A 288,358-nucleotide genomic window follows, 5' to 3' on the forward strand; every position below is an offset into this window, starting at 1 on the left:
CCCCCCACCCCCCTGGCCCCGCAGCCGGGCAGCTCGCAGCCCGCGCGCCCCGTCGCGGCCCGGCCCGGGGCATGCGCCCTGCGCGCCGCCGCCGCCCCCGCCCTCCCGGGCACAGTTATGCCAAGTATGTGAGGAGCCCGCGAGGGCCCGCGCGGTCATGGGGCGCCGCCACCGCCGCCGCCTCCGCCAACGCCGCCTTCTCCCGAGCGGGGCTCCGGCCTCTCCCCGCGGCGGGGGAGGTCCCGGGCCCTGAGGCCGAGGGCATGGCGGACCCCCTGCGGAGGACGCTGTCCCGGCTCCGGGGCAGGCGAGGGCCCCGCGCCGCCGGCGGGCTCGGGCTCCGGGCGGCCGCCGCAGCCACCGTGGCGGCCTCCTCCGCCGCGCAGGGAGACGCGGGGGGCGCCCACGGAGCCCCGCGGAGCCCGGAGCCGCCCCCGCCGGCGCCGCAGGCGCGGGGCCCCAGGGCGCGGGGCGCGGGGCGGCGCCCGGAGGAGCCGGCGGGGGCGCTCGGGGGGCCGAGGCCGCGCGGCGGGAAGGAGGAGGAGGCCGCCCCCCGGGGCCGCGCGCTCGCTCGCGCCCCGGTGCTCGCCGCGCCGGACTCGGAGGGCAGCGCGGAGGAGGAGGACGAGGAGGAGGACGAGGACGCCGCCGACTACTACGAGAACCTGCCCGGCGGCGGCGCCCGGCCCGCGCCGGAGCCCCAGGGGGCGGAGCGGGGGCCCCCGCCTCCCCCGGCGGCGGCGGGCTCCTCCCCGGGGGCGGGGGGCGGCCACCTGGAGACCGGCAGGCTGCAGACCCAGTTGCGAGAGGCCTATCACCTGCTGATCCAGGCTATGCACGACCTGCCCCCCGACCCGGGCGCGCGGCGGGGCCGGGCGGGTCGCTGCTGCCCTGCGGGAGCCCGGGCTCCGGGCCAGCCGCCCTCCGCCTCCGGGGCTGCGGACCGCCGGGCCGGCCCCTGGGACCGGGAGCGGGGGGCCTGGGGCCGCCCTGGGCAGCAGGTGTCCCCGCCCTGGCCGCCTCCGAGGGAGCCTTGGAGAGGAGGCCGGACCCCTCGGATGCGCCTGTCCTGCAGCAGGAGCCTCGAGAGCCTCCTCCGGGACGGTGCCAAGCCCGCTCCCTTCCAGCGGTGGCCGAGCGACAGCTGCGTCGGGGGCGGCGCGCGCGGGGACCCCGGGGACCGGGACGAGCCCCCGCCACGTGGAGGCGGGATGGACGGCTGGAGCGGGGGCCGCGCGCCGGCCGCCCGCGCGGCGTCTCAAGGCTTCCCGAGTCCCCGCTCCAAGGACCCCGGCCGCTCCCCGGGGCGCGCTTTCAGGGATCCTGCGGGCTCCCCGCCTGGGATAGGCAGCAAAGGGGACGACCCCGAGGGGCTCCCCTTCCTCAAGCCGCCCGCGGTGACCGTCAAGAAGCTGCAGAAGTGGATGTACAAGGGACGCCTGCTGTCGCTGGGCATGAAGGGGCGCGCCGAGGGGACACCCCCCAAAGTCCCGGGAGCGCAGGACGCCTCTCCAGGTCCGGGAGCTCGGAACATGCGGGGAAGCCAAGTCCTCTCGGTGTCCCCAGGCGAAAGAATCACGCTGACAGGTAAGGCGGTTTGCAATCAAAATGCCAGCACTCTGAACTTCACTGTTTGCTACCTAGGCTTCTGTCTTTAGGGCAAGGAATAAGATATGTTTTTTTTTGTTGTTTTTTTTTGCAGACAGGTACGTGCCCTTGCCAAAGTAAGGGTCATGCAAGTGGCAGCTTAATGCGATTCTTATTTAGTATAATGCATTCACTCATTTTGCTTTTTTTTTTTTTTTTTTTTTAGACAGCGGCATGAGGAACTTTGGGGTTTTCGTGTTTTGTTTGTTTTTTTCTTCTTCTCTATGAACCAGTGTGCCTACTTCCTAAGCACAACAATGAGTAAAAGGTTAAGTTCACCACACGCTTTTAGTAGGTTTGGGGTTGGGCGGTGCTGCCTTGATTTTTATTCTTTGTAGCTCTAGGCAAATCCGTAGACTTGTGGAGTTTGTGCATTTGAATTTGTTCCAAGGTAGACTTTACAGGCTTCATAAACTGTCATTTTGCTCATTATACCTTTTCTCTCCCTCTCTCCCAGGCCCGTGTGCACACATACACACAACCCAAAACCAAAACCCAACCAACCAACCAACCAGCCAAAATCTATGATAGTAAAATTTCTTTTTAGTCAGGTAGGATTTAGAGTACCTCTTTCCACCTTTTCCTCCCCTCCCTCCCCCCTCCCCCCACAAAACCGAGCAAAGTAAGTAATTTTTTTATGATGTAAAACCAAGGGCAGTAGTATTTTAATCAAAAGGAAAATGTTCCTTACATACTTTTTAAGAAACTGTAGACATTTAAAGTCATTTGTAAACTTAAATATACGTGTCCTTATAATAGGATATTGATGCCTATTTTTTATGTGTGTGGTTTTTAATTTTCACTGAAGGTTTAGGTTATGAGTTCTAGAAATCTCTTAATTATGTTGTAAAAAGCAAAAATTCTTTTCTGAAAGAAGTATGATACCTTCAGATTGAGCCGAAAACAAGATGGTCTTCTGAATTACACTCTTAAATATAAAGATTTTAGTAAACATGACTTTAGTAAACTCCTTAAAAAGTCAGGAGGCTTTAAAATATTGAATGCTGAAGTGTAAAAAAGTACTCACAGTATATGGCAGTTTCTCTGGTAAGAATTACAAATCTTACAGGACTGGGTTTGTACACATTAACTTTGTTTAACCAATAAACACAAAACAGTGGGGAGAAGCAAAGTTCACAAACCTTCTAATCGCACAATGAGAACAAATCAAATGATTCATTTAAAGCCTATAGAAACATGAAAAGTTTCTTTGAATCTATGAATCTCTATCCCACACCTGTCCAAAATTTCCCTCAAATTTATTCCATTTCACTTTAACAGGATAGTAGAATGCAGTGTGTGTGTGTGTGTGTAGGTGTGTGTGAAGAGAGGTGTACTTTATGCTAAGTTCAAATTAAAATACACATCTCAGGAGCAAAGTATTTGTTATTTTATTGCAGCTTATTGCCATTATAACTTTACCTCCTCTGATATGGTTCAGTTAACTCTTTGCAGGAGAGTTAAATTTGAGCCACAACTACAGTCTATATAAAACTTCACATATATTTTTTACCCTTGTGGCAAAGGTTAAACATTTGCCATCTGGTGGCTTTTAATGGTGTCAGCTGTAGTGTAAACATTCAAGGATTTTAGAAGCAATAATAAATGTAACCTTTACAAATAAATTGATTTTTTTTTTCATTGAGAAAATAATTAAAAGAAACAAACTTTAAAATGAGCCTTACTTGGTTTGGCTCAGTCCCCAGTAGGGATTGTGCAGGAGGCAGCCAATCAATGATTCTCTCTTATCATTGATGTTTCTATCTCTCCCTCTCCCTACCTCTCTGAAATCAATAGAAATATATTAAAAAAAAAAAAAAAAAAGAAAATGAAACGTTAGAATTACTATGTGATGGTATTGAGATATTTTACAAGATAAGCCAAAAGCTTAATTTCTGGTTTAAACAATTTCCCCTGGTTACTTCCTTTTAAATCATCAATTCATCTTTTATAAAAGATAAAAATAACTTATGCAATGTTTACACATCTATTGTAGATTTGGAGAGTTTATTATTTTTAATAACTATGTTTTTAAAGGTTAGTCGAAATTGTTAAAATCATCCTGGGTACTTTATGTGGTTTGCATATAATCTTTATTACACACACACACACACACACCACCCATGAAGGTATGACAACTGTCATTTAACAACAGCCAAAGAAACAGAGGGGTTGAGTAGTCTGCCCAAGGTCACTCACACTAGTGTATTGTTTGCATATATTAGTATATGGATTCAAACTATTATGGGGATTCAAACTCAGGTCTTTATGACTCCAAAGCCCCAATCAAAGAGACTCTAAAGTTCTTTAGAGGTTTGAGTCAATTCTATTAAATTGCTGGATGGAGGAGATGGATGGAATTTCAACAAGGTTGAGAAGGGTAACTTTCTCAAATTTGCAAAGAAGATAGGTGAATTCTAGAATAGGTCTTAAGATATTTTTTCATCAATTGCTGTATCAATTTAAAATCTTTACCTTTAAATGCTTACTTAGTTCAAATTGATGTTACTTGGATTCTACTTTTAAATCATGTTTTCTAAAAAAATTAATTGGGCAGTCCAGGTGAATCAGTACATTCTTGGTTGAATAAAGATATTAAATTGCTTAAAAAGCTTATATCTATTTTTTTCTATATAGTATTACTTATGAGTATATTTTCTTTCAAAATACAGTTCTATTTAGAATTTATAACACAGAATAACTATATAATGGAATAGAGATACCTATGTAGGTATTTAAGAAATTTTTGAGACCATATGTCAAATGGGAGTCAGAATGACATTCTATTTTGATATCTGGCTCCTACTAAGAACCACTAAAACTTTTGGTAGTATAATAATGCCAGTGATTTGATGCAGTTAGGGTTGTAATGTTCACAGATTGGCCAATTTGTTCCTAATTGAGATGATTATTTACGAAATCTAAAGTCATTACACATAGTAAATAATGTCAAGTTTCTGCAGGCCTTGATATTACAAAGGAATTTTAACCTATTTGCCAACTGTACTTCATTATAAATCTTTATAAATAAGTTTTAATTAGAATATGGTATTCAGAAATAAATTCAAAAGCTTCAGGTTGAGCTATTTCATCCTTTTACCACTTTAGAAAATAATTAGCCTTACTTTGACTCCATTTTTCTGGCTTCATGACTTGTGAAAGAAAAAATTTAGAACATGTAACTTGTTAATATTTTGTCTGTCATCTTTTTTTTTTTAAAATATATTTTATTGATTTTTTTACAGAGAGGAACGGAGAGAGATAGAGAGCTAGAAACGTCAATGAGAGAGAAACATCGACCAGCTGCCTCTTGCACACCCCCTACCAGGGATGTGCCCGCAACCAACGTATATGCCCTTGACCGGAATCAAACCTGGGACCTTTCAGTCCGCAGACCGATGCTTTACCAGTGAGCCAAACCGGCTTCGGCTGTCGGTCATCTTTAGACAGTTCTTTTAAAATATTAATTAGCAGGTAGCCCTGGCCAGGTGGCTCAGTTGGTTGGAGCGTCATTCCATGCCCCCAAAATATTAATTAGCAGATATGATCTTGTGCAGTATATCTTAGAGAAGTTGACACTTAAAATTTTTTTTTAATTGATTTCAGAGAGGAAGAGAGAGGGAGAAACATCAATGATGAGAGAGAATCATTGACTGGCTGCTTCCTGCTCACCTCCTACTGGGGATTGAGTCCACAGCCCCGGCATGTGCCCTTGACTGGACTTGAACCCTGGACCCTTTAGTCTGCAGGCCCATGCTCTATCCACTAAGCCAAACTGGCCACAGCAGAAGTTGACACTATTAATGCAGATATCCATCTGTTCTCTTTTCTCACCTAATTTCTTACCTTTATGAGATAAATTATCTTTATGCATTTTTTCAACAAATTCTTTTATACATCTGCCCTTTGAAATTAGTAGCCATAGGCATATACTTTTGACTGTCTTCTAGTTTTAAATCCCTTTCCGAAAAATTCTGGCTCTAGAAGCACGTTCAGTTTTTTGTTTTTCAGTGTGTGTGTTTATTTGGGGAAGAGTGACATTAGAACATTGATGTTGCTGGTGGCAGAAAAACTGAGAATAACAAATTCAGTAGAAGGTCCTGTTTTGATTTGGAAGTCCTACATTTCTAAGTGGTGGTGTTGTTTTGAGAATCACTAAGGATATTTTTCTAGACCTTTACCATTCAGTGTGTGTGTGTGTGTGTGTGTGTGTGTGTGTGTGTGTGTGTGTTTCAGTTATAGAGCAGTACTTTTCAAGTTTAATGTGCATATGAATCCCCTGAAAATCTTGTTAAAATGCAGATTTTAAATGTGTGGGCAATGGACCTGAGAGTCTGCATTTTGATGAATTCCCAGTAAGGATGCTGCTGTTTGGTACTCTTTTTGTTGTTGTTGTTAATCCTCACCCGAGGATATTTTTCACATTGATTCTAGAGAGAGTGGAAGGGAGGTTGAGAGAGATAGGGAAGAGAGAGAGCATTGATGTACGAGAGCCACCTCAATTGGTTGCCTCCCACAGCTGTCCGGACAATGGAAAACAGGTTGGGGGGGAGGGGGGGAGAGCTGCAACCTAGGTATTGTGCCCTTCATGAGGAATCGAACCCGAGAACCTTCAGTGTGTGGGCTGATGCTCTAACCATTGAGCTGCTGGCCAGGGCTGGTACTCATTTTAAGTAGTAAGTTTCTACAATTCTCAGTCTCCCCAATCACCTATCTAAATACATTTGTTAATCTTTTGAAAAACCATACTTTATTCTGATATTGATACTAACCCTTACTAGAGAAAAGCTCTTGAGCTCTTTCTGCATTAGTTTTATAAGTATGAATTTATACTTACTACTTATATATGACAAGCTCATGCAGTTCCCTCCATATTGGTCTGATCTTTCACCAATAAAAATGAGGCGTTGGAATCTGCAAACCATGCAGTATGGTGGTAAACCGTGGAGGTTCTGGGTTCCTAACCACATCCTCCACTTACCAGGCTTGTGACCTTGGACAGGTTACTCAACTCCGCAAAGCCTCAGTTGCTATGAGACTGAAAAAAGATAATCTGTTTGGTACAATGCCTGGTGCTTAGATGCTATCAAGAGAAAGGCAAACAGACTTTGTGAGAGTAATGCGCTGCCCCATGTCATTGGGATTCTGGATGGAGAGGGAAATAATCAGAGGCAGAGGAGTGCTGCCTTGCATAGCATTGGGAATTGAGCTAAGGTATATATATACCCCTTTTGGGGCACTTATTTGTTCTACTCATCTTTTCTTTTCGGCTTCTTTTTTCTTGCTCCTCCTCATTACTATTGTGGATCTGGAAACAATCTCAACATTTTCTTCTCTACTTTCCTGTCCCAAAAACTAACACACAGCTTTTTTCTCGTAAGGGTTTTCATTGCTAGTCACAAGGGAGGGGGGCGGGGGGGAAGGAGATAGAAAAAGCACTTTTTCCCTTTTCATTGTACTCTTCCCCATTTAGATTTATCTGGAAAAGATAAGGCTTTTATTCTAGTCATTTTTTTTCTGGGCTGTCAGACTTGACTCCATAAGCAGGGCTGCTTGTATTTATTTAATTTAAATACAAGGTTCATGAGAATACTTTTACTTAGGTTTTTAAAAAGAGAAGTATGCAAAAGCACAGAGTTTGTTTCTATAGTAGAAATTTTAAAATGATGAAGAGAAATCTGTATATATTATACATTTTCAATGAGGGTTGAAATACATAATTTCTCAGAAAGTTTGTTGATGATTTTGAGCTGGGGCACTAGTTAAATATTTAATAATGGTGAGTCATCTAGATTTATTATGAAATAAAAGTTGAGAGCAAAATTGGCTTGAGTAGTTCACCACTATGTAAATACTTTTCTCAGTAAAAAATTTTAATGACCACTTCTGGATTTTCTTGTACATATTTAAAGTAAAATGACTTTAATTTGAATCTGATAATCATAACATAATGTGTACTTAGAAGGGAATAAAGACTTTTTGCCTTGTAACTTTGCATACTTATTTTTATATTTTTACTTGTGTTTTACATTTTTTAACTTTTACATTATATATATATATATACAGATATAAAATCTGAAGTTAAAGATAAGTTTTAAATTTATGTCAATAAGGTTTAACATTACTTTTAGTGTAAAAACGGAATGAAGGCAAGATTGCAAATACCTTTCCATTTCTGTGTAATGTACATTCATACACATTCATACACATCTGTTTAACTGTGATGCAAATGAAATGATTTGAATTATTTACAAGTAATTGCTCAAGTAAAATTTATTATTAAAATTTAATGTGTTGCTTATATGCAGGTTTTTTTTTTTTGTGTGTGTGTGTGTGTTTTGTTGTTGTTTTGTTAATTCTCACTAAGGATATTTTTCCATTGACTTTTAGAGAGAGTACAAGGGAGGAGGAAGACACACACACACACACACACACACACACACAGAGAGAGAGAGAGAGAGAGAGAGAGAGAGAGAGAAACATTGATGTAAAAGAGATACATTGACTGGTTGCCTTCTGGGCTGGGGATCCAACCTGCAACCCTGGTACATGGCCTTGACTGGGTTTGAGACCCTTTGGCACTTGGGCTAATGCTCTAACCACTGAACACACCAGCCACAGCCATATTCAGTTTTAATAACCGAAAAAATTTTACTATCAGAAATTATTGTGATGCTCCTATCTATATTTAAACTTTATTCTCACATATTTTGAAATATTCAGTAATAGCAATGAAACTATTTGGTTTCAAGATTTTTTTAAAATTGAGGAAGGGAGAGTGATAGAGAGTTAGAAACATCGATAAGAGAAAAACACTGATCAGCTACCTCCTGCACACTCCCCCACTGGGGATATGCCCACAACCAAGATACATGCCTTTGACTGAAATCAAACCCAGGACCCTTCAGTCCGCAGGCCGCCACTTTATCCACTAAACCAAACCAGTCAGGATTGGTTTTAAGTTTTTGCAGTTTGTAGTTTCATGAAAAATGATGTATCTCATGGTATAATTATTTCTTTTAATATTATACATTCATTAAATGCTTATATTAATAAAAATATTAAATTTGCTTTATTTTTCTCATAGTTCTTGGAATGTGGAATGTTGATAATGTACTTGTACTATAGTAGATTCAAAATAATACATTAAACTATATAAAATTTTGCATGTTTTTAGAGACATCTGAGAGAAAGGTAAAATAAGATGTGGATTATAGCAATTGTGAGTTGTATAATTTTACACTTTGTTCTTTAAATTTATAATTGTGTCAAAACTACATATAGTATCCTGTAAAGGTCTGAAATGTTATTAAATAATATTAGACTTGGTCTTAAACATAAAATAGATCTAGATTTTAGTGCATTCGGCTGAAGGATGTAGTTGCTAAAAACCCAGAAACTCCAGTGATGAATTGAATTTCAGTTCTGAATTTTAAGTGTGTAGGAAACAAACCAAAGAACAACCTTAAATCTTCAAGTTTTTGTTAATGAAATTAAACTAGATCAATTCTAGATATATATTGAACATCTGTTACGTGTTTGCATGTTAAATCCTGGAAGTTGGAGGTGGGTACCCCTTCCTAGTAGCCCAGGCGTACTACTGCAGACTTTGAAGCCAATAGAGTTTGAGTGCTGCAGGCTGACACTGTCCACTTAGCCAATGACAGGTTATTTGACCTTTCTGAATAGTATTATATAGTTTTCTGATGTTACCAGCTGCCACCACCCTATTAGGTTAGCCGGGTTAATATTATCACCAGGCCCAGAGAGGGTTGCCTACTTCCCTGCTTCTAGTGGGGGTCAGGAAGATTGGTAAGAGTAGGGATTTTGCATTTTAGTGCTACCACCTTGACCATATTCCACATATTTTTTGAAGCTCCTGAAAATAATCGTACCTGTCTCATAGGATTCTTGTGAAGGTACAGTGAGGTTAAGGGCTTTCTTATTGCTTTATCTCTCATACCTAGCACAAAATAAGCACTCAATAAGTGTGTTGAGTAAATTAATGTCTGGCATAGTAGGCATTCATGGGAGTGTTCTTCTCTTATGATTCTTAGTTTGTTCATATCTCTGGAAGTAATTGAACTTGAAACCCAATTTGTTAAAGGTTTAAGCATATTTTATTTGTTTATTAATTATTAATCTGCTTGGTTGGGTAATGTTTATAATTAAAAAAATAAATTTACATTTTTAAAGGATTTTTTTTTCCAGTAGAAATGCGATTACTAAAAGCCTTGATTATGCACAAAATAACCTTTTGGTTATTAAGCTTCACATAGTTTTGTGTGTTTTTATCAGTCTCTGTTATTAGACTATTATATTTTACTTACTGAAATACTAAGGTGAATCAACCATATACACACTCAAATTAGCCTAGGATCATAATTTTCTAATTTACAAAGATGGCATGACCTTAAATTTTAAAAAATATGGTTTTGTTTGAATTATGTGGAATGAATTTGTGTTATGATAGATTTGTGTTTTTTTAATTTATTTATTATTTTAAAAATTTCTTTATTGATTATGGTGTCACATAATTGTCCTCATCCCCCCATTCCCATCCCAAACCCCTCCCCATGTATGCCCACTCTGTTGCCCATGGCCACTGGTTAGGCTTATATGAGTGCACACAAGTCCTTTGGTTGATCTCTCTCTTTTGCCCTTCCTTTACCCTCCCTCTGAGGTCCGACAGTCTGATCGCTGCTTCTCTGTCTCCAGGACTGTTTTTGTTCATCAATTTATGTTGTTTATTATTTCCACTAGATGCATTAGATCATGTGATACAAGGAATTCCCTTATAAGGACCGAAACTGAGACAAGCCATAATGGTTATGCTGAGAGGCAAATGAATCAGTCTGTAATGAGTTCCTTTCTGGGCCAACAGTTCTTTTGAGTCCCAATTTCAATGTCAAACAGTTCCTTATGTGTACATTCAGCCATGGTATTTGAGATCTGGTTGGTTGACAAATGGTGTTGATGCAGGTCAGACTGTCTCTGGTTTGGTCTTGGGCATCCTTCAGCGATTTATATTAACATGAATATATATCTTAGTATTTGATGTCCTCCATTGGACAGTGAATTTCTTTTCTTTTCTTTTCTTTTTAAATATATTTTTATTGATTTCAGAGAGAAAGAGAGAGGGAGAGAGAAATAGAAACATCAATAATGAGAAAGAATCATTGATTGCTGCCTCCTGCACACCCCTCACTGGGATCAAGTCTGCAACCTCTGCACGTGCTCTTAACTGGAATAGAACCGGGACCCTTCAGTTCGCAGGCCGACGCTCTTGTCCACTGAGCTAAACCAGTTAGGTGACAGTGAATTTCTTAAGGACAGGGACATTTTTGTTTATTTCCATGCTTAAGTTTCTGCTTGGCCAATAATAATACCGTGTTTCCCCGAAAATAAGACCTAGTGCATAGAAAGATAAGACATCCCCTGAAAATGAGACCTAGTGCATCTTTGGGAGCAAAAATTAATATACGACACTGTCTTATTTTCGGGGAATCAGGGTAGCTGCCTTGTGCTTGTTGTATGATAGCATTTTTGGTTCTAATTTGGTGCCTTCTTAAGGGATTTTTATTTTTGCCGTATATATTTAGAACTTAAACACTGCATGAGATGCTACTGCGTTATATGGTTAGGAAACAAATGTTGAAATCTTAATAATCAGTAAGGCATTTAATAATGAGTAAGGCTCACTTATGTTGAAAGATATACTCAAAGTTAATCTTCATAAAGATAAGAATATTACTTGTGTTTTCTAAAGAACCTCTAGTCCATGTAGGGAGTTGAAAATCACTCAGATATTAAAGGCATATTGTGTACAATGCATTCTATATTAGCTTTTTATGAAGTATGTTTTGCTTAGGGTAAGGCTTTGTTAGCCCTATCAATTTAATAAAGGCAGTCTCAGAGTTTGCCTATTCTTTTTCTTAGAATTCTTATGACACTTATACTTGCAGTTTGAGTTATAAATAATATAAATAATTTTTAGGTGGGAAATCAAAACTTTTTCTTGTTCAATTTTAGTCTTCAAATAAGATTAATATTTACTTTTCATTTTCTTTTTTAAAAAAATATATATTTATTATTGATTTCAGAGAGGAAGGGAGAGAGATAGAAACAACAATGATGAGAGAGAATCATTGATAGGCTGCCTTCTGCACGCCCCACACTGGGTATGTGCCCTGACCGGGAATCAAACCCTGACCTCCTGGTCCATAGGTTGATGCTCAACCACTGAGCCATGTCAGCCAGGCTACTTTTCTTTCTTTTTATCTTTTTTAAAAAAATATGTTTTTTATTGATTTCAGAGAGGAACGAAGAAGGAGAGAGAGAGAGAAACATCAATGATCCGAGAATCATTGATCAGCTGCCTCTTTCACGCTTCATAGTGGGGATTAAGCCCGCAGCCTGGGCATGTGTCCTTTACTAGGATCAAAGCTGGGACCTTTCAATCTGCAGGCTGACACTGTCCACTTAGCCAAACCAGCTAGGGCTCTTTTTATCTTTTTAAAAATAGTATTTGAATTACTGATCTCAAGGGACATGTCTTTCTTGGTATATCAGGCATTATATTCTATTGTCTTTTTTTCTTTAAAACAGATTTATTTGAAAATGTTTATGGTTCTACAATGAAGAGAAGAGAACTTGATGATTTGAAGGGTAACATTGGATTCAGAGATCATAAGCCACTTAACAGTATCACGGTGTCGAAGAAACGCAATTGGCTATATCAGAGTACTCTGCGATCTTTTACTTTGGGGGAAGAAGAAAGTAAGAAATACCAACATGTAAGCCATTTGCCCATCTCGCCTGCCTCTCCACGTAAACATAAGCTATCACAACCTTTCCTCAAACCATCTGAGGAGTATTGTCGGTATGTGGTGTGTAATGATACAGATGCTTTGTTATCAAGAAACTGTTCTTTGGACTTTAATGAGGAAAACGATGCAGATGATGAAGGGGAAATATGGTACAACCCCATTCCTGAGGATGATGACCTTGGTATGTCACATGCTTTGAGTTTGGGTGAGGCAAACTCTGCTATTCTGAAGTTTCCTGCTGTCAGTTTGCGAGTATTAGCCAGTGGCAACCTACGAAAAGCAGAGCCGCATCCTGACGACTTGCTGTGCTCTTCCGAACACACAGGCAGTGTTCAGACCACACAGTCAAATGCAATGAAGCTTGTAGATTCTATCCATTCCACAGAATTTGTGCAGCAGTACACGCAAAGGCTTGGACACAAGACACAAGACGGTATAATGGTGGACCACAATCCCATGTTGAAATCTCCGTCTGCAGGTAAAGGTGATTATATATCTTGCCTTTTCTTTCTTCCCATTTTTCAATTCTTTAGTGGTAGTTAAAACTAAATATAGATGTCTATTGTAGCGATGTACTTTTCCTTACAGAGTGAATGTCTTTTTCATGAAACTAAAACTCAGAATCATTTGTATGCATTTTATATACATGGCAATTGTTTTTATACACTTGGGGTTGTTAGTGTATTGATCTTTTGAGATAGTAATTATTTTTCTCTTAATTGAAAGAATGGCATGATGGGAAGTAGAAGAGAAAGGTATATTTTTTGTTTAAATTTTATTTAGCTTCATTCATTCATTCACACCTAATCTGGCTACAGCTGAAAAGTTGCATTTTCAGTGTATCAGTAGTCAGTCATTAGGTTGCATTTTTAGGCCTGTGTTTCCTCAACAAAGGAAAGGGAGAAGAGAAAAAGAAATGAGAGAGAGAGAGAAGTAAAGACTTTGTAGATAGGTTCTATGATAGTGATGGAATCCAGAAAGGAAAAATTGAAATTTGATACATATTGGATTGAATCTTATGAAATTGCTGATATTCAACCCTTTTTGATTTGAAAAAAAACCCTGGTATTTCATATACTTTAATCTAATAATTTTTTTCTTCCTTGATTACCTTTGCTTTTCTGATGTGCTTTTTTTCATATTTAATTCTGCTTGAAGCTCTCTTCAAAGTATTAGGAAGTCTCTTTACAGGGTAGCCTTGGAGCCTCAACCAGTGCTGATAGGAATTGGAGTAGGACTGCCCCAGCTCCCTCCTTCCTTGGGTGGGATAATTCTACGTTACCCAGAATTTTCTCTTGAGGTTAAGATGTAGTCGCCCATATGGTAGCAAGGCGTGATAATTCATCTTGAATTTTCTCACTTCCTTGCTGATGTTTCTGTACTTTATAAGTAAACTACTTGCATTTGAGTCCTTTTCTTAGGAATATGCGGAGGTGGAATAAATGTTATATTAAGAGAAAAATTAACTTACAAAACAGTGTACACTATCTGATGTCATTCTGGAAATGTTAGTGGTTTTTCTCCCAGGGTGTTGGGGTTGAAGGTAAATAAAAATCTGTGTGTGTGTGTGTGTGTGTGTGTGTGTGTAAGCGTGCGTGTGCGTGCGAGAGAGCGCGTGCATTTCTATTTTAGACTGATTTTCCAGGGTAAGTTTGTGTTTCTTTTGTAATCTGGATAAAGAGAAGAGCAAATGCTATATAAACTAATAATTTGGCATGCAGGTTGCGATCAGGGTGGTGTGAAAGGGAAACTTATAGGTGCGTGGCAAGTAGTGGTGGGTGTGAAATGGGGCAGAAAGGATAAGAGCCAAGTTAGAAAGCCAGTGTCTATAAAGTGTTACACATTTTAAATTGCTGTTTTTAAACACTTTTTCCCATTTGTGGCAATTTGTGAACCTGGAAAGAACAGACATTTTTAAAAATACGGTGGCACTGTCATTTATGTCTTTTTTCTAACTGTCTTCCTTCCCTTTAACATATCCTATCTATACTAATAAAAGCCTAGGTGTTCCTCATGCCTTCATGCACAATGTCATCACAAGATGGCTGACACAAGGTGGCCATGCGCATAGCAGAGACGGGGGCCCGCTCTGTGCTGTGAGGCCTGGGGGTTTTGCGGCTCCATGCGGCGCGGAGGAGGCTGGTCCCAGTGTCCCTGCCTCCTTGCGTGGAGGAAGCAGGTTGTGGTAGAGGAGGTGGGTTGTGGCAGGGGAGGGCAGTTGTGGGTGATTGGGTCCGCAGGGGAGGGCAGTTGGGGGCAATCGGGCCAGCAGGGGAGCAGTTAGGGGACAATCAGGCAGGTAGGAGCGGTTAGGGGCAATTAGGCAGGCAGGCCTGCAGGCAGGTGAGCGGTTAGGAGCCAGCAGTCCTGGATTGTGAGAGGGATTCCAGATTGGAGAGGGTGCAGGCCAGGCTGAGGGACACCCCAACTCCCGTGCATGAATTTCATGCATTGGGCCTCTCGTATCTATACTAATAAAAGGGTAATATGCTAATTAGACTGGGAGACCTTCCAGGAGACCTTCCGATGTCCTCTGGACAAAGCCACGGTGGTGGGGCTGAGGTAGAGATGGTTAGGGGCCATCAGGCCAGGAGGGGAGGGCAGGTGGGGGTAATCAGGCTGGCAGAGGGGGCAGTTGGGGGCAGGTAGGCCAGCATGCAGAGTGGTTAGGGGCGATCAGGCATGCAGGCAGGTGAGGGGTTAGGCGATCAGGCAGGCAGGCAGGTGAGCCAGCGGTCCTGGATTGTGAGGGGGATATTCAACTGCTGGTTTAGGCCCTACCCTTTGGGCCCCCCACAGGGGTAGGGCCTAAACCAGCAGTCAGACATCTCCTGAGGGGTCCCAGGTTGGAGAGGGTGCAGGCTGGGCTAAGGGATACCCTTCACCCTCCTCCCCTGTGCATGAATTTTGTGCACTGGGCCACTAATATATTCAAATAAAAGCCTAATATGCTAAGTGTCTGGTTGTCTGTTCTGCCAATCAAAGCGTAATATGTGAATGATATGCTAAGGCTGTTAAACCACCCATTACACTATGATGTGCACTGACCACCAGGGGGCAGACAATCCAACTGGTAGGTTAGCTTGCTGCTGGGGTCTAGCTGATCAAGACTAAGCCAGAATGGCTGAATGTTCCCTGGAGCCTGTGGTCCCTCCCCGGCTGGCCAACCTCTCAAGTCCCTTCCCGGCCCCAGTTGCGCACTGGTGGGGTCCCTTGGCCTGGCCTGTGCCCTCTTACAGTCCATGTCCCCTTGGGGGATGTCGGAGAGCCAGTTTTGGCCTGATCCCGCTTAATGCAGGAGCTTCCCCCTGGTAGTCAGTGCACTCCCACGGGGGAGTGCTCCTCAGCCAGAAGCTAGGCTCATGGCTGGCAAGAGCACCAGTCATGGCAGGAGCCTCTCCCACCTCTGCAGCAGTGCTAAGGTGTCCAACTGATGGCTGAGGCCCACTCCTTGGGCTTAAGTCGTCATTCAGATATCCTCTGAGGACTCCCAGAGTGTGATAGGCTAAGGGACCCTCCTCGCCCCCCTCGAGTACAGGAATTTTCTGCACCGGGCCTCTAATCTTATCACATATAATAAAAGGCTAACATGCAAATTGACTGAACAGCTGAACGACTAGTCGCTATGATGCACACTGACCACCAGAGGACGGAGCTGCCCCCTGACAGTCAGTGCACTCACACAGGGGGCGCGCCTCTCAGCCAGAAGCTGGCTCATGGCTGGCAAGTGCAGCAGCAGTGGCAGGAGGCTCTCCTCCAAGTGCATGAATTTTGTGCACTGGGGGGCCTAGTCCTATATAAATAAAAGCCTAATATGCAAATTGACCAAACTGGGGAACCAGCAGTGGAACAACCGATCGCTATGATGCGCACTGACCACCAGGGGGCAGATGCTCAACTCAGGAGCTGCTCACAGGCTCCAGGACAGCCAAGGCAGGTGCCAGTGGAGGTCCCCTGATTGCCCTGCCTGTCGCCCTGCAGAGGGAAGCAGCCAGCAGGGAGGGACAGGACCAGCAAGTAGTTGATGCCAGGTCAGCCAAGGCGGGTGCTAGCAGGGGCCTGCTGGTTGCCCACAGATTGGCCCTGATGGCCAGCCAGGCCTAGGGACCCTACCCATGCACGAATTTCGTGCACCAGGCCTCTAGTTGTAATAGGCACAATCTTAAGTTGACCAAAGGAAATATTTAGATAGTTTATTTACATGCCATGCTTTTTGATTTAAGAATGATCAGAAAAGTTACCTAAAGTGACGTATTTTCTTTAGCAATATTGCCAAAAAGCTGTTGAGGAAATGGCAGTGAATTCAAACTGAATGGCAGTTTGAATTTCAAGGAATTTTGATCAAGGAATAGGAAAGCTGAAGTATTGTTTTTTTTGCTTATTAACTTCTAGATGTACATGTGTCTTTTACATAGTTGCGATCAGTGGACTGTTTTTAGTGTTTGTTACTTTCACTTTATATCTTCATCTGGTATTGTACATGTTTAACATTTTGTTAGCAGTCTTTCCCAGTCATTATAGTATTTAAATGGGCTGATTTACCCTAATCTGTGTGACTGGTTTCCTAATGGGTGTTAATAGATTATTTCTATTACAGTTGAAGTGACTTTCATCCCTATCTTTTTTGCTTCATTAGGATTGATTACTAGCTTTATTACTGCTTCTATATGGCTGGTAACGTCTGTAGATAATTCCTATATAGTATTTCCTAAAAAGTTTACCAATTTACAGGCAACAGTTGGTTGATTTATTTATTCGGTAAACAGTTTCTGCTGTGTGCCAGTTACTGTTCTAGGTGATGAAGGAGTGAGCCAGTTTCACTTGATTCTGGATGGTTCATAAATTTATATTTAAACATTTTTATTTATATTTTCCCCGCAATACTAGTCTGTGATTTATTAGTAAAATTGCGGTTTAGTTTAAATTATTGTTGGATTTGGTAATATTTCTCCTCTTGAATTTTGTAAAAACAAAGCATTTTTGTTTTAATAAATTCTCTGTTGTCTATAGTGAAATTGCTAACATATACAGTCTTTTATTTTAATAATTAGCTAAGGACTTTAGTAGAAATTTAATGCATATTAAATATTTGTACTGTAAAAAAAGTCAGAATGTTAGATTAACTTTTTCATAAATAGATTGTAGACTAAAGCAGAATTCCAATTACTATAGAATATTTTAGACCAGTAAATCAGTAGAATTGCACTACAATTTACAGTACAGGGCATGCTTTGTCTAGTTTATCAAACACTCCATTTACTATTGGCTGCTTACTAGAAAAGCCCAGCAGGCATACTTAAAATAGTCCTTTCTCTATAAAGAAACCCCGTATTTGTTATTAGAACACAAAGAGGGGTGAGGGGACACTATTATATTAATACTTTAAAGAAAGGTCATTCAATCTATTGATTTTTAAAATGAATAAATGCTTTTCTCCCTGATTTCTAATATTACATGGAATAGTCTCTATACTAAGGTTTTTAGGTTTTTTTTTTTTTATAAGGAATGGTAAGATCAAGTGCAAAAAGTTAATTTAAATTTTAAATAACTGGGATAATACCTCATTGTTTCTTTAGTGGAATAAAGTTTATGTAATATTATATCTTAAAATATATTTTCATTTTGCTTTATTAATTTGAAAACTTACTAGAACCAGGTTCAAATTTAAAAATAAAGTTGATTAGTCTGTACAATTTTTAAAATGGGGAATGAAAATTTAAGGTTCAGTAGAATACTGTAACTATTTAAGAGCTGAGAAAAAACTTTAAAAATCAATTTAATATATACAGGGTAGGGCCTAAGTAGGTTTATACCAGTAGTTGTTCGTTTGGAAAATAATACAGACCTATACAATAAAAGGCTAATATGCAAATCGACTGAATGGCAGGACAACTGGTTGCTATGATATGCACTACAGTGGCCAACCGCTGGATCTGGCCCTGATCAACCCCTCCCCCCAACCGGCCCCGCCCCTAATTGGGCCCCTGCACCTCAGGCTCAGGCAGTGAGCATCTGCCTCCTTCAAGCCGCTTGTTCTCTGCGGGGCCAAGTTAGCTCCAGTGGGTGAGCTGCACCCACATCTACAGCGCCCTGGACCAGATGACCCACAAGACCAACCTGGCCAAGTCCGTGTCGTGTCCCCCCCCACCCCCCGGCGAGTGCTCCACCCTCATTGTGAACGACCTGGCGGCCCAGGGCCTGGACATCCCGCTGCTGCACAACGCCATCAACTTCAGCTTCCCGGCCAAGGGCAGGCTCTTCCTGCACCACGTGGGTCATGTGGCCTGGGCTGGCCTAAGTGGCACAGCCCACTCCTTGGTGGCCCCAGATGAGGTCTCCTACCTGCTGGACCTGCACCTGTTCCTGAGCCATGCCCTCACCCTTGCCCCCCCCCCCCCCAGCGAGGAACCCTCAGGTATGGTCGGCATGGACTACATACTGGGCCGGGTGCTACAGAGAGTGTTGGGCGATGAGGACTGTGGCCTGTGGAACACGCTGGAGGTGTCGCTCGCTGCAGCTGTGGGGCCCGGGCCGCATGACCGAAGATGCCCAGCAGTGATATGTGTGCTTATGGCCGTTGCACTTGCCAGAGTCCATTAAGCAGGCCAAGGAGCTGGACCCTGCGGGGCTGGACCTACACCCCCTCTTCAGCTCAAACTTTGAGGAGGAGGAGCTGCAGCGGCTGAGGCTGGTGGACAGCATCAAGCAGTACCGCTCATGGGCGTCCATCTTTGAGATCAATGCCTCCAGCCAGGACCTGAGCAGCCAGGTGATGCGGGCCAAGTGGAAGAAGGACTGTAAGGCCATCGCCAGCTTCCAGCAGGGCTGACAGGAGTGGCAGGAGGGCCCGGCTGGTCCATCCCCGAGCTGCCCAGTGTGGCAGGCGGAGCAGCCTGGGAAAGAGGAGGAGGAGGAGGGGCAAGTGGCGGGAGAGAGCATGGAGGACGTCTTATAGAAGTTGTGGGCCAAAAGGGAGCCAAGAGGCGGGAGGAGGAGGCCCGGCCGCTGGACCAGGATTTCTGTGTCCCCTATCGGCTCGAAGATTTTGACAGTGAATGGGGCCTAAGCGTTGGTGGGGATAGGTGTGCCTTTGAGCAGCGGGTGGCTGGCGTGTCCTGGACCTGATGGGGAGTGAGGCCCAGAACCTGACCAGGGGCCGGCAGCAGCTCAAGTGAGACTGGAAGAAGAAGCTGTTTGTGGGACACTCAGGACAAGAGGATAAGAAGATGATCAAGACGGAAAGTGGTCGCTACATCAGCAGCTGCTATAAGTGGGACCTCTACCAGATGTGAAAGCAGAAACAGAAAATTGCCATATGCTCAACACCTGAGTCCCAGTGGGCTGCCAGCAGTCGGCCCTGTCAGCAGCGCTATTTCGGCCTGATTTGGTCAAAGCATATGCAGGAGAAAACCAATTGATGTGTCTTTCTCACATCTGTGTTTCTCTCTCTGTCTCTCTCCTTCCCTTCTCTAAAATACAAAGAAAAATGTCCTCAGGTGAGGATTAACAAAAAAACGAACAGTGCATATATACATACATATACAAAAATATGTGAATATTGGAGGGTTGGGAGGTGGGCCCCACAAGTGCACAAAATTTAGCTATCCTACCTTATAAAAGAATAATATGCAAATTAACCATCACCCCGCTCAAGCCACACTCACAAACCATGCCCACCAGTCAACCAGAGCGAGTATGTAAATTAACCTCAACCAAGATGGCTGCAGCCACAGAGAGCAGTTGAGAGAGGCTTGGGTTTCTCTGGCAATGGGAGAAGCAAAGCTTTCTGCACACCCTGGCTGGCCTAGGCCTCCACTCAAGGATACAAAGTTTCAATTATAGAAGGTACATAAATTCCAATAGAAATGGCTGCCAGCCATGGAGTGAGCAGGAAGCTTGGCTCCGCTCCAGGCTACAAAGTTTCAATTGTAAAAGGTAAATAAATTCCAGATACCAAGGTCTCTGCTTGGGTTGCCGGGGTGTGGCTGACCTGCAAACCACCACAGACCCCTCGCTCAGGCTGCCCAATGCCCCAAGGGAACCCCCACCCTGATCCAAGACACCCTTCAGGGCAAACCAGCTGGCCCCCACCTGTGCATCAGGCCTCTATCCTATCTAATAAAAGAGTAATATGCAGATTGACCTTCACTCCAACATACAAGTTGGCTGCCCCCATGTGGTCAAAGATCCTGCCCCCAATGGGACACAAGATGGCCACTACAAGATGGCCATCAGGGGAGGGCAGTTTGGAGGGACCAGGCCTGCAAAGGAGGGCAGTTGGGGGCAATGAAGCCTGCAGGGGAGGGGCAGTTAGGGGTGACCTGACCAGCAGAGGAGGGAAGTTGGGGGCAAACAGGCTGGCAGGGGAGCAGTTAGGAGCCAGCAGTCCTGGATTGTGAGAGGGATGTCCAACTGCCCGTTTAGATCCGATCCTGGTGTGGGATCAGGCCTAAATGGGTAGTCGGACATCCCTCAAGGGGTCCCAGATTGGAGAAGGTGCAGGCTGGGCAGAGGGACACCCTCCCCCCCCCCACCCTGTGCACGAATTTCATGCACTGGGCCTCTAGTATATATATAAAAGCCTAAGTTAGGGGTGTCGAACTCAATCAGAGAATTGGCCAAAATCTAAAATCCAGCCTAAATCGCGGGCCGAATGGTTTACTGAACAGTCATAAACTGTCATTGTGATGGAAACGCAGAGGAGTGCAGTGATGACAGCGCGGTGCAGGCCACATTGCAAGGCCTGGCGAGACGGATTTGGCCCGCGGGCCTTGTGTTTGACACATGTGGCCTAAGTGATCAAACTACTGGTTGACTGGTCACTATGATGCGCACTGACCACCAGGGGACAGATGCTCTACGCAGGAGCTTCCCCCCGGGGGGTCATTGTGTTCCCACAGCAGGAATGCCACTCAGCTGACCTACGCCGGCAGTTGGTCATCCCCCAAGGGGTCCCAGACTGCGAGAGGGTACAGGCTGGGCTGAGGCGCCCCCCCCTCCTTCCTGTGCATAAATAATAATACAAAAAATAAACTGTGTTTTGAGCCATTCACAACTGTAAACCAACCTTTTCCCCATGTATGGATAGAAAAATGTTTAAAATGATGGGGGAGGCTGTATATATGCATAGAGAAACGTTTACAAGGATGGGAGGCTGAAAGAGTAGTATAGAAGAACATAGGCTCTGAAGGCCTTTGGCTAGTTTTGAATTCTGGTTCTGCCACTTACTACCTGTGTTGTCTTAGACAAATCAGACAGCTCTGTGCATGAGGTTCCTTATGTGGAGACTGAAGTATTAGTGGTACTTCAACTTATAGGGTCATAATGAGAATTGAAGAGGGTCTGTGCATACTAAGTATTAAATTAATTTTTCATATTTTGTCTAACTCATTGTTGGCTGGTGTTATTTTCAATAATAATGTTAATAATGTCATATTAAACTATTTTTAATGTTATTTTGAGTACAATATTTACAATGGTTAAACACTACTTAATGGTAATGAAGTTTGGGTTGTTATTTACGGATACTTTTTTTGTATCTTTTAAAAACCTTTTAATTATAAACCTGGATAATTTTGACATTCAGAAAAAAGTAAAGCTATTTCTGTGTGGGGAAAAAAAAAACTTAAAACATTTCAATGCTTCACTGTTAATGAAAACTGAAAAAAAATAAGAAAACTTGTTTATATCTCTGTGTTGTCTATTTAATATGTTGAAGCTGCATGGAAAGTCCCTGATTCAGCTTTTAAAGTTCTGAGGAATTATTGTATAGAAATAATGTAAGAAAGAAAATGTTTTTACAGTTTTGAAAATTATTCAGTTATATTTGATATTTAGTATTCTGTTATTCTTGATTGACTGGAGTGCATATATCCTTTTAAGTCAGTGTTTTGGGTTTCTTAGGACATATTCCTGGAAACATAATCGCTGGGCCAAAATTTATTTTTTAGAGGGTTATAAATATAGAGGAAACATTCTATATAATATTTGCTAATATGTCCTACTAGAATTTTAGAACAAGGAGGGCCTCTTAGTTGTCAAAATTATCAACTTGTTTAATTTTTAACTTCTTTTAAAACTAGCTATGTGATTAAATTTACTTTTTTAAGAGGAGGTTATTTTTATTATAAATTGATTTCCTAAAACAAAAACAGAGGAATTACTCTCTGGATCCCCAATATAATTTGTATATTTATTACTATATATATATATATATATATATATATATATATATATATATATATATATATATAAATTTTTAAATTGAATTTATAGGGTGATATTGGTTAGTACAATTATATAGGTTATGTGTACAATTTTATAACACATCATCTATATATTGTATTGTGTGTTTACCAACCAAAGTTAAGTCTCCTTCCATCACCATTTATCACTGCTGTATCTTCTGCTTTCTCTCTGATAATCACCATACTGTTGTCTGTGTCTGTGAGGTTTTTGTGGTGGTTTTATTGCTTAATTCCTTCTCCTTTTTCACCTATGCCTTCCAAACTCGTCCCCTCTTGTAGCTGCGAGTCTCTTTTCTACTAGGATATCTCTGTCTTTCTCTGACTGGCTTGTTCCACTTAGCACAATACTCTTGAGGTCCATCGATGTTGTTACAAAAAAGTAAGATTTCCTTTTTTTACGGCCAAGTAATATTCCAACGTGTAAATGTACCACAGCTTTTTTATTCACTCATCTACTGATGGGCACTTGGGCTGCTTTCAAATCTTGGCTGTTCTATATAATAAAAGGCTAATATGCAAATTGACTAAACAGTGGAATGACGGGTCACTATGATGCTCACTGACCAAGGGGGCAGATACTCAACACAGGAACTGCCCCCTGGTGGTCAGTGTGCTCCCAAAGGAGGAGTGCCACTCAGCCCAGGAGCCTGGCGTAGCTGGCGAGCACAGTGGTGGTGGCAGGAGCTCCTGCGGGGTTCTGGACTGTGAGAGGGCGCAGGCCAGGCTGAGGGAATGTCGTGCGCCAGGCCGCTAGTTGTAAATAACACTGCAGTGAATATAGGGGCACATATATTTTTTCAAATCAGTGTTTTGGGTTTCTTAGGCTATATTCCCAGAAGTGGAATCACTGGGCCAAAATTTATTTTTTAGAGGATTATAAATATAGAGGAAACATTCTAAAGAAATATTAAAATAGAGGATATGGTATAATATATGTTCTTAATGTATTAAAATACAAAAGCTTTCCTAGTTTCCTCTTTGTAGCTATAAAATAAAATACTGAAATACATTACAGTAGAAAGATCTAAAAGAAACCTATATTACCTTTCCTCCAAAATTTCAGAGTAGAAAAGTAGATGAAGAGGAGGGAGGTGCTTCTTTCCTCTGTAAGCCATTTTGGAGGTTGTTGCTATTCTAGTTGAACATGGTAATGAAGATTCACCTAACTTGTAACTACCGTAAATCTCCCTATTGAGAGGAGACAAGAGAAGAATTTCTGTGCATGTGAGAGCTTGTTAAGTTGGTGGTTTGTAAAATAGGAATCAAAACATATCACTTTATAATACCCTCCCTTTTTTAATTTTTTTTTTTTTAAACAGGTCCTGGGATCCTAGCTGCTACAAATAAGACTGAATTGGGCATTTTAGAATCATCTTCTCCAAGCCCTAGCCTTGTGAAAAAAGGCAGTTCGATTAATTGGTCTTTCCCGGATAAAATAAAATCTCCACGCACTGTGAGGAAACTTTCCATGAAAATGAAAAGGTTGCCAGAACTTAGCCGAAAACTGAGTGCTAGAGGAAACTTGAATTATATAAACAGTCCAGATAATCCCCCTTCCTTGTCTAAATGTGACTATCAGGAAATTCATCATTCTGTTATTCTGCCTTCTGGGAACACAACCACAGCTGCGAAGAGGAATGTTATAAGTCGGTACCATCTTGATACCAGTGTGTCTTCCCAGCACAGCTACCAGAAGAAACCTTCTATGAGTTCTAAGTATTCCTGCAGAGGTGGTTATCTCAGTGACGGAGATTCACCTGAGCTCATAACTAAATCTAGCAAACACGGATCTGAGAACAGATTTGGGAAGGGAAAGGAAGTCATTCCCAATAGCTGTAGCAAGAATGAAATCGACATTGATGCTTTCAGACATTACAGCTTTTCTGATCAACCTAAGTGTTCCCAATACATATCTGGGCTCATGAGTGTGCATTTTTATGGTGCTGAGGATTTAAAACCACCTCGGATAGATTCAAAAGATGTCTTTTGCGCAATTCAGGTAGACTCAGTAAACAAAGCAAGAACTGCTTTGCTTACGTGTCGGACGACATTTTTGGACATGGATCACACTTTCAACATAGAAATTGAAAATGCTCAGCATTTGAAGCTGGTAGTATTTAGTTGGGAACCCACGCCGAGAAAAAATCGGGTGTGCTGTCATGGAACTGTCGTTCTCCCCACCTTATTCAGAGTGACCAAGACACATCAATTGGCTGTCAAACTTGAACCTAGAGGCCTTATTTATGTAAAAGTGACTCTTTTGGAACAGTGGGAGAATTCTCTTCATGGACTAGATATAAACCGAGAGCCGGTAATGTTTGGTGTTGATATTCGGAAAGTTGTAGAGAAAGAAAATACAGGATTGATGGTGCCACTCCTGATACAGAAATGTATTACGGAAATTGTAAAGAGAGGCTGCCAGGTATTACTTCACTGTTTCTCTACTACTCTCTATCTATCCACTTATCTATTTACCTTAATGAACTCATCGGTTAATTAATTAACTTTTTTAATAGTAATTTTTTTGGGGAGGAACTAAAGATAAAAATAACCTAATTTAGACATTTCTCTTTTCTATTCTTTATTATATTTCTGGTTATGGTATAATTCATACCTTAACCTGTGTTGTCAATAATTGAGAGCATGTTAGATAGTTCTGCAATTTATGTTGTCATGCAAAGCTGATGGGCCTTATACCAAAGATCAAGATTGTGTTGCAGTATCATTTGTAGGATACGCCAGAGCTGATAACATAGGCAAATAATTTAAGTAATGTTTCTTCATGGTTTGATTCCTGAGGTAGAGAGTCCAACAGTAAATCTAATCTCCTTGGTAATCACTCCTAAAATTAACTCCCAGTTCTTATTCCCTACTCTCCCTGAGTCCCATTCTTTGGAAAGCATAAGTTTATTTGTTTCTTAACTTTGGGAAAACATGGAGAATGAAGAGATGTACAACTATTAAAAACACATCCCTTTCTCTATTCCTTTTAAATAAAAAGGTTAAAGCAACCCATTAAAACAAACAAAAAGCCTGGTATTATTTGTAACAAGATATGTTAATCAGTTAATAGAACTTATTTTTCTTTATTTTCATTAATACATATGGACTGTGACAACGAGAAACAGCATATCACTGAGGATATGGTTCTGATTTATAAGTAATTATTTATACTTATTTTTGTAACACAAATTAAGCCTAAAGATCATTATGCTCTGAGGTATTTCTACTTTGGTGCTATCAAAATTTATAACATTGATTAAAAATGTCAAGGGTAAGTATAACAAAATGTGAAATAGGTTTCTTTATATATAAAAAGAGAAAAAAAGGAATTTAAAATAATCTACCGTGAATCTATAGAAAATATGGAAACAGCATAAGTTAGTGGCATTTTGTAATAAAATGCATGGCACTTGGATTCTTTTTCCCTTCATTAATAGCTGTGTGATGTTGGGCAAGTCATTTAATCTCAGAGGGTCTTATGTGCTTATATCTACAAAAACAGATGCAGGAGCTTTCTGAAGCTGGAAGCTAGGACATCTGAACTTTTGAAGCCTCTTCCTGGAGATGTGATACATTTTCTAGATGGAAGGGAAGCCTTCAAGTTTCTAATCCAACTTTTGGTCCAGTGACTTTTTCTTAAGGCTCTCCTCTGTTTCCCGCCATTTCTTTTTCTTCTTCTTTCCAAGCAATGTATAGAAAGGTCAGAGAGACTAGTCAGATTTTAAAGGTAATTATTAAACAAACCTTTACAACTGAGTGTTAAAATAAGTAACTCCAATAGCACTGTACTTTCATGGTCCATTCTTGGAAATATTTTATAAAGAGCAGGTATTTAAGATTGTTGAAGCTTATTATTTTAAATGCCAAGAAAGCATTTTTTAGCAATGCCTTTAATTTCTATACTTAAATTTTAGAAAGATTTATTTTAAAAAAGGATTTTCTGTGAGCTAAAAAGTAAATTTTAGTTATACATTTGGAACTGTACTTTTTAAACCTCTGTGTGTGTGTGTGTGTGTGTGTGTGTGTGTGTCTTTTGCTTCTCCTCACTCCCCACTCTCCAGAAAGAGGCTGTTCTGTCTGCATTTTACAGTCTAGCATACTGTTTAAATTTTGTTTACCATTTTAGACAGTAATTTTTCTTACTGTGTTTTTTTTTTTTTTTTTTTTTTTTTTACTATGAAAATCAGGTTTTAATAGTCATGCAGAAATAGTCTATGGCATTTTCCAAATGCTTTGAAGGCTACTGTCACCCATCTCTTTCAATGGGAAAAATTATTATAGAAATAACACTCTTGGTGTATCTAGTACAGATTTTATCTCTGATAGAGGCATCAAGCATGTACTTCAAGTTTTTAATTCAAGAAATCAGCCTCTGAAGTTAGGGATATATTATAAAATATCCTTCCATTGAAATACCTCTATTAGATTTTTTCCCTTTATTCACCTTGAAAAAATATGTTTATAATTTCAGCTTTTGGGATAACATGTTCCATTACTTTATTACTTACTGTTGAAGTATTATTACAGGTACTTTCTTTAATTTGTTCTAGGTTCATCTCTTTCTCAAGTTCAAGGGGATACATCCTTATGGGATTTGTGCCACTTACTGTGCCCTCACAAGAAGGGCTCTATCAAGTTAGTTTCTCCTAATGCGATGGCATTTCCTTTAGTTCTGTTTTATATTTTAATTTCATTTCCTGGACCATCTGCAGTTATACCATGTCTCTCTTGCAGCGATATGACCAGCATAGCACATACTCTTCTCAATGTGAATGCACTATGAATGTGGATAGAGTAGGAAATTTGAATTTTCTTCAAAGTACATTACTTGGTTTCCCACAGTAGGTTGATCCTTTTGAATATAACCACACCTTGCATTACCTTCTCTTAGAAATAGTTGTAGGTTCTTTATTATCTTTCAGTTAATACTTACTAGCTTGTCATCTCAAATATTGTGGATAACATTTCTCTGTATCCATTATTGGTACTTTCCTATATTGAGACCCACCTTCTATAACGTATTCTGTCAGTTATCTAATTACTCACAAGAGGTTAGTGTCATAAATAAACCTAGAAATTTCATCTGTGCACTCTTTCCTCTAGATTATTTATAACATTTTAAATTTTTATTATTTTAAAAAATATTTATCAAATTGATTATATTTAACAAGTCATTAAATATATTGACTATAACATTTTAAAGTGATTTCTAGTTCAAATTCTTAGGGGTCTCCATTGTTTGTTTTTACTTTATTTCTGTCTTGAAATAATTTCTTTATCCATTATTTCTTCAAGGTGATTGAACTTACTAAATAGTCTTTGATATGGAAGTGTTGGTGCCAGCCACTTACTTGTCTTTCATTTTCTTGAAGGTTTTTTTCTTTTAAAAAAAAACTTTGAGTGCTTAATCAGGCATGCTTTTTTTTTTTTTTTTTTTTACAGATACCATGTTCATTTTTTCTCAGTGCACTCCCTCAGCCGTAATATTTTAGAACCTGTCTGAGCTAACTGTTTAAAAAACAGACCCTTTTAATGTAAGTTAAGGAGAGGATGGGAAGTTTTTGTGCATCTTATTTACATTTTGAACTGGAGGTTTTATTTTACCTTTAATATATTATTTTAATTGCATTTCCTCCAACACTCTATAACCAATTAATTTAAACAAATCCTAGGTTTACTTTTATTTCTTCCTGAGAACCTTTTTTTTTTTTTTCCTGAGAAGATAATTTTATACAAATAGAATATTGGAACCTTGTTTCAACTATATCCTTTTTTGTTTGTTTGTTTTTGTTTTTTAAAGAGAAACATTTTTATCAGTACATAGTTTTTGTTTGTTTGTTTGTTTTTTAACACTTACTGTGCCATGAATTCATAGGGAATGGGTTCCAGCAGCTCAGGCTCCTTTCCATTGGTTCTCACAAAGCGTGCTTTTCTGGGTTTAGGCTAACGCTTCAGTTGAACCCAGGTACCTTTCTCTTTGGCTTCCTTCTTTTTCTGATCATTTTCCTTTACACGTTTCAGGAAGCGATCTCAGCTCTTAGGGTGCTTACTATGCTCAATACATGCATTAATTCTCTTGGCAAGAATCTTACCCTTGACTTGCTTGTTTCCAACCAATGTCCACTGCATGCTGGGTGACACTGTAGACTCTTCCAGTTTTGCCCTGGTGACATTTGTGGGCCACTTCTTTTTGAACAGCACCTATTTCCTTGATGTCTGCATTATCACTTTCTTATAGATTTCCAAGTATGTGGCCAAAGGAACAGCTCCATGTTTTCTAAAAGGCCTGGAGAACATATAGCAGGTGCCTCTCCTCTTTCCCTTTGTGTTAGTCATTTTGGCGAATTACTGGAAGATGACTGTTCTAGCCTTAAGGCTCAACTATATACTTTTAAGTGGGTAAATCAACTGAGTTCTAAAGGGATTAAATCACTTGCCCAAATTCATCAAGGAAGGAGGGATAGAGTGAGGCTTTATGAATCCAAAACCCTGTTTAACCACTGTGCTGTATGTAGTATTTCAGTCTAGAGCCAAAAAGATGTCAAGGGCATGATCTTGGCATGGAGAGATTGGTTGAGCATATAAAACTAAATGGGGATGGGTTGTATCTTTGCTTAAGATATTCAGCATTGCAGAAATCTTAGTATATTGTTTGAATTTAAATGAAAGAGTAGATTGTTCTTATCAAATTAATTAATATGGTCTATGGTGAAATTCAAAAGCTGTGCTTGAGGTATTTTTAATTACATGCCATCAGAAAATATTTGATGACTGAGCTCATGGGATTTATACATACTGTACAATTACATTTTCTTTTTATCAAACTTACCACAATATGGCCATAATTTTATTTCTAGGTAGTAGGCCTGTACCGATTATGTGGTTCGGCAGCAGTCAAGAAAGAACTTCGGGAGGCTTTTGAGAGAGATAGCAAAGCTGTTGTTCTGTGTGAAAACCAGTACCCAGATATAAATGTAATAACAGGTAATAGATTTTATTTTATGTACACATTTTGGAAAGACTACATCTGCAGGAAAGAGAATTGAAATACTAATTTTTAGCCCAAGTTTATTATAAAAGGATGTTGGATTTTGTTCAGTGACCTTTCTGAGACTATTGAAATGACCATGTTTTTGTCCTTTATTTTATTGCTATGGTATATTACATTAATTGGTTTTCAGACATTAAACCAACCTTGTATTCCTGAGATAATCCCAGTTGGTCATGATGTATCTTTTTTTTTTTTTTTTTTAATATCTTGCTGGATTTAATGTGTTAGTATTTTGTTGAGTTTTGTGTCTATATTCCTAAATTTTGGTCTGTAGTTTTTTGTGTGCTGTCTTTGTCTGGTTTTGGCATTAGGGTAATAGTAGCCTTGTAGAGTGAGTTGTAAAGTGTACTCTCTTCTATTTTTGGGAAGAGTTTATGAAGAATTGGTATTAATTCTTCTTTTAATATTTGGTAGTGTTCATCAGTAAAACTATCTTGGTTTGCTTTATTTTGTGGGAAGTTTTAAAATTATTCAATCTCGTTTTAAGTCTATTCAGTTTCCTATTTCTTAAATAACTTTCTAGTTTATATTTCTCTATGTGTTTTACTTTTATCTGAGTTATCTAATTTATTGGTATACAGCTGTTTATAGTATTAACTTAAAATTCTTTTTGTTTCTGTGAGGTTGGTAATGATGTTCCCTCTTTCATTCCTGATTTTAGTTGAGTCTTCTCTCTTTTATTTTTCTTGGTGACCATAGTTGAAGGTTTGTCTTTTTTGTCTATCTTTTTAAAGAACCAAACTTTGGTTTTGTTGATTTTTGTTATTGGTTTCTGTTATCTATTTCATTAATTTCTATTCTGATCTTTATATTTTTCTTTCTTGTGCTTACTTTGAGTATAATATGCTCCTCTTTTTCTTGTTTCTTAAGAAAGAAACTGAGGCTAGTGATTTGGTTAATTGAGAGTTGATCATGCACCAGAGAGCATTTAATGTGCTGGGAACGCAGGGGCCAAATGATAGAAGATTCCTGATCTCATGGAGGCTATATTCTTGTGTTGGGAATTGGGGAAGCAGAGGGAGGATAGAAGTAAACACAATAGACAAAAGAAGCTAAAATTAAAAGAAAATAGCTAATAATTATGTTTTCTTATTCTATTTCTCTCCCTCTTTTCCTCCACTCCTTTTCTTCCTCCTTCCCTCTCCCCAATTCTCTACAGTATCTATTTAATGTCTTTTCATGCTCCTCGAATCTCGAGTCACCCAGGTCTCTCTTAGTGATTACCTTGCCCCTAACTTCCCAGAGAAAATAGAAGCCATCGGATAGGAACTTCCTCTACTTCTTCTGACTCAGCCTGCCATCTGCCTTCCCTGGCATACATCCCTTTTCACTTTCCCACTATCTTTTCTGTATCAGTATGGAAATGATCTTCCTCACACTTTGGACTAATTTTAATTCTCTTGTGTGTTTCCAGGAGTCTCCTCTTCCTTTCTTTTTGGGTGCTTTGCTCCATTGATTATATTTCTCTCTCCTAAACCTTAAAAACTATTTTAATATATTCTTCTCATTAGCATTTAAATGTTGAAGTCTCTCCCATCTTTAAAATAATCCCTACCTTAACCTTACTTCACCCTGTTCTTTCTGTTCCTCTGTGGACATCACTTTCTCTCAAAGCCAGATTTTTGGAGCAGGCTGACCATTTTCCCCCCTCTTTCTTCATTTCCTTAATGTCCATGTACTTCCTAACTAACTGCAGCTTGACTTCTGTGTCCTGAAATTATGCTTACCAAGGTTGCTGATTTACTTCTTGGGTGTACATTTTTTGGTCCTTGTCTTAGATTATCTCATTGTTTCTCATCCCTTTTTATAAAACCCTGCTGCCTTAGAACCACAGCAGGAATTTGTGAAAAATACAGGGACATGAGTCCTGACCCTTGTGATTCTTATTTTGTAGGACTGACAGAGGGCTCTGGAGCCCATTGTTTTAAAGTTTCTCAGATTATTTCATTGTGCAGCCCAGTTTGAGAAACACTGTTCTCCATAGTATTTAAAAGTTCTTGTCTAACCTAACTCTTGTTGGGTATCAGTGGATTCTGTAGGCTTTCTTGAAACGTTCTCTCCTTGACTTCCCCGACAGCATATTTGCTCCATTCACCCCCTCACCACCTCTTCTTACCACTCATACTTCTTTAGACATTATTCCTTAGTCACCTTTGGGAGATCCTCTTTCTGACAACCCATTAAGAGCCTTCTTCGGGGTCTTTTTATTTTACTCAGTATGCCTCCTTAGAGAGTCTCAGTCATTCTCAAGCTTCCACTTATTACCTTTAGTTGACCATTCTCAGATCCATGTCTCCAGCCATCTCTTTCCTGAGCCTCAGATTGAAAAAATATAATACCTTTTTTTGTTGTTGATTTTAGAGAGGAAGGGAGAGAGGGAGAGACAGATAGAAACATCAATGATGAGAGAGAATCATTGATCAGCTGCCTCCTGCATGTCCCACCCTGGGGTTTGAGCTTGCAACCCGGGCATGTGCCCTGACCAGAATAGAACAGTGACCTCCTGGTACATATATCGACACTTAACAACTGAGCCACTCCGACTGGGCTCGGATTTTTATACCCAGCAGCTTTCAGTGTTTCATAGATACCTTAAGCTTAATATGTTCAAAATAAAGCTCTTTTCTACCCTTAAAACATGGTTTTCCTCCTTTTCCTCCTGTTTCAAGTAATGGCACTACTATTCACTAGATGCCAAAACCCCAAACCTAGGAAACGGCCTTACACCTTTTTTTTCCCATTTTTGGAAATTTATCCTACATATACGAAGTATTGATGTGCAAGGTTATTCATTAAAGCATGTTTTAGAATAAAGGTAAGAAACAACCCAAGTATCCATCTGTGCCAGTTGATAATGGGACATCCGTGATCCATTGAAATAATGTTTTCTCACTCCTCATGTCACCCGTATCACTCATATCACCCATTTCATTGTGCAGCCAAGTTTGAGAAACACTGTTCTCAGTGTTCATTACAGGTGTGACTGTAAAATGTTTGAGGAAGCTCTCTGTGTACTGAAAAAATTTCAAGCATTTGATGGTAAATAAAAAAGCAAATAACTGAGTAGGCCACATATGCTATATTTTATGTAATAAAGGGGAGTGTAGTAATACATCTTAAACTTTCATAAACATATATGGTTAATATGGTGTTTATATTTTTGTAAACATTGGAAGGATGCATAAGAAACTAATGAACCATATTACTATCAATATGTTAAAGATTATCAGATGGGAGGCTTTCTCTATGACTACGTTGAAGTTCCTCCTCAGCTTTCAAACTAAATTCTAAGCTCAGAGCATGTTCTGAGTCAATATTGTCTATTACCTTTGGGTTTTTGGTGTAGGCAATGGAACCTATTTTTTCTTTGTGATCACATTCCTTTCTTTAGCTGGTATCCTACATTGCTTTCTGGTGTGTAACAACCATTCAGTACCCTTTCCTGTTTCCTCTTCTACAGGTGATAGATACCTCTTAGGTCATAACCACTTATATTGCCTTTGAAATTGAGTTTGTTCCTATTATTGTGACAAGTCTGATGCTTCCTCTATTTTTGGTTTTTGGCTTCATTTGTTCGGTTTTAGGAATGGCTTTCTTCTTCCACAGTGCAGCCTTAGGGTTAATCCAACCATCCAGGACTTATGTTTAAGTCATATGTCTTGTATAGTTCAGTTATTTGCAAGGGCTTTGGGTCATTGGTACTCTTTCACTATCAATTAAAAGTCTAGAAATTCAAAATTCATATAATTGGAATAATTTAGGATTAATATTAATGTCTTGCTTTCTTAACTTTCACATGCACTTAGAGTAGCTTTTTATGAGAGGGCAGAACCAATAGGATATATGTATCAAATGACTTATTTTATGAGGAACAAACCTAATATGTATGATAATTGGAAATTATATGTGCATTTTTATCATGCTTTCAAAACAAAATATCAGTTAATGAAGCAATTAGTAAGAATACAAAATGCTACTGTTTTGTTATAATACTCTTAAAAATTATTGCTTTTATTATTTTCAGAATATTAAAAGTTGGCTGTATAATACTTGAATTAAAAAAAAAATCAGCACAGTTTTTTATTTCACTTTGAAGACTAACTGCCACTTGTCTCTGGTTTGTTTTCTGAAGGTGTTCTTAAGGATTACTTAAGAGAACTTCCTTCTCCGCTGATAACAAAACAGCTTTATGAGGCTGTATTAGACGCAATGGCTAAAAATCCCCTGAAAATGTCATCAAACAGTTGTGAGAATGATCCAAGTGACTCTAAGTACACAGTGGACCTGTTGGATTGCCTGCCTGACGTTGAGAAGGTGAGCATAACCAGTGTTCATCTTTCCTGAAAGCCACGTAATGAATTATATACTTAGCTCCAGAGCTGCAAATAATCTTTTCGCTATTTTGACATTTGTGGCTTAATCTCTCTTAATCTCTTTCCATCTACCCTCCCTGCCTTTCCTCTGAGATTTGAAGATCTGTTTCCATGTTACTATAGCTCTGGATCTAATTTGTTCATCCATTTATTTTGTTCTTTAGATTTCAAAAATGAGTAAGATCATGGCTTCTTAAACACCATAAATCTAGAAATTGCTTCTTAAACAGAATACATTTAGAATTTTTTTTTTATCTTTTTGTGTATGATTTTATCTTTAGGCATAAATGTTCTCCTGAGTTTTTAAAGAGTATTGTTATCTTATTATTAATATAAGTTTATTGTAGAACTAAAGGCCCGACACCCAAAATTTCATGCAAGAGTAGGCCTTCCTCAGACTGTCAAATTACAGTGGGGAGGGGAGGAAGATCTGGGGGAGATAATAGATCAACCGAAGGACTTGTGTACATGCATATAAGTACAACCAATGGACATAAAACTCTGGGGAGGGAGGGTATGTATGGGAGGGAGGGAGGAAGGGGGGCAAAAAAAAAATCAATAAAATATATTAAAAAAAAAAAAAAAAAAAAAAGTAGGCCTTTTTTCCCCCTGCTGCCAGCACCTGGGACCTGGGCGGCTTCTGGTCACTGGCAGGCACCTGGGACCCAGGCTTTGCAACAGCCTGGCTTCGTCCAGAAGGATGTCTGGGATAATATCAGGTCTAATTAGCATATTACTCTTTTATTATTATAAACTAGAGGCCTGGTGCACAAAACTTGGGCACGGGGATGTGTGTCCCTCAGCCCAGCCTGCACTCTCTTCAATCTGGGACCCAGTAGGATCGGGGCTAAATGGGCAGTTGGACATCCCTCTCACAATCCAGGACTCCTGGCTCCCAACTGCTGGCTGGCCTGCCTTCCTGATTGCCACTAACCACTTCTGCCTACCAGCCTGATCACCCCTAACCACTCCCCAGCCAGCCTGATTGATGTCTAACTGCTCCCCTGCCAGCCTGTTTGCCCCTAACTGCCCTCCACTGCAGGCCTGGGTTCCCCCCAACTGCCCTTCCCTGCAGGCCTGGTTGCTCCCAACTTCCCTTCTCTGCCAGCCTGGTCACCCTTAACTGCCCTTCCCTGCAGGCTTGATCGCCCCCAACTGCTCTCCCTTGCAGGCCTGGTCCCTCCCAATTGCCCTCCCCTGCTGGCCATCTTGTGATGGCCATCTTGTGTCCACATGGGGGCAGCTATCTTGTGTGTTGGAGTGATGGTCAATTTGTATATTACTTTTTTATTAGATAGGATACTTGGGAATATATAGAAAAGAAGAATGGAAAGTTATAATTATCAAAACCCAAAGGCAACTATTTTTTTAAAAAATATATATTTTATTGACTTTTTACAGAGAGGAAAAGAGAGAGGGTAGAGAGTTAGAAACATCGATGAGAGAGAATCATCGGCCAGCTGCCTCTTGCACTGGGGATGTGCCTGTAACCAAGGTACATGCCCTTGACCGGAATCGAACCCAGAACCCTTTAGTCCATAGGCTGATGCTCTATCCACTGAGCCAAACCAGTTTTGGCCCAAAGGCAACTATTAACATTTTTACTTATTTCCTTTTAGTATTTTAAAAATATGATAACTATTTTGGTGCTTAGCCTTAAGACTTAAGCAGTCTTCACCACCATTTCCTTTCTCCTTGCCTCTTCCCATTAGTGCCCTTGCCACAATTTAAGTTTTGGGACCAGTATCTTCAGGTATGCCTGCAGGATAGGTGGGAGGATGGCTGGGTATGCAGAACAGTCTTAACCTACCTTGAGTGGTTGTTTCTTATAACAAAAGAAAAAAAAAATAAGGGGAAAACATGTGTTTGGGCTTATCCAGATAAATATAGGGCTTGCCCTATACACACACACACACACACACACACACACACACACACACACGTATATATATAAAATATATTTTTATTGATTTTTTACAGAGAGGAAGGGAGAGAGATAGAGAGCTAGAAACGTCAATGAGAGAGAAACACCGACCAGCTGCCTCTTGCACGCCCCCTACCGGGGATGTGCCCACAACTAACGTACATGCCCCTGACCTGAATCGAACCTGGGACCTTTCAGTCCGAAGACCAACGCTCTACCACTGAACCAAACCGGTTTCGGCTTGCCTATATTTCTTATGTGAGGGCAGAATGGTCAAGAGTTAGTGAGTAGAAAGTTAAGCCCAATAGCTTCATTCACTGGGTTCTGAACAACCTGTGCCCTGTCCCATTAGATTAGCAATTACTACTACTTTCTGTGGGGGATGGGAGCAGTTAGAAAGAGGTGAGCAGATGCAGAAGGGTGAGGTTAAAGCTAGAAATATTCCCACACAAATATAAGGTATAATTATGTGTCAGTTTACATGTAAGTGAAGAAATGTGTCAGAAAAAATATTTATTATTTTAAAAAATATATATATTATTCATTTTTTTATAGAGAGGAAGAGAGAGGGACAGAGAGTCAGAAACATCGATGAGAGAGAAACATCAATCAGCTGCCTTCCACACCCCCCCCCACTGGGGATGTGCCCGCAACCAAGGCACATATTCTGATGGGAATCAGACCTGGGACCCTTCAGTCTGCAGGCCGAAGCTCTATCCACTGAGCCAAACCGGTTTGGCAGTGTCAGAAAATTTAAATCACTTGCCCGAGGCTAGATAGTTTTTATGAGTGTAAGTCTGTCACAAGAATTTAGGAATTTCTGGCCATTAGACTATTAACATTCTTTCTAAAAAGGTTGTGCAATATTCCATTGAGTGGATTTGACATAATATATCATAATCTCTTGTGTAATATTTAGGTTTTGAACCTATTTGTATATATTTGTTCACATATTTCTTTTCAGTTACAATTACTTATTTGTATGAGGCTCTGAGTAGAATTACTATTTTAAAGGATGTGAACATTTCAAGGTTCTTAATACATGTTTTTATATTACTTTTTAAAAGGTACAAAAGTTATTTTTAAAAAATATATTTTATTGATTTTTCTTACAGAGAGGAAGGGAGAGGGATAGAGAGCTAGAAATGTCAATGAGAGAGAAACATCGACCAGCTGCCTCCTGCACACCCCCTACCAGGGATGTGCCCGCAATCAATGTACATGCCCTTGACCGGAATCGAACCTGGTACCTTTCAGTCCCCAGACCGACACTCTACTGCTGAGCCATACCCGTTTCGGCCAAAACAGTTATTTTAAAAATATATATATTTTTATTAATTTCAGAGAGGAAGAAAGATAGAGAAACATCAGTGATGAGAGAGAATCATTGACCATCTGCCTCCTGCATGCCCCACACTGGGGACTGAGCCCGTAACCTTGGCATGTGCCCTGACCGGAATCGAACCCCAACTTTCTGGCTCATAGGTTGATGTTCAACCACCAAGCCACGCTGGCCAGAAAAAAACCCAGTTTCTTTTTTGCTCATCTTATTTAATAGACAAAATAGGTTTTTAATTTTAAGTTGAATTTTTTGGATTTCCATTAAGATTGAACCTAATATTTTTAACTAGTTGTGCTTTTTTTTCTTTTAATCCTCATACAAGGATATTTTCCCATTGATTTTTAGAGAGAGTGGAAGAGAGAGGGAAAGACAGAGAAATATTGATGTGGGAGAAACACATTGATTGGTTGCCTCCTGATTAGGACCCAGGCTGGGGAGGAGCCTGCAACCGAGACATGTGTCCTTGACTGGAATGGAACCTAAGACCCTTCAGTCCCCAGGCTGATGCTCTATCTACTGAGCCAAACCAGCTAGGGCAAGCCAGTTGTGCTTGTGTGTGTGTGTGTGTGTGTGTGTGTGTGGGTGTGGGTGTGTGTGTGAGACAGACTTTGAGTTCAAAATATCAGTTTATGTCTTCTCTGGCTCTCATACTCTCTTAATCCTTTCCCTTCACAGCCAGACACTGAAGGAATGTTTCAACTGTCATCGCTTCTTCACCACTCATCTATTACTCAACACATTGCAGTCTGGCTTCCTCTCCCTTCTCTCTGGACTTGTTCTTCTACAGTTACTAATGACCTTCTAATCACCAAACCCAAGTGTTACTTAGAGCTCCAGAAATAACATGTAACTTTGTTTTTTTCTGTTTTTTTTTTTTTTTTTAAATTACAGTGTTAGTTGGAATTTATTTCTTCAGTACAATTATGAAGAAGACATCACACACTCATTTTACTTGTTAAAAGATTGATTAAATACCACTACTTCAAAAAAATAAAACAAAACAAAACACATAGTTTCTTTTCATTATTGCCTAAACCTAAATAACCATTCCATTTCTTGAGCAAATTGCCTTTATGAAATTATTTTCTTCAAAGATTAAAAACCTTTTTTTCAATAAATTTGCTTTAATTTCTAACTCTACTACTCTTCCCTTTTCCATGGTTTGTCACTTAAAATATTGATTAGTTAAGAAACATGTTGATCATTTTCCTAATCTAGATCACAGTAGAACCTGGCCACACTCTGAAATGTTCCTAGATAGTACCCCACTTTCGACTGCAAGATTTATCTGTGCTTAAAAATGAACACGCTGCCGAAACCGGTTTGGCTCAGTGGATAGAGCGTCGGTCTGCGGAATGAAAGGTCCCAGGTTTGATTCTGGTCAAGGGCATGTACCTTGGTTGCAGGCACATCCCCGGGAGGAGGTGTGCAGGAGACAGCTGGTCAATGTTACTCTCTCATCGATATTTCTGGCTTTCTATCCCTCTCCTTTCTTCTATGTAGAAAATCAATAAAATATATATATATTTTTTAAAATGAACACGCCTACTCTACTCCAGTTTCCATCATATCCTTTTTGGTATTGTCATTTTAGAGGAGGGAAGAGAGGAAAATGCTGCGTATATATTTACCCAGGGATTCCAGCTGAAATTTGGAATTCATTCATGAACATTTTATAAAGAGTATATATTTTAACCACTTAATGGATCCAATTATGTTATTGGTATCTAAGGGTTTTGTATAACATTTCTATAATAAAATGTTTCAAGTTTCAAATATCTAACTTATAAGCAATTCTTTGAAATAACTTTATTTTTTATTTTTTGGGGGGAGGTTCTATTTTTAAAATTAAATTTATTGGGGTGACATTGGTTAATAAAATCACATAGATTTCAAGTGTACAATCCCATAACACATTACTAATATATGTATATTGCATTGTGTGTTTACCACCCTCAGTCCAATATTCTTCTGTCACTGTATATTTGACCCATTTTACCCATTACTACATTCTCCTACCTTCTCTTCCCTCTGGTATCCACCATTTTGTTGTCTGTGTCTATGAGTATTTGTCTTGCTTGTTCATGAAATAATCTTTTAAGAGTAATAGGATGCCTGCCTATGTTTTCTGCTATACATTGTGCTCTTGAAATGTAATTTCATTTCATTTAGGCAACACTAAAGATGTTGCTGGATCACTTGAAATTGGTGGCTTCTTATCATGAAGTGAATAAGATGACCTGCCAGAACTTGGCTGTGTGCTTTGGACCAGTATTACTAAGTCAGAGGCAAGAGACTTCCAACCACAACAACAGAGTCTTTACCGATTCAGAGGAACTTGCAAGTGCTTTGGACTTTAAAAAACACATTGAAGTTCTTCATTACTTACTTCAGCTCTGGCCAGGTAAATGATTCTACGGAAATATTTTTCTCTTTTAATGGTAGGCTATTTTAATTCGTTGACAATTAAATATACTCATATGTGACAGAAGAACACCTTTTTTAGATTTTGCTTTTGGAAATATTTATGAATTGATACCTGCCCTTTAGATTTCTCAGTTTAATATTTCTGCTCTTGCTGATAATATGATAGACATATAAATCAATGTACACATTTTGGATTTGGTTCTATCTGGATTTGAATCTGGCTGTGTCACTTATTAGCTGTCTGACCTTGAGCAGGTTCCTTAATATCTTAGAGTCTCAGCATCACTATTTGTCATAGGGATTTAGGAGGATTAAGTTAAAAATTATGTATGTAAGTGCTCTGGTCATTCTGCCTTAACAGTCTCTGAGTTCTTGGCAGATAATAGGTACTTGAATTGATAGTTATCTCTGATCTTTTTAGCTTTCTTATCCATCCCTTGAAGCAGTCAATAACAAAATGCTGGCAATTATTGTCCTCATGTATCTCTTGTGTAGTTTTAATGCTAAAAGGAATTTGTATTTACTAATTAGATGTTCCATAAAGGATTCCATATTTAAGTTCCAAAATTTTCTTATCCTGAAATAACCCTTGCTTCGCTTCCCAACACTGCACAGTACTTAGATGCCTAGTGGAAGGCATGGAGGTGAAAGTGTTCGGCCCTGGAGTCAGGCATGGGTCCAGATTTGGATTGTGGCACTCACCCACAGTGTGGGCTGAGGCAAATACCTCAGTTTCCTGAGACCTGTTTCCTTCTCTGTAAATAGTGTTTACCTCAGGGTTGTGCAGATTAAGCATCTAAGGCAATGAACGGAGTGTTTAGCATAACGTTAGCCCTTGGTAAATGTGCACTGTTAATCTCTTATAGACAAACTAAAGGCCCGGTGCACGAATTTGTGCACTGATGAGGGGCGTGGCCTATGGGATTGGCCCACTGCAGGAGCAGCCACTCATCCTGCTCAGCTGAGCAGCACTTCCACTGTGGGAGCACACTGGCCACCAGGGGGCAGCTCCTATGTTGAGCATCAGCTCCCTGGTGGTCAGTGTGCGTCATAGTGAAGGGTCATTCTGGTCATTCTGCCTTAACAGCCTCTAAGCTTTTATATACATAGATGAGAAGAAGAGATTAAAGTACAAAGGAATGCTGATTCAGTCTTTTAAATTAAATCTAATTTTTAAAAGTGAATTAAAATTTAAGCCAATAAAAAGTTTCAGCTTTAAATTTGGAGAGTTAAAATTTTTACTTTCTTTAAACACAGACTTAAAAATAACTTTTAGTTGACATTTTAACTGAATTAGTATGTATTATTATTTTAAAATCTGAGTCAAGATTTTCTGTACAATTGGTCTGAATACTGTATTTGGTACCCAAAATAAGGAATCATTCAGGTTAAAGTTTTAAATGCGGGTTTCTTAGCTTTTCCTAAAACTGCTTTAATTCTAATAAATATCAGAAATTTGGAGAAGAACTATCTATTTTTAAAAATATATAAATATTTTCATTGATTTCAGAGAGGAAGGAAGAGGGATAGAGAGGTAGAAACATCAATGATTAGAAAGTATCATTGATCAGCTGCCTCCACACTTGGGATCAAGCCTACAACTTGGGCATATGCCCTGACTGGGAATTGAACAGTAACCTTCAGGTTCATAGGTCAATGCTTAACTACTGAGCCAAGCCGGTCAAGCTGTCTTATCATTCTAATCGCACATGTAAACTTACGTGCTTGGAGATACATTAAATTACTGTCAGTACCTGAGTCCTTTATCATTAATTCTGTACCAGAGGTTAATATCATTTTATTATTTTTTGACAGCGAACTTAGTTCTGGGTGTAGAAGTAAAAATTAAATTACATCCTCTGTTACAGAAAAAGCAGGTATAGATTTCAGATTCACCATATTTCAATGATATCCTTAAACAACTGACTCCTAGTGTATCAATACCTTATTGCAGAGATCTGTATTGTTGGATTTAGGAATAACTTCTCCCTTTTCTATAATCTTTTCTTTTTCTTTAGTTATACCATCTCAGACAAAGGTCAGAATAGGGTAGAAAGATGAGAGGAAACAGCAGTTAGTTTTGCCCTCTAAATCATTATTTTTGGATTCAAGAAAAGGCAGAAGTCAAGTAGATGTAAGACAGTTACTGAGCCTGAGAAAATTGATGGTAACAAAGAGACTGGGTCATAGTATGTGAACTTGGTGAATGCCCGTCATACATGCAATAGGTTTGGGCTCTCTGCTATGCATATCTCATTTGTCTTTTTGGAATTTCCCCTACTCCAGAGGTAAGAAGAGTTGGTTCCACCCTTTCTTTTTGCTTTTTTTACTTTTTGTTTTGTGGGTTTTTTTGTTTGTTTGTTTGTTTTTTTCCATTTTGGGGAAGATTATAATTTCCATTGAGCTTTCCATTTGATAAATCTTCTCTTCAAAGTGGTCAGAACCATGGCCGATTGGCATTGGAAGGTAAATCATCTTGCCGGCGGTTTTGGTTTTCAGCTTTTCTTCTGCCAAAGCTCTATTCTTTGGAAGCAGCTTTATGGCCAGATTGGTAACATGTTGGGGAACAAAATGGAAACACACTTCCCTTTTTGACCAAAACAATCTTCTTTTCACCCTTTCTTTAATATCGTAGATTAAAAAAAATGTTGCTTTTTAAAAATACATTTGCTGTTGTAAGAAGAATATTGAAAATTATTGATAGGCCACTCTTTCACTATATAGGTGGGGAAATAGCTTTAGACAGAGTGTAACTCCAGACCAACTATCTGCTATATCGCATATTCTGTGATGAGTAGATTTGGGAGAGATTTTTTTTGAAAAGCCAATGATTTTTTCCTAATCCTTTTTGTTAAATTTTTCTCACTAGACAAAGCTTCATTACTTATATTCCCAAGTCTTATCATAGTGCTTGGCACTAACTAGACAATGCATTTTGTTAAATTAGTCAATTGCACTGTAGATAAAAGGCTAATAAAGTGGTGATTAAAGATATAAACTTTTAGTAGAAAACAAGATAAGAAAAGTCTTTTAGTACTTATCATTACATTGTGAAACTTTTCATTCTATTGCCCCAAATTTTATTCTGTTGCCCAGCCAGTATGGCTCAGTGGTTGAGCATCAACCTATGAACCAGAAGGTCATGGTTCGATTCCCTGTCAGGGCACATGCCTGGGTTGCGGGCTCCATCCCAAGTGTGGGGCCTGCAGAACACAGCCCATCAGTGATTCTCTCTAATCATTGATGTTTCTATATCTTCCTCCTTCTCCCTTCCTCTCTAAAATCAATTTAAAAAATTAAAAGATAAAAATAAATAAATAAAATTTATTTTGTTGAAGTGGGTAGTCAGCAGTGCTGGGAAAACTAGAACTTTTTTGGGGTGGTTAAAATTAGCATTTTTGCCAAGTCAGTGTGACTCAGTGGTTGAGCATCAACCTTTGAACCAGGAGGTCACAGTTCAATTCCCGATCAGGGCACTTGGCCTAGTTTCCCACTTGATCCCCAGTAGGAGGTGTGAGGGAGGCAGCCGATCAGTGATTCTGTCTCATCAATGATGTTTCTATCTCTCTGTCCCTCTCCCTTCCTCTCTCTGAAATAAAAAAAAATAATATAATAAGAATAAATAAATAAAATTAGCCATTTTCTCGGCATAATTAATAGGAAACCATTCCACCATCAATAGTTTAAGAAGCTAGGGAGGTTAATTTTTCAGAGAAATTGTATTTTTAGTCTAAAAGATATGACTATAATTATAATCAGTTTCTTAAATATTTCCCTAAAAATATACAAAAATAATGTTTGAATAAGGACTTGATTAGTAAAATACATATAGCGTTTCCAGGGAAATGCCAGAAAAGTAACACAAGCTCAGATACAGAGTCAGAAATGTTTTACTTTGTTTTGGATTACAAACCAGGTGACCTCAAGGTAAGCAGAATATTGTAATAGGTTGATAAAACAATAGGCATGGCACGTAAGCAGTCAGTCAGAAATAGCACAGAAAATGAAGAGAGATGAGCAAGGAAACAGTGGAGATAAGAAGCTAGAGAAGAAAAAGCAATATGAATAATTAAACAGTGGAAAAATTCAGATGTCCATTCTGCCATTACATCACTTAATGGCATGGGACATTCTTTATTAATACTGTTATCAGAGATCAATTTTAATACCAGCCCTTTAGTTTCTAGAAAATTTTAGGTAAAGAGTTTTTACCTACTCATGATGATGTATAATAAAAATGCAGATAAACAGACATGTTAAAGAACATATCTATACACAGTTACCAAGTATTTTAATAAAATCTAAGTAAAAATATCTGAAAAATGCTATAATACTGTAATTCTGGAAAACTAGGACCATATGCATGTTTGTATTATTTTTCAATCATTTTATTTTATACAATAGGAATGCAGCAACTTGACAGTTTGCAGAGTAAAAAATTGCTGCGTTATTGATAATAATATGTTCCCTTTACCTTAGAGATGGGAAATATAGATGTAACCGAGAATAAACAAGCAGAAAGAGAGGTATTATGGACAGGTTTTAATAGCTATGCTTCAACATTTAAATTAAGTTTAATTTATATAAAGAAGAGCTTCAGACAAATGTTCTGTTCAATATACACAAAAGAGTAAGTGGCTTATTATGGAATAATGTGTGTCTCTGTGGTAATCTGTACAGCTAGCAGAATGCATACCCTTAGGAGACTTTAATCTTACTATGAGGAATGTTATTTGAGATTGTTAGATACATAACTAAAATGGAAAAATAAAATATCTGTACTATTTTCAGGCAATAAATGAAGACTCTTAGTAGCTAATGCCGTATAATCAAACCCAGGTAACATGTAGTCAAGTCTAGTATTCGTGCATTTTATCAAAGTGAAATTGGGGCTGCTTGGTAAAGTAACTTATGACACTGCTGCTAATAGAATTGCAAAGAAGCACATAGGTCAGAACTTTTAGAGTGAGCACTTTAGATGCCTTGCCTTTAGACGTTGGCAGACGAAGGAACTTTCTGTTTTGTTTTGTTTGTACATCAACATGCCTTGCCTGCTTTTTGCTGTAGCTTTTAATTTAGAAGAAGCTACCAGCTTAGCTACTGTTTGAATTACGGCTAGATAATAATTAACAGAAGTTAATCAACATTGGAAATTGATTTGTTTGGGGATGTTATGATGTGGCATGAATTAGCACCACTGTACATTCTACTAGTGCTGTCCCTATTCTTGATTAAGTCTGGTGATAGAAAAAATAATTATAGAATGCTTTCTTTGATAGTGTGCATGTTTTTGTTTTAATGCATGTTTGTAGTTAATAAGTGGCTTATCTTTAGCTCTGTTTTTTAAAGGCCAGCTGGATTACTATCACCAAAGCAGATTTATTGTTCGTTTCTAGTGCAGCGTTTAATTGTCAAAGAATCGTCAGAACAGAAGTCTTCTCTGAATTATTTGAGGAAGAAGAAGGAACGACCTCAGATGTTAAATTTGAGTGGTGCTGATTCATCAAAAGTACTTCGGCCACGGCAAACCAAATTAGACAGTCCACTTAGCAATCGTTATGCAGGAGACTGGAGCAGCTGTGGAGAAAACTACTTTTTAAATACAAAAGAAAATTTAAATGATGTGGATTATGATGATGTCCCTTCAGAAGATGGAGAAAATTGCAGCAAAATGTATGGACCTGATATAATGATTAAACAGCCAATTCCCTTGTCCAAAGAGTGCACATTTCAGACATATTTGACAATGCAGACAATTGAGTCTACAGTGGATCGAAAAGTCAATCTCAAAGATCTACAAGAAAGTATTGATACATTGATTGGAAATCTGGAGCGTGAGCTCAACAAAAACAAGCTTAGTATGAGTGTTTGAGAATTTTTGTTTTTTCATAATGTTTAAAGTTTCAAATCTTTCTCACAAGGGATGTTTTTATTTATTTTTTATTCTTGAAGCCTTCAGTTAATTTCTAATAAGTTAATGTGATTCAATTAAAAACACTCATATTCACTAATATAATTTTTACTTATCTTATTAGAAAATTTTACTTGGGGTAAAGATAACTTGGACTTGGATATATTTTAATAAATCTTGCCAATTCTTTGGAGATAACTTTAAATGCACTTATAGCATTCACATAAGTTATTAGCCCCTCACAATTTTTGTATTTTATAGGAACTGCTCTTCTGTAGCTGAAACAGATGTTCCTTTTAGAGGAATATTGCAGCTGCTCAGTTGGATTTGCAGTATGAGTACACTGCAACACCACTTGATCACATTTCATTTGCAATGCAAATGCTACTATATAAGAACCTTTTTGTAAATGAAAGAAAAGTATACAAATATTAATGTATTCTGTATTAACAGTAATTATTTAAGCTTATGGAAATTAAATATTTTTATAATCCTGAAAATATGTATATATTTATAAGTGCATATATGTGTAGGTATTAATAAGGGGAAGGATTGGTTGCAGAATCACATGTATCTTTAAAATATATGTCATGAGGCCAAAATCATTAGCTTAAGAATGTTATTTTCAGGGAAAGAACAGTTAAGTCAAAGGAGAAATTGCATAGAAACATATGAACCAAAATACTAGATGCATCTGAGTAGAAATAGTAGACTCTATTTGGTTCACAGGAAGTCACACTATCCCCAGCGAGAAGTCATCTTTTAAAGTGAAATCCTCTAACTGAAAGGATTAAGTGCCCAGACTTCTGTACTGGTGACTAAGTTTATAAAAATGTTCACCTATTCTATGCATATTTAAGTTCTGCTTTTTAAAAAAAGTAATTACGCATAAAACATATTTATTTGTAATAGTACATTCATAACGGCTTTATAATCACTCATATTTGTTTCTAAAAAATCTTGCCAACATACTACGTTACTGATTTTAAAAAATTAACTTATTTTGGCTAAGTATATCTACAGGGTAGTCATTATAGCAATCACAGCAGTGTTTGAAAATGTACATTTAAAAACCTTTTGTTTTATTAAATTGGAATGTATTTTTTAAAACTTTTATACCTATGGTATGTATAATTTAAAAATTATAAATAAAATTTGAATTACCAATTTAAACATGTAGCAGCCATTAGGAAACCTGACTTCTTGATGTTTTTCTAAATATTAAAGTATTTAACTATTTCTTTGCAATACACATTGGTAAATAGAGCACCTTTTTGAATACTTGTTTTTTTTAAATACCCAGGTAAAAAAATTCACTTAAAAAATTATTTTTAAGTGAAATTTTCAGTTTTTACACTTTTGTATAACAATCTAGAAGAATACCAAAAGAATATGTGACAGGAATATGTTCTGAGTAAATAGTAAAAAGAAATGTACCTTAAATAATTTGTAGGAAGGCTGTCTCAGTCTACTTCCTCTTGTTTGCTATATCATGTACAGCGTATGCAATAAGTTGTTCCAAAAATGTAAAACTTTTATTAAAATATTATTACCTTGGTGTCATACTATTACTATAATAATTTTAAGGATTATACTTATTTTAATTCTATTATTTTAAAACAAATATGTTAAAGTATTGGATCATCATATGTTATTCATAAATATACATAATAACTTCTTATTTTTGTGTCCAAAGTTGAATTGTCCAGAATCCAATATACTTTAAAGGCCACATTTATGTTATATTACTTGGGATAATAGTTTTAAAGCCCTAGCTGGTTTGGCTCAGTGGATAAAGTGTAGGCCTGCGGACTGAAGTGTTCCAGCCAAGGGCACATGCCCAGTAGGGGGCATGCAGGAGGCAGCCAATCAATGATTCTTTCATATCATTAATGTTTCTATCTCTCTACTCCTCTCCCTTCCTCTCTGAAATCAATAAAGAAGTATATATATATATATATATATATATATATATATATATATATATATATATATTAAAAATAGTTTTAAAGTTAATCTTTGCCATTTTAAATAGAAAATACTAAACATTTTTTTTTGTCTAAATTACCAAGTTGTAACTATAAACCTCTTTAATTGATTCTTGCTGTATTTAGTAGTGCTCAATAAGTTTATGCCTTTAATTAAAACTAGAGGCCTGGTGCATGAAATTTGTGCACGGGGGGGTGGTGGGGGAGGTGTCCATCAGCCCGGCTTACACCTTTTCCAATCTGGGACCCCTGGGGGGATGTCTGACTGCCGGGTTAGGCCCTGTCTCACAATCTGGGACTGCTGGTTCCTAACTGCTGCTGCCTGTCAGCCTGATTGCCCTCTAACCACTCTCCTGCCAGCCTGTTTGACACCTAACTGCTCCCCTGCTGGCCCAGTTGCTCCCAACTGCCCTCCCCTGCTGGCCTGATTGCCTCCAACTGCCCTCCCCTGCTGACGAGTTCACCCCCAACTGGCTTCCCCTACCAGCCATCTTGTGGTGACACGAGGGCATCGCGTGAGGGCGTGAGGACCACTTAGGCTTTTATAAGTACAGGGGGCCTTTTAGTTCAAATCATTGTTGAGTTCTTACACCTGAGTTTTTATAATCTGAGATCTTCCTACAGTGTTATATTTTAGGCTGCCAGTCCTAATGCTTTTTAGAATTAAAAGCAATTGAATTTTAGTGCATGTACCTGGATAAAATTTTTAAATAATTTAGGTAGGTAGAAAATAAAAAATAAATGTGATTTTTCCTGCCATCTACACCAATCCCACTTCTCAGAGGTAATAACCACTTAAAAAAAAAAATCCTTGCCTGAGGATATTTATTGATTTTAGAAAGGGAAAAAGAAAGACGTGTGAGAAAAACATCCATCAGTTGCCTCCTGTATGCACCCTTAACCTGACACCAAACTACAACCTAAGTATGTGCCCTGACCTGGAATTGAACCCATTGCCTTTTGGAATATGGGACAGCACTCCAACTAAGTCACCAGCCATAACAATAATCACTTTAAAAATATATTTAAAAATATATCCTATCTAATAAAAATTGACCATTACTCCAACACATAAGATGGCTGCCCCCATGTGAACACAAGATGGCTGACAGGGGAAGGCAGTTGTGGGCAATCGGGGAAGGGCAGTTGGGAGGGACCAAGTCTGCAAGGGAGGGCAGTGGGGGCAATCAGGCCTGCAGGGGAGGGCAATTGCGAGGTGGGGGGGGGGGGGTAGGCCTGTAGAGGAGTGCAGTTAGGGATGACTAGATCGGCAGGGAAGGGCAGTTAGGAGAAACCAGGCCTGCAAGGGAGGCCAGTTGGGAAGCAGGCCTGCAGGGGAGGGCAGTTAGGGTGACCAGCTGGCAAGGGAGTGGTTAAGAGGTGATCAGGCTGGCAGACAGAAGCCGTTAGGGGCAATCAGGCAGGTAGGCAAGCAGTTGGGAGCCAGCAGTCCTGAATTGTGGAAGGGATGTCTAACTGCCCGTTTAGGCCCCATCCAGAATTGGGCCTAAACGGGCAGTCAGACATCTCTTGAGGGGTCCCAGATTGAACAGGTGCAGGCTGGGCTGAGGGACTCAACCCCTCCCCATCCCAAGCACAAATTCTGTGCACTGGGCCTCTAATACACACACACACACACACACACACACACACACACACACACACACACAGCCAGGGTCTGTAACATCAAAACAAGCAAACACCGGGAAGCCAGTCCTGCAGTCATGCTGGGTTGCTGCAGTGCCCCAGCATTGATTGATGTGCAGCAGACTCTGCAGTGACCCAGCACTGACTGCCAAAGGGGCTGTGGATCCAGCCCAGAGAGAGGCCCGGAGAGAGAAGCAGGGTCTGATCTACAGCCTCCATGGTAGCTGTTGATCAGCCCTTGCCTCTCTTTCTCTCTGGGCCTTGCCAGGAGTTGCAGGGGCTGCTGATCAGCCCTGCCACTCTGATCAGGCCTGGAGATAGGCCTGGAGATGCTGACTGGCATAGGTACTGACCAATCAGAACCAAATCTGGGTGAGTTGTGAGGAGCCAATGGCTGCCTAGGAGGTGAAGCTTTTGACACTGGCATAAAAGCTGACCAATCAGAACCAAATCTGGGTGAGTTGTGAGGAGCCAATGGCTGCCTAGGAGGTAAAGCTTTTGACACTGGCATACAAGCTGACCAATCAGAACCTAATCTGGGTGAACTGCGAAGGCAGACTATAAGGTGGGGGCTGAGGAGTGGTTTTAAGGGCAACAGCTGTTTGGTGTAAAGTGTAAGAAAATGATTCAATTTTTTTAATGACTAGTTTGGCAGTATAGTGCATATGGCTGGCTATCAGTCCAGATATAGGGATTATATATTTTTATTATCTGCCAAGAGCATCTCCTTCTGCTGAAAAAGGCTTCCCCCCATCTAAGCAATTCTATCCTATGTAATCTAGGCTATCTAATAAAGAGGAAATATGCTAATTGACCCTCACACAATCACAAAGATGGCAGTGCCCACAGCCAATAAGGAGGGAATATGTTAATTGACTTCCCTGCCCTCAAAGATGGCAGCACCCATAGTCACAAGATGGCGGTGCCCAGTCCCCTCAGCTCCCCAGCTGCCCAGGGCCAGCCTGAGGCACAGATAAGCCTAGGATGGCAGCTGCCCAGCCTCCCAGGGCTGTCCCAAGGCACTGACAAGCCTCAGATGGCAGCTGTCTAGCTGCCCAGGGCCGCTCCAGGCTCAGGTAACCAGGGCTGGGTGAGGCTTGGGCTGCCAGCAGTGGCAGCAGCAGAGGTGTGTTGGGGCATCACCTTCTCCTAATCGCCAGGTTGTCACCCTCCTCTAAGGGCTCCTAGACTGTGAAAGGGAGCAGGCCAGACTGAGGTACACCCCTTCAGTGCAAATTTTTATGCACTGGGCCTCTAGTCTATACTAATAAAAGGGCAATATGATAATTAGGGCAATACTAATAAAAGGGCAATATGACATCCCACTTCCTTCTGGACAAAGTCATGGTGGTGGGGGCTGAGGCAGAGGCAGTTAAGGGCCATCAGGCCAGCAGGGGAGGGTAATTGGGAGTGAGATCAGGTTGGCAGGGGAGAGCAGTTGCGGGGAGACTTGGCTGGCAGTGGGTTACAGGCAATCAGGCCAGCAGGAGAGGGCAGTTGAGGGTGAGATTAGACTGGCAGGAGAGAGCAGTTGGAGGCAACTGGACTACAGTGGAGGGCAGTTGGGAGCAAGATCTGGTTGGCAGAGGAGGGCAGATGGAGATAAGATCAGGCCAGCAGGGGAGGGCAGTGGTGGTGAGATCAGGTTGGCAGGGGAGGCAGTTAGGGACTATCAGGCAGACAGAGGCAGTTAGGGGTGATCAGGCAGGCATACAGATGAGTCATTAGGAGCCAGCGGTCCTACATTGTGAGAGGGATGTCTAGCTGCCAGTTTAGGCCCGATCCCACAGGCATTCAGACATCCCCCAATGGGTCCCCAATTGGAGAGGATGCAGGCTGGGCTGAGGGAACCGCCCCCTCCCCTCCCCCCAATGCACGAATTTCATGCATTGGTCCTCTAGTTATAATATAAAAGGAGAGGGTAAAAGGACCCATATGTTGGTATATTTCTTCATTCCACTCAAAGTAGCAAAATACTAATTTTTTAGTAGATTATGTGCCTTTTCTGTTTTCATGCCACTAGTGTGTGTGTGTGTGTGTGTGTGTGTGTGTGTATGTGTGTATGTGTGTATGCATTTCATAGAGAAAGGGAGAAGAAGAAACATTAATGGTGAGAGAGAATCATTGATTGCCTCCTGCAACCTTCTTCTTCCCTCTCCCCCACAACTGGGGATCAAGCCTGTAACCCGGGCATGTGCCCTGACCAGGAGTCAAACTGACTTCCTGGTTCATAGGATGAGACTCAACCATTGAACCATGCTGGCCCAGCAACAAATACTTTAAAAAAATTAAATTTATTGAGGTAACATTGGTTAATAAGATTATATAAATTTCAGGTGTACAGTTAAACAAATTTTTTTTTCAGATAACACATCTGTCACTTACAGGTTATTGCTGCTGTTCCTTGATGTGTCATTTAATCTTTTGATTATCCATTATGAATTACAAGCAATTTATCTCCATTTCTCCTCCCCATTTTATGTTTTTAGTTCTTCTGTTTAATAACTTCAGTAATGTTTCTTTCTTTTTTAAAAAAAATATATTTTATTGATTTTTTTTTTCCAGAGAGGAAGGAAGAAGGATAGAGAGTTAGAAACATTGATGAGAGAGAAGCATTGATCAGCTGCCTCCTGCACACCTTTTACTGGGGATGTGCCTGCAACCAAGGTACATGCCCTTGACCGGAATCGAACCTGGGACCTTTCAGTCCACAGGCCGACGCTCTATCCACTGAGCCAAACTGGTTTCAGCGTAATGTTTATTTCTTATTTCATCAGTTTTAAACATATTTCTTGTCTCCTACCATTTTGGAAATGACCAATCCTGTACTTTCTTCTTTTTAAAAATATATTTGTATTGATTTCAGAGGGGAAAGGAGAGGGAGAGAGAGATAGAAACTTCAGTGATGAGAGAGAATCATTGATCGGCTACCTCCTGCATGCCTCCGACTGGGGATTGAACCTGCAACGGGGGCATGTGCCTATGACTGGAATCGAACCCAGGATCCTTCAGTCCACAAGCCGACACTCTATCCACTGAGTCAAACCAGTTAGGGCATTCAACTCTATACTTTCTTTCCAACTTATTACTGCTTTTTACCTCTTAACTTCTCTAAGTTATACTATTTGTTTATATAATTAATATGACTATATATATATTATTTTGGAGGACTATAATTGACTTCAGTTTTTCCTTTATAAATTCTAAATTCTGCAAAGGAATAACTAGCTGCCATATGCTAGATTATGCAAAAGTATTCACAGGTAAATCAGGTGATTTTGTTTCCTACATATGCAATCTTATATCCTAAAGTATATGCTGAGATATAAGCAGAATATTCTATGCTGAGGTCAAATGGATTATTTTACTTTATAGCCATATTTTCTCTAAATTATACTATCGATATATATCATTTGCTTTATAATTGGGACATGGCTTTTGCAGGTTTTTTTTTATTTTTCCTGAAGTAATTGTTATTTCTTCCTTCCTTCCTTCCTTCCTTTCTTTCTTTTTTTTTTTTTGACAAGAAAAATGCTTTCTTCACTATAACACTTCTTTTATCATTCTATTGAACTATCAGATTTGTTCAGAGTGTTTTTATCTCTCATCCTGAGATTCCTGAAGTATATTCTTGCTTTTTAAATTTTACTTTGAGAGAAGAAAAATTGTTCACTACAATCCTGAGATCATTTTAAGCTTTTTAATCAATTTGTATGAATATAAACAAAGTGGCCTTTTACTATCATCCTGGGATATATTTTCTTTGCCCGCCTATGTACTACTTTTTCATTTTGTTTTTCTTTTGTATCCCACTCTTTGATTTTGTTTGCTGAAGTATATTGAGTAGTATTATTTGGGAGACAGGCTCTACACTGAATGCTTTTATTTTTCTCAATGTCAAGTGTTTGTTTTACACAAGTGAGAAAAAAAATGCCTAAATATTGCCTTGAGTAGGGTTAAATCTAATCCTCATTGTTTGATAAGGCCACTGGCGTGCTTTTAAGTTATTTGAGTTCATCTTTATTTTTTTGCTTTGCCCAGGTGTTTATGTAGTGCATGCTCTACATACTTTGACTGGAAATTCTACTCTTCAAACTGAGCTCTTCCAAGGAGAGTTTAAAATTCCAACTTTAGAAAAGTACAATGGTTATTAAATCAAGAAAAGTGCAAGTTCTTCACCTCTGAGATGTTTTTGTGAAAGTTATGAGACAGCAGAGCCGGCTGCCCACATTCTCTCACAGCTGCGGTTACTGAACAGTGACCCCTTGTTCTTGATCTTTGTGCAGGAAGAGGGGGGCAGGTTGCCAGCCTGTTTGCATCTGCTCTTGCCTAACTGCTCCCCTGCCCCCCAGGCATTGCAAAACCCACCTGTTAACCTAAGAGCACGTTTGAATCATCGGGTAGGTGAAAACAGCTTGTCTAAACTGGTAGATAAGAAATGTCAGAGCACAAAGTGCCTTCTGTCCGAGGTTACACATTTGTGTTTGATCTGTACCCGACATTAAAACTCACCTGTAAAGCCAACCAAACTATACATAAAGGAAGATGCATTAGTGTCTTTTTCTATCAACATTTTTTTTATGAACACTTCAAAGTATAAGGATAAATTGAAAATTACACAATGAATACCCATATGTCTAGATTATGTAATTGTAAAGATTTTGCTATATTTGTTTGATTATCCACCATGAACTATCTAAATTTTGGTTCATTTTAAAGCAAGTTGAAGACTTCAGTACAGTTCACAGTGTGTCATTTTGGAAGCAAAAAAACAAAAACACTGAGTTGGAGTTGAACTTTGTGTGATTATAATTAATCTCTAAAAGAGTCACATAATATGTATTCACCACAAATCCTAGATGTGACCATGGTTAGAAAGATCCAACATGGCTATTAATAACCTCTAAAAGATAATACATATTTTGGGTATCTTGTGATCCTTTCCACATGACTTTTAGCTATCCCAGACTTCCATCATTCACAGACAACCTTCACAATTACTACCATATTGTTCTATGTGCAAGATTTTTTTTATTTTCTTTAAAATAACTTTTTTTTCAATTAGGTTTACATTTAGAGTCAAACTTTTTTATTGCCACTGTAAATGAAAAAGAGGTATCATTTGTTATAAATAAGTTAACCATGTTTTTTATATGCTAAAATAAACGTATAAGTGGCATGCATACCAAACCTTAGAGAATCCTGACTGTCCCCATCCTTCCCATTTTTCTTTTCTTTCTTTCTTCCTTCCTTCCTTCCTTCCTTCCTTCCTTCCTTCCTTCCTTCCTTCCTTCTTTCCTTCCTCCTTTCTTTCTTTCTTTCTTCCTTTCTTTCTTTCTTTCTTCTTTCTTTCTTTCTTTCTTTCTTTCTTTCTTTCTTTCTTTCTTTCTTTCTTTCTTTCTTTTCTCTCTCTCTCTCTCTCTCTCTCTCTCTCTCTCTCTCTCTCTCTTTCTTTCTTTTTTTAAAAATATATTTTATTGATTTTTTATAGAGAGGAAGGGAGAGGGATAGAAAGTTAGAAACTTCCATTAGCTGCCTCCTACATACCTACTGGAGATGTGCCCGCAACCAAGGTTCATCCCCTTTACCGGAATTGAACCTGGGATCCTTCAGTCCACAGGCCGACTCTCTACCCACTGAGCAAACCGGTTTCGGCTCCTTCAGACAGCAGGGCTAGCAAGGGTCTGAAGCCTGAGATTGTGTCCCAAGTGGGGCCCATTCTTCCTGAGACCTCTGTTGTCCACCCAGCTGCTCTGCAGGCCCCACGCTGGCACGTACAGAACCTCCGCAGAATCTCGAGTTTCTACTCCATGGACTTCTCAGGGCTACGGCCCTGACCACATTTTCTGTTTCATTTGCTTTCCTCTTATTCTGTTATCCCTCTCCATCAGCGTATCTTTTCCAAACTACCTTCATGTTAACAGAGGTGTGGTAGAACCAAGATACTGGAGCCAGACATTCAAAGGTCAAAAGGACAGGTTTCCTACTGATAAAGGTAAACTGGAGAATGTAGCTTGGGTCTCTGGCCAAGGAGGCTTCTCCCGCTGGTCACTGGCAGAGTTGGTTGAAAACAAGCCTCTCCTGGCAGGGGCAGAGAGCCTGTCAGGTGTGCTGGTGTGGTGGGTGGGTGAGAGAACACAGAAAGCACCCAGCTAAGCTTGCTGAGGTCCTGCTCAGCCACCACGTGGGAGAGTCAGTCTCGGGGACTCGGGAAGAGTGAAGGGGGGCGGCAGAAGCTGGAGGTGGCCCTTTCATGTTCCTCCCTCTTGAGTGGTGAAGTTCCCTCCCTTTTATGGAAACTTGAGAAGTGCAGGATGTTATCCCCTAAGAATTACCTCGGATTGCTTCCTCCTCTAGTGGCCAAATGTCACAAGATGAACTTTGGAGCAGGAAATGGGAGTGCTGAGCTGGGAACAGCATATTGGCAGCCAAAAACAACATGCAAAGGTTTTGTAGGGAATGGCTGGCTAGGCAATTGCTGCCAGTGGGCACTCTGGTTAATCTGCAAGTGGGCATATCTACCTTCACTCGGTAAAGCCCATGGTTCCGAGTCAGCTCTGGGCCTCAGTCTCCCCACCAGTCCTACCAGAATCTGCCTCCTTCCCTGCCTCCAGGGAAAAGTTACTTTCCACCTGGGTCTACAGTCTCACCTGTGAGTATGCAGGCCCATCATCTGACTGAAGTCCTAGGATGTTAATGATGAAAGGGTTTATTTGCACTTTAACATAAAAGTGTAGTAAAGCCACCTTTAAAGAACATGCATGAGAGAATATCAGAAGAACTTCTTTAGTTTCAACTCCTTCTGCTAACGGTGGGGTTCCTTGCTGCTGCTGCATGACATGTTCACTGCAGAAAGACAGTCAGCTTTTGTATTAGCCGTCCCAGCTTCCCGAGTCGGCATACGTCCTCGGCCGCCACAGGACACCACTTACTAGTGAACTGTTGTTAGTGCATTGACAAGGGGCCTGCATAACAAAGAAGCTGGGCTTCTAGCAAATCACCTGATGGAAATTTTATGGAAGTCAGAATTGCACCTGTAAATTAACATAAATATACATAGGAAGGGCCTAGACTAGCCAAGACAACTTTGGGGGAAAAATAACAGTATTGGAAGACTAATACTATCTGACTTTATGATGACAGTTTTCAAGACAGCGTGGCATTGACATTAGGATAGGCAAATAAATCCATGGAACACAATGGAGACTTCAGAAATAGACCCACATATACATGTCAAACTGACTTTTTGACAAAGGCAATCCAATGGAGAAAGGATAGTCTTTTCAACCACTGATGCTGGAATAATTAGATATTCATATGCAAAAAAAAAATCTTTGATTCATATCTCATACTATATGTACAAGTCAACTGAAATGGTCATAAACCTAAAAGTAGATTCTAAAAGTGTCAAAACTTCTAGAAGAAAAGCTTGAGTTATATCAAAGATTTCCCCAATAAGTTACCAAAACTATGATTCATAAAAAATAAAAAAATTACAAATTGATAAACTAAACTTTATCAAAAACTCTGCCCTTTCAAAAGCCACTGTTTTCCTGACCGGTTTGGCTCAGTGCATAGAGTGTCAGCCTGCAAACTCAAGGGTCATGGGTTCGATTCCGGTCAAGGGCATGCTCCTTGGTTGCAGGCACATCCCCGATAGTGAGTGTGCAGGAGCCAGCTGATCGATGTTTCTCTCCCATCGATGTTTCTGACTCTATCCCTCTTCCTTCCTCCCTGTAAAAAATCAATAAAATTAAAAAAAAAAAAGCTACTGTTAAGAAAACGAGAAGGTAGACCATAGATGGGAAGTAACTGTTTTTGTGCATTTGATAAAAGACTTATATTCAGAATATGTAAAAAACTTAAGTCTCAGTAATAATAAAAAATATAACCCTGCAAAAATAATCTGATCAAAATATGTGAACAAACATTTCATGAAAGAAGATACATAGATGGAAAATAAACACATGAAAATAATTTCAACATTGTTAGTCATTAGGGAAATGTGAATGAAAACTATGGGCTACTACTGCACACTAATTAGCATGGCTACATTTTAGCACTGGTGGGAGAGGAGAGGAGCAGGACTCTCGTTCACTGCTGGAGGGAATATGACATGGCACCACCACCTTAAACACAATTGGCAATACCTTAAAAAGCTATATACACACACCATTTGATCCAGGCATTCTACTCTTAGGTATTGATCCAAGAGAAATAAGAGCATATGTCCATAAAAAGACTATAGAAAGTGATCAGAGCAGACTAATTTGTAATAACTCCAAACTGGAAACAACCAAACCCAACATCCATCAAACCCATGTTCGTATGGAAAAATAACATCATAATTAGTAAATAATAGCACAAAAAATAAAATCCTTGTTCCACAACTGGAAACCTACTTTTGCCTCACCTTGTATATCCATACAATGGAATACTATTCAGCAATAAATAGTAATGAACTATAGATACACATAATATGGATGAATTTCAAAAGTGAACGACAAAAAAATATGTAAATATGATTCTATTTGTGTAAAATAGGAAATGCAGAGAGACTAATCTATAGTAGCAGAAAGCAGACAACGATTGCCTGAAAATTGGGAGAGAGATGCTAGAGGGAGCTAGTAGAAAGGGGCATTCAGACACTTTGTGGGGTGATGGATATGTTTATTTCTTGATTTGGGTGATAATTTTCTGTGTTTTTACATATGTCAAAACTTAACCAGTTGCCTGGCCAGTGTGGTTCAGCATTGAGCAATCACCCATGAACCAAGAGGTCACCAGTTCGGTTCCAGTACAGAGCACATGCTTGGGCTGTGGGTTCAATCCTCAGTATGAGCAGGGGGCGTGCAGGAGGCAATCAATCAATGCTTCTCTCTCATCAATGTTTCTATCTCTCTATCCCTCTAACTTTCTCTCTCTCTAAAAAATGTATTTAAAAAAACAACAAAAAATTTAACCAATTGTATATGTTAAATATATACAATGTATTTTTATGTAAGTTATAACTTAGTAGCACTATTACCGTATTTTTCGGACCATAAGACGCTCTGGACCATAAGACGCACCAGTTTTTAGAGAAGGGAAATGAAGAAAAAAAGATTCTGAAACAAATAGTGTCCTAAAATATTTTATGTGCATTAAAACCCAACATCACAGTCATAAACACATGTAATCAACCCTGTAGAGTAAACAGCAGCATTTAGAACCATTTTAGAGCCGGGCAAGCACACAGAGACCACACAGAGCCGGGCAAGTAAAAAAACTTTTTTTTTAAAGTATATGTGTAGGCTATATTTGGACCATAAGACGCAGGGACTTTTCTCCCCCACTTCTGGGGGGAAAAAAAGTGCGTCTTATGGTACAAAAAATACGGTAAATGTTTGTATGTGTCTTTGGCCAGTGTAGCTCAATAGTAGATTCCCGGCTCCTGGTCAGGGCACATATGAGGCAACCAATTGATGTGTCTCTCTTACATTGGTGTTTCTCTCTGTGTGTCCCCCATCCTTCCCTTCCACTTTCTCTAAAAAAAATAAATAAAATAAAAATTAAAAAATCAATAGAAAAATGTCCTCGGATTAACAACAAAGTGTATATGTGTATATATGTGTATTATACATATGAGACTCATGGAGGAGCATAATATTGTAGGTAAAAGCATAAACTCATAACCACAGTACCCACTACCTCATAGAATTGTGGAGGGGATTAAATGAGTTAATGTATTTAAAGCATTTAGAATAGTACCTGACACTGATGCAAGGGCACATGAAAGGTTGGCTTTTGTTGTTAGTAGTATGGCATCTAAGATTTCAGCAATAAACACAACCGCTGTCAAGTCATAAAGGCCTATTATGAAATACTAGTGGCCCAGTGCACAAAATTCATGCACGGGGGCAGAGGGGTGTCCCTCAGCCTGGCCTGTACCCTCTCCAATCTGGGACACCTTGGGGGATGTTCGACTGCCAGTTTAGGCCCGATCCCTCTCAAAATCCGCTGGCTTTTGCCGAAACTGGTTTGGCTCAGTGGTAGGGCGTCAGTCTGTGGACTGAAAGGTCCAGGGTTCGATTCCGGTCAAGGGCATGTACATTGGTTGTGGACACATCCCCGGTGGGGGGTGTGCAAGAGGCAGCTGGTCGATGTTTCTCTCTCATCGACGTTTCTAGCTCTCTATCTCTCTCCCTTCCTCTCTGTAAAAAATCAATAAAATATATATTTTTAAAAATCTGCTGGCTCCTAATGGCTCACCTTCCTGCTTGCCTGTCTGCCTGATCTCCCCTAACCACTTTGCCTGCTGACCTGCTGGCCCCCAACTGCCCTGCCCTCCTGATCACCCCTAACAGTCTCTGCCTTGGCCTACGATGGCTTTGTCTGAAAGGATGCCCGGGAGGTCTCCGGGTCTAGCTAGCATATTACCCTTTTATTAGTATAGATTCAATAAAACAGATCTATTCAAAGTAAAAGTCCCTATGCTTCAAAATCATCTGGAGGGAAGGGTTAGTAGAGTCAAAAAGACTAGCCCTGCACTAATCTTCTTCGAAGCTGGAATAGTTCGAGGTCCCTCTTTGCTTGGCACACTTTCCCTCTTCTCCCATTCCATCCTTCAGAAGTAAACATAATGGACATTTTGATGGCTCTACTTCTAGACCTTTCTGTACATATACAGTGAAGTATGAATATCTACATATTTGTACAAATACATATGCAAATTTGATATATGGGGTCATATTATATAAATTATTGCACAATTTGATTCTTCCCTAAATAATTGGCAGAAATCTTTCCTTGTCAGAATGAATAAATTTGTATCACACCTCCACTCCACTGAAGAGCAGCTCTTTCTAGTGACATATTTTATTGTTTTCCTGTCGATGGGCAAGTGGATTCCTTCTACACATTCCGGTTTTGTTCTGCCTAATATTTACTCTCCTTAGCACCAGACGTTTACACTTTGTCTTAGTCGGCAACTCCATCAGCACCCTTAACACAAGACGCTTATTTGTCTTGTTGTCAAAACAACTGTTGATTGCAGAACCAGAAAATAATGAAGTTCTAGTTTTGGTTGTTAGAATTCTGGGAAATTGAAATTTTATTCTTTTAAACTTGTTATATTTAGAACCATTCAGTCTAGAAGTTTCATTAAAAGTGAATACTTACCAATTTCAATTGTTAACTTAGTTTGTTTATTAAGGTTGAAATAAAGCAGACACTGGTCGTATTTTAGTTTTGACTTACTGTTTTCTTTTTAGGTTTTTTTTGTTTTTGTTTTTCTGGGGTGGGGGGATTCTTTTTTAAAATATGACCCTTCACAAAAGCTGAAAAATGTATTTTTAGTTGACAGGGAAGAATGTGAAGTCTTCTATTTTACATCTTTTTGTCTTCTTTTTAAGAAAAAAAAAAAAAAAAAAAAAAAAGGTAACCCAGAGCAAACTGATATTCTGTGTTTTAAGTTTGGAGCACTGGCATTATTGCAAGAAAGCACAACTCTATTATTTATCATACTCACTGCATCTATTTAAAAAATATATATTTTATTGATTTTTTACAGAGAGATAGGAAAGGGGATAGAGTTAGAAACATCGATCATCTGCCTCCTGCACACCTCCTACTGGGGATGTGCCAGCAACCAAGGTACATGCCCTTGACCAGAATTGAACCCAGGACCCTTCAGTCTGCAGGCCGACGGCTACTGCATCTATTTTTAATGTCCTATTTGTGAGCAAGAAAGCATGCGGAAACAATCACACTTATTTTTTTCTTAAACCATTGTTTCCCCCAATAAACTTCCGTGATTGGTTTCTTTGGTGTTTGGGATTCTATTGTGATTGTATATGCAGCTGTTTTACATGAGCCTGTAACCCTCGAACAGCTCAGCAGCCACAGAAGGAATGAATTCATCACACAGGGTTTCATTTGCCCTTCGCTGACATATTTAATTTCCGTTGTGGGTCCTTGCTCCATTACACGGCATGTGACTTGGCAATGGCAACCTAGCAACCTGGTGGGACTCCGCCTGCCCTGGGCAACACTGTAGGGTTGAGGGCCCACTGAGATGTTAAATTTTTACAGTGGCCACCATCTCCTGGAGTCAACTGACTTTACACAGGAGATGTGCTTATGAGGACCTGAAAATAGGCTGAATTCGACAACATTTCTTGGTGGGTAAAAAGCAATTTGTGAAGTTGAATGGTAATTAAGCTTAATCTAAATAAATCAAGCATGATTAGAACGATTACATTTCTGAGTAGCCATGAGCCTTTTAAGTTAGGCAGGAAAGAAAGCTATTGTTCATATTTTAAATACGAAGTCCAAAATGTCTGGTCTCATACTAAAATGATCAAAGGCTAATATTAAACTAGGCATACAGAGTTCCGGAAGTCCTATTTGAGAGATACTGCCATTATTACTCAGAATAATAATAATGTTGTCACAAAAGGAGCCACATGCTAACCTGACAAGCTCAGGGGAGGCTTGCGTGGAGTCTTGTAAACTCAGAGACCTAAAATAAACACAAAAGATGGTCTAAAAATTAAATATTTAACTACAAACAGGTTATAGTGGGCAGTCATGTCCTAGGCTGATATTTTTCCTGACTAAGACCAACTTAGATCTTTACTGAGCCATTTGCCTTTTAGACTCTAAAATAATATATCTGTGAGATGTCTGGGTAACTTGTAACTTCCTTTTTACCCCAGACCCCTCAGGGCACAACAAATGGCCTAGAGACATTCCCTCATTGATATTGTTATCAAGTTAATTGTCAACTGTTAATTGCGTTAAAGTATCCTGTATCCATCTCTGTAAAAGAAGCACATGTCCATCATTTCACTTTTTACCCTATCCCAGAGGTTTCCCCCGCTTTGCTCTGTCCCACCTCCTTAATCTATCACCAGTGAATTTCATGTAACCCACCTATGTCCCTTTCCTTTGACTGCAACATATAAATGTAGATGTAACCCTCCATTCTCTGGAGCATTATCTCAATTCATTGAGGTTCTGCAGGTTCTGCTTCCGGGCATATGTGGACAGTTTGGCTCAAACTCACAAAAATGCTTTACAGGTTTCAATGTGGTTTTTTTTTCTTTCTTTTTTTTTTTTTTCCATTAACAATGTTAAAATCCAAAGATTATTGCATTGGACAGACAGGAAACATTATGATTTCCTCTCTCTTTGTGTGTGTGTGTGTGTGTGTGTGTGTGTGTACCTGAGACCAAGCAAGAAAAGGAGGAATTACATTTATTAAGAACCAACTATATGCCAGGTAATACACACGTTGTCCTTGTGGCAGGTCTAATTACTATCCCCATTTTACAAAGATATAACTAAGCAGCATGCCTGGGGCGATGAGGTTGGGATTCGGACTCAGGTCTTCTAGGATCCCAAGCTCCCTTTCTTTTCAGTCCATTGCATGTGAGAGGGCAGGGCGGGGCGAGGGTGGGCTCCCGGCTCCGCCCCGCAGGGCGGAGTTGTCCCTAGCCCTCACTCAACCAATCAGGGTTAGCCGAGGCAGTGACATCACCACCAACCAGAGTAAAACCCCTGGACTGGGAGAAGTTCGCTCTCTTCCGCCATGCTGCTGGCGTGAGTGGGGGAGCCCATGCTAGCATGGAAGAGGTTCTTTTGTTTATTGCATCGGACTCGGCTCCCTGATGGTCCTTGGGGATCATGAAGTCTGGGCGTAACACATGCCAGACCAAAAGATGTAAAGGCAGAAAGAGAACACCCACCGGATTGACCCCACGGTGCACTCAAAAAGGTTGGAGTTAAGGGGAGTGGAAGGAGACACACCAGTTAATTCCATTTTTACTCATTCTCAATATTCCTGCATCTTCAGTCATAGGCAGTTAGCTTCCTAGCTTGAGACCTAACTGTGTTCTCTTCTGGAATTCAGCAGGTCTGGCCTATCTGCCCAGTGGAGAGTCTGGGCAAGGGAAGAAGACATCATCTTGAGGCGTTGAATCGCCTCCGAGAAACTTAATGGGGGGAAGGGGGAGGCCGCACAGGGTTTGCCTGATTCCAGTGCCTCAGCGTCCAAGGGAGGTGAACCTGCTGAGTGGTCCCTGCCCTCCATCCTCCCCTCACTCCTTCCACTGGACCCGCAGACAGGGCTGAAGCTTCCCCGGGCTGCTTCTCTCTCCCACCTGGAAGCCTACCTCGGCGCCTGCTTCCTGCAGGACCTGGATAGCACAGAGGCTTTGCCCAGCACCTCCCTCCTGTCACAGGCCACCAGGCACAGTGAGAGAGGAGAGCTTGAGTGCTGGGGGCTGCTGGCTTGCTTAAAACATATATTGGGCTCCACCTTCAACCCAGGGGCCACGGGACACGCCTGGAGGCCCTTTGCAGAAGGAGGAGATACCCAGTACGCAGGTGGGGCGGGGTCTCCTAAAGCTGGGGCTGTGGCTGTGTCATGTGACCCCACTGGTGGCCACAGGCTGGCGAGCTGGCGAGCCCTGGACAAACGGAGGTTGTAAACACACGAGGCAAATATCACAGGGAATCCATCCTAATTGCTATCATCAGTAAGACAAACCCCATGTATTCGCTTCCATAGCCAGATGATAATCATGTTGTGTTCACAAATTAGGTAAAATGACAGTAAACACATTTGCTGCCTGCCATATGCCAGACGCCGTACTAAACTCTTTTCATTTGATAACCCTCAGGCAGACCTTTATTCACTCTCCATTTCCCCCTTCTTCTATGCTAATAAAACCTTGCTTTTGTTCACGACAACAATGTGCCAGCGCCAGGTGATGGCTTGTGTCACGCAGCCACGACACTCCTGCTCTCTGTAGTCCCGGCTTCTTTAGACCGAGGGGTGTCCACACAGCCCAGTTCTGTGCAGCAGACCTCAGCAGGAGTCGGCCGAGGGGGGGGCGGAGGTAGTGGGGGGATCGGGATGCTGGGTTATGGGACATGCTTCTCCTGGAAGACTCCAGGGCAAAAATCGCCCACCCTCTAGGTCTTAGCTTAAACATCACCTTCCCATAAGCCCTATCCTGTTTAAAACTGTATACCCTGGCACATAGTAGGCACTCAACATATCCTTTTCTCCTCTTTGAGTGAGCACATAAAAACAAAGTAGGGAAAGTCGCTGGGGGAAAATGCAGAACAGCAAGCACAGATGTCCTGGGACAAGCACATGCCTGCCGTGTGGGTGAATAGGAGGAGGCCAGCGTGACCAAGGGGCGGGGAGGAGAGATGGAACCGGGGTGTCGGCGGAGAGCCTGATCACACCAGGGCTTCCAGGTCATAGGAAAGCCTTTGGCTCCTGCTCTGAGTGTGCTGGGGTGCCAAGGTGGGGGAGCACAGTCTCTGACTTGCATCTGGAGTCACCATCTGGCTGCTGCTGAGAGACGCTGGCGTGGGTGACGTAGATGCAGGGAGAAGAGTTAGAGGGTGATGGTGAGGACCCAGTGGTGGTGGCGGCTGGGTCCATCGTGGGAGCAGTGAGAAGTGACTAGGTTCTGTATATATTTTAAAGGTAGAGTCAGGAAAATTTGCTCACAGATTGGGTGTCGATTGAGGGAGAGAGGGAGAAATGAGGCATGGCTTCAAGGTTTTTGCCCGAGAAACTAGAAGTAAGGTGATTGCGAGGACTTCAGGAAAACTGGAGTTTGGAGGTAAATGCAGGCACTCAGTTTTGAACATGTTTGAATTTGAGATGCCTATTGTACATTCTAGTAGCGACATTAGGTAGTCAGATGGACATGCAGCAATTGATTTCATGGCAGAGGTCCAGGTCAGGGATATAAAGCTATGAGACTGGATGGGTTCACCCAAGACAAGAGTGTGGGTTAAGCCGAAACCGGTTTGGCTCAGTGGATAGAGCGTCGGTCTGAGGACTGAAAGGTCCCAGGTTCAATTCTGGTCAAGGGCATGTACCTTGGTTGCAGGCACACCCCCAGTAAGGGGTGTGCAAGAGACAGCTGGTAGATGTTTCTCTCTCATTGACGTTTCTAACTCTCTCTCCCTCTCCCTTTCTCTCTTTAAAAAAAAAAAATCAATAAAATATATTTTTTTTAAAAAAGAGTGTGGGTTAAAAAGAAGGAGAAGAAAAGAGATGCTTAAGTGCAAGGATGAGTCCTGGGCATTTCCCATTGGGATGATGCCAACGGGTGCTGGGCATGGCCTTCTTTGTGTGCAGGTGCTCCGTTACCCAGATACCAATGTTGCAAGGTCAACATTCCCAACCAGACTTGATAGAAGTGGGATCTGCTGCAGCATGAAAATAATCTGCCCGAAGGCACACGGGCGGTTCAGTGCTGCTATCCATCTGACTACTCTAGTGAATAAAACTTTGCGTTCCTTTCCTCCAGCTCTTTAACTTACAATCTTGGCATCATCCTTCCCGATCCAAATCAGCCTTTCATTTCTGTTTTCTCCTTAAGCTTCCATACAGACCATCGTAATCTTTTACCTTGAACTTTCCCTGCTGCATCAGAATAGGATTTCCTGCTCTCACAAGGCTCTCCCTATTCTAATCCGTTCCTTATCTTCATGACTATAACGCAGATTGTGCCACCTTCCTGCTTAGACCTTCTATGAATCCCTCATTACCTGCAAGCTGTAACCCAGCTTCTTGAGCTTGGTTTATAGGAGCCTTTACAATCTGGCGCCAACGGACTTTTCCAGTCTCATCTCCAGCTAGTCTCCCCTCAGCCCCACAGTCCATATCAGTCACTTTTCTGAAATGGAATCTTGAGATCCACCAAACTCTTGCACAACTGAGTTTCACATGCCGTTCTCTTTTCATGCCCACACTGCTTGACCCCCCCCCCCCCATACGATATTGACTAGAACACATGATGGTGGGTACTGTGTCTTGTTCCACATATTGGAGTCAAGCTTTCAACTTTTCATCATGAGGTAGAAGTTTGTTGTAGGACTTTTAAAATTTTACTTATTTATTATTTATTTTTAAAATATATTTTTACTGATTTCAGAGTGGAAGGGAGAGGGAGAGAGAGCCAGAAACCTCAATGATGAGAGAGACTCATTGAGTGGCTTCCTCCTGCATGACCCATACTGGGGATCGAGCCCGAACCCCAGGTATGTGCCCTGACCGGGAATGGAACAGTGACTTCCTGGTTCATAGGTCGATGTTCAACCTCTGAGCCATGCCAGCCAGGCATGTTGTAGGACATTTTTTTTTTTTTTTTTTTTTTTACATTCCCTGCACCAGGTTAAGGACGTTCCCTTCTTTCTGTAGTTGCTAAAGAATCTATTGTTGTTTTGTGTGGGTTTTTTTTTTTTTTTGTTTTTTTGTTTTTTATCAGGAATGGATATCATATTTTATCAAACGTGTTCCTGCATCTCTTTGGTATCATACTTTCTCTCCTTTAATCAACCATCAATTTAATTTCTACTGTTAAATTAACTTTATATTTCCTGCATAAAGTCAGCACCATCTTCACATGACATCCTTTCTTTCTGCTTATGTCTCTGGATTTGACTCGCTAATATTTTGTTCAGCACATGGCCCTCCCATCTGTGCAGGGGCCCATGGGAAGCTCTTTTTGGGGAGGTGACCAAAAGCAACCTGGTAATTAGGAGCAAAGTTTAATTTCCACTTCTATCTGGGGTTGGGGCCCTGAATGGCTATTGAGGATCGGGGGTGAGGGGATCGCTGAAGCTGTGTATTTCTCTAGGAAAATCAAAGTTCCCTTATCCATAACTTTCATATTTGTTACAAAGTTTCGGTACATACTGAAACTAAAAATGATCAAGACAGATCTTACTAATTGTTATAATGGAAAAGTTTTACTAGCAATGAAATAAAAGCCTGCTATTAATAAGTGATCCTGCTGAATGCTTAGTTTGACAGTCCACTTACATAAGAGTCATGAGTAGGAAGCAAAGGCAGTCTCCCTCCCGAAAGCCCCAGACACCCCCCCGCCCCTCCCACCACCACCACCCAGGAAGGCTCCTATAAGAGGTCCACGAAGGACAGATTGTCCGAGACCTTAGTGAGGCCCAGGCTGAGGAGGACGGACATCTCCAGTTCCAAATAGCTCTCGTAGTCCATCTTCAACTCGGCCTCCACCTGCTCTTTCGCCCTCTGGTGCAGTTTCTAGGGAGGAGAAAAGCAAGTTATCCCTCTAAGACACTGACAGCTAGAAATACCACAAATGAGAAGGGGCTGCCTTTGAAGAGCCAGCCTGGCTGCTCTGGAGGGGTTTGTGGGAGGACAGGGGCTGGGGAGAGGGGAGGGCACCTCTTGCCCCTTCAGCCTCTCTCTGCAGATGTTGCCTCATCCCGGTTAGAAGGTCCTTAGGCACTTTTGAGACCAGCGTCTTTCCAAGGGTCCACTCAGCACCGTCCCTCTGCCTCCAGGAGAAGTCCATTGCCCCTGGCTCTCTCTCCACCCTCCTCAGAGCTGTTTCACTCAATCTCTTGCCCATAGACCATCCAGCCTCAGGAGTCTAGGCCCTAGTCTATGGGTTCCCCAAACTCTCCCTGCATAGGCTGCTCTGGGTGCCTGGCAATTCCTGGCCTTTGGGTTTCTCTGGCTCAGCAAGCCTCCTGCCAGGCATCAGAGGCACCGGCTCTCCTGGCCAGCAGCCCATCTCTTACCGAGTCCAGTGTTGCAGAGGTGGGAGGCGGGAGGGGGTGTGTGTGTAGCTCTCTGAGACATCTCTCCAGAGAACATGCCCTCTTTCAGGCTTCTTCCCTTACATAGTCTGGAGTGTGGGTGACTGGCACGAGGTGGCAGGATTCCCTCCTAAGCCCCATGCAGATGGCATGGCTTCTGGATCACATGGAAACTGCTCCTTGCCCCAGCTTTGGGTTTCCTGCTGAAATTCTAGTTGGGATATTTCCCACTTCATGTGCTGCTTGAGCTACAACTACTCTCCCCCCCCCTCCCCCCCGAAGACATGAACTGTATCGACTCGATGTTTACAAGCAGGTGGGTGTATGATTTCCTCCGGACCCAGGGGTTGCAGTGCACAGCCTGATCCCTGGCACCCGGGGGCGCTCCTAAAGACCAGCCTCTCGGGACAGAAGTGTGATGTTCTTCCTTTCTCTGAAATCATGCTAGCACTTTCTGTGTGCCAGTTACAGGCTAAGTGCTGTAAACATTTTAACTCATTTAATCCTCACTGCAATCCTCTGAGGTTGTTACTGTTTGTTTCCATTTTCCCTTTTATCAGCTGTTGCTTATGAAAAGACTAGAGGCCCAGTGCACAAAATTTGTGCTTGGAGGCAGAGGGTTGTTTCTAAGACTGGCCTGCATCCTCTCCAATCTGGGACCCTTTGAAGGATGTCCTGCTGCCAGCTTACAGGGATCGAGCCTAAACTGGCAGTTGGACATCCCTTTCACAGTCTGGGACTGCTGGCTCCAGCCGCTCACCTGGCTGCCTGATTGCTGCCCTAACCACTCTATCTGCCAGCCTGCTCACCCCCAACTGCCCTATACCACCAGCCTGCTCGCCTCCAAATGCCACTCCACAAGCCTGATCAACCCCAACTGCGTTCTCTCCTCCCCCGCTGGTCTGCTTGCCCCCACCTCCCTTCCCCACTGGCCTGCTTACCCCCAACTATGCCCCTGCTGGCCTGCTCACTCCAAACTGCACCCCCTGCTGTCCTGATCACCTACAACTGACCCCCACTGATGGACTGCTCACCCCCAACTGGCTCCTCTGCTGGTCTTATTACCACCAATGGCCCTGCCCCCTACCAGCCTGATCACCCATAACTGCCATCCTATCCTGGCCTGATCAGCCCCTGGTGACCCAAGCTCCCCTCCCTCCTCCCTCCCTCCCTCCCTCCTCCCTCCCTCCTCCTCCCTCCTCTCCTCTCTCTCCTCTCTCTCTCTCTCTCTCCTCTCTCTCTCTCTCTCGTCTCCTCTCTCTCTCTCTCCTTCTTCCTTCCTTCCTTCCTTCCTCCTTCCTTCCTCCTTCCTTCCTTCCTTCCTTCCTTCTTTCTCTCTTCTTTCTTTCTTTCTTCTTTCTTTCTTTCTTTCTTTCTCTCTCTCTCTCTCTCTCTCTCTCTCTCTCTCTCTCTCTCTCTCTCTCTCTCTCTCTCTCTCTCTTTCTTTCTTTCTTTCTTTCTTTCTTTCTTTCTTTCTTTCTTTCTTTCCCCCCAGCACCTCATTGAGTGGTAGCCAGGGCTGGCTGGGAGCAAGTATCTGGTATTTATCTTCTATAATTGAAACTTTATAGCCTTGAGCAGAGGTCAGGGCTGGCCAGGGCAGGCAGGAAGCTTGGCTTCCTCCATCGCCTGGGGCAACCCAAGCCTCCTGCTCGCTCCAGCTCTGTGGCTGCTGTCACCTTGGTTGGGTTAATTTGTGTACTCGTTCCTGATTGCCTGGTGAGAATGGCTTGTGGGTATAGCAGAGTGATGGTCAATTTGCATGTTTCTCTTTTATTAGTGTAGATATTTCTGATGAACATTAGTTGTTTATCCTTGGTGACCTTTGCACCTTCTAAATGTAACAGAAAAGTCCTTTAAAAATCATTCAATTAGCCACAGTCCAATCCAGTCCAGTCCAGAGAGCATCTGAGAAGTGGTAGCTTTACTTAAAAAAGGGCACAATATCAAATGGAAATAAAGTCACAACAAGGAGTTGGAAAAGTGTTGGAAACTCAAATGTGTGGTACTAAGATTATTATGACATTCAGGTGATTTAAAGATATTTCACAGGCATATTATTTTTGTATCATCCACAATTCTACTAATGTGGATAATTAGGGGCTCTTGGTATGGTATTTAAACACTCATAATAATTGGAGATAATTTCGGGCATAGGGAAAGGGTGGCAGCTTACCTCCCACAACAAAATTTCAACCAATTTTTGTGAATGCCCTCACACACACACACACACACACACACACACACACACAACATCAAGAGCATTTTTGTTTTGGCTGGGGAAAACAATGAGAAGTTAGTTAATTGGTATTCTTTTATACCTTGTCATCACTAACCAATTTTTTAAATGAGGCCCTCTGCTTATATTACACTAATTAATATCTATCAATAAGTGGTCATGTTAACTTTGTGATTTTCAGCTGATGTGCTACATTACTTTTAAAAACATTCAATAGTTGACTATTTAGTAAGGGGCACTGACCTCATTTCTCTTAGATCAGTGATTCTTAACCTTTTTATTGCTGCGACCCTTTAATACAGTTCCTCATGCTGTGGTGACCCCCAACCATAAAATTATTTTCCTTTCTACTTCATAACTGTAATTTTGCTACTGTTATGAACTGTAATGTAAATATCTGTGTTTTCCGATGGTCTTAGGTAACCCTGCTAGCGGTTCTCAACTGTGGAGGCGACAATAGAAAGGTTGAGAAACACTGCCTTACATTATGAAATTTAAAAAATGACATCAGCCTGGCTGGTGTGAATCATTGTATGTGTAGATGGTATTTAGATACCATTGTACCTAAAAGACTTTGATGTTACAGAGCATTTCAGAAACTTCCATTAGGTAGAATCTTACGAGTTGTTCAACAATAGTTGCTTACTCATGGTAAGCTAGGAAATTGGAGAAATGCCCTCTTGACTCTCATGAGAATGAGAGAAGAATGTGAAAGGCATAATTTTCCTTTTCAAATTGTGGAATAAGCCAAACACACGTATTCCCACTGGGGTTAGAGAGAATCAACTTTTGTTTCTGAAATTTAACTTACAACTTTTTTCTTCTCCCTCTCCAGCTCCATTTCCTTCCTTTCTTGTTCACGAATTTTCTTGCGTTGTGCCACATATTCCAGGTGCTTGACTTCTCTTTCAAAGTAATAGTTTATACTTGATGCCTGTTAGAAACAGTCATTCAAGAGGGAAGCCCACATGGACAGCCGCCCCCTGTTTTTTTTTACAAGGGCCTGGAAGAGTTCCTGCTACTATAACTCACCAGGTACACTAAGTACTCTGAATGCAAAATAATCTGGCCATTCAATATATATATAGTAGAGGCCTGGTGCATAAATTTGTGCATGGGTGGGGTTCAGCCAGCCTGGCCAGGGGGAGGGGACATGAGTGGTTGGCTGACCTGCCTGCGGGTCAAACTCCTGGTGGAGAGGACAATTTGCATATTAGCCTTTTATTATATAGGATATACACTGAGTGAGATCATAATAATCTGGCCACTCAGTGTATATTCCCTACTTTGGGACACTGCCCACAGGCCCAACACCAGAGAAGTTAGCTCAACTTGGGAGCTACTGTGCTAAGTTTTAGGACCCTGCGAATTATAGTATTCCAGGAAGGGAGTGAGGTTGGAAGGAGAGAGCTGCACAAATTGTTTATAATTTTGTAGAAGGAAAATTCAAGGATTGCTTTTTTTTCCCCTTCTTCCTTCCTTCTCACTTCTAACACAAGGGAATGTTCCTATCATCCACAGAACTTGGAAAACCCAGATGAGGGTATCAATGCAGATCCTACAGGGCCTGGGAGCAGAGCTCCTGGCCCCTTGGAGGTTGGCATGCAGGTATAAGAATGGAAACAGGAAAATAGGCCAGGTGACCAGGGGAGGAAAAGCCTTTGCCTGACATTAACGAGGTTGATGTTGCTGGGACTTTGCAACAGATTGCAGTCTATATATCTAACGTTCTGTGTAGGTATGCTTATATGTTTCTACTTATTGATCTTTTCATAACCTCCTTATTAACTTCGCCTGCAGCCTCGGGTGGTAGGGATGGGGGTGGGAGAGTGGAAAGAATATTGCTGCTTCAGACTCGCTACTTGCAGGACACTAGCTTGTGGGAGGGGACTTGGGAGGAGGGGACAGGGTGGTAGGCAATGGGAAGATGCTTGCAAACGTCCCATGCACCCTCCGGCACCGGCATCTGAAATAAGGGTCCTGTGCTTCGGTTACAACCTGGAAATAAACAGCTTCTGATCATGTGATTCTTCTGATTAAGTGATTCTTCTCTGAGTCTGGGTTTCATTGACTTGGCCTCCCTCTCCTTCTATTTTTGTTTATTTTTTCTAGCTTCAAACTATTTCACTTGGGAAGCAGAAATGCATCCCCTTGTTTCTGACTGCTCTCTTAGAGAGAAAGTGCTTTCCTTTCTGAACACACTTGTAAGACACGCCGCAGTGATATTCAGTCCCAGAAATCCTCAGCGCCCAACGTCACTGACCTCGTTGGTGGAAGGGTGACTCAGTGTCCAAGGAATCTCTAATATATGCAGCGTCCCATAGAAATCGGCGACGGCTATGAACTGCTGCTTAGCTGCAAGTTGGAAAACCAGCAGGGGGTTGGCGGGAGAAACGGGTCGCCCACAGAAGGCTGTCTCAGCGTTTAAACAGGAACCGCGGCTCGCTCTGTGGTGTCCCAAAGGGACCTGTGGGAGTCACAGTGACCTTGGCATCCTCATCAGACATTCGCGCCTGGGGGCCCTCCCCGGATCTCCTTTTCTCGGCCTCTGTGTAAAGAGTGTGGCTCCGCGCTGAGGTGGACTCCCTCTGTGGCGGAGCCACTGGGCACACGCGAGAAGAAAGGAGGGAAAACACATAGAAAGATTTCCAGGGAGCCCTGGACGGTTTGGCTCAGTGGATAGAGAGTCGGCCTGCGGACCGAAGGGTCCCAGGTTCGATTCCGGTCAAGGGCACATGCCTGGTTTGCAGGCTCGATCCCCTGTAGGGGGCGTGCAGGAGGCAGCCGATCAATAATTCTCTCTCATCATTGATGTTTCTATCTCTCTATCCCTCTCCCTTCCTCTATGAAATCAATAAAGAAATATATTAATAACAATAAAAAAAAACAAAACCAATTTCCAGGGGAAAATCATGAAGGCAGTATCCGCAAAGACACAGTAAGGGCTGAAGGAAACCAGCATACAGATGAATTTAAAAGGTACAGTCAGAACCAGGAGCCAGAATGCACACCAGATGGTTTCCTTGGAGCATTTAAAATGGGCCTGAAACACAAATGTGTCTGAGCATTTTAAATTTCTAACTCATCATGTGTTGTTGATTTTTCTTCTCATTTCCAGAAAACGGTTCACATTGCCAGCTCCTATACTCCCTGTAGGTATATTATGTTTTGGAGCAAAGATAGGAAAACATACTTTGGTGACATATTCCTCAGCAGCAGCTGGACTGTGACACTCGAGAGATGCTGAAGGATGAATTTCTCAAGGTAATGTTTCTGAGAGAGAAAGGAATGGAAAGACATTCTGTGCCTTCAACAACTTTGGAAACAAAGAAAAACTCCTTTTAAATATATTTGATTTATATAGAAAGTAGCACTTGGCTACAACAGAGAAACCAGGACAAAGAGAATAAACTATTAGAAGGTGAGAAGGGTGCTTTGTGTGGCGTGGTTCAAAATTGCCCTCGGCGCAGCGTACTACATGTGTCTCAAAAATAACTGTTGATGGGGAAATTAGTGAGAGGAGCTCAGGTGGTATCCAGGAGAGTGCAAGAGAGAAGGGGCATGATGGAGAGGAAAGGGAGCAGGAGGGAGAAGGAAGGGAAGGGAGGGAAGAAAAGAAAAACCCGAGGAAGGACCCCGGAGGCCTCCCAGATGACGCCAACATTCTCCTGAGTTACACAAAAAGGCAAGATGGCTTAGCGTGCTGGCAGGGAAAGAACATACCAGAAAAGGCCCAGGGTCTGATGCAGGTGATCATCGTTATACAGATGTTTTGTGACTGGGTTGGTTCGTGGGTTTTCTCCAGAAGGTCCCAGATATCGATGTATCCATCTTCTCGGCCGATATAGATGACGCCGGGCCTCGTCAGGGACCAGTGCCCGGAGGTGTACCTTTTTGGAGCACAGCTTGACTGAAGGAGGGGCCCGATCTCGAAGCAAATTTTTAAAAAGACACATTAAAAGCTTGCGTTATCATCAAAGGGATGTTCACAATGATTTTAAGTGCAACTCAGATAGCTATGATCATGTAACAGCCAAATTATGCCTATTAGGAAGTTTTATTTCTTTTACTTATAGGATTGTTATATGATGCCAGTTCTTTTCTTCCCTGCACGTTTTTATAACACCCTTTTCTTTTTACTTTATTTGCTTTTTAAAAAAGAGCAAACTTTCCTATCAAGCTGTTGTTGGTTTTAATAATCCAATAGCTATGGAAGTCCATTGCTATTTCTCCGGAGATTGGTGTACACCAGGTAAGAAAAGATCATGAAATTGGCTTATACCTCCTTCCCATGGGAACAACTCTGGTAGCTGAAATAAATAAATGAATAATTAAATAAATAGTTAATTCTAGCTGTGAGCTGCATGCAATGACCTGTAAGTACTATTGGGAAGAGATTTTAGACCAGCAAAGCATCCTATGATCGTCTTGTCTTTTCTCCACCATGGGGCAATTTACCTTCTCTGGGAGATTTTCATAGAGATAGAAGATCAGAATGTGCTTTCTTCCCACTGGCATGCTCCACCTAGCAACCGGTAGAGCATTTATCTATTTACACCTGCAGAGGAACTGCCTCATGCCTCCAACACATGCATAGGAGCCTTTCCTGTGGGGGTGGAAGGATGTCTCAGATGCTTGGACTCCTTAGAGATGCCACTCCAGACCTGTCCTTGGCTCAGGTCCTTCCGTTTCTGTGGATAACCAGGTACCTACCCCTACATAATCTGTGTATAATCTTGGCTGAATTGTTTTTTTCAATTATAAAACTAACATTGTTCATTGAAGAAGAAGAAGAAGAAGAAAAGAAGAAGAAGAAGAAGAAGAAGAAGAGGAAGAAGAAGAGGAAGAAGGAGGAGGAGGAGGAGAAAGAGGAGGAGGAGGAGGAGGAGGACATATAGAGTACATTGGTATAAAGTAAAGTTGTTCTGTGGATGGGTACTTAAGTAGTTTCCAGTCTTTTCAATGAAAACCTTGTACAGCCAAAACCGGTTTGGCTCAGTGGATAGAGCATCAGTCTGCGGACTGAGGGGTCTCAGGTTCGATTCCGGTCACGGGCATGTACATTGGTTGTGGGCATATCCCCAATAGGGGGTGTGCAGGAGGCAGCTGGTCGATGTATCTCTCTCATCGATGTTTCTAACTCTCTATCACTCTCCTTTCCTCTATGTGAAAAATCAATAAAATATATTAAAAAAAGAAAAAAGAAAAGAAAAAAGAAAAACTTGTACATATATTCAAGGAAATTTTTTTTGAGATTTGTGTTACAGTCCTAGAAGTGAACTTGTTGGGTTAAGGAAAAAATATTTATAAAGTTTTATATATATATGTAAATATATTACACATATTATTTATTCAAAGAATATATTCATTACAGCTGTGAAATATATATATTACAGATTTTAATAATCTTAAATTGATCACCAAATGGACATATCATAATGATTTTTCCACACTCTTATTTCACTGGTCTTTCTCAACCTTTCTAGTTTTTTGACAGCTTAGCTTCTATCAGTCTGGGTTCAGGCCCTCTCCTAATCTTCTCCTAATCCTAACCACTAAATATTCTTATCATTGTGTTACTTTGACCCTACACACCTCTGCTCTTCCTGGTGACAGACTCTTTAGCTTTTTTACTTTCACTTTCTGAAATTCCTGACATATTTCTGGTGCAGAAGAAAAGATTACAGAATTGGAGACAAAAAAACAAAACAAAACAAAACAAAAACACACCAAAAACCAAAACCAAAACAAAACAAAAAACATGCAATAACAACAACAACAACAAAAGAACAATAAAGCCAAGAGCTGGTTCTTTGAAAAGATAAATAAGATTGATGAACCTCTATCCAGGCTCACCAAGAAGCAAAGAGAAAGGACCCAAATAAACAAAATCAGAAGTAAAAGAGACAAAATAATAACAGACCCCACAGAAATATAAAGGATTATATATATATATAATATATATATATATATATATATATATATATATATATATATATAAAATACTATGAACACCTGTATTCCAACAAACTGGTCAACCTAGAATAAGTGGAAATATTCCTAAAAAGATACGACCTTCCAAAACACAATCAGGAAGAAAAAAATCTGAATAGGCCAATGACTTTGGAGGAAATTGAAGCAATCATCAAAAACTTCCAGCAAACAAAAGGCTTCACAGGGGAATTTTACTGAACATTCCAAGAAAAACTAAAACCTTTTCTCCTCAGACTATTCCAAACAATTCAAGAGGAAGGAACACTTCCAACTCTTTTTATGAAGCTACCATTATCCTAATCCCAAAACCAGATAAAGATGCTACAAAGAAAGAGAATTACAGGCCAATATTCCTGATGAACATAGAGATGCTAAAATCTTCAACAAAATCCTAGCAAAATCAGATCCAGCATTACATTAGAAAGATCATACACCATGACCAAATGGAACTTATTCTGGGGATGCAAGGATGGTATAATATCCACAAATCAATAAACGTGATATTTCATACAAATGGCCAGATAAAAATCACATAATCATATCAATTGACGCAGAAAAGGAATTTGACAAAATCCAACATTTTTTCTTGATAAAAACTCTCAGCAAAGTGGGAATAAAAGGATCATAACTCAACATAATAAAAGCCATATATGACAAATCTACAGCCAACATTATACTCAATGGACAAAAACTAAAACCATTTCCCCTAAGAACAGGAACAAGACAAGGATGCCCACTCTCACCAATCCTATTCCATATGGTACTGGAAGTGCTAGCGATAGTTATCAAATAAGAAGAAATAAAAGGCAGTCAAATTGGAAAAGAAGTAAAACTGTCATTATTCGCAGATGACATGATATTGTACATAGAAAACCAGAAAGACTCCATCAAAAAAACCTATTAGATTTAATAAATGAATTAAGTAATGCAGCAGGATATAAAATTTACACCCAGAAATCTATGGTCTTTTTATACATTAATAATTAACTTACAAAAACAAAAAACAAAAAAACCAAAACAATCCCATTTACCATTGCACCAAAAAAAAAAAATTAAGATACATAGAAATAGACTTAAATAAGGCAGACAACCAAGACGGTGGGAAAGATAAACACTTGTACTTACTGCCTCTCACAACCACATCATAACTCCAACTAAAAGACAAAACAAATATCACCCAGAACCAATGGGAAGCTGGTTCAATGGAACAACTGGAAGGAAAGAAAAAGGTACATTGAGTCTGGTAAGAGGTGCGGAGGTATAGAAGTGAGAAGGTATGGAGGTGCTCACAGCAATCATTGTTCCTGCATGGTGCCCGGGACATGGAGACCCAGGGATCTCTCAAGGGCAGGGATGACTGGCAGCCATTGCTGTTTGCTTTGCCCTGGTGATTCCCCGGCCCATTCAATTTACAACCCCACCCAAGCTGTATGCAGCGGCTTTTGCATATAGATGGCCTGTCCTTTCACCTAAAACCTGTCAAACTGCAGCTGGGTCAGAGAGTCCCAGAGCTTCCAAAAGAAAGCCTAAGGCTCTGCAGCAGTAGCCTGCATTGCTTTACAGCTGGGCCTCATATGGGCTCTTCCAAACCCCATACAAAGAGAAGGAACCTGCATATCTCTCTGTAGCTCCTGCTGGGCGGCCTCAGGCAGTGGCTGGCTTTGCACCTCCTTGGAGATCCAAGAGCTAGTGTACCCAGCAGTCAGTGACAGACTATACCAGATTACAACTCTTCACATCCATAAGTGACACATTCAAGGGGCAGACTCAGTGAGCACCAAAGCCCCACTGAAGCAAGTCCTGACCCATAAGGGTATCTCCAGCACAGCAGTTCTTCCATTGTAGACACAGCTGGTCCTCACAGCCAACTGGCCTGTTGGTATCCTCCCAGTGATACCAACAATAATCAAAACTTAACTACAATAAGTCTGTGCACACAGCCCACAAAGGGGCGCACCAAGAGCATCCACCTCAGGTGACTGGGGAGGCTGAGACACTGGGCCCTATAGGACACCTACCACACAAGGCCACTTTATCAGCAGAGGGAAGCAGCCAAAATGAGGAGACAAAGAAACATGTCACAAATGAAAGAAATGGAGGAAAGCAAACTATTGGATATAGAGTTCAAAACCATGGTTATAAGGTTACTCAAAAATCTTCTAGAAACTGCTGGGACTGGTTTGGCTCAATGGATAGAGCGTCGGACTGCGGACTGAAAGGTCCTGGGTTTGATTCCGGTCAAGGGCCTGAACCTTGGCTGCGGGCACATCCCCAGTAGGGGGTGTGCAAGAGGCAGCTGATCGATGATTCTCTCTCATCGATGTTTTTAACTCTCTATCCTTCTCTCTTCCTCTCTGTGAAAAATCAATAAAATATATTAAAAAAAATCTTCCAGAAACCTTCGAGAAATTTAGTGAGACCAAGCATACAACTGACTGAAATAAAAAATTATATACAGAGATCCAAAAGCAGACTAGAGGATCACAAAAATCAAGTCAAAGATTTGGAATACAAAGAAGCAAAATATACCCAACTGGAAAAGAAAAAAAGGAAAATGTATAAAAAAAATATGAAGATAGTGCAAGGAACCTCTGGAACAGCTTCAAGTGTACCAACATCCAAATTATGGGGGTGCCAGAAGAAGAGAGAGCACAAGATATTGGAAATCTATTTGAAGAAATAGTGACAGAAAACTTCCCACACTTAGTGAAAGAAATAGACTTACAAGTCCAGGAAGCGCACAGAACCCCAAACAAGAGGAATCCAAAGAGGGCTACACTAAGACACATCATAATTGAAATGCCCAGGGCAAAAGACAAAGAGAAAATCTTACAAGCAGCAAGAGAAAAACAGTTAATTACCTACAAGGGAGTACCAATATGAGTGTCAGCTAATTTCTCAACAGAAACTATGCAGGCCAGAAGGGAGTGGCAAGAAATATTCAAAGTGATGAATAGCAAGAATCTACAACCAAGACTACTCTACCCAGCAAAGCTATCATTTAGAATTGAAGGTCAGATAAGCAGCTTCACAGATCAGAAAAAGCTAAAGGAGTTCATCACCACCAAACCAGTATTATATGAAATACTAAAAGATGTTCTTCAAAAAGAGAAAAAGAAGAAAAAGGTAAAGATAAAAATTATGAACAACAAAGTGATGACAAATACATATCTGTCAATAAGTGAATCTAAAAATCAAGTGAATAAACAGAATAAACCGGTGAATATAATAGAATCAGGGGCATAGAAAGGGAGTAGACTGACAATTCTTGGGGAAGAAGGGAGTGTGGGGCTAGCAGGAAGAGATTGGACAACAATTTTACACCTGTTGATGAGGACAGGGTAAAGGAATGGGGTGGGGTGAGAACCAGGTGGTGGGGAACTATGGGGGCAAAAGAGGAACAACTGTAATAATCTGAACAATAAAGATTTATTAAATAAATAAAAAAAAAAACTTAAGTAAGGTGGTAAAAGACCTGTACTTAGAAAACTATAGGACATTGAAAAACAAGTGGAAGAATATAGCGTGTTCATGGATTGGTAGAATTAACATAAAATGGAAAAATATAGCGTGTCCATGGATTGGTAGAATTAACATAATTAAATGTCCTTACTCACCCAAAGGAATCTATAGATTTAATGCAATCCCCATTAAAAGGACATATTTCACAGACCTAGAACAAACTCTCCAAAAATTCATAAGAATAAAAAACAAAAACAAACTAACAAGACCAAATAGCTGCAGCAATCCTGAGAAAGAAGAACAAAATTAGAGGGATTACAATACCAGGTATCAAGCTGTATAACAAAGCCATTGTTCTCAAAACTGAGCTGGTACTGGCACAAGAACCTACGTACAGACCAATGGAACAGAACAGAGAACCCAGAAATCGACTCATGCCATTATGCTCAATTAATATTTGACAAAGGAGGGAAAGGCATACACTTTTCAATAAACGGTGTTGAGAAAATTGGACAGATACATGCAAAAAAAAAAAAAGAAACTGGACCACCAATTTACACCATACACAAAAATAATCTCAAAATGGATATAAGAACTTAAACGTAAGGTGGAAAACCATAAAATTCTTAGACCAGTGGTGGGCAAATTGCAGCTCCCGAGCCACATGGGTCTCACAAGCTGAGGTTTGCCACTCTGTAGAGCACATGTGTCAAACACAAGGCCCGCGGGCCAAATCCGTCCTGCCAGGCCTTGCAATGTGGCCCGCACTGCGCTGTCATCACTGCACTCCGCTGCGTTTCCATCACAATGACAGTTTGACTGTTCAGTAAACCATTCGGCCCGCAATTTAGGCTGGATTTTAGATTTTGGCCCCTTCTCTGATTGAGTTCGACACCCCTACTGTAGAGTAATGAGTTTGCCTACCACTGTCTTAGACAAATCCATAGGCAGGAAAATATCAGACATATGTCATAGCAATATCTTTACTGATACAGCTCCTAGGGCTGAGGAGAAAATAAACAAATGGGACTACATAAAAATAAAAAGCTTCTGCACAGCAAAATAAACCATCAACAAAACAACAAGAAAACCCACTGCATGGGAGAATGTATTTTCCAATGTTATCTCTGATAAGGGCCTAATCTCCAAAATTTATAGGAAACTCAGACATCTTAACAAAAGGAATATAAATAATCCAATCAAAATTGGGCAATGGACTTAAATAGACACTTTTTGAAAGTGGACTTACAGAAGACCAAAATACATGTGAAAACATGCTCAAAGTCACTAATCATCCAAAAGATGCAAATCAAAATGACAATGAGGTACCATCTCACACCTGTCAGAATGGCTATCATCAACAAATCAACAAACGACAACTGCTGGGGAGGATGTGGAGAAAAGGAACCCTTGTGCACTGCTGTAGGAATGTAGACTGGTATAGTCACTGTGAAAAACAGTATGTAGTTTCCTCAAAAAACTAAAAAAATAGAACTTCTATTTGACCAAGTAATCCCACTTCTAGGAATATATCCCAAGAAATCAGAAACACCAATCAGAAAGGACATATGCACCCCCATGTTCACAGCAGCACAATTTATAACAGCTAAGATTTGAAAACAGCTACGTGTCCATCAGCAGATGAGTGGATACGGTGGTACTACAATGGAATATTATGATGCTGTGAAAAAGAAAGAACTCTTACCATTCCCAACAACATGGATGGACATGGAAAGCATTATGCTAAGTAAAATAAGCCAGTTGGAGAAAGATAAATATCCCAAGATCTCACTCATTTGTGGAATATGATGAACAACATAAACTAATGAACAAAAAGAGATCCAGAGACAGAGAAGCATTGAACAGACAGTCAAACTTCAGAGGGAAGGAAGGGAGCGGGTGGGCCTTAAGAGATTAACCAAAGAACTTGTACACATGCATATGAGATATTCAATGGACACAGACACTAGGGGGCGGTGAGGGCATGTGCTGGGGGTGGGAGATGGCTGGGGAGAGGTCAATGGGGGGAAAAGAAGAAGTATGTAATACTACATATGATATTTTAAACAATAAAGATTTTTTTTAAATTATATCTTTAAAAATATTAATTTTTATTGATTTGTTAGAGAGAGAGGGAGAGGGAGAGAAGCATTGATTGGCTGCATACACCCTACCAGGGATCAAGCCTGCAACCTGGGCATGTGCTCTGATGGGGAATTGAACTGACAACCCCTGGTGCACAGGATGTCACCCAACCAACTGAGCTCCACTGACCAGGGTTCATTCTCATATTTTAAGGGAAGGAAAAATGCAAATCAATTCAACTTGATATACACACACACACACACACACACACATATATACACACACAGATATCTATATATACACATGTATACATATATATACATATATACATGTACAGTATACACATATAATATATATATATACACACACACACACACACACACATATAAAAGAAAAAGAAAAGACTATTAGCTTTCAGAGAACAAGTGACTTATAAATGTTTCCTTCCCTCAGGAAAGAAAAGCAAGTTGTTGGGCTTTCAAAGGGCTTATAGCAGTTCTGCCGACAAGATGGAGCCAGGCCATCTGTTTCATTCCTCTAAAATGTGTCCCAAAGGCACTGTTATGTCAGAACAGTCTGTTGTCCCTATTGTTTTCCTCAACAACAAAGGATCACACACCCTTTTCTCCATGTTGCAAACAACTTACCATGACACCTTCCTTCCAGATGGCCACGTTCCACCCCCCGACGGTGAGGATAATGTCGTCGTAAAAGGGTGACCTCTGAACTGTGTGGATGGCACCGTCGTGGACGGTGTTGAGGCTAACAGGCTTCTTTGCTGTTGGGGTAGAAAAGGCCATTCCATCTTTAATAACACTGTACACATTTCTGCAATAAAGAATGAAGTGACTTCCACTGGGCAAACAGGTCTTGATTCATGAGATCCAAGAGTAAATAACCAGAGGTCAGGTGGGTTGAATGAATCAAGAAATATAATAGCTCCTGCTCTTTTTATGAAATGTCCATGGAATTTCTCATCAAGGCCACTTTTCAGGGGAATGCTTCATGTTCTTACTCATTTATTCATTCATTAATTCATTTAATTTGTCAATCAATATTTGTGCATTGCCTATATCTACCAGGTACTATATTTTATTTTTATTTTTTTTAAATATACATTTTTATTTATTTCAGAGAGGAAGGGAGAGGGAGAGAGAGATAGAAATATCAATGATGAGAATGAATCATTGATTGGCTGCCTCCTCCCCAACCCCTACTGGGGATGGATCCCTCAACTCAGCCATGTGCCCTGACCCAGAACTGACTGTGACCTCTTGGTTCATAGGTCATTGCTCAACCACTGAGCAACACCAGCTGGGCTCTTTTTAAATTTGTGGAGGGCAGTAAGATGGAGTCTGGTGATCCCAGTGTGAGACCTGTCGAACAATCGGGGACCAGGAGTTTGCAGACCATGCAGAGCCCTGCAGGAAAGGTGTTTAGGCTATACTTTAAGTGTAACATGTTTTAGTGAGTGCTTCAGACTATCTTACTGAAATTTCCGGAAGATTGTCTGTTGTGGGGAGAGCAGGTTGGCAGGAGGTAACAGCAAAGAGGGACATGAGAGGCGGCTAGGTGGTAGTTCCAGTGAGAGCGGATGCTGACTCAGAGGAAGGTCCGATGGAGAAGAGTAGATAATCAAGGCATATGTGCAAGCTAGAACTGACAGGGCTTGGAGACGACTTGGATAGGAGGGATGAGAGACAAGACATGCTGAGAATAACAGCCAGGTTTCTAGTAAAGCACTGGCTAAGGTAGAGTTTCTATTTATGGAAACTGGGTGGAGGAGGGGTTTGGAGTTAAAGATCAAGACTTCCCTGTGGTCTCTGCCCCAGGCCCTGGGGCCTTCTGCCTCTCGGGTCTATTCTCTGTGCCACTGCTGGGGTTCCCTCACCCCCAGGACCGTCTCAGAGCTGGATGTATTCCGCGCCTTGCTGCCCACACCCACAAGCCCCGAGGAGGGCCATGGCAAGTCTCACCAATAAAATAATCCAGCCCCTGTTCTCCCGCCAGAGTGATTTTCTCATTATATGGGGGCTCTAGGATAAAGCCCAGAGCTCTTGGGAGAGGACACGAGTCTCTTGGCCTAACTGTCCCTCCTGGCACCTCTTCGGCTGCGGTTGCCCTTTCCATGGCCATGGTTTGGCCAGGAGCTGTCCCTGTTTCCTCACTGTCCCCTGGCCTCTCTCCGTCTTCTCCTTTTGGAAAATGGCAGTGCGCTCTCCAGGACCCTGCTCACCTGCCCCTGTCTTCAGTGGGGCCTTTTCTGAAGAGCCCAAGAGAACCTGTCATCATGTGTTTGTGTGTTTAACCTTTCCAGTAGATCATGGGACTTTTCTAGGGGAGGATAGCATCTTGTTCATCTTTATGTCACCAGTGCCTGGCACTTTCATTGGATGAACAAATGAGTGCGAAAGAAAGAACAAACATCAGGGAGGTTAAAACATAAAGCTCTTGGTTTTTAAATGTACTGTCATTGATTATTCTATAAAAATGGAACAAAGTGCATAAAAAAATTTAAACCAGCTCTGGCCGATGTGGCTCAGTGGGTTGGGCACCATCCCATGCACCAAAAGGTTGCCGGTTGATTCTGGGTCAGGGCACATGCCTGGGGTTCGGGCTCTAGCCCCAGTAGGGGGTGTGCAAGAGACAGCTGATCGGTGTTTTTCTTTTACATGGATGTTTTTCTCTCTTCCTCTCCCACTTCCCCTCTCTCTCTCTTAGAAAAAAAGTAAATAAAAAATATTTAAAAAAACAATGAAACCTGTTTGTTATGGGCCTCCTCAAAAGCAGTTTAGGAAGCTGGAGGTGAGGCCTCCGGGAAATCTCTGAGACCAGGAGGAACCAGTGTCCACCGAGTGTTACGACGTCACAGCACCAGGCTTGTGTCCCAGGGGTGCGGTGGAGATGCTGCCTGGCCTGCAGTATGCGCACAGTGAACATTAACACATTATTGAATAAGTGGAAACACGAATAAGCATAAAAGCAGTTGGTTATAAAGCTCGTGGTTTTTAAATGTACTGTCATTGATTATTCTATAAAATATATCATTTTTAATTCAACTTCAAATCACAGAATCGGGGGGGGGGAAAATGCCTGCACTTCCCCTCCCTTGGGTCACAAATCCTCTCTCAATGCCCCACTCCTATCAATAACACACATTTGGGTTTCCAGTCAGGGCACACTACATTACAAAAGCAGGAATGCTTTTGTTTCCAGATAGAAATAGGTTACCTGGAGGCAATGCTGACAAAGCAGGCCTTCGCAAGTCTGCGGCAGCTACCGGTCTGGGAACCCAACTCTATCCATAGAAGTGGAAGGAGTGAAGATGGAGTCCCAGCTGCTGTTCCCTCGGCTGTGGCTCTGACCTCCAACCCTCTCAGGATAAGCTGACTGGGGCCAGGGCCCATGCATGTGGCCATTAGTCCAAACACTCATGGGATGACCAGCTTCCCTTGGGCAAACCTCCCCCAGCTGCTCCGCCTCCCTGCTGGGCGGTGTTCCAGCAGTCCCGGGAGCTGCCTCTTCCTGTGCTGACGGCTGTTCCATGAGTATAAATGTGGTTCAAATATATTTTTATGCCTTGAATAGCCCAAAGCTTTAAAGTAAAGTAGTTGTCATTGTAGGCAACCCTAAGGCTCTGAGCTTTGATGGGGAGCTTTGCTTGTTGAGGATCCTGAATCTTGACTGATTCCTGCTCACACCTGGTGTGACCCTCATACCTCTCTCTGCTCAGCTGCCCCAAATCCCCAACCCCAAAGGAGTACTTCTCCCATATGTTCCCGAGGTCTTCAACAGTATCATACATTTAGCTTATAATTTCACAGTGACTCAATTTTTCACATAGATGAACTACCAGGTTGTTGAATTATTGAAACAGTGTGGTTATTTTTAAAATTGTGCTCTCAAGTTTTGGTGTGAAAACAAATCACCTGGCTAATTTTATTAAAATTCACATTCAAATTCAGTAGGCCTGGGCCAGGATCCAGGGTTCCATGTTTCCAACAAGCTCTCAGGTGAGGCCCTGCCTGGTCTGAGGCCCTCACTCTGAGTAACCCCTGTAGAGTCAGAACCTCAGGGGCCCTCCCTTCCTTTAGTAAAGCCGGGTTACGCAGTACTTTGTTAATAATGGAACACTCATCCAAACTTACTCATCAATCGGCCAGTTTCAGGGTCTCTTTCCATTTTCCAATCTGAGTATAACACTTCACCTTCCTAAAAATATCACAGAATCCTGGTGAGTCACAATGGCCACTTAAGGGACAAACCCCTCTCTTATTCATGTGCTAAGACTGACTGATGACAAACACAAAACAACAGGTGAATTGAATCAAGTGGTAATTTGGTACAATGGTGGGAAAAGGCTCAAAATGATTACTTGATTTTATCTCAAACAACAACAAAACACACACACACACACACACACACACACACACACACACACACTGAGTTGATGAGTTTTTATCTACACACAGTGCTGTGGAGAACACAGGCCACTATGGAGATAATCTATGTACACAAGTTTCAAAGCCTCGATGGACTGAAAGCTCTGGGAGGAGAGGGGTCTCGTCCAACTTGGTGATGTATCCTCAGCATGCTGCACAGCAGTGCTGTACAAACATTTGTGGGATAGGAGAGAAAGAGGGAATACAAATCATAATATGGTACTTATTGCCATTTCAAGTTGAGAACAGGAGACAAAGTTCCATCCAAATGACATAATAAGTAATATATATTCCAGTTCCACTTATGACCATTTTTCAGGAGAGAGAGAGGCATAAAGAAGAGGCAGAAACAGCCACACAAATGGGAAAGACAGACCCATTGAATGGCAGATGAGGGAGCAGTTTAGAGGGAAAAAATTCAGTCCCTCTAAATTTAGTCTTATAGGTGCAATAACTGAGACTCAGAGAAATTTAATGAATTACTCAAATGCAGTTTGCTAATTTCTATCTCTCCCCCACCCCCACTTATCCCCCCACATGGGGATAATAAGAGAAAAACACAGAGAAGGTTGTATAAAGAAATGTTGAGAGGATTCGGAGAAGAAGATGGAATGGGATGTGTAGGTGAGGGAGGGGAGATGGGAAAACAAATGATTTATGCAAAGTAAAGGATAAGCTGACTGGGGCCAGGGCCCACGCATTTACTCATCTGTCCTTTATTCATCCATGTTAATGCATTTAGCAGAAGCCTGTGCTTGGTGCTGGAAATGCAGAGTCAGAGGACAGGAATTCCCTCCATTCATGGACACAGTCTAAATGCACAGACAGACTGTACATGTCTGGCCCATGGCCTGTGGCACATCCCCTTATAGTTACCATTCAATGAGCACCCAGTGTTTGCCAGAAATGCTAGGAGCTTTATGTATGTGATGCCAGCCCTCACCAAAGTCCCATAAGAGAGTTACGGATATCTCCTGGGTCTCATAGCTGGTACATGGAGCACTGAAATTAAACCAAGTCAAAACAGGATAGTTTGAACTCAGTCAATACATGTGTGGAGTGCCCATTACATCAGCAGCCAGAGTTGGAAACCTTTACGTCTTTCTCCATCCAGTTACCGAGTTCTGGTAATTCCATTCCTTCAACCTCCAAGTTGATATTCTTGGCACATTGGTCAAGCCCTCTTTGTCTCTGGATTGGTTCCCTCTGAGGTCCCCCCTAGTCTGATCTTCTGCCTCCAGGGCACCACTCCTTCCTGCTTCAGCCCTGCACCAGCCAGCCCAGGTCCTAGAGCAGAAGGATTGGCCCCAAGGGTTGGAGGAGGCCATTACCCCGGAATGTTGGTGGCCTCACAAGGGCAGGGGATTCTGTCTGTTTTATTCACTGCTCTCTCCCCTGGGCCAAGAACAGTGCTGGGCATATAGTAAATGCTCAATAATATCTGTTGAATGATGAGTGAAGTTAATTCCAAACCAAGGGCTAGGTAGGCAGGAGTCTAGTTTATAAGAAGAATGAAAGAAAAAAGCAGAGTAGCTGGAGTGCAGGAGATTGGCGCAGATGGGGATGGGAAGATAGGAAGGAGGCAAATTGTACAGAATCTTAGAGGCTACAGGGTGAGGTGTTCAGATTTTATTCATGTTTCACTGAGTCATCACTGAAGAGCTTCAGCAAATGGTGTTATGCTTTAATCTCTCTTTTTTAAAAATTTCAGTTACTAATTTGAAAGAGAGAGAGAGAGGAAAGAGAGAGAGAGAGAGAGAGAGAGAGAGAGAGAGAGAGAGAGAGAGAGAGATTTATGTCCTGACTGGGGATCAAACCCACAACTTTGGTATATTAGACGATGCTTTAACCCAGTGATCGGCTAAACTCATTAGTCAACAGAGCCAAATATCAACAGTACAACAATTGAAATTTCTTTTTTTTTTAAATAAATATATTTTATTGATTTTTTACAGAAAGGAAGGGAGAGAGATAAAGAGCTAGAAACGTTGATGAGAGGGAAACATCGACCAGCTGCCTCTTGCACACCCCCTACTGGGGATGTGCCCGCAACCAACGTATATGCCCCTGATAGGAATCAAACCTGGGACCTTTCAGTCTGCAGACCGATGCTCTACCACCGAGCCAAACCGGTTTTGGCAACAATTGAAATTTCTTTTGAGAGCCATTTTTTTGTAAACATAAACTTCTTCTAACGCCACTTCTTCAAAATAGACTCTCCCAGGCTGTGGTATTCTGTGGAAGAGCTACACTGAAGGGGCCAAAGAGCCGCATGTGGCTTGCAAGCCACAGCTTGCCAACCACGGCTCTAACCCAATGAGCTAACAGGCCAGGGCTGCTTTGATTTCTGTTTTAAGATCTTGCATCACTTATCTTTCTAAAGCTGTCATCGCCCGGCTTTAAAATTTTGTTGTTCCCAGGGACAAAAATTATATGATTCCACTTACACAAGGTAGCTAGAATAGTCAAATTCATAAAGCCCGAAAGTAGAATGGTAGTTGCCATGGGAGTGGGTATGACGAAATGGTGAGTTATGGTTTTAATGGGTACAGTGTTTCAGTTTGAGATGATTAGAAATTTGTTGAGATGAATGGTGTTGATGGTTGGTCAATGGTATAAATGTACCTACTACCACTGAGTTGTACATTTAAAGATGGTTAAGATGGTAAATTTTGTTGTATATATATTTTTTCAGAATTAAAAGAGATTTTCCTAAAAACTTTGGTGTGAAGCCCAAGTTACAAAAGATATACCTATTCAGTAGAGCTCCATTGCTTACCAAATTAAATTCAAATGACCTATCATGGCAGAAAGGCCCTTTGGTTGGATCCCAACCTAGCATTCTAGGCACAGCTTTCCTTCTTGCACAAAACCATTCCATGATCCCCAGACAGGCCCCAGACTCTCATAACTCCAAAATACTGTTCAGGCTGTTACTTCTGCTCCTTGCACTCTCAGCCTGAGCTTTCAAGTGCCTTCTCAACCTCCAGTGTCCAGCCAGCTCACAGGCCACCTCTCCCAATCTTTCCTTCCCGGCCCTTTGGCCTCTGGACTCGGGTAGGCGAGCTGTCAGTGTGTATGCTCCTTAACTGGGCACCGAGCGCCCTGAGGACAGGGACTGTGCTATGGATTCATTTCTGATCCAGGCCCAGTACAGTGCCTGGCAGGCAGTCCATTCTCCTGAGCTGGGAGAACTGACTAATCCCTCATTATAACTAAAGTGTGAATGCAAACTGCATTTGGTAAGACTGAGCGATGGCATCTTCCCACAGTGGTATGGCCTGGGGGAAAAATCCTTTATTTTAGCATAGAGTCCTGCTTCTGTGTGATCATGAGATCAAGTTCTGAGCTTCATTTCTTCATCTGTAAAATGGGAATAATATCACCCTTATAAGATTATTAAGATTAAATGAGATATAATTTGGAAAATAGCTGGGATAGACCTTGCTATATAGAAAATGTCAAAAAAAAAAAAAAATGTGAGCCTGCTTTACTTATTATAGTAGATACCAAAAACATGGCAGCTATTATCATTATTATATCTAGGTCTTATTGATCATTTGAATTGAGGCTTTTTCCCTATGTTTCCTAATAGATGATGCTGGCCTAACAAAACAATATATTTTCTTATTAAATCTCTAACATGTAGCATGGTTTCTTCTATATGGTATATAGGTGTTAGATAAAATTTGCAGGTGAATCAATACATTACTGGTCATGTTTAATTTTATAGATTCCCCCCCCCCCATGTTTATTCAGGAACACTTTAAATATGAATCTCTGAGGTTAACAATTTTAAATGCAAATAAGCATTTTAAAATAGAAAAGGTATAAATATTGTGAGCTTTCATAAAGCCAACATGTACAACAGGGGTAATCATCGTATATTTCAATGTAATTAAAAGCATTAATTTTAAAAACAGATAATCCCAACTCACCTCTGTTCCCACAAAGAACTTGGTGCAGAAGTCCTCTATCGGCCTGAGGAGGTTGGCCAGCCCACTTTCCAGGTTCTGGTACGGGTTCATTTCTTCATTCTTTACGACGATGTTCTGAACTAACACTTTGTCTTTCAGAGGAATATGGAGAGAAGAAGCACATATTTATAGTGAACGATCTCTAAAAAATATAGTTATTTATATTTTCTGTCCATTGCCATACACGTCTGCCTCGTGCTTGTGTAAGACCCTCTGTATGTAAAACTGATGGACGCTGCGTTGCTCTTTGAAGTATTACCTGGGCGGTAGGTAATGGGGAAATCCATCTGCCTACCTTGCAGGGGCTCTGAAAGGTTTCATGGCACGTGTGAAAACCATTTCGCCTAGCCGGTTTGGCTCAGTGGATAGAGTGTCGGCCTGCAGACTGAAGGGTTCTGGGTTTGATTCTGGTAAAGGCCACATGCCCAGGTTGCGGGCTCGATCCCCAGTTGGGGGCATGCAGGAGGCAGCCAATCAGTGATTCTCTCTCATCATTGATGTTTCTATCTCTCCCTTCTTCTCTGAAATAAAAATAAAAATAATAAATATATACAAATATATATAAACCACTTCTATGTATTTCCACCATTGCAAAATTATTTATAGTAAAAATTGGACACAACATATCCCCTGGGTGATATCACCCTTGATGTGCTCAATAAGATTTTCTAATAAGAAACTCATGTCATTTTTATTCAGTTGGCATCAAATGGAAAATTTGAAAGCAATTCAAGATTAGTTTTTTAAATGTGAAAATTCTTTAACTTCTAAAAAATAAATCCATCTGGAATATATTACTTGTTTGTCATAAGCACAGCATATATGACATTATTTGTTTTCTAATTATCCTGGATTTATTATTCATGAAGTAGAGGCCCGGTGAATGAAATTCGTGCACTGGGTGGCGGGCGGGGGTGTCCCTCAGCCCAGTCTGCACCCTCTCACAATCCAGGACTGTGGGAGTTGGCTGAAGGCAACAACCCCTGTTATGACCTATTAAAATGGCAGGTAAAGCGTGAGTGGGCTATGGCCACTAGATGGCAACAGAGTTCCAGGCACTGCTGCTGAGATAGGGAGGCTTTGAGAAGCCTTGTGATTCACAGCTGGGTATTATCAATAGATGTATAATAGGATTTGTTTGTTTTTTAGATGTCCTGTCATTTAACTGAAGACTAAAAATTTATAAATGGATGCCCAGCTGGTGTGGCTCAGTGGCTGAGTGTGGAACCATGAACCAGGAGGTCATGGTTCCATTCCTGGTCAAGGCAAATGCTTTGGTTATAGGCTCAATCCCCAACAGGGGGCATTCAGATAAACGATTTTCTCTCATAATTAATGTTTCTACCTCACGCTCCCTCTTCCTTCCTTTCTGAAATCAGTAAAAAAAGTTTTTTAATTTTATAAAAGAAAATTCTTTTGATAAAGGCAAATGTTTTGAAAATATTATAGTTAACTGGTGACTCTTGTACATTTTCCTTATGCATTGTCCTCAAGGTGGGATATTCAAGCATACTTTATATATATATATATTGATTTCAGAGAGGAAGGAAGAGGAAGAAAGAGATAGAAACATCCACGATAAGAGAGAATCATGGATCAGCTGCCTCCTACAAGTCCCCCACTGGGGATCAAGCCCACAACCCAGGAATGTGCCCTTGACTGGAAAAGAACCTGGGACCTTTCAGTTCGCAGGCCAATGCTCTATCCATTGAGCCAAACTGGCTAGGGTCATACTTTTAAGAGTTTTGATAGCTTACATGTGCAACCTTCAGTTATTTCAACAAAGGTGTATGGGTTGAGATAGATTTAAAAATAAATTATTATTTCTTTACTCAGTTTTATCATGATGCTGTAGAAATATTAAATTTTTTATTATATTCAGATTAAGAATAGTAATTTCGTTTTTTAGTACTTCATAAATGATTTTGCTAGAGTTATGTTTCATTCTATAGAATTATTCTTTGAGCATATTCATATTCATTAAATTTTTAAAATGTATTAAGCTCTCAAAAATACATGAATGTACTCAATAAATGTTTGTGAAACTGAATTGAAGTAAATTGTTTCAAGTCTTTTTGTGTGTAAAGACAGTTTTAATGTGTTGGCTATAGCTATTATAGCCATTATAAAGTTCCATACTGGAGGGTTTGACTTTTGGTACTCCTTTAACAAATTAGATTATTCTAGCAAGTAACCTTAGACATAGAAGAGACAAACACTCAAACTATCAAATGATTTTTTTATAATGTTGTTTTATTGTTGAGAGTATTACAGATGTTCCCAAATTTTCCCCCTTTGTTCTTCCTCACCCATCTCCCCTCCCACCCCACACCTTCACCTGACTATTATCTGTGTCCATAGGCTATGATTAATTTGTACTTCTAAATCCCTTTTCCTTTTTCACCCATTCCCCCACACCCTCTCCTTTCTGGCAACTGTCAAAATGTTCTCTGTATCTATGAGTCAGTTTCTGTTCTGCTTATTCATTTATTTTGATTTTTAGATTCAATTGTTGATATATATGTATTTATTGCCATTTTATTGTTCATATTTTTCCCTCTTTTTCTTTCTCATCACCATTCTCCTCCCCTTCCTCCTCCTCTTCTTCTTCCTTCTCCTTTTTCAAAGACCCTTTAACATTTCATGTAGAACTAATTTACAGCTGATTTCTCAACAGAAACTGCAAAGTTTCTGTTGAGAAATCAGCTGACAGTTGTATGGGTGCTCACTTGAAGATAACTAACAGCTTTTCTCTTGATGCTTTAAGATTCTCTTTGTCTTTAACCATGGCATTTTAATTATGATGTGTCTTGGTGTGGGCCTCTTTGGGTTCTTCTTGTTAGGGTATTCCTGTGCTTCCTGGACTTGTGTGGCTATTTCTTTCACCAGGTAAAGGAAGTTTTCTATCATTTTTTCAAATAGGTTTTTCAATTTCTTGTTCCTTCTCTTCTCCTTCCAGCATCCTCATGATGCAAATGTTGGTCTACTTGAAGTTGTCCAGAGGCTCCTTGCACTATCTTCATATTTTTGTATTCCCTTTTCTTTCTGCTGTTCTGATTGGGTGTCTTTTGCTTCCTTATATTCCAAATTCTTTATTTGATTTTTGGCATCCTCTACTCTATTGTTTGTTCCATGTAAATCATTCTTTATTTCAGTTACTGTATTATTCATTTCTGACTGGTCCTTGTTTATGTTGTTGAGATTCTCACTAAGTTCCTTGAAGAACTCAGTAAGTTCCTTGATCATCTTTATGACCTTTTTTTTTTTTTTAATCACTATAATATATTTGGTAGTTTTCTTGCTTCTATTTCATTTACTTCTTTTTCTGGGGATTTCTCCTGATTTTTTCATTTGTGACATGTGTCTTTGTCTCCCCATTTTGGCTGCTTCTCTGTGTTTGTTTCTATGTATTAGGTAGATCTGCTATGTCTCCCAGACTCAGTAGAGTGATCTTGTATGGTAAGTATCCTACAGGGCCCAGTGGCTCAGCTTCCTCAATCACCCAAGCTGATGCTCCAGGTGTGCCTCTGTGTGGGTTGTGTGCACTATCATATTGTGGTTGAGCCTTGATTGATGTTGGCATCACTGGGAGGGATTGACTCCCAGATCAATCAATTGTGAGGATCAACTGTGACTATAGTGGAAGAGCTGCTATGCAGGAGACAGCCCTATGCAGCAGGACTTGCTTCAGTGGGGCTTTGGTGCTCACTGAGTCCACCCCTTGAGTGTGTCACTCATGGCGTTGGTAGGGTTGTAATCTGGTGTGCTCAAAGCTGACCACCCAATGCATTGGCTCTGGAGCCTCCCAGGAGTGCAAAATCAGCAGGCCAACTGCTGCTTGTTTGAGAGATTTTAGGAATGTCTGAAGCATGAGGCAAGAGAGACCAGTTGAATGGAAAAGCCAATGGAAATGGCTTGGTTTAACCTGTAAGTAGGGAGAGGCAGACTTTCAAGAAATCGCCAGGGCAGGGAGAAAAGTGTGAGCCAGGCTGATGAAGATTCAGATATGGCAACTGTCTGTTGGCTCTGTGGTGGGGAGGGCTCATCAAAGGAACAATGGCCTTTGCCAGCACTTCTGTCTGGGAGAAAGCTGCCCGTCCACCTCTTGCCCTGATTCCAGACAACTTAGTTCTTCCCTGATTGTCTCGGGTTCCTTTCAAGCTGCTGCCCCAGCCCTGGAGTTCAGGGGGAGTGAGTCCACGTTGTGGGCCCTATGAGAGGAGCTGCCTGTGGCTCCAGCAGCCTCCTATCACTCAGCTGCAATCCCTGCTAGTTTTTACAGCCAGAAGTTGTGGAGTGTGGGAAGCACGGGACCTGGTTGCAAAGTTTGTAAGGAAGAAATTCTGAAAGAATTTTCTGTGGGAGTTGGCTGAAGGCAACCACCCCTGTTTATCAGAATCCCCTAGGGGAGTTGGCTGAAGATGACCACCCCTAATTGTTCCTTGATCTTTCCAAACAATTCTGTGTACCTGCAGGCCTTTGGGTGTTCGCTGAAATTTAATGCTTAATCTTTATGCCTAAAGGACACTGCAGACATGCTTATTGTATCTAAAAGTTAAACTTTATCCCAAACTACTATTGCAATAAAAGCCTGAAGAGGCAGATGAATGAGGCTGTTTGGTTTCTCTAGCCAGGCAGTCCCTTAGCTCTCTTTTTCACAGAAACGCATGTCAGAATAATCATTCATCTGTCACTCAGGGTCTGCTGATCAGTCTCAGCAGTGGGGGCTTTTCTTACCAGCACTGGAACCCTAGGCTGGTGTGGGGCTGGGAGCCCTTACTCCTCAGGGAAACTTCCAGAGCCAAGATATCCCTCCGATTTTAAACCGCCACATGTGTATGGGACCAGCTGGTTCCGCGCTTCTGCCCCACAGCTCCGCCTTTCCTACCAGTCTCTATGTGCTTCTTCTTCAATTTCACTATTTGTAGGACTTCCTTTCAGCTAGATTTTAGGTGGTTCTGAATGATGGCTGTTCTGTTTTTTAGTTGAAATTTTGACGTGGGGTGTGGTGATTGCTGCATTTCCCTACATTGCCATCTTGACAAGAGCTTCAATGCTTTTTAAATAAAGGCACTTACCTTGTGTTTTGTTAATGAAATAGTCTTTACCCAAGCTTAGCTTGACTGGACAGTGGTCTAAACTTGTTTCACCTTTAGACAGTCTTAGCTTTTGGAAAGAAAATACAAGAAAAATTATTTCTATCTATCCTTAAATTATTCTTGCTTTGCCCTTCTGCCCCAAGATTGCTGTTTTCTATCTCCCTGTCTTTCTCCCTTCTCCCTCAGATTTCTAGTTGGCTCTTCCCATGGAAAGCGCCTAAAACACAGTTTCTAAAACCATGCTACTCAAGGGAATGTATCTTGGGGGCTCATTTCCAAATCCCAGAGTCTTATGTGTTGTGTAATTTCTGAAAATGTTTTTTTTTTTTGTTGTTGTTTGTTTCCTAACACACACTCCCTAAATCTTTCAGTTAAACAAAAGCTTCAGAAAGATGTGCAGGGACCTTTCTCCTGCCCGGAGACTTGTCACTGCTGAGTCCCTGGGGGTGGGGGAGGAGAGGGCATGCCCCTGAGTTACAGAAGTAGCCTGGGTCTGCACCATCATAGAAAATGGCCACACTTTACATTATTCCCATGGCTCCCTGCCAACTTTTCCTCATCAGAATGTCTGTCCACATGCTGTACCATAATTCTCAGGTAAGATTTTGTTTGCTTGTTTCTTTTTAAATGATTTAAAGCTTAGTGAATCCTTGCCCAGAACATTTCCAATAATCTCTTTCTAATTTCTAATCCCAGTTTCTTCAGGAAAATTCTCATTCCTTCATGCTCTGTCTTCAAATACAAAATAATGTAATTCTAGTAGTACTTACAAATCAATAAAAAAAAAGTTTTAAGTTTGGAATTAGACTTAGACATTCCAAAGAAAGAAAGCCATCAACATAAACAGTCCAGTCATACTTTCCAGACACAACCCACCATAGCCATATCTTCCTTAAATTAAAATTGCTTTTATTTTTTTTAAGCTAAAGATTTATGTGATCTGAAGAGAAGGCAGAGTATTACTTTTCTCTTATATAAATTTTTAAAAATTTATTTTTAGAGAGAGATTTGTTGTTCCACATATTGATGCACTCATTGGTTGATTCCTGTATGTGCCCTGACCAGAGATCAAACTCGAAACCTTGGCATATTGGGATGATGCTCTAACCAAATGAACTATTCTGACAGAGCATTAAATTAAAATAGCTTTTCTTTTACTTTTTAATATATATATTTAAATTGATTTTAGAGAAGAAGAGAAAGAGAGAGAGAAAGAGAGAGAGAGAGAGAGAAAGAGAGAGAGAGAGAGAGAGAGAGAGAGAGAGAGAGAGAGAGAGAGAGAGAAACATTAATGATGAGAGAGAATCATTGATGGCTGCCTCCTGCATTCCTCCTCCTGGGGATTAAGCCTGCAACTCAGGCGGGTACTCTGACCAGGAATCAAACGGTATGCTTCTGATTCATAGGTTGATGCTCAACCATTGAGCTACCCAGTTGGACAAACATTGCTTTTCTTGAAGCTCTGCATTCAAGATAAGCACCAATAATTTTTTGTTGAATTACTTTTCAGTTTTTATATGTTTTTATTTATTTCAGAGAGGAATGTAGAGGGGAAGGGAGATAGAAACATTAATGATGAGAGAATCATTGATAGGCTGGCTCTTGCACACCCCCTATTGGGGATTGAGCCCACAACCTGGGCATATGCCCTTGCTCAGAATTGAACCCAGGACCTTTCAGTCTACAGGCTGACGCTCTATCCACTGAACCAAACCATCTAGGGCTACTTTTCACTTTTATTTGGTTATAGATATTACAATACCTTTTCCTACTATTGATGGGCAAAAGATCCGGAATTTTAACTGTGATATAGGTAAAATTAACTGTTTGGGCTAACATGGGAGCATAGCCACCTTTAAGCAACTGATATGCAATTAAATAATTATGAACATTAGTTGTAAGTTGTGGTTTGTTTACACATGAACAAATATTAATTTCAATTTTACAATAATTGTGATTCTGGCTTGATGTAGTCAGGCATTATCATAACTCAGTCAAGGAATTTACTGGATGAGTGAACACATGAATTAATAAAGTCCTGTGTTATTTGAGCTGCTCTACTTTTAGCCCTCCTGTATTTTAGAGTGTACGAATGCATGTCTATGTACAAAAATTACATAGTATATGAAATAAATCCTGTTACTTACCTTAGAGAGAGGTTTCCAGGCGAGATCTAGATGCAAAAATGTAGATGGTATGTCATTAGGAATTTCAATACTTTCTTCTTTCTTCTTCTCTGTTGGTTGAATGGTTGTTGTACCTTTCTGTTGTCTGATATCCCAAAAACATATTGTGCTTTAAAAAAAGTTTATATATTTTTTGGTAAGTACAAATAAGAGGTGTTATAAGCTCAGGACTACTATTCTTACTATTACACATTATCAACGTGATTTTGATTATATTTTAATATCTCTGAAAGTAAGATCTTTATTAAATTATTTTTTATTTCTTATTTTAGAGAAATAAGAAAGAGAGTTACTTAACAACCTTGCTGGTCTTGAAGCTGATATTATAAAATATGAGAATTGAGCTAGGAGATTAACATGACCTTATTTTTCAACATAACTTTTTTGAAATATAACTCATATACCCCCAAATTCACCCATTTAAAATGCACACTTCAATAATTTTAAATATATTTGCTGAGTTGTGCAACCATAACCTCGTTAGATTTAGAATATTTTATTTATTTAATTATTTATCAAATATATTTTATTGATTTTTTACACAGAGGGAGGGAGAGGGATAGAGAGCTAGAAACATCAATGAGAGAGAAACATCGATCAGCCACCTCCTGCACACCCCCACAGGGGATGTGCCCGCAACCAAGGTACATGCCCTTGACCAGAATCGAACCTGGGATCCTTGAGTCCACAGGCCAACGCTTTATCCACTGAGCCAAACCGGTTGTGGCAGAATTTGAATGCTAGATAATAGTATTACTCTTTATATTTCCTATTTTATTATGAATTTTAAGTTCTATAAATTGGGAGATGCAATTTTTAAAATAAACATTCTTCAACAGTTACCAAATTCATAAAAACATTTTATAAATTTGCAATACAAACTTAAAACTCTCACTTTGTAAAAACTTTTCAAATTACACATTGTACTCTTCATGAGATAAAATTGAATGTAAGCAATGCAAACTGCAAATTTACAGATATAAGAATGTGATGAAGAAGAATTCTTTGGATAATGTTATATAACAGCATTAAGCATGAAACATCATTAATTCTATTTTACATCTTGTATCTATAAAAACAGTGCAGTGAAGGCCTGGGGCAGGGCTGAGGGTAGAGGAATGGGGACTAATGGAGAGAAAAAGGGGGAATTTACTTTCAACAATAAAGATAATAAAATAATTTTTTAAGCATCAACAATCTATAAAATTCTTTCCTTTAGTTATATAAGGTTTAATGACTACAGTAAAGATTATTTAAGAAACAGAAAAAGACAATGATTTTAGAAACATCTAAGAAAAAAGAATATATTGTGTGGACACATAGAAGGTGACATTTCAGATGAGACATACCAATCTGCCGAACAGGTGACCAGTTGACAGCATATCCCACTTCGATTCTCAAAGACAGCACCCATTCTGTTAATCTATGTTTAAAACAATATGCAGGAAGTGAGTTCTATGTACTTAGAACAGCAAAGACTTTTTTCTCATAGCTTTTTACTTTTTTTTTTTTTTAATTTTTCTTCTTCGTTTTAATTTTTATTAAAAGACCATAACACTCTCACAGAAATTTGGCAAACAGAAGGTTTTAAAAATCAAATGCATTTCTGTCACATACTTCCCAGTCTTTTTTTCACAGAAACATTTTTATGCTGTTTTCATTAAATTTCTAGCCTGGGATTATAACTCGAATGCTTACCTGTGTACTCACGAATCATGCTAATAGTTTTATTCTTATAAATGCAGATGCAAACTGCAAGCTTACATATCATAAGTTCATTACCCACTATTAGTGGACATGGAGGCTCTTTCTGTTTTTCACTATTATTTGTGGTGACAAGCACAGGAGCTTTCACGAGGTTGTTAAGCAGGTAAAAGCAATCGAGTGTTAAAGCAGACACCATCTGCCTGTGGCCAATGTCGTGGCACCTACACTTTTTGAGGCACCATGGCCCGGCTCTGCTAGCACACAGAGGGTCACCAGGAGGGTTAATGCTCCCCGGGGCCCCGGAAGATCCCAAATTCCAACCAGTGAAGCTCTCAAATGAGGTGAAAGATGTCGGTGCCACTCTCAAATCAACAGGGAAACATGACCTTCCCCATTTCTCTGCTGTCCTGAGCAAAACAGCAGAGATGGGCGTTTTATTAACAGTGAGGGAGGGGGTGGGGCGGGGAGGGCCGCAGGTGCTGCCCTGGGAAGGCCTGTTGGCATCACAGGAGGGTCAGGTTCCGTGACAGCTGCCACCGTCCGCTCGCATCTGATACACAATCCAGAACCCACGCTGCCTCTCCTGCTAATGAGCTTCCCTGGTGCAGAAGTCTGAGACTCCAGAGGAGTGCTGGCTCTGGGGGTTTTATGTTTTCATTTCTTTAAAAAAATATTACGGAGGTTTGGAAATTAGGTTTTAAAATCAAATATAATTTCACCTTGTATTTTTTCCCCCCATCTTTTTTTTTATGGATACACTTCGCTGTGATTTGTCAGGGTGTGCATGCAATTTTGTATCTTGAGACACAAATTGCACTATTTCTTTGTATGAACTCCCAAAATATAAATTACTGGTCAAAAGTTTGAAAACCTGGATGCTTTAAGAACCACATTGATTAATTATATTATGAAAGTTTTATGTTGCAACCAACAATGCTGGAGTTTGTGGGTTGCACCACCTCCTTGTTTCCAACACCAGGTATTATTTAAAACTAGAGGCCCGGTGCACAAAATTCATGCACGGGGGCATGTGTCCCTCAGCCCAGCCAGCATGCTCTTCAATCTGGGACCCCTCGAGGGATGTCTGACTGTCCAGAGGGATTGGTCCTAAATGGGCAGTCGGAAATTCCTCTCACAATCCAGGACTGCTGGCTCCCAACTGCTTGCTTGCCTGCCTTTCTGAATGCCCCTAACCACTTCTGCCTGCCAGCCTGATCACCCTCTAACCACTGCCCTGCCAGCCTGATTGGTGCCTAACTGCTCCCCTGCCAGCCTGTTTGCCCCTAACTGCCCTCCCCTGCAGATCTGGTCACCTTCAACTGCTCTCTGCTGCAGGCCTGTGTCACCCCTAACTTCCCTCCCTTGAAGGCTTGATCACTCCCAACTGCCCTCCCTTGCAGGCCTGGTTCCTCCCAACTGCCCTTCCCTGCTGGTCATCTTGTGGTGGCCATCTTGTGTCCACCTGGAGGCAGCCATCTTTGACTACATGGGTGCAGCCATCTTGTGTGTTGGAGTGATGGTCAATTTGCATATTACTCTTTTATTAAATAGAATAGAGGCCTGGTGCTTGGGTGGGGCCAGCTGGTTTGCCCTGAAGGGTGTCCCAGGTCAGGGTGGAGATTCCCTTGGGGTGCGGGATGGCTGGGGTGATGGGCCTGTGGTGGTTTGCAGGCCAGCCACCCCCTACAGTGAGAAGTGGAGGCCTTGGTATCAGGGATTTATTTATCTTCTGTAATTGAAACTTTATAGCCTTGAGTGGAGTCCACAGCCAGTCAGGGTGTGTGGGAAGCTTGGCTTCCTCCATGGCCAGGGAATCCCAAACCTCCTGCTTGCTTCATGGCTGCAGCCATCTTGGTTGGATTAATTTGCATACTCACTCCTGATTGGCTTGTGGGTGTGGCTGTGGGTGTAGCGAAGGTACAGTCAATTTGTATATTACTCTTTTATTAGATAGGATTTTCATTAAAAAATTAAAGAGGTCCAAAATTGTACATTATTGTTGCTCTATTATTAATTTCTTTTATATTAGAAAGTCTAAAAGACTTTCATCTTTATACACTAATTGCTTTTCAGTCAGTATATGTTTTTTGCTTATTTTCAGGAAATTTTGTATTTACTATATTTGGGACTCATTTTTCTTCATTTTGCTATTTGCTTTTATTTTTATTTTTTAATATTTTGATTTTTTTTTTTTTCAGAGAGGAAGTGAAAAGTAGAGGGATAGAGAGCTAGAAACATTAATGAGAGAGAAACATAGATTCAGCAGCCTCCTGAACACTCCCCACTGGGAATGTGCCCACAACCAAGGTACATGCTCTTGACTGGAATCAAATCCAGGACTCTTCAGTCCACAGGCTGACACACTATCCACTGAGCCAAACTGGCTAGGGCTGTTCTTTATTTTTTAATTGAGAAATTTACATGTGTGCTTTAGACTTCTTTCAATGTAAATTAGTTTAGGAAACAATCTCCATTCCAGAAATATATTTTATTTGATTGGTTGTAATTTCCCTGTGATGCTGTTATTTAAATGTATAGTCACCTGTATTAATTTGGTGACTTAATTAATAATGATAATTACTAGCATGAGTTGAAATGGAGTTCCTTCTCTTGGGTTGTAACTTCTATTACCATATACTAAACTTTTTTTTTAATATATATATTTTATTGATTTTTTACAGAGAGGAAGAGAGAGGGATAGAGAGTTAGAAACATAGATGAGAGAGAATCATTGATCAGCTGCCTCTTGCACACCCCCTACTGGGGATGTGCCCACAACCAAGGTACATGCCCTTGACCAGAATCGAACCCGGGACCTTTGAGTCTGCAGGCTGACACTCTATCCACTGAGCCAAACTGGTTTTGGCTAAACTTTTATATATAATAGAAACTATATCTGGACTATTTGGTCCATTTTAACTTTTCAAAGTATTGTTGCTTTGCATAATCCATTTGAATAGCTTAAAGGGCTAATCACCTTTCAGAGCTCTAATTTTTCACATATCCTATATAATAAAAGCCTAATATGCTAAATGTCTGGTTGTCTGGTAACCAGTCAATTGTTCAACCAATCAAAGCATAATATGCTAATAATATGCTTAGGCTGCTCATCTGCTCACTATGACATGCACTGACCACCAGGGGCAGAGACTTCAATCTGTAGGTTAGCTTGCTACTGGGTCCAACTGATCAGGATTGAGGGAGATGGGCCAAACATCCCCTTGAGCCCTCTCTCGGCTCCTCCCTGGCCCTGATTGTGCACCGGCCAGGCCTGTGCCCTCTCACAATCTGGGACCCCTCAGGGGACGTCAGAGAGCTGGTTTCGGCCTGATCCTGCAGGCCACTCCCCTCGGGAGGGTGCCAGACAACTGGCTCAAGGCTGGCGAGCCTCTCACAATCAGGATTGATTAGGGGTGAGCATGCAGCAGGCGCAGTGGGCCAGGATGAGCATGAATGGCAGGCATTGGACTATGGGTTTTGGCCTGATCCCCGCAGGCTATCCTGAGGGACGCCACCCATGCACAAATTTGTGCACTGGGCCTCTAGTTCTTAAATATCTCACTTGTTAATCCTTCAAAGTACACAGTAGACCTTGAGTGTCCTTGAGTGAGACATTTGGGGATCTTATTTGTTTACAAATCCACAAAAATGACTTTGTGAGTCAAGTACGGAACCTCAGAGCCAAATTGCAATGCCAATGCTGGGCTCTCTCGCTGCACAGCTGGTTCTTGCCTCCCAGCCTCAGGGCTCACTCAGTTCAAGGCTGCCTTGGCACAATTCCTAGATGTCTCAGCTCTTCAGAGTTACCTGTTCCAAATTTTAAATTCTCAGTCTAAGATTATAAAATATTTACACTTTACTTTTATATATCAAATCCTCATCTCCGCTATTATATTATGTCAACAATGCATGATATAACATCTACATTTTTCAGTTCTTTTAAGCCATGGAGGTTGAAACATTGGCCTTACCATCAGGTATGGGTCTGGTAACAGTGATGCAACTGTTTGGTGCTCACTTCCTGGTTATTTCAGTGTAAATGTAAATTGATTGTTGACTTCAAACATTCTCTTAGGACAAAATCTTCCAAACATTTTCAATCCAGCAGAAGGAAACCAGGAAGTCACTGAGACTCACCTCAAAGGTGTCCGACAGCCAGTGTATATCTGTAATTACTTTCTTATGTCCATTTTCTATCGAGGAGACTGCACAGTGTCTGATATACATTGCTTCTTTATTATCGTCTGGTTCAAGGAGAAACATGGGCTGGAAAATTGTTAAAAGAAAGTTATGTGCTAGGTTCAGAGCAAGTATAAATGAACTCATACTTGACTCATCAGACCAATTAAAATTAATAACTTGGAGAAATAGCGGTTCAAAGAAAAACAGACACTAGTGTTTCTATATATCATATAATTAGGAATAACATTATATACTTTTCCCTTCTTATTAGTCTAAGATTTTATCTCTAAACTTAACAAAAATGGTTGACCCACTCCCTAAAGAATCAACGAGGTCCTATTTCTGAAAAAGTACTTCTTGGTGTACACACAAGGCCACACTCCTTTGTTGGTGAGACGCCTGTTGATATCCAGGTTGGAGAACTAGGGTGGAGATGTATAAACCTTGGGTAAGAACTGAGCTGGGAGCTCAGGAAGCGTTCCCTTAACCTCTTGGCAGGATCCACAGCTTCAAAAAACCATAGTATATTATTACCCCCTTCATGTTATGTATGAGAAAGTGGGTATTGGCACAGGTTGGGAAAGGTCCAAGTATACAGGACTCTGACCCAGAGCTTGGAGATGCGGTCTTCTGTCTGGCACGCCTTCAACTACATCCCTTTAGGAAACTTACCTACCATTTTATTTTATTTAATGACTAGAGGCCCAGTGCATGAAATTCATGCACAGGGCCGTGGGGAGGGGGCGTCCCTCAGCCGAGTCTGCACCCTCTCCAATCTCAGACATCCCTCTCACAATCCAGGACTGCTGGCTCCCAACTGCTCGCCTGCCTGCCTTCCTGATTGCCCATAACCACTTCTGCCTGCTAGCCTGATCACCCCCTAACCACTCCCATGTCAGCCTGATTGATGTCTAACTGCTCCCCTGCCAGCCCGTGTGACTCCAACTTCCCTCCTCTGCCAGCCTGGTCACCCCTAACTGCCCTCCCCTGCAGGGTTGATCACCTCCAACTACCCTCCCTTGCAGGCCTGGTGCCTTCCAACTGCCCTCCCCTGCTGGCCATCTTGTGGTGGCCATCTTGTGTCCACACGGGGGCAGGATCTTTGACCACATGGGGGTAGCCATCTTGTGTGTTGGAGTGATGGTCAATCTGCATACTATTCTTTTATTAGATAGGACAATAACAAAAACAAAAAAAGAGAACTTAACAGCCTAGGATAGATGGTGCCACTGGTTTTGTGGTGTTTGAATCAAGGGCCTACATGAAAGCGATTCAGAACCATGTTCAAAGCAGATGTGAAGGTTTGGGAAATAGAATCCCTCCCCCACCCCCGCCCCCACCCCGAGTCTTTGTTTAACTTGGCAACTCTGTTATGTACTTTTTAATAAACTTCCAAATGGGGGGAAAATTGTAAAAAACTGACCTTGAGTGTGGCTTTTTTACTTCTACTGCTGCCTGTCTTAATGTGCTGTATGCGATCGGCATGGGCGGTAATATCCCACAGGACAATCTGAAGCAGGAATAGGTTGTTATTACACATTTTCAGGATTAAAGAACTTTTTACAACCTATTCACATTGGTTAGCTCTTGGATAAATCAATCACCTTGGGGATAACCAAATTTAGCCTACATCTTAGGTAAGGCAGCAACTTTTAAAGCTCAAATAAAAAAGAATGTCTTCTTCTCTATGAAAGTATTTTCAACATTTTGTTTTTTGTGCTTGTATTAAAAAATGCCAGTAATTTCTAAAATCCAAGGTAAACATCATGCCATTCCCTCCACTTTGGAAAGAGTTCACCCTGTTTTCGGGAATGTGCTATGATTGTGGGACAGTTGTTTTAGATTCAGCTGTCTTGTTTTCCAGAATTAAATGTATACCCTCAATTGTCCAAAAAGTATAAGAAATGATGAATTTTATTCTATTGGATAGTATGATCCACTCCAAATTTGCATATACACCCATGATTTTTTTTTTGAAAAAAATCAGAATGAAATAGATAAGCAATACTAAATTATATTAATTTTTAATGATAAAAAGTCAATTCAGTACATTAAAATGTTAACAAAATGTCAGGATTACAGAATTATGGGTGCTTTTATTTTCATCATTTGCTTTTCTTAAAAAAACAACAACAAAAAACTAAAACTAAAACAAAGTTGTATAACCTTCCTAATGAGTAAAAAAAAGGTGTTTCAGGATTTGTAGGGCTTGAAGGATGGTCTCCGGGGCATCATTAGGACCACCAGTTATTGTTGAACAAAAGCCAGGGAGAAGTGTTGTTTTTCTGGATGCTTTTGGTTTTGATAAATGGGCACCGATGCTGCAGACATTTAAATTTTAATGACAAGGAAGTTTTCCTAGCCACACCAAAATAAGATCACATACTCTTGTAATGCTCAAATTCACTGGCTCACAATGAATTCAAACTTTGACTAAAACGTAGCTTTAAGATTTTTGTTTTCCTTTATTGGAGAAACTGGCAATTGGAGGGTAGGATCTAAATTCTATATAAATTAGATAACGAAGGGAAAAAAACCCCAAACATGATATCAAATTATACACACACAAATTCAATAATATATGTATGTTTTCCAGTGAATTTCTGTTTAAAGTCTGTATCACTTTCCAACTCCTACATCTAGGGAAATTTCAAGAGGCCTCTTGATCAGCGGGTATTAATGCTTGTGGGTTTTGTTCTTCGGCGAAATCTGGTATAATGCATAATTCTATCTCAGCGATAGGAATAGATTTGACCCTTTTTGTTTCAATTATCATGACTAGGTTACCCTGAGGACACCTGCAGCACTGACACCACATTTATTTATTTATTTATTTATTTATTTATTTATTTACTTACTTACTTACTTACTTACAGAAGGCAGGCTTTTTTCTTTCTTTCATTTTTTTTTTTTTTTTTTTACATTCCCATCACCCAACCCACTAACACATTTTTATTCCCTAGTTGCTGGCATGGTGATTGGCCAACAAACACATGCCTTCCTTCTGCTCAATTGACTCCTTAAGTTAAAAAAAAAAAATCAGCCGGACCTGGTTTAGCTCAGTGGACAGAGCATTGGCCTGCGGACTAAAGGTCCCAGGTTTGATTCCGGTCTAGGGCATGTACCTTGGTTGCGGGCACATCCCCAAGAGGCAGCTGATCGATGATTCTCACTCATCGATGTATCTAACTCTCTATCCTTCTCCCTTCCTCTCTGTAAAAAATCAATAAAACATTTAAAAAAATCAACAAATCAAAATTTATTACAGGATGTTGTCTAAACTAATAAATAGCTAAAGAAAAAAGTCCATATGTACCTGCCCGTTGATGCAGCCTCCAGCAATGATATTAGGGTTACTCGGACAGAACTTGAAGCAGAAAATGTCGTCTGGGCTCTCCAGCATTAACTAAAAGTGAACCCCACAAATTCAAGAGAGTGAGAAAACATACTAAGGGAATGGCTAGAAAATAATATTAAGGCAGCCAAAAGTCCCATTTTATAGTTACCCATGAGGAACACGCACAGAGAGTCCATTCCCAGAATTCTACCTCTGAATTAGAAGCTGCTTTTGTTGAATTTTATTGTGGACATTAGCCATATGTATGAGAGCAGGTATGTTTGCAAGGGGACCAGGCCTACTCTCCCCCATGCTCCATGGGTCATTGTTGGGGCATCTTATAAGTTTTCTTAAGCAAAAGGACTGTGAAATCAATGTTTTTTGAAAAATGTGGAATGTAAGTTCTGGGAAGGCAGGATATTTGTCTGTTTGGTTCCCTGCTGCATACCCAGCCTGGCACATACTAGTAGTGAGCACGCAAAAACAAAATATGTTGCATAAGACAAGATGAAGGTATTGCCAGTGATGATATCTCAAATTTTAAAATAATACAGGACCCACGAAGTAAACGAATTCAAGTGCTTGTAGGGGAGGGAGGAAGCTCTGCAAGGAACACACTGGTGTGAAGGAACAGGCATGTCAACCATAGTAGCACTGGCACCACGGGGTTACCACCAAGCAAAACACTTGCATGGTTACTGTTCTTCTATCGTCATAACTACCACACATATAGGCCCCAGGGCCATTGATTTGCCATCATCGAGTTAAAGATTTCCAACTGGAATGGGGTTAATTATCTTGGTTAATTTGGTATTCTGTGGATTCTAGAGAAACCTCTACTTTTTTGAAAATAAAGTATTATAATACTCTCCTATAGTCTTTACTAGAACAAAGATAAAATAAATCATTTGCATTATTTCTTTAAGAAATTATTTGCTTGTCTTTTTAAAACTATTTTTTAAAATAGAGGAAAGGATAGTCTTTCTTCTTACTATTTTCCTGGATGTTCAGGCACACTTCTGTGTCATGGTGGAAAACAGTTTCACACTACTAGAAAACGACAAAAAACCCCACCAAGAGAACGGCACCATTTTTGTGGTAAGTAGGCTGATGAGAAATACCTAGAGAGTTGTCATTTTGATCTCTGAGTCTATAATAATCAAAGTATCTAGACTTTATTTCAGAATAACTGCCTTATTCAGATGAATTAAGGAAGAAGGAAGAAGGGAAGGCTAATATTTATTAGGGAAAGTCTTAATTATACAATACTTTATAGAAATAAGTTATTATTATACTTCAGTCCATTGAAAAAAAACTTCATTCAACCCTATAAAGTGCCTTCCCCCTAAGCAGAACTCTTCTTGAGCAGGTATTAGAACCCTATGGGGCAAGCTCAGCCTTCAGCCTTGTTCTATTTGGATTGCTGTGTGTTTTGGTTTGGTTTGAGCGGGTGCTTTTGGTTTGGTTTTAGAATAGCTATTTAACAATTTGGAGATTTCACACAAAATTCCCAATTGCTGGATTCTCTTGACGAGTGAGATCACCTGGCAATTAGAGAACTGAAGAGTAGCTGTCCCATACAGAAGAGCTGTACACGAGGATCACTGCTCTCCCTCACACCCCTACACACTCCATCTTTACTCTTTACCACCACCTACTGGTGATCCTTGGAATTGAGGAAATTTGTGTGAAACTAAAATCTATTTGCATTTGAACAATTAGTATTTAAATAAAGCTCATAAAAGAGTTTGCTCTTTAAACCCTAGCCAGTTAGGCTCAGGGGATAGAGCATCAGCCTGTGGAAAGGGTCCCAGGTTTGATTCCAGTCCCTGGTCATAAAGGGGGCAGATAATTAATGTATCTATCTCACATTGATATTTCTCTTGGTCTCTCCCTCTCCCATTCTCTCTAAAAATCAATGGGAAAATATCCTTGGGCAAGGATTAACAAAATTAAACAAACAAACAAACAAACAAATAAATAAATAAAAGTGTTTGAATGCTCTTCTTACAATCTTTTATTATTTTTTTTAAACTCTTGCCCTAGGATATGTTTTTATTGACGTTAGAGAGAGATGAAGAAAGAGAGAGAGAAACATCAATTGGTTGTGTGAATGAAAAGAGCCACATGCTAACCTGACAAGCTCAAGGAAGGCCTGCGTGGCAGTCTTGTAAACTCAGAGACCTAAAATAACCACAAAAGATGGTTTGAAAATTAAATATCTAACTGCAAACAGGTTATAGTGGGTAGTCATGTCCTAGACCGATATTTCACCTGACAAGGATCAACTTAGATCTTTACTGAGCCCATTTGTCTTCCTGCTTCTAGGATAACATATCTGTGAGATGTCTGGGTAACTTGTAACTTCCTTTTTACCCCAGACCCCTCAGGGCACAACAAATGGCCTAGAGACATTCCCTCATTGATATTGTTATCAAGTTAATTGTCAACTGTTAATTGTGTTAAAGTATCCTGTGTCCATCTCTGTAAAAGAAGCACATGTCCATCATTTCACTTTTTGCCCTATCCCAGAGGTTCTCCCGCTTTGCTCTGTCCCACCTCCCTAATCTATCACCAATGAATTTCATGTAACTCACCTATGTCCCTTTCCTTTGATTGCAATGTATAAATATAGATGTAACCCTGCATTCTCCGGAGCATTATCTCAATCCACTGAGGTTCTGCTTCCTGGCATATGTGGACAGTTTGGCTCAAATAAACTCACAACAATTCTTTACAGGTTTCAATGGTTTTGTTTTTTTCCCATTAACAGTTGCATCCCAACACCCCCAACTGGGGATTGAATTCACCACCTGGGTATGTGTCCTGACGGGAATCAAACCCACGACCCTGTGGAGCATGGGATGATGCTCCAACCTGGCCACATTGGCCAGGGCTCTTATAACCTTTTATTTTATTTATTTTTTAATAACACGTTGATTTGTTCAAACAAACCTTCTCAATAAGCTAAATGTAAACTTTCATTTTCCTCAAATTGAACGATCATAAATTCCAAATTGAAGAAAAGCCTGACTTTATAAGGATTCACAGCATTGGTGATTATGAAGCACTTGGCAACGGAAACTGCTGAGAGACACGTGACGGTAATGTTTGAAATGTTTAGACTATGCGACGTCTCTCCTTCATTACCTGGGGATGTATGGGATCGGAGAAGCTCCAGAAAAGAATCAGTGATGGCTGCAGCAATAATTTACCAGAAAAGTAAACCCTTTCTTCAAAGGTGAGCCGCACAGCCACGGACACAGCGATGAGTCCTGCGGGAGACACAGCCACAGCGAGGGTCTCAGCCGCTGGACCTGGGGCAGAGTTGGTAGGCTCTGCTTCTCTGCATAGTCACCGTTCACTTTCCTTTGGAGGCAACGTGAGTGGAAATGTTCTGCAGGAGCCCAAGCGTGTTCTTCGAGTCCCGCTGTTGAACATGGTTACCGGCAACCACCTGTCACTTCCTCAGCACTTGAAACGTGCCCAGTCCGAACTGAGATGACCGGTAGTATAAAATAAACACTGGACTTTGAAGATTTAGTAAGAAAAAAATAAATGCTTCTGTGTGTGTGAGGAAAGGACCCATGTGGGGGAGGGGGGAAGAGGAGGAAGGACGGGGGGAGAAGGATGGGGGGAGGCCCCCTTCCCCCCTTCCCCCCCCCCCCCCCCGCAAGGGCTTCTCTCGCTGCAGCCCCACCTTCACACCTTCCTACCTCCCTTGGCTGCTGAGGGCCCTCCAGGGGGTGCGGCTGCCATCCTGTCCCATCATTAGAGAGGCGGAGTGTGTGGGGCATGAAGTTAACTTGGGGCCATCCAACCCGCCAGAGTCTGGTCCAGATTCAGCATCCACCCCTTCCGCCCCCCACCCGGTGACCTGAGCCAGCCACTGCCCGGAGCTGAGCGTGGTCCTCTCCGTGTGAAGTGGAGGTCACAGGGGGGATCCCAGAGCAGCCGGGTGGACACGGGGCTGAGGGAAGGTGGGGAAAGAGAGCGCTTAGCAGGTGCCGGGCAGTTGGCAAAACGGCAAAAACGAGAGGTCTCTGGTTGAAGTGGAGCTGATTTCCAATGTTACACATAAAAGCAGCAGACTACTTCGCAGTCACCACAAAGGGAGCCCCAGGCGTCCCCATCTCACCGTAGATAGTCGGGTGCCAGGAGACGCAGGTGACCATCTTCTCCATCAGGGTATGAAGGTCGGTGAAGGACTGGTACTCCTTCAGGTGGGTGTCGGTCTTGTCCCCAAAGGTGCCTTCTTCCTCCGCTAGGCTTTTCCAGTCGTCAATGAACGTGTTTGTGATTTCGTTTTGTTGCAGGGCTATTTCAACACTATTTTGTAAAAAAGAAAATAAAAGCAACGAAGACGCTGGATTTTACCAATATTCAATGATATGCTTTCAGTAGCTCTTCCTGCTTCATTTAGACTGAAAGAAAAAGATACTCTCAACTGTATTTGGTGATGAAAGGATGATCCCCATGTGAAATAAATGAGGTGAGGACTTGGAAAGAAAATTCACGGCCGTGTGCTACTCAGGTCTTAGAACTTGCTGTTCAGTTTCCAGGATGTGGTCGGCCTTGGTTCCCAGGCCAATGGGCTAGGCAGCTGTGAGGACACCAGGGCTGTCTTTTTAGAAGGAAGAAGGAAGGGCCCGGCCAGTTCTGCCTCCAGCAGGACTCCTCCAACAGGCCCCCTTCACTCTGCAGCTCCCTGCTGGGCTGGCTGAGACCGGCCGAAGCTCTCCCTACCCCCTCCTCCTTCCCCATTCTTTATTGTTCACAGTGGACCCTCAGCAAACCTCGACTTTGAACTTGGTCTTATTGGCTTCCTGAAAATCCCAAATTGACAGAAAAGGCAATTTTCTTAGTTATACTCAGTACCAAATGATCATGTGTACTAATTATTATGCTATGACATAATTAGGTGCGTGCGTGCATGCGTGTGTGTGTGTGTGTGTGTGTGTGTGTGTGTGGTGGTGGTGGTGGTGGTGATGGTTTTAGTTACCACAATGCCAGGAGGGCCTAATGTATTTATTTCCATTACTAAATCTCTTGCATGAGATAGTCCCTAAAGTGGAGAATTATCCTATGCTACTATTGCTTCTTAAAAAAACAAAACAAAACAAACAAACAAACAAAAACAACCAAAAAACCCCCTCCAAAAAACAAAAAAACTCCAAACAAACTGAGTGCTAGGCTCATCTCTTAATGGTCCGAGGTCCCTCGTTTGACAGGCTCCAGCCTTTAAAGCTACTCTAAGTTACTCTAATGTTTATTGTCCCTTCATATGCTAAGGTCGGGAAGCCGGCTCATTCCCAAGGCTGCAAGGAGCTTTCCCACAAGTAGAATGCCAGCCAAGGTTTTACCCTGATGATTGAAAGTCTGATGAGCTTGGAGTTTTAATAGGTGAGGTAAACTGAAAGAGTGGTTCTGAATTCTGAATTTCCTAAAATAAGACACCCCCCTCCCACTATATTTAGATAATCATAACATATGTGCCTCAAAATGTAATTACACAAGAGCACCATTTAATACCTCTGTTCGTAAGCTTCTATGCTACCATTCACTGCTTCACCGAGTACTCTGTGTACTAAATTCCTGTACTTCATCTTTCAAACTGGAAGCATTTCCTAGGTCCTGCAGGATCAGCATGACCTGGAACTGTTGGAAATGCAGAGCCATGGGCTTGCCCTCAGACCTACTGAGTCAGAACTTGGTTTTTAACAAGCTGCGAAGGTAGTTCAGATGCCTGTGAAAATGTGAATACCCCTGTTGTAGGGTGGGTGAGCATCCTCACATACTCGACTGGATTCATCTTCCAGGTTCGCATCTCCCTGGCGCTTCTAGGTTTGAACCCAGTTTCTAGTAGAAGCATTTGTGAACACGTTCAAGGCCTTATTTCTTTATGTTTCAGCCAGAAGGAGAAAGGAATTCCCAAGGGAGAAGTTAAAGACAGGGCCCTTGCTCTGGCTGCCTGATTCTTCCTGCTAAATGGGGAAGTAATTCACAGGGGGGAGTGAAGACAGCTGGTTTCTCTGGTTTCCTGTGCCTTGTTTTCCCTGCACTCGACCACGTGGTCCCTGGGAGTGATGAACTGGAGGCTGGCAAACGTGTTGCCTGAGCCAAGGTCCATGAGTATTGTTGGTGGTTTGTTTGTTTGTTTGTTTTAACCCACAAATGGAAGTTTCTTAGTTGCTTTGAGAATCCCCTTGAAGTTTCTCTCTCTCCTCTAACATAATTTCCTTCTTTTGCAAATCATGCTTTCCTAAGGTTCATTCTGGTAAAATTCTATGAAAAAGAACTCATTTCTGAAAGAGCTCTCTTCCAGAACAAGACTAAGTTTATATTAATTTTTTAAAAATTTAAATAAGCCTTAAACAGCTTGTGTGGGAAGAATGGCAGTGATCAAACTTCAGTGGGAAAGCAGGGAGGGTTGGTAGGGGTGGAGTGGGGACGGTAAGAGATCAACCGAAGGACTTGAATGCATGCATATAAGCATAACCAATGGACACAGACACTAGGGGGGTGAGGGCATGTGCCAGGTGGGTGGGGGAAACCAGGAGGAAGTCAATAGGGGAAAAAGGAGACATATGTTCTACTATTTGTAATACTTTAAACAATAATAATAATAAAAAAGAATAGCAGTGATATAAACTCAGGTTTCTTATTTGTTCTTGACCAGTGATATTTTAACCCCTTTCCTCTTTCTTCCTACAGTCCTAGCTTCTCTTTCCCATGTCTCAGGGAAGGCTCAATACTCCTCTCCCTTCTAAAAAATAAATAAATAAATAAATTATATATATATATATATATATATATATATATATATATATATATATAATTGATTTTTTTACAGATAGGAAGGGAGAGTGATAGAGAGTTAGAATCATCGATGAGAGAGAAACATTGATCAGCTGCCTCTTTCATACTCCCTACTGGGGAATGTGCCCACAACCAAGGTACGTGCCCTTGACTGGAATCAAACCTGGGACTCTTGAGTCCGCAGGCTGACGCTCTATCCACTGAGCCAAACCGGTTAGGGCACCTCCTCTCTTTATGAGCGTGGCGATTGAAAGGAAAGAACAAAACTCTGAGACTAAAGATACGGGATGATTTAGAATTGACTACAGGCCATGTATTCCCTTAAAATGGATTACACAGACCTCTCATATTTAATGTTTTTTACCAAGAAAAATTTAAATACTTAATTTTGATAAGGGAAAAAAGAAACCTTAGGTTTTCTTGTTTCTTTCTCTTTCTCTTTGCCCACACAGGAAAAAAATGATAACATGCTTCCTGTGAACGGCAAGTAATTCGCGCATGCTCTGAATCACTGATGACTTTTGAACCAGATTCTCTCAAGGTACAGATAATTTTCTGGACTTCCAAGCTGAAAGAACTAATGATGTTTTCTTAAAATAATAATAATAATAATAATAATAATAATAATAATAATAATAAAAGCTTAACTTGGGCTATCTGTGAACTAGACCACCAATTTTTTTAATTTTGGAAAGAAATAGAAACCAACCTAATGGGCAGACCTTTCCATCATTAGTTCCACTTCTCTGAACTCTGGTTTCAACTTGAGATCTTATCAAGCTCTTTCTCGGGTTCAGGTCTGCCCAGGGCCCTAGTACCACTGTAAAGGCATTTGAAAACACTTCTCTTTCAGAGACTGTAATAAGACTGGCAGTAACACGGGAATTGGGGATGAGGATGACATATTCAAGTATCACCTCTGAATTGAATTCAGGGTCTTATTTACAAAGATATTTTTGTTAAGTGCCTATTATCATCATTGCAATGATCATCCTCAACACCCACAGCATCCTCATCTTTGTAATCCTACAAAAGTCAGTAAAGCTAAGAAGTGTGATGAGGAATGCAGAAAAAGACTTTAAAGAAACCCTGGTAAACCAATGTTAATTTGCTGCTAAGGAAACATCCTCACATACTCAACTGTATACATCTTCCAGGTTCACACTGTTTGGTATGGTCCTAGCGTTTGAGGTCTAGGATGCTGCTTAGCAACAGAGGAGAAAGAATTACTGAGAGTCTGTAGGAAATGTCATACGTTCACGCATACCTGATAACTGTTTTCATACTTTCTATCTAGACACCATGTATGGAGCTGATTTTTAAGATCTATTGTTATAACTAAACATACATATTTTATGTTTTATTATTAAAATGTAATACATTTTTTCTTACCTTGTGGAGATGTTGTTAAGAAAATCAGCTAATGGCTTTGATTGTTCGAATATTTCTTTTTCCGTTTCTAAAAATTCTCTTGGATAATATTGTGTAGTAGCGTTTCTGGGATATGTCCTAATATATTAAAAGAAAATTGAATAACAAAAATAAGATTAAAGAGAAGCAAATATAGTCATGACAAGTCAAAGGTTTATCTCTGTGATAGTATTAAGTTATTATTTTATGTTTAAATTTTATACATTAAATTTCTTCTTTATCCTAGAAAAATCAATGTTGACTGCCATTCAAAGTATTTGTGTATTTCTTTCAAACATAATCAATAAGCTCTTATTTTTAAAAAATCATTTAGATATCATTTTAAACTTACAGGAAAGTTGTAAGAAGAGTATAAGAAACTCCCTTACTTCTTTGACCCCCAATTCATCAATTATTAACATGTTGCCTCATTTGTTTGTCATTTTCTCTTGCCATTTCATCAAATCAATGTTTCTTAACCAGTGCAATCCTATTCCATCCCCACAGCCTGGGAACACTTTAGCAATAGCTGGGAGCATTTTTGGTTTTTACACATGGGAAGTGTTATTGACACCTCATGGTTAGAGCCCAGGGACGCTGTTAAACACCCTACAATACACAAGACAGCCTCCCCTCCTCCCCCACTCCTTCCCCAACAGATAGCTAGCCAGCCCAAAACCTCAGCAGTGTGAACTAAGAAACTCTACTCTGAATATACAAAACCAGGAACAAGGGACATTTAGGCAGTAAGGGCAGCAGAGTCTCTCTGGAGGAAAGCTTATCCAACCAGACTGGCTGCCCTCAGTGCTCACCTTCACCTTGAACACATCACATTGCCTTATACCTCTGGGCTTTGTCAGGCTCAACCATTATGTTACAGAAAACTGGAGAAGAACCAAGCAATACTTACGGAGATGAAGTTACATTTATTACTCGCGGGTCCAGAGGAAAATGTCTCTCAAATTCTGGGCTCCAACATGGAGGAATTTTCCCTATTTATATGTTTTTACCTTCTTTGTCTCCTAAATATGGGATCTGGCCCCTTTTGCAAGTTCTTAAAGAGCCCCTATGTGCTGGGGCCTTAAGACCTCAACCAAAGGCCTGGCCTGGTGCCAGCACTGATAACTTCATCCAGGGAAGGTTTAATGGCCTCTCTGAAGTGGGAGTAGTCTTATTTTCCTTATTATTTAAACAAGCAAGCATTTACAGAAGCTAAATAGCAGGGTTAAAATTTCAAACAGCAGTTTTTATGTAAGATGGATGCTTCAATTACACGGAGTGAGCTCCTTGGTCTCAGGCTGTGGGGCCACAGAAAGGTCACATGACACACTCCTTAAGCCTGTGCACTCTGCGCAGGCTGCCTGGCTTTGAAGCCCGAGTCTGTCACTTACTCCCCATGTGTCTCTGAGCTCATTGTTTGACCTTTCTGTGCCTGTTTTCTCATCTAAACAAAATTCTTAAAGCACCTAGCTCATAGGGTTATTATAAGAATTGAATGTGTTTCTATAGGCAAAGCTTCTAAAACAGTGCTGGCACGGTTTAAGTGTTCAATAAATGATTAGGTTGTATTTAATCTGTGTTTGTTGAGCAAATGTCAGTCAAATGTCTCTGTGAGAGTAATCAAAAAGCAGGGTAAATAATTAAAGCCTCCCAAGCCCCATCCCACCTAGACCAGTATCCATAGCAGAGGCAAAGTGATGGAAAGAAATGTTGGTATTGGAACCAGAGAGATGTGGGTTCAATTCTTGGCTTCACCTTTTAATTTCTATACCAAAGGTAGGATTAAGAATTTACATGGCACCTGGTGGTTTCCTCAAGGTAGCAACAGGACTGAGGGTCACTCTGATTATTTTATTTTTATTTTTTAAAATATATTTTATTGTTTGTTTGGTTTTTTTTTTACAGAGAGGAAGGGAGAGGAGTAGAGAGTTAGAAACATCAATGAGAGAGAAACATTGATCAGCTGCCTCCTGCACACCTCCTATTGGGGATGTGCCTGCAACCAAGGTACATACCGTTGACCAAAGTCGAACCTGAGACCCTTCAATCCGCAGGCTGACGCTCTATCCACTGAGCCAAATCAATTTAGGGCAACTCTGATTTTTAAAAATGTGATTACTTTTGTTGTTTTTCAGCAAATCTATTCATTATTGATTGAAATTTAAATTATGTCCTAAATATTGAGCTTTCATTTTTAACATGTCTGCCTCAGTTTCTTTATTTTTTAAAATAGAAATAGTGCCTATCTCTAAGGGCAGTTGTGAAGGTTAACTGAGTTGATGTGCACAAAGTACTGAGAGGAATGCCTGGCTTATGGTAAGAGCACTGTAAACACTTGCTTTCCTTGCCGTTTGTTACTCTTTAAACCTCATCTTTGATATTTTTTTCCTTTTTAGTTCTTTCATCACAATCATATATCCCATCTTCTCCTCCTCAGACCAGCTAACTTCCTGATCTTAGTAAGTGGCACCAGTATTCTCTATCACCTAGAATCGAACCATTTGAGTTCTTCTGATGGATTTTTTTTTCCACTTTGTGAATCAAGACCTGCCCTTATTTCTCATCTGTTCACTCTAGTTGCTAGATAGAAACAACTGTCCATTATTATCAATCAACATCCCTTGAAAACCTATGAAGGTCCCTGTTGCCAGAAGTTGACTGATCCTTTCTGAGTCGACCTCCTGTGTCCACTCGGCTGACTCATTTTTGCCACACCCAGATGAAGCCTCTGTTGGCTTAACTAAGAGTTTTCTCTCAAAATCTAAAGTGTGGGTCTTTTTGGTACTAATGTAGCATTTCTCTCCTTCAAGTCTCACCCTCACTTCTTGCTGTTTATGAATCTCTGATGTTCTAATTCTCTGCTGAGACTAGACCACTGATCGTCTTTCAATTATTTGGTTCTGGACTGAACATTTATCTGCCTCTTTGGTTTCTGGCCCATTTCTTGTCCTGACCCTGGGATTCAATGTACGTGTGCCTTGACGTTTACATTGCTGTCTCATGCTTCACACAGAGCTGAGAAGTGTGTTTTGTACTACACTACACACTGCTGACCCCGATTCTCCTGGTCACAGTCTCACTGTGTATTTTATGGCTCTTCTCTTAACACCGAACTCCAATCGGTCATCCCTTCTGACATTCTCCCTTAACTTGGTTCCTCTCCTCCTTTCCTCCCTCATTCCTTTATTCCCTCCATTTAGTAAATCTGTGCCAGGAACTGTCCTAGAAATTGGGGACATAGACGTAAACAAAATAGAACAAGTGCCTATGTCAGGAGATTAAATTCGAAGTGGTAGGTGGGAAGAAAGTGAGAAAAGAGACAATGACAAATACATTTCAAGCGATAATAGTGTCATAAAAAAAAATAGAGTAAGGGGTGGATAGAATGGAGTTGCTGTTTTTATAAAAGAGTGTTGGGGAATTCCTCATTCAAACTAAGATCTGAATGAAGGAGGAAATGAATCCTAAAGACAGGGAAAGAGCAGCCTATATAAAGGAACTGTGAGTATAAACACATCAGGTATGAGTATGCTTGGTGAATTCAGGGAACAAAGAAGCCACTGTGGCTGGAATGGACGAGCCAGGGAATTATGAGAAATGAGGGAAGAAGGGCAAATGGGATCCCAATCAGTCTGGCTCTTCTATGGAAACAAAATGTAGGAGGGCAAGAATGGGTAGAGGAAGTCAAGACAGGAGGCACTGCAATAATCCAGGAAAGAGATGAAGATGGCTTGGTCCAAGATGACGACACTGAATATAGGGTGTCCCCCCAAAAAAATGTACACACACTTTAACAGCTGATAATCACTTAATTTTGAAAATTAACTGCATGTTAATAAACACTAACTTTATAATCATTCAAAGTGTGTCTACTTTTTTGGGGGGACACTGCATTTTTGAAGGTTAACCCAACAGAATCCAAGGTTTGGGGTCTAAGTAATTATAAGAATATCATTGCCATTGGCTAGATGAGCAAGATTTAGGGAGTTTCAGATTTGGAGGTAGGAAATTTAAAAAAAATGTTTGTGAGTATGTTAAATTTGAGGTTCTTATTATACATCCAAGTAAGATGAATATAAGCATGTGGAGTTCAGGGGAGAGATTAAGGTTGAAGGCATAGATTTGGGAGTCATCAGCAAACAGATAATGGATAACACCAAAGAACTAGATAAATCCACCCCCCAAAGGACTGTGGGGTGATTACTTGTTTGCATGATGGCGCTTATAGCATTTTGTACTTTCATGTCTCCTTTCCACCTTTCCTCTCAGTTGACTGCCACCACACTGGTCACACTTTTACCTGGTTTAGTGACAGCAGACTCCTACTTGGCCAATCTCTTCAACTCTAACCTTTCTCCCCTCTGCTTTCCAATACATACTGTCCAGCCATCTTATTTTAGCACCTTGCCATCCGCCTCTCTCTTTTGCTTCAGAATTTGTTAAAGTTCCCCACTGTCTGCCACAGAGAAACCACTTCTCTGTCTACCTCTTCTCTTCCCTTCCGCATACACAGAAGAGGAGGCACTGAAGTTCAAGGGTAAAGGAAAAGGCAGACAAGGCAGTGAAGGGCATTTTACGCAGAGGAACAGCATTGCCAAAGGCAGGAAGATATGGAAGAGCAGATATTCTGGGAAATGAAAGAAGCTCATAGGGCTAGAGCACAGAGTGGGTTGGGGGAGGAAGGAGAGGCTGGAGAGGAACTACATAGTCTTCACAGTCTTACGGACGTGTATCTCATTTTCTATTAAGGTTTAAAAAAGAGTAGTTGAAAGCCAGAACTTCCTGAATTGAATTACTCTGTGTAGAAATATTTCATCATTGTCAATCCATTTCTATTTATTCTAATGTTCTCTCAAAATAATCATGGTCATAGCTAGATTTTACTGTAATTGCCTTTGAAAATACATATACCCATTGTATACTTACCACCTTGTCTGAGTACTTATTTCCTTGATTTGAGGGACTACTTGCATGCCAACATCTTTCTCAAGTTGCTTAATAACAAAATTTTTATCTGGGTAGGATGGGCATTCAATATAGGTATCTTTTGTAATGGAAGCATTGTGGTCACTGAACTTAATCGGTGCACCGAAATCACCTAGTTGCCGAGAAATCATATATGTAATCTGCAACACAGGTAAGCAGTAAAGGTAACACAATTAAGTCCCTACAGAAAAATGGATGCAGGGCAGACTACTGGGGGGCTCTGCCTAGATCTCTCAGATCCCTTTGAATATGCACTTCTGTCCCCTCCAGCTCCATGTGCTGTTGGTTCCCATGGCCACCAGCCATGCCTGCTGTACTTTGCCCGCAGGTACAAGAACAGGAAGTGACTGACTGTTTACATCTCAACCCATGATGGACTGGTTGGAGACATACGAGAGCTCATCTCTTCTGCTTCTCTTTGGCACCGGGTTGTAATTCAGCCTCCAGAGTTCCCCTAGGGGTTCAGGCTGAAGCCTTCTCTCGGCTGAAATTTTTCCCTGAGAGCGTTGCCCCTCTGCTGCAGCTTTCCCTCTGCTCTCAAAATAAGCCACTCATTTAAGTCCTCCTCCCAGCAGCTGCTCTGGCAACACCCCTGGGTCAGTTTCCTAGGGCTGCCATACCCACGCACCACAGATTGGGTGGCTTAAAACAACGGGAATTTATTCTCTCCCAGTTGTGGAGGCTAGAAGTCTGAGATCAAGTGTGCTGTGGGTTTTTTTTTTGTGTGTGTGTGTGGTTGTGTGTATTGTGTGTGTGTGTGTGTGTGTGTGTGTGTGTGTGTGTGTGTGTTTTCTGTGGTCTCTGAGGGAGAATCTATTGCTTGTCTCTCTCTGGCTCCTGGTGATGCCAGCAAACCTTGGTGTTCCTTGGTTTGTAGACACAGCACTCCAATCTCTGCCTCCTTCTTTCTCCTTGTGTCTCTATGTCTTCATATGGCCCTCTCTTTATAAGGGCGCGGTCATGTTGGAATAACACTCCCCATTTCCTAGTAGGTCACATCCTCAGGTACTGGGGAATAGGACTTCATATTTTTTTTGGGGGGGGGGAGGGTGGGGAAATACCATTTAACCCATAATATACACTTGAGACAATGACCACTCTTATCCAAAGAAAAACCACATGCCCATAGCAAACACAGAAGCCTTACAAACCCTTCAGGAATAAGCGTTATTCAGCTATAGGGAGGTAATGACTAGAGATATAATTCAGACCTCTGACCTGCTCTGTAGATCTCTTAACGGATTCTTCTTCAATTTCTTTTTCACTGCCCAAAGAAATCCAGGGTTTGGAGACAGGTGGCTTATAAACATAAAATTCTTCAGAAATATGGTCAAGATCTTTATGTTCATCCTGATCTTCTTGACCTTCTAAGGGCTAGAGTAAAACAAATAACATTCTAAAATACACGACCAAATTTAGGTAATAGGTACATCTGTATATTTTGCAATAAACTTACTGTTATATAAATCACTTCCTTATTATTTTTCTTCTTTGTTGGTTCCTGCTTTCCAATTTTGAGAAAGAAATTGAGCAAAAAAAGAACAACAACAATAAAAAGAACAACAACAACAAATCAAAACTACAGACAGAAGATGACAGAACAAAATAGGAGAGTAAAAAAGGAAAAGGTATGTGATAAGAAAAAAACATTTACTGCACATCTTTATGACTATGGAATACTAAAATTTAATGTTAACTATAAAACTAGTTTTCTCTGACTTAATAAATTTCTTTGATAAAAAGATTATAAGGACGAATAAACATAATATATTTGAAATAATGAGTGAATGTTTTAAAATCAAGATATCCATAAGAAGTATACAGACATATATTAATACCTAAATCTATATCTCTATAGCTAGCTAGCTATAAACTGAATAAGAATCAGTAGGTGAGTAAACTGATACATTGTGTTATCATCATAAAATAAAATTCCGTAAAGCAATTGCAACGAAAAAACTTGATCTTCATATATATGATACCTAAATGAATCAAAATTGATGAGGCCTAGAATTTTATAATTTAGTGAAAAACAAAAATTGCAAAATGATTTGTAGAATTTTATGTGACTTTTAAATGAAACAACAAAATGCATTATTTGTGGAGCATACATATATGGTAAGAATATAAAACTATAGACAGGTAGGGTATTTAACAACTCTATAGAGAAGAGTGAATTACAGAGGATATAAGAGTGAGTGAAGCATTATTTATTATATTTTATTACTTTAAAAAGTTAAGTAAATATGATAAGATAATAATATTTGTTAATTCTGGGTAGTGATTGTGTGGATATTTGTTATATTAGTATCTAAACTTTTCTATATGCTTGAAAATATTTCACTACACAGATATGTGCAGTATAATGATGTTTTGATCAACAATGATAGTTCCATAAGATTAAAATGGAACTAAAAAATTCTTATCACCTAGTGATATTGTAGCCATGGTAATGTCCTAACACATGCATTTATTTCTTAAAAAAAAAAAAAAATTGTATTGATTTTTAGAGAGAGAGAAAGAGAGGAATAAAGAGGTAGAAACATTGATAAGAGAAAAACTTCATCAATCGGCTGCCTCCTGCACACCCCCTACCGGGTTTGAGTTTGCAACCCCAAGCATGCGCCCTGACTAGGAATTGAACCAGTGACCTTTTGGTTCATGGGTTGATGCACAACCACTGACCACACCAACCAGGCTGCATTTCTTTTATGTTGGTGGTGATACTGGTGCAGACAAATCAGTTGCAATGTCAGAAATATAAAGTATAGCACATACAATTATGCATAGTACATAATACTTGTTAATAATTATAAACAACTATGTACTTACTATACTACACTTTTTACATTATTGTAGAGTATACTCTTTTTACTTATTAAAGAAAGTACTTTGCTATAGAAAACATTATGCTGCAACTGATTGATATTTCTCTCTCTCTCCTTTTCCCTTCCTCTTTCAAAAATCAATAAAAAATGAGGCTCTTAGATTTAAAACAAAAACAACACAACATGCCATGTTACACCAACAGCAGCCTCACACATCTCATGTTTGAGTGCATCATTTTTTCTTGTGCTTGATTTAGTCTTGTGTGGTTTGTACAGTAATGGTAGCCTAGGATCAATAGGCTAGACCATCTAGGATTGTGTAAGTACACTCTACAATGTTCGCACAACAAGAAAATCACCTAGTGGCACATTTCTCAGGTGTGTCCCCATTGTTAAACAGTACAAGACTGTAATAAAAAAAATTAAAAGCACAGAGAAAAGCAACACAAAAATAAAATTGAAAATGCTAAGGCTAAGTAAATTATCATTTTTTGTTTTAAAATGATTATATTTTAAAATTCTATGCTTTCCTTTATTTTTTTTTTCTTGTTTGTTCAACAACTACTCAAACTCCTCTGTCTACCTCAGTTTGACCAAACCTCCCCATAAGGATGCCAGATCAGAAGGCAAGTCTCAGAAATTCATTACCTGCCATGGCCACTTGGAACAAAATACCTTGAAGGTTAACTAATATTTTTTTTCTTTGAAAGCTACAATTTTTATAATTTCTGCTTCCCTTCCCACGCACGGCCCACTGACCAAGTCATTCTTTTAAAATCTTACTTTTCAATAATCATAGCAAACACTGTAATAAGGGCTTTACCTTGTGTTAGCCCACTTAATTTTTACAACAGCCCTGGAATGGGCACTAATGGTGCCACCGTTTTGCAGACGAGAGATTTAGTAACTTACCCAAGCTATGGAGACGGCAAGAGGAGAACCAGGAATATGGGCCGAGGAATGGCTGAGGGCAGTGGTACTCCAGGTTTGCTGTTTCTGCTCTCATTGGGCCAATAAAGGCAAATAAGTAGAGTATCTGCTACCCTGAGATGTTTGACTTAGCTCATCCCACATTTACTGCTCACCTGCTCTAGGTGCCAGAACTCGATCCGAGCCAAATCTGGGCCCCGGGGGAAAGGGGGCTGAACAAGAAGAATCATAACCATGCATAAGTCTCCCCCAGAGGTACTGCCCCTTCTGATAATCCACAAAAACGCAAAGGATTGGGTGTGCTTACATGTAAAAAGTTTTCCTTGCCCTCTTCTGTTCCAATAATATAAAAGTTAAGTCCAAATTTGAAGTCTTTGTCATAAACAAGCAGAATCTCATCACCAGGATACTCCTACAGGAATATAATCAAAGAAGAAGGTTATAGAATATTCCATCCAAAAGCAACAGAATACACAGTGTGGGCAAAAGTAGGCTTACAGTTGTTTACATGGGAAATAATACAATAACTATACAATAATAAAACAAGAATAAACTTTCTGTTTCGCACACTCACAGCTGTAAATCTTCTTTTGCCAAGCCCTGTACATTCTTTCCAAGTGCACAGGAAACATTTAAAATGATAGGTCATATGCTAGTCCATAAAACAAGTCTTAATAAATGTAAGAGGATTGAAATCTTATCAAGCATATTTTCTGACTACCATGGTATAAAACTAGAAATTCATTACACACACAAAAAAATCTGGAACATTCACAGTTATAAGGAGATTAAACAACATGCTACCGAAAAGGAATGAAGGCTAATGAAGGTTAATAATGGCCAGGGGTCCTTCAATCTATTTAGATATCGACACAAAATTGATATTTCTCTAATCAATCAATCAATTGTAAAAGATCATCATACTACTAATCTATGGCCAATAAGCCTAAATTGAAAAATTATCTTTATTAATTCTAAAAAGCTTTTAAAATACAATAGGTCCAGGGAAATTTACCATGCAATTTTATTTTTAACTAGAGGCCCAATGCACGAAGATTTGTGTAAGAATGGGCCTTCCTCCTCCTGGCTGCCGGCACTGCCTGTCTGCCTTCCCACGCTGCCCAGAGGTCCAGAGCAGCTGGGGTGGTGCAGAATGCCTGCGTCATCACCTTGGCGACAATGCAAGCGTCCTGCCCAACCCCAAGCTGCTCAGGGCTTGTGTATGCAAATTAACCCGCCATCTTTGTTGGGTTAATTTGAATATTCACTCCTGATTGGCTGGTGGGCATTGCAAAGGAACAATAAATTTTCATCTTACTCTTTTATTAGTGTAGATGGGGGGGGGGGAAGAAACATTTCTTTAATTTGGTGTGCTCTGTTGCATGCTTGGAGACAAATCAAGAACAAAATTATGAAGTAAACATTTAAGATAGTTTGGGAAAATAGGGTAGATTCCTATTCTAGTTATAATCGGGCAAGTATCAGCATTTCTGGGTGTGGAATAAGACAGTCACTAAGTGTCAATGAGTGTTTGCTTTTCACAGAGGATCATCAAGCAGGATTCCCAAGGTGTGGGCAAGCTAGTATGTGCCCAAGCTCATGGCAAATGCCAGATTTGAATGCAGCAATCGCTCTAACTTTTATTATTATGTCCAAGGAACCCCTTGAAGCAAGACTGAAAAAATGAAGAGGGATGTTATGCTTACATTGATAACTTTTTTGACTGGGTAGAAATCAGATGCTGCAGCTCTGTTTTGAAAGTCTGCCAAAATATCTTGTTTTTTGATAAGTTTATAAGGTTGCTCATCTGTCAGATCTTCATCTATTCGGCAACTGAATATTTCTTGAGTCCTGGTAGTTAACACTAAAGGATAAATTTCTGGATAACCTGGGAAGACAAAGTGGAATTTTTATAATAAACGTAACCATGTAAAACATTAGCAATGGGAAATATGCAATTGTTTGCTTTAAATACTTGTCTTGGTTAGAATTTTTAGTCTTTAAAATCATTGCTCTTATTTTTTAAAATGTATTTTTATTGATTTCAGAAAGGAGGTGGGGGGAGAAAGAGAGAGAGAAAGAAAGAGAGAGAGGGAGAGAGAGAGAGAGAGAGAGAGAGAGAGAGAGAGAGAGAGAGAGAGAGAGAGAGAAACATTAATGATGAGAGAGAATAATTGATCAGCTGCCTCCTGCACTCCCACTACTAGGGATGGAGGCTGGAACCTGGGCATGTGCCCTGACTGGGAATCAAACTGTGATCTCCTGGTTAGGTCAAAGCCCAACTACTGAGCCACACTAGCTGGGGCTCATTATTCTTATTTTTAAGGTAAGTCTATCCATTATAAAAACAAATGTAAAAAAAAAAAAACAAGAAAAAAAAATAAATTACCCATATTACTATGTCTCAAGAGAGAACCTCTATTAATAGTTCACTCGACTTCCTTCTAGCCACTCCATATGCAGTATCTTATATGAAATTTTAAATATTGCCTTTAATACTTAATGTATGTCACAAGTATTTTATTATGTCATTCTATAATCTTTCTGACATATTTTATTTATTTATTTATTTATTTTAAATATATTTTTATTGATTTTTTTTACAGAGAGGAAAAAAGAGGATTAGAGAGTTAGAAACATCCATGAGAGAGAGAGAGACATCGATCAGCTGCCTCCTGCACAGCCCCCATTGGAATGTGCCCACAACCAAGGTACATGCCCTTGACCGGAATCGAACCTAAGACCTTTCAGTCCACAGGCCAACGCTCTATCCGATGAGCCAAACTGGTTTTGGCTCTAACATATTTTAAATTCATGCAACTCTGTAGCATAATTTTTCACAGTTCTGTTGTTGATAAATATATTTTTTCTCATTTGTTTCCAATGATTATAAATAACTCTACAAAATATATGTCGTGTATAATTTTTAAAGTCACCTTTCAAATTATTTTTTAGGATAGTTTTTAAAAGTGAAATTTTTAGTCCAAAGGTATGATCCTCTTTTCAAGCTCTATGAAACCTTCTTTGCTTGTCAAAAGCATTGCCTGCTCATCCCTCACCTGCTGCTCTCTCTCACTAGGTGACCTCACTTCCTGTTTCACAGAAAAATTTGTGTCTGTAGAGCACAGAATCCCATAGTCTGGTCCATCCGCACACTCGCCACCTACCTACCTTTCCCTCCACTCAGAAGACTGGCCCGTCCCTCTCCACCCTTTTCAGCCATTAAGACCCATTTACGTTTCCTCCTTTCCTACCTCTGCACTGTTTTCCCTCAGCATTTGCCCACTGGTCTCCTATTTTAAAGAAACCTCCTCTTGATCTTACTAGGTACCTCTGCTCCCTAAGGCTCCTTCTTTTTCACAGTCAGACTTGTTACTCCATTCTTCACATTTTAAAGCTACTGACTTTCCCATTAAGTTGCATTCCCAGACTCTTGCAAGTGGGGAGGAAGGTGGGGTGGGGAACCCTTTTTCCCTCCTCTGGTTCCTCAGTCCTAGGCTTGCCCTCAGAGGAGGAGGGAGGGTAGTTTCAAGAGGCTTCCATTTCTGTTCTTCCTGTCCCTGTCCCCCCCACCCCAGGCCAGTCTTCCACAGCCCTAGGCCCTGGGACAGGGGATGGAAGAGGATTGGTGTCGGCTTGCACGTTGCCATTCCTTCTAACAAGCCTTCTCATTTGCATATCGCCATCAGCTTCTCTCACCTCAGTCTCAGCTCTGCATCTGCCCCCAGAACTCCCTCCCCAACTCCATGCTCCCCGGGGGCCCTCGGCCCTCCCATCTTCTCCAGGCCTATACACCTGGGTGTCCTGACCACCTTCCTCCCACTGCTCAGCAGGTGCATCGTCAAGGGGACAAGTGCATGTGGCCTCTGACATTGGAATTTTGAATGTATTTCCCCAGAGAAACATGTACCCCTCGCCCGAGTGGCTCTATGGTATAATTATTCAGGTAATTTTGGCGTTTTAATGACTGGATGCATAACACTGATTCCCAATTGCAATCGGTTGGCATAACAAACATTGGGGACTACAAATTGTTCATAAGTTACGGACAAACGAGGAGACGTTCAATAAACAACTGTTAAGTTGAGTCACATACAGGTTATCCTTTGAGAACATTCTGCAGAGGATAGTTCGTGGTGTCTAATGCAATATTAGCTCTGCAGTTTTGCCTTTGAAAGCCACCAGGTGGAACTGTGAGACCCACGCTGAGCTAGAGCCGAGAAAGAGGTGGCGTCCTTCATACATACACGGAGGCCAGAAAGCCTTTACCATCCAACGAACAGGATAGACAGTGACAAAGACTGTGTTCCATGTCACCTCCCTACTAAACATACTTCATATTCCACTAGCGGGACAGTCTTCACTAAAATGACCCTGTCACTACTAATTAGACTTTACCAAAGCAACTTTTTAATTTATTTATTTATTTATTTATTTATTTATTTATTTATTTATTTATTTATTTTTTAACAGAGAGGGAGAGAGTTAGAAACATTAATGTGAGAGACACATCAACCAACTGCCCCTTGCACACCCCCGACTGGGGATGTGCCTGCAACCAAGGTGCATGCCCTTGAAGGGAATTAAACCTGGGACCCATGAGTCTGCAGGCTGACACTCCATCCACTGAGCCAAAAACGGTTAGGGATACCAAGGCAACTTTAACATAGAATCTAACTTTCCTCTAACTGGAAGTTAGTCAAAGGAGTAGACTTGCTTCTAGTTGCAATTGGCAGTCATTCATAACTTCATGCAAAATCCCCACAGTCCACTCCTTTCAAGCCTTACCTGAACAATGACCACACTTAACAGAGCAAGGCCTGATGCTTCTGCCCTCCCCCAAGGGTCTCTGGCAAAATTCAATAAAAGGAAACTGCTATGTAGGCAATGAGGCCGAACCTGAAGACAGCACCACAGGCATATAACAATTAGGCGATGGTGATTAGCAATGACATGGGCTCTCTGCTCAGTTACGCCTCCAGCAGAGTGGGATGCTGGTTGCTCCAGGAGGGTGAGAAAGTTGTTGGAGCAGAGGAAAAGGCCCAGAAGGATTCCTGAAGCTTACAAAGTCTGGAGCAAGACCAGCTGGATAGGGTGCCAGGCTAGGGTGGTGAGTGAACAACAATGTGGGTGCTTAATAGCCAGGTTAATGACAGTAACTTCTGTAGAGCACCTACTGCATGAAAGTAGAGCAAGGTGCTGCTCTAAGCACTTCACATGTATCATTAAGTGAATCTTTACAATAATCTTTTTTTTTTTTTTTTTTTTTTTTTTTTTTTTTTTTTAAGTTGAGAAGGAGTCCTACAAATTTCAAATACTGTATCCAAGGTCTGGATCTAGGAGTTGGAAATAGGGCATCTGGGATTCAAACCAAGGTCCCTGCACTCTAACTACATTCCTATACTTTTCTCTCCAATGTGTGAACCCAGCAGAGCCCAGGAGAAGGGCCTGCGCCTTCACCACAGCCAGAGAGACGACAGGGTGATGTTCCACAGGATGCGGTGAAAGGCAGTTATTTACCTAGAAAACCAATGGAGCAGGAGCCAAAAACAGACCCACACTCTATACAACTCACTCCTGGAATTCTTACTGTGTCAACAAGGAAGAGGAGGCCTATGAAGTGTAAACCATGTCCTGCATGTTAAAACAGAATTAAAGAACTCTCATGCATTTCATCTGTATCTTCTTTTTAAACATTTTTTTGCTGTTTACTTTTTTTTTTTTTTAAACAGTTATTTTCGAGATTTAATTGACAACTAATAAACTGTGTGTATTTAAAGGGTACCATTTGCTTAATATACGCACCCATTCATGAAATAATCAGTGGCTATTATTTACCCACATTGTTATTCACATTGGGTATAGTTTCTAGGAAATCTTTGCCTAATTCAAGTTTACAAGATTTTCTCTTTTGTCGTTGTCTAGAGGTTTTATAATATTTAGTTTTATATTTAGGTTTATGATCCATTTTGAATTAATTTTTGGGTATGGTATGGGGTATAGACTGAAGTTCACCTTTCTGTATACAGATATACAATTGATCCAGCATTGTTTGTTGAAAAGACCACCCTTCTCCATTGACTTACCTTTGCATTTTTGTTGAAAATAAACTGACTACATATATGGTTCTATTTTTGGACCCTCCATTATTATTTATTGATTGAATTCACTATTTTTATGGCATCTTTTTAAAAAATTTATTTTTCAGTTAGAGTTAGCATATAATAATATATTAGCTTCAGGTGTACAACATAGTGATTAGACATTTATATACCTTACCAAGTTATAGGCCCAATATATGGTATCTCTTAGTAACAACAGTTAATGTGAACTTTGGGACAGCCTGCTGGAGGCTAAAGCCAACAGCAGTTAGCATAATTCAAAAAAGAAAACATCGAAGATCAATGGACTTTGCTATTCAGCAGGGGAGAAAATCAGCATAATACTGCCCTGCTGTGGGCTCAATGGCTCAAGGCAATTTTCTAACCTGATAATCCTTAACTGTTTATCAAACTTTACCTTTGATCTGTCTGTATGCCTTGCTAAAGGGAAAATGTGTATTCAAGTAAATAAAAAGCTGACCAGGAGAGAAGTCAGTGTGTCTCTTCAGGAAAGAGGCTCTGCCAAAACTGGTTTGACTCAGTGGATAGAGTGTCAGCCTACAGACTGAAAGGGCCCAGGTTCAATTCTGGTCAAGGGCATGTACCCAGTAGGGGTGTGCAAGAGACAGCTGATCAATGATTCTCATTGATGTTTCTAACTCTCTATCCCTCTCTCTTCCTCTCTGTAAAAAAAAAAAAAAAAATCAATTACATATATATATATATATATATATATATATATATATATATATATATATTAAAAAAAGAAAAAAGAAAGAGGCTCCATCTGGCCCCCAATGCCTTCTAAATTCATATTTCTTGTATAGTATTTTCATTTGTGTGTTGACCCCTCCTTCAGATCCTGAACCCTGCTGTGTAGGTCCCAGCAACAGCCTATGTAAGAAGATGTGTGGGTACTACCTGATCTAACTTCTGCAGAGCCTCAGAAGGTGGGTGTCATTACCTCATTCTTGGGATGAAGTAGAGATTCCAAAAGGAAAAGTTATTTGTGGCCATATAGTCATAAGTGGCAGAAGTATGATTTGAACCAGGTCTCTCTAATTTCAAAACCTGTGCTATTTTTAATTATTTGTGATGAACAGAATAATGTTCCACAAAAGATGTTCATGGCCTAATTTCTGACACCAGTGAATGGATTGATTGTACTAATGTCCTTGAGATGGGCAGGTCATTGGGCCCTGAGATGGGCCTGATATAATCACAAGGGTCAATGTCAAGGAAGGAGACATGACAGGGAGGCAGAGGTCAAAGAGAGAGAACGTTTAGAAGATGCTATGCTGTAGGCTTTGAAGACAGAGGAAGCGGGGCCAAGAGTCAATGAATACAGTGTCATTAGCTAAAAAAGGGAAGGAAATATTTTCCTTTCAGAGCCTCTGGAAGGAATCAGCCCTGCTCACACCTAGTCTTTATCCCAGCAAAAGTAATTTCAGACTATTATTTCCCAAACTGTAAGGTAATAAATTTGTGGTAATTTGTTATGGCAACAACATGGAACTAATACACCACTGATACCCTAACCTGTATTAAAGTATGATTTGTAATTATAATTTGGGTAAATTATTTAACTTTTGGGAGTCACAGCACCTCCATCTTGTCATGGCTATAATAATCCTATATAATAAAAGCCTAATATGCAAATTGTCCCCTCGGGCTGTCCTTCGACTGGGAGTTCGACAGTTTGTTATAATATGTGCTGACTATCTCGGGGTTGCATGGAATATGGCAGGCATTGGCAACATGACACTGGCAGTGGGTGGCAGGAGAGGTGGTGCCAGCCCTGATGAGAGAGGGACTGTTGTGGGATGGTGGAGCAGGTGAGTGGGCAGTGCCAGGCCAACACGGGTGTAAGTGGCAGCCTGATCACCCTATTGATCACCCTGCAGACAGCTACCAGCAGCAGCGGGGGGCAGGGCTATCACCCAGCTTCCAGGCACTGAGAGCCATGTGGGGGGCCCAGCCCTGATTGATTTCCCTGTAGGCAGGATGGTGGAGCAGGTGAGGGGACAGCACCAGGGCAAGGTGGGCTACCAAGCAGGGCTGTGGGGCGGCAATGCTGGGGGCATGAGATGGGGCCTGATCCCCACAGGGCACCCTAAGGGACCCCCACCTGTGCACGAGTTTATGCACCCCCCCTCCCCCAGGCCTCTAGTGCTTATTATATTAAAGAGCTAAAGGGCTACTATTCTCTAGAAACTCTAGACATTGCCTAACTTAGCTCCTCAGAAGACAGTTGGCTAGCTGGTCTGCGGGTCCCTTGGTCCCTTGTTAAGAAAGGAAGTCCTTGCCCCCTGGAGCATGATAGCCATGAGGCCCAAGTGATGTTAATAATGTCAGGATCCCATAGCCAGGATGTCAAAGGGATCCTGATGTTACCCTGAAAGGAGTCCTGGAGTAGAGGAGGGAGGTTCTAGTAGAGTAGGACGCTAAGTGAAAAATCTACTTTCAAGTCTCACTACCACTTTCCCCATGGTTCTGTGGCTTTGTCTGGAAGGACGACCGGTCTAATTAGCATAGCACACTTTTATTATTGTAGATTCTGAGGTTTGTTTGCTGGTTTTATTCTCCAATAAACAAACAAACAAATTCACTTCTCTCTTTCAGTCCTTTCCCTTCCAGCTGAAACATCTCTACTGTATCCCTTCTCAGGTTCATGGAGGTGTTTGTTTGTTTGTTTTATTTTTAACCAATTATTTAGTCAAGAAATAGTTATTGAGCACCTATTAGACGAAAAGCATGATGCTAGTGCCCAGATATACAGTCTAGAGCAGTGGTTCTCAACTTTCCTAATGCCACGACTCTTTATGTTGTGGTGACCCCCAACCATAAAATTACTTTTGTTGCTACTTCATAACTGTAATTTTGCTACTGTTATGAATCTTAATGTAAATATCTGTGCTTTCCGATGGTCTTAGGTGACCCTGGGGCATGGGGCAGCCTGGGTGAGGGGCCTGTGATTGTTTGCAGGCCAGCCATGTCCCCAAGTGGAGACCCTAGTATCTGGGATTTATTTATCTTCTATAATTGAAACTTTGTAGCCTTGAGCAGAGCCAAACCCCCTGCTTGCTCTGTGGCTGCAGCCATTTTTGTTGGGATTTATTTATCTTCTATAGTTGGAACTTTGTAGCCTTGAGTGGAGGCCAAGGCAGGCCAGGGCAGGCAGAAAGCTAGGCTTCTTTTATTGCCCAGGGCAACTTAAGCCTCCTGCTCTCTCTAGCTTCGTGTCTACCACTACTTTTGTTGGGATTTATTTATTTTTTATAATTGAAACTTTGTAGCCTTGAGTGGAGGCCTGGGCCCACCAGGGCAGGTGGAAAGCTTGGCTTCCTCCATTGCTGGGGAAACCCAAGCCTCCTGCTTGCTCTGTGGCCATATCCATCTGGGTTGGGTTAATTTGCATACCCACTCCTAATTGGCTGGTAGGCTTGGCTGGTGGGTGTAGCAGAGGTATGGTAAATTTGCATATTACTCTTTTATTCGATAGGATCAATATATAAATGAATATATGTGAATGGATATATATTAACAATATATGTTAAATAAAGTGTCTTTAAAAGGAAATACACATAAAAAGATTATGTATATTGATTGGTTAATGGAAATGTGATCACCAGAGGCTTCATAGGAATCTAACCCTGTATTTCCCCTAATAGCAATGGCTCAGTATTTGCTACTTCAGTGTTCACAGCAACTGTATAGAACATCCATAAAATGTCAGAATCAACTGTACTTCAACTTCAGAATTATGGTAAGTGCTATGAAGGCAAGGGTACTAGATGAAAAAGAGGCCTTCAGGAAATGCCTCTTCCAGAAATGGAACTGGAGTCTAGATCTGCATGACAAGGAGATAATTGCATAGAGATTTGGGGAAAGAGCTTTCCAGGCACAAGGAGCAGAGCAAAGGTCCTTAGGCAGGAACAAATGTGGTAGATTCCCCGCTAGGCAAGACTGGTGAACCGTGGATGGGCCAGAGGATGAAGAGAAAAGATCAGAGAGGAAAGCAGAGCCAGGGTCACAATAAGGACAAAGAATAGCCTTGGGAGAGTTTCAGCAAGAAATAGACATGGCAGGTTGCCGGGTGCACCAGGGATTGAAGGAGGCTGAGTGGAAACAGTGAAACCAGGTAGGAGCTAAGGCATTCATCTAAGTGAGGAATGTGGAGGCTTGGACTAAGGTAGTAGATGTGGAGATATGTGAGATGAACAAGTTTGAGACATATTTTAGAGGTGAAATTAACAGGAGTTGGAATGATTTAAAGGGGAGTAGGTAGGGGTGTGGAAAGAGAAAAGGGTCAAAAATGGCTTTGGCATTTAAGGGTGACACATTCATTAATTCCATACATACTTGTTGGGCAGCATAGTCTGCTCCAATGCCATTTACTGTTAGCTGACGTCCTCCTACCATCTCCACCTCTTCTGCCACCCTGGCCCAAGCCACCACCTCCTCCTTCCTGGATTGTTGCGTCTGTCCTCACCCCTGCAGTTCTCAACAGAGTAGCCAGGTTAACCCATGGAGACGTAAGGCAGGTCATGCCACTCTGCTCTGCTTAAATACTGCCAACAGTTGCTTATCCCGAATGATTAACAGCCAAAATCTTCACAACAGTCTACAGGCTTAGATCTTTCTCTTTCCACTCTTGCTGTTTCCTCTGTTTCCAAACATGAAGTGTAAGTCAACTCTGAGAGAAAGTTTCAGCAACAACAAAAACAAAGGCTTGCTAGTTACTTAGCCTCTGAAAGTAGGAACATTAGTTTGGCTGTCTAAGTTCTAGCTTCTTTGCTTACCAATCAGTCCAGTGGAATCTTACTGGGAAGTACAGATAAATATTGTTTATGAGCCAGGGTTTTAAAAATATCATTGTAATAAAAGTAATAACTTGCACACTTACCACACTTTATAATTACCAAAGGTTTCTCAATCATCATTCAATTTGAAGTTTGAAGGGATGGGTTGGCCTGAGTCTATTTCTTAGTTTAAAATTCTCTCTTCCACTCGTACTTTTCATTTTATTTAACATTTTTCATTTTATATTTTCAATGACCTGATGTAATTTTAGTCCATGTACATGTTGATCAGTTGCTCCAATTTGTATGATTTTCACTTGCTTATTGCATATTAAAATATTGTGCCTGGGGACGGTTTCTAAATTGTTTCCACTTACCCAAGCTCTCCATATTTACAGGCTCTAATTCTTCACTACCTGAAATTTAATAAAGTAATGTCAAATTTACATTTTTGAATCAAATATATATTTTAGTTTATTAAATATTTTTAACCAGGTCTCAGAACACAAAATATAAATGCAAATATATGATGAAGTCTTAAACTATTTTATAAATAAATAAACAGAATCTGAATAATTTGTCTTTCTCTTCATGACATGTGTCCTATGGTATAGAGCAGTAATGAAATACATACAAAATAAAAATAAATGCCCATGTTTTGAATTCCACTTGTGTTTTGCTTTAAGACAGCCAAAATATTTAAGTTTACTTGATACATAAAACCATGATCACTTTGGCTGCTAACTGTACAAAGACTGAACTCATAAAAATCCCATTAGTGAAAAGACAATCCTACCAGCTGTGTCCTTATCACGTTTTCCTTTTTTCTTTTTGCCTCTCGGACTCTTTCCTTGTCGAGGTTTTGGAGCCATGGCTCTGACTCAGGCTGCACAAAGAGAGAATGCCATTAGATGCCTGGCTCACAGGTTCAAAATAGCAAACATTAGCAAACATGAGTATGTTTTCTAAGTTGAGCCTTTGGCTAACTCAACATGTATCTTTTTATTTTTTTAAATATATTTTTATTGAATTCAGAGAGGAAGAGAGAGGGAGAGAGAGAGAGAAACATCAATGATGAGAGAATCATTGATTGGCTGCCTCTTGCACGCCCCCTACTGGAGATCAAGCCCATAAGCTGGTCATGTGCACTTGATCAGAATCGGACCCAGGACCCTTCAGTCCACACTCTTATCCACTGAGCCAAAGCAGCTAGGGCAACATGTATCTTTACAGAGTTCCGGGAGCAGAGGTTTATTGCAATAACAATCTAAGTCTAGACCTTGCCATTCGGTGGAGCCATTCAGCTGAAACGCAGGGCTGTGACCTGCCAACTCCTCCAGGTTTCAGCCTCAGGCCCTGCCATGGAAGCACCAGAGAGGACACTGCTGCCCCGCCTCTGGCTGTGGTTCTGCACCCAGGGAGCTGCTCTGTGCTGCCCGTGCCAGCTCCCTGGCAGGTGCCCCAGCTACACAGACAGATTTAAAGTCCTTGGGCAGACACAGGCCCACAATGTGCACATATGCACATAATTGTCAATTAACATAAAATTGGAGCATGCGTGCATGTAACCACTGTGTCCTTATTTGTACTGTCAGGAAAGGCCTCCAAAAGTTTCTGGGGGATGGCTCATCAATTTTGACAGGACACAGTTTTGGCCAAGGGCCTTGCTATGGCATCGAACACTTCTCATCTCCTCAGTGCTCACCTTTGCCCCATCTTGTTCAGTGGTTAGGAATGTGATTTCAGGAGTCTAACCAGAGGGGCTTAAAAACAGCCTCTATCTTTTATCAGCTGACTGACCCTGGGCAAATTGTTGACTGATTCATCAGTTGAATGGCGATAATAAGACCTAACGCACAAGGTGGTTGTGAAGATATAATGAAATAAAGTTGCATCATCATCAACTCAGTCTTCTTACACTGTACACTGTTTGTCTCATTTTAATAAACCAGCACAGGTTGAATATTATTTCCTAGTGTGGGGGAGGAGGAAATGTTCTTCTGCCCTGAGTGGATCTAATAATCGAGTAGATTTGAGTCAGATTAACCAGAGAAAATAACCCAGATTTAACACATATATATGGATGGAAACCCTGCATCCTGGTATGAAAGAGTCAGGGATTCCACATGCACCGAGGCTCAGAGACAGAAAGGGAAACGGAGGTATGACTGGTGAGCCAGGGAGGAGGTAATGCATCTCGGGCCTTCAAAGGGTCATTTCGGTAATTATTAGTGTGCCCTGCCATACAGATAGGTAAGGTAAAATGCCATTTCTGGTATTAATTCTTATGGTGGGCCAGGCTCCTAATTTAAATTCTACTAGATAGGGCAGGGAACAGGAGTTTCTCTGGAGTCTGCAGGGTTCTAGTTACCTTTAGCTCAAACAATCCACATATCACTAAGACTGACATACGGGTACCTTGTCTCTACCCCAGCAATCGCCCATAGTCAAAACACCAAGAGTTTTATTTTATGCCCAATACCTTGATCACTAAATCTTGACTAAAGTGTGGGTATGTGTCTAAGTATTTGGGCAGGCACATTTTTTCCTTCAAATTTTTCACACATATTTTTTTCAAATGATAATAGTGACAGCTCATGTTTGGTGAGTGATATGTGCCAGGCATGATTTGAAGTAATTTACATGTACTATTTATTTTTATTTTAACCAATCTTTTAGGTAGGCATTTTATTTTATTTATTGATTGATTTTAGAAAAGGAACGGGGGGGAGGGGAGAGAGAGAGAGAGAGAGAGAGAGAGAGAGAGAGAGAGAGAGAGAGAGAGAGAGAGAGAGAAATTTGTTGTTTTATTTATTTATGCATTCATTTGTTGCTTCTTGTATATACCCTGACTGGGTATCAAACCCAAAACCTTGGCATGTCTAACCACTGACTGAGCTACCCCACCAGGGCCTAGGTAGTCATTTTACTAATGCTATTATCTTCATCTCCATTTTATGATGTGAAAACAGAGGTCAGGTAACTTGCCTGAAGGGACATATAAGCCATAAGCCATGGAGCCAGAGTGTGATTCCCTTGGTCTGACTCCAAGTTCTGTACTCTTAACCTTTGTACAAACTATTTTAGAGGTAACTATTGTGTTTCATTACAAATCAAGCTATCTACACTAATAAAAGAGCAAAATGCAAATCGACCGTACATTACAAAGCCCACCAGCCAATCAGGAGTGAGTATGCAAATTAACCCGACAAAGATGTCAGGTTAATTTGCATACTTAGGCACTGAGCAGCTGGGCGGTGGAATGGGATGCTTGCATCATCGCATGGCAACAATGCAGGCGTTCCACACCGTTTCAGCCACTCCAGGCCTCTAGGTATAGTGGGAAGGTGGAAAGACGGCTCTGGGGTTGGAGCAAAGGCGGTGCCAGCAGCCAGGGGAAGGAAGGTCCATTCTTGCATGAATCTTTCTTGCATTGGGCCTCTAGTATAAAATAATTGTCTTTACCTAGAAAGTTATAATTTAATGTTTTAATTAGCATTTTATTTCTGACAATTTAGAAATTTCTACTTTTTTGTATTTTATATTATTTTTTTACATGCAATAAACATTAATATTTAAGGAAAAATGATTTTAAGTATAATAATGTTACATGCAATAAACATTAATATTTCAGGAATTTCAACTTTTTAAATATTCTGCAATGGGTGGCTCTGACCCAATTCTTCAGCTTGTCAATTGTCCATCCCACTTTCCAGCCTTAGCATAATTTCAAATCTTGGACCTAGTCCTTTTTTCAAAATATTCTCTGTAAATATACTCCTCTCCATATTCTATTCCAGCTGTATTTGACTTAAAATAGAGTACCACCTGGACCCATCCTTGCCCCCCCCCCTTCCAACACACACACACTTGCATAAACACACTATCACCACCACCACTACCACCACTGTTCATTCTAGAAATATTTATTGAGCAACTGTGATATACCAGATGCAGGTGTTAGGGATACAGTAGTGAATGAAAGAGGCAAACCATTGCCCTGACAGAGCTCACATTCTAGGGGGGGAAACAGGCAGCAAGCAAATAAAAGAGCAAAATAATTAATACTTCACATGGTGATAACTATTAAAGAGAAAAATCAAGTAGGAAGAAGAAAATGGTTGTAGGAGTGCAGATGTTGCAATTTTATATTAAACAATCAGGCTAGGCCTCATTAATAGACATTGGAGCAAAGACCTAAGAAAAGGAGGAAACAAAAAATGTAGACAACAGGGGAAAGAAGGGTGTTTCCAGGCAGAAGGAACAGTAAGTGTAAAGGTTTTGGGGGAAGGAGTATGCTCGGCACATTTAAGGAAACTGCAAGAAGGTCACAAAGGCTGGAGCAGAGTGAGTGAGGGGCAGTCTAGGCGATGAAGTTGGTCAGAGAGAGGTGGGGATATATATATCAGTCAGCTTTGCTGCAGTAACAAATGTCCCCTAAGTCTCAGTAACATGCAACAACAAACATTTATTTCTTCTCATGTTCTGTCTTGTGACTGAGAGTGGGGTGCTGCTTCAAGTCTTATTCTGGGACTCAGGCTGAAGGAGCAGTCCCTATTTGATACATGCTACTTTCATGGCAAAAGAAAAAGCAAGAGAGTTTATAGAACCACACAACTTCTAAATCTTTTCCTTGGCACTGGCACACTGTCCTTTCTGTTCACATTCCACTGGCTCAAGCCAGTCACACAGCCAATCCTGATAATGGGGAAGGAATATATGCTTTCATGGCAATGCATGGGAATATATGATCCTCTTACAGAGAAAGGAGGTAATAGTTGGGTACAATTATACAACACTAGAGGCCCAGTGCACAAAATTTGTGCCCTAGGTGTGTGTGTGGGGGGGAGTTCTTTCAGCCCAGCCTGCGCACTCTCACAGTGTGGGAGCCCTTGGGGGATGTCCCATGGGGAGTGGGCCTAAGCCAGCAGTCAGACATCCTTAGCATTGCCACGGAGGCAGGAGAAGCTCCTGCCACCACTGCTGCTCTCACCAGTCATATGGGAGTACACTGACCACCGGGGGGCAGCTCCTGTGTTGAGTGTCTGCCCCTTGGTGGTCAGAGTGTGTCATAGCAACCGGTTGTTCTGCTGTTCAGTCAATTTGCATATTAGCCTTTTATTAAATAGGATGCCACAAGGGGTCTAGGCCATGTATAAGAATGGGGGTTTTTACACTGAATGAAGTGAAGAGCTGTTGGATGATTTTGAGCTGAGAAGTTATATTATTTGATTGGACTCATATTTTAAGAATTGAGCAAAAGCTGTGACTGCTGTGCTACAAAGACTGCAGTGAGGAAAGGGCTGAAGCAGAGTCCGATTGAGAAACATTCAGCCTGGTGCACATGGCTCAGTGGCTGGGCATTGACCTATCGTGCTTGATCCCCAGGTGGAGTGTTCAGGGGGCAGCCGCTCAATGATTCTCTTTCATCATTGATGTTTCTCTCTCTCTCCTTCTCTCCCTTTCTCCCAGAAAAAAAAAAAAAAAAAAAAAAAAATATATATATATATATATATATATATATATATATATATATATATATATGAAAAAGATGTATTCAATCATCCAATGGAGAGAAGATGGCAGCTTAGATCAGGGAGATGCAATGGAATGGACAAAGTGATTGGGCTCTGGGTATATATAAAAGGCTAAGTGACCAACCATTCATCCGTCTGACCATCCAACTGGCTGGCACATATGAGGTGCACTGGCAATTTAAAAATAAACATTGACTCATATATGTGTGATATTTGTCCCTGTCTGACACTGGCCTCCCATTTAAATGTATTGGAAGACAGTTTCCCATGATGCCAGCATTTGCAATGACTATTAATAAATCACAAGAACAAACTCTAGACAGAGTAGGAATATTCCTACCTGAACCCGTTTTCAGACATGGTCAGTTATATGTTGCTTTCTCTTGAGTTCGAAGAGAGTATGCTGTTAAAGTTGTAAAAACTTTATCACAAGGGAAATTAGCCAAGCACTCTGAAAGTGTTTTTACTCTTAATGTGGTATACAGGGAGATATTAGAATAAGTTTAGTCAATTTATCAGTCATTGTTTTCAACAATGTTGTTTTTATATCATGTTTTTGTTTTTATATCGTGTTTGTTGTTATTGTTTACTTATTAATCAATTTATATTATTTTCACATACATTTTTACCAATTTTCTTTCATCTCTGACACTTCTATTATAAAGGGTGAATAGCTATATTAAAATATTTCTTCTAGTTAATTTCCTTTCAATATGCACAAATCTGTGCCCTGGGCCACCAGTATTTTATAAGTAGAGTCAATAGGATTTGCTGATGACTCGGATGTAGAGTCTGAGAGAAAGAAAGGGATCGTGTCTTTAATGAGTTTTACCTAAGAAATTGAAAGCATGGGGTTGCTATTTGTTGAGATGGGAAACCCATGGAAAGAGAAGATTTGAAACGGAAGATCAGGAATTCAATTTGAGGTATGTGAAGTTGGACTGTGAACTAGATTATAAACTCTGGGAGGATGTGAGCTCTATAAATGGCACAGTTGTACATAAAAAAAAAAAAAAGCCTGAATTAGTAATTTCTTCTTTCACTCCTTTCCTTCTGCCATTCTTAGCTTATGAATTTCCAATCTGAACAAGAGGCTTTTGGCTCATGGTCTGTGTAATAATAATCTGTATGCATACCAGGTTAGTTTTCTCTTGCTGCTGTAACAAACTACCACCAACTTAGTGTTTAAAATAACACACATTTATTATCTTATAGTTCTATAGTTTAGAAGTCTGACTCCACCACCTCACTAGGCTAAAATCAAGGTATCAGTGGGGGTCCATTCTTTTTCGAGGCCCCAAGAGAGCATCTGTTTCCTTGTTGTCTCTAGTTTTTAGAGGCCACCAGCATCTCTTGGCTTGTGGGCTCTCTTTCTCCATCTTCAACACCAGCAATTATAAGTTAAGTCCTCACATACCATTCTCTGTCTGACCTTGTCTTCTTCCTCTCTCTTCCCAAAGTATTTGTAAGCTCATCATGCTTGCCTCCCATCTTTTTCTTCTTGTAAACAAAAGTTTAGAATATGAGCTAAGACTAACATCGTGGAAGTCTGGTGATGTGTCTCCAAGATCTGCTGCTGCATGGTCAGTCTCCACCAAGACCTGGTTAAGCTTTAAGGCTCTCCTGGGCTCTTCAGTGGTCTTCTGACAAGTTTCCAATTAGTCTGTTATGCTTGTTTCTCCCCTTCCAACCTACCTCCACCTCTTTCCAAGACAGACTATTCATTTAAGTGGATGCTGTTCCATCACTTCACCCTTTGAAATGTCTCCTGAATTTGAAGCTCTCCTTCCCATAGCCTTCATGTGGTCAGGCCTTTAACATGCCCTCCTGTACCAGAAGCTCCTGTTTTGTGCCATGAACCCTTTGGCAGCCTGATGAAGCTCCATAAATCCAATGAAAACATACGATTGCAAGGGAGATTTTTTTGAAATACAGTTATCAAAATATTTTGAAAATTATGATATAATAATTTATGTGCTTCTTTATTAATGCAAAACAAGACCTAGCAGTGATTCTAACTACCACCTTAATTTTGAGGATGTGATGAACATAAACCATCTACACTAATAAAAGAGTAAGATGCAAATTGACCCCACCTTTGCAACACTCACCAGCCAATCAAGAGTGAGTATGTAAATCAACCCAACAAAGATGGAGGGTTAATTTGCATAAGCAGGCACCACCCCAGCCACTCTGGGCCTCTGGGCAGTGTGGGAAGGCAGAAAGGTTGCGCTGGAAGGCCCATTTTTGCACAAATCTTCATGCATCGGCCTCTAGTATATTTATAACATCCATAATGTAATAAGAAAAGAAGTGCAATTTCTCTTAGTGGCAAAGTCAGGCCTTCTAATACTACTGTGGTTTGTTACTAAATGCATACATTTCAATTAGCCGTTAGTAAAAATAAACATGTGATTTTCTCTATCCATACCCCACCCTCCAATCAGATCATGGACATTTAACTAGCCTCCCTGACTCTGTTCCAACCAGCAGAGTCACCCATCGGACAGGTCTTCAAAGCCCTCCTTGTCTCCTTGTGAAACGCAGATCTTAACCAGTCACTTCCTTTTATACTGGAGCATCTAATGTGGATCCCTATAGTCCACAGCGGCATTCTCCTACACTAGGGGAGAAATGGAGCTCATCTGAAATGCAAACTTCCTGGAGCCACTGTGATTCTGCAGGTGTGGGTGAGTCTGCGATCTAAAAATCACCATGAGGCAGTCGTGCACAGGTCTGCAGACTAGATTCCAATTGTGTAAGCGCCACCTTTAACACCCTTCACAGTCTGCCCCATCATATCCACTCTTTGAGTTCTACTCCAGCCTCACAGGGTTACTGTCCAATATCTAAACAGTCCCAGCATCTCCAAACAGTCTTCCTACCTCCTTCTCTGGGGAACCCCCTGCCCTCCAGCCACTCCTGCTCCATACCATGCACACATGTCTCCGCTTGCTTCAATCTCACTCATCCCTCATCCTGCAAGGCTCAACTCCAGCAGGACCTTCTCACTGATGTCTCTCCAGCTTTCTCACGCAGGCCTAAACGGTTTTGTTCTCCTTGACACTTTCTAATCACACCATAGTGAGTTAACTATGCCAGGCTTTCACAAATGCAGAAGGCCCCAAACTCATAGGTGCGTGGAAATGGCTGTGAATTCAAGCAGCATCCAGCATACACTGGGCAGAAGGAGAGAACTTTCTGAGCAACAATCAGGTACTGGAGGTCACTAAGTGAGAAAGACAAAGTCCTTACTTTCAAAGAGTTAAAGTCCCCCCCCCCACTTTCATTTTCTGCACTCCTTATCTGCTCCATCCCATTCTTAACAGTCCAGAAGTCATCTTTAACTACTTTAGTCCAAGTTTATCTTTTCTTCTTTGATCTCTAATACCGATGAACAACCAGAATAATGTTATTTTCCTTTCCATTCACCCACTCACCCATCCATCCATCTATCCATCCATCCATCCATCATCTATCCAGTATTTATTGGTCTCCCACTATGTGCCAAGTAATGTGATAGACGCTGGGGATATGCTATCTATTAACAGGACACTGTACCTGTCCTTAAAGTTCTTAAGAATGTCCTTATCTGCTCTCTCATTTCTATTTTTTGTCTTCTGGCTAGGCTGAAAGTTCTTTTCAAGCAGGAAAAGTTTTGTACTTTTTTGTAGTCTCCACTGTGTCCAGTACATTGTGTTCCAACGCCCTTGAAAACAGCAGAGTATTTGTTTTCCAAACCTCCTTTCCCATTCTGAGCTTCCCTTACCTGATACTGCTAAACAGAAGAGAAAAGAAGCCTCTTTGCAGTACCGTAGCAGAAAACTACTTCTGGAGCCGAAGAGGGAAGGTTTACCCTCCTCTCAGAAAAACAAGTCCTAAGAGCATATAACGCAGCTCCTTTGCAGGCGGTTGCTGTGACGCATCCGTTGCTAAGAGAAAAGAGGCGGTGACACAGCGGAGATTGACAAGGCACCCAAACCAATACAGTCTCCGTTTTCTAAGTTTCTTCCAACTGTGATTGGTTGCTATGATGATAACGTCACGTAACAGGAAACGGGGAGAGCTTCGGCGGTTAACCACTTGCGAGGAAGGAGTTGCACATGACAATAATTTCATTGAGAACAGCGGCCCCACCTGACCCCCGATCTGACAGGCGAGGTCCAGCGCAGCCGAGCCAGGAGAAGAAGCCCGCTGGGGTGTGGCTCCAGCAGCAGGGAGGGAGGGCGATGTGAGATAGCGGGTAGCATCCTTAGGGCAGCTGCCTCGCCTTGCAAGGGCCAGCTGGGTCCTCCCAGAAACCTGCCCTAGATTCCCCCGTGAAGGAGAGATAATCCGGTTCCATTATCTTCTAAAGTGTTACCTTTCCCTCTTGCCAACCTAACGTTTGTATAAATTTTAACTCAAATCTTAACAATGAGTCTCACACTTAAACCCCTAAGGAACTCCACGGTTCATTTTCTCTGTGGTTATAGGGTCCTAGCGGGTTTGGGTCAGTGGATAGAGCGCTGGCCTGTGGACTGCAGGGTCCGGGGTTCCAAGGGCACATGCCCGGGTGGCTGGTTCAATCCTCAGTAGAGGGCGTTCAGGAGGCAGCTGATCAATGATTCTCATCATGGATGTTTTACCTCTTTCTTTGAAATAAATAAAAATATATTTTTAAAAAGTCCGTGTTGAATATTTTGCTAAGTGAGAGTGCAAATACAAGATTCAACCAAAAGATAATGTTCCCATCTCTGAGTTCAGCCACTTTTAATACCTAAATTTTAAACAGTTCAGTGTGTTCCAAATAGGTTGTTTAGTTTGAAAAACTATGCTCAATAAATTATTTCAAATGTAAAGAAGGAGAATTCATGTTTGTTAACAGAAATCAGTTTTTTCCCTATTCTGCTGGATATATGACAATTACATTTTTAAAAATATATATTTTATTGATTTTTTACAGAGAGGAAGGGACAGGGATAGAATTAGAAACATTGATGAGAGAGAAACATTGATCACCTGCCTCCTGCACACCCCCTACTGGGGATGTGCCCACAACCAAGGTACATGGCCTTGACCGGAATCAAATCTGGGACCCTTCAGTTCGCAGGCCAATGCTCTATCCACTGAGCCAAACTGGTTAGGGCAGCGATTAAAATTTTGAAAAATATTAGTATGAAGGAATCCCAAATTAGTAGCCTATCCAGATTGCTCACAGACCTTATTCTGTCCCTTCTCCATAGCACTGTCCTAAAAAGGCCAACATAGTGTCTTAAATGCAGTATATATTTTAATGAATGCTTACTGAATCAGATTTAAAGTTAAATTATGTTCAAAGTAAATTTATTCTAGTAGACATTGCCTCTGCCCTTTGGGGACAATTAAAAGTAGATTTGAATATTCAACTATCTAGTAGACATTTCCACTTGGATGTCAGAGCCAGCCAGGAGATATACATTACTAGTCCACTAGTCCATGAAATATTTGTTACCTATCTGCAACAAGTGCAGAAATTGAAATACTTAAAACTTCATAGTAGCCAGGTAGCTCAGTTGTTTAGAGCATCATTCCAACAGCTAAAGTTGCAGGTTTTATCCCAGTCAGGGCACATGCAAGAATCAATCAATGAATACATAAATAAGTGCAACAACAAATTGGCCTCCCTCTCTCTCTTCTCTTTCTCCCTGCCCCTCTCTCTCTCCCCGCCTCTCTCTCAACAATAAATAAAAATTAAATTCTCTTCTAGACTGCAACTCTATTTTTATTTCTATCAATAGTACATAATATCTTTACTGGAACATAAGAAGTCCTCAATAAATATTTCCTGATAATTATATGTTGAATAAATAAGCATTTTTAATAAAAATGGAATTAAGGGAAAAGAAAATGCATTGGTACAAATTTAAAAAGAGAGGGGAAAATATTAGGGTTTGACATGCACATGATTTAATACCTGTGCTATCTGAGACTTTCAGCTGAGTTATGTTGCTCTGAAGCTCACAGGATTTTTGAGATGGCAAGAAGATAGAAATGTAAAAAAAGCTATCCATCAGATACCAAGAATGCTGCAGGGGGTTCCTGGTTATGTAGTACTGTTTCCAATTCCCAGCAGAGATTAACCTTTGGGACTCAGGAAAAAAAAATGAATTCTTGAAAGGATAATATATACTTTTATTTTTATAGCACTTTATTTTACAAGCTTTAGAAATATAATGAGTAACCATAATAATAAACAATGAATTATTTTTCTGTGATAGGCTTATACCAAAAGTTTCATTTGGTTTTAAAAAGGTAATAATGAAATCTTGGTTTATTATTATTATAAATCAATACATTAAATATGCTTACATATTTCATTTACATGTAAAAGTTATTGCTACCTGTTATAGACATCCTAATAAAAAAGTAATGTGCAAATTAACTATCACTCTGCTACACCCACAAACCATACCCACCAGCCAATCAGGAGTGAGTATGCAAATTAACCCAACCAAGAAGGCTGTGATCACAGAGAGAGCAGGAGGTTTGGGTTTCCCTGGCAACGGAGGAAGCCAAGTTTTCCCCACACCCTGGCCGCCCCAGGCCTCCACTCAAGGCTACAAAGTTTCAATTATAGGAGATAAATAAATCACAGATATCAGGGCCTCTGCTTGGGTCACCAGGGGGCATGGCCATACTGCAAACCACCACAGGCCCCTCACTCAGGCTGCCCCATACCCTAAGGGAACTCCCACCCTGATCTAAGACACCCTTCAGGGCAAACTAGCCAGCCCTCACCCGTGCACCAGGCCTCTATCCTATCTAATAAAAGAGTAATATGCAAATTGACCATCATTCCAACACACAAGATAGCCTCTATGTGGTCAAAGATACTGCCCCCATGTGGACACAAGATGACCATCACAAGATGGTCAGCAGGGGAGGGCAGTTGAGAGGGACCAAGCCTGCAAGGGAGGGCAGTTGTGGGCAATCAGGCCTGCAGGAGAGGGCAGTTATGGGCAAACAGGCTGGCAGGGGAGCAGTGAGGCATCAATCAGGCTGGCAGGGGAGTGGTTAGGGGGTGATCAGGCTGGCAGGCAGGAGAGCAGTTGGGAATCAGCAGTCCTGGATTGTGAGAGGGATGTCTGACTGCCTGTTTAGGATTGGGCCTAAACAGGCAGATGGACATTCCTTGAAGGATTCCAGATTGGAGAGATTGCAGGCTGGGCTGAGAGACACACAAATTTCATGCACCGGGCCTTTAGTTTTATAATAAAAAACATTAAAAGAAGGAAGCATTAATGCAAAATAAATTATAAAATTATTAAGAATAAAAAATTTAACATTTAGAAAGTTATTCTTCAATTGACAATTCAAAATGAGACATGAATTGCCTTATCCAATAGATTTGATCTTTGTCTTATGACAAAAATTTCAGATAAGGAAAAATTTTGCTCATTCTCCATTTGATGTTGGTTCAGTTATTAAAATTAATTACAAAAGCATTATGAGACTGGATATTAGGACATATGTTGCTTTATTATTATTATTTTTTTAATCCTCATTGATTTTTTTTTTAGAGAGAATGGAAGAGAGGGCGAGAAGAGAGGGCGAGAGAGAGAAACTTCGATTGGTTGCCTCCCGCTTCTGGGGCTGGGATCAAACATTTAATGTGGATACATGACCTTGGCTGGGAGTTGAACCCACAGCCTTTCGGTTCAAGGACTGATTCTAAAACCACTGGGCAAAACCAGCCAGGATATACATTGCTTTATATAAGCTTGTTTACTTTCTTTTTAAATGTTTTCTTTTCTTTTCTTTTCTTTTTTTTTTATCAGATAAGGTTTCTTATTCTATAGTCTTTGCTCCCATTTAAAAAATATATTTTTATTTATTTCAGAGAGGAGAGGGAGAGATAAAAACATCAATGATGAGAGAGAATCATTGATGGTCTGCCTCTTGCACTCCCCCAACTGGGGATTGAGTGGGGAAGGGCATGTGCCCCGACAGGGAATTGAAACATGACCTCCTGGTTCATAGGTTGATGCTCAACCTCTGAGCCACACCAGCCAGACCTTTGCCCAAATTTTTAAAAATTTATTTTTCAATTACAGGTGACTTACAATATTATATTAGTTTCAGGTGTGCAATTAGATGTTACTATAATTACAAAGTGATTGCCCTGATGATTCTAGTTCCCATCTAACAAAACATATAGTTATTAAAATATGAGTGGAGGACTTACCCTCCCTGATTTCAAGATTTACTCTAAAGCAAGACAGTTTGGTATGTGTATAGAGACATATAGAATATATGTAGACAATGGAACAGACTAGAGAGCCCAGAAATAGATCCATACATATATTGGATTTTAACTCCAATTGATTCTAGACCAAGATGCCAAAAATAATGTAAAAGGGAAAATTAAGCCTTAATAACCAATCATTGTCTTAAGTGAATATATTGACACCAAATCAAAAGAAAGACAGGAAACTGCTATGCAGAGTCAAAAATTAAGGTCAATATTATGGAAGCATGACAGAAGTACATTAAAGAAGCAGTGAAAATCTAAGTTGTCAGTCTTACTTGTCATTGTTGTCATGTTAGTTCGTGCAAATAAACATTAAGAATTTTATTTCAAGAAATATTAAGTTTTGCAAACAAAATAACTCCCAAAATTAGTGATTTCAACATATTTCTTTGGAATACTGTTGATCTTTCTAGGGCATCTGAGTGTTACATTATAAGAATACTACCCAATCCTGTTTGCTGCATTTTCTAGTGTTTGAATATTCATTAAATGACATAGATTTTTTGAAAATACAAAATAATTTCATTGTTAAAAAAGTAAATGAACCATAGCCAGGTGGCTCAGTTGAAGTGTCGTCCCAAGCACCAAAAGGTTGTCCTTATGCTAAAAAATGGTTTGGTTATTCTAGTTTCTTTGCATTTTCGTATGAATTTTAGAATCAGCTTGTCAATTTTTATAAAAAGTCTTCCTGGAGCTTTGATTGATATTAGGTTAACTTTATAAATAAATTTGCTGACAGTTAATATCCTAATAATATTGTCTTGCAATTCATGAACATGGTTGATTCATTCATTCATTAATTTAAATTTCACCCCTCCCAAATGAACATTTACAAGAACATAAAATATGTCAGGCATAGTAATGAGTGCTTTGCATGCATCCTATTATTAGATGGGTTATACATAGAAGGGGCTGGGAAGGAGAAGATGTTAAGTAATTCCCCAAGGTCACTCCATCTGAATCCCATGTGCTGGAAACAATGAGATACTCAAAAGGCTGTAATCGGCACATTCAATTTGCAAGTGCAATTTGGGAAACATAATTTAATCTCTAATGCCCATATGTCTCCACATATGGGCATAGAAGGGGATTTGGGCCCGAATTCATCTGACTCCAAAGCCTGAATTTTTCTATTCACTCATCTACTTAAGTCAACTCTAGGGTTAAATTAGGGTTATCATCTATACTTGCAAACCTCTCCAAAGTTTAGATTGTTCTAGAAAAATCAAGCACTTCAAGCTCCTATTGTAAAGATGACTTCACTATTATTGTAAAGAAATGGTGTCAAAGTATGCGGAGACATATGGGCATTAGAGATTAAATTATATTTCCCAAATTGCACTTGCAAATTGAGTTTGCTGATTACAGCCTTTTGACTACCTCTTGTTTTCAGCGCATGGGATTCAGATTAATGAACAGCATACAATTCTTGTATCCCATTTCAAGATAAGGTATTTCATTTATAAATTACCCATACAGACTGGTTTAGGACTTGTGAAAGATTTTGAAAAAGGACCTGACAGCTCTTTATATTATTTGGGGGAATTACCTATTATGAATATTCAGTGATTTAAAAAAAAAATTTACCTGGGGCCAAAAAAATAAAATAAAAATCAGTCAAAATATATCCAAAGTGGTTGTGATTTAAATTAATCAAAGTTCCTGATCTAGTAAAGGGATAAACTCAGGTTTAATTTAAAAATTTCATAAAGAAAAAAAAATTATGGCTTGAGATCTACTCTTTCTTAAAAATATATACATATATAGATATATATATTTTATTGATTTCAGAGAGGAAGGGACAGGGAAAGAGAAATGGAAACATCAATGATGAGAGAGAATCATTGATCGGCTGCCTCCTGCATGCCCCCTACTGGGGTTCAAGCTGGCAACCCCAGCATGGAATCCAACCACGACCTCCTGGTTCATCTGTCCATGCTCAACCACTGAACCATCGCAGCAGGACTCGAGGTCCACTCTTAAAGAAGAAAAATATTCAACAGCACTTGTTTAAATTAGAAGGCAGATCTTACTCTGGCCTGTGGAGATAGCTGTAGGGACCACTGCAATGGGATTTCACAGTGGGGGAGAGAGGTGGGCACAAGTCCAAATTCAGCATGGTCCAGAGGATGAAAAATTACTAGGAGAAGACCACACAGGTGAGGGAAGTTCCAGCTAAACCCACTAACTGAAAGCAGGCCAGGCTGATCAGACATTGCCTGAGGGATGACGGAAGATGAGGAACCCCATTCGATATGGAGGATAATCAAGTACTGTGTGTGTGTGTATGTGTGTGTGTGTGTGTGTGTGTGTGTGTGTGAGTGTGTGTGTGTGTGTGTGTGTGTGTGTGTGTTGGGGAGAGGGTGCGGTGTTTTTTTGAGGAAGGAGTTCTGGTAAACTGACTTGGCAGTGTTTTTGCTAAAACTGGATTTTACAAGGAAGTGGACAGAGGCACCTAGGAGAAAGTTTAGGAGCCTGACTAAAGTTTGACCGAGCAAAGCATCCTTGCCACTACCTCAAGTATTCTTAGACCCATTTCTTCTAGGAGCTGTCCAGGGCGTTTTCTGTCCCAGCAGCCAGACTAGACCCAGTGGTTGGCAAATATTAGTCAGCAGAGCCAAATATCAATTTCTTTTGAGAGTCAAAATTTTTAAACTTAAACTTCTTCTAACACCACTTCTTCAAAATAGACTCATCCAGGCCATGGTATTTTGTGGAAGAGCCACACTCAAGGGCCAAAGAGCAGCATATGGCTCGCGAGCCGCAGTTTGCCGACCACAGGTCTAGAGGCTCTAGCCAACAGTTCATTAACGTCTCAACGATTTTGCAAAACTGGAAGGCCTCGAGAGGGTACACTTACACTGTGTAAGTCCCTGTATGCAGACATCAGAACTGACAGCGGTTAGAGAGGTCTGCGCCCCAAGGCCCGCAGGCTCTTTGCCCCGCTTCGCGCCCGCCCCCTCTCCCCGTCCCGGCCAAGCGAGAGGGAGAGCCCAGACCCAAGGACTCCCCCTCACCGCCGGCAGCTCCCGCTCCAGCAGAGACAGCACCTGGAGGGGTGTGCGAGTCGTTCACTGGGACCCAGACAGGAGCGAGGGGTAGGGGTGGGGTGCCCGGAGAACGCAGGGCTCACTCGGACAGCCTCCTCGCCCCGCCCGCCGCCCTGAAAGACAGCGCCAGGAAGGGCGGGGAAGGGAACTGGAGCAGCGGGGCGGAGGGGCCGAGGTCAGGCGGCGGGAGGAGAGAGGATGCCACCGGCGGCGGCTCCCGGCGGCCCGACGCCCGCTCCGCCCGGCTGAGCAGAGCCTCGGAGGTTTCCAGAGGGTCGTCCCCCGGCGGCTCAGAGACCCAACGCCTCCCGCCGGCGGCTAACGGTGCACCCGGGGCCGCCCCGCTGCTCCGCCCCGCGCCCCCGTGCGCCGCGGCCTCAGGTGAGCCAGCCCCGCGCCGCCCGGAGGCATCAGGTGTCCTGGGAACGGCGCCCGCCGCGCAGGGAGCAGCAGCCGCGATGTCCGAGCCGCCGGGGACTTAAAGCGGGAGGGTCGGCCCCGGACTCGGCTCCATGGAGGAGACGCCGGCGGCAGGGGGGTACCCGCTGCAGGTGCTGGGCGCAGCGCCCGCCCGGCCACCCGGCCGAGGTCAGTGGGCGCACGGGCCGGTCGGGCGGGGTTCCATGGGTCGGGTGGGATCGGCGCGACCCCCGCCGGGGTACTCCGGACCCGGGTGCAGGGGCTGGCAGCTCTGACCCGCGCCCAGAAGCAAGGGCCCTGCCCGCCGGGAGCCGGAGGCGGGGATGCCGGGAGCCACCTGAGGACCTCTGGCTGAAGAAGGCCTGGGGAGGGCGGTGGGGGGATGGCGGTCTGCGTGCGGCCGCTCAGAGATGGTCTGGCCGGTGCACAGCAGCCTCTTTTCACTGGGATATCCCTTTATTAGAGGCGTGTGGGCAGGATGGAAATGGGGGACGCGGCGCAAAGCCGGGGGTCCCTGCGCCGGGCTCGGGTGCTCTAAGGGGCTCGGGGCGCACTGCCCGGCAGGAGGGCGCGGCTCAGCTTTGGGATGATCGCGGAGGCCGTCACGCCCTTCCCGAAATTAGAAAAGATAAAAAGATGAAGAAAAGAAAGAAAGAAAGAAAGAAAGAAAGAAAGAGAGAGAGAGAGAGAGAGAGAGAGAGAGAGAGAGAGAGAGAGAGAGAGAGAGAGAGAGAGAGAGAGAGAGAGATGAAGAAGGAAGGAAGGAAGGAAGGAAGGAAGGAAGGAAGGAAGGAAGGAAGGAAGGGAAAGAGACTAAAGTTTTGTGTCTGATCAGGTGACTAGGCGCTTCCAAAGAAATGAGGTTGCGTTACTTGGTCCTCCATTTCCATCCTGCCCACACGCCTCTAATAAAGGGATATCCCAGTGAAAAGAGGCTGCTGTGCACCAGCCAGACCATCTCTGAGCGGCCGCACGCAGACCGCCATCCCCCACCCCCCTCCCCAGCTATTATAACTCTTTTCTTGCTAGGTTCGTTTCGTCTGTTTTATTCTTTCTTTCTTTCGTGTCTTTCGTTCTTCTTGCTATTTCTTTCTTTCTTCTTTCTTTCTTCTTTCTTCTTTCTTCTTTCTTTCTTTCTTCTTTCTTTCTTTCTTCTTCCTTCTTTCCTTCCTTCCTTCCTTCCTTCTTCCTTCCTTCCTTCCTTCCTTCCTTCCTTCCTTCCTTCCTTCCTTCCTTCCTTCCTTCCTTCCTTCCTTCCTTCCTTCCTTCCTTCCTTCATCTTTTTATCTTTTCTCATTTCGGGAAGGGCGTGACGGCCTCCGGGATCATCCCAAAGCTGAGCCGCGCCCTCCTGAGGCTTTTGCTATTTGCACACATTCCCCAGTTCTCTCTAATTGTCTGCAGCTCCATCCAGTCTTTCATCGCCCTAAATAAATAACCTCTGTGTGTGTGAGTTGGTAGATTCCAATAATACCTCGAGATAACCACCCTCGGGACCCCACTCCGCCTCCCGCTGGGCTCTCTGGGGTGGGGGTGAGGAGGGTCAGCTGGCCCTCCTTCAGCTGAGGCTAGGGGTCTGGGCAGGTTGCAGTTTTCACAGCGCCCGCTGCTCAGAAGGGCGTCTGTGATGCGGCAAAGCTAACGATTGCAGCAAGTTTAGCGGTCAGTACTTGTACATGTAATATCTGGTTCCCCGGACAGCTAGGTGCCATGTGCTGAATAAGTTAATTGGGGTTGGCTCATTTTCTCTTTAGTTCCTATGGGTTACTGTTACACGGCCTGTGGCTAGTTTGTTTAAAGTTTAATTTTCCCTATATCAAAATAGAAAAAACTTCATGTGACCTCAAATCTGTAATTCACCAACATGGCTTATTGTTAAGAGCTTCATTGTGTTGGTGTTCTTATGAGTTTTGAGCAACATAAAATCATCTTTGTTTTAAGCCCTATAATAAGTAAAATATTTTAAAATGCTGATTAAAAATATCATACCTTTTTTGAAGAAAAAAGTATTGTGTTCTTGAGTGAAAATCCTGAGGTATTGATAAACTTTTTCTCTCTTTTATGTCTTTACCTAAGAGCTATTATACTCATACTTTGAAAGGCATTTTAACATACACACAAGACACACTTTAATGAGTCCTATTATAATTATTTAATTTTGAAGTGGTTTGTGTGTTACTATAAATATACTTTGTTATTGATTCAGCAATATTCTTATTATTTATATTTTTAAGAGTTTAAAAACATATCCCATGCCTAGTTTGTATAGCAAATATCTATTGTTTGGAGATGCTGTGTTTGCTACGAATGTCTGAATCAGAACCAAAAATGGGATTCTAGGCTTAAAAAAATAGTGTAGTGCCTAAACATTGTCACAATATTGTATTAATATGTATAGTTTGAATTCTCCTTTCATTTCTGAGTACAAGTTATTGGGAAAACATCAAACATAGCCATCCTTTTATGTGGAAAGACTCTCCCTGGTGGTTTGGGGTATTTTATTTTATTTATTTTATTTTAAACAGGTTTCCAGAATATCCTTATTAGTCTGAGGGAAAAGTCCAAGATAGGTCACTTTGGAAAAGCTGACGATAAAGACAGTAAAACCAGCATTATCCTTTTCAAAGGAACAAACAAATAATAGCTATGAACTACTCTGAAAAGTAAAATATACTACAGAAATATCAAATCTCCAATAAAAGGCAAATGCAAGTGACATGGCTGACTGGGATTTGGACTTAAATTGAGCTCCTTTGTTTCCCTTTGTAGGACAGTCAAGTCCCCTGAGGCTCACAGGGCTGCTAAGAACCTTGTGGGCAGTGTTAGGAAACTGCTGGGGCTGTGGGGAGAGTGAGGCTGCTTGCTTAGTGTGAGGCCCGATGCAAGGGCTTTGGTTGCATTTTTACTTGTAAGGCTCCATGCAATCAAAAGATAGCGCTTCCTGTTCTCATTGTGCAGAAGGGAAAACTGAGGCTCAGAGAGGATCATGTCACAAAAGTGTCAAGTTGTAGAACCAGGATTAAATACCAAACAGAACCCAGTGGTTTGAAACTATTTTGATAATCTGATAACTCTTTAAGTCTCTCCAGAAGAAAAGTGGCCATATCCACATATATATTAAAAAAATGTTTGCATATAATTTCAAGGTCCATCTACCCTCTGAAGCCCTGACCTGGGCTTTCAGCTCACAGTCCATGCTCTATATCTGTCACTGAAGGAGACAGAAAGCCCATACATACCATATATGTGTAAGTACATATAACACTTTTCTAAATGTAGACCCTGAGTTTTGTAAGTTTAACTGAGTAAAAAAAAAAAAATCATTTCATAATGGAAACAAAAAGAAAAATGACATGTAACATTCTAATTCAGTCTATAAACATTTAAAGTGCAGTTTACAACCATGGAACTTATCTGAAACCAGATCTTCTATTGAGACTCCTTCAACTATCCTGCAATAGCAAAGAACATAAACTTGTGTCTTTACTTACAGAATGGAAACAGTTTTGTTTGTTTTTTTCCCCTCTAGAGATGGCAAATACTGAGGTTGTTACAAATAGCGGTAACTCTCAGCCGGAGGAAAATGGCTGCACGTTTAACCAGAACACATCTCCCTCTGAGGAGCTTCTATTGGAAGACCAGATGAGGCGAAAACTCAAATTTTTTTTCATGAATCCTTGTGAGAAATTCTGGGCTCGAGGCAGAAAACCATGGAAACTTGTCATACAAATTATAAAACTTGCAATGGTGACTATCCAGGTGAGCACATCAGGTGAGAGGTTTGTTAAAAGCTTCTTTTAATAACAAAGAGGCCCATGACTAGTGTTTTTTTTATTTTTAAATATATATATATGTATAATATATATATATATATATATACATATATATATATATATATATAAAATATATTTTATCAATTTTTTGCAGAGAGGAAAAGAGGGATAGAGAGTTAGAAACATCAATGAGAATCATTGATAAGCTGCCTCTTGCACACCCCCTACTGGGGATGTGCCCACAACCAAAGTACATGCCCTTGATCGGAATTGAACCTGGGACCTTTCTACTGAGCCAAACCAGCTTTGGCCAGCCAGTGATTTTTATAACTTTTAACTGCATGCATAATGGGGGACAATAAATAAGGAAACATGAAATTTTAAACCCTTCTCTCCTAAATTTTTGTGAGAGAAGACTAGGTTTTTTTCTTTCTTACCTTTTTCCTTTTCATCTTTTCTAAAGTTATCATTTCAGCCACATAATCTGATTAGTTTTCAGGAAAAGAAAATTTTAATATTTGGCTTCCAGTGGAGAGGTTTCTGAATCCACCTTGGAGCTAGCTGTTGTCCAATCAGAAGAGCCTTTTCCTTCCTAGTTAGTTTCCTGGGACTTTCTCTTCAGATACTTCAAGGGTTTCTGTAAGGCAAGTAACTTTGATTCTTCGTGATTATGGGAGTCCTGCAGTGGAAGAATTGGAGTTAACTAAAAAGGAGTAGCATAGGGAGTGAGTAAAATATGACACCTTGTTTTAGGAGATGTTAAGAATCTCATTTCCTTGGTTTTTCTTAACATTTTTTTTGGGGGGGGGAATACAATTTTATGATTATTTATACTTGTGATATACTCTTGTGTAGAAATGTTTTTCTGCTACTGAGAGCAATTATCTTTCACTAAAAGCAAATAGGCAAAAATAAAAGTAAACTTTAATAGGGGAAAGAGATGCTTTATTAGTACTTTCTCTTTTTGGTGAAAACAAAAACAACAACAAAAAAGAGTTGTTACAGGTTCCCAACAACCTGTAACTAAATAAACAACTCATATTCAAGGAGAAAAATTATTTTAAATCCTGAAGTCACTAATCTTAACTGGTTATTGGGAACAAATGCTTAAGACTGTTAGAAGCTAAGGGGATTTCTACAATCATATGAAGTTGGTAGAATTATTGCATTTGTTTTTCCATTGGTGAGAGTAACAATTTCTCTTTAAAAGTAAATGGTTGAACATAAATACTTTCTACTTGAAAATGCTGTGTTTTGGGCTAAACATTGTATAGGCATCATCATGTTCAGTTCTTAAAACAAATCAGAGAGAGTGTTATTCCCACTTCACAGACTAGAACACTGGGGCTTAGTGAGGTAAAATAGCCTATCATAGACAGGAAACGAAAAGCAGAACTGAAATTCAAACTCAGATTTTTTAAAAATATATTTTATTGGTTTTACACAGAGAGGAATTGAGAGGGACAGAGAGTTAGAAGTGTTGATGAGAGAGAAACAATGACCAGTTGCCTCCTGCACACCCCCCACTGGGGATGTGCCGGAAACCAAGGTACATGCCCTTGACCTGAATGGAACCTGGGACCTTTCAGTCCGCAGGCTGACGCTCTACCACTGAGCCAAACCGGTCCCGGCATCAAACTCAGATTTATTCCCTTTAAGATTTATGGTCTTAATTATTCCTTAATCTTTTAGGAAGCTTACCTAAGATTCCTGTGTTTCCTAGAGAGGTCAAGAGAAAAATTGACCAATGGTTTAAAATGTTAGGCTCGTCAGTAATAAACTTGTGAAAGGTATTTAGGTAAGCTTTTGAAAGGAGCTGCGGTTTCTCAATTAAGATGTTTTCCTTAAGTTATATCTGAGCAATCAAGCAAATATTACATAAAAACAACTTTGCAATTAATCAATAAGGGTGACTTGGTAACAGATTCCTCTTCAAGGAAAAGAAGGTGGCATTTTTGTTAAGTTGGAGATGCTGTGTCTCGGTAACAAAAGAAAGATGTGTACAATGATAGGTACCTTACTAAAGCTTTTCCCTTCCCCACTTCCTGGCTCAGTCTCTGAATTACAGCAGTTCTGTCTCAGCCTCCTGTCTGCCTCTAGGCCAGTAAGGACAAGGACAGTTGCCTTATCATTGTATCCTCAGTACCTAGCTCATCAACTTCAAAAGATGTGAAATCCCTGGAATATCAAACTGTCATCTTATTGGGATTTAAGTAGGACTTTGAAAAATAGTTTAAACCCTGAAGTCACTAATCTTAACCGGTTATTGGGAACAAATGCTTAAGATTGTTAGAAGAAAAGGGCTTCTACAATCATATGAAGTTGGTAGAATTCAAAGAGGCTCCTTAGTGACGGGGTTGAGTTAGGTGGAGAGAGATGACATGTGTAGGGTATAGGGCATACAAAGGGAGAAGGAAGGGGGAAAGTCTTGTCTATCCTATTTTTCCCCGATCAGAACCTGGGTCATGCAGCTTAGATTTAATCTGTTAGATGGCTCCAATTTTAACTCTACACTTTTGGGTAATGGGACTTGGAAAATTTATTTAGCTTCTCTGAGCCTGTATGTACTCATCTTGTAAAATAAGTACATTAGGAACTATACTGTGGGATTATAGTGAGGAAAGTAGCTGGAAAAGAATAATGGCACATGGGTGCCCAGTGTTCCTCCCTTTTCCATCTACAATGCATCCTGCTTCATTCTGGGATCAAAGTCAGAATGTATGTTCTAAACTGCGTGCACATACTTTAGAAAGTTTACTTAAAAAATAAGTAAGGCCTTTATGACGTGTGTGTGTGTGTGTGTGTGTGTGTGTGTGTGTGTGTGTGGTGTATGAAATATAGATTGAGGTTGGTTTTGGAGGGAAGAGAAGGTGAAAGAGACTTGGAGTAAAGTTACCATGATAGCTGTTCAGAAAACAACTTTTTTTTTTTTTTTGCGTATGAACACCTGGTTTAATGTGGGCCAATCTTGCATGAACAGTAAGGATATGTTATATAAATATACTTTAATTTAGAGATAAGTGGAAAGAATATTTTTATATTGGGTCTTATTGTCACAGTTTTGGTAATTAGTGCTAGAAATACAGTTTGATTGTAGGACTTAGACTTATTTAAGATATTTCTTACATTATTTGAAATACCTTCTTCAAGACCTTCTTGATGTCCTACAGAATTCATATCACACTCTTCTACTTGCTGTTCAGGCCCCTGTACCATTTCTTTTGCTAATATTTTTTCTCATTGTTCCTCTACTTGAATTATGTCCTTCCAAAGTGCTAACTTCTGGGCTACCTGCTCAGCTCCTCAAATGTCCCTTGCCAAAGTTCTGCACACACTTCAGGGTTTCTATCATTCTTTCTTTAAGTGAACCTCCCGGTTTTGTAGCCAAAAAGTGACCTTGCTGCTCGGAACAGCTGAAGTACTGATGAAGGGCTTACCTGAATTCCTGAAGCTTTTGATGGGAACAATGCCATAAATGAGATCAGACACTGAAAAAAAAAAATGTTGAAAAGATGCAAAACCACTTCCTTTTACCTTACAACTAGAAACCTACCTTATCTTTAAGGACAAACTAATTCATAGCTACCAAAGATTAATTTTCATGGAACATATTTGGGATTAATTAGACACTGAATGTTGAATAGATAAATTAATCATTATACGGAGACCTTTATTTTGATGCTTTTTTACCCTCTAACTTTTTCTTTTCCCCCCCTTAAGCTGGTCTATTTTGGGCTAAGTAACCAGATGGTGGTAGCTTTCAAGGAAGATAACACGATAGCATTCAAACACCTCTTCCTAAAAGAATATGTGAACCAACCAGATGACACGTATGCAGTTTACACACAGAGTGATGTATACAGTCAGATCATCTTCGCAGTGAACCAGGTAAATCAAGCGTCACTTTTTTTTTTTTTTAATGCATAGATACATTAATGGAATTTACTTGGTTTTCCCCTCTCCGGGGTGCATGTGCATTCTTTACTTGGGAGAAAGAACAGACTGAAAAACAGTTAGCAATGTATGTAATAGAAACTGACATTCCGATGGAGAAGGCTGAATATTTCTGTAATGTATAAATGACATGTATAAAATTATTTTAAGATGTTTTTAAAATATTGCCAACAAATTTTTATAAAACTGTAAATTGAGAAGAGTTTTTGGTCAGTAACACAGAGGCAGAAACTTGAAAGACTTAATTAAAAGAATCAGAATTCAGGCTTGTAAGAGAGCCTCAAAGGTTTAAAATTATTAACCACGACACTGGTTGTAAGTAGTCATTAAGTCCTCAGAGCTTATAGTTTCAGAGGCCCTTAATACTTAATGATAATATTCACTTTGCAGAGTGTATATAGCAACCAAGACCTGAAAGTTCTCGTAAAATATAAGTAAGGCCTTTATGTCATGCATGACAATGATCTTATTGTGACACGGATTAACTATAAAAAAAGTAAGCTTGTTTTTCATCTAGATGAGTCAAATTCCTTTTCTGTGTTTGTAATCAATTTGTTTTTGCTATAAATAGTTCTTTCTTAAGATCCTAAATCTCTTATTTGGTAGTATCATTGACAGTGTTCTTTTTTTTTTTTTTTTTTTTTTTTTAATCCTCCCATGAGAATATTTTTCCATTGATTTTTAGACAGAGAGAGAAAGACAGATTGATGTGAGAGAAACACATGAATTGGTTTCCTCCTGCATGAGCCCCCACCAGGGTCTGGTCAGGTACTTATCCTTGACCAAAATTGAACCCTGGACCCTTAGGTTCACAGGCCTACACTCTACCCACTGAGCCAAACGGGCTAGGGCTGAAAGTGTTCTTGAAGTCAGTATTTGCAACTTGGCTTAGTTTAAAAACTATTACAACTCTCCTTCAAACAACTGTTATAATGAAATCATGGCTCTTCATTATCTAGAGACAATTTCTGCACACTGAAATGATAAATTACTAAGATGAGATATGTAATTATGACACCAAAGTTTTCTGTTAGCATTCCATTGCAAGAATTGGCCCAATATCTACAGTAATAGAAACTAGCTGTATAAGTTGTTAAACAAAATTATGTCCTACAATTTGTAAGGAAAAATATATAATGCTGGAAATATTCAGTTTTGAGATTTTTGTTTTAAGCTTATTAAGTTTCTCTAAAGCTACCTTAAACCAAATTGGTAGTTGTTTTGTTTTGTGTGTTTTTTTTGGCAGGGGGGATAGAGGCAAGAAGCACACAATTCATTAAAATTCCTTCTAAAATGTATTTACTTTAATTAGTAGACTTAAACTTAGTTTTAAAAATATAGTACTACTTACCCTGGGGCCAGCATGGCTCAATGTTTGAGCATTGACCTATGAACCAGGAGGTCATGGTTCAGTTCCCAGTCAGAGCACATGCCTGGATTATGGGCTAACTCAGTGTGAGGCGTGTAGAACACAGCCAATCAATGATTCCCCCTCATGATTGATGTTTCTATCTCTCCCTCTTCCTTCCTCTCCGAAATCAATAAAAATATATTTATAAAAATACAGTACTATTTGGCATTCAGGCCATTCTATTTATCAGATTTCTACATTCTTTTTAGAACTGCGTGTAGATTCCTTACTCTAATATGTAAGTAGAAAATAATAATTGGAGTGGTTTACCTTGGGCAAATGATTACTTTCCATCTTCCAAGCAACTAGCATGTATTTTTAGCTAAAGATAAAAATATCTTGATCATAATTTCCATGAATAACTAAAGTTTTGTGGTTAATGAGGTCAGTCCTTCTACATGGCTCCAGAAAACTGAAAAGGGACAGTATGGACTGGTGTTAAAGAGGGAGCTTTGTTTGTTGTAAGGAGATATCCTGATAATTGAGATGATAGTTCCTAAGGAGAACTGACAGATGGAACAGTGGCTTCTTGATCTTAAAGGTATTTCCACGACTAATTAGTTATTCTGAAGGGATTAACCCCCAGATGTCCTCTAAATAGACCATCTCTAAGCTCATTCTGATCCAATGCTGGTTATAGCATCACTTTTGTTATTATATATGCTTATATATTTGAATGTCAGAACACTAGTTATTTTGTGGCTTTCCTCAACCACTTGTGGGTCATCTTTACTGAGTTCTTTTCTTTCATCTGCCCCTTACATTTGAGCAGTCTCCAGTGTAATGAGTGACATCCACAATGTCCTGTCCTCAACAGCCCTGATCAGCTCCTGCAGACTCAAGCCTATGGCTTCTATTATGGAGTTACTTCATCTCCTATTTGTTCTTCCTCTTTTCCTGCTGCCTTCTGTTTTTCTACCATTATCATCTTTTCCAAAGAACCCTGCCTTCTCATGATGTGCCTGAAATAGATTACTACCCTCAATATCTTTTACCCTTTTTCATGAAAGGGACTTTTTATCTCTTATGCTCCCTCTTCTTTCCTGTCCCCCTTATGAAACTACCAATTTGGCTCAGAGTGGCTATAGAAAGACTTAATTAATACACTATTTCCTTGAGTAGAAAATAAAAATCTCAAAATGTAATATCTCCAGCATTACACTATTTCCCCCTATATATAGGACACAATGCTGTTTAATAGTATGCTACTTTCATTATCAAAGATTTCTAATTTTTCCAATCTCAATGCCCTAATCACACATATTATCCTAATGGTTTCTGTGCATAGATTAGCTCTAGGAAGTGAAGAGCCACTGCAGCTTTATAATAATATTTTACCTCACCATTGGCTTGACACCTATTCCAGGCCTAATACTGTTCTAAGCACTGGGGTTAGAGCAGTGGACTTGATAAATTCCTAGTTCTGTGGAATTTACATTCTAATGGAAAAGATGGCTTTTAAACAAGTTTAACCAAATTATTTGATTTCATATAGTGGTGAGTGCAATGAAGTAAAATAAAGTAGCACAAGGCATTAATAGTACAGGGCGGTCAGAAAAGGCCTCTCTGAGGACTGAAAGTGTGAGGAAGAACATTTCAGGCTGAAATGTTCATATATAATAAACAAAAGTGATGTTATAACCAGCACTGGATCAGAATGAGCCTAGAGATTTACTCTATTACACACCAGCAAAGGCTAATGTTTATTCCCTTAAAATTGTAGCATCAGTTATGCATCAGATATTGGTTTTGGTTCAAAAATACAGTAGTGAACACATAGACAAAGTCAAGGAGGTCATATTCTAATAGGAAGAGATCAGCAATAAATACAGAAATAAATCATCTGTCAGTTGGTTCTTCGTTTAAGGAAAAACAAACAGAAGAAGCAGGCAGGGTGAAAAGGGTGGAGATGGTCAGGGAAGGCTTCTCTGAGAAGGTGATACAGGTGAGCAGAGAGTAGACAAAAGAGTGGTGAGGCAGCCCATGAAGATCTCAAGGAAGAAGCTTCCAGGAAGAAGGAGCAGAGTCTCAAACAGGTTCATGCTTAGGTGTCACTATTCTAAGGGTTTCACGTGTCTTAAATCACTTACTTTTTGTGATTGTAGTAAGGAAATATTTGTAACAGTCAAGTGATTTCTTTACAATGACAAGTCTGTGGTGAGAGTCTGGATTGGAAGCAGGGAAGTCAGGTTAACCAGATGAGACATGATGGAGGAGTGGTCCAGGGCGATAGCAGTGTAGGTAATGAGAAGTGGTCAGGTTTGGGATATAATCGGAAAGTAATGCATGATTTTCTGATGGATTAGAAATGGAGTAGGAGAGAAGAAGACTAAAGGATCATTTCCAAGACTTGCCTGGAAGGTGATTGACTCTTATGGAGTTGTTTGTGGAGAAGAAAAGTATTGTAGAAAGACAATTTTAGCTGTTTGTCCATCTGTGATTAAGCTTTCTCTTAGAAACCATAGGTAGATTGCTACGCACTTGTTTATGGAGTTTGGTGGAGAGGGCAGGGCTGGAGATATAAATGTGGATGTCATCAGCATATAGATGGTACAAAACATGGGACTGGCTGAGATCACCCATGGAAAGAATGTGGTTAAAGAGGTTGAAGACTGAATGCAAGGTACCTTGAGATGCAGAGGCTGGGAAGAGGGGATTCAGCTAAGGAGACTGAGAAGGAGCAGCCTGGATCCCAGAAGACAAGTGAAGAGAGTATCCCACGAAGGGGAAAGCACTCACCTGCATCACACACCATAGAGAAGTTAAGTTAGGTGAGCCCAGACAACCAAGCACGAAGCACTGAGCACTGGGAACTAAGGGTCGGATTTGGTAACATGCTCCTCCACAAGGCCAGCTCAGAATCAATTCCATGGGCCCATATCATCAATGATTCCCTTCAATGGTCACAGCATGTTCACGTGCATCCTTTAGTAGAATTATTTACCTGTGCCTATCCCATTAAATTATTAATTCCAAGAGACAGATACCATATCCTTATCTTTGGATCACTAAATGTGCCATGTTACATTGTTCAAAATAAGCTCTAAACTCCTTCGTTTTGTGTTTTTTATTCACGGAAATCCACCTTGTGGACACTTATTCCAAGATACCATGTGATTCTCATTTGTAAAAGTCACATTTTGTTTTATAGGATTCACCAGGATAGGGGAATATTGTGATGAAAATGACTAAGCTATATTCTTATGAAGATAAATATTAAAAACATATTTTTTAAGTAAAAAGTTTTGATGGTTAGATGGTACTTTATCCCCCTTCCAGTACTGCAGTAGTGGAGCAAAACTCTGACCATATAGGATGTAGGTCTAAGATAAAATAAATTTGTATCCACACTATACGTAAAAGCCAGTTTCTAGAACATAGTTCTTTAAAGGAGATTATGCCGTTTAAACCTTTAATTTTAAAGATAAGGAACCAGAAGCTCAGAAAAGTTTGTGATTTACCTGAGGTCATGGATTTGACACCTGAGCTCAGAACTCAAGTTCTTGAGTGCTCTTAGTCCCTCTGCTTGCTGCCTGGGGGCACAGTCCATGCCACGCACTGTGTGTGTCAGTGGGAGGGTCTCCACCCAGAGCAGAGGTGGGACCTTCCAGTTTCAAAGGCAGGGAGTGAGCGGGATCATGGCTTCACTTCTGTCCTGGCTGGCATCCCCACTTTCTGTTTCTCTTTTCGGTTGAAGTACTTGCAGCTACGCAACATCTCGATCGGGAACCATGCTTACGAGGAAAAGGGCGCGGAGCAGTCTGGTATGGCGATCTGTCAGAACTTCTACAAGCAAGGAAACATCTGTCCTGGAAACGATACCTTTGACATTGATCCCCAAATTGAAACTGGTAATGCTCTTCTATAAGCTGGACCTTCCACTTTTTATTCCTTGATTTATATTTTAAATCAGTAATTTCATCTCTGAAAACGTTGATTTGGTCTGTGCTAATGGGTCATCTGATAAACCATATAAAAGTTGTGTCAGTTAGATACTGTCCCAAGGTTTATTATTATTATTATTATTATTATTATTATTATTATTATTACCATTTTATGGAAGACTACAGAATGGCACAGAGAAGTAAGTGATAGCTCAAGATGGAGCTAATAAGAGGCAGAGCTGAAACCTGACCCAGGCTGTTGGGCACTATATTCCACTGCCTCTCACGCTGGATCAGCTAATTAAATAGGCAGATACTTTCCTTACAAGAAATTATGCTGCACACTCTTGATGTGTGCCCAGCTCCCTCTCTTTACTAGCATCTCACTATTCAGGATCTATGGGGGTGAAGTAGGGGGTAGGCTGGGGTAGGAATGAGAACCAGAATTTAGAAGAGCACAGCTTATTCTTAGGAGCAAAGTGTTATTTGCAAGTTGTGCCTGAAACATTAGCTCAGGACTAAATGTTAAAAAATAGGTATTAATCTTATTTATCAATGTCACCTCTGTCATTTAATAAAAAGAATAAGACATATTTGAATGCTTTCATCAGTATTGACTGGGACTTTTTTTTTTTTTTAAAGAGGAATAGTAACATACTACTGATTAGTAAATACCTTCTAAGGTGCTGTTTTCCTTTCAAAATGCTTACTGAGGAAAAATAGTCAACACATAATATTAGACAAGTAGATCCTTTATGCTTAGAAATTTTTTCTTTGACACTGCAAGTGCTTCAAACCTGTTTAGACATAATGAAGAAAAGAAAAGGGGTTGGGGGAGGAAGGTCTCCAAGTTTAGGTTTAAAGGCCAGGAGGGAAGATAGCATTCTATAGGAGACTAATGAGATCGAGGTTCAGAACTTTTTCCACTCCCACCCACTGCAGAAATGTAGCCACTTATGTCTTAAAAACAATTGAGTCATTGTAACCAAGAGGCCAGTATAGATGTCTAGCCTTTAAAATCTTAATTCAGAAAAGTACTAGAATCTGAATATTTAGTTTTGAATATATATATATATATATATATATATATATATATATATATATATATGTGTGTGTGTGTGTGTGTGTGTGTGTGTGTGTGTGTGTGTGTATGTATCATATATAATCTTCCCAAGATGTAGTTTTATTTATTTTGGCCACAATGTTATGTTTTGTTCCTGTCTGTGGCAGAATGTTTCTCCGTAGAGCCAGATGACACTTTTTACATTGGAACACCGGAGGAAAATAAACTCAACCTAACACTGGACTTTCACAGGTGAGGGAGGCAGGCGGGAGCGCGACTTCTGTTGTGAGTGTGTGTTCACTGCGCTGAGGTCTCTTCTGTTTTCTAGACTCCTAACAGTGGAGCTGACCTTTAAACTGAAGGCCATCAATCTGCAGACTATTCGTCATCACGAGCTCCCTGACTGTTACGACTTCACTCTGACTGTAAGAGTGGGCTGGGCCAGTTTGGTTCCCATCTGGAGAAGCGTGTTTTACCTAGTCATATGTTCCATCTACTTGCGTTAAGACATGATCAAATATCTAGGATGTTTAGGCTTGAATGTGCCTAAGGGGGGCATTGAAACAGCTAGCTCTATCTTGTTACAATAACTTGTTCCACTTGTTAATTAGCTTTCTTTTGTACTCCAGCCTAAGTCCTATGAGGACAGGAACCTTGTCTTGTTCATTGTTGTGTCTTTAGTACCAAGGCAAGTGTCTGGCACAGGGTAGGTGTTCAAATACAAAAGGAGAAGACTTTGTAGTGTCTAGCAGTTCCGTGGCTGTGTGCTTAAGTCCTTGGCAAGGGTTCTTGCTGAGTTTCCTTGCCATGAATGGATGTTTGTAACCTTTGGGTTATTGCTCACAGTGCCTTCCTTGTGCTGCCTCTGAATGTTCTGGTGAGTTTCTCCCCCTTCACTTCCATGTTCTCCACATGCAGTTGTAAATGGAGCTATTAATGCTCTCTAAAGAGCACAAGACACCTCTCATGTGAGTCTGGCACCTCACGAGGATCAGAGTCAGTAACCCAATGCTGGCTGGTCATATGCAGGAAAGCGTTTTATACAACTTGCTGTCATCTGATACAAATTCTGTTACTTTGGCAGTAGTCTTTGTCAAAAGCTATTTTCTCAGTTCTCAAATAATTGGCTGTAAGAAATCAAGCTCTCACAGCGTGGAGAGACCTGGAGAGTATCATGCTAAGTGAGATAAGTCAGTTAGAAAAAGATAAGTATCACATGATCTCACTCATCTGTAGAATCTAAATAACAAAATAAATGGATGTGCAGAGTGGATTGAGAGACATGGATGCATGGAACAGAGTGTGGAATCTCACAGGGAAGGTGGGGGAGGGTTGGAGGGTGGGAGGTAATCAATCAAAGACCTTGTATGCACATGTGCATGGCCCATGGACACAGACAGTAGGGTGCTGAAGACCTGGGGTTGGGGGCAGGGGCAGGCTGAAGGGGTCTAAGTGGGGGGGGAAAGGGACATAAGGAGTACTTTCAACAATAAATAATTATTTTAAAAAATCAAGTTCTCTGAGAATGAGGTTAAAAAATGTTCAGAACATAGTCTAATGTAGTAATCCTATATAATAAAAGGCTAATATGCAAATTGACTGAACAGTGGAATGACTGACCCTTTTACATGTGTTGACCACCAGGGGGCAGCCGATCAATGCAGGAGCTGCCCCCTGGTGGTCAGTGTGCTCCCACAGGGAGAGTGCTGCTCAGCCAGGAGCCAGGCTCACAGCTGGCAAGTGCAGTGGAGGTGTTCCTTGTTGGCACAACAAGGATGTCTGACTGACAGCTTAGGCCTGCTCCCCCTGGGCTCCCAGACTGCAAGAAGGCACAGGTCTGGCTGAGGGACTCTGGCAGTGGTGGTTAGGGGTAATCAGGCTGGTTGGGGGGGGGCAGTTAGGGGCGATCAGGTAGACAGGCAGGCGAGCAGTTAGGAGCCAGTGGTCCCAGATTGTGAGAGGGATGTCCAAGAGGTCCCAGATTGGAGAAGGTGCAGGCTGGGCTAAGGGGACCCTCCCCTTTCCCCATGCACAAATTTTGTGCACCAGGCCTTTAGTAATAAATAATATAATAATACAAGCATAAACTCTATGTTTTGTGTACTTACAGTTATAAGCCTACTTTTGCCCATCGCTGTATTTCCATTTCTCTAATTTTGGCCTTTATCTTATTGTTACTTTCTAGATGTGTTATCACATTCTTGATGTATTATTATCATTTTTGCTTTAGTCAATTATCTTTTGAAGCCAATTAAATAATAAGAAAACAGTATTTATATTTACCCACATAGTTACCAATTCCAGTGTGCTTCATTCCTTTGTGTAACTCCAGGCTTCTATCTGGCATCATTTTCCTTCTGCCTGAAGGGCCTCTTTTAACATTTTTTATAGTGCAGGCCTGCTGGTGATAAATTCTCTCAGCTTTTCTAGGTCTGAAAAAGTATTTGACCTTTATTTTTATTTATTTGTAACTATTAAATTTTAAATGTATTTATTGATTTTGAGAGAGAGAGAGAGAGAGAGAGAGAGAGAGAGAGAGACTTGTTGCCCCACTTATTTATGCATTCATTGGTTGATTCTTATATGTGCCCTGACTGGGGCTTGAACCTGCAACCTTGGCATATTGGGATAATGCTCTAACCAACTAAGCTAACAGCCAGGACTTCACCCTCATTCTTTTTTTTTTTTTTTTTTTTAAATATTTTTTTAAAAATATTTTATTGATTTTTTACAGTGAGGAAGGGAGAGAAAGATAGAGAGCTAGAAACATCGATGAGAGAGAAACATCGACCAGCTGCCTCTTGCACCCCCCCCACCGGTGTTGTGCCTGCAACCAACGCACATGCCTCTGACCGGAATCAAACCTGGGACCTTTCAGTCCGCAAACCGATGCTCTACCACTGAGCCAAACTGGTTTCGGCCACCCTCATTCTTAAAGAGAAGTTTCAGTGGATATAGAATTCTAGGTTTTACAGCCTCTGTACTTTAAAGTTGCTGCTCTTCTGGCTGGCATTGTTTCTGATGAGAAATCTGCTGTCATCTTCATCTTTGTTCTTCTTTATGCGATCTGTTTTCCCTCCTTCCTCCTCCCCCGCAGCTGTTTCTAAATTTTTATCTTTATATCAACAATTTGATAGTGACATTCCTTTGTGTTGTTTTCTTTATATTTCTGTGTATGGCATTATTGAACATTTTGGTTCTGTGGGTTTATAATTTTCATTATATTTGACATTTACTCAGCATTAGTTCTTCAAATATTTTTCTGTCTTTCCCCCCACTCACTGTTCAGAGATTCTAACTATAATACATGTGTATTTTGGCACTTGAAATATTCCCACAGCTTATTAATGCTCTCTTTTTTTTGTTTGTTTCATTTTTTAGTCTTTTTTCTTCTGTGTTTCATTAATTACTATTGCTATCTCTTCAAATCCACTAATACAGTGGTTGACAAACTCATTAGTTAACAGAGCCAAATATCAATAGTACAACGATTGAAATTTCTTTTGAGAGTCAAATTTTTTAAACTTAAACGTCTTCTAATGCCACTTTTTCAAAATAGACAACCCAGGCAGTGGTATTTTGTGGAAGAGCCATGCTCAAGGGACCAAAGAGCTGCCTGTGGCTCGTGAGCTGCAGTTTGCCGACCACAGCACTAATATTTTCCCCTGTACTATCTAATATGTTGTGAATCCCATCTAGTAACTTTTCTTCTGTGTTTAAAGAATTCAGATTCTTTTAAACCTTACTGAGATGTGATTGACATGAAACCAAAATGTATTTACTCAACAGATATTTAGTGAGCACCTACTGTTTCTAAGACTCTGAGGCTCTTATGTGGGAAAAGATGGTTTCCCTTTTGCAAGGGGAACTCATTCAAGTAATACGAGCATCTTCCTAGTGTGAAGTTGTGGGCTGGGTCCCCCAGCAGCCATGGAGATGGACAGACACTGACAATGGCCCGAGTTGCTTGTCAAGGAGAGAAGTTTACAATCCAACCTGAGGAGACAAAGTGACCAGACTTTTTCCAATATGTTTATTTGACATCTTATATTTGAAGTGATTTCTGATTACCCCACATGAAGGAGGTGCAATAAAACTCTAAACCAGGAGGTTACAGTTCAATTCCTGTTCAGGGTACATGTCCAGGTTGCTGGCTGGATATCCAGGAGGGGGTATGGAGGAGGCAGCCAATCAGGGATTCTCTCTCATTATTGATTTTTCTATCCCTCTCTATTCTTCTCTGAAATCAATAAAAATATATATTTTTAAAAAATAATTTAAATGACATTTTTAAAAGAACTTGAGCGAGAAGGAACTTAAAAACAACAGCAACAAAAAGACTGATGGTCTCTTCATGGGGAAAGTGGAGGGAGCCAGAGGGGAAACAGAGAAGGGCTATGGAAGGTGTTCTGGCGTGGCTTTGTCCGGTCTGTGCCTGAGTCCTGAATAGTAATCCTTGAGGCAAGAAGTGGCTGTTGACTCCCAGGGCCACATTCTTGGCAGTACATATGGTTCTAGAATGACTAAGAAATCTAGATCCAGAAAGAAAATTTTAAAAGTTTCACTTAAAATGTTTCAAGACAGAAAAATGACCTCTTATGTTAGGAAGAATTGTAAAAGAGCTTAAAAAAAAAATCTATTCCTAGCTGAGGAACTACTGGAAAGTGGGGAAAAGCACAATTTTATGAGCTTTTAAAAAATTATTAAAGTGTAGTTGGCACATTATATTAGTTTCAGGTGTGAAAAACATAGTGACTCAACATTTATGTAGCCTAAGAGGTAATCACCACATTAAGCCTAGTAACCATCTGTCACAGTACAAAGTTATTGCAATATTATTCACTATATTTCCTGTGCTGTACACTACATCTTCATGGCTTATTTATCATATAACTGGAAGCTTTGTACCAGCCCTTGCTCATATCAAGAGGGCATCTAGAGGTACTTAGAATGGGAAAGTGGAGAAGTTCTCTTGTTTTAGAAGTTTCCATGGTTGTGATACTGTTCTAGCAGCATAGGATTTTAGAGACTGAAAGTTCTCTGTGGAAGATATAGTTCAAACCTTTCATTTTACAGAGGAATAAAGAGAACTTCCCAAGGTTGAACAGAGTTAGCAAAGGGCAGGGATGAGACACTGTGTCTCCTCTCACACTGAAAGAATTGTTTCCTAATTAATGCAAGGAGGTACCATGGCTTCAAAACTATAGGTATGTTTTTGATCCTTCTTCTTTTTCTTCGCAGATAACATTTGACAATAAAGCCCATAGTGGAAGAATTAAGATAAGTTTAGATAATGACATTTCCATCAGAGAATGTAAAGACTGGCATGTTTCTGGATCAGGTAACTGATACATTTTACTAGTTTTCAAAAATGGTCATTAAATTACTAGTCTCATGGATATGTGGAGCATCAAATGAAAGAACTGTACTACTCCCGAGTGACTAATTCTCTGTAAGTAGGTCAATTCATTGTAGTTATCTGATGTTCTAGGTAATACATAAATAATTAATAATCGAAATGACTTTTCCTGCATTCTCCATCTGCCTTCATTGGTCCACTCCTTACTAAAAAATTACTTATAATCTCCCCCCCCTCCCCCACACCCCCCGCAGTACAAAGAAGACTTGAGAAATTGTTTCCAGCAGGGAAGAACAGATTACAATCTGAGTGTCCTTTATCGTGTTTTACATCTATACTGTGGTGTGCAACACAGCAGTTAAAATAAACGAGGCTAAAAATGAAAAGTTAAAAAAAAAAAAGTGGCTGTCACTGTATTAATGTCCCACTGCATAAACAGGTAATCCTTTTTCTTCCAGTTCAGAGAAACACTCATTACATGATGATCTTTGATGGCTTTGTTATCCTGATGTGCCTGACTTCGTTAATCCTGTGCCTTCGATCTGTGATTAAGGGAATTCAGCTTCAACAGGTAGGGGTTGTTGCTTTCTAGGACTATTACAGCTGTTTTGATCAACAGAGAAACTCACTGTGCCTTCCCTCTTTCCCTAAAGGAATTTGTCAATTTTTTCCTCCTCCATTATAAGAAGGAGGTTTCTGTTTCTGAGCGAATGGAATTTGTCAATGGATGGTACATTATGATTATTAGTAGTGACTTATTGACAATCATTGGATCAATTCTGAAAATGGAAATCCAAGCCAAGGTAAACTTTCCCCCTATGTATGCCATTGTTAGTATTATAAGTTATCAGAATAGACATTTAACTTTGGGGGGTGGAGGGAGAATGGGAGAAGATTTGCAATAAATATTCATTTATACCCACCTCAACTATCCTTAACCTCAATGAGCTCTTAATGGTACCCAGCAACCGTTCCACATTTTTATAGACCATTCACTACTCCCATCATATAAATGATAATTTCATGTTTTCTTCACTTCCAAAACCTCTAGCTCCCTGCTTTACCCCCAGTTTCAGCTGGTGACCTAATTTCCTATTTAATAAGAACAATAGGAAAAAAAGTAAAAATCCCACAAACTCCTACTTCATTTATCTACCGGCCAGCATCAGTGCCCACATGCCCTGCTTTTTCTGTTATGAAGCATTTATTATTTAGCCTATTATCTAAGTCCTACTCCTCCATATGCGTTCCACATGCTACCCCACTTGCTTACTTATGGGCACACCTCTCACCATGCTTCTCCCTTTCCTTGTACATCATCCGTTTCCCAGTCTCTATGCAGTCATTCTCTTCAGCATGTTTTTACCTCCTTTCTAAAAAGAAAAAATATCAACCATTTACTTCTTCATTTTCTGCTTCTCTTTATATGGCAAAAGACCTCAACAGAGTAGTTCATCTTGTTTCTGATTCTACTGCTCCCATTCTCTCTGATATCTGTTCCAACCAGGCTGCCTGCCCCTCCATAGAAAGTGTTCTTTTCAAGGACCTCCTATATTGATTAAATCCAATAATCAATTATTTAAAGAAATTTACCCTTCAGCTTTTACTCCCTCTTTGTTCATGTACTTTTTTTCTTCTTCTGGATATAATTTTCCTGTTGTTCCTCCTAGGTCTCGGGCTGGTCTTCTGACTTTCCTTTGCCAGTTTCCTCTCATCTCTCCAACCTATTAAAGTGACTACTTCAAAGCATAGCACTGGGACATTTTTATTTTTATTTTCTGCCACTGTGTTGGTGACCTCATTCTGTCCCATGCCACATTTATGTTTTCCACATTTATGTTTCCAGCTTGGAATTCTTCCCTCAACTTGTCTCACATTTCCAACTGTCTATTCCACATCTTCACTCGAGTGTCTATTTGGCCTCTCAAATGTAACATATCTAAAACAGAATTCCTAAGGTTCCCCCACCTCCACGATCAAAACTTGCTTCTCCTTTCTAAGCTCAGTTAAATACCAACTATTTTCAGTTGCTCAAGATAAGATCCATCCTCAACTTTTCCCTTTCACTAATCCCCTTTCACTCTCATATAATTCAAGAGGAAATCCTATTGATCTACCTTCAAAAATTACCTCATCGACTCCACCACTAAGTCACCATCAGCTCTCACTCATATTATTGCAACAGCCTTCTCACTCCTCTAACAATCTGCGCTCAACCGTCGCAGCCAATAGTCTATCCTATCACTTCTGTTCCGACATCTCAAATCCCCCTCTCCAGAATAAATGTAAAGTTGTAAAATTACCCACGAGACCCTAACTGCCTGCCTCCTCACCTCTGACTTCATGCTATCCCCATCGCTCACTCCAGCCAGACTCACCGTCTTGCCAGGTGCCCTCCTGCTTCGGAGCCTTGGCACCTGCTGGTTCCTGAGCCTGGAAAGCTCTCCCCCTTGATTTTGTTGGTTGGCTCCTCACTGCCTTCGGGCCTTTGCTCAAGTGCTGCCTTTTCAGTGACACCTTTCCCGGTCACCCTTCTTAAAATGCAACTGCCTGTGCATTTCTTATCCTGAATTCTCTCCTTTGCGCATCAGCTAATGTATCAGGTGTTCATGAATGTATTGCTGTCCTCTCTCCCCGATCATGAGAAGGTAGGCTGCATGAATGGGGGAAATTTTGCCTGTTCGCCGCTCTGTCCTTAGCCCCTGGAACAGTGACCAGCTCATAGCTGCCAAGAGGTAGTTCTTGCTCATGTGAATTTCTGATTACTTTCCCCCACTTGTGTTTTAGAGTCTATCAAGTTATGATGTCTGCAGCATACTCCTCGGGACCTCCACCTTGCTTGTGTGGCTGGGCGTCATCCGGTACCTCAGTTTCTTCCACAAGTACAATGTAAGATGTTTCAGGGCTCTCAGTGCGGCTGGTCTTTCCCCCTTTCACTGTTACTACGCTGCTTTGGCTGGAGGACAAAAAGATTCTAATGACCTCTCTTACTTTCTCAGCTCCTTATCCTGACCCTTCAGGCAGCGCTGCCCAGTGTCATGAGGTTCTGCTGCTGTGCAGCTGTGATCTATTTTGGCTATTGCTTCTGTGGATGGATTGTGCTGGGACCTTACCACGAAAAGGTACCGATCCACAACCTGTCACCTTTGGGACCATGAAGTTCTTAGCATAGTGCCAGTGGCTTGTTTTCTCCTTTCAAATGCACTCTGTTTATTTTGTGACTCGGTCTTCATATGTTGAAGGTAGTATATCTATTGCCATGTTTATAAACCAGTAAGGGCTGACTAACTTGAGAGAAGAATTGGTTCACTCAACATCCTCAATTTCTTTAGTGGAATATGCCAAATAGTGAAGTCCTTTTTACCACCAGCGAAGTAAAGTTTCGTCAGTTTGATTCATCAGTATATATTAGAGTAGGCTATTTAGGTAAAGTGTCTCAAAATGGGATTTTATTTAAAAAGCAGTAGAGGGAGAAACTTGTAGGAATATTTGTTACCAGAGTTATAGTCCTAACTATAATGCTGTTATCTTAAGTGGCATGAACTTTAAAATGAGAAGTATGATCATGTATGATTGGGATCTGGGTTTCTCAGAAGTGTTTCAAGGATCTCTTTCCATGAAGGTAAAAGGGAGGATAAGGCTTGTCTCACAAAAGCCCTGAGATAAGCTTTATCTAGTTCAGCCTGCTCCCATTAACAGAGCAGCAAGAAGCAGCTGCTTGTCCCAGGAAAAATAGTAGGCCTGTATATGTTGTGTGTATCGCCAAGCAAATGCATGTAGTTATTCCAGGTGATTGGTTTTAAAGGGTAACTTGGCATATCTGGCCACATACTATATAATAAAAGCCTAATATGTAAATTGACCAAATGGTGGAATGACCAGCAAAACAACCAGTCACTATAATGTGCACTGACCACCAGGGGCAGACACTCAATGCACTGACCACCAGGGGCAGACGCTCAGTGCAGACGCTCAATGTGGTCAGTGTGCTCCCACAGGGGGAGCGCCACTCAGCCAGAAGCTGGGCTCACGATGGCAAGTGCAGTGCGGTGGTGGGAGCCTCTTCTGCCTCTGCAGCAGCAGCAGCACTAAGCAGCAGCAAGCTGAGCAGTAAGGAGCAGCAAACAGGCAGATGGTAAGTGGCGAGGGGTCCCAGGCTGTGAGAGGGACAGGCTGGGCTGAGCCCTCTTGTAGTCCAGGATCCATCAGGGAATGTCTGACTGACAGCTTAGGCCCACTCCCCCACGGGCCTAAGCTGTCAGTTGGACATCCTTAGTGCCTGCCACTGCCACTGTACTCGCCAGCCATGAGCCCAGCTTCTGGCTGAGCAGCACTCCCCCTGTGAGAGCACACTGACCACCAGGGGGCAGGTCCTGCATCGAGCATCTGCCTCCTGGTGGTCAGTGCACGTCATAGTGACCAGTCATTCCACCATTTGGTCAATTTGCATATTAGCCTTTTATTATATAGAATATATAAAAGGCTAAGTTGACTAGTGCATGCATGATACGTATAAAGCCTCACTGGTGCCAGTCACACAGGTGTGTTTCTAGCTGTCATTATCGATCATGAATTTGGTTGACACTTCTATTATATAATAGATAAAGGCAAATAGTGATATTAAAATATTTCTTTTAATTAATGTTCTTTCAATGTGCATGAATCAGTGTACTGGGCCACTAGTTTTTAATATGATGTCATGAATGAAGTCTCCCAGGGGAAGGAGCATAGAATAAAGTGCATTTTTCTGTGTGCGTGTGTTTTTTTTTTTCTAGTTTCGTTCTCTGAACTTGGTCTCCGAGTGCCTTTTTTCTCTGATAAATGGAGATGATATGTTTGCGACGTTTGCAGGAATGCATCAAAAAAGTTACTTGGTCTGGCTATTTAGCAGAATTTACCTCTACACGTTCATCAGCCTCTTTGTCTATATGATTCTAAGTCTTTTCATCGCACTGATCACTGATACATATGAAACAATCAAGGTAAGCTCATCAGTAGCGATAAGTGGCTAGAATTTGTGAAGTGACAATAAAATATAATACCTATGGGTAGAGAAGAAGGACTTCAGTTTTAGATACTGAGAAAAAGAAATGAAAGAGAAACAGAAGTATAGAATGTTGGAAGTTTTGTCTTCATATAATTGTGCTTTTTTTTTGTACAAGCTTATTAAAATTATAAGGATTAGTAAGTATTGTGTGAGTACAGCAGATGGCATTCCAGAAAGCTGGAATTTGGAGTAGCAAACTTTCTCTTTTATATTAATCTAGTTGAAAATTTTAATTTCTATATAAATTAAATCTCTCATTTTGAGAAGACATATTAGTTGCAATTTCCTAGGTAACTTATTGAATAGACCTATGTTCATTAGGAACAACATGGAAGAGATCTGGAAGTGAATAGAAAGTTGAAAAAAGAAAAAGGACATGGAAATAAATGGAAGTTTAAAGTTTAAGGTAAAATACAAAGTAATTAAAAAAAGAAACGAGAGAGAAGAAATAATCTATGTATAAAAGCCTAAGTGACTATTACAATCAGAATGACTGTAACGAACATTTGACTGGTTGCTATAATGCACACTGATCACTAGGGGACGTAGCCATGGCAGCAGCAGGCACAGTTGGGCCAGGATGAGCGACAGTGGAGCTGCATGCAGCCCTGGCTTGGGCTCCTCCCTGTGCTTTGGCACTTGCTACATCCCCCGAGGCATCCCAGATTGCAAGAGGGTGCAGGCCAGGCTGTGGGACTCCACTTGTGCACAAATCTGTTCACCCGGCATCTAGTGTATTAATAATATATATATATATAAAAGGTACCGATAGCATTAATCTCACATCACTTGGGTCATTTTTCCCCCAGTTCATTCTGTGGTAGGCAGCTAGACAGACAGTTTGGGGAAAGAGGACATTGGCAGGTATATTGTCATTTATCTAACAAAAGACAATTGTAGGGTGGAACCTTGGCCTCAGGGGGGCCTTTCTTTTCTCTTCCTAGCATATTGCTGGTCATGCAATTTGGACTCCCTGACCTTTCCTCCCTAGAAATAACACCTAGGTTTCAGTTGTATTTCAGCTCCAGGCTCAGAAAAGCAACAAAACCAGCCACAGCTGACCTAAGGACCAGCTTCCCTGGTGCTGCTGGAGTGGGGAACTTTTAAAATTCAGTTTTATAAAGAAAAATTGACCTCTTCATTTGGAGTGTGCTGTCACTGAACTCATTACTCCTTGGCATGGTCCCTTCCCCAGTTGGAAACTTGATTTAAGAGTCTCATGCTCTACCGACTGAGCTAACCAGGCGAGACTGGAAACTTGATTTAAAAAGGTGTTATGATTTGTATTATCATTCACAAAGGACATTTAAAAAAAATCTATTTAAGCCCTTTGGAATAAACATCTATATAGACTTACATTTTGAAAACCTTGTATTGTTAGGTACACTACTGGCATAGGCACTTGCACTTGAGGACTTTTCTTCCTGGGTATGAGAGTCGGAATGATGTGTGATGGACCAGGGATAAAGAGAGGGCCCCTGGGAGTTGATGCATTACGAGTTGATGATTCTGAAAACTTTGCTCATGAATCCAGGGCCATGAGTTCATGCTCATTGAATCAGATTTCTGGAACTGACTGTCCTCACTGCTTGCTTGGCAGATTTGTGCGTAGAGTCACCAAGGTGACTGAGAAAGAATGTAGCTGTACCTGCCCAAATCCCTCCCCATAATGCTCTAAAAACCTCCCACTCTGCATGCAGAGAACTATCTGTTATTTAAAGGTGACATCCACTATCTCTAAGGGTAACATGACTTGACAACTTTCCATAACACAACTTGCAACTCACAGTTTAGATGTTAACACAACTTGCGACTCACAGTTTAGATGTTAACTTCTTTTCGTGGGCCCAGCCCACGTCCAAATGGGAACACTAAGTTATTTCTGATCCTTTCTGGTCAGGGCACCTTCTAGACTAGAGTCTTAGATAAGGTGACCAGACATCCCGCTTTTGGCGGGGACAGTCCCAATTTTTAACAATTTGTCCTGGGACCTGTGGCAGGACTTTTTAAAACGCTGGGGGACACGGGACAAATTGTTAAAAATCGGGACTGTCCCCACCAAAAGGGGGACGTCTAGTCACCTTAGTAGACCCCCAAACTGGTATAAATATGAGGCCCTTAAACAAGCCTTTCTGTCCAGAAGAGAGACTCCCAAAGGGTGAGCAGACTGGAAAGGTCCCTCACAGCACTCAGATCTTTGTCCAGACATCTGGACCAGCTTAGGAGCATTCAGGGCTGGGCAGAGGAAGGACAGGTATGCCCCTCCCTCCTAGCTATTTAACAATAGTGTTAAATCTGCATCAGCTGGGCCATTTGTGGCCTGAACTAGGTTTAGCCAAGGTGCCTGATACACACTGGCCTCCAAGTCATGGGCTGTAGGGTGAGGTTCTCAGACTGGGAGCAGGACTGGCTGGATGCTTCCTGGACAGAGGGCTCAGGAGGACCCAGATTCAACATGCCTGTTTGGGGTTGAACCAGACCCACAAAAGAGAGGCCAGGAGGGCACTGCTGAATTCCGGACCCAGTTTACTTTAGTCAAGTGCATGAGTGGCTCTAGCGACTACATCTCCCTGAAAATACTTGGAAGTGATGACACTAGCCCTCTAGAAAGATCTCCTCTCTTGCCAAATGAGCTGTTTTAAACTAGGACTAAAAAGCTGTTTCAAGGGGTTCATTAATGAGAGCTATTCTTTTTATTCTCCTGCACAGCATTACCAGCAGGATGGCTTCCCAGAGACCAGCCTTCGGACATTTATATCAGAGTGCAAAGATCTACCCAACTCGGGGAAGTACAGATTAGACGACGAACCTCCAGGATCTATATTCTGCTGTTGTACCAAGTAGCTCTCAGGCTTATCTGTGCTCTAGAGGAAAATATGATGTGTAGCCGAGTTGGGAAACTGTATGGATATTTTAAGATCTGGTAGAGTATGTTTGAAGACTATTATTTTGAGCAAATTGACAGCTATAATTCATTAAGAACTCATTAGGTTTATAATTTTTAAAGCAATAATTGTCGTCTTTTTAGCTATATGTTAAGTTTATTTAAAAAACAACAACACTACCTTTGATTAGTAAAGCTTTGGCTTCTTATTCGTTCTTTATTTTGCCATCGCTTTAGAAGGTGTTTTCTATGCAACTCTTTGTTGTTAATCTTCATCTGAGGGTATTTTTTCCATTGATTTTTAGACAGAGTGAAAAGGAGGGGGGAGAGAGAGAGAGAGAAACATACCATCTCCCTGACAGGGACTGGGGATTGAGCCTGCAACTGAGGTAGTACCTGTCCTTGACCAGAATTGAACCTGGGACCTTTCAGTCCACTGGCTGATTGATGCTCTATCCCCTGAGCCAAACTGGCCAGGGCTCCATACCACTCTTGACTCGAACTCTTAACCTCTTGCTTACAGTGATTCAGACTGTGCTGATTGTGTCATCAATGGAAAACTTTGCCTGGACTGGTCCCACTTGTGATTGAGAGAGGATGTTGCTGTATATCCAGTAATCATTGCTTTGTAAGACCAGAATAGGAAACAACCAGGCCAGAATAGGAAACAACCATCACTCACTAACAAGCCGGTACTTCTGAAGGACAACTGTTATATGCTTCTTATAGTTCTCGAGAGGATCCGGTGTTTCAGTATTCATGTATAAGTTTTCTCCTTCAGTGTTAAAGTAAAAAGTTGAAAGAATATCTTATACATTTATGAAAATGGAAAGTACATTCAAATGCATGTTCTATCCCACGAGGATTATTTTATCAGTATTTGCGTGGCCTTGCGAACACTGGTGTACTGTGTGCCCTTCACAAGGCACCTCCAGCCTCGGAAAGAAGCGGCATTTTAGGGTTGGGAACTGTTGTCTGTGGGGAGAGGTTCCATAACTCACATTTAAAATTTTAAAAATAAGTGGGAAATGTGTGCCTTTAAAAGACACAAAACCAAAGTCCCTATCCTTACAAAATGCTGATTGGAAGTTTCAGGGATTTTCAGAACATAAATCTTTGTTTTGTGTACCATTTGTTCAAATAGAAATGAACTCAATGATGTGCAATAAAGGTTTTCTCAAAGCAAGCTCTTTTTTTTGTTGTTGTTGTTGAAGGAAACTAATTTGTCAATTTCTTATTTTGATTTAATGGCTAAATGAAAATAGTCTTGAGACACTACAATCTTTATTTAATCATGACTGTAACAATGGCTCTAGGTGTTGAAATGTAAGAAATTACAACAAATATAAGCTATGTTTGTAGTGCCTTTGCTTTTTTAGAAATAAAAAAACCTAAACCTCTAGGTGAGTTTTTTCCTTATTTGTAATATTTGAATTATGATCATTTCCAAAATTTACTAGAATGCAATGTGAATTTTAAGTTGTGTTTATTATTTGATAAATATTTTTTTTTACTTCTTACAAGATTTTTGGACTAGCAATAATACTTCAAAGGGAACATAAAACCACTGATCAGTGCTGGGCCTGGGGTTTTGGTTAGCCCTGAAATCATGTTCCTGCTGTGGAATTAATTAATCACAAGTCTCCTGATTCTCCAAGCTTTCCTACTGTGGCGGGAAGGAGTCCCTGATGAATTTCAGGGCCTACTTTTTAGGAAGGATGACCATGAGAGAGTATCTCTACTATTTCCTGAAAGAAATAGCACTGACTTTTTTGGAACTGTCCTCAAACCAGTACAATGGCTTGCTCTGGGCAGGCCAGTAATTTCCATGGTTTCCTTTTATGTGTATGTGCCATAAAGAATGTCAAGGTTCTTGTAAGAAGGAATGGAGAATAGAAGTCTCCCTTTCTTCTCCCAGGTTTCTAGACGGGGCAGCAAGAAGGAGATGGGGGCTATTAGACTTTTGTTGGTGATGTCCATTTGTCTAGAGATCAGGCTCTCTGCTCTCTGCCCCTGACATAATGATTCTCAAGCTTGTAGACATAGAATCACATTAAAATCGTGGATGTGCAGGTAATATCAGCAAAGATTTCTTATTTTTCAAGTCCAAGGGTGAGATCAGGACTCTTCATTTTTATCAGGCATGCAAGATAATTCCGATGCAAATAGTTCACAGTAGCTGCATGGATCAGAGCTGGACCAGAAACAGCTAAATCCCTCTACTGGGACTACAAATAAGGAACTATCCATAAGGTTCAGAGTTCAGACTGGCCTTGCCTTCTGTTTTTTTTTGTGTTTTTTTTTACCACATTAGTCAAAAGAGAAATCCCAAGGAAAAGAGTTTATAGACATCAAAATAGTTATCATAGAATATGTGTTGCCTGTTACCATTGTTTTTAGAAAAATTTTGATTTTGTTGATGCACATTTTCTTTAAACAATTTAGATGCCATTTTCTTCTATTTGTTTTATAAGGCTTTAAAAATATAATAAATATTAAATTTTAATCTTTTTGTCCCAACATACAATTTTCAGATTAAATTAGTACATATAAATAAAGAGGTGATGGATTAGGAAAAAAAGATAAAATTCTCACTAATTGATGATATAGTGGTCTACATAGAAAACTAATAGAATTCATAAATTTTCAAAACTAATTAAAATATTCAGTAAGGTTGTTGTATGTAAGATCAATTTAACAACTTCTTAAGAAAGATAAATTATTCACAATAGAAACAAAAATTAGAAATTATCCAGCAATTATTCTAAGGTAGAATGTGAAAGACCTTCTCAGAGAAACTTTCAAAAACGCCATTACAATACATAAAATATCTGAATACAGTAATTGCAGAGATAATATATTCATGAATGCGGGCAACTTATCACGGTAAAAATTCAATTCCCTTCAAATTAATCTATAAATTCAATACAATAGCAATTAGAAAATCTAGGTGATTTTTTGAACCTTAAAAATTGAGTTCTAAGACTCAAATGAAAAGATCTATATAAGGAAAACTACAAAACTCCTTTGAAAGAAATGAAAACAAAATTAGTTGGAGAAATATTCCATGTTCATGGATAAGAAAACTCAATATTGTCAAAATTTCAGTTTTTTTCAAATTTGATTTATAGATTTGAAACAATCCCAATCACAATCCCAGTGACAAATTTTGTGGATATTGACAAACTGATTCTAAAGTTTCCATGGAGAGGCAAAAGACCCCAAATAGCCAACACAATATTGAAGGAAAAGAATAAAGTTGGAAAACACTACCCAACATCAAGGCTTCCTATAAAACTATAGTCATCCAGAAAGTGGTGTTGGTGAAAGAATAGCAAAATAGATAAATGGAACAGAATAGAGGGCTCAGAAATAGATTCACTCAAATATAGTCAATTAATCTTTGACAAAGGACAAAGATAGTCTTTTCAACAAATGGTGTTGGAGCAACTGGATATCCACAAGGACAAAAGTAAGTGTAGATATAAAGCTTACAAACATCACAAAAACCAACTCAAAATGGATCATTGATGTCCATGTAAAATGAAAAACTATAAACTAAAATGTTCTTGTTTGGTGATGACTTTTAATTGTTTTATTTTTATTTTTTTGTTAATCATCGCCTGAATATATCTTTCCATTGATTTTTAGAGAGAGTGGAAGAAAGGGAGAGAGACAGAGAGAAACATTGATGTGAGAGAGATATATAGATTAGTTGCCTTCCACATGCACCCAGTCCAGGGTCAGGGATGGAGCTGAAAACTGAGGTGTGTGCCCTTGACTGGAATTGATCCCAGGACCCTTTAGTCCAGGGGTCTTCAAACTATGGCCCGCGGGCCACATGCGGCCCGCAGAGGAGTCTGATCCGGCCCGCCAGGTTTTTTGGGCAGTGAGCGCAGCCGAGGTGTTACAGTAGGAATTAGTAGTTCATATAGTCCGGCCCTCCAGCTCTCTGAGGGACCGTGATCTGGCCCCCACTTTAAAAAGTTTGAGGACCCCTGCAAGTTTAGTCTGTGCCAATGCTCTATCCACTGAGCCAGTCTGGCTAGGGCTGGTGATGACATTTTTAGATGCAACAGCAAGCACAATCTGGGGAAAGGGTAGTGGGGGAGGAGGGAGATATGACTTCAATAAATTAAGATACTATGCAAAAGACACCATCAAGAGAATGAGAAGACAAGCCACAGACTGGACAAACTATTTGCAAAGACATATCTGATATACTATTATACAAAATATTATAGAGCTAAAGGGATGATATTCTCTAGAAACCTCTAGGCCAGTGGTCCTCAATCTTTTGTTTACATATTGTCTGTGATTGCCTTCACACTACAAAAGCAGAATTGAGTAGTTGCAACAGAGACAGTACATCCCCAATGCCTAAAATATTAGCTGCCTGGCCCTTTAAAGAAAGGTTTGTTAACCCCTGATTCATAAGATAAATTGCTGAAAATTGACTTAGTTACATAGAAAACTTGAGCTGCCTTCCTACCTCTCGCCACAGGCAAATTTGAGGTACAATGGACTTTGATGAGAAGGGTAAAACTGAAATAATATTTTAAAAAATGCAGAAAAAGATTTGTGACTTAGGGGTAGAGTAACTCTTCTTAAGGGTGCAAAAACTTAAGTTATATGGATTAATATTCTTTTTTTAAAATATATTTTTTATTGATTTTTTACAGAGAGGAGGAGAGAGGGATAGAGAGCTAGAAACGTCAATGAGAGAGAAACATTGACCAGCTGCCTCTTGCACACCCCCTACCGGGGATGTGCCCGCAACCAATGTACAATACATGCCCTTGACGGAATTGAACCCGGGACCTTTCAGTCCACAGACTGACTCTGTACCACTGAGCCAAACCGGTTTCGGCTGAATTAATATTCTTAATTTTGGTTTCATAATATCAATTAAGAACTTCCATCTCAGGAAGAACACCATGAACAAAGTTGAGACAGGTGAATTCTGGAAGGAGATACAGTATTTATAATGTCTACAACTGGCAGGGGATTGATATCTACAATGTACAAAGACTGCTTGCACATCAATAAAAACTGTAAAGGATGTGAACAGTAAGTAAATAAAAGGCAGCAGTGTTCTCCTATTTTACTCGTACTTTCTCCACATAAACTTCACAGTAAATATTATTCTTACCAGCCTATCCCAGAAAACAAATGCATTTTTACTATTAGCCTGTCTTACATTTCCTAGACTTAAAAAAATTCTGATTTAACATTGTAAATTAATTGAACTTTCATATGAAGGCAACCTGCTAGAGAAACTCCAGGTCTATAAATTCAAAATTCCTTGTTATAGTACACTGTCAAGCAAAAAATTCTTGTGTTCTATGGTTACTGGTCATTACAGATTTGAGTCTGGTGCATAGCTTTTTGTACTTTGCAGTACAGAACAGAGCTCAGGTATTTGAAAGAAACAAAATCATAGCACAAAACAATGACCATACTGCCAGTGAGAAATGGGAGCGAGGATGTTCCATCAGCACTGAATTTTGAAAGTGAAAAACATCATGCCTATTGTAATTTAACTCACTACTGATAGAATGGTTAGGTTAGGTACCTAGAAACAATAATTCATGTCTTTTAGGTTGTGTAATACTCACAGCCATCCGCCTCAAGTATTTTCCATTCTCACTCTCCTTCCCTCTTCTCCATCCTCAAATCCCTCATGATCTCAAGTTGAATATTGCAACTTAAAGAGTGGAGCATGGACCAGCAGTGTCAGTAACTTCTAGTTAGAAATACAAAACTTCAAGTCCTCTTCCAGACCTACCAAATCAGAGTTGGCTTCAATGATATGTTTCATTTGCACATTAAAATAACTCAATACTTTGCAACTATTTTCCCTCCACAGGGTTCTATAAGAAGTTACTTTCTTTTACCTGGGGATAACATATGCATTTGGCTATTTATGTACACGCATCTTGGCTCCACTTTGTGCAGCTATTTATAGATTGTTACAGATGTGCAATTGATTACAGAAACGTCTCCAGATCAGAAAAGCTGCTGAAGGGCGGCAGCTGTTAATCATGTCTTTTGTCAGTGTAGCAGTGTGGTGAGAATCAACGTTTTGGAGACTCAACCAAGGGCATAGAAATCTTGGGCATACTACACACTCTGTTGGTAACCTTGGAGAAGTAACTTCAACCTCTCTAAAACCACTTCCTCATTTCAAAAGAGAGAGAACAGTACAGAGTGCTGAGCATTCAATGAGGTAAATATGTAAATCAATCTCCCTACCTAGTAAGCGCTCAAATACTTGGATCTCTGAAGCAGAACCTTTGCACATGATAAACGCTCTTAGTAAATGCAACACTAACCATTTGCTTTATTTTTATTAATAACTACTTGCTGATACGTTACTGTGTAGAATTGACAGGGCTTATAATGAGAAGTGTGCCCATACAAAAAACGTTATCCCACTCGACCATCCCTTTCTAAAGGGATGATTGTCCCTCGTGGTGCCCTGGCATTTTGAGGTTAATGGGATTGTCCCTTCATGATGGCTTTTCTTCTCCAACACTCTCCCGTCAAACCACCATCCGCCTCCGTCACAGGAGTCCCCGCCCTCCCCACAGGAATCCCCACCTTCCACACAAGAACAGCGCTGTGACATTTCCGCTCCGTTTCTTCAAAAAAGGAACCTAACCTCACCGCTTTTGCGCCCACCTTCAGGGACTGTGACTAATAAACGGAATCCCTCAAGCCTGTGTGTACCCAGGAGGCACCTCTGATGAAAGGGGCTCTGAAATAAGGCATCTTTGCCTAGTTGCCTATTGGAAGTAACTTTCAAAAGAGAATCAGTTGTGTAGGCTCTAATGTACCTTAGTCTGTCCATCTGCTTCCATCTGGAGTATATATGTGTGTGTGTGTGATGAGCAGGCACAGAGGGCGCCCTCGGAAGGAGCCTGCTCGCCGGGTCCAAACCGCCAAGTCCACACCACCCTCAGTGGAACAAACAGGGCGTGTGGTCAGATGCCCTCGACCCTCCTCTCTAAGATTCATGCCGGGTGTCCCACAGGCACCTTCCTTTCGTGCAGCGGGAGGAAGGCTCCGCGGTGGCCGCAGCCGGTGGCCGCAGCCGGTGGCCGCAGCCTGACTGGGCGGTGCGGGTCTCGCGGTCCCTGTGCGCCCGCAGGGGCCCCCGCGCAACCCAAAGGCGGTTCGTGTTCCGCTCCCCTGCGCGCGGGCAGCACTTTTAACATCCCTGAAACTGGGTCATTGTCACAGGGTTTTGTGACCGTGCACGACAGAAAAAAACAAACAAAATAAAACACACACACACACACACACACACACACACACACACACACACACACACCGCTGCAACGAATGAACTTGTCAGCGGACGTGAGGGTCCCACAGGGACGGGCCAGGCGCTTCTTCTTCGTGCAGCTCAGTGTCCAGCCCTCGGCGTCCCAAACGCATCTGGACGGACAGGGCTGAGGGCATGGACACACGCACCAACGAGGAAAAGCAGGCGTGAACGGAGACGCCGGGAAGGGAAGGCAGGAGGGCTGGGAGTGCGCGGCCCCGCCGCCCGGGGGCGCAGTGGAGCGCGGCGCCCGGACCCCTGGGGAGGCGCCTCTTGGGTCCTGCCTCCCGCAGACCAGCCAGCGGGCGCGGGCCGAGCGGGGCGCCCGGGACAAGAGCGGGGCGCCGGGGGGGGGGCAGCGGGGCAGGTGCAGCCGCGTCCTCGGCCTCCTCTCCCGTGGCGCCGGGGCCGCCATGCCTCGCGGAGCGGAGGCGCTGGACCTGCCGGTGTTGGACACAGCCCCAGCCCGGTCCTGGGGGCCGGGCCTCAGGTCAGTGCCCAGGGCACGCCACGGGCTCTCCGTCCCACGGGCCCCTCCATCTCACGGGCCCTCCATCCCACGTGCCCTCCATCCCACCGTCCCTCCGTCCCACGGGCCCCTCCATCCCACGGACCCTCCAGGAGATGCCACCGCCGCCCCTTCTCGGGCTGCTTTCCCCGCGGGCTTCTAGCGTCCGCACCTCCACTCCATCGCCCACCTCCGGCCCCATAGAGCCGCTTCGCTGCTTCCCGCCTCCCCGAGAGACTGGCTCCGGGACACGTGGAACAAGTCTCCCGGGAAAAGGTCTCCTCCGGGCGGGAGGCGGCGGGCAGAGGAGGGGAGGGGACCGGGGCGGGGCGAGCGCAGGTCCGCCCGCAGCCCCCGCCCGCCCGCCGGGGACTGAGGTCCGCTGGGCGGCAGGAGGGTAAGAAGCGGGCGAAAGGGGGCGGGTGGGAGTTGGGGGGTAGGGCTGTGAGGTGTGGGGTCTGGGGTGGGAGGAGAAGGGAGAAGTACCTGGAGGGCCCAAAGCAGGGAGGTGGTCCGTCAAGGCGACCTGCCTGTGCCTAGAATCCCAAAGTCGTGGAAAGTTTGGAAGGAGGAGGGCCTGCCTGTCTGCCCTGCCCTCTGCCTCAGGCCAGACAGCTCGAGGGAGGACTGGGGGCTTTTTCAGAGTGACCGTCAGGTGAGGCGCGTGAGCTGCGCCTTTGGGGATGTCGGACGGATCCTGGAGAAATCCTGAGGGCTCTCCTGGTCTAGACGATAGCACCGCCGTCCTGCTGCCCGGGGGACGCTTATGTTAACTGCTAGCAGCCAGTTGAGAAGGCTGGGCTTTGCCTTCCGGAACAAACAGGCCTTTTCCTCAGGTGGGAGGGTTGCAGTGTGGTTAACCTCAATTCCTCTGCCTCATGAAAGGGGTACAGTTCAGCCAGGGGCGCAGCCAGGGGGCCCACATCAGTGGTCAAAGCTGCAACCAGCCAGCTGCGCAGCTGCGTCTGGGCGTGATGAGTACAGAGGGGCCTTGGGGCCTCGGCGCCCTGTTCCCTGCTCGCAAAACAAATCTGGTGGCGGGTAGTTAAACTTTCTTAAAATAGAAGAGACTCTTCCCTGCCTTTCCTGCATGGCACTCTCAATATGGTAAGTGGACTTAACGCTAGCAAGGAAGGCCAGGCGTCCAGAGGAGGATTTGCTTGATCCCTGGTGGCTGTGCAGAGGAGCATTTAATCCCAAGCAAACGTGCCATATATTTTGTAGATTCTTGAAAGACCACTTTTGAATTAGAAGACATAACTTGGGTGCAACTTGTTGCAACAAAATGACCGGGTATCACGTAGCTTATAAACTATTTCCTTCAATGCTGGGTGTCGATTTAATGGGGCAGATGGATAGAAGATGCATATTCCTTCCTGAAAGGGCTGTCCTTATCAGGAGAGGAGCAAATTGACTCAGGGTTCATTCCCTCACTTTCTTCTGCTTACATCGGTAAACAGGTTTGTGCTGATGGTGGGTGTGGTGTTATTACTTTTCTGTTTTTTCCCCACAAGTCCAGTATTTTTCTTAGTACATTTCCTTCAGGACTTAAAGGGTTTGTCATATCCGGTGAGAATCTTTAGAAGTTCCCATTCTTACAGCACGAGAGGACACACATTTGAGTATGCCTATAAATAGCTTTTGAAGGGATCCAGATTTGAAAAATACTATGTACGATTATATGTACCATACCAGCGGAAAACAGAAACTTGTGTGTCTTTGTAAACTGAGAATGGAAGAAGGGGTCAGTGAGGGAGGGGAAGGAGAGGCTGTAAATGTCAGGACACAGATTCTGATATTTTCTGTTAAAGGGCCAACTGCCTCCCCCCCAGAGGCCAGATATGGACTTCACACATTAAAAACTGCTCAACCACCTTTGTGATGTGCTAACTAAACAGCACAAGGTAGGGGCATCCGATAGCTTCTTCCTATTGAGCCCAGCAATCTCAACACTTAAGCTCATCTTCCTCTTCATGCTTTAAGGCCAGCCCAACTCTCATTGCCAGGAAACTTCCCTTCTCCTCTCATGAGAACTTCCCATAAGTCAGGCTCCGTGGCCCGGACCTTTCAACACCAGGCACCTTTTCCACACTTCCCCCGACCATTCCCATGCAGAGACCACCATAATAGTGCCAATTTTATTTAACCTCTGGCAGTTACAATTTGATAAATCCCCAATGAAGTGTTTAAAGAGGCCTCATTCTTTTCTCCCATGAAGAAGCATATCAAAAGTATTATTTTAAACAAAATAATACAATACATATAAGATACCTTCTTTAAATTTTTTAAAATTGATTTTAGAGAGGAAGGGAAAGGGAGAGAGAGAGAGAGAGAAACATCAATGCTGAGAAAGAATCATTGATCGGCTGCCTCCTGCATACCCTCCACTGCCTCCTGCACGTTCCCCCATTGCATGCCTCCCACTGGGGATTGAACCCCACAACTGGGACATGTGCCCTGACCGTGACCTCCTGTTTCATAGGTCGATGCTCAACCACTAAGGCACACCAGCAGGGCTATATGAAATATCACAAAGAAGCAAATACTGGTAAGAAGAATAGGGAGAGAAGTTCTGAACGGAGTGGCAGAGAATACAGAACCAAGTCAGGGACGACCATCTTCACAAACTCATCTCTTTGGCTAGGTGTCTAACAGGAAAGTGAAACCCAGAATAAGACAGTTCTTAAAACAGGTGGCTTCTTCTGGGGACAATTTTCAAAGTAAAAACAGTGATCAAAGAAAACCCCCTGGGCTATGACGATTAGAAGGGGAATCTTCCAGAGGCTGGACTGTGAGTTACCTTCAGCTGGAGCCTGGAGGCTAGCGTGAGTGCTGAAGAATGCAATCAGCTGAGCTCTTATAGCACCCGTTAGGGACTTCATAGCGGAAAAGCCATTTTATCCTCAGGCTGCATTTTCTTTGTCAAACTGCAATGTTCTTTTCCCTATCAAGTGTTTTAAAGCCTTTATTTGTTTACCCATTTGCTTACCTTGGCAGTTCTTTGAGGGTTTTTCCTTCCCACTTTCGTCATCCTGCCTGCAGCTGAGGTTTCTCTGTTTCGCATATGGGCCCCTGCCCCCTGCTCCCTAGTGTGAGGAGCCCTTAGCTGGAGGGATTGCTTCCTTTTTCTCCTCTGAAGGTTGAATCTTACCATCTCCCCTGGAATAAATACGGTGGTTTCCGTCTGAAATGCCTGTCAGGCAATAACTGGTGACTAGTAAGGCTAAGGATTCTGGGAAATTATCTTTGGTGTCTGTAATTACGGAAGAATTTACAGACACCAAATGGTGGGCTTTTAAAGAAAATTGTATCCCCTGTAGCAGTGGTCGGCAAACTGCGGCTTGCGAGCCACATGCGGCTCTTTGGCCCCTTGAGTGTGGCTCTTCCATAAAATACCAAGTCCTGGGCTAGTCTATTTTGAAGAAGTGGTGTTAGAAGTAGTTTAAATTTAAAAAATTTGGCTCTCAAAAGAAATTTCAATCGTTGTACTGTTGATATTTGGCTCGGTTGATTGATGAGTTTGCCAACCACTGCCTATAGCAACAAGAGGGAATTGCTAGAAATAGGGTGAATTTAGGAACTTTCCAACTGACACTGAAGGGGGCCTGTCCAAAAATAAGGGGGGGGGGGAATATTATTTATAATTTCTTTTAATTTTACATTTACTTACAAATTGTTATTAGCATGACCCTGTTACACTGGGCACATATTGAAAATGTTAAAGAAAGAAAACTGTAAGAAATGCCATAACTCCAGTCATCATCTTCAACTTTAACTGCATTTGAAATTTGGTATTGCTGAGAAATGGAGTTTTGTTTTTCTTATCTCTGACCCAGAAGGCTGATGCTTCAGGATGTATTTTCCAAGGTGGCGAGGCTTGTTCACAACCAGCACTTTTAGACTTTCAGTATGTGTAGCTGTACTTCTGCTTTCCTGCTGGCCGGAAACAGCCAGTGGGGATGGGAGGTGGTGGGATGGGAACTTAGCAGCAGGGTTCTCTTTAGGGAAATTCCCCAAGGAATGCTCATCTTTTATGGGCGGCCCCTACAGTTTTTCTTCTGGGTGCTTCTCAGGAGTAGAATGGCCCTTGATTTTGATTTTATGTTCTGAGAGCGGTGCTGAGAAAGTAACTAAAGTTTCTTTCTTTGACGCCCCCCCCCCCCGCCCCTTAACTTCCTTTAATTGGGGCTCAATTGCCCCAGAGTCTCAGAGAACTGGATCTCTCTCTCTCTCTCTCTCTCTCTCTCTCTTCCTCTTTCAAGAGATTAGCAAACCATGAGCTAATCAGTCCACTGTAGGAATTTAGAATAAATTAAAAAGAAACCTGCTCGGTCAGTGTGGTTCAGTGGTTGAGTGTCAACCTATGAACCAGGAAGTTACAGTTTGACTCCTGGCCAGGGCGCATGCCCAGGTTGTCAGTTCAATTCCTAGTAAGGGGCTTGCAGGAGGCAGCTGATCAATGATTCTCTCACATCATTGATGCTTCTCTCTTTCCTCTCCCTTTGTCTCTGAAATCAATAAAACTATATAAAAAATTAAACAACAAAAAACTTTTGTTAAATTTTTATTACTTTAAAAAATTTTTATTGTTGATGTGGGCATTGCTTGAGATTGTTCTAAATAAAATCTCCCATCTACCAGATAGCAGTGTCATTCACCCTAGGGCCAACACGGTCATTGCTGTGGAAACACTGAATTTCAGTCTCTGCATTCCACCACCCATTCACCACTTTTAAATTAAGGGCAGGGAAATACTTGATTACCTGATGTATATTATTTGACCCTTTCTTTTTGAAATAGCTTATTTTAACTCATAATAATTCAAGATTTCACATGATAATTGCCAAAAAAATTAAGAAAATATGGAAAACCTGAAGAAAATTAAGATGACCCCAATACTACTTCAGAGAGAGTAGCAAGATTTTTTTTCTGGTTTATACTTTTAGCCTTTTAAAATGTCTACAATACAGATATAAATGTCAACATTTTTTGAAAAATGGAATCTCAAACTTTAAAAAAATTAACAATATGTCACAGACATCTTAAGTCAATACAAAGTTAGAATGAACATTTTTTAATCATCATTTCGACTGGTTATTTTAATTAACATTTGTAGTATTATTCCATAGAAATTTGATTTCTAGGTCACAGATATTCTTCTAGGGACTGCCCAAGTGCCCTTCAAAATGTACATTTTTCTTTATTATTGTTGTTAAATGTTTACTGGTTTGTTCAGATCTTTTGCCAGTTATTATGTTGGGTTGTGTTTTTCTTATTAATAATTTGGAGCTATCTTCAAGTAATAGTACACTCTTGCTGTTTAAATATATTGTAGACCCTTTTTACCAGTCAAATTTTTGTGTTAAGATTTGCCAGTCATTTTCATGGCTTCTGATTTTTGTCTTGCTTAGAAAGGAATGTTAAATTACATGTATATTATTTACACACACACACACACACACACACACACACACACACACATAGTGTTAAGTAAGACTGAGTCTTCAATAAAGATTGTGATCTTAATTATGAAGGCAATTAAGTGATGGCAATGGGAAAAGTAACTTTTATTTATTTTTAAAAATGTGTTATTATTGATCTTAGAGAGAGGAAGGGAGAGGGATAGAGAAAAATATTGAGGAGAGACATCGCTCAGCTGCCTCCCCCACACCCTCTAATGGGGATAGAATCCACAACCCAGGTATGTGCCTTGACCAGGAATTGAGCCAGAGACCTCTTGATTCATGGGTCAATGCTCAACCACTGAACCACAATGGGCAGGCAGAAATGTCACTTTTATTTTCATTTGATTTTTTTACAGAGAGGAAGGGAGAAGGATAGAGAGTAAGAAACATCGATGAGAGAGAAACATCAATCAGCTGCCTCCTGCCCACTCCCTACTGGGTATGTGCCTTCAATCAAGGTACATGCTCTTCACTGGAATCAAACCTGGGACCCTTGAGTCCGAAGGCCAATGCTCTATCCATTGAGTCAAACCAGTTAAGGCAGAAATATCACTTTTAAATAGAGTGCTCAATGATCCTCTCTATAGAGGTGGCACTTGAGTTGAGAGGAACAGGAAGAGAAGGAGCCAGACATACAAGTAGCACCAGACAGATGAAACTAAATGCAATGCCCAGAGCAGGGACTGTTCCAGGGTCAGGAAAAAAGGCCGTGAGGTAGGGAGGTGGGGGAGAGAGGTTATGGAAAGGTGTGGGTAGGAGACTTTTTTGGATTTTATTTTGAGAGCAGGCGGAAGCTGCTAATGGGTTTTAAACAGGAAAGTTTTTTGGGAAAATGACAGTGGGAAGGCAGAGGGTGCAGATCTACACAGATGTCAGTTTCTGATTTTGGTCCCGGAAGCTGGCTTACCATGCCCTGTGATGAGGATAGAGGAAGAAGGAGAGATTTGTGGAGTGGTTCATGCAGCCTCCCCTGCTCCATCCTCTGTGACTAGGAAGAGCTAGTTGTGAATTAGAAAGAACATCCTACTCTACTGTCGCCACCTCCATACATGACACATAAACAGGTGGTCTGGCAAGAAAAGGAATGGCTGTCTAGGTTATTTTCTACTTATGTGTTGGAGTCAGGGGAGCAAACACCAGTTTCTCCCAAGCTCACAAGTTGATGGTATCAGTTGGGATAACAAAAGGACAACCATATCTACCATGTGGTGGGAGCTCTGAAACACTATAGAAGCAGTCTCAAATATTTTTGATGACTTATCCCCATTGGTTAAAAGAACATCCACCCTCTCTGAATGTGCATTTATTTATAGATTGTGTACAGAACCATATGGACTATAAAAACGATAAAGTGAACATTTAGAGGAGTGAGATAGTTAAGGGAGTTAAAATGAATTACTATATGCAGACTCAACATTTAACAATCATAGATTTAGCTTATATTTAAAGAAAGTTAATATTCTTTTTCTAAAAATATACTTTTATTGATTTCATAGAGGAAGAGAGAGATAGAAGCATCAATGATAAAAGAGAATGCTCACACTGGGGATTGAGCCCGAAACCTGGGCATGTGCCCTGATGGAATCGAATCGTGACCTCCTGGTTCATAGGTTGATGCTCAACCACTGATCCATGCCCGCCTGGCATTTGCAGTAATCTTTATGCCCCTTGCCCATTTTAGTGAGGGTTAAAATACTCTAAAAATGCTTCAATGGATCCACATAAACCCTAAATGGTGGGGGTGTGCTGAGAAAACAGTGAGGGAGCCACCATCAGTCCCTACTTTAGGAATAAGCACTCTTCCTGGGATGCCTTGTATACCCAAATGAAACAGGCAGCTGGCATTCTGACCAAGTGAGGGCATTGTAGGTGTGACATGTAGTAATTCATGTATTGCAACTTGTAAATTTTAACTTCTCTTTGCTAGATTAATACAGTTAGAAGCCCTGATTCTTTCTTCTCACATACCAGTAAATGGTCTTGCAAACCCTTTTATGTGCCTGCACCCCACTTTGGAAGACTATGGAAACAAACTTTCACATCTCTCTTTTTTGAAATTTCTTTATTGATTGTGGTGTTACATATGTGTCCTTATTCCCCATTACTTCCCAACCCCCCATTCATGCCCTTACCCCCTGTTGTCTGTGCCCATTGATTAGACTTATATGCATGCATATAGATCCTTTGGTCTGTCTTTCCCCTTCCCCCCTCTTCTTCTACCTTCCCTGAGGTTTGAGGTTCTGATCAATGTTTCTCTCACATCTCTTTTTGAGGTTAAGGGTCATGCAAGCTGGAAAGCTTATTTGCTGAGCAGATTGTGCCAGTGGTACAGGGTGCCATCAGTGAAACTGGTGTGTGCATTTTTCTAGGACAAAGACCAAAAACCATCACAGGTTCTCACAAGGGTTCATGACTCCAATGAGGTTAAGAATTGCTGGTAACTTGTTTTGCTTTTTCAGAACATTAAGCTTCCATAAATCTTTCGGTCATTGATTTGATAATGTTGGAATTATTTTGGTTACGTGATAGCCTTAAATTAACTGACTTCATGTGGTTCTGATTATAGAATAGGTTTCCTTAATGATCCATGGTGCCTTTGATGTGCTGTTCCCCGGACTTCTCACCACGGTACCAGACTCAGGCTTCTTACTAAGTCCTGCTTACTTTTCCATTCAAGCATCGCTAGCTTTCATGTAGCGCACTATATGGGTGACTTTTCATTCCATTCTAAATTTTGTTTTTCTGCTTATAAATACTATACTTCCTTTGATATTTAGTCTTTAACGTTGCCATTTATTAAACTTATACAAATCTAGGTAATTCTTTCCTATAGTTTAGTGAAATAAATAATTCATAAGAGTCAAGATTACTCTTATTTATTCCATGTGTTGCCCTGCAGTTGATGGGTCACTGTAATATAAATCATTGATTTCTGTTCCCTAACTGGTTTTATGGTGCAGTCACTTTCACTTCCCCTGAGTTGTGTTACAAGTTAGCATCTCTCTGTCCTTTTATAAACCTCTTGTGTGATGAAAGTTGCAGCATTTCTCCTCCTGACTTCATTCTTGACCCTCAGGAGCAGGGGGAGGTGGAGAAGCTCTCAGGGGTAATCAGGGCCAGCAGAAGCTGATTGCACCCACTGATGGCACTGAGCAATCAGGACTGGTGCCAGGTACGGCAGCAGGTGCGAGTGGCAGCTCTGGCATTGGTTGCAGGTGCAAGCATGGCTGGTGCTAGCTGTGGGTGTGAGTGGGGCCAGCACCAGCAGCAGGTGTGAGCTTCCAGCAGGACCATGCATGGAAGAGGAAAGAATTTTCAGTAACCACCAGAGACTCGCCCTGATGGCAGCAACCAGCACCCCACCTTGGTCTGGCACCCCCACTCACCTGCTCCACCATCCCGCAGTGGCCAATGCCCACCATATTCCTGTGCGCCCCTGGTGGTCAACTCATATTATAGCAACTGGTTCAGTTGTTCTGCCATTTGGCCTATTTGCATATTAGGGTTTTATATGTATAGCTACTGTGCATTAGAGCCCCAGGACTTGTCTACTTTTTAAAAAAAATAATACATATACATATTGAGTTTTTAAAGAAAGGAAGGGAGAGAGTTAAAAACATCAATGAGAGAGAAACATCAATCAGCTGCCTCTTGCACATCTCCTACTGGGGATGTGCCCGCAACCAAAGTTCATGCTCTTGATCAGAATTGAACCTGGGACTCTTTAGTCCACAGGCCAGCACTCTATCCACTGAGCCAAACTGATTAAGGTGACTTGTCTACTTTTAACTCCAGTCTTTTGCAGTTTGTCAATAAATTTTGACCAAGAACTGCAAAGCAAACAAAAGCTTTATTTGGGGGTCTTTTTTTTTTTTTTTTTTTTTTTTTTTTTTTTTTTTTTTTTTTTAGGAATTGCAATCCGGAACACACAGATTTGGATAGAAAGTCAATTTTGTTTTGAGGGGAACAGTAGGGGACAGAATTTATAAAGAGAGAAAAAGGGGAGCATCTGAAGGAGTTATACAAGTTGCTTTGAAAGATCTGTGACTGGCAGAGACCGGTTTGGCTCAATGGATAGAGCGTCGGCTTGGGGACTGAAGGGTCCCGGGTTCGATTCCAGTCAAGGGCATGTACCTTGGTTGTGGGCATATCCCCAGTAGGGGGTGTGCAAGAGGCAGCTGATCCATGACTCTCTCTCATCGATGTTTCTAACTCTCTCTCTCTCCCTTCCTCTTTGTACAAAATCAATAAAATATATTTTTTTAAAAATTGGTTTTATAAAAAGAAAAAAATCTGTGACTGGTGCTCACAGGAAATCTTGCGTTATGCTATACATGATTAATTGCTTATGTCTACTGTTAGGTGAAAATTTTATTTCTTAATAGAGAGTTCAGGGAATCCCAGATCTGCATTGGGATGTAGCTGTTTGGTTTAGCCCAGTTCTAAAGTTCAGTTTCACATGAGATGAGGTCTGTTAGCTCACCTTCCTGGAGGCCTCCCAGCTCTACTTCTGACTTGGTCTCTTGTCAATATCAACTCCATTTTGTTGTGTGTGTGTGTGTGTGTGTGTGTGTAAATACCTCTTCCTTCCCTCTCTCACTTCTTTTCCTTCTTTTCTTCCTTTCTTCCTTCCTTCAAAGCAGGAAAATTCTGAATAACCTAGCCTACTAATTCTGGAAATAGGAGGTCTAAAAATAGAAATTCAACAATAAAAAATTTAAAATAAATAATAAGCAATTATTAACAACTGCATATAAGTCTTAAAATGGTCTTAAAATAAGTTTTAAAATAGCCTTTCCCCTTTGAGCTTCTTTTAAACTTGTTAGTCAATGTAGATAACATAGATTATAAATCAGGATAAAAATATTGCCATTTAGACATTTCAGGTGAAAAGATCCCCAAGAATGACCCCTAACCCCAATTATAAAAACTTCCCTAAAAATGTGTAGTTTGACTGGCTGAATGTAATAGAATTTATTTATTAAATTTACCATCCACTTTCTTTTGTAAGAGACAGAAATCTAATTTAAACTGGCTTAAATGCTAAAGGGTATTTGTTAGCTCAAATTGAAAGTCTTTGGACCATGGTTTCAGGCACAGCTGGATCCAGGAACTCGAACACTGTCATTAGGTCTAGTGTCTATGTGTTGTCTGTTCTTCTGTGCTAGCTCCACTCTCTGGTGAGCTCGCCTGTGAGGGCGAGATGGCTTCCAAGAACTTCAGACTCACAGCCTAAGCTTTATGTCTCTGATCTCCAACTGTGTTGATTATGTATCCAACAGTGATGCTATATATACCACTGTTACTCTCTATGTTATGTTATATTAATTACTAGTGACCCTTCTCTAAGTTATGTTATATTTATTATTAATAGAGTTAGATCTTTTTGTTTTGCACACTCCAGTTTGAGGACTGCTTAGTGGAAAGACCACATCTCTCCCATTAGTTCTAATCATAGTCCTGTGACCACACCTCATTAGTTCTCTTTGGCCTCACTTGAGTCCTATGCCCACTCCAGAGTCCAGAGCCCTTGGAAACAGTAGAGGCAACTTTTACTAATGTAAGGGGACACAGATGTCTGCCTAGGCATACCTGCAGAGGTGCTGTTTTTACTTTTTAAATATATTTACATTTTAGGATCTTATTGTCAGTGATATATTATCAATAAAGGGGAACATAATCCTTCATTCAGTACAAAAAGTTATAGAACAAAGATTCTTTATTTCCAGAACACTTTAGTTTCATTAGTTTATGCCAAATTTCTGTGATTTCACATTTGGAGTCCATGAAAATATCCCATCTAATTTCTGTTAATACTTCAGTGACAGGTGAGTGCTATATGTTAAAGTGTAGGAATTGATGAGTTTTGAAAATACAATTTCATTCTTATAAATTTTTACAATGGCCAATTTGAATGAGACAAGTAGTTGTGTGAAAAGGCAAAGACTGGAGAGTCCTGAATAACTGTCAGATTCCTAAAGAGAACACAGGTTCTCTGGTTGAGAGATAGTTTTGCTCGAAAAAGTGGGTAAAGCATGTGAACGGAAAGTATTACTTAGGAGCTTTCTGGGGAACAAGCTATTTTATGTATTTTAACATTGATCTTCTGTGGCAGCACTACAATGGCTCATCTCGATTCTGACAAGAAAGAAGAATGCCTGAGGAAAGACCTGAAGTTCTACTTCATGAGCCCTTGTGAAAAATACCGAGCCAGACACCAGATTCCATGGAAACTGGGCTTGCAGATTTTGAAAATACTCATGGTCACCACACAGGTAACTTATATGATGAGTTCGTTTGGTTGGTTCCTTCCCCCAAGATGAAACTGTGTTTTTATGTGTTCTGCCCCTTGACTTCTGTTCTGGGAAGTCCACACTCAAGTTCATAAAATCATAAAATTTTGTTGACTCTGGAGGACAGATGGTACAGGCTGAAGTTCATTTCTGACGGTGACCTTGTTTTAGGAAGGGATTATGGCGCCCTGCCTCCACAGGGTCTTTAACTCTAGGTGAATAGCAGATCTGTATTGCAGGGTGTGGGTGTCTATATCTGAATGAGGCACATAGGCTGGCACAGGCTGCTCAATCCAAAGTGACCTCTGTTCTTGAATCTCTCATCTTTATCCAAATACATCTTACTTAAATACACTTTTAAAAGTTGCATCTTTGACTGTTTTGACTTTAAAGATTTAGAGAATGCTCAGCGTCCCTTTCATCAGTGGCTGAGTGCTCTGAATATTTAAATACTAAGCCCCTGGCATTATAAGGAGCATAGAGAAACTACATTGAGACCTCCTCCCTCCCATTCATTTTTATTTATTGATGAGAGAGAGAGAGAGAGAGAGAGAGAGAGAGAGAGAGAGAGAGAGAGAGAGAGAGAGAGAGATTTGTTTTTCCACTTATTTATGCATCCATTGGTTGATTTTTGTATGTGCTCTGACCCTGACCGAGAATTGAACCTACAACCTTGGTGTATTGGGACGGTGCTCCAACCAACTGAGCTATACCACAAGGGCCGAGACCTTTTGTATAAGTCCATATTGTTGAGCCCTTTATTGTCAGTATTATAACAGCCATTAGAATCGTCATGTAGCATTGGGGCCTGTATGTGGAAACATTTTCAGGGGTGTGTCTCTCTAGGTCAGTGGTTGGCAAACTCATTAGTCAACAGAGGCAAATATCAACAGTTCAACGATTGAAATTTCTTTTGAGAGCCAAAATTTTTAAACTTAAACTTCTTCCAATACCACTTCTTCAAAATAGACTTGCCCAGGCCATGGTAGGGGATTTTGTGGAAGAGCCACACTCAAGGGACCAAAGAGCTGCCTGTGGCTTGTGAGCCAGTTTGCTGATCTCCCTTCTGCTCAGATCTTTCTGTAGAACACTATTTCCCACAGAAGAAACTCTTGACTCCATAGCCTGGATTCACAGATTTTCAACTTGCCTTCCCACCAGGTTTTCATCTGCTGTTCCCTCCACATACCCAGCCCGATGACCCCGCCCAGTGATCCTGCTGTTTGTTCCTCAATCCAGAGGGACTCCTTTTTCTCCCTTATCTTACAGGCACTGTGTGAAGTCCATCTCCCCTGACCACTCAGCCTCTGATTTTCCTTAGTATGCTAGTACCCCTGTGTCCACATCACGAATTTCACTTTTAATAGAATATTTCTGGGAATTGATCATTTACTTTTTGTGTATCCTGTCTTCCCTCACAAAATTGAGGGGGTGATTACTTTTGTTCATCTGTTGGATCATTCTAATAAGGTTTGCTACTTGGGTGATATCTCATTGGAGCAGATTTCTTGACTATATTTTCTGCCTCAAACCCTATTTCCCCTCCTCTTTTTACAGTCTCATTTAGTACTCCACCCTCAATTCTAATGGGATGGATGGCATTTTATCAGGATTGACGAGAAGGAAACTTTTTAAAAAGACATCCCTACTCTTCATTTGGCAGTAATTTGTAATCTTGAGAAAGGTGTCTACATTTCTTTGCTAGTTTACCTTTCCCTCCCATAATCTTTGTAAGTTATTACAGCAGTATCTTGATTTCACCTGGTACAGAATATTTTCTCCTACATGGTTTGATTTCATAATCAGATCTTAACTTCATAATCTCTGCCAGGCTGCACTTAAAAGGTTGAGTAGTTGAGGTCTTGTTTAGTGCAATGCAGTGTATCATCTTGAACCATGGTATGACAGAAAATAACAAACATGTCAAGGTTATCTAGTAATTATTTTTCTTGCTTATATCATATTCTCAGCAAAGCTTAGGATCTAGTTAGAGGGGCTAAGGTGTGTTTTTCTGTCAAACTCCTCTTTAAAAATAAACTTATGTGGCCAATCCTGTCATCTACTTACTCTTGCTTTGTAGTGAGTGTTTGATTCTGAAACTGGTATTTTTGCCCCTAAAAATTCTTCCATGGCAGGAAGAGGGCCTCATAGTCTTTCCTCTTCAAGGTTTACCCCCTCTACTAAGAGATGCTTTGAAAATCCCAACCCTGACCTGATGCTGGACGATGCAGGTGGGTCTTGGCTTGTTCTGTGAAAAATAGAATGAGAAATTGTATTGTTTCTGATGCCAGATGGGGGTGGTTACAAGCAGGGATCACACCCCCAAGTCTCTCATTTCCAAAATGGAGCTGTTGAGCATTAAGTTTAAATAAGGTTATGGCTTAAAATATCAGCAAGTTGTATGCCACGTTTCTGGTCAAGTTATCCATTCCCCCTACAGATTCTTGTATGTGTGGAATTTTTTGCTTATTTTGTTTTGTTGTAAATCCCCACCTAAGGATATTTTTCCTATTGATTTTTAGAGAAAGCGGAAGGGACACACACACACACACACACACAGAGAGAGAGAGAGAGAGAGAGAGAGAGAGAGAGAGAGAGAGAGAGAGAGAGAGAGAGAGAGAAATGTTGATCAGTTGCCTCCTGCAAGTTCCCTGACTTGGGGCTGGGGATCAAACCTGCAACCAAGGCCCATATCCTTGATGGGGAATGGAACACGTGAGACTTCAGTCCTCAGGCCAATGCTCTCACCACCGTGCAATACCAGCTAGGGCTTCCTGAGATTTTTGGTTTAGCTGGAGCAAAGAAAGAATGGGTCTAGAGTTAAGTTGGCAGCATTTCAATAAACAGGTGGTCAAGAGAATGAACAGGTGAGTCAAACAGCCTTTTTACTCTCCTCACTCTGACACGTTTTAGCTATCCCAACCTGTATATGTTATGTGACTTTAGTACATCCTATCTAATAAAAGGGTGATATGCAAATTAACCATAATTCTGCCACAAAGATGGCGGTGCCCATAGCAGCTGGGGTGCTGGACGTTGGCGGTATCGCCCCAGCGATGAGCCCCACCATCCTGCGCACCCGCACCCCGACCTGTGGAGGGAGGGTGGGTGGGCCTCTGGCCAGAGGCCAGCTAGGGTTCAGGATGCTGGTGTCATTGCAGCCGGACTGACGGACCCCCACCCCCACCATGCTTGAATTTCATGCACAGGGCATCTAGTATATGCATACAATGGGGTTATATTCATCAACGAATTCTGGATTTCACTGTGACATTGTGATGAGCACTATTCCAGTTCCTGAATACATACATACTAGTTGGGAAAAAAGAAAAAAAAAACCATCATGTCCTCATAGATCCAGCATCATATCTCCCTCATAGAGTGTTGGGGAATTCAATGAAAAATAAAAATGATAAATTTTAGGTGCCATGCCTGGCAGTTAGTAGGTAAGAATTGTTATCAATGCCAAGCAATGTTGATCTTGTCCACATTGCACCCCAGTTTGGTGCAGAGTAGACACTCAATGGACTTTGATTGAAGAACTTAATTCCTGTCTGTGTTTTTTCATGTGTGTCAGTATTTTAAACAAAACCTGGAAGTAATCATGTGTGCTAGTTTCTTCCTCTCCTTCCTTGGCTTCAAAAAGCAACAAGACTTTTCTGCCATCTCCTGCAGTATCACTGACAGACATGACATATTTGCAGGGACTTCCGGCCTGTGTGGTTTGGTTTTCAGCACAGGCTGGCTGATGTGGGACTTCTCACCCGATAGATTCCTGAAACCGCTGGGTTTTTGCACTTGCTCAGACCTTTAATTTAGTATTTGGGGAATGTGACCTGGTGAGATTCAGATGCTAAGGAGTGTCATCCTCGTATCTTCTCCAATAATAGCTGAGATTCTAGAAAGCTAGCACCTGATTCTTTTCTGCAGGAGGAGCCTCAAAGACAACATTTTCAATAGGAGGAAATTGTGTGGCATAATAAAAATGACTTTGGAGTTCGGTTTGCCTTTCATTTCAGTTTGGTGACTTAGGACAATTTAATGAGGCTAACTCTAAATTTCTACATAGGTAAAATGGGGATAAACACTAGTAATATTGTTATTATGTTAGTAAATGAGAGAAGACGTGCAAAGCAGTACAGCAACTGCAGTAGAATGGTAGCTATTGTTTTTACTTATTCAACCTCTTTATAAAGTCAGACAAAATTGAAAAGCTAACCAATATTTTTAAAAGTATGTAAGTTTGCATAAGCATAGTAACATTTATTTCCTATGAAAGATTGAGTAGTTGAGGTCTTGTGTAGTGCCATGCAGTGTATCATATTGAACCATGGTATGACAGAAAATAACAAAAATGTCAAGGTTATCTAGTTGAACATGCTAATATCAACACAGTGAAACAGAGTCCCAAATTATTTTGATGACTTAGTAGGGTGAGGATTTGGGGCACATTTTCTATAATAGATGCTCATTGTCTTATAAAGCAGATGAGAAGATAAGGTGGCAAGATGGGGAAAGGTATGTGGGGCAGGGCTTGTAGAGTTGTGTGTGTGTGTGTGTGTGTGTGTGTTTGGGAGGGGAGGAGGTGTGTGGTGTGTGCAGGTGTGTGTGTAACAGAGAGTGTGTGAGAGTATATGTACATGAGACTATGCGTGAGAAAATGTGTATATGACAGTGTGTGAATGAGAGTGTGAGTGTGTATTGAGAGAGTATGTGTGAGAGGGTGATTAAAAAGAGGTTGTTTGTGTGTGTAGCAATGTCTATTTTTTGTTTTGTTTTGTTTGTTTTTGGTAAACCATTAGTGCTTTCTCATTTCCCCCATTTATTGGATTACAAGAAGAAAACTTTGGGTCAGAAAGAATACCTTCCGTCCTGAAGTGAGCCCTTATTGCCTAACCTTGTGCTAGGAGACAGTGTAAGAGAGAATAGTAGGAGTTTTATCATGAGAAGTAGGTGTTTGGTGACAATGAATGAGTCTGAGCGAGCCCTGCTGTTCTTCCTGGTGCTTCGATCTCAGAGAGAAAACTCTTAGGTATGAATCGTACAGAAGAGTTCTTGCAGAATTGGAGTAATTGAATTCCTTTGACAACTATCTCCTCTCAGTGGGAGTAAGTATATATAGGCTACTGTTCAAAAACATTCTTAAAGCCATATGCAAAAAAAGTTGTAATTTTAAATAATAATTATAATTTCTGAATGTTAAATCAATAACATGAATTATTGCTTTATTAAGTACACCAATTTTTAAAACAATTATTTTGAAATCCAAGTATTAGAAAAGTGGAATCAGACTTAACTGATTTGTATTTCTTCTCCCTTATTAAAAGTCAGCAGTTATGTCACAATGATGCTGAGAAAAAACAATGATAAACAATATGTAGAAGACTGGCAAATAAAGAGTCACACACACACACACACACACACACACACACACACACACAGGCTAGCGGGGCCCTTCGTCATGGGTAGTGGTAATTTCTTCTAATTTCACGCTATCTAGAATTGTACATGTAGCTTGATGAGCTTATTCTGCTTTGGACTTGTATTTTGACATTGATGATTTGTAAAAACCAAAGCAGTGAGATTTTTCTTGCTCCTGATGATAAGAAGGCATTTAAATGGTAAAATTCAGCCCTAGTCAGTTTGGCTGAGCGGGTAGAACATCAGTCTGCGAACCAAAGGGTCCTGGGTTTGACTCCAGTCAAGGACATGTACCTCAATTGCAGGCTGCAGGCCCATTCTAGGCCCAGGCCCTGGTCAGGGCATTTGCAGGAGACAACCAATCAATGTGTCTCTCTCACATAGATATTTTTCTCTGTCTTTCCCTCTCTCTTCCACTCTCCCTAAAAATCAATGAAAAAATGTCCTCAGTGAGGATTAAAATAAATAAAAAAAGGTAAAATTCATATATACCTATTCGATTTTCTTTTCTAGCTTGTTCGTTTTGGTTTAAGTAACCAGCTTGTGGTTGCTTTCAAGGAAGAAAACACCATGGCTTTTAAGTATTTGTTTTTGAAAGGATATGCTGGCGTAGACGAAGAAGACTACAGTTACAGTGTATATACTCAAGAGGACGCCTATGAGAGCATATTTTATGCTATTAACCAGGCAAGTTTTCATTATGATGACCTATATTTTAAGAATATATTGATACTTGATCTTATTAACCTAGCAAAAAAAAAAATTATAAATATATTAAAATATTCTAACTAAAACTTGCATAGTCTGCCAAAAAAAGGTTATTGGTATTTCTGCAGTTACATTTCCATGCAATAGATCTTTCGTGTTTAAATTTTTTAAATTGAGATTTACTTTTTTTATTTATCCCTTCACACCAACTACTTTTGGGCAATTACCCCAGATCAAAAGGACAAGAGTAGATTTATATTCTCAGAAGGTATGATGGATGAGATACCAAATCTGAGATTCTAGGGGTAGAATATGATTTGGTTGATTTAGGCAGGTATTGAGAAACCAGATTGGCAGACCTGAAGAAAGCATTTAGAGGAGAGAAGTTGTTATTCTTACTCTTTCTTTTTCATTCATTCATTCATTCATCCATCCATCCATCCATCCATCCAATAAATATTTGGATACCTAGTATGTGCCAAGTACTTTTCTAGACCTTGAGGATACAGCGTGAATAAAAGATAAAACCCTTTTCTTATAGAAGTAGTACTGGAGGGGAGAGCCAGACAAATGAAAAGAAGTGAAATGTATAGCATTGAATGCTGGCTTCCTGAAAACACCACCAAAAATAAAGCACACTGATAATAAAAACTGAGCTTATTGCTTACAGCAGCGAGGGAGGTGTTATCTTGACCATTCTCAGTCGTGCCCTGGGTGAAAGGGCAACATCCAGACACAGATTCTGAACTCTGATTTGGCAGGGGGAGCGGGGGGGGGGGACGGAGAATAGGGTCTTTAAATGTGATTGAGCTTGATTACAATCAGGTAAAGATCCTGACATCTAATAGTTTAAGGTTGGTAGACACAGCCAGGTGAGGATTAGAGGTGGTTCTCAAAGAACCTTGAGGTTATTAGACTAAATCTTCAAATGGATCATTTGAATGATTTTTTTTAATGTTCCTGAAATAAACAATAATTACTTGCACCTTTTATGTTCCAGGGGACAATAAAGTCATATTAATGAGGAGAGGGCCAGTAAAGACCGCTAGAGCAGATAGGCCAGTGGTGAAGCTGTGTTCCTGTGAGCTAGTGCCAGGCATGTGAATGTAAGCTGTGTGGTGTGGGAGGTTTGGCTCTTCAGTGGTATGTCAGAAAGTGGTAACTGCTAAGGAATAAAGCAGGGGCAGATTGGGAGAGTGTGGTGGTGCCTGTGTGCTGGTGATGGGTGTTTGCACTTATCACTGAGCAGTGCGGAAAGGCCTCCCTGAGGTGGTAATATTTCAGTCAAGACCTGAAGCAGTGAGCCTAGCAGATTGAAAACCTGGAACAACAAAGGCCACAGGCAGGAGTGTGCCTGGGAGCTCGAGGAACTGCCTGGAGGTCAGGGTGGCTTCAGGAGGTGGGGTGGAACCAGGGGTCACTAGTCTGCTGTTAGGTCAGAGAGGTGGGCACGGCCTGAGCTTGGGCTCAGAGTGAGGTGGGAGGTCTGTCAGCACTCGCTTTAGTTTTGAATTCTTCGAGGCAGTGTGTTTCTGCCCGACCTGAGAAGATGACCTTCTGGTATTTTACACTGGGAGTTCTATTGAGGAATCTATAATAATAAAAGTATAATATGCTATTTAGAACAGTCGACCTTCCTGACGAAGCTGGCTGCGAGGGCTGAGGCCGAGGCAGCTGCCATGGCAACGGCCCGAGGCAGCTGCAACGGCAGGGGGGTTGGGGGACGGGCGCGAGCCCCTTGCACAAATTTTAAGCATCGGGCCTCTAGTATGATATAAGCAGTAACAAGTAGCTAAAGTCTGTATTTTATATGCATTAACTCCTGATGAAACTCTTGAAAGCTCACAGTGTTTTTATTTAACTCTTTTTAATAGTATCATCATCTAAAGAACATTTCCCTAGGGACCCTAAGTTATGGAGAAAATGAAGAGCATAGAATTGGCTTAAAAGTCTGTAAGCAGTACTACAAGAAAAGAACCATGTTTCCCTCTAACGACACACTGAATATTGACAGTGACATCGAAACGGGTAATGGATCACGTTATTATATGCCTTTATTATATCCTATGGTAATAGAAAAAATGCCCTCATGTACTAACAAATGGAACAACCTTGCTTTCATGACTGCTATTTGCAGCTGTCAGTTTCACATTTGCCTACAAAAGGCTTTGGCTCAGGAAATGGTAGGTCTATGTAATAGGACCTAGAAATTTGTGGATCTCTTAGGTGCAATGCAAGGTGGTTGGTTTTGTGGTAAATGCCCAGGTGGTTCCTGTTTGTTTGGTTTCCCCTACTCCACGAGGGCACAATTAGACATTTTTTTTGGGGGGTGGGGGGAAATAATAAAAGAAAGATGAATCTGTATTTATTAAATGAAATAATGTGTTAAAATGCTTTGCACTCTTATTTTTATTACTTGTAAATTATATTAATGCTCTGCAAAGGCACATTATGATTAGCAACTCATTTCCTCTTTCAGGCTATTGCTGGCCCCAAAGTTAACATCTACGAAAGCAGAATTGTTTTGTGCCATTCTGTTAAGAATTTGAAAGAATGTCTTATGTAAATTAAAAGTGTTTGACTTACAGCTCGGGGGGCGGGGGTTGTAATTCATTCAACAAACCTCTGGTGCACACCTACCGTGTCCAAGGTACTCACTGTGTATGTCGTCATGTGCTGCATAACTGTTCAGTCAATGACAGATCACATACACCACAGTGGTCCCACAAGATTACAATGGAACTGAGAAATCCCCACTGCCCAGTGACATCACAGTGCAATGCATTACACCAATACTCACCATTATGTCACAGTTGCCTACAGTGTTCCGTACAGTGACATGACACCACCTCGGAGCTGAAGGGGAATAAAATTTGTCATCCCCAAATATGTCTACTTGGCAAAAGGATGATTTTAGGCCGGTTAGTTTAAGAAACAGCAAACATGGAAGAAGCCCATAAGAGACATCTCCCTTTGTAAGGATGTCTCCCTAGCTGTGCCAGCAAAGGGGGCGTGGGGGGGGTGACCTTGCCTCTGCAGACTCTTATCAATGCAGATGGCAAAGTTTCAGATCTGTTTAACAATCTTCCCTTTGTTTACTGTGCTTTCCCTGATAGCCTCCCACACCTGACCCTCCGCATCCCCAACGTCTTCTTCTGTCCTCAGCTGAAGGGGGTATTTAAGGTATTATAGTTGGTGGCTTCAGTTTTCCTAGATCTCTGTATATAGAAGATATACATGTTATTGAACTTTTGTTTGTTTTCTCCTATCAATCTGTCTTTTATTACAGGGATGTCTCAGCCGAGAACCCAGAAAGGTAGAGGGAAAATTACTTTCCTTCTCTTGGAGAGCAATGGGCTATACACATGTTCAGCAAACCGGCTCACAAGCCACATGCGGCTCTTTGGCCCCTTGAGTGTGGCTCTTCCACAAAATACCATGGCCTGGGCAAGTCTATTTTGAAGAAGTGGCGTTAGAAGTTTAAGTTTAAAAAATTGGGCTCTCAAAAGAAATTTCAGTCATTGTACTGTTGATATTTGGCTCTGCTGACTAAAGAGTTTGCCAACCACTGGGCTATACCAACTAGCATGGGTGTGTAGTAGGCTGTACCATCTAGGTTTGTGTAAGTGCCCTCTCTGATGTTCACACAACGATGGAATCGCCACATTTCTCAGAAGGGAACCCTGTGGTAATCTGTGCATGACTACACCGGGCTTCCAACGATGCATCTGTGATAGCGCCTCAGCTAGATGACAGTTTGGGAGTAGGGATCCTAGGAGCAGTTTACATTTGGGCTGGTTTTATCAACAGGAGAGCATCACACCATTCATTTGACCCTGTTTCCTATGACCTGACTTTAAGTGTTCTTGGCAATAGAGGAGAACACCCGCATAAGGCAGAGATTCTGATTCTGTTTCCAAGGCTGCCTGGCTAGACTCTGCGTGGGTCCGTGTGTCCTGTGCTCCTGGCTCTGAGAGGTGCAGCTCCTGAGCCAGGACCCCAGGGGCCCCAGGTGGCTTTCAGAGGTCATCTCGGTGTCAGGTGTCAGCGGTTGGCTTTGTGGGCAGCAACCTTACAAGTGGCTTGTCTGGTTTTGCTCTCCTGAGATCTATTTGGTAGCCAGCAATCAGGGGCTGATCAGTTCACTCTGAATCTTCCCTGAGGCTGTCAGCTCCCTCCTCCTGGTCACTGATAGGAGTACATGACAGGAGCCTGAATCTTGTGCAGTGACCCTCTGCTTCAAGTAAGCCACTGGCCACTTGTCCTCTTAAAAATGTGTGACTCAGTTGGATGCATCATACAACTATTTTCCAGTCATTCATATGCCGTTTTTCTCTATTGATTTTTCTTTAAAAGTGGATTAAAGAAATCTGGCCAAAGTCAGTATCAGTGGTGAGGTAGGACAGGCAGTCCCAGAAAGTAGAATTTTCCTCCTGGCCATTGTACAGGAATGCACTTGCTCATTTCCTTTCTATCAGAATATGGAATATTTTTAACCAAATGGGGAGAGGTTGATTATTAATTTGACTTTAAGGGAGACTATTTAAGTAAGTTAATTGTGTTCTTTAACTTATTAGATATAACTTGTCAAAGAAAATCTATTCAGAAGGTATCTGTAATAATAAAAGCATAATATGCTAATTAGACCAGACAGCCAAACGACCTTCTGGATGTCCTTCTGGATGACCTTCCCGATGAAGCCAGGGCTTCGAGGGTGGAGGCCCTTGCATGAATTTCATTCATCGGGCCTCTAGTAAAGAATAGTCTTAAATACTTGATGCCTCTCTTTTCTTGGACACATTGGAGGAAGCCTGCAGATGAAATAAATAGGGGTTGAGTTTGACATCAGTGGTCTGATTTTATAGTTTAAGTAGGCCACTTAGCAGAAGCTGTTCTCAGTGGTGCCTGTGTGCTGGTGATGGATGAGATACCTATTCATGAATTTGTATTCTCTTTCCCATTAAGTGAATTGCCCTTCAGTGGCCTAAGCGCAGAGATCTCCTGCACGCCTGTTTACTCTGCAGATTAATATTTACTTACATGTCTGTGCAGCTGGCGTGAAGGGTTTCCTATCATTCATGCTGTGGACCTATCCCTCCATACCTCCCTCTAGACCTGTAGCTTTATAGTTCAGCCTTACTTGGGGGAGTTATAAGTCCTGTTAAAAAATTATTTTTTAAACATTTAGATAGCGATCATTCTTATATAGTGTTTCATTTCCTGTAACACAGATTTAAATCTCTTCTGTTCTCCTTTCTTAGCATGAGGCATCCTGACCAGCTTTTTAGAGAATATATGTAATCCACCCTCCAATTGTCTCTACGATGGTTGCTATTTCATTTGTTCGAGAGTCTGTTTTGTGAACGAGGTTCATTTGAGTGAAGAGACTGCTACTCGGATACCAGTTTGTTCTGTCTGAGGTTTAATATTTTACGTAGGGCTCTTGCTATACTTTTAAAAAGTCTCAGTTTCTAGGTTTTACTGCCACCAGGTTCTTGGTGGCCTCATTAGCAATAACTCTAGCATAAGGTCAGCCAGATTTTAGAGAATTCTGCATGTGTATTTGATAAAGTACATCTCCATAATCACAATGATAAAACTTGACCAATCAAACAGGCTTTTATAAGGCAAATTTAATATCATTGAACTGTGAAGAGCTCAGGCTCTGGAACTGAACACATGCGGGTTTAAATTCTGGTTTTCCCTCAACTAGCTGTGTGACCTTGAGAAAGTCTCTTGGCCTCTCTGTGTCTTGGATGTCCATCTGCAAAATTGCAGCAATGATACCTATCTCAGAGGGTTGCTTTGGGTTTAAACAGGATGAGAGACCATATAAAGCTCCTAGCACAGTGCCTGGCACAGAGTAAGTGGGTAACATGTAGTTGCTATTTTTATCATCACCAGTCTTTTCCTATAGAGAACAAGTTTCTCGTGAATAACTTCTCTCACCATATTAATCAAGTTCTGGTCAAGAAAACCAACATTATAAACTGTTTCTTGACATTAATAATCTATTTGCCAAAAGTAAGGAGGCACTTCTCTGACACCTGCCTTTCTTAATATTGTGCCTGTTGAGTTGTCCATTCAGCTCATGTCCTTGTTTTCAGCCTAGGGAAATGAATTTTCACAAAATATTAGTGTGTCCTATGTATTGTGACATTTTGTGTGTAAGCTATATGCTAGGCAATGGGACAACCACACAACATAATATGCTCTTGTTCACAAAGAACTTATGCTCTCATTGATAGGATAGATAAACATAGAGGAATGCAGTTGTGGGAGAGGACCCTTAAAGAATTAGCCACTGGGTCTACCAAGATACTGGAGCAACTACTGAGAACCAGCCCTAGTGTTTCCATTTCATTTTATTTTTTAAACTGGAGGCCCAGTGCACAGATTCCTGCTCCAGTGTGGTCCCTCAGCCTGGCCTGCACCCTCTCTCAATACAGGACCCCTCAGAGGAAGCCGGCAGTCCAACATCCCCTGAGGGATGTAGTAGTGCATAAAGTGGCAGGTGAGCAGAGAGGAGCCCAAGCCAGGCTGGTGCTGTGCTACTCCCGTTCATCCCAGCCCCATTGTGCCTGCCTCTGCCGCTGCTTGGTAGCTGTGCTGCAAAGGCAAGAGAGGCTTGGGCTGCCACAGCTGTGCTCACTAGCCGTGAGCCTGGTGTCTGATCCCCGATGGTCAGCTAAGCAGCCCTTCCGATGTAGAGGAATTGATTTTGGAGAGAGATAGAAGCATCAATAATGAGATAGAATCATTGATGAGCTGCCTTCTGCCTGCTCCACACTGGGGATCAAACTCACAACCTGAGCAGGAATTGAACTGTGACCTCCTAGTCATAGGTCGATGCTCAGCTACTGAGCCATGCTGGTTGGGCCAGCGTTTCCATTTTAAAGGCAGCCAGAGCCCCATTAGGAGCCAGTGAAGTCGACTGAACAGCAGCCTTTCGGTGAAGGCTCTGTGCCCTTGAAAGGTGTTTACCAGTTCTAACCTCCTCAGGTTCCTGCCAAGGTGTTGGGCTACACAGTAATGAGACACGTTTTCATATGAGGCTCTTGGACTCATTCTTTTATAGTTTAAAGCTTATATTTTTATTGGAATACAACCTACGTTCCTTTCTCTTCAGTTTTTATTTTGAAAAAATATCAGGTGAGTCAGAAAATTTGCAAAATAACAGAGAAATTTTCTTATATACCTTTCATCTAGATTTCCCCAGAGCTAACATTTTACCACATTTGCTTTATCATTCTTCTTATCCTTTTTAATAAAAGAGTAATATGCAAATTAACCATCACTCTGTGACAAAAATGGCAGTGCCCATAGCCGCAAAATGGTGGCACCCAGTACTCTTAGCCTTGCCGGAGTCCCTAAGTCCACCCAGCAGCAGCAGTCCAGGGTGTCTAGCTGGGAGGCGCCTGCCCCCCATGCAGCGATCCCTGCCTAGTGGCAGCAGCCCAGTGTGTCTGGCTGGGAGGCACCAGCCCCCAGTGGCAGCAGCTTGGGCTGGGGTCTCAGACTGGGAGGGCCTTGCACCAAAGCCACATGATCCCCTGACCCGGATGGCAGTATGGACTGGGATCTCAGTCTGGCAAGGCCACTCACCAAAGTCCTGTGATCCCCCAGCCATGGCAGCAGCCTGGGCAGGGGTCTCAGCGTGGCCAGGGTGTGACCCCCTTCTAGTGGTGGCAGCCTGGGTCTCAACCATTGAGTTATACCAGCCAGGCAGACACGGAGGGATTTTAAATGTTTCTTTTTTTAAATATATATTTTATTGATTTTTTACAGAGAGGAAGGGAGAGGGATAGAGAGCTAGAAACATCTGTGAGAGAGAAACATCGGTCAGCTGCCTCCTGCACACTCCCCACTGGGTATGTGCCCCCAACCAAGGTTCATGCCCTTGACTATAATCGAACCTGGGACCCTTGAGTCTGCAGGCCAATGCTCCACCAACTGAGCCAAACCAGTTAGGATTGTCCAATATGCTAAAGAAAAAATCCTATCTAATAAAGAGGGAATATGCAAGGGAGGGCATTTGGGGGTGACTGGGGTATCAGGGGAGGGCAGTTGGGGATGATCAGGCTGGCAGGAGAGCAGTTAGCTGTTGATCAGGCTGGCAGGGGAGTAGTTAGGGGTGATCAGGCTGGCAAGCAGAAGCAGTTAGGGGCAATCAGGAAGGCAGGCAGGCGAGTAGTTGGGAGCCAGTAGTCCTAGATTGTGAAAGGGATGTCCAACTCCCTGTTTAGGCCCAATCCCACAGGTTGAGCCTAAATAGGCAGTCGGACATCCCCCAAAGGGTCCCAAATTGGAGAGGGTGCAAGTTGGGCTGAGGAACACCTCCCTCCCATGCACAAATTTCATGCACCGGGCCTCTAGTCCTATGTAATAAAAGTCTAGTGACCATAAGGACAGAAGAACCAGAATGACCACTCAACCAGTCACTATGAGGTGCATGACCACCTCTCAGACCCTTTCCCCAGCCGCAGGCTCCCATATCCTGATGGTAAATGGGGACTTGGGGGTAGCGGTGGGGGATGCATGTGGCACTTGGCCAAGGCCCCCACCCTGCTGGTCACCGCACACATAGAGGGTGACCTGCAGTGGGGGTGGGGTCGGTGATGGGCGGGAATGGCTGACCTCTCGGTCCTTTTCCCTGGCCATCAGGCTCCCATTGCCCAATGGCAAACTGGGAACCCGGGTGGTTGGCAGTTGGGGGCAAGGCTGGCTGCTGGCAGCTGGGAAAGATGGCCCCGTTTGAAGGCTAGGCCTAGGGACCGTACCCACATACGAATTTCATGCACTGGACCTCTGGTGTTTAAATGCCCCTCCTGAAATGTATGAGAATAAGAGGCTGACATGATGTCCCTTTACCTGTAATATTCCAGTGTGTGTTTCCCAGGAACAGTCTCCCACATCACCTCTGGACAGTGCTCAAAGGCACAAGTAAACATCGGCACAGCCTTTACTCTACAAACCCTATTCACATTTCAATTGCCCTAATGTTCTCTATAGCAAAAGAAAGGCCCCCTCCCACCCCATTCTCCTTGGTCCAGGATCACATACTGCATTTAGTTGTCATGCCTCTTTAGTCTCCTTTAATCTGGAGTAAAATAGTTCCTTGGTTTGTTGTTGGGTTGTGTGGCTGTTGTTTTTTATGACCTTGACATTTTAAAAAAGTATTTTTTATTTGTTTTATAGAGGGTGGGGGAGAGAGAGAGAGAGAGAGAGAGAGAGAGAGAGAGAGAGAGAGAGAGAGAGAGATCAATGTGTGTATGCACCCAGCAGACTGGGCATCTAACTGCAACCTGGGTATTGTGCCCTGAACGGGAACTGAACCTGCAGCCTCTTGGTGCATGGGACGATGCTCAACCAACTGTCCCACACTGGCCAAGGGCAAATTATGACATTTTTAAAGAGTAAAATGTTCCTCACTTTGGGTTTTTCTGTTTCTTTCAGACTAGATTGTGGTTAAGCATTTTAGCGAGAATAGCACACCAGCAGTACATTATTTCAGGAGGTGTCATTTTTTCTCATTACTGGCAATGTGAACGTGATCACCTGGGCAGGCTGCTGCTACCTGCCAGCTTCTCCATTGTAGTTACCGGCCTTCCTGTTGCATTCCTAAGTGCTCTGTGGGGAGATGCGTTGGAAGCGTTCTGCTTCTCCGAGCCCTTCGGCCCACTGGTTTTAGCATCTGATTTTTGCCTGAAGCACTTGTTGTTCTCCGTTGGTCTAGACTGCATTTACGTGGACCCCCAGGGCCTCTCCAAGAACGCCGAGGACTGGAGGAACTCATCATTCTTCAGACTGGAATTTTATAGGTGAAAACGTTTTCAGCCTCATTTCCCAGGAGACAGGCACTGAGGGAGGGAAGGAGAGTAAGAGAGTAAGACTCTGACAATGTATTCCTTGTAATATTTTTTATACAGGCTCTTACAAGTTGAGATCTCCTTTCACCTCAAAGGCATTGACCTGCAGACGATGCTTTCCCGAGAGTTACCGGACTGTTACGCCTTTCAGAACACGGCAAGTGTCTGCTTACTCAGCCACTGCTTCTTATGCTTCCCTCCTCCTCCTGCAGAAACACAGTGCAAAGCACACCAGCCTTTAGAGGTGTCAGATGCAGTCGTGCTTAAAAGAGCTGAATGGCATGATAGCATTGTTCATCCAGAGACTGTTTTGTCTGAAAATGAAGCAAAGCCTTTTCTAATGTTTTAAAAACTAAATTTCTGCGTTGAAAAGGGAAGTTTCCAAATTGGCTCTGAGCACTTACTCTTCTAATACATTTAAAAAAAAAAAATTATGACAAGTGTTTTAAGTGTCTATAATACTTTCTGCACTTCCAAAGAAAGGTCTTTGCAAATGTAGCAAACGCTTTCAAGCCTCCAGGCAGACATGCCCCCTTGATTGGAAGGCTATTCTGCAGAGGATCAGTTGGCGCTTTTTTATTTTGAGAGGAGGCTTGTGCAGTGAAGGGACTGTTCAGTTTTGTGGGGACAGTCACCTGTCTTCTCACTTTCATGGAATTTCATGCCCTTCTTTTCTTCCTTCCTTTTTCCTTCCCTCCCTCCCTTCTTCATGTTCATGGAAGAGAAAAATTGAATGCTGAGCTGAACATTGTATGCAATTATCTTTTAGCAACTCAGGAGAATACTTTATTCAATAGTCTGTAAATATGAGTCCCTACTATGCACCACACACTGCCCTGCACTTGAGGTGCAGCGGAAGCTTTCAGCTCAGTGGAAGAGAGAGAGAAAAGCAAGTAAACTAAGAAATAAAAGTAATCACTAATGGTGACTTGTGGTAAGGAAGAGAAGAGCAGGATTAGTGGCCCTGCAGTGACCTACACATTATGAATCACATGACGAAATTAAGGAAGTTCACAGGCAGAGAACTTGAGAGCTGAAAGTGTAGCTGACCTATGAGTAAATCTATAAGCATTGGGCATCTCTGAACCCAAGTCACACTCTGTGTAACCCAATTATATCACTATGACCAAACTGGAGGTTCGAGAATTCACCCTACAGGCCTCATTTCTATACCTCTGAGCTGTGACTAAGTCTCCACTAACCCTGGCACCCCCCCCCAAAAAAAAACCAAAATTACTTCTCTCAAGGCCTAAAATGACCAACATATTTCACTTACAAATGTTAAGTGATGAAAGGGTAATAGTGGAAGTAATGAGTCATAGGCAATCTTAAATTCAGCCTGTGGCCTAGGGCATCCTTTGCCATTTCTGAAAACATTATATATAGCATTTGATGTGAACAGAAAACTAATCTCTAACCTAGTAGAAACCTAGAATTTCATACCCAAAAGTCTAACTTGAAGCAAATGCTTTGGGATTGCATTCAGTGCAGTCAGTGAGGTACTGTGTTCTTTTGTCAAAGGCTGGTGAATTTCATGTTTGTTCCTAAGACGAGCTGGCTGTTTTGCTTTTGTATTTCTCCTACCCTGCTTGTGGGTTTAGTAGAACTTCATATAGAGCTGTCTTTGGGCTCTATTTTTTCATTAATGAAAGCTGTGAAGAATCATGTGATGAGGGCATTGTCATCAATACAATTTTTGGGCCAGCCTGCTGTTTGGATGCCATTAAAATTTTAAGCAGAGTCCATCTAGCAAGTCCTATGTGCTGCTCTTCATCCATTTGTTTTTCCAGATTACCTTCGACAACAGAGCTCACAGTGGCAAAATCAAAATCTATTTTGACAGTGATGCTAACATTGAAGAATGTAAAGACTTAAAGATATCTGGATCTGGTAAGTGTCTTACATTGGAGGATGTTTAGCATTTTATTTTGGAATTTCAGATGTTTACATGGTTGACTTGGATGGTGACTAGAAAGAAAGGGCTTCCGAAAACCAGACCTTGAGCATTAAATTCTGTAAAGCATAGCCAGAAGCCTCCCATTTTTGTTAAATTCAACAAATATTGATTATATACCTTTTAGAAGAGGCAGCATACCCCGTGCTTAGGGTACAGCCTTGGCAGCCAGACTGCTTAGGTTTGGATCTTGGTTCTGTTAACTATGTCTGTGATCTTGGAAAAATTATTTAACCTCTCTATGTCTCAGTACTTTTCAAAATGAGGGTGAGAATAGTACTTACCTTCCAGTATGCTGTGCATTAAATTAGTTAGATTATAAAGCAAAGCACTGAGAACAAGAGTTGGCATATAGTAATTGCTAAGCACTCTGGATAAGAAAGGAAACACTTTAGCAAGGGAGTCAGATGTGCTCTTAAAATCTCAATATGTCATGGACAGCCATAGTGATGAAGGTACGAAAGGCATGACAGTAAAGAAAGCCAAGATTAATTTTGACTGGGCAAACTTCCCTAAGTTTCCTATCATTATTTTTCAAATAGGTTTTCAATTTCTGGCTCTCTCTTTCTGCTTCCAACACCACCATGATGTGAATGTTGGTTTGCTTGAAGTTGTCCCAGAGGCTCCTTGCAATCTCCTCATTTCAGGGAGTGATTCTTTTTCCTTTATGCTATTCTGAATAGGTTTTTTTTTTCCCTCCCTTATACTCCTAATTGCTCTTTTGATTCTTGGCTTCATATTCTCTACTGTTGATTCTTGTAAATTATTCTTCATTTCAGTTAGTGTATCCTTCATTTCAGACTGGCTCTTTTTTATAGTTTCTATGCCCCCCCCCCATTTTTTTTTTTTATTACCACCAAACCAGTATTATATGAAATGTTTCTTGAAGAAGGAAAAGATTTAAAAAATATGAACAATAAAGTGCCAATAAATACATATCTACCAACAATTGATTCTAAAAAACAAAATAAACAAGTAGAAGAGAAAGACTCATAGATACAAAGAACACTTGGATGGTTGCCAGATGGGAGAGGGTTGGGAGCTGGGTGGAGAATTAAGAAGTACAAGTTGATAGTAATGGAATAGTCATGGGGATGTGAAGTACAGCATAGGAAATATAGTCAATAATATTCTAATAACTATGTATGGTGTCAGATGGATATGAGCTTTATCAGGATGATTACTTAGTTAGTAATATAATGTCTAATCACTGTGCTGTACATCTGAAACTAATGTAATATTGTATGCCAACTGTAATTGAAAAATTAAAAAATGATTCGAATATATATATATTTTATTTATTTATTTATTTTTTAATGGAGAAAGGATGTCTGGCTCCCTCCTGTGGCCAGTGAGGAGAAACACTAACATTTTTATAGGCTTCCAGAGCTGTGTAGTAAGAAAGCAGATTCTGTTACTAGGAAAATATGAATTTAAAATAAAATGATGTGAAAACTTTGAAAAAATCTGAAGTTTGGAAACAAGCTTAGGAAATGGAGCTCCCTTTCCTCCCCCACGTTCGTGTCCCCTCCCTCCCCCGGTCTGATTGGTTGGCCTGGTTTTGGGGAAGCGGAAAGACAGGAAGTGGGACAAAGGCAAGGGTAACATCTGGTGAGATCCTTGCGCTATTTCCAAAACTTCTGAGATCATTCACATTCATATACTCTCCCTCTCATCATTGCCTGTGTTATCTCAGGGCAAAATATAAGGGAATGTCCGTTTTCATTTACAAACCAAATGTTGCTTCTTTTGACTTCTAATACCTGTTCCTAAGGGTGCTATTAATCCTCACTTTAACTTGATTTTATGAGTAGCAATTTGGGCATGAGGGGCTGCAGGAGGTATTGGTGGGCAGGACTCCCCATTGGTGGCTGATGTAAAGGGTGTCATAGGGGAAAGGAGTTTAGTAAGTGTGGGAAGCCCTGGGTTAGAGCCACGCAGGCAGGCAGTAATAGGGGGACTCCGCAGGACTGGAAGGAACAAATAACTTAACCAGGTGGGCAGAGGCATCTCTCTGGGCTACTATTTTACAAACCTAGCTTTGGGCAATGTTCCCATAGGGGTAACAGAGTTTCAATAGAGTAAGAGAGCAATTTATAGTGTTCACAAAATACTTTCTGTAGCACACCAAACTAGTCTTCCTAATAAAGTAAAAACGATACAATACTGTTTTCTCTGTGAGGAGGGATGGTTTCTCTTTAGAGCTCCGGGCCTCAGTTTTCCCACTAAGAGCAATCTTAGAGATTTGGTCTAGCTCTATGTTAGACAGGAAGGTACTAGATGCTGTCCTTGCATTTTATGAGGTTTTCAGTCCCATTTTCCCATGAACTGCCTCTAATCCTTCTGCCTCATCCATGGGGAAGGAGGGAAGGAAGGAAGAAAGGAAGAAAGGAAGGAAGGAAGGAAGGAAGGAAGGAAGGAAGGAAGGAAGGAAGGAAGGAAGGAAGGAAGGAAGGAAGGGACAGGAAAGAGGGAGGGGGAAGGGAGGGAGGGGTCGGTCCTGGATTCTAGTCAAATTAAGTTGCTTTGCTTTTTTACTTAAACGTCTGACATATAAAATGGCTAAAGGTAAATGTCAGTGCTAGATGTCAGGCACGACTCTACCTGGTTTCTGCACAGATGTTTTACCTGCTTTCCTGACAGCCTTTGAGGCAGACAGAGTTGCTTCCCCCACTTTGTAACCTAGGCACCTGAAGCCTGCTTAGTGAGGCTAAACAGTAAATAGTTCACTCAGTGAGTTATGTGTATTGGCTGGCTATGAGCAGCTTTACCCAGACACTCATGCTGTTGTCACTCACACCCTTGTTATTAATAAGTCTGTGGATACTCCAATCTTTCTCTTAAAAGCTTCTCTGCGGAGGTGTCGCTGAGGAGCACTCTGAATCTGGACTCCTTGGAAGGTTGCCTGTCCCCAGGCCTGTTTCCTTCTCCTCTGGCCTTTCTCCATATTGTTCCTGAGCTCATTTCCTCTTCTAATTCTCAAGCATTACTGTCCCCCTGACCTATCTGCTTTTCTCTCTGTGGTCTGAGTACTTGTGCCCACACTTGTGGTTTTAGCTGCCACTGAGCCATCCTCTCTTGTCATGGACATCCAGACAGAGCTCAGTTTATGGAGGACAGGAAACCAGGAATTGTGCCTAGTTGGTCCTTCTTCCTTGTTCCCCAAGTCCGCTTGGAGACCATGTTGCCTCTCTCTGCTTCATCTCTCACTACTTTGTGCCTCCTCCTTCTGTGCCTTCTCTGCCTCTGACTTAGCTCAGACCTTCACACATTCTGAATAATCTAATAACTTAGATTATTCAGTGCTCTTCTCATGTTCTGCTGGAGTCCCTGCATTTACTTGTGAGCACACTGAAGCATTATGCTAAGCAAAGGCACTGTAGTGTTGACAAAATGCATATGATCCCTGCCTCCCAGAGCCATCCATTTGGTGGGGAAGATGGGCATTGAATGATTCCATAGTAACCACTGTGTTGTTTCATGTGCTTTCATATATGAACTTGTTTAATCTTCTCAACAGCCCTGTGATTATTGTTTTTTAATTCCACCCACTTTTTGGGTGAGGAAACTGAGGCACCTTCCCTAAGGCTGCTCAGCTTCTGAGTGCAGGGCTGTGATTCAGACCCAAGATTTCAGGCCCCCAGAGGCCATGTCCTTTCCCATTTTTCACTTCTCTGTTCCTTGCTGTGCTCTCTTTGAAGTTCAGTGGTCATCAAGTAAAGGATACTATAGGTGTGTACATTATGGAGAGTGCTCTGGAGTAGGGAAGGGGCTAATAAAGATGGGAATTTAGGGAATTTTGTTCTGAGAAGATGATACTCACTCTGAAACCTCAGGCTGAAAAAGAATCATCTTAACATGTGTGTTGGAGAGGGTGCTGTTCCAGGCAGAGAGATCATCATGTGCAAAGCCCCTGAGACAAGAGAGAGAGAGAGAGAGAGAGAGAGAGAGAGAGAGAGAGAGAGAGAGAGAGAGAGAGAACGAACCTGATAGGAGGTGGGAAGAAGGAAGACCAGTATGGCCCCAGGATAGAGAAGATTAGGGGGGAGAGAAGCAACTGGCAGATGATGGGGCTGCAGGGATGGATAGGGGAGCCAGGCAGGGGAGAGCCATTGTTGGTGTTTGGGAAAATTACATAAAGTCTGAGAGAAGCTGAGGTTACAATTTCATCTTCCTCCAGTACATTCCCCATGCTACTGTGTTCCAAGATGTACTCCCCTTCTTACTGCCATTCCAAGAGGTTATTTTCTCCCTGTGCAGAAAGAGCTTATTGAATGCTGGGAAAGTACACAGTAAGATTGAGAAACAGAAATGGGGCGTCTGAGTCAGAGGTATTTTAAATTGTTTGTTTCCACATGGGAAACGTGGTGTTTGTGCTCATATGTGAAAGACCTCAGAGTGTGCCTCTTGTGTATAGAGCCCAAATGGACTGACCACCTTCTGTCAAATTATAGTCTGTGTAAATATTTACAAATACATTTATTACATCTCTTAAGAGTTTATATGTTTTCAAATGTATAACTCTTAATAACAGAAGAAGTTTTACCTTATTTGTAGACTTCTGAGTGAATGTATCGCGATTTGTTTCTGATGTTTTTGAATTTATCATTTGAACTTCTTTTTTGACTACCATCTTGTCAGAAATTATTCCCCAGTGAGGTGTGTTTATCATTTTTGTTCCTTAGTTCAGAAGAATACTCAATATATGCTTTTGTTTGATTCATTTGTCATTGTGATTTGCTTGGCGTCTCTGATTCTGTGCACAAGATCCATTGTTCTTGCTTTACGCTTACGAAAGGTATGTATGCTTGAATTTTCTTCCCCCCCTTTTGACCTCTACCCTCAGTTTGTTCAAACAGTGGGCCTTGGTGTTGGGTCACCCTGTCCTTTCTGGAGCCTTTGACTAAATTAGATTTCTTTGAGTGATTGCCCCTAAAAGGCATTCATCAACCTGAGGTGTGTAGGGTGAGTGCCAGCTCCCAGCATGCCAGGTGGGATCAGATAATTATCTTGCTTAAAACAGAGCCAATGAACACCAGTGCACAATGGTGAGCTCTCAAGCTCTTGAATGTTTCCAGAATAAATGAGACCCTTTTGAATCAGGAGTAAATCTTAAGAACAGAATAATAGCACGTGTGGGTTTCATCTTTTGCCTTCTAATCAGATTTCATTTTGACAGGGGGCATGATACATGGGTTATAATGAAGCATAAAATACTTTATTCTGTATTTTAAATAGCTTGGAAATTCTCCCCTGAGTTTCATTTCACCTTGTTATTCTTGGGGCTCTTGTGAAGCTATATCCCAGCTCCCCACAAATCTTTCTCTAGCTTGTGGCGTGTGTGGAAATGCAGAATGGGGTCAGGTGCACGGAGTCATCAGCATGCCATTGGTGGAGCAAGAAAACAATCTTCATTCTATTTTTCTCCTTCTTGATCTCCGTCAACTTATTTTGTAAATATCCATTTGTCTTACTGCGCCTTCCCCCCAAGTCCCCTGATATTCTGATTCCAGGTCAGAATTCTGGTTCTGCCTAAGCAGGGGGTGGGCATTGGGAGCACACACACAGGAGCTGGAATGCCATCCTGGCTCCACCTTCCCAGCCTTGGTTCTATCCTCTGGAAGATCAGGCTACCAATGATTGGTTCACAGGGTGCTATCTGGTTGAATGAGGTGATGAAGTAACATATTTAGGATGTACTTTGTGACAGCTTTTACAAGCATATAATGTTTGAGCTCTCTTGGTAGGCACTTGAAGGCTTTAGTCTAGCTGGGCAGGTGAGGGGAAAATGTGGGCATAGTCTCCAGCTTCAAGAAGGATAAGTAGCACCGAATCATGTTACAGGTGAGAGCTCTGTTTTGCCACTTATCTTCTCCTTCCAGAGAGCAGTATGGTTTGTAAGAAATGCTTTTTAAAATGTTTGCTGCAGCCGGGACCGGTTTGGCTCAATGGATAGAGCGTCGGCTAGGGGAGTGAAGGGCCCTGGGTTCGATTCCGGTCAAGGGCATGTACCTTGGTTGCGGGCATATCCCCAGTAGGGGGTGTGCAGGAGGCAGCAGATCAATGACTCTCTCTCATTGATGTTTCTAACTCTCGATCTCTCTCCCTTCCTCTCTGTACAAAAAAAATAAAATCAATAAAATATATTAAAATGTTTGCTGCAGAGATTTCTAAATTTCTTCCTGGAGAAGTACCAGCGACATGTGTGTAATGCTGACCAGTGGGAGTTCATCAATGGATGGTATGTCCTAGTGATTATCAGCGACCTAATGACAATCATTGGATCCATCCTCAAAATGGAAATTCAAGTAAAGGTGAGGGGCCACCCACTCTAAGTCTGCTGCTCTTTCTATCCCAGGTGATCCTTTAGGATATAAATTCCTTGTGAGACTAGTTTGATTGTCATGTTTTCTCTTTTCTCGCTTCCATATACCAGAAGCATCCTCTGACCCGATTCCTTGCAGAGGGCATATAAAGACGCTGATGTTCTGGGGAGATGATATCCCTATGAATATCCCCAGGAAACTTGCAGCTTCTTGAGCATAGGAACTGAAGTTTGAGAAGATTGTTTGTTTGGGTGGATTTCATTTATTTAAAAAAAAAAAATTGCAGGAGAAGCAGTGACCCAAGAACCAGTTCTATCAAGAACCAGTCCTGCCCAGTGGGTGCTCTGGAAGATGGGGGTGAGGGTAGGACTATTAGAGTGACTGCCAGGTGCCTGACTGCATAGAACTTCGTTGAATTGATCTTAGGACAAAGTCTTGACCCTTCACCCAGATATTCTCCCCTCCAGGCTGTGCTGTCCGTGGGGGAGTCTCCCTAACTTTCCTGACACTAGCATAGCTCCCGCTTGTCCATCTTGATGACCTCTGCTTTTTTTGGGCCGGCTCCTCTCTAGCCTGGACTGCTGCAGCCATCTCCTCATTGCTTGTCTGCCTTCAGCCTGACATCCCTCAGATCCATCCACACAGCTGTCAGAGGAAAGCCCCTGGCAGTGTCTATCCTGCTGTTACAGTCCCTTCTCATGGGAACCCCCTTGAATGGAGTGGCCTCCAGGGTCCTCCTTATCTAGCTCTGCCTTCCTCTACTGCCTGAGATTCACTGAGCCATCCATACAGACCCTCTAGGATAGTGGTCGGCAAACTCATTAGTCAACAGAGCCAAATATCAACAGTACAACGATTGAAATTTCTTTTGAGACCCGAAAACCGACTTCTGCACATGGGCCACGAAGGTTCAATCACACTGTACATGTGTGCCCACACATGGTATTTTGTGGAAGAGCTACACTCAAGGGGCCAAAGAGCCACATGTGGCTCGCGAGCTGCAGTTTGCCTACCGCTGCTCTAGGACAACTTTCTGGCTTTCAGCATTGGGTCCTGTTTCAGTCTTCTGTCCATTTACCTACTATGCTCTCCCCCAACCTATCCTCCAGGCCCAGCCACACTCTGGGTCATGCCCATAAGAAGTGCTTTGTGACAACCTGAGCACTGCATATCTCACAGCACTTAGCATATTATATTAAAACTAGGGGCCCAGTGAGGGGTTCCTTCAGACCAGCCTGCACCCTCTCCAATCTGTGACCCCTTGGAGGATGTCCAACTGCCGGTTTAGGCCTAATCCCAGTGATCAGGCCTAAAACGGCAGTTGGCCATCTCTCTCGCAATCCAGGATTGCTGACTCCTAACCACTCTGCCTGCCTGATCCCCCTAACTCCACCCCCTCCTGCAGACCTGGTTGTCCCTAACTATCCTCCCCTGTGGCCTGGTCACCCCTAACTGCTTTCCCCTGCCAGCCTGATTGCCCCTAACTGCTCTCCCCTACCAGCATGATCTCCCCTAATAGCCTCTGCGTTGGCCCCACTATCATGGCTTTGTCCAGAAGGACGTCTGGAAGGATGTCCAATCTAATTAGCATATTACCCTTTTATTAGTATAGATTGTGGTTGTGTGTGTGTCTCCTCAATTAGATCCAGAAATTCTCAAGAGCAGGAACTGTGTTAGCCAATCATGTTTGAGCTTTCTTTCAGAAGTAGCTGACTGGTATCATTTCATATTTAACGAACACCATTAGTTTATATTCTTTAATGCCTAAGTAAATGCATTTTCTGTTTCAGGATATTATTTGAACAAAAAGCTGAACCAATTGAAATACTAAAAGGAAAGAAGAAACACATTTGGGACTGTGCTCTCCATTACTTTCCTCTTTAGTTTAGAAACCCTTAGGATCACCTGTAGAGAGCAGGCAGTCCATTCTTTCCCTATCAACTTAAAGTGGGATTAAAAAGCTGAGGGGAGCAGAATATGTCACTCACATCTGTTTTTCCATTCCTTAGAATATCACAAATTACGATCTGTGCAGCATTTTGCTTGGAACATCCACGCTTCTTGTCTGGGTTGGAGTCATCCGATACCTGGGTTACTTCCAAACATATAATGTAAGGATGCGGCATCGGGTCGTGTCATAGGATTGAGATTAATTTCTTCTTCGGGTTCCAGAAAGCTCCTTTTTAATTCCCCCTGCTCTGCCGGTGTCTTTCCAGGTGCTCATTTTGACAATGCAAGCCTCCCTGCCAAAGGTGCTCCGCTTCTGCGCCTGCGCGGGGATGATCTACCTGGGTTACACCTTCTGCGGCTGGATCGTCTTAGGCCCATATCACAACAAGGTGAGTAGCCCTGGTTCTTCCTCCCACAGGTTAGGCACCTGAAAAATGGGTTTCCAGGACTTCACCTTCTTCCCACCCTCCCCCAGCACCTACCCTCGGCGTCAGGAAAGCCATATCTTTGTATCCGGTTTCTTTTCCCTTTCTTTTTCTGGATGTTGACACGGCTGTGAGGGAGTGGAGAGCACATTTCAGAGTTATCTGGGACTGGTTTATGGGTCACATTCCAGCACAGCCAGTTGTCAAATAAGAAATGCCTGGATATGAGATCCTATTTAAAAAAAAAAAAAAATAGAATGGGGAGGTTTATTACAAACTCTTTCTAATTTAATGTATTAGGGTTTTCGTCCCAATTAATTGAGGAGAACAAAGGTGGACAGAGTGCCCACCATAGACCACATTAGGTTTATGATTAAAATGAAACACGTCTTGTCTGTGATGGTGGTTTTGATCACCTCTGCCTGTGGAAGATCAGCATCAGAATTCCAAACGGTTGCTGGGCTTCAGTCAGCATCATACCCTCAGGGACCTCAAAGTTATGCTCCTCTTGTTTTAAAAAATAAAACATTGATTGGTGGAGATGTCAGGAAATGAAAGTAGGTAGGCCCTGTTTTCAAACCAAAAAACAAAAACAAAAACAAAAAAAGGAAAAGGAGTAATTGTAACTTGTAGTTTTTCTTCCTGGGCCTCTGGCAGTGGGAGCCACTGATACAACAAAAATAACAGCAGCCCACACTGTGTGCTTAGCATTTCTGTCCTCTTGTTCGTTTACTCTCCGCAACAGCCCCTGGCCCTGTTCTCCTGGCTCAGGTGCTCTGCAAGAAGAAAAGGGGTGAAATGCAAAGGGTTATGCTAAAGCTTGTATTTCAGCTTAGCCTCGACCTCTGACCTCTCCCGTTGTTTTAAACAAAACATCTGCTTATATCTGGTTTATACTCTGTTCACAAAAAACGAGCAATCCAGAAAGGCCGAGCTCTGTGCGTTGTCCTACTTGAATATGTCCTAGTAATTTGGCACACATCCAGGCTTCCTCCTCTTTTGGGGTTGCATTTGACACGTCCAAAGAGAATCATTGTTTTCCTGTTGGAGAAAAGGCATAGTGAGCAAAGTGACAGTCTCTGGGCTAATAGTGAATCTTGATATCATTGCTCTTCCTATTCCTTACCACTGAGTCATGATTAAATTTGCTCTTTGATATGATCTCTCTGATCTGGAGAACCGATTGAGTGAGTGAGTGCCCAGGAAAACAAACATTTTTCTTTACTTGCCGCATTCTTGAATGCTTCTCCAGATTTTTGTCACTAGAGGACAGTGTTGCACTGTCTGAAATAAATACCAGGTTATTGGTACAGATTTCGGCTTTAATTCATGGGCTTCAAGGCCTCAGGACAAGTGGTCCTATCTCTTTTATCCTTCATCTCCCTACCCCATCATTGTCCTGGAAGGTACTCAGATAATGCTACTTGAGTTTTACTAATATAGCTACCATTCTTGAATGCTATGTGCCCAATAGATATAGGATCCAAGTTCCTTAACTCCCTTGCTATGTTGACTCCCCAGTAGCCCTACAGAAAATGTGGATCTTATTGTGTTCGATAATTTTCCTGAGGCTACACAGCCAGTAAACGGCAGAGATAGGATTCACATTCAGGTTGCCTGACCCCAATGTACATCTTTGACCAATACCCAGTAGGGCTTTTCTTGGAATTGCCTAGAACAGACCATTGCAGATGAGCGTTTCATTTGACTGAATAGATCAATTCTGACAGGAGAACAACATAATCAGTCTTATTTCTCTCTATTTGCTTTGAGGATCTGGCTGCATTTTCATATGTTTAATCCTGTCCTTTCCAAGGATTCAGGTGAGACTGGGATGCTCTGGACCAGCATTGTCCAATAAAAGTGCAGCGAGCGCTACAAATGAGAGCCACAGGAGGCTTCAAATTTTTCCATGAGCTACACTGAGAATTAAAAAAAACAAAACAGATACAATTGTGATTTTAATTATATATTTTATTTAAACATTGAGATATTTTGCTTTTTTTTTTTTTTTTTTTTTTTTTTTTTTTACTAAATCTTCGAAATTCAGTGTGTATTTTACCCTGACAACCCAGCAGGTGCCCCACAGTCACATGTGGCTGGCAGCTACCATAGTGCATGCTTGCACCTCTCGCCTGTGTATCTCAGCATCTGCCTCCATTTTCCCCCACAGGAGCAGAGACAAGGGCTGTGTTCAGGACTGCCTAGCAGGCCTGTCTATGGCATCTGTGTCCCATCTCCACCCATTGGGGAAGTGCAGAGTTCAGTTACTTTATTGAATGCACCAGTCAGTGGAAGAAGAAAATCTTCAGTCTGACTCAGGACTCTGCTTTTCCTTCTCCACTTGCTGCTTCTTTAAGTCTGAAGTTAGAAGTGCTTCCTGTCCCCCCAAGTCTCTCCCCCTCCCCCCAATTCATTCAAACTGTCACCCATTCAGGTTCTGCCAGCCAGTCTCTGTTGAATCAGAAGACCTTCTGTAGTGCCCGAAGCCTTCAAAAGCTGTACAGCACAGCAAGCATTTTCTAGGGCCTAGAATCATAGCCACCCTAGGTGTGGAAGTTAACTCTTTCTTTAAGCAAACCATCCATCCACTCTAACCCATAAGGGTGGCTCGGTGGTTGAGGATTGGCCTATCTACCAGGAGGTTATGGTTTTATTCCTGGTCAGGGCACATGGCCGGGTTGTGGACTCGATCCCCAGTAGGGGGTGTGCAGGAGGCAGCCAATCAATGATTCTCTCTCATCATTGGTGTTTCTGCAGCCCCTCTAGAGGAGGTCTCAGGAAAACTAGTTGTACACTGCTGTTTGACTGGCAGCAGGACCCCTATTTTCACTTTCTGTTTTTATGGTAGACAATGGATTCCAATGGTTTGGCTAAAAGAGGGAAGAGATGGAGGCATTGTCCCACCGGTATGGCTACCTGCACTAATGGACTTTGGCACACTGCCCTTTCAAAATGTCTGGCACAGAGGGCTAGAGACTGCTGATGATTAATAATTAAAGCCAGGTCTGGAAGAACATTACTCTAATGTAACTTTTACATTTCCGGAGGACTTTTTTTGCTGTGAAGAATAAGCCATAGCCTTGCATTGTCCCCATTTCAGAAAAGAGAAGACCAAGGCATGGAAACCTTGTTGGATTTGCTGATGCCATGGGTAACACTTCGGCAGAACCTGCTCTCAAAGTCTCTAGTTTTAGCCAAGTACCTCTCTTATTCAAAAGATCTGTTAGCCAGTTAAAACATCAAACCTAAATGTTGCTCTTATAGGTGATTTTTATGTCCTTCTCTGACATAAGCTGTTGCAGGTTATGTTTTCATTTAAATTTTTAAAAAGTTCTTTCTGGTTCAATTAAAAAAATATCATTTGTGAAACAAATGCTTAGGTTCGCACTGTGGTCCCAAAGGACGTAAGGGGACTCTCTATGGAAATACCCACTTAATATTCATTAAATGTCTGCTGCACTGCAAGCATGTCAGTCCTTCTAGGCTGGGTTCCTGGAGGGCAGTGACTGTAGCTCAGTGCTGTTTGCATTCCCCAGGCCCAGCACAGAACATGGCGGGGATTCTTCAGGTTTGTTACTGAGCAAGAAACAGAGAGACAGTAGTACCTGCTTTCTAGGGCCTCACAAGCTCCTCAGAACCACAGCAGCTCCCTCTAAATGCAGTCCTTCCAGCCTGGAAGCACTTTAGGACCTTGCTTCTCCTCACCTTGGTTGTTTCTAATGTTCACTTCTGTGGAGTTTGGCCCCTGAAAGTGACTGGTTCACAGCCACCTGGTACCAATTAGTGGTACCAGTGACAAGGTGTATGCCGTCACTTACCTTATTGCATCTCCGTTTTGACTTTTTGCTGGGTTAAAATAAGCCTCACCCGCATAGAGGAGAGAGAAGCATAATGGCTATGAATAACGTTAATGTTGAGACAGGTATTGTTTCTAAGCTGACACTAAGTCGTGGCATTGGAAACGAAGGGATGAATTGGGTATGTACCAACCAACCAGCTATTTGCAATTCTGGAACCTGAAGCACAGACTGTGAGGGGTTGTGGAAACTAAACAAAGGAATTGGCCAGATTCCAAAGTAAACCATGAGAAACATGAATTATGAATGGTGCTGTGAGGGTTGTAATTGCTAGCCATAGAAACCAGCTTTAGCTTTGTTGTCTGAAGGCTAGGTGGTAAGTATGTCCTCGGAGAACTGCCTGTAGTACTGTTAAACAATTTGCATATTGTTGTGCTTTGCTCAACTGGATGTTCCCTCCAGGTCTCTGTGGAGAGCAGCTCTGGAGCTGATGCTGATGCAGCAAAGGCCTGGGGCAGGGTCCCTGTTTGGGTTACATTTGTGTCTGCTGCCCCTGCCACAGACTTTACCCTGTGCATCCAGTCATGGAGGAGGGAGGGTCGACACGGTGTTTCCATCCAGTTGGAGTATGCAGAAAGGGTTCAAAACCTATTAGAAGGCCAACCAGTAGTTTATGCTGTGGTTCTCACTGATACAGAGAAGGGACTAGAGCTGCAAAGGCACCCTGTCTCGAGGTAGACTTTGAAATAGCCCTTTCCAGTTGGCTTTGTTGAACACAAAAGAAGGAATTAGATGAAGAGAGTAACTCCCAGGAGGAAACGATGGAGAAATGGATCTGGTGTTGTAAGGGGAGGAAAGCACGAGAGAATGTTGACAGTGGGGAGATGGAAGGAAGCCACGCAAAGGAGGGCCTGTCCCAGCCATGTTGGTGTGAATTTTTACTTTGCATCCAGACGTTGTATAATCTTAAATGCGAGAGAAATGACCCGAAGGTTGCATTCTGGGAAGTTTAGACTTCACCACAGCTTGGCCTGGAGGGCAAAGAGGCTGGAGTAAAGAAGACTTCCTCAGAGTTTCTGGAATAATCCAGACGTGAGTGTGGACCTGAGAGTGGAGTAGAGACTGGGTCAGGTAAACGGAGGAGCAGCAGACCTTCGAAGAGTGAAGAGAGGGGAAGAGCAATCAATTCAACTTGTAGTTTTAAGTACCCGATTATCTGGGAGTAAATGTTTCTTTGGTAAGAGGCTGAAATCACTGACCAGGAGCAAGGCAGTCAGAGGGGAAGCCCCATTTCCGGGTTCGGGGGTGGGAGGTTTTATTTTGTTGCGTGTGAAGTAGTAGCACAACTTCCAAGTGGAGATTCACCAGGGACATGGCTGTCCCCAGAGCCACACTGACTTAATGGGCACATGGCCCCCACGGCTAACCATTTGGTTCAGAACTCTAGGTAGCTTGTTCCCTTGGTGTTTTTGGAAACCCTACCACCTTTTACCAGTTAGGTCATTATTGTTCTTTAGAAGCTTTCATTTAATGTTAACCCTCTGGCCCTAAGATGTTAGTTTATGAAGCACCTACTGTTCGTTTTCAGTCGATGTGGCAGGAGTTTGTCAGCCCCAGATGTTGGGATGGCCATCTGGGGACCGCAGTTGAAACACAACCCTCAACCCAGCTCCAGAACTTCAGGTGCATGCCTCCGACTCCCTCATGTCAGCATTTCCACCTGGCACCTCAAGCTGCCTTGTTTAAACCTGAGTCCATTTGTAGTCCCTCTCCCTTGTCCCCTCCCTGGTTTATTTCTCCCCTCCCCTCCCCCAGGTTCTTCTTTTTCAGTCTTACCTGGACCATGTGCATTCCTGGCTCCTGCACTCACCCCTGCCGCATGTCCCTGCCCTGGGCTGTTCCCGGTCTAGGAGATCTTCCACATGCCAGGCTTGCCCTTTAGAAACAGGCCAGATCACTCTCTGGCTGCAGGTTTTTCCTGGTTCCCAGTCCTGGCCTGTGAAAGTTTGAAGCATGTGGAAGACGAGCGAGGCTTTCTCAGGGTGGCACAGGCATGCCTCTCTGGCTGCCTTTTAGGCTCGGCGCTGAATTCCCCGTATTCACGGAGCACACCCTTCCCTTCCTCCTCACACTGGTGAACTCTGCCTCAGGCCCCCGTTCTGAGGGCCCCTTCCTCACACAGCCCACCCCAGATCTCCCATAGGATGCTAGAATACGTTGGTTGTGGCCTGTCCACTGTTAGCCGGGAGCTCCTGGAAGGCACTGGGCATGATCATCATCTTTCCTTCTCCCATTGATGAGCATCTTTGGTTTTGAATGTGCTAAAACCACCCGACCTGTGGTTAGAAAGGCTACAGTGAAACTATTGATTCAGCAATATTTTCTTGAGCCTATACCATGTTCTCAGGCATTGTAGAATGTAATTGCTATAGTTCTTTCAGAAAGCGGTTTATTTAGCCAGTTGCAGCCTTAAAAATATTAATCACTTAGGCCCAATAACAGGAAAAAACATTATGCTTAGAAATGTTCATCACATTGTTTTTTATAATAGCAAATATTATTGGGATATCCAATGACAGGGAAATAGTTAAACTTGACATTTCTAAGGAAAGTTCTGTTATCTGACATGCTAAGTGTAAGTAAGATGATGCTAAGTAGGGAAAAAGAAATCAAGGTCCAAAATGGTTAGACTACAAATATATAAAAATGTATAGGAAAAAAGTGAGGGACATGTCTAGAGATAGTGAGTGCACAAGGGAGTTTTAAATAATGTTTTCCAACTTTGGTAATTCCAGCTGTCTTAAAATGGATGTTACTCATAATAGCAATGACAACAACAGCTTCAACAAAACAGGCTAACTAGATATAAAAAAGCTCTGCTTTTTTGGATGATGTATCTCAAAAACTAACTTTAGTTTCTCCCTTTCAGTTTGTAGCTCTGAATACAGTTTCTGAGTGTCTGTTTTCTCTGGTCAATGGTGATGATATGTTTGCAACCTTTGCTCAAATCCAGCAGAAGAGCGTCTTGGTGTGGCTGTTCAGTCGCCTATATTTATATTCCTTCATCAGCCTTTTTATCTATATGATTCTCAGCCTTTTCATTGCGCTTATTACGGATTCTTATGACACCATTAAGGTAAGTAATTATCAGGATTTCCTGCCAAGAAAACTGAAAAAACCTGTGTAGATTGGAACATAGGAAAATATTTTTCTCCCCGCTTACTTAAAATACTACATTTTACTTAAATTTTGAAGTTTTGTAGGAAAGAGAGTATTGGCCTGGTCAGCTAGCTGAGTTGGTCAGAGCATTATCCTGATACACCAAGGTTGTGGCTTCAATCCATAGGCAGGGCACATAAAAGAACCAACCAGTAGATGAGTAAATAAGAACAACAAAGCAATTTTTTTCTATATATCTCTTTCAAATAAATTAATATTTTTTTGTTTAAAAAATACATTTTATTGATTTTTTTTTACAGAGAGGAAGAGAGAGGGATAGAGAGTAAGAAACGTTGATGAGAGAGAAACATCAATCAGCTGCCTCCTGCACACCTCCTACTGGGGATGTGCCCGCAACAAGGTACATGCCCTTGACTGGAATCGAACCTGGGACCTTTCAGTCTGCAGGCCAACGGTCTATCAACTGAGCCAAACGGGTTAGGGAAAATTAATAATTGTTTTTAAAGAAAAGCAAAGAGACTTGGTAGATGTTGGAGTTTAATTTTAAATATGCATTTAAGACATCATCCCTGTCACCCAGGTCAGGGTGACTGACTTAGAGGTGTGGGGGGAAGAGAAAGGCAATGGGTAGAGATAGTTTAGTAAATTAAGTAGTTCGACTGTTAGTCACAGCACTGACAGGCGTACTTGCCTGTCCTAGAACTGAGGTTTTGAGTGGTAGATGTCAGTGGTAAGGGATCCTCACCACCCTGACAACTGTTCAGATATGGGAATACCTACATACTGGATGACACAACCATTTGTGTGATACAGGTTTCCTTTAAATGATGAAAGCTAAGGCTCTTGTAGCTGTTTAAGTTCCTATCTTCCTGAGCCACACGGTGGGTTCTGTATTCTTCCAGTCTGGGTCCATTTAACTGGTTTGTAGCTTGAAGGGCACTCTGTTGCCTCCAGTGGTGGCCTGTCTAACAGCAGATGGTCATGCTCAGAAGTCCTGTTTCAGACCAGCACTGGAGCAACCGAAGGTGCTATGTCAGTGCTTTGGGGTGTTGTGCTCTTCTTGAACCTTCTCAGACTAAACTCAGAAGAAGCTGATTCATTGGAAATACTCCTGAGCACACTTTTGTGCCTGGGGAGGTTAGTTTCCACATGAGAGTGGGTGGGTGGTTCTAACAGCAGGGTTGGGCATATAGAGAGAATTGTTGCCCACTGCTGCCCCGTGGGTCCCTGCCTTTGATGTCACAGTGTCCCTGTGAGTGAGCCAACTCTTGATGACCTGGTGGATGACCTCACTTAGCATGAGGGGAGAGGGCCTCGGGGTCTTTGTGTCTGCTTGAAAGAACCTACTGCCTTCTGCCCCACCAAGTGATCCTCTTCCATAAAAGTAGAGGAAATAGAGATTACTTCTCAGGCAGGTTCTGCATGGGCAGTGAAGGGAAGAAAGGGGGGTGTTTTACCTGGTCTTGCATTAGTATTAAAACTTTAGTCTTCGGATCATTGCTTTTATATCCCTTTCTAGTACACCCCTCCCTGCTTCACCCTGGCACCAGAGGTGTTTTCCTTTGGATTGTTCTCTGTTCCATGGTAGCCCTGGCTTGGCCTTCTGGAACTGACACTGATTCAGCATTGTTAATATCAGTTCTTGGATCTGACCTAGCAATGTGGGAGAGTTTTATTTTAGCAAAGGTGCGTTTGGTTTTTTGACAAAGGGAGCAATTTCTCATGCTTTATGCATAAGGTAACAGCACTGTGTACTTTTTAAAGAAATACCAGCAGAATGGGTTTCCTGTGACGGATCTTCAGGAGTTCCTGAAGGAATGTAATAGCCGAGAGGAGTGTCAGAAACAGTCCTCGGCCTTCCCGTCCTGCGTCTGCTGTCTGAGGAGGTCAGTATTGTGTTTAATCAGGTCCCCATGCTCCTGAGAGGAACTGCTCTGCTGCCTTAACAACGAGTACTTCCCAGGTGCACACAACACTCAGAAATCAGCTTATCCTGGGAAAGAACCCATCTTCCCTCCCACTGAAATCGGCTTTAGAAAGGGATTCTAATAAATGATTTCTAGAAAGCTACATGACATGGTTGGACCCTTGTGGGGGTGTTATAAGCCTATTATGAGAAGGCATGAATTATGTCCCTCAAGTCAAGAGAATGAACTCTTATGTGGCCAAAGTAATAAAAATAAAAATAATAATAAGTATACATATTACATAATACATACTATATAGTATATATGGTATATATATAATTGATTTCAGAAAGGAAGGGAGATGGAGAGAGAGAGAAACATCAATGATGAGAAAGAATCATCAATAAGCTGCCTTCTGCATGTCCCCACACTGGGGATCAAGCCTGCAACCTGGGCCTGTGCCCTGACCGAGAATGGAACCTTGACCTCCTGGTTCATAGGCTGATGCTCAATCACTGAGCTGTACCAGTCAGGCAACACTCTTAATTTTAGAGGTGGAGCTCTCGGAATGTCAAGAGCATTTTCCCTTTTCACAGTATTTGGTACAGATAACTCCTCTGGACCAGAGCAGGAGACCTGCCTGAGAGGAGGTTGTACATGTCCTGGGCTGGAAATGCGTGTCAGTAGCTTTTCGGTGACCAACTGCACTTTGCTGCTGTTCATCAGGACACTTAAAAAAAGGTCTAGACCAGAGATGTTTAATCATTTTCATCTCACTGCACAAATAATTTTAATTACTAAAATTCCGTGCCACACCAAAAAATATTTTTTGCCAATCTGACAAAAAAAAGGGTATAATTTTGATTTATTCATACCAGATGGCTATTGTGTTGACTGTTGTCATTTTTTTTAATTTGACAATTTAAGGGAAAAGAGGTCAGAGTTCCTGACTAAATAGTCAAATATTGCATGTTTTTAAAAAATTCTTGTGGCACACTGTTTGAAAATCACTAGTCTAGATCTCAGTGTTAAAGCTTCCACATGGTGGTTTGGAGACAAGAACGGGGGTCAGATAAGGATACGATATTTAATGGTACACGTGTTTGTTTTCATCTCTAGTCAGAGTAGCGAGCTGTTAACTCAAAGTATCCCCTACCCATGTTTTTTGAGAAAGATTCTCTAAACCATATTTCTGAAGGAAGATGGGGAACATAATTGCTGCTTAAAAACCACAGGATGTATTTCCTGCTAATCAATTCACACCGCATCTTGGGATTTGAAATGATCTGTGTGAAGCATTTCCAAAGTATGTCTAGTAAATATGAAATGAAGTCCTCTGAGAAGAGTTAAGTTTTTAAAATCACATTTTATCCTTTCAGAGCATTAAATTGTTCCCATGAAAACTGGGATAAAGGAAAATTAATTTTCTTAATAGGCAGCTACTTCCTAAGAGGCATCTTGTACAAAGAAAGTCTCCCCAAGTTGTTTTTCTAATACGTAGCTGTACAGAACAAAAAAAAAAGAAATAATCTTAGAATGTAGTTGAGAATTATGGAGAGTAACCTAGGGGTTTTTGGTGTTTGATTTATTTTTTATTTTTTATTTTTTTTGTGATTGCACCATAACAAGCCCCAGGAGGTTGTTAAATGTTTCTTGTGCAGCCACATGGAATAAGTAAAAGATGTAAGAGGTGAACTTGGAGGTTAGCTAATCAGGTTGGGTCTGAGTGCTGGGGAAAAATATCAGCAGTTTGTCCTAAGATGTGCTAGGGGCTGTTGAGAAGATGCCCGAGGCAAAAAGAGGGACAGGCCCATCATTAATGAAAGAATTAAATGGAACAGGAGAGTCCACTAAAGGAAATCTACTGAAAAAACAAGGATGTTGAAAGTTTTGAAAAAAGTGGATATAAAAAAAATAAAAACAAGAGTGGCTGTTACCAAAAGACAATTATGGGTGAAATCAGCTAGAACAGCTTTAGCCATGTAATCAAATCAAAGCTTAGATCTAGGGGGCTTTTGATGGACCTTGCAGAGAATAAATGAAGATCTTAAGGCCTGATGAAGGAAATGGATTATTAGTGTCCTGGGCCTTGAGACCAAGTGATGGCTTTGACTCCATAAAACATTAAGTATACCTGGATATATCTGAAGGCTAGGAGCCAAAGAGTGGAATAAAATTGAGGAAGGCTATGAATGGAGAGTAAATATTGGAGGAAGACCTCACTGAGAAACCCAAGTAGTTAGGAAGAGCGTTGTGAGTATTGATGTGTGGGCCCCTCTCCGGGCCCATGACAGACAGCAGTCCAGCAGCCACCGCAAATGGATTCTCCTTCCAGTTATTAATGGAGCCTTTAGTCTGATCATTAGAACTCCTGTGATTTCATTTTGGACCCTGTGAGTTATCAAATGTGTCCCATGACCCCTCCTAAACCTCTTGGTTCCTCGGTGTCATGAGGGTGAACAGATGACCTCTGACACCTCTTCCAGTTCTAATGTTATGTGGTTCTTTGGAATGATGTGCCTGGTTGAACAGATGCGGAATTTACCTTTCGCCTTCTCTACTGCAGTGAAGGATAGTCTGCGGTTCCAGTCATTAAGAAGGCTTGTCAAGGAAAGGAGATGGAGGGTCCCAAAGAGGTAGACAGCTCCTCCAAGTTGCCAAAAGCATCTGCTCAAACCAAAATAATGTCAAATGCCCTTCTTAACTTTTCCCCTTTTTAATGTTCCACTTAGCATGTTGATAACCTATGCATGCCTAAAATATGAAGTATTTCTATTCCTTCCCAAAATTTTTGAGTCATAATCTCTTTTCTCCTCCCCCCTCCCCTTTTCTGTTGTAGGAAAGCAAGTGATGACCACTTGATGTTTACTAACTAAAATCCTTCTGCCAAAGATAATCAAGTTCGGGCCTCCTTATCCAGTGACAATGCAGATGGACCCCAAATGGCTTGAACCAGCATGTCCAACATACTGATGTTTAATGTGGAGTGGGAAAGAGAACTGACTGTCAGCTGGCTGACCACAACTGCAGTTCCAAAGTTCCTTTTTTATACCCTTGGATAATGAAGCATAGACCACAGGCAATTACTGGGCATTAGTGCAATAGATTAGTGATAATGAAATTCTTTTAATTTATGACATGACAATGTTGGGATGCAAAAAAAAAAAATCACATTTCAGAATGTGCAAAATAATGGTGTTTCAAACCACACATTAAAAGATGTGTGTTTATCCTCAAAATAGGAGTTTGTTTTAAAAGTGATTCTTGGCTTAGATGATATTTCGTAAGTCATGGTCTGCACAGAGATGAAGTTGGTTGCAATATCAAATTATAGACTCAAGCTGGAAATCTATTCGTCCATTTAAAGATGACATTTCAATCAACAAAAAGACACTTGTTGGCCGGTTTTCCTGTGGTTTTCTTCTGTATGATATGAAGCATTCGCTGGCATAGTGAGATGAATAGGAAACACCTTTTACTTGTGCTGATTGTTGATTGTACACAGGACACGTGGAAGTAAACCATAGCAGAGCTCATTCTTGTTAGCAAACTGACTCTACTGGGGTGGGTATTTACCCTTGTCAAGCTTGGAAAGATGGCATTTTTTTTTTTTTACCTAAATAAATTTATTTTTATCATAATATATGGAATTACTAGTATTTTTTTTTTTAAATTGTAGACTCTCTTAACATCTACCTAGTAAACAAAACAAAACATGTCATATCATGCCTCTGGTCTCCCAAAGGGATTTCCCATTTTCTTAAAAGCAGCAGAGACATGGGTGCTAACATAAAGAAGTTATTCAATATATATTTATAATAATGACTGCAGAGATTAAGATCACTGTATGCATAGTTTTATTTCATACTTGAGCTATCTCATGGGTCAACTATTTTAAATTTATTGGTGTAGAGTAGAATTTGAATTAAACAGGACCCTCATCCCAGGGCTCGCTCTCTTTCCCCCTGCCCCTCCCTGCCAAGTCCCTACTAGATTTTCCGTCTTATGCCCCCTGACTTTCTCCTTGTCCCTACACTTTCTCCATGTGTCTAAGCCATGAAAATCATCCAGTTAATACCACTAAAGTGTATATAAGATGAGTGACTCGTGTTTATACACAGAATACTTTGCTAACATTATAATTTTAATTAACTTATTTTCTTACCAAAACAAATGTCAAGAGTTATATTTCCCTTCCAAACTAATGAGCTTTTATCTGGTGTTTCTGCAGTCAGTTGCATGACTCCAGAATCAGGTATGCAATTAGATCACTTACTTATTTCTGAGTGTATTCCCAATACTTAATTTGTCTCTGAATAGAGTTGCTATTCAAGCCTTTCCAGTAATCTGCAGCCGTGACTGCCATTTGAATAGAAGATTAATGATGGTCTTCCATGCTCCTGCTTTTCTTTTATTGGCTTTCATGTTTCCTTATTTTTTTCCCCCTCCAGTGGGACAGAATACTTTCAGGAAGGAAAATCTTTTTTTCATGGTTACCCTGGATCTGTGCCAACATTTTTTCTCTCTTTTTAATACATTTAAATGTGTCACTTTACCAACTGTATTATTTGTTCAGATTTTATTGGACAATGTTGTTCTCATAGCTCTGCTCACATGCAGTTAATAGACACTTCTGGGACAAGCCATTTTCTCTCCGACCCTAAGCTTCTACTTGGAGAGTTCACTGTGAAAGTTAGGAGACATGTACCCTCCACCTGCTGACTTCAGTTTTGGATCTCCAACTCTTGTAGAATGTACCTTCTTGGTTGGCAATGACACCCTCAAAGCCAGATGCAGCATCCTTAAGCTCATTGGCTGGAGGTGGTAGAAAATAACACCTAGACAAACTTGAGTTAAAATCTGGCTTACCCTTTGCTTTGTGGCCCAGAGCAAGTTCCCTTCTGCTTGGAAGTGGCAAGGATAAGCCTGTGGGATTGACATTTAGGTCAAATAACTCATGCAAGGCCTGGTATTGAACTGAAACCTGAGCCATTCTTTCCTTTTGATTTTCTGCCATGTTAGTATACAGGTTCCATAGGACTAGGGAATAGTGAAGACATTAAGACATTTAGTCTGCAGCCTATCTGTCTGAGCCCCTATCTTCCTTCTACTCTCTGAATCCCCTTGCACAGGTCACACTAGGCCTGTTTCCTCATCTGTAAAATGGGGATTGTGAGGATTAAATGTCAAAACATAAAGTGTGAAGAATATGCCATGATTCATAAGTGCTCAATGAATATTAGATCTCAAAAAGCTTTTCTTACATGGTCTACAAATGTGCAGATCTATTCACTTGGACCAGCCAGGGAGATCTTTATTTCATAACTAGTGGCCAGGTGCATGAAATTTGTGCATGAAGGAGAAAGGGTGAGTGTCCCTCAGCCCAGTCTGCACCCTCTCCAATCTTGGACCCCTCGGGGGATGTCTGACTGCTAGTTTAGGCTGCAGGGATCAGGCTTAAACCGGCAGTCGGACATCCCTCCTACAATTTGGAACCGCTGGCTCCTAACTACTGGCCTGCCTGCCTGATCACCCCTAACCACTTCTCCTTGCAAGCCTGATTGCCCCCTAGACTGTATACCTGCCAGCCTGATTGATGCCTAACTGCTCCCCTGCTGGCCTGATCACCCCAACTGCCCTCCCCTGCTGGCCTGGTTGCCCCCAAGGCTTTTATTAGTAAAATATGACCATCACAGGAAATTTCACAAACCCTGCTTTACAATAATGGCTTGAATCATTGGGGCCAGACACCAAGATTTTCTTTCTTTGAATAGTGGAAGGACTATTTATCTCATCTTAAGTTGCCCTGAGCATCAAATAAGATAATGATTTAGAAAAGTATAAAAGCACCATATAAACACAACTGTCTTTTTCATGTACTGAAAAGACAATAAAGTGGTAAAATGAAAAACACTATTTTTATTCTCCCCCTTTCTTTACAGCCTTTATTTAAACTTTGAAATTTATAAAAATTTCACTCCTATTTTCATTTCTTTATATTTAATATTATTTTGTATTAGTTTCAGGTTTTATATTAGTTACAGAATAGTGGTTAGACAATCATATACTGTACAAAGTGTTCCCTGATATTTCCAGTACCCACCTGGCATCATACCATCATTACAACACTATTGACTAATTCCCTATTTAAATGACAATGGGTTTACAGGTTCCTTTCAATCTTTCTTTTGTGTTGCTCATCCTTCCTTTTCTTTCTCACTTCTTCCCTCATTTTCCTTATATAGTATTTCAATTGGCCATTAAAGCTCAGTGAAGGCACTGGGACAGGCTCAATCCATTTTACAGACCAGGACACTGAGGCCAATTCCAGTTGGCTGTGAATTGGACTCAGCATGCAGGGAGCACTCACAGCTGCGTTCTCTGCCCTTTTAAGGGGCAGCCGCTGGGAAAACAGAACAAACCTCCCCATGAGGCTTCTGAGCCTCATTCTCAAGCACCTCTTCATCACAGAAGCTCCACATTCTTTTCTCTCCCCTGCTCAATACCCCCATTCTTTACTGCCTCCCCTCCTGGGGAGCAGATGGTAGGCTTCTCACTCTCTGTGCAGGCTCAGGCCTCCGTGGGACAGGAACTGGGGCTGGGTGGGTGCGGGCTTGCTTTTGGGCTGCTCGGTAGGAGCAGGAGTCTCCACCTCTCAAGTGCGCAGGTTGTAGGGGTGAGGCCCTGTTAGTGCTAGGAGCTTTGCTGAACTGCTGAATGGCATTGCAGCGTCCCTCCACTGAGGTGTTGCCGCCCCTCAACCCCCACCTCAGCGCTGCAGGTTCCTGCACCTCCACCTGGTCATAGTTCCACGCTGGCAGTCATGCCTCTTGTTTCCTGTGGGGCCGACCCACATCTTGGGGCCACTGCAGAACCTTGCTCTTCATGGGCAAGGCAGGTCCCTGCCTGCTGGCCCCCTGCGCTGGCCCAAGTGTTGTGGTGTCGAACCCTGGGTTCAAAATAAGACCACTGGAGGCTGATGATTGATTAAGAAAAGCAGGCAAGGATTTATTGAACTGGCCAGGACAACCGCAAGAGCACCACACGCAGATGGCCACACTCACATCCGCCCCGTTCCAGGTGTAAGCAGTCCTTTTAAAGGTCTAAACCACAAGAATTTTCCTTTGTTCTAAATTCCAAATTCTAAAGGTTTGGAACAGCCCGAAGGAACATTCCCAGCAACATCCTGCTGGACATTGGAATGTGGCCCTCCCTTGTGATAGCCGATAATACAGAAGCAGAGCTCAGTAGTTAATCTCTAAAAGTTATCTACAGTTTCTAGCCCTGAAGCTACTGAGTCAGTGGGAATCAATCTCCTGTAGTTCTGGTCCCAAGCACGGGAAAATTAACTTAGCTTCCAGGTCTCCATCTATCGATAGAAGCTGAGGTAACTACCCAATTGTTTAAGCAAGTAAGCTAATGCCAAAGCCAGAGTAGCAGGGTTAAATTTCAAACAACAGTTTTTACCCAAGTATGGTTGCTACCATATTTCACAAGCCCAGGTGTATCCCACCTCAGTGCCCCTTGGGCTGCCCGCCTCCTGGCCGAAGCCACAGTGCTTGCCCAGGAGCCACCCCTTATGTGGGCCAAGAAGGATAAAGCCCAAAGGGAGTGAGCCTTGAATCCCCACATCCCCTTCTCCGGAGTTCCTCCTGCACCTCCTCTCTGTTTCATGTCTTGAACAGGCACCAGGTGTTATTATATAGGATGAGCTCACCACACACACTGGTGAACTTTGTTCTAGCTAGGACTGTCTGTGTGCAAATGTCTCACATCTAATTCTGTCCTGGTGGCAATAATCAGCTCATCTGTGAAAAGCTTGCACTTAGCTGTGGAGGGGCACAGGCATGAGCAGCCTAAGTGTCCTGCCATTAGGGATAAAGCTGTCACTCCTGATGGGAGGCTTAAGGTCTCTAGTGTGCACAGGTGTCAAAACCCTAGTCCTTTACCCTGAGCAAGACTCTCATTCTCTACCAGAAGCCCTTGCCTTAGCCAAATTAGCAAATGAAAAAGGGTGAGAGGGTGTCCAGGAAAAGCTCTTAATGAGACTCAAATCACTAACCTCTCCTCCACCACCACCACCCCCCCACCCCCCCACCCCCCCCCCCCCCAGCAATCCTCCTGAGAACCAGTATCTTAACAACAGTAGAAGTTCCTGACCCGGTGGAGGACTAGGGGCAGAATATCAGGTCTTTTGATGTAGGTGCAAATGGCCAGTCACCCTCTGGTGCCTGAGGACCTCCCTGAAAAGTAGCCCAGCACTGTCACTGAAATTCAGGGGGCCCTGTAGTCACGGGGGAAGTATATTCAATGAACGACTATGATGGTCTTGACCACATGTGTCAAACACAAGGCCCGCGGGCCAAATCTGTCCTGCCAGGCCTTGCAATGTGGCCCGCACCGCGCTGTCATCACTGCACTCCACTGCGTTTCCATCACAATGACAGTTTATGACTGTTCAGTAAACCATTTGGCCCGCGATTTAGGCTGGATTTTAGATTTTGGCCCCTTCTCTGATTGAGTTCGACACCCCTAGTCTTGACTACAGATTGCTCCTGTCAGAATAAAGAGCAGTGATGCCTGAAGATATGATTCCATTTGAGTGGTGGACCCGCAATGCAATATGCAGACCCTGTATCATAGAAATGTACACTTGAAACCTATGTAATCCTATTAGCCAATGTCACCCCAATGAATTCAATTAAAACCTTATGACTCCACCTATCTGAACAATTCAACTGGGCCCACCACTAAACCACAGTAAAATTGCATGGCTAGACCCCATTTTACTGCTCTCAGTTTCACCTTTAATTTCATATAACTTGAGCAAATTTTTATTTTGCGACTCCTGACTTGACATTTGAACATCTCAACCACAGTAGTCCAATAATGCTGGGTCTTTCTCTACTGAACTCCACACTACTTGTAAAAATTGCAGGTAGCTCTGGGTGGCAGGTGAGTGAGGCCCTCACACATGCCACCCTGAGCACAGCATTCAGGTTTTTAGGCACCAGAAGAAGGACAGTAAACCATAGGCATGGTGATTGGACATGCTGGACTAAGTCCTGAGTGCCTTTGCTTTCCCTTTTTCCCCACTTGAGACACTCTGGGCTCTGGATATTGATCCTAAGCAGGGCCAGTTTTGTGGCTCTGTGACCTGTGTGTTCCCGAAGGAACACTTGGTTTAAGGCTCTGCTATCACCGTCTTGCAAATTTTAATAGTTTGGGTTGTTTGTTTTGTTTTTAATATGGCATCCCTCCAGTTTCAATATCAGAAAATGTTCAGTGTAGCTTTTGCTTGAGGAACCAATTTCTCTACTGTTATGTAGCAATTCTGATTATAAAAAAGTATAACTCAGTGAATAACTCAGTGATTAGAACATGGCCATTTAGGGAAAGGCTAGGAAAACCAGCATTGTACTTTTTCTTTAAAACAAATGAAATGTAATAAAAAAAAAAAAAAAAAAAAAAAAAAAAAAAAAGGGTGAACCTGAGTAGAAGTTGCTTTAGAACAGACATTTGGATACACCATTTTTCTTAGTCTTTGTCCCTATAAGTGGCCATGGAGCTTCTTCCTAACTCAGAAAAAAAAAAATGGAGATTAAACTGTGGTTGGAGATATTGATCAATATAGTTTCCATATTGCACACATGGGCAGGTTGATACTGGGCTGCTTACTTAATCCCTGCTCCTTCCCCCCTTCTGCCCTTCCCTCCCTCATACCCTACCTCCCATTAATGCTTAGCCTCAGTTTATGGCTTTCTATTTAATGTTTTTGCCTTGACAGAGAATCAGCTAATGGTGGTTCATCTTCTAAACTCAAGTACATTTGCCCAGTTGCCATGTGACCTCCGACCTTGCATGGAAAACCCTTTGGGACTTGCTGCACACATGGCCTTTCCAGCACTCTCCCCCAGCTCTCTGCAGCCCTTGGCGTTCAGCACGCAGGGCCTGCCTTTGAACAGGAAGGAACCTGTAGAGTTGTTCAACACGCCGTATTGGAGGAAATAACCTGTTAGCACTGGGAAGGCTTCAAATCAACCAAATCTCAAAATAGACACCCAAGTTGTTAGGGAAAGCAATACAGTCCATGGCTTTTCTACCATGGGCTCATTTACAGCAAATGCTGCTGCAAACCAGTGGGTAAGAATAATGGCAAATGTTTCTCTGGCCATCTGTCTGTGCCAGAGAGCCAGGCAGTGAACGAGAAGCTAAATAAGCTACAGACGAACATTTGCTCACCACCTCACATAACAAGGGCAGCAAAGCTCTGACTTTTTAAAGACCCCTGGGAGCTATTGACTGTGGTGAATGGGAGAGACAATTGATTAGCATGATGTATGTTTCTTAGTTTCTAATGACACATAAATTACCCCATGAGCCATGATGCATATGGTTTAAAGAGAATTTTAAATGAAAGCCATTTTTTTTTCTAGCAACACTAATTGCCTAGCAGCAGTAAATTACTCATCCCCCGCTGCCTGTGGGCTGTGGTCATCACTCTCTCCTGGAGGTGGAGTGGATGCCCCCCAAGAGGGATGTTTGCTCTGACAAAGGGAATTTACATCCTCACATATGAGCCTCCCGTGTAGGTCTACAGAAGGAGAGCGAGTAAATGGTGCCTTTCAGACTCTGCCATCCTGCCTGTGTTGTCTATGGTAACAGAACAGAGAGTTGGGTCTTGGCTCTTGGTTGCCCTGGAGGGAAAGTATAATAGATAGCTCCTGCATGCCTGGAGTATGCACTAAGGCCTCTTGAAGAGAACTAGACAATGTTAGGAGTGAGGCTTGAATAAGATACTGTATTTGACCAGAGGGCCAAGGTTTGGGTGTGGAGGGGGATGAGGGTGGGGAGAGGGGAGGGGGAGAAGAGCTTTCTGGCTAAAAGGAACCCTGCGGCAGAGGCTTGGATGTCAGACAGAACCCGGAAAATGACAGAAAACTAGAGAAATTCTTAGAGAAAGCCATAAGGGCTGTGAATACTATGGAAGAGTTTTAGGCTTGGATGCTGGGTGCTACATGTCCAGGAAAGGCAGAACTGAGAGGGATGGAAGGGTTGGAATGAGCTAAGCAGGGACATCAGATACAAAGCTGCTGCAATCATTCAGATTAAAAAAAAAAAAAAAAAAGGCTGATGTTATAACTCTATAATTAAACACAATAACCAACACAATGAAAAAAATTGCCTGAAAATTGTCTCTAAAGAAAATTTCAGATCTCACGTATATGTTTGATCTATCTGCACACATATATATTTTTTCTCTATTAAAAGACTTTTCAGCTAAACACTCTGTCATTTCCTTGAGAGCTCATGCTGTGGACTATGCATTTAGATGGGAGGGTCCCTTTTCATCATTTTTATTATTGAGAATTATACTTATTAGGATGAGTGGATTAGATGCATTTTTTTTCTATCACATGAGTGGTTCTCCATCCCACATATTTAAAAGAAGCTTGATCAAGACTTCCTGTTTGTGCATCAGCCCTCCCCACCCATCCTATACATGCCCATGTTCTGAAGAACTGACCTTGGCCAGCCACAGTTTGTGTCTATTCAGGTGGCGAGACTTGTGGGTGTAACTGCTAACAAAGCCAGCCCGGTGTCTGTGGTCTGAAGCTTACAGATCAAACAGAGACTTCGTGAGGAGTCCATTTTCCCTGCCCCTCCCCATGACCACCGTCAGGACTTGGGCGTGGGATCCCAGAGGTTCAGAGCTCAGTGTGGCTGCTGGGGAAAGGAGGGTGTATAAGTAAGCACACGGAGGTGCTATGTCTTGTCTCCCTGAGGCTGGGCAGTGTGTGCGGGGTGCGGGAGGCTGAGGGCTAGGGCACAGGGAGGTGAACTGATGGAAGGACTCTGAGAAAGGACATGTGGTGCCTTGCTGTGGAGGGTGGTAGTGAATGTAGTCATGTTAGAGGCATGCTCTTGCCCAGGTAGACTGACATGGGGGACAGGACAGAGAGGGCGGCACGGCCCCCTCCTCACACATGTTCACAGCAGGCAGCTCAGAGGGAGAGTTACTGAGACAGACATGGGTACAAGCCAAGTGTGCTAGTATCATCAGGAATGTGTCTTTAAGAGATAACTAGTCATCACCTTTCAGCCATGCAGCCAAATAAATTCCAGATGGATTAAAAACGTCAGTGTGAAAAACCCAGCCTTCAAGAGAACTAGAAAAACATAGATGAATATTGATCTGATCCAAGAAGCAAAGGAGGGCTTTCTAAGTTTAAAGCCACAAATAAACTACCAAAGAAAAATCAGATTTACTACATAAACATGAAACATTTCAGAGCATTAAGGATGTAAACAACATGTTTAAAGTGCACCAGGAATAAATCGTTGCAGCATCTCTGAGTGGCATGTGCTTTCACCATGTGAGGAACCATCGCAGGTTCCTGGAGGGTCACTCCATGGCAAGCACTGGATTTCCTGTGTCTGTATGTCATGCAGAGCAAGGCTCCTGGACGGTAGCGAGCACTCAAAGTTGCATGTTTTTTGTTTTTTTGTTTGTTTTTAAAAACATATATTTTATTGATTTTTTTACAGAAAGGAGGAGAGAGAAATAGAGAGTTAGAAACATTGATGAGAGAGAATCATCAATCATCTGCCTCCTGCACCCCCCCCCCCTACTGGGCATGTGCCCGCAACCAAGGCACATGCCTCCAACAGGAATTGAACCTGGGAGCCTTCAGTCCGCAGGCCGATGCTCTATCCACTGAGCCAAACCAGTTTCAGCCGTTGTATGTTTTTATAAGCCACATTTGGTTCAGTCCCTATTATGTACAGCTATTACTGCTACTCATCCCCACAAACTTCAGCATAAGTATCAGGATTCCACTTACCAAAGAAAAAAACTGGGCCCAGATTAGGTGGCAGAGCCTGGCTTTATACTCAGAGCTTGTGACCCCAATGCTCCCTTTCTTCTCCCCAGTCACTTTCCCTGTCAGCCTGCTAAGTAATAATCACTGAATAGAATGAAGTGGCAGGAAAAAATGTTTGACCTGCTTAGTGAGAAATGTGACTTCTAGTTTCAAACAACACCATGTAAAGCAACATTCCTTCAACTCACACAATGCTGGTGCTAATGGAAAAAAAATAATAATCATGTCTTCATGGGGGAGTGGAAAGCTCCATAGAAGGTCCCAGCTCTAGCACTCAATTCCCAAGTAATTTAGAGAAGTTGTGCAGCTGCCCAAATCCTTATCTGTTGTGCAGGGATAATAACATTGAGAGTCCAGAGAGGTGAAGTAACGCGTCCAAGGTCACACCATGGTAACCACCAGAGCTGGGACTCAGACCCAAGCAGCCCATCTTTACAGCTGCATAGTCCACAGGGTTGAAGTAATGTCTAGAAGATGATGGATGTAAGCAAGCTTTGAAAAGAATGAACTGGACATGCTGGGGAATGGAGATAAACTTAAAAGCATGAGCCTGGGTTGTTGTTTTTTTAATGCAAGAATTGTGAAAGCCGCCGAAATCGGTTTGGCTCAGTGGATAGAGCGTTGGTCTGCGGACTCAAAGGTCCCAGATTCTATTCCTGTCAAGGAAGGGCATGTACATTGGTTGTGGGCAAATCCCCGGTAGGGGCGTGCAGGAGGCAGCTGGTCGATGTATCTCTCTCATCGATGTTTCTAGCTCTCTATCCCTCTCCCTTCGTCTCTGTGGAAAATCAAGAAAATATATATATTTTTTGAAATTGTGAAAGCCAGAGCTCCATAGAGACATCACAGATATTTGACCTCACTACCTATTTTTAAATTCTGTAGCTTAAAATGTACACTGGCAGACTGATCATCCCCCATCCCCTCCACCCTTTATGGAAACCAGCATGGTAGTGCTGATTAATGAATCAAAATCAACAAGGCCATGTTTAGGATCTTAGCTAGCTCGCCTCTTAAAAGAAAAGAAAAAGAAAAGAGATCACTGCATCCAGTGGGGTGCAGTTTCTGGCGTGTACAATAATGAATCACCGACTAGTTGTGATGGAAAGAAGATAGCCACCCCATAAAACCTCAGCCCAGCACCTCTTTCCCCTCTGTGGCCAAAAGCCAGGAAAGTGGGTGTTAATAATGTGGTTTAATATTGCTCATGTACTTTTCATGCCTCAGTGCAGCATTTGATCATTGACAAAGTCAGCAGTTGTATGCACATCTCAATTCGTGTATCTTTGGGGAAATGCCCTTCAGAGTCTCTGTCTCCCTAATTTGTTTTTCTGAACCATTTGAGAGTTGGTTGAGTATATGATGCCCCTTTATGCCTTAGTACTTCGGTTTGTTATTTCCCAAGATCAAGAAGAGTCTCTAATAAAAATCACAGTACAATGATCAAATTTAGGGGATTTAATATTGATACAATGCTTTTTTAAATCACATCTGCAGCCCATAATTCAATTTCAACAATTGTCTCACTAATTCTCTTTATAGCATGCTTTTCTCTTCGGTACAGGACCCAATCCAGGCTCACTTCCTCAACCTTTTTCTTTTTTAAAATATATTTTATTGATTTTTTACAGAGAGGAAGGGAGAAGGATAGAGAGTTAGAAACATCAATGAGAGAGAAACATCCATCAGCTGTCTCCTGCACACCTCCTATTGAGATGTGCCCATAACTGAGATACATGCCCTTGACCGGAATCGAACCTGGGACCTTTCAGTCTGAAGGACGATGCTCTATCCACTGAGCCAAACCGGTTAGGGCCTTTCTTTGTCTTTATGACACTGAGATTTTTGAAAAATACTGGTTATTATTTTGCATAGAGCTCTTTAATTTTAATGTGCTTATCTTTCCTCATGATTAGATTCAGGTTATACATTTTTTACTTGAACACCACAGAAACATTGCTGTGTGCTCTTCAGTGTATCGTATCCAGAGGCACATGACATTGGTGTCCCTCACGGGTGATATTTGATTGCTCAGTCATGATATTTGGTTTCTCCATCATTGTGGTGGCCATAAAAGCTCACCGCTTGGGTCTCCTGGGGCGAGAAGTAGGACGGATGGCTGCCTCAGCTGCTGCGAGGAGAGTGCACTTCCCGTTGGCAGCTCGTAGCCAGTGGGTGATGCACAAAGCCGGGTCCTGCCAGGTAGGAGGGCCCCTCTGATGGACTCCCCATCCACCCGGATGATTCCCTCTTAGAACTGTGCTGTATGTAACACTCTTATCCAACGCTTCATCTTTCCCTCCCCTACTCCCAAATTCTCTTGCATTTCCAATCCTGTCTTGGCGTCTGCCTCTTGAATGGTCTGAACTAACGCAAAGTGATACCAAAGGAGGTCGGAGAACACAGGTGGTAAAAGGAGACTCGGGACTGGTTTACTCATTGCTGGAGGGTGAAGCGGCTGTCCTGGGTACAGATACAAGGTGGGGGCCCAGGTGCCGATGATTTTCCTGGTGGCGACCAGGGAAAGGGTCCTGAGGTAGAGAGTGCCATTGCAGCTGCGTTGATTCTGGGTGATCCCGGCATTAGGAGGTGTGGTAAAGGGGTGCGTACAAAGACTAGAGGTAGCTGACTACTTGTAACTTGATTGACACTCTGCAGAGGGATGAGAACTGAAGCTGAGGACAAGTAGTTAAAGGTGAAGTAGGAGAAGCAGAAGTCTCAGTGGTAGCTTGCAGGCAGGCCCTGGTCCCCTGCAGTGTAAGAGCAGACCTACTGAGCAGCAGGCTGAAGCTCTGTGAGACTTCCCTGCCTGTGTTTTATAGATGAGAAGGTGGAGGCTCCGAGAGATGCAGTAACTTGCCTTATTCATTCCGCTTTTTGGCAGCTCTGCCTACCTTCAGAGCCCTTACTCCTTCTGCAGATACTTTTGTGTGGGGCCCTGGCTTCTCCAGGGGAAGAAAGCCATAGCCGTGGCAGGGAACAGTGCTGTACTATAGTCACTGTGTATTCTAACCCATGCCCTTTTCACTGCAATTTTAACTCCCTCTCTCTCTCTCTCTCTCTCTCTCTCTCTCTCTCTCTCTCTCTCTCTCTCTCTCTCTCTTGTCTAATCCATGTTCAACACTTCAAGAATTCAGGTTTACCTTATATAAAGTAAAAGGATCAAACTGTGGAAAAGTATAGCAAGACATTCTATCGATAGCTATGCTTATAAGAGTTAAGCCCAGCCAGCATGGCTCAGGGTTGAGCATTGACCTATAAACCAGGAGGTCCTGGTCAGGGCACATGCCCGTGTTGTGGGCTTGATCCCCAGTGCGGGATGTGCAGGAGGCAGCCGATCAATGATTCTCTCTTATCATTGATGTTTCTACTTATTTTTTATTTTTATAATAAATCTTTATTGTTCAGATTATTACAGGTGTTCCTCTTTCCCCCCCCATAGCTCCCCTTCACCTGATTCCCCACCCATTACCCCCCGCCACTGTCCTCATCCATAGATGTAAGATTTTTATCCAATCTTTTCCCGCATCCCTAAACCCCCTTCCCCCTTAGAATTGTTAGTCAACTCCCTTTCTATATCCCTGATCTATTATATTCACCAGTCCATTTTGTTCTTCAGAATTTTTATTCACTTGGTTTTTAGATTCACTTGTTGATAGGTATGTATTATATTTGATGTCTTTATCGTTCATAATTTTTACCTTTACCTTTTTCTTCTTCCTCTTAAAGAATATTCTTCAGCATTTCATGTAATCCTGGCTTGGTGGTGATGAACTCCTTTAACTTTTTCTTGTCTGTGAAGCTCTTTATCTGACCTTCAATTCTGAATGATAGCTTTGCTGGGTAGAGTAATCTTGGTTGTAGGTTCCTGCTGTTCATCACGTTGAATATTTCTTGCCATTCCCTTCTGGCCTGCATAGCTTCTGTTAAGAAATCAGCTGACAGTAGTATGGGTGCTCCCTTATAGGTAACTAGCTGCATTTCTTTATCATTGATGTTTCTATCTTTCTTCATCTCCCTTCCTCTTTGAAAACAATAAAAGGATTAGAAAACCCATTGCTCAGAAAATACATTCCTTTAAAGTTTAAACACTGAAATGAATTTCCTTCTCTTTGGGTGTACACATAGCTTTAATTGTGTGTGTGTCCAGGGAGAGAAAGGTGAATGATGAAACTGTTTTACTGGTCTATGATTTGCTAATATTTGTGTAAACATGAATGGGAGTAGTTTTACTTTGAAGATTAGATAAAGCACAATAATAGGTAATTGAGATTTTTCAGGCTTGTTTTCAGGGGAAAGCTTTTTAATACTAACAATCCATCATTGGACCTTACATTTGCAAGGTACTATAAAGTTTTCAAAGGGCTTTCACGTGTATTATTTAGTTTTATTCTCACAATAATCCTGCACTAGGGATGGCAAGTTTTATTAGCCCTATTTTCTATACACCAGTGTTTTCCAAAGTTTGGTACGCGTACCCACAGGGGTATGGGAAGAGTTTGGTGGGGGTACGCATTGCACCAGAGTTTGGTGGGAATATGCACTGCACCGTGCTTAGCTGCACCTAATACATCCTTTTTTTTTTGACAAGTAGTACTCAGCATTACGAAAATTATAGAAGGGGTGCACATATGTCAAAAGTTTGGGAAACACTGCATACGTTATAGTGAAATTATATTCTTTCACAAACAGATAAACTAAAAAAGTTCATTGAAATGTCCATACATTATAAGAAATGTATCTGAAACCTGGCATAAGAGGATTGCAATTTCTGAAGCAACCTGCTCTTCTGCCTGGAAACTTCCATTTGTTTTATAATATTTAATATTTAATATAATTGCTAATACACTGGAGTCAGTGTTCTCAACCTGCAAACAATACTCACTTAAATCTAAAATTCCTTTTGTTGCTCTTCGCAATCAGAATTTAATAAATAAAATAACATGAGCACTCAACACGAATCATTTTCCTTTGACATTGTTAACATTTTCAAGTGTCCTTAAACCCTTTAGACTGCTATGGTGTTCATTAAAAAGGAGAGTGAAAAGAACCAAACCCAGTATTTCTAGATATGATCTATTTGGGAGGTGGGATAAAAAGGTTTATTATCTTTTTCCCACTTCTCTGAAGAGTGCAATCAAAGTTTTGATAAATGTTTTATAGACAAAACTCTGCTTTTTAGCAAGTAGCTTCTCAGAGAATGATTTCTTTTATAAATGTGGTGAGTCTCTTTATCCCAAATACTACTTTTTGCCTTATGGGCTCTTTCATTTGATATTAATAGAGTTACACAGGCTTTCTATTGGTATTTGCTTACTCTATATTTCTTCTCATTATGACGGAACTGTATCTCATTCACATAATTTGTAGCTGGATTGGTTGGTTCAATTACAGTACAATATCTCTCTTTGAATAGAATCATTTTGTTTGTTTATATTGTTATGATAACAGATATTTGGATTTATTTCTATGCTCCTAATTTGTGTTTTCCATATATCATGTTTTTTTTCTTTCTTCTTTCCCTCCTTTCTTCCGACTGTTAGATTAATGGAGTTTTTCTTTATTTCCCTTTATTTCTTTTATTTTAAATCCAGGGGCCCAGTGCACAAATTTGTGCACCTTGAAAGGAAATGTGGTCTGAGAGGCTGCAGTAGGCACAAGGGCAGGTCTTGCCCCATCCTCTGGGTCCCTGCCCAGCCCCTTTTGCCATGACTTCTGGAATCTTGTCTGCTGGCAGCCCCATTCCCACAGCCGCCAATTCCATGCACTGAAGGTGCCAGCCCCCCACACACAGGTTAACCTTGCAGAGTGATTAGGGTCGGTGCCAGTAGCAGGTGTGAGCAAGGCCGGTGCCATCAGTGGGTGTGAATGGCGGCTGCTGCTCTAATTGCCCCTCTGGAGCCGGGGGAGGTGGAGAAACCCTTAAGGGCCATTGGGGCCAGCAGCCACTGATCGTACCCACTGATGGCTCTGAGCAATTGGGAATGGCGCTGGGCACCAGCAGTGGCTGTGAGTGGTAGCTCTGGCACCAGCAGCAGGTACAAGCGGGCCTGGCACTGGCAGCAGGTATGAGCGCCGGGTGGGATGTGGCATGCAGGAGCAAAGAATTTTCAGTAACTCCACCAGAGGCTCGCCCCAATGACAGCTACTGCCACCCCTCCTTGGTCTGGTACACCCCATTCTCTTGCTCCACCATCCCACCACAGACCACGCCCACCTATAGGTCTATTATATGCATATTAGCCTTTTATTGTATAGGATATACTTTTTACACAAATGATAAAAATCTAAAGTTAATACAATCTCAGGGCACCCTCATTCTCCATTTACTTTCTGTCTTACATGATTTTCTTGTCTAGTAATTAGTTCCTTTTTTCATCTCCTTTCCCAACCAATTGTTATTTTTACTTATTGTCCAGCATGGGCAATGCTTATTCAGATTTACTCATGTCTTTACCACTTACCTTAGTCAAAATGCTTTTTGAAAACCACTTCTTCTTTCTGGGTTCAATTTCCTTCTTTCTTTAGTTGCTTTTTTATTGAGCCTCGGTCTTCATCTAAAAAATACCTTTATTTCACCCTCAGTTTTCAGTAATTCTTTAGCTGAAAATGAAATCCTGGGTTGCCCAATATTTTCCTTCGGCACAGAGGCAATGGTACTGCATTTCTAATGGTCTCTGTTGTTGCTGGGAAGTGTTATCAGTCCTAGTGATCTGCCTGTTCTTGCTGGTTGCATGTAAGAGTTACTCATTTTTAAAATACTTCATTGTGTGTATTTGTGTGCATTTAAAAAATGCAATCATTTGAATTAACTATAGTTTTTGAATAAAAAAATGCATGTCTTTCTTCAATTCTGGGGGGGAGGAGGGGAAGTCATTTGTTTTTAAAACATACTGTTTCCTCTGTCCGTGCTCTCATCTTTTTTTCTGGAATTGATTAAAAACATGTTAAACCATCTTACTCTTTTCCCTATCTCTTACTGTCTTTCCTATTTGCAATCCCTTTTTCTTCTCTGCTATAGTTTAATGAATTTCTTTAGATTATATCTTTCAGCTCATTGATTTTATCTTTAGCTGTTTTTAAATTTTTGTTTAAGAGGTTCCTTGGGGTGGGTAGTTATATATATATTTATTTCTAAGACTCAATTTTTCATTTCTAGAAGTTATTTTTTTTTTTATGCTCATCTCTTTCCCTTTCAAAGTGTCTTATATTTTCAATACTTTTTGCATGGGCTGGACTCATTAAATGTAAACAGAATATAAATTTAATTTTCCCCCAATTGCCCATTTAAACTTGATATATAATTGGCCTTATTCCTGCCTTTTAAAAAAATATATATATTTTTTTAATTGATTTTTACAGAGAGGAAAGGAGAGGGATAGAGAGTTAGAAACATCGATGAGAGAGAATCATCAATCAGCTGCCTCTTGCACACCTCCTACTGGGGATGTGCCTGCCACCCAGGTACATGCCCTTGACCAGAATCGAACCTGGGACCTTTCAGTCCACAGGCTGACGCTCTATCCACTGAGCAAAACTGGTTTCGGCTTTTTTCCCTGCCTTTTGATGAAAGCTTAGCCAAGTATCATAAATGTTCTAGCTTTTATTAGATAATTAGGTATTTTATGATTACTTTTAGATAGAGAAACGATTCTGTTTCTGTCATCATAATTTTCAACCGGTATATTGATTACATTTCTTTTGAAGTTAAAGTTTTTCTCCTTTCAAGGCTGGTGTGTTGTTTTTTTTTCCCAGCTGGAAAATCTGAAGTGGGAAAGGGGAGCCTGGTTGTCATTGGTGCTATTTTTCCTTTCTGTGGTCCTCTTTGTAGTTGTCTTAGCTTCTAACCTCTGGATCTAGCCCAGGAGGTTGGAGGAACAGGAGAAGGGGCACCCTCTTATATGGCTGGTACTATTGGGACCCTCTGAATAGCAAATGTTTAATAGCAATCTCTTTCACAGGATGCTTTCCTGGGTTTTTCAGGGATTATCCACTTCCCACCCCCAAACACCTTAGGAAAATAGAACTGCAGCTACCCAGAATGGGCAAAGCCTCACTTGAAGCCAGTTCTTCCTTGTCCAGTCTTGGCCCTGGTTTTCATAATATTTTAGTACTTGTAAGGTTATTCCAACACAAATGGGCCTTTTTTCCTTTATACTCATACCTTTTCCCCCTCATTGTTATTTGCCTCCACAATATCTGTTCCCACCAAAACAAATTCAAAGTAAAAGCTATGGCCCAGTAAACTCAGAGATTTGATTTTCCTAGAAAATCTCCTATTGTAGTAAGATAATTTATCATGACATGTATTCTTGCTTGTAAGCAAAATATTTATTAACTAGAGGCCTGGTGCGTGAATTCGTGCACAGATGGAACTGGCCATGGGCAGTTGGCCTGCTGGCCACCCCTCCTGGTCAAACTCCCATTTGAACTCTCAGCTGAACTCCCAGTCGAGGGAACAATTTGCATATTAGCCTTTTATTATATAGGATGTTTGCAATACATTTAAAATTATGCAATGTGATTACTATAATTTGATTCTCTCATAAAATTATAGATTCCTATTTTATTTTATTTTTTTGTTTCAAATTTCAGTACATTAAAAAAAAGGCTAAAAACTCAACTCTTGATCTTCCATTTCAAATGAATCAACTTTCTCTTTTACATGGACTAAAGATTAACAGCTCAGGTTGGTTTTTATAGGACATTTATGTCTTAGTCTATTGTGTTAGTATCCAAAATACAAAAACATTAAATATTAATCTGACTAGTAGTCTTAAAATCCAATTGGAAAAAAATCAATTCAGGAGATGGGATCTTAGTGTCATATTAAAGCTTTCTTTCACAAAACAAGGAAAAAAGCTTAGTGCATAAAATGCAAAAAATTCTAACAAGATTTATTTACAGCTGTTTTCTTTTTCTTTATCAGATTTACCAGAATAAATATTTGTACAGCTGAACATGTTGCTAGTAGCGGGTTGTTGATGGCTGCCTCAGGCAAGGCAAATATCTGGAGCATCAGATTTGGGAGCAGATAACCTTTGATTTAAAATATATATATATATATATATATATATATATATATAATTGATTTTTTTACAGAGAGAGGAAGAGAGAGGGATAGAGAGTTAGAAACATCGATGAGAGAGAATCATTGATCAGCTGCCTCTTGCACACCCCCTACTGGGGATGTGCCCACAACCAATGTACATGTCCTTGACTGGAATCTAACCTGGGACCTTTCAGTCCGCAGACCGACGCTCTACCACTGAGCCAAACTGGTTTTGGTTGTCTTCAATATTCTGAATTAGCCAGGTGCTGTGCTCATTTTTTTGTTTTGTTTTGTATCTTAAGATAATATTTTTAATATACGTTAACAGATTCTTCTAGTAGAGTTACAAAGTAACTTTAATTTTTATATTTGTAGTGAAAATAATCTCTAAAGTCAATCATGATGATAATTAAACTCCAATTAAAAACCATAGGCTTGGTTTATTTGAGCTGCCTATTATTTTACTTGGTTTGTAGAGCAAGGATCTTTGTGTATACATAATAAACTACTGATTAAAACTTTGGTTTGTAAATTCCTGAGATGATTTGTTAAGCTGAATTGTCTTTTATGTTATTGTCTACATAAATCCATAGTGCTTTATAAAATGTATGAATAACATCTCCATGCTGTGTTTGAAGATGAATGAAGATGAATCACCTGTTCTTGATATTAATTATTGCACATATCAACAAAGGAAATATTTTGAGTATGGTACAGTTAGCAAAAGGAAATTGAAGACTTAAGGTTTTAACTATATTTCCTCTATAGTTGTATGATCTGGTAACATTGGCTTCCCAAATTTTTTAATATAAAGGTCCCTTCAACATAGTGTGTGTGTGTGTGTGTATATATATATATATATATATATATATATATATATATATATATTATTGATTTTGTACAGAGAGGAAGAGAGAGAGATAGAGAGTTAGAAACATCGATGAGAGAGAGTCATCGATCAGCTGCCTCTTGTACACCCCCTACTGGGGATATGCCCGCAACCAAGGTACATGCCCTTGACCAGAATCGAACCCGGGACCTTTCAGTCCCCAAGCCGACGCTCTATCCACTGAGCCAAACCAGTTTCGGCTGTATTTTTTTTTTTAATTAAAAAAAATCTTTATTGTTGAAAGTATTACATAGTGGTTCCCCCCCACCCCCAACACCACCACCACCACCACATCATTGACCTCTTCCAGCCTGTCCCAGGCCCTCATCTCCCTAATGTCTGTGTTCATGGGTCATGCATATATGCATACAAGAGCTTTGGTTGGTTTCTTCCCATCTACAGAAGTTAACCTATTATATAAGGTGTTACCGCACATGGCCTCAGCTTTGCCCTCAGAACCCACATGTTGATTATATACAATCTTCTTGATGCTCTCTTACTTAAAGCATCTTGGTGTAGTACATACACATTTCTCAGGCTGCAAACTTTGCTGGCAAACGTACAACTGTTTATCTGAATATAAACCTAAATTCTATCTTGAACCTCTTCATTTCTATCACTTACCAAAATTTTACTTGTCTTACTTTCCAGGTAAATGCATGCAAATCCAGCAGTCTCGGTCATTTGATGTATATACTGTTCTCCTGCCCCTCAGGTTTTCTTCGTTGTGAGATACGAGTTGTGAATGGACCTCACAGTGTTCAGGTGTTAGGGTGGGGTTTGTAGGTAATGCAGGACTGGTTCACTACATCCTTGAGAGAAGTGAGTCCCCCTCCTGATCATGCTGGCCTCTGTGCCTGCTGCATCCACAGCCGATGTGTCCCTTTAGGTACTTTTCCACAAGGAACTGACTTGAGTGCTGTTCTCACCATGCTGGGGCCCAAAGAAAACTCAGGATTCACTTCCTCTTATGTCTAGCTATATTGTTGTTCCCATATCATCATGGCATGGAGCACTTACGTGTGAATGTTTCTTATCCAAGTCTTAGATAGACAGTCATGTATACTATATTTTTGTTTGTTTATTTGTTTGTTTGTTTGTTTTGTGCTAATTCTCACCAGAGGATATGTTTTTCCATTGATTTTTAGAGACAGTGGGAGGGAGGGTGGGAGAGAGAGAGCTAGAGAGAGAAACATCAATGTGAGAGACCCACATCAATTAGTTCTACCCAGGAATGAATTCACACACCAGGCCCCTAGTTAATAAATATTTTGCTTATAAGCAAGAAAACATGTCCTGATAAATTATCTTACTACAATACAATAGAAGATTTTTCTAGAAAACTCAAATCTCTGTGTTTACTGGGCCATAACTTACTTCGATTATATTTTGGTGGGAACAGATATTGTGGAGGCAAATAACAATGAGGAGGGAAAAGGTATGAGTATCCATAGAAAGGATAATGGTCCATGTGTGTAGGAATAAACCGTACGAGTACTAATCCCAGGTACATGCCCTTGACTGGGAATCGAAACCTACACCCTTTGGTGCGTGGGGCAATGCTCTAACCTCTGGACAACATCGGCCAGGGCTATCGTACATTTTTGTGTTCGTTAAAATAGGCTAGGTTCTGCTGTGGTGACTAATGCTCCTTAAATCTCAGTGGCTTCGAAGGACAAAGGTCTACTTGCCACTTGTACGTCACTCCTGAGTCAGCCGTGGTGCTGCTCCGTGCCCTCTGGATCCAGCTGCCAGAGCTGCCTCTATCTGCCGCACTGCTGATATCAGGGTGGAGGGAAGGAGAACACAGTGAACTCTGTTCTGGCTGATACAGCTCACACTTTATTGGCCAAAGTAAGTCAAACCCGCAAGCAGAGAAGTATTCTCCCTGAGGGAGGGGCAGCTTGTATTTTTCAAATAATGCAATCTACCACATTATTTCTGGGCTTCTAGCCTAAGGGAAAATGTATGTTTCTCTAGTAACTTAGCCTGAGGAGTGGTGAGGGGTCAGCAACCTCATGCCCATGTCTTTTGTTGTTTCTCCTCTAGATCAAATTCTTCTCCCTGGTTGGGAAACTTTATCTAGTCTTCTGGGAGGGTGGTCTGGTTCTTGTTCTGTTTTCCTGTGATTGATTATTTATGGGAAGATAATGTTTGTGCTCAGCTTTTTTTCAGCGCTAAGCCCTTTGAAGCTCCAGAGAACCCACCTTTTGCAAATCAAAAAGCTTGCTGTTTAGATGATTTTTTTATTGCTATGAGCTTCAGAAAATCTATTTAGGAACCCAAGAGCTAAAGACTGTTTTCTTTTCTTCTTTGGGGTTTTTCTCTTAAAGCTTTGTTGTTTGTTTTGTGTCCTCTTTTATTAAATGGTCTCCAAAACAATGAATGCTGAGGGGTCAGAGGGGCAAAATAAGAAAAGGTAATAAAAGAAAACCTCAGTTGTTATCTCCAAATGCAGTTTATCACAGTGTAAGAAAGTGAAACAGTTGCTAAAATAAAGCCTGCTTGGGGAAGGGGAGAGATCCTGAGAGAATATTTCCTTGGTCGTGGGGGATTACCATTTCCCACCCTCTGATCTCCAAGGCTCACTATAAAGGATGTTTGTAAACAATGTCTAGCTTTGCTTGGGACCTTTCTTCTCAGAAGTACAAATGTTTGCCTGTGGTAGAAAACTAATTCTCTGCACTCAGAATCTGGTTTCTTGCACTATATAAAATTGAACAACCCCTCAAATCTCAATTTGACTGTATACACATTTCTTTATAATTATTTGTTTGAAAAATCATGTGATCCAATATTAAAAGTATTAGAGGCCCGGTGCACAAAATTTGTGTGTGTGTGTGTATGTGTGTGTGTGTGTGTGTCCCTCAGTCCAGCCCACACCCTCTCCAATCTGGGACCCCTCAAGGGATGTCCAACTGCCCTCTCACAATCCAGGACTTTTGGCTCCCAACTGCTCGCTTGCCTGCCTGCCTGATTGCCCCTAACTGTTTCTTCCTGCCAGTCTGATCACCCCCCCCAATAACTCCCCTGCCAGTCTGATCAATGCCTAAATGCTCCCCTGGCAGCCTGATTGCTCCTAGCTGCCCTCCCTTGCCATCCTGGTCACCCCTAAATGCACTCCTTTATAGGCCTGGTTGCCCTTAACTGCTCTCCCCTGCCAGTCTGATTGCCCCCAACTGCCCTACACTGTAAGCCTGGTCCCTCCTAAGTGCCCTCCTCTGCAGGCCTGTTCACCCCCAACTGCCCTCCTCTGCTGGCCTAATCACCCACAACTGCCTTCCCGTGCAGGCCATCTTGTGGCAGCCATCTTGTGTCCACATGGGGGTAGCCATCTTGTGAATTGGAGTGATTGTCAATTTACATATTACTCTTTTATTAGATAGGATTATTTTTAGAAAATTTAGACTATAAGTGTTATACATATTCACTGCAAAAAATTTTGAAATTATGGAAAAGTATATAAAGGTAAAAATACGATAATTCCACCTTCTCATAATATCTATAGTTAATATATTGGGCTATTTATTTGTGGTAATTTCTCCTTTATACAAACAAATGTTTGTTTGTTTTTAAAGGGAAACATTTAATTATATAACTTTGTATTGTATTTTATACAAAAATTTAATATGAAATGATGAGTATGTTCCTGTCATCATATATTCTTTGAAGACATGATTTTTTGTTAATCTTCACCTGAGGATATTTTTCCCATTGATTTTTAGAAAGAATGGGGGGAGGAGTGACAGAAAGAGAGAAACATCTATGTGAGAGGGACACACTGATTGGCTTCCCCCTACACATGCCCCAACCAGGGCCAGGGATCAAGCCTGCAACTGAAATACATGCCCTTGACTGGAATTGAACCTGGGACCCTTTAGTCCACAGGCCAATAGCTCTATCCACTGAGCAAAACTGGCTAGAGCTGAGGCATTACTTTTAAGGCTGTATAATATTCAATCCTATAGATGCATAATTATTTTTAATCAATTTCCTATTGGATTTTTAAGTTATACTTATAGGTTGTTTTTAATATGTCAATTGTATAAATAATACTGAAATACTGATATTTGTATTAAAACCTTTGTGTGCCTTCAATGGCATCTTTAGGATAGTGAATTTACTGAGTCAAATGGTATGAACAGTTTTAAGGTTCTCGATATATCGTAGTACATTATGTCCAAGATCTCATAAATTGTAAACTATACCAATATTTTATGTAATACAAAGAAAGAAAATGATGCCAATTACACAGAATGCTATCTTATCACATATACCTTTTATTTTATAATAATTGAAAGAGTTTTTTGGACTTATTTGAACATACAATCAGCTTATATTTTATTTTTGTATGCCTGTAAAAGAAAAGCAAAATGAATGGCTATGGAATTTGCTCCTAAACTTTCTCATTTTTTGGAGTCACTTTCTGGCTCTGTGCAGTCCTAGACTTGAATGCCATCAGAGCTTTTGGATGCAGGTTTGTTTGTTTCTTTCTTTCTTTCTTACTTTCTTTCTTTCTTTCTTTCTTTCTTTCTTTCTTTCTTTTTTTTTTCTCCTCTATTTCTTTGTTCCAGGATTTTCTTCCAAAAGCTGATATCCATTCTTTAAATATTGTAGGGGCAGGCAATGACAACTAAATCACAACTGCTGCCTGTTTGACAGTGATTGTAAACCTCATCTCAACTTAGAGATATTAGCTTATGAAAACAAAAAACGTACTTCTGAGCATGAATAAAAGCTGCTATACTGCAAATTGCCCACCAGAAAACTTATATCCATGTGTATCCCCAGCAGCACCAAATGAAGTTACCCATTTCCTTTACAGAGAGGAAGGGAGAGAGATAGAGAGTTAGAAACATCGATCAGCTGCCTCCTGCACACCCCCACTGGGGATGTGCCCGCAACCAAGGTACATGCCCTTGACTGGAATCAAACCTGGGACCTTTCTGTCCCCAAGCTGATGCTCTATCCACTGAGCCAAACCAGTTTCAGCAACCCATTTCCTTTAAACCTTAGTCAATTTGGGGAATTTCTATAATCAAAAACACATGATAGGTGACAAGCAGTATCTCATGTTAATTTATACTTGTTTTACTACTTTACACTTATTGACATTTATCTTTATACATTTTTGGTCATTTGTATTTCTTCTTTTACTCATTCTTCATATACTTGATTTATTTTTCTGTTTCCATGTTAATCTTTTAAATATTAAGAGTTCTCTACCTGTCCCTCAATAAGTAATGTAGGACAGGTATTCACCTTTTACCAAATATTTTTCTCTCCTACTTTTTAGTTTTAAACTTAAACTTACAGGATTATTTTTATTATGTATATGTATACAGTCAATAAATTAATATTTACTTCCTTTGCTTAAAAACATTCACCCCAAACTTCAAATCAAATAAATATTAATCTTTATTTTCTTCAAATTGTTTTATGGTTCTTTCTCTTTTTTAAGAAATTAACTCTTTCCTGCATATGAAAGTCACTTTAGTAAGAATCTAATCTTATTCTCCACAAAAGTAAATACATTAGACTGAATAAGCCTCCCTTACCAACTTCTTTAAATATAAACATTTTTATACTTACTAGGATCTGTATATGGGATAGCTATTCTGGTCAGATGCTTTTCTCTCTAGTTTTTGCACCACCATCATATTGTTTTAATTATTAGTTAAATTCACTATATAATTTGTTAACCAAACTAGGATGCTTTTGTTAACCAAACTGGATGACAGGCACAAATCTGGGCCCTGGGGCACCCTAGTCATTATGACTTTATAATAAGTTTTCATATCACAGAGAACAAGAATTCCACCATCACTTATTCTCAACATTGGTCACTCTTTTCTCAAGCACAAAAATGCACACAAATTAAGAAGTGATGGGATGAATATCTAAGAAGTATTTTTGAATAATCCATGCATGTCATATGAGATAGTTTGTTCAATTGAAATGAAATTAAGTTGATTTTGATCTTTGATTTTTTTTAAATCTGTTGACTCTTTTTGTGGCTTCCTGTTGCTTCCCACTTGAAGTTACATGCAACTGAAAGATACTGTACAGGCCATCACCTGGCTTACTGCCATCTCCTTTTCTTTGATTTCTGTGGTTAGCCTTTTGCTCAGTCTTCCCTCAGAATCTTCTAGGTCATCGATTTTTAACCTTTTTCATTTCATGGCGCACATAAACTATTTAGTAAATTTCTGTTGCACACACAAAAATATACATTTTTTTTTTGCCAATCTGACAAAAACAATAGGCATAATTTTGAAATAATTCACACCAGACAGCTATTGTTGTGTTGGCTATTGTCATTTTTTTTCATTTGACAATCTAAGGACAAGGGGCCCCTGACTATTTACTCAGTTATTGCATGTTTTACAAATTTTTGTGGCGCCCAGCCTGCAGGCATGGTTCAGTGGTTGAACATCAACCTATGAACCCAGGCAGTCATGGTTCAATTCCTGGTCAGGGCACATGCATGGGTTGTGGGCTCGATCCCCAGTTTGGGGCAAGCAGGAAGCAGCCAATCGATGATTCTCTATCATCAGATCATAAAAAAAACTCATAGATTTTTGTTTGCATTCTTAACTTTGGGAATACAATCAGAGATCAAAGTCAAATTGTGGGATAGAGGAACATGGGCCTCTTTCCATAAATCCAGAAAGGAAGAACTTTGCCTGAGTCCTCATTGCTTCTCACTGGGCAGGAGGCAGTCTTATTTTTAATTTAATTTGTTTATTTATTTTGCAGCATTTATTCCCTGCCAAGTAAAGTGCTGGCCAACACAGGGTCTCCAAGGCCATCACATCTCTTTCCCATCAAGCACCTTGGAACAACTCCTTTCCCCTTATAGAAACAATGTTATAAATCTCCGTGTCTCCAGGAACACAAAACACAAGGAGCTGATCCCCAAATGAAAAAGTTTTGAATGACTTTCCAGCCAATGATCTTTAAGGCAAAGGATACCCTCAAGCTTTGTGTTTGCCATTTTTTAAATATTGGTTTTAACTTGTTTTACTAAGAAAAACATTCCGGTAGAGACACCACAGACCCTACAAGGATTTAAAGAAGATTCTGGTGGTTTAATCCTTGAGCTTCTTTCTAAAAACTAGGATTTGGGGCAACACCTTTATTTGTACTATCCTTTGTATCTTGTCCTTTTTCTCCTGTCCTTGTGTGTAGGTCTGTCTATGTGTAAGCTGGGTGTTCTTCCCTCCCCTTTTCCTTTGGCCTCTATTCTTTGCCTCCTGCTCAGATTTAAACCACATTTGTTAAAAAAAAAAAAAAAAAATCTAGCTAAAATGTCTGTCTTTTTGCAGCACAGCTCACCATATTGCCTTCTCCTTTCTCCTCCTTTTAGGATCCATACATGAAAGACAATTCCATCTGGCTTTACCAACTCCCGGTTCTACTTTGCAATGCTCAGGTTCAGGAAGTTCCAAGTTACAATTCTGTGTTTCCAAACTGCCTTTGCTAATGGCTTGTTTGGAACTTGGAACAAATTTTTCCAGCAAAAGCAGTCTCTAACTGGTGTTTACAGTTCCCAGTTCAGCCTGCAACAACTTACTCGACATGCTGCACATTTGCTGAGTCAAGCATTTGCTAAGTGCCTTCTGGCGGTGGGGAATTTTCTGTGTTCACCAGGTTGCCCTTCAGCATCATGCTATTTGTTGAGCTGTTCACTCCCCTGACCTCGTTCTCATATGTCATCTGCAAGGCTTTTGCTTGTTCTGGTAAACAGATCTTCCTTTAGTACCAGCTTTGCAAGTTGTGGCCCTCGGTACACAGGTCATCTGTGAGACACCCCAGTAACTTTCCAAACTCTCAGGCGAGGCAACAATAATTTGTACATGTTGATCAGAATTTAGCCACATGGCTGGGAAGGTGTGAGGCACACCAGGCTGCCATGGCCTTTGGGATGAGGTGCACTGCATAAGGAATAAAACATCATTAAGACACGATCTTCAGAGAGAGCAGAATTTCTTTGGTGGTAGGGGACAGGGTATTTCTTGGAATGTGGTTCCTAGTTGGGTACAGAATCGGAATGAAGAATGAATGAAGAACGAATGAATGGCAAAGGGTTACAGGCAGTCCCCTGGGCACATGCACTCAGCGATGCACACAGTTTTGAAGCGTGCATAAGAAGGACCTCACATTGCAGTATTTCCCTTCTGTGAGGTCACCAGGAAGACCCAACTTTTAGCATGTCTGTGATTTTTATTTTACTTTTCCAAGTTCAGAAAGAACAAAGGCTTCATGACATTGTTTTGCTTCTCATCTTTCTTCTTTAGCAAAGGTAGGTCAGTGGAGGCTTTACATTTCATCTTTCAAGATCAAAGTATCCAGGACTATTTACCCCAGGAGGCCAAGAAGCCTCTCTCATAACTTTAAATCTTTTTTATTTCCCGTTTCAATCAAAAGATGCCTCGGAAAGGCCCCCAAAGCAGATATGCGTGACCATCCTTGCACTCTGTGGCTGCCTGCACCCTGGGGTTGGAGTTTTAGAAAAAGTGTTCCTCTAACAGTGAGCCTGCTTCCCACAGAGGTGGGAGCGGATGGGTGTGGCTGCCCTTGCCCGCACCGCAGCCTCTTCAAACACATCGGAGGGACAGAGAGAAAGCACTGAACACGGAACTCCGAGGTACGGCCCCCGCAGCCCTGAAGACTGGCGTAGCGGTCCCCTGGCTCCTTCTCCTCCAGGTTGGCCACCCTCCTGGGGACCAGTCCCAGGCAGGAGAGCATCTGCCTTTGAGCCCGGTCCGCGCCTCGCCGGCGGGGGGCGCTCTCCCGTGGGAACGGCCGGGCTCCTGGGGCAGGGCGGGGCAGGGCGGGGACGCGGCCCTCCGCCCCCTCGGCGCCACCCCTGGCTCCGCCAAACTTTCCCGGGGCTCCGGGCGCGTCGCAGCCGCAGTTGGCACAGAGGCCGCCGCCGCCGTTGCCGTGCCCCCCGCAGCTCCCCTCGCGCCGGCGGAAGCGCAGCGCCCGGCCGCCCCGTCGCGCGCGGCCCGAGGGCATGCGGCAGCCGCGGGGGCCCCGCTCCCGGGCTCGGCGGCGCGGGCGAGCGTGAGCGGTGAGTGGGGCGCGGGCACGGGAGGGCTCCTGGGCGCGCGTGGGGCGGCCGGCTTGCGGGGCGCCTCCGCCGGGCCCAGCTTTTCGGGATAGCCAGCTCGGGACCCAGATCCACTCCCAGCGCGGGGGACCGGACTCTCCTGGCCGTGGGTGGCGCCCCCTGCCCTTTCCCACTGCTCCCCGCCCCCCGAAAAGAGTGAGAAGCCATGGGCATGCCCACGCCGCGGGGCTCCGCTGTGGCGGCGGGCGGCGGGCGGTGGGCAGCGGGCGGTGGGTGCAGGGCTGGGCGCAGGGCCCCGCTTTGCACAGGTGCCGCGTTTCCAAACTCGGTCTGCCGGCCCTCGGTGGGGACAACGGTTCTCCCGAGGAGCCAGGGGATATAACATTTTTCAGGCTCCAGTTACTCCCCCGTGCAGTGGGACCATGCGAGTCATCGAAACATTGGGGAAATAGTTTTTTTTATCAACTAGTAACTCTGTAGGGGGTGGGGGGTAGGGGGTGTGCTTTGTCATTGAAGGTCCCAGTGCCAGACAAATGGGCTTTGTTCTGTAGCAATGCTACTTTATTGCTTTCCCTCAGCAAGCTGCGAACACCCGAAATTGTTTAGAAATCTCTCAAGCGTGTCATTTGAGGAGTGACAGTGAATAATGGAAACAATTTAATCTAATAAGGTAATCATTAAAAACGGTCCCCCAAAGCCTCTGTAGGTCAGCTTTTAAGCGAATAATTTCTACGAAATGCACCCTCCCACCCCAAACACCCCAGTAAGTTGTTGTCATTGCTACACGTTCACCTCCTTACTCCTTTGTCACCCAGAGTAATATTGTACCTGGTCTTGGAATGTTACTTTAGGAGTCAAGGGGCCACCCAGCTTCTTACGGTTCCTACTTGCTTTTGTAAATTGGAGAATCAAGTGAATGCTGGCCAGACAAATGATTCCTTTATAACTCCTTATTACTTCTTGCACGCACCGCATTTCATTAATCATAAACTTTTGCATTGCTAAGGTTTCACAGTGACCTGTCAGTAGTTGCTTAGCCTGCTTCCCATTGAGACATTGGACCCACTTTTGTGTGGTCCCTCCGGTGAGTAGAATTTTCCTCCCCACCCCTCCTCCACCCCCACAGAAGTGATACAGTTAGAAACAGACATACTTGGCTCTGCTAACACCATGCTTGTCTAAACAAACTAGGTTATTCTAAAACACACACACACACACACACACACACACACACACACAAAACCAGCAAGTAAACCCTGCCAGTGAGGCTGATGTATTTGAGATAAGCTTCCAGAGTTGTCTTTTGTACCGGACCCAGTATCATGTCCCAATGTCTGGACATCTAACCACCTAAACATAACTTACACTGATTGTCAGTACCATAGAACTAGAAAAATAGACCCTTTAGGCACATTTTTTTCTTGTTCTATTTTTATTTTTTGTCTTTAGAACTTTATAACTTTGATTTAACTACAAACGACACAACCTCTTTTTTAATCCTGACACATGCATAAATCAACTACCACACGCTGTCAGATCAGGTCTCTTTTAGGTATCTGGCTGTTTTACAAGATGTTTGATAGAACAGATCTATGCCTGTTTCCTATGAATGAAGACTGAAATGAGAAGGCTATAAACTACGTGATCGCTTTCCATGTACGTTCATCAGATCCTGTTCGCAAGCCTGCACCATGTTCATTCTCATTCTCCCAGACACCCATGCTCACAGGAACAAGCGTGCACACAGCATTGTAGCCAGGTGCGACCAAGGCACACACTCCCAAAGCCGTGTCCACGTGCCCAGGGCTGGCGGGGTCTCTCCCAGGTTTTCCTTCTTCCCGCTGAGGAGCAGAAATCCACCACAGCTTAAGCCCAACCTCTTATTTCTTTGGGCTGGAGCAAGGGGAGTCAGTCTAACCTCAGTGGGAATGGCAATGGCTCAGATGACCTATTAGCCATCCTCCTGGGAGCGTACATTAGTTCAGAATGCTTTCTGGCCTGTGATTATATCCATCAATGTGGTTAAGGCTGATTGCAAGCTTCTGCACGGCAGAGCCCAGGCCCAGGGCATTATGCATGTGGTGGAAAGGGAAGAGAAGGGTGTTGCAGGCAGACCAGCTTTGGTTCCAGGCCGGGCTTTGTGACCTGGGATACACAGCTATGCCTCTCTACACCTTCATTTCCTTGTCTGGGACAACGAAGATGACATCCACCTCCTGAGATTCAAAGAGAAAAGCTCTTGGCAGGGTACCTGATGCATAGGAAGGACTCCTTAAATGTCCGTTGCTTTCTTGTCCTTTTAGATGAACATTAAAGAATTAATATTTCTGGAAACATGGGTGCAACCCTACCTTTTCTTCTGGCAAAGATGGATCCCTGAGATGCCCCGCCTACCTTCCTCACTTGTTTCCCCCTTCCTGGCTCTGGTCCTTTTGCTCTTTCCCCCCTCACTCCTCCTGCAGGCACTGGGCCGCTTCCTCTCTGGCCTCGCTGATCCATTGTCCCTCATACTGGAGTGTGTATGTGTGTGTGGGGGTCTCCTGGAACTTAGTCCTGCTGCGGATGGGAGAGGGGTCTGCAGAAGCCCTGAGAGTATGGGCTTTTTCGGTGCTGGTCAGAGGGGAGTGGGAGTATCGGAGCCTGGGTTTGAATCCCAGCTCCACTCTTGTGAGTTCTTGGGATCTTGAATAAACCACTTGTTATCCTTGAATTAGTTTTCTCATTGATATCATGGGGATGATAATTCCTTTTTTTTACCTGCCCGCTTGGGTGGTTGTTGGGGCCCAATAAGTCCTATATGTGAAAGAGTTTTGTACCCTGTGAGGATACAAGGGAATTAAACGTTGGTTGGAATCAAAGAGGCAGGGCCTCCAGAGGTGGGGACACCCCTGGCAGACCGGTGGGATCTCCATGCGGGCAGGGCTGCAGTCCCTCCGCGCCGCCCCTCTCTCCTGGCCTCTGATGTGGAATGAGACATCCAGGGTGAATCGTGCCAGAGGCTGAGAAACTGCTTTGTGGGGAATACCAGAGGAAGATACATTTCAGGACTGAGAATAGCTAATACTGTGCAATCGAAGACCCAGGGCAAAGTTCCGAAAAGGCTTTCCTTCCCCTCTCACAATTCCCTGCACTGTCTGCTCATCTCAGGTTTTTTTTTTTTTTTGTTTGTTTGTTTTTATTGATTTTTTTACAGAGAGGAAGAGAGAGGGATAGAGAGTTAGAAACATCGATGAGAGAGAATCATCGATCAGCTGCCTCTTGCACATCCCGACCAGGGATGTGCCTGCAACCAAGGTATATGTCCTTGAACGGAATCGAACCTGGGACCCTTCAGTCCGCAGGCTGACGCTCTATCCACTGAGCCAAACCGGCTTCGGCTCATCTCGGTTCTTAATGAACAAAAGCCAAGAGCGGCCTAAGCCAAGAGGAGAGCGTGATGGCATTCATCAGACATCCACACGGGACGCCCCGCGCCGCCTCACTGCCCTGTGCTTTCTTCTAACTTGGGTCTCTGAGGTTCCCCCTGCAGGACACTGGCCTGACTCAAGCATTCTCCTCTCTCAAACAATTAATGTCGTTATTCCTCTCCATCTGCAAGATATGTGTGGCTGTCTGCTGGCCTGCCTGGGTAACCAGGGGAGGGGAGCAGTGGCCAGTGAGAGAAAGTTTCTGATTTTCTGAGTTGTGCCCACCCCCTGTTCACCCCCGAGGCTGATGTCCTCCTCCTTCTTCTTCTTCATCTCCTGGCCTGGCCTCTGCAGCACCTGGCCCCTGGCCTCCTGTCCAGCCCTCCTCCTGCCTTGAACTCCTTGCCTGAGATCCTGACACTGTCCCGGCCCCGTGGACCTTCCCTCTTATCAGATGTGAATCACTCCATCATTCCGATACCTCAGGCTGGGCCAGACTGAGTCAGTGTAGTGCTTTGCAGAGTGAGCCTTAGGGCCAGACTGGGCGTCATTCTGGAAAACCCATCCGATATCCAGTACAGCCTACCTCACCCATTCCAAAAGGTATTTGTCAGCGCCGACCCACCTCTCAGGCTCCCCCCAGATACTCATCAGCTAGTCCTATGTTGTCATTGTTCCCTGGGACACTGGGTGGCAGTTCTATTGGCCCTGGCCTTCACTAGGCCACACGCCAATTCGTGGTATCTTCAAGGGATGGCTTGGCCGGTGGCACGGCTGGGTTGGAGGGCCCCTCCATAAGCTATGCCCAAATAAACATGAGATCTCAATAAAAGCAGTGTGCTTGCTTTGTAAAATACAGCTTTAAGGCAGCCTCCTCAAGTCCCCTTTCAGCGAGACTGCCCCAAAGCCTCTCCTCTACAGAGATTCTGGAGCTGCCCCAAAGCTAGCTGAGTCCGAGGTGGCCTGTGGAGCCGGTCAGAGTCTTTCATTCCCCAAGGAGAGCTAGAGGTCTAAACACAAGGTTCAGAATCCTGGGGAGTATCTAGTGAGTGAAGGCCGAAGCAAGGAATCCGGTACAGAACATCATTGTATCATCTGCTTTCTGCCCTGGTTCATTTTCAATATTTCAGTTCTTAGACGGGCCCCACCCCATGACTAAACTGTCACGTGGATCTAGCAAAGAGTATAATCTTTTTCTGTATCATCATGGAATTTAGATTAGTCAGTATTCTCCAAAGAAGCAGAACCATTAGGGTATACACATACTTACACTGAGTGGCCAGATTATTATGATCTCTGAACCCATAATAATCTGGCCACTCAGAGTGAGTGTTTGTGTGTGTGTGTGTGTGTGTGTGTGTGTGTATGTATGTATGTATGTATGTGTATATATATATATATATATGTATATATATGTGTGTATATATATATATATATATATATAGAAAGAGAGAGAGAGAGAGAGAGAGAGAGAGAGAGAGAGAGAGAGAGGCAGGGCTGCAATCCCTCGGTGCCCCTCTCTTCTGGCCTTTGATATATACATATACATACACACACACCTATACACACACACTCACACATTCATATATATGTGTGTGTGTGTGTGTGTGTGTGTGTGTGTATTAGAGGCCTGGTGCATGAATTCATGCATGGGTGGGGTTGGCCAGCCTGGTGAGGGGGAGGGAACATGGGCAGTTGGCAGGCCTGTCTGCTGGTCTAACTCCTGGTCCAGGGGACAATTTGCATATTAACCTTTCATTATATAGGCTATACACTGAGTGGCCAGATTATTGTGTGTTCAGAGATCATAATAATCAGGCCACTTAGTGAATATGTTGTGTGTGTGTGTGTGTGTGTGTGTGTATATATATATATATATATATATATATATAGAGAGAGAGAGAGAGAGAGAGAGAGAGAGAGAGAGAGAGGGGGGGGGGGGGGGGGAGAGAGGAAGAGAGAGAGAGAGAGAGGGAGGGAGAGGGAGAGGGAGAGGGAGAGATTTAATATAGAAATTGATTCCTGAGATCACAGAGGCAAAGAATTCCCATAATCTGTCATCTGCAAGCTGGAGAAGGAAGGCCTGAGGCCAGGAGCACTGATGTCCAAGAGCTCAAGCCACAGGGTGAATTTTCCCTCCTACCTTTTTGTTCTATTCAGGCCCTCCGTGTGTCATCTGAGGCCCACCCACATAGACGAAGTCGATCTTCTTTATTCCGTCTACTAATCTCTTCCAGACACACCCTCAGACACACCCAGGTAATGTTTTACCAGCTCTCTGGGCATCCCTTAATCCAGTCAAATTGACACATAAAATTAATCATCGTGCTAGCAAGTCAGGAAATTAAATTGGTATAACACTACCATCCAACCCACAGAGCCCATTCATATTTCAGCAGTTGTCCCCCAACTGTCCTTTTTCCCCTGTCTGATCCATGTTCAATTTGCCATGTCTCTTCTGGAATAGTTTCTCAGACTTTCTCTGTGTCTTAAGCCCTGTAGATCTTATATTCAGCAGGATGACTCAGCCTGCATCTAAGCAGGTATTTCTTCAGAACCAGACTCAGGTCTTGTGTTCTTGGCAGGATACATGTTCTGCTCTTCTTAGCGCATAAATTAGATGGTATAAAATGTCAACCTGTCGCACCACTGGAATATTGGCCTCCGGTGGCTGGCTGTGTGGGTGTCTGCCAGACCTTCTCACCTTAAATTTATCATTTTCCCCTTTGAAATGTATTGGTGTTTGTGGGGAAGTATTCTATTCCTCATTAAATCTCCACCTTATCTTATTAATGACTTCTGCCTGAGTCAGCCACCTCTGTTCAGGCTGCCAAATAGTGATTATTTATTTCTATCACTCTTATATTTATTAGTTGACATTGTACTGTAAGGGAGAACTTTTTGCCTCCCTCATTTACTTATTAATTTATATTAGGAAGTATTCATGGATTTCCTTTGTAAGCAATATGTTGAAATCTCTTACCATTTCTTTTTATGCTCACATGGTCCTCAGTTTGGCCCGTGGGAGTCCTTTGAGCTGGTCTTTTGACATCCCTATCATTCACTAAGCATTTAAACAGTTCCTGGCACTACCTGATAGTCCAGGCTCATCTTGTACTTTCTCTGAGTTAGTTATTCCTCCTTTTTGGTAGAGAATGGTATTTAGAAACCAAGATTTGGAAGGTTGATGTGGCCATTGTTACTGGGGTGTCATTGCTTTGGGTCTTTTAGAGAACAGAGCTAGGAAATATAAACAGACACCTTTATAAATTTTTCTACATAAGGCCCTATATTAAAACCATTTGTACTAATACCACCAAGTCCAATCCAACACCCAGGGATCTTTCTATTTTTTCCCCTTTATAACTTAAAAAAAAAAATACATATTTATTGATTTTTAGAGAAAGAGGAAGGGATAGGGAGAGAGAGAGAGAAACATTGATATGAGAGCAAAACATGTATCAGCTCTTCCTGCACGCCCACTACCGATGAGCTAGCCTGCAACCCAGGCATGTGCCCTGACCAGGAATCAAAACAGCAACCTTTCCGTGCACAGGATGACAACCAACCGCCCCACACTGGCCAGGACTCCCCTTTATGTCTTTGCACATGTCTTCTCTGGTAGTTAGGAATTTGACCCCATTATCTCCAATATTTGTACTCATTTGCTCAAAGTAGCCCATTCCCCAGCCACAGAGGCCATCCTGTCTCCTCTGTGTCCACCTCCCTTCCCACTGCCTCTTGTCCTTGGCTGCCTGGCCTGCCAGCCATGTGTCTTTGCAGCTTCACCACCAGCCTCCAGTCCCTCCAGCTCCCTGCTCTGGGTGGCTTCCCAGCCAAGGTGCCCAGACCTGTGTGCAGGTCCCCAACTCTCTCCTATCGTGTTTCATTCTCAGCCACAGGCTTATCCCTCAGTTTTGGGGAAGGAAAGAAAGAGATGGCAAAGGAAGAGATGTGAATGAAAAGGAAGCAAAGATAGAAATATATATATACCCCGTATTTTCCGGCATATAAGACCAACCCCTAATTTTACAGTTAAAACATAGGTTTAGGCCTATATTCACTGTATAAGACTACCCCCCACTTCCGAGGCAACATCAGTTCTTTTTTTAATAGACCGCCTCTCTGACTCTGGCCAATCTGAGCAGGCTTTTTACTAGAACACAGTGTAGCTTCAGGTACAGAACATGCATAATTTGCATGCATATGTTTTAACTGTAAAATTAGGGGTTTGTCTTATACACAGGAAAATACGGTATATTTTTTTTTCAAGCGTTTGCTGTAAATTGCCCTCCCAAAAATGTTGTATCAATTTACATGATCATCAACATGTTATTAGAGTGCCATTTTCCATATTCCCTTTCCAACACTGAATTTTACCCACCTGTCTAAATGCTGTCTTTCTGATCACACTTAACTTGGTCCCTATTAGAGCCCAGGCCATACTCAACTCTGTTTCTACTTCATTGTATGTCTCATCTTACCCTTCATATAGGGGCCTCTCAGCCTTGGCACCACGGACAGTGGGCTGCCTAGTTCTTTGTAGTGGGGCTGTCCTGTACGTTGTAACATGTGTAGCAGCATCTCTGGCCTCTGCTGTCTACATGCCAGTAGCACCCCTCCGTCCTGTCTGCCACACGTATCTCCAGATACTGGGAGATGTCCCTGGGGAGGGGAGAGGATTAGCCCTGACTGAATCTTGGCTGCTCTAGATCATGAGCTTCCTGAGTGCATTTTACATCTGTGTACAAGGCTGTGTGTGTCTGTCTTTCTCCTGCCTATAGTGAACAGTGGAGAACGTGACCTGGACAGGACGAGAGGAGCCAGTGGTTGGGTAGAATCTATATCATAAAAGGCCTGTGGCCATAATGGCATCACGACCAAACAGCCGGTCACCAGGAGGTGCATGGAGCACCTCTCTCAGCCTTGCGGCTTGAGGCAGGGCTCACATGGGGTTGGGGGGGAGGGAAAGGAGGGGTGCGATGAAGAGCGCGCAGCAAAGCAGGTGGCAGGCAGACATAGCCTTGTTGTGAAGGGGGTGAGGGGGGTGGGTGCCAGGCAGGGGCAGGGACCACAGCACAGGTCCCCATGTGAGGGCAGAGGTGCTCTCACCGCAGGGGGAGGGGTGGAGGTGCATGGGGCCAGGGAGGGGGGGAAAGGGAGGAGGAGGTAACGAGTGGGGGAAGGACAGGAGCTGGGATCGTCGCAGGGTGCTTTCAGGGTCCATGGAGCATGGGAGGCGTTCCGGGGCCGTGGACATGATCCTGAGAGCAGGCTAGGCCTAGGGGACCCTTACACACGCTCATTTAGTCATGCGCTGGGCCTCTAGGGCACTATAATGGGGCCAATGGATCTTACCCATTAAATGCATGCAACTGTCTACATATGCAAAATCCATGAATACCTAACAGAAGGAAGGAAAGGACAAGGAATGTCAGCAAGGATGCTACCATGCCATTACTAGTCTTTCTCAGTTAATTTCCAGTCTGATATCTTCTAGGCAGATAATTGGAGTCTGTGACCTAGTTCAACTGGTAGACTGGTGGATGGGACCGTTGTGGGCTTTAGGAGAAGGTGTTTCTTAAATTACATCATTCAGAGTGTTAGAAGTAAACCGGCTGCTTGCTCTTCTGAGCTTTCTCTGGAATAGGCCAGCTGGCTAATCATTGCTATTTCCTATCATGCATTTAGAATTTTATTCTGTCATTTTCATTTGGTTATGTGAACTTTTCCCTCATAAACTCTGTCAAAAATTCTCAGTAGAGATACACTTACAAATTTTTATTGACATTTGCCCTAATCATGGTGTACTTCTAGTATCATTGTAAACATTTTTAAAAGGCATTAATGTTGTTATGGAGGACAAATCTGCACATCTCTCCGAAGGGCATAGAATTAACCACTGAGAAAAGGCTGCAGTGGTCGGTGTGGTGACAAGCTCTTGGAGCCTGAGCGGTGGCAGCTGGTCAGAGTCCAGCGGCAGAGCTGGCATCGGGGTCTCCAGGTTGCAGAGCAGGGAATGCTGCTCTGCCCACCTCTACAGCAACGGTTCTCAACCTGTTGTGGCCCACAGGTTGAGAACTGCTAGCAGGGCCGCGGAAGACCATCGAAAAGCACAGATATTTACATTACGATTCATTAACAGTAGCAAAATTACAGTTATGAAGTAGCCATGAAAATGATTTTATGGTTGGGGGGTCACCCCAACATGAGGAACTGTATTAAAGGGTCGCGGCATTAGAAAGGTTGAGAACCACTGCTCTAGAGCACATGTGTCAAACACAAGGCCCGCGGGCCAAATCCGTCCCGCCAGGCCTTGCAATGTGGCCTGCACCGCGCTGTCATCACTGCACTCCGCTGCGTTTCCATCACAATGACAGTTTATGACTGTTCAGTAAACCATTCGGCCCGCGATTTAGGCTGGATTTTAGATTTTGGCCCCTTCTCTGATTGAGTTCGACACCCCTACTCTAGAGGAAATATAGTAACGGAATCAGAAGGTTAAACAGGAGGCTATTAAACGTTCTCCGTGGTAGTGAGAACGCCAGCTAATGACTCTAGGTGGGGTGTTCCAGGAGAGAGGGCCTTGGCTTTGTGGTGGTTATGCCAAGGACCCCCCCCCCCATCCTGAGGGAGGGGTCTTCCCCTCTGCCCTCCCCTCCCTGGTAACCTCTATTGAGACCCTTTCTCCCTTACTTGTCTGTGAGTTACTGGACTTGTCTGACTTCTCTGGCCCCGAAGTGAGTGGAGGCCTTCCCATTAGCTCTATCCTTCACTTTGTCCCAGTAACTCAACACGTTAGAGCTTGTCTCCCTCTTGCAACAGAGGAAATTGAGTCTCAAAGAGGTTAAGTAGCTCTCCTCAGGCCCCACGGATGATTAGTAGCAATGAAATGAATGCTGTGTGTCCGAAGCTATTCTAAGCACCTTATTTAAATCTCCCAACGGTCTTAGGAAGGAGGTACCGTTATTATCCCCCTTTTATAGACAAGGGAATTAAGGCACAGAGAGGTTCGCTAACTCGCTGGCAGGCAAGACTTCAAACTCAGGGCAGCTGTCTCCAGCGGTCATGCTCTTCTGCGTGAGGATAGCTCGTTTCCTCAAAGCCGTTTGTTGACGAGACTGTCTTTTCCCCTGTTGTTTATTCCTGGCACCCTTGCGGAAGGTCAGTTAACTGCATAAGCATGGGTTTGTTTCTGGGCTATTTTGTTTCATTAGTGCATATGTCTCTCTTTATGCCAGTACTGTATTGTTGTTTTTATTTTTTAAAAGTTTTTACTGATTTTAGAGAGGGAGAGAGAAACACGTATCAGCTGCCTCCTGTAGGCCCCTAGTAGGGGGCAGGGGAATCAAACCAGCAATCTTTCGGTGCATGGGACGATGCCCAGCCAACTGAGCCACACCATCCAGGGCAGTGCCAATATATTGTTTTGGTTACCGTAGCTTTGTAATAATATATTTTAAAATTAGGAAGCATGTGGCCTCCAAATTTGTTCTTCTTTCTCAAAATTGTTTTGGCCCTTGGGGATCCTTTGTAGTTCTATATGAATTTTAAGATTGTTTTTTTCTATTTCTGTAAAACTTTGAGTTTTTACCTTTCCTAGGACGTATTACCTACCATTTACTGAGTCCTTTCTTGGTGCTGTGCATCTTTCAGAGCACTTTATAAACACAAATTTAACGTAGTCCTTTCAACAATCCTACATGGTAGGTGTAGCTATGCCATTTTTAGAGAGGAAGGAAAGGCTCAGGCTAGACCAGCAATGTGCCAGGCCAGAGTCACTGATGAAAGCCATAAACCTTCATCTGACTCAGGCCAAGCTGATGTAAAGTGTCTGCTCGCTTCCCCTCACTGCTCTGCCCCTCTTAGGGTTACAGGCCACCACGCTTTCCTTGAAAGGGCTTACGGTAGTAGTCAACACTTGTACGTGCTTATGCACAGTTCCTGTGCTTATCTCCTCATTGATGGATTCCTTGGAGTCATGCTTCTGGGCGTGGCCTGGTCTGAGCGTTCAAGGCTGGGTCACAGGCCCTTTTGAATCCAACCTGAAGGAAGACTCCGTGTGTGAGGGCTCACCTCAGGTGGCGCATGAGGTTTATGCTCACCGTCAGTTGGCAAGGACTTAGTCACGGGCCCCTCTAGCTACCAAGTCTGGAAAAGGGAGCTTATCACTCTGTAAGAAAAGGAAGACACAGTTTAGCAGTCTGTGCTCTAGAGTAACATAAAGCCAAATAATGATACAGAAAATAATTACAAGAGAAGCTCCAGGGCGATATACAATCGTTAATGCCTTAGGAGAACAGCTGAGCTTGGTGTCACACCCAGGGCAGGGTTTTTTGGAAAAGGGAGCCTGAGGTCCGAGGCTGGTGGAATGTGAGGTGAACAGGGGGAGTTCATGTGAAAAGAGGCTGAGCACCCTTCTCGGGGGAAGTTCAGAAACCACAGGCCAGGGTTTGGAACTGAGTGAGAACCCACAAGATTCTGGGGAACAGCCCTCCGCAGGTCTGAGCACTCCCGTGGCCAGGCCCCGGTGGGGCGCCAGGGAAGGGAGCCCCAGGGTCCACCCTGAGCCTAAGCAAAGCACTGGGCAGGGGGTGGAACACAAGGTCCTGGCCAGTGCGAGTGGGATGAACCCCTCTCTGGTTTCAAAGGTCTCTGCCCACCTGTGAATGCTCCTGCAGACCCCGAGAGGCCTAAGGCCTGCATCCGCTCAGCCCCCTGCATTAAAAGCCTGGCATTTAAACTGGAAACGTGATTCCTCCGTGTGGCCTCATCATGGAGCTGAGGGGAGACTGAGAGTTCCCACGTGCATACCTGCTACCCTCGTGGAGACTCGCTTCTTGTTTTCTTTGAAGGCAATTTGGGAGCATAGCCTGAGAGAGAGAGGACTTGAGGTGGTTATTTGGGAGGCATCACTGAGAGGACGTAGTTGAAGCAATAGTAGTTCACGTGGAAGAGAGTTTAACGGGACTAAGGGAGACTGAGGACTGAGCACAGCTGGTGCACACTGCAAGGTGGTGGGAGAACGGGAGGAGGAACGCTGAGCCCAGTGGGGGGAGGTCCAGGAGGGGACAGAGCCACACAGGCTCACAGGGGAGTTTCAAGAAGAAAACAGCTATTCCTCTGTTTCCACAGTGAAACCAAAGAAAAAGAGGGCTGGACACAGGATTTGGGAATTATTCAGTCAAATTGAACACATGTTTTACTCTGGGCCAATGACAGACAAGTTGGTGCATTTGTGCTTCAAAGAACAGGGAGATAATGCCAGTTCTACTCCCAAAAGATTCATAGATGAAGTTGAGACCAATAAATATTGAATGAAGTATGTTGAGTACCGCAGGAGAGGTTCCAGGAATATTTCAGCCAGATTTCTTCAAAGAATAGCCTATACTTTCTACTTCCATCTCGCCCAGGCGTGCCTCACTACAGTGTGACCAGGTTTCCGTCTCCACTTCCAACCAGCTCACTGCAGCTGACCCACACACGAGCCAAGCCTTGGCTGTGCATCCACTACATGCTCCATGTTGGGCATCGAGGCACAAACATGAGTCGGACTCTTCTAGCCCTTCAGAAGCTCATTGTCCATGGTAAAGGCTGACACGGAGGCAGAGAATACTACCACAGTGCACAGTCAGGATTCAACCTCCCCCAGTGGCTGAGAGAGAGTCTGAATCTAGCAAATAAAGAGCCACTTCAGGAGAATCAGTGGATGCATGCATGAGAGGTCCAGATTTGGATAGGTTCCAGATCTCGGATTGATTGCCTCTGGTGTTTGTATTCCTGTTGGAAGGATCAGGTGGAAGAGCAAAGGTGAAAAATGCTAGGATACAATGACGCTCAGGATGGAATAGGGACAAGCTTATTCCTGAGCCCCAAAGCTTTTTTGACTACTCAGGGACTCTGTCTGGCCTTTGTGTGCCCAGAGACTAAAGACCTGTTGAATTTATAGCATCTCTACCAGGGCTAAAGACTACTGAGCTTCCGGGAGAGCAGCAGGAACCCAGCATCCCCCAAGGCTAGCTCCGCCACTGGATATACCACAGGAGGCCCTAGCTGGTTTGGCTCAGTGGATAGAGCATTGGCCTGTGGGCTGAAGAGTTCTGAGTTTGATTCTGGTCAAGGACTTCGGACTCAATCCCCAGTAGAGGGTGTGCAGGAGGCAGCCGATCAATGATTCTCTGTCAGCATTGATGTTTCTCTTTCTCTCTCCCTCTCTGAAATACGTTAGAAAGAAAGAAGGAAGGAAAGAAAGAAAGAAGGAAGGAAGGAAGGAAGGAAAGAAGGAAGGAAGGAAGGAAGGAAGGAAGGAAGGAAGGAAGGAAGGAAGGAAGGAAGGAAGGAAGGAAGGAAGGAAGGAAGGAAGGAAGGAAGAAAGAAAGAAAGAAAAATGCCACAGGGGAATGCAGCAGTCGCTCTCACCGAAAGGCAGCCCTTGTAGCTAAGTTGGTGTTGCTTTTGGCTCACACCGGGCTGCAGTGCCCCCTTGGAAAAATCTCCTGCTTCCTTCTCTGCCTGGCAAATCCTTAGGCCCAAATTAACACAAACCTACATCACTTATTTCCATGGCACACAAGACCAGGAACACAGGAAAGGTTGGAACTGGTCCTGGCTTGCATTGGGCCTCGGATGCCCGCTGCACTATGCAGGGGTCTGCTGAAATCCAATGCAGTCATTGTGTTGTGTAACTCCTATAACTGTGGGTAGGTCACTCATTTATTGAATCACCACCTGTAGAGAAATTTACTAGGATTCTGATAGGTGCAAAAGGTCATGGAGGGCATCCGAATTGTGCCACCGGTCCATGCCAGAAAGAGGAGTTCTTCCTCTTGCCTTCTCGAAGAGTTGTTATGTTTACAACCAGGAAAAGTTGTGTGTTCTAAATCTCACTGAAATACTTAAGAAAATCCATAACATAGTAAAACCTTGCAAATAACTTTTGTTGTATTCCAATGTGTGTTTTTTTAAAATATATTTTACTGATTTTTTACAGACAGGAAGGGAGAGGGATAGATAGTTAGAAACATCAATGAGAGAAAAACATCAATCAGCTGCCTTCTGCACAACCCCTACTGGGGATGTGCCCACAACCAATGTAAATACCCTTGACCGGAATCGAACCTGGGACCCTTGAGTCCTCAGGCCGACGCTCTGTCCATTGAGCCAAACTGGTTAGGGCCCAATGTGCTTTAAATGACATCTGTATTACTCAGCATTCCACAGGAAACAGATGACCCAACCAAATGATAACTGGGGAGGGCAGAGTTTATGTAAACCAACAAGAGAAGGTACAGCTGCAGGCCCCAGAGCTGGAAACAGCAGAGAGCAGTTAACAGCCCTCAACCTGGAACCCTGGGGAGGGAGAAGGAGAGGCTGCCTGACAGGAGCCAACCCAGCCAACCTGCAGCCCCCAGGCAGGGAGGGAGCCAAGAACTGTGACCTCAGCCTCCTCCCTCTCCAGATCTCTCGCTGTACCTCTCACCCGGTGGTGCCTCTCATCCTCATCGGTGGGAACTGCAAGGGGAGGAAGCCTGTGGACTCGCCCCACAGAATGCAGAGCACATGGAGGGTGGAGAGTGGAGCTGGAGGGGCCCACGATGAGATCAGGCCCAGCATTCAAATGCCTTTTACATGCATTTCTATGACTTGTCTTTACACAGATGTGCTGTGTGACTACCAACTTGGCCCCAGGTAAGAGAGCGTGTGGGACAGCGAGGTGGGATGATTTGGGGTTTGGGGGGTGAGGCTCTGAGCCTCCTGCTTTAGCGATGAACCTATGCCCTGACCTGCCGGGACCCTGATTTGTTTGTTTAGCAAACAAACAAATTCTCCTTGCCGGCCTCTGAAACCTGGATGAAAACATTGCTTCCCACTACAGCCACATGCTTTGGGAATATGGTTTCCCTTCCTGTACAGTTTCAGTATTCTGTCAGGCACTAATCTGGCCTGTTGTGGCATGCAGAGCTGGAGGGATCACTGCAGGTCACCACTGACCTGTCCCTGGTAACGGGGCTGCGGGTGTTATTTGGAACCAACCATGTAGAGCAAGAGTGAGAACTGGAAGCAGGAAGACAGGTCATGAAATGGAATAAGCAAGGGAAAGCAGGACCATGGTTAGGTTAGGACAGTGGTCGGCAAACTCATTAGTCAATAGAGCCAAATATCAACAGTACAACGATTGAAATTTCTTTTGAGAGCCAAATTTTTTAAACTTAAACTATATAGGTAGGTACAGAGTTATTAACTTAATTAGGGTATTCCTAAGCTGGCCTTTGCTAAAAACTCAAGGGGCCAAAGAACCGCATGTGGTTCGAGAGCTGCAGTTTTGGGTTAGACAGAGTTCAGACCAATGTTTTGTCTGTTGTCAGTTTTGCAACATGAAGAAATCTAACTTTCTTCTCATGGGCAGTCATTTCTGTGAGGAAGCATTGAAATTTCTCAAAATACATTTTCCCTGAGTGACACCATTCTTTGTACAAGAAGACTGTCCCTTTAAATTTTGGCATTTTCTCCTCCTTCAAAGATAACGACATGATTACACAACAGTCTAAGGGTTGTACCTATGTAACAGAACATATGCAGTTATGTTATATATACATATTAATTTTGAGAATTTTGATTAGCATTTTTACCTTTAAGATGGTCAAAGGACAAAATCTGCCACCTTTCTAGCCAAATGAATTAGATGAGATTAAATTTATATAATTGGGGTGGTGAGCACACAATGCAACATACAGATGATGTCTTGTAGAATAGTATACCTGAAAACTTTATAATTTTATTAACCAATGTCATCCCAATAAATTCAATAGAAAGGTTAAAAAAAGTTCTGTAATAGAGAAAGCTAACACAATGAAATATTTACATTACATTTGGATAAACTAAACCGGGAATTTGCCGATCCATATAAAATCTGGGTCTCACCTCGTTTATTGGGTGTAGTTCTGTATGTTTGCAAGCTCGCTTTCCTGTTTAACCAAGAGGTTTAAGACAGTCTTTAGTCATCAGTGACATCCAGGGAACAATAAAGTTGATTACAGTTGTTTATTAAACAAGTCCTAGGGTAGAAGTGCGTGTGCACAGGGCCTCCTGCAAATCCACCCACTCAGCGGGAAGAGAAGCGGCCGTGGTGAACCAGCTGACACAGGGCAGGCTGGCCTGCCTACCTGAGGGCCCACGAACTGTGCTGACGCGGGTACCTGTTTATCCGTTAGGCTCAGGCGGTTCCCGCTGTGTCACCACCTCAGAGCTGAAGATGACTTGAGGCACGGAAGTTTCTCGTTTCCCAAGCGCAGCCGTGTGTGCCTGCCTCTCTGTGCGGCTGCTGTCTTTACTGCCATGCAGAGGTGCTGGGTGTGTTGTGGAGAGCTGTTTCTTTGTAGAGAACGGGTTCTAAATCGGAACAATTTTGTGTTGCCTGAGGCTGCCGTTGGTTCTTGAAGAAAGTCAGCGTTAGCAAGGCTGAGAGCTTTCTTAAGAGAAAGGATCTAACATATTAAGAGAGGGTAGCAGATCTGTTACTTCACAGGCCTCCACAAAGTGAACATACAAGCTTTACCCAATAACATCAGAGGCTTCCAGTGCTCTGATTACAGACCACGTCCTTTCTAATTGAGTCTCAAATGGCTCCCCCTCTGTGTATTTTATCATAGCAAAGAGTGAAGAATGTGCTTATGAAACATATGGGCTTTATTTATTTTTTTAAATGACTGTAGTATAGTAGAGTTGATAATATCCTTTCCCCCTGCCCCCTCTTTTTAAAAATATTTATTTATAGAACAGTTTTATATTCACAGAAAAACTGAGCAAATTGTGTAGTATTTATACCCCCACTTCTGCACACAATTTCTCTTACTATTGTTATTTTACATTAATGTACATTTGTAAAATTAATGAACCAATATAGATACATTATTATTAATTTACACTGCACATGTGTCAAACACAAGGCCCGCGGGCCAAATCCGTCCTGCCAGGCCTTGCAATGTGGCCCACACCGCGCTGTCATCACTGCACTCTGCTGCGTTTCCATCACAATGACAGTTTATGACTGTTCAGTAAACCATTCGGCCCGCGATTTAGGCTGGATTTTAGATTTTGGCCCCTTCTCTGATTGAGTTCGACACCCCTAATTTACAGCTATACTTTACTCAGGTTTCCTTAGTTTTTACCCAATGCCCCTTTTCTGTTCCAGGATCCAGGGTACATGTTATATGTAGATGTTGTGTCCCCTGAGGCTCCTCTTAGTTGTGACATTATTTCAAATTTTTGCTTTTGATGACTTTGATGGTTTTGGGGAGTCCCGCTGAGGACTTTTGCAGACTGTCTCCCAATTGGGATTTGTCTGAAGTTTTTCTCAGAATCAGGCTGGGGTTGCGGGTTTTGGGAGGAAGATAACACAGTGAAGTGCCGTTCTTAACTTTCTATTAATATTACAGGCTAGCAACATCACTCATCACTGTTGATGTTGACCTTGACCACCTGAGGTCCTGCTTGTCAAGTGTCTCCGCCAAAAAGGGACTCTGCCCTCCCCCACCTTTCCATACCTCATTGGGAGGGAGTCACTGAGCACAGACCTCGCTTAGGGAGTGGGGGGGATATGTTTCCCTCCTTTAGGGTGCAATGGCTACATCATTTATTTGCAGTTCCTCTGCATGGGAGACTTGCCTCTCCTTTCTCACTTATTATTTGTTATTTTATTCAGTCATTTATTTATATTAGAATGGACTCCTGGATGTTTATTCTATACTTGGGGTTATAATGCTTTGATTTTGTTGCTCATTTTGGTCACTGGGTCCCCCTCTCTTTTGAAGTTATGTCCCAAGGAGGAGCCCTCATTTCCAATGTCTGTACTGACAAGGGAGAGGTCTCTCAGTGGGACTGCCCTTCAGACCACCCTGTCTTGTTTACTCCAAGGAAGCCACTGTCCAAGGGTGGCACACGCCCCTCCTCACACCTCCCAGCCAGCGGAGCTGGAGCCAAGCCTCGAGAGGGAAATGAAAGAGTGCTGAGACCCAAATTAGAAAGTGTGCAGGAGAAGAAAGTGATAGTGCCCAGTGTGGGTAAACGGTTGGGGTGCATGCGGGCACATGTGCACAGGCTGCTTCGTCTACTTCTACATTTAACTAGTGTTTACTGGGGGCCTGCTGCCTGCTGGGCGTTGTCCCAGGTACAGGGGCTGCACCATCACAGCACAGTGCCCCTGCCGTCCTGAGCGCCTGGGGAGAAGGACCGTCCCCAGGGAGTGAGAAATGCTGTGAGGACAGTGAAGCACGAAAGGGCAAAAGTGCAGCAGGGTGCGGACCGCTGATGAGGTGACATCTGAGCAGGAATGAGGTGGAGATACCAGCCTTTTGGGTGTCTGGAGAAGAGGATTCTGGGAAGAGTGATCAGCAAATCCATAGGCCCTGAAATCAATGGCTGAAATGAACCCCAGGGGTCTGATGTGGGTTTAGATCTCCCAGGCTCTCCTGATGTTTCCATTAGTATGAATTATTAAGGAGAATTTAGTTAGCAAAGGTGCTTGCCTTTCGGGAGGAGTGGTCTCTTTCCTGGCTGTGAACCTGCCAGCTCCCCTCCCCTCCAACTCCCGTGTGGCTGGGTTTCCAGGCTGGAGAGGACTGTTCTACACTTGTGGACCAAAGGGAAAGGAAAGATGCCCAGCGCCAAGCCACCTTGTTTGGACTGCACCCCGACTGCTCCTGGGAGGGAGAGGAGAGTGGTGTTGAAAGCCAGCCGGGAGGCCGGCGGCCACTTGTCTCCTAAGATGTAGCTAGAAATAAAAGCTGCTTGAGTGGTTTTCAGATGTCTTAATTTTCATAATTGTTTCCACATTATGGGCTGGCTGGACATTTTTTTTTTTTAAAGAATCAAGTTTGGGAGAGTCTAAATGAAAGCTTTGCTCATGAAGTTTTCATTTGGATTCCACATATAGACTTTCTAAACCTTCATTTCATGAAGTCTTAAATTACTGAAGTTCGAAGTTGTGGTAATAGCTCCAGGGTCTAACATCTTTTGTTTCTGGGTCAGAACTATTCAAGCCCTCTATACTTTTAGTATAAAAGAAAAGGAGAAAAAGACAGCTGGGATTTGGCAGAATAAAAGTTTAGCAATGTTTGCCCTAACTGGTTTGGCTCAGTGGATAGAGCGTTGGCCTGCAGACTCAAGGGTCCTAAGTTTGATTCCAATCAAGGGCATGTACCTCGGTTGTGGGCAGATCCCCAGTAGGGGGTATGCAGGAGGCAGCTGATTGATATTTCTCTCTCATTGATGTTTCTAACTCTCTCTTTCTCCCTTCCTCTCTGTAAAAAATCAATAAAATACCTTTTTAAAAAAGTTTACCAATGTTAACGTTGTCTTGATATTGACCATATTGATATTGACCTATTATTTTAAAATTTGAAAATATATTTGCAGCAAAGTGCCTTTTTCGTGCTTCTTAGAGCTATAAAACCAAAACAAATAAAAACCCTAAAGACTGTCTAGAATGCCCAATTATTTTAAAAAATAATCCAAGACAGTCTTTGAATGCCATTTGACCGGGTCATTCTGTTTGGTAATTCTATAGTTATTGTAAGTGTGATGCTTGGTCTATCTGATGTTTTGTTTGTCTGCGGGTAGAAGCATGTGCTTCTGGGAACATAGCTGCCTGAGTCTTCCACTCACTAGTTGTGTGACCTCGGAGAAATGCACTACAGTTTCTTTATCTGCAAAACTAGAGGCCCGGTGCATGAAATTCATGCACTGGGTCAGGTGTGGGGGGGTGTCCCTCAGCCCAGCCTGCACCCTCTTGCATCCAGGACCCCTCAGGGAATATAGTTGGACATCCTTCTCGCAGCCCAGGACCGCTGGCTCTTAACCACTTGCCTGCCTTCCAACAGCCCCTAACTTGCTCTCCTGTCTGCCTGATTGCCCCTAACTGCCTCTACCTCAGCCCCTGCCACTACAGCTTCATCCGGAAGAACATCCAGAATGATGTCCAGAAGGTCATTTGGCCGTCTGGTCTAATTATCATATTATGCTTTTATTATTATAGATGGCTACAATAAGAACATGTACATAATTGCTGGGATGACTGAATGAGACCCATGTGAAATGCTTATTCTGACACCAGACACAAAGTAATCATTCAAATATTAGCAATTAAGCATGCAGTACCAATAATGAAGTAGAGATAGTAACTAAGCCAAGAACAAGTAGTTAATAAGTAAGGAGTTCCCTAATTGGTATATTTAGTGGGTGAAGTAAGTCAGCAAAGGCATTTATTAGTAATTGAACCTTTCATTTCAGTGAGGGGAAGAGATAGTGTAGGATGGAGATTCATTCATTCACTCCACAAATGTTGATGTTATCAACAGGAGCATAAAAGGCATGGTACCCGCACCCCCAGAGCAGACTGGTTTAGGGTGGGGCTGGACTATAAATGCATAAACACAAAAGAAAATAGGTAACAGATGATTGGTGCTCTGGTGAAGATACAACAGGGCTTCCTGGTCGCGAGAGCTGTGGAGTTACTCCCCTCACCACTTTCTTTTGGCCACCATGAGCTTGCTCTCTATATCTATGGGTTTGTTTCTGTTTTGTTTCATTTATTCATTTGTGTGTGTGGGTTTTTAGATTCCACGTGTAACAGCATATGGTATTTGTCTTTTTCTGTCTGGCTTATTTTACTTAGCACTATACTCCCTGTCCATCTATCCATATCGTTGCAAATGGTAAGATTTCATTCTTTTTTGTTGCTGAATAATACTCTACTGTATATGCAGCATGGGGTAAAAAATTGGTTTATAGTTGCTTTATGGAAATTAATATAATTAATAATTGAGAATTGAGAATAAACTCTATGTTTCTCATACTCTCAACTGTAAACCTAGTTTTGCCCCGTCTTGTATATATCACTTCTGTATTCATCTATTGTTGGATATCTGGGTTGTGATCTTATCTTAGCTATTACTAGCAATGTTGCAATGAACATAGAGATGCATGTATCATTTTGAATTAGTGTTTTTATTTTCTTTGGATAAGTACCCAGAAGTGGAATTGCTAGATTGTGTGGCAGCTCTATTTTTTGAGGAACCTCCATACTGTTTTCCATAGTAGCCATACCAATTTATAACCTCACCAACAGTGTATGAGGGTTCCCTTTTCTCCATTCTCACCAGCACTTGCTATTTGTTGATTTATCCATGGTAGCCATTCTGACAGATGTGAGGTGATATGTGATTGTGGTTTTAGTTTCCCTGATGATTAGTGATGCTGAACATCTTTTCATATGTCTTTGGCCATCTCAATGTCTCTTCAGGGCCTCTGCCCAAATTTTTATTTGAATTGTTTGGGTCTTTTGGTGTTAAATTGAATGAGCTTCATGTATATTTTGGTTATTAAGCCCTTATTATATATGTCATTTGTGAATATCTCCTCTCATTTTTAAAGGTTGTCTTTTCATTTTGTTTATGGTTTCCTTTGCTGTACAAAGCCTTTTTTGGTTATATGTAATCCCATTTATTTAATTTTTCTTTTATTGACCTTGCCCGAGGGGTCCTATCCAAACAGATATTACTAAGAGAAATGCCAAAGAGTTTGCTGCCTCTGTTTTCTCCCAGGGGTTATACAGCTTCAGTGTGAAGTTACTTTGGATTGGTCAGAGAAGGTATTTCTGTGAAGGGGGTATTTTAGGCGAGGATTACAG

General features: G+C 41.8%; 5 protein-coding genes across 15 annotated transcripts in view; 4 read left to right on the forward strand and 1 right to left on the reverse strand.

Moving 5' to 3' along the window:
• Nucleotides 1-489: 489 nt before the first annotated feature.
• SYDE2 (synapse defective Rho GTPase homolog 2) lies at nucleotides 490-47,317 on the forward strand. Of its 5 annotated transcripts, XM_036444806.2 has the most exons (8): nucleotides 491-1,587; nucleotides 12,256-12,954; nucleotides 24,043-25,145; nucleotides 29,584-29,710; nucleotides 33,910-34,091; nucleotides 39,589-39,820; nucleotides 44,635-44,682; nucleotides 45,240-45,374. In XM_036444806.2, the coding sequence occupies exons 1-7, from the start codon at nucleotides 834-836 to the stop codon at nucleotides 44,643-44,645; spliced, it is 3,108 nt and encodes a 1,035-aa protein (XP_036300699.1). In that variant the 5' UTR covers nucleotides 491-833; the 3' UTR covers nucleotides 44,646-44,682; nucleotides 45,240-45,374. The 5 variants fall into 5 exon arrangements, with proteins under 5 accessions (XP_045440341.1, XP_036300697.1, XP_036300699.1 ...); XM_045584385.1 differs by lacking the exon at nucleotides 44,635-44,682 and having other exon boundaries at nucleotides 490-1,587; nucleotides 45,193-45,254; XM_036444805.2 differs by lacking the exon at nucleotides 44,635-44,682 and having other exon boundaries at nucleotides 45,245-45,493.
• A 19,966-nt stretch (nucleotides 47,318-67,283) lies between these two features.
• On the reverse strand, nucleotides 67,284-144,015 carry DNAI3 (dynein axonemal intermediate chain 3). The gene is made up of 23 exons (XM_036444807.2): nucleotides 143,879-144,015; nucleotides 135,369-135,458; nucleotides 134,950-134,988; nucleotides 125,376-125,557; nucleotides 123,977-124,081; nucleotides 121,130-121,285; nucleotides 119,852-120,051; nucleotides 114,908-115,024; nucleotides 110,835-111,025; nucleotides 109,847-109,971; nucleotides 106,676-106,765; nucleotides 104,783-104,869; nucleotides 103,315-103,443; nucleotides 98,820-98,893; nucleotides 97,432-97,579; nucleotides 95,264-95,351; nucleotides 90,147-90,277; nucleotides 85,915-85,978; nucleotides 82,414-82,544; nucleotides 73,949-74,153; nucleotides 72,489-72,580; nucleotides 71,037-71,159; nucleotides 67,284-67,465 (listed from the first exon to the last, which is right to left on the reverse strand). The coding sequence occupies exons 2-23, from the start codon at nucleotides 135,442-135,444 to the stop codon at nucleotides 67,322-67,324; spliced, it is 2,697 nt and encodes an 898-aa protein (XP_036300700.1). The 5' UTR covers nucleotides 135,445-135,458; nucleotides 143,879-144,015; the 3' UTR covers nucleotides 67,284-67,321.
• Nucleotides 144,016-151,601: 7,586 nt separating this feature from the next.
• On the forward strand, nucleotides 151,602-179,833 carry MCOLN3 (mucolipin TRP cation channel 3). Of its 5 annotated transcripts, XR_006742172.1 has the most exons (14): nucleotides 151,829-152,019; nucleotides 155,381-155,610; nucleotides 159,345-159,512; nucleotides 164,687-164,840; nucleotides 166,104-166,188; nucleotides 166,265-166,361; nucleotides 171,178-171,277; nucleotides 171,754-171,866; nucleotides 171,949-172,098; nucleotides 174,083-174,184; nucleotides 174,295-174,417; nucleotides 176,071-176,277; nucleotides 179,052-179,490; nucleotides 179,823-179,833. XR_006742172.1 is itself a non-coding variant. In XM_036446667.2 (13 exons), exons 2-13 carry the CDS (start codon nucleotides 155,383-155,385, stop codon nucleotides 179,184-179,186), a joined length of 1,662 nt encoding a protein of 553 aa, XP_036302560.1. In that variant the 5' UTR covers nucleotides 151,602-151,812; nucleotides 155,381-155,382; the 3' UTR covers nucleotides 179,187-179,598. The 5 variants fall into 5 exon arrangements, 4 of the variants coding, with proteins under 4 accessions (XP_036302560.1, XP_036302563.1, XP_036302562.1 ...); XM_036446667.2 differs by lacking the exons at nucleotides 151,829-152,019; nucleotides 179,823-179,833 and adding an exon at nucleotides 151,602-151,812 and having other exon boundaries at nucleotides 179,052-179,598; XM_036446665.2 differs by lacking the exon at nucleotides 179,823-179,833 and having other exon boundaries at nucleotides 179,052-179,598.
• A 7,036-nt stretch (nucleotides 179,834-186,869) lies between these two features.
• MCOLN2 (mucolipin TRP cation channel 2) lies at nucleotides 186,870-238,003 on the forward strand. 2 transcript variants are annotated; one of them, XM_036446805.2, is made up of 14 exons: nucleotides 186,875-187,046; nucleotides 198,645-198,804; nucleotides 204,757-204,930; nucleotides 206,826-206,979; nucleotides 214,688-214,772; nucleotides 214,881-214,977; nucleotides 216,611-216,710; nucleotides 221,460-221,572; nucleotides 222,939-223,088; nucleotides 225,110-225,211; nucleotides 225,317-225,439; nucleotides 232,205-232,411; nucleotides 234,220-234,341; nucleotides 237,202-238,003. In XM_036446805.2, exons 1-14 carry the CDS (start codon nucleotides 186,970-186,972, stop codon nucleotides 237,236-237,238), a joined length of 1,701 nt encoding a protein of 566 aa, XP_036302698.1. In that variant the 5' UTR covers nucleotides 186,875-186,969; the 3' UTR covers nucleotides 237,239-238,003. The 2 variants fall into 2 exon arrangements, with proteins under 2 accessions (XP_045440343.1, XP_036302698.1); XM_045584387.1 differs by lacking the exon at nucleotides 237,202-238,003 and having other exon boundaries at nucleotides 186,870-187,046; nucleotides 234,194-234,342.
• Nucleotides 238,004-266,133: 28,130 nt separating this feature from the next.
• LPAR3 (lysophosphatidic acid receptor 3) overlaps nucleotides 266,134-288,358 on the forward strand; it is an 86,507-nt gene continuing 64,282 nt past the window's right edge. The window contains exon 1 of one of the 2 annotated variants that reach the window (XM_036445855.2): nucleotides 266,134-266,266. The gene's annotated coding sequence lies outside the window, so the exon portion shown is untranslated. Of the gene's footprint in view, nucleotides 266,267-275,617; nucleotides 275,629-288,358 lie in introns of those variants that run through there. The other variant, XM_036445856.1, reaches the window with a different exon arrangement.

The sequence above is a fragment of the Pipistrellus kuhlii genome, unplaced genomic scaffold (genome assembly GCF_014108245.1).
Source record: "Pipistrellus kuhlii isolate mPipKuh1 unplaced genomic scaffold, mPipKuh1.p scaffold_m20_p_2, whole genome shotgun sequence".
NCBI classification, from domain to species: domain Eukaryota; kingdom Metazoa; phylum Chordata; class Mammalia; order Chiroptera; family Vespertilionidae; genus Pipistrellus; species Pipistrellus kuhlii.

Excerpts from the sequence above, each read along its gene's own strand:
- MCOLN2 (XM_036446805.2), top strand. The coding sequence starts at position 186,970 with ATGCCTCGCGGAGCGGAGGCGCTGGACCTGCCGGTGTTGGACACAGCC. Across the intron at positions 206,980-214,687 it reads TGACAGTGACATCGAAACGG|ACTGCATTTACGTGGACCCC; the intron begins GTAATGGATCAC and ends CCGTTGGTCTAG. Across the intron at positions 232,412-234,219 it reads ATTCTTATGACACCATTAAG|AAATACCAGCAGAATGGGTT; the intron begins GTAAGTAATTAT and ends TACTTTTTAAAG.
- DNAI3 (XM_036444807.2), bottom strand. The coding sequence starts at position 135,444 with ATGGCTCCAAAACCTCGACAAGGAAAGAGTCCGAGAGGCAAAAAGAAA. Across the intron at positions 120,052-121,129 it reads TTAAGAGATCTACAGAGCAG|ATTACATATATGATTTCTCG; the intron begins GTCAGAGGTCTG and ends CCTGTGTTGCAG. Across the intron at positions 97,580-98,819 it reads GTCACCTGTTCGGCAGATTG|CACAATATGTTTTTGGGATA; the intron begins GTATGTCTCATC and ends CTTTTTTTAAAG.
- SYDE2 (XM_036444803.2), top strand. The coding sequence starts at position 834 with ATGCACGACCTGCCCCCCGACCCGGGCGCGCGGCGGGGCCGGGCGGGT. Across the intron at positions 1,588-12,255 it reads CGAAAGAATCACGCTGACAG|ATTTATTTGAAAATGTTTAT; the intron begins GTAAGGCGGTTT and ends TCTTTAAAACAG. Across the intron at positions 25,146-29,583 it reads TTGTAAAGAGAGGCTGCCAG|GTAGTAGGCCTGTACCGATT; the intron begins GTATTACTTCAC and ends TTTTATTTCTAG.
- MCOLN3 (XM_036446665.2), top strand. The coding sequence starts at position 151,944 with ATGGAGGAGACGCCGGCGGCAGGGGGGTACCCGCTGCAGGTGCTGGGC. Across the intron at positions 171,278-171,753 it reads CTGGCATGTTTCTGGATCAG|TTCAGAGAAACACTCATTAC; the intron begins GTAACTGATACA and ends TTTTTCTTCCAG. Across the intron at positions 171,867-171,948 it reads AGGGAATTCAGCTTCAACAG|GAATTTGTCAATTTTTTCCT; the intron begins GTAGGGGTTGTT and ends CTTTCCCTAAAG.